The 249,557-nt window shown below is 43.5% G+C and overlaps 5 protein-coding genes across 9 annotated transcripts; 3 read left to right on the forward strand and 2 right to left on the reverse strand.

Annotated features, from left to right (window-relative positions):
- Positions 1 to 11,496: 11,496 nt before the first annotated feature.
- GATAD1 (GATA zinc finger domain containing 1) lies at positions 11,497 to 29,618 on the reverse strand. 2 transcript variants are annotated; one of them, XM_073677377.1, is made up of 7 exons: positions 29,484 to 29,618; positions 17,487 to 17,525; positions 16,864 to 17,082; positions 13,882 to 14,007; positions 13,445 to 13,504; positions 12,261 to 12,444; positions 11,497 to 12,152 (listed from the first exon to the last, which is right to left on the reverse strand). In XM_073677377.1, the coding sequence occupies exons 3-7, from the start codon at positions 17,080 to 17,082 to the stop codon at positions 11,962 to 11,964; spliced, it is 780 nt and encodes a 259-aa protein (XP_073533478.1). In that variant the 5' UTR covers positions 17,487 to 17,525; positions 29,484 to 29,618; the 3' UTR covers positions 11,497 to 11,961. The 2 variants fall into 2 exon arrangements, with proteins under 2 accessions (XP_073533478.1, XP_073533479.1); XM_073677378.1 differs by having other exon boundaries at positions 29,405 to 29,540.
- Positions 29,619 to 42,369: 12,751 nt separating this feature from the next.
- On the reverse strand, positions 42,370 to 126,801 carry ANKIB1 (ankyrin repeat and IBR domain containing 1). The gene is made up of 20 exons (XM_073677379.1): positions 126,482 to 126,801; positions 110,034 to 110,297; positions 73,935 to 74,235; positions 72,271 to 72,453; positions 71,462 to 71,579; positions 63,954 to 64,162; positions 63,673 to 63,761; positions 57,813 to 57,957; positions 57,063 to 57,229; positions 54,953 to 55,041; positions 54,492 to 54,622; positions 54,001 to 54,135; positions 53,261 to 53,347; positions 52,999 to 53,065; positions 50,458 to 50,603; positions 49,916 to 50,094; positions 47,368 to 47,419; positions 46,348 to 46,456; positions 45,131 to 45,174; positions 42,370 to 45,050 (listed from the first exon to the last, which is right to left on the reverse strand). Exons 2-20 carry the CDS (start codon positions 110,219 to 110,221, stop codon positions 44,334 to 44,336), a joined length of 3,156 nt encoding a protein of 1,051 aa, XP_073533480.1. The 5' UTR covers positions 110,222 to 110,297; positions 126,482 to 126,801; the 3' UTR covers positions 42,370 to 44,333.
- Positions 126,802 to 127,007: 206 nt separating this feature from the next.
- KRIT1 (KRIT1 ankyrin repeat containing) lies at positions 127,008 to 162,074 on the forward strand. 2 transcript variants are annotated; one of them, XM_073677382.1, is made up of 18 exons: positions 127,008 to 127,128; positions 137,933 to 138,039; positions 146,319 to 146,477; positions 148,107 to 148,266; positions 148,897 to 148,989; positions 150,157 to 150,286; positions 151,729 to 151,972; positions 152,456 to 152,571; positions 154,165 to 154,308; positions 154,618 to 154,774; positions 155,443 to 155,550; positions 155,964 to 156,120; positions 157,357 to 157,508; positions 158,636 to 158,802; positions 159,018 to 159,105; positions 159,327 to 159,533; positions 161,312 to 161,428; positions 161,834 to 162,074. In XM_073677382.1, exons 3-18 carry the CDS (start codon positions 146,379 to 146,381, stop codon positions 161,921 to 161,923), a joined length of 2,229 nt encoding a protein of 742 aa, XP_073533483.1. In that variant the 5' UTR covers positions 127,008 to 127,128; positions 137,933 to 138,039; positions 146,319 to 146,378; the 3' UTR covers positions 161,924 to 162,074. The 2 variants fall into 2 exon arrangements, with proteins under 2 accessions (XP_073533483.1, XP_073533482.1); XM_073677381.1 differs by having other exon boundaries at positions 137,933 to 138,010.
- Positions 162,075 to 178,057: 15,983 nt separating this feature from the next.
- Positions 178,058 to 222,529, forward strand: LRRD1 (leucine rich repeats and death domain containing 1). 2 transcript variants are annotated; one of them, XM_073677384.1, is made up of 6 exons: positions 178,058 to 178,181; positions 180,959 to 182,525; positions 182,820 to 183,018; positions 183,682 to 183,843; positions 185,340 to 185,460; positions 218,222 to 222,529. In XM_073677384.1, exons 2-6 carry the CDS (start codon positions 181,023 to 181,025, stop codon positions 218,406 to 218,408), a joined length of 2,172 nt encoding a protein of 723 aa, XP_073533485.1. In that variant the 5' UTR covers positions 178,058 to 178,181; positions 180,959 to 181,022; the 3' UTR covers positions 218,409 to 222,529. The 2 variants fall into 2 exon arrangements, with proteins under 2 accessions (XP_073533485.1, XP_073533484.1); XM_073677383.1 differs by lacking the exon at positions 178,058 to 178,181 and adding an exon at positions 178,328 to 178,484 and having other exon boundaries at positions 218,222 to 222,528.
- Positions 222,530 to 237,047: 14,518 nt separating this feature from the next.
- Positions 237,048 to 249,128, forward strand: CYP51A1 (cytochrome P450 family 51 subfamily A member 1). Of its 2 annotated transcripts, none has more exons than XM_073677385.1 (11): positions 237,048 to 237,205; positions 237,766 to 237,932; positions 238,737 to 238,835; positions 239,734 to 239,910; positions 242,065 to 242,191; positions 243,916 to 244,090; positions 244,429 to 244,548; positions 245,489 to 245,684; positions 245,757 to 245,852; positions 245,937 to 246,105; positions 248,730 to 249,128. In XM_073677385.1, the coding sequence occupies exons 2-11, from the start codon at positions 237,771 to 237,773 to the stop codon at positions 248,906 to 248,908; spliced, it is 1,500 nt and encodes a 499-aa protein (XP_073533486.1). In that variant the 5' UTR covers positions 237,048 to 237,205; positions 237,766 to 237,770; the 3' UTR covers positions 248,909 to 249,128. The 2 variants fall into 2 exon arrangements, with proteins under 2 accessions (XP_073533486.1, XP_073533487.1); XM_073677386.1 differs by having other exon boundaries at positions 237,076 to 237,231.
- Positions 249,129 to 249,557: the final 429 nt, after the last annotated feature.

Genomic DNA, 249,557 nt, shown 5'->3' on the forward strand with positions numbered 1-249,557 from the left:
AATGTGAACAGGTACAAGCTGCTGAAACTGCATAAGATATATAAAAAGAAAGCACAGCAGCACTCCATTATGGCCAAGATACATAAAGACAATAAAACCATTTAATTTAAACTGTGTTATTACTCAATAAGCTTTACTTACAAAAAATGGAGGTTCTTAGCGCATAAATTGGCCAATTCATGTGTGCCCATCAACCGCTGCAAGGTGACCTCCCCTCTGATGGGTACTACTCTGCCTACATGCCTCTCTTGGGCTACAAGCCTATAACTCTGGACAGAACATGTCACTTCTGGGCTAAAACACCTACAATTTAAATGGGCTGGTAGAATAGAATATACATCACCTGCTGGTTAAATGGGGGGAGTGCAAGGTCAAACAGGAGGCAGTTCCTGTATCTTGGCCATAATGGAGTGCTGCTGCGCTTTCTTTTTATATATCTTATGCAGTTTCAGCAGCTTGTACCTGTTCACATTTGGGATGTGCTGGTCAGTTTTTTTTATATATACATACATATACACACACACACATATACATACATATATATATATATATATATATATATATATATATGTGTGTGTGTGTGTGTGTGTGTGTGTGTGTGTGTGTGTGTGTGTGTGTGTGTGTGTGTGTGTGTGTGTGTGTATGTATGTATGTATGTATGTATGTATGTATGTATGTATGTATGTATGTATATATATATATATATATATATATATATATATATATATATATATATCTCACATATACACACACAGTCATATGAAAAAGTTTGGGCACCCCTATTAATCTTAAGCTTAATGTTTTATAAAAATTGGTGTTTTTGCAACAGTTATTTCAGTTTGATATATGTAATAACTGTTGGACACAGTAATGTTTCTGCCTTGAAATGAGGTTTATTGTACTAACAGAAAATCTGCAATCTGCATTAAAACAAAATTTGACAGGTGCATAAGTATGGGCACCTCACCAGAAAAGTGACATTAATATTTAGTAAATCCTCCTTTTGCCTCTAGTCGCTTCCTGTAGCTTTTAATGAGTTCCTGGATCCTGGATGAAGGTATTTTGACCATTCCTCTTTACAAAACAATTCCAGTTCAGTTAAGTTTGATGGTCGCCGAGCATGGACAGCCCTCTTCAAATGATGCCACAGATGTTCAATGATATTCAGGTCTGGGGACTGGGATGGCCATTCCAGAACATTGTAATTGTTCCTCTGCATGAATGCCTGAGTAGATTTGGAGAGGTGTTTTGGATCATTGTCTTGCTGAAAGATCCATCCCCTGCGTAACTTCAACTTTGTCACGGATTCTTGAACATTATTGTCAAGAATCTGCTGATACTGAGAGGAATCTATGCGTCCCTCAACTTTAACAAGATTCCCGGTGCCGGCATTGGCCACACAGCCCCAAAGCATGATGGAACCTCCACCAAATTTTACTGTGGGTAGCAAGTGTTTTTCTTGGAATGCTGTGTTTTTTTGCTGCCATGCACAACGCCTTTTTGCATGACCAAACAACTCAATCTTGGTTTCATCAGTCCACAGGACCTTCTTCCAAAAAGAAATTGGCTTCTCCAAATGTGCTTTTGCATACCTCAGCCGACTCTGTTTGTGGCGTGCTTGCAGAAACTGCTTCTTTCGCATCACTCTCCCACACAGCTTCTCCTTGTGCAAAGTGCGTTGTATAGTTGACCGATGCACAGTGACACCATCTGCAGCAAGTTGATGCTGCAGCTCTCTGGAGGTGGTCTGAGGATTGTCCGTGACTGATCTCACCATTCTTCTTCTCTGCCTTTCTGATGTTTTTCTTGGCCTGCCACTTCTGGCCTTAACAAGAACTGTCCCTGTGTTCTTCCATTTCCTTACTATGTTCCTCACAGTGGAAAATTACAGATTAAATCTCTGAGACAGCTTTTTGTATCCTTCCCCTGAACAACTATGTTTAATAATCTTTGTTTTCAGATCATTTCACAGTTGTTTTGAGGAGCCCATGATGCCACTCATCACTAACCAGCTTTTTTCATTAAAATCAGTGGTAGTATAATGATTTTATAACTTTATGTACACTTTGTCCTACCTGCTGTATTCAGTCATAGGGGTGTGATTTTCTCAGTCAGTGCTGGTGCCGCCCATGTATTTGAATACTGCTTCTGGCCAGGTTGTGTCTACATCGGAGGTGATTTTTTGGGCTCCTCACTTTAGCCTCCGATCTCGACGCTTCACTGCTGAGGAGACTAGATCGTAGTTGCTGGAGCGCGGGCCTCAGTACTCCCCTCCGATGTAGACAGTTCAGCACTGACCCCACTAGATGGCGCTGATTCCAGGATCCTCATACTCACTGCTGTCTTGTCGCCTCTTCTGGCTTTTTTATTGTTGTTTTTTCTTATGCAATTGCTCATGTTTTTAATGGAGCAAACATCACAAGTCAAATATGATTTTTTTTTACACTGTTATATAATTTATGCATTTTTACATTTTATAGATTTGGGCAAAATTCTTTTTTTTTCCTGATTAATGATACTTACATTTTTATTGTCGCTTTATGTAATGTAAAAAATTCCCCTTATCACTGGTTGTTCAGTTTTGCCAGAATGTGACTCTTCCCGTTTGTCCACAGTCCTGTCCGCAGCACCGACATTGTGAAGAGTGGGTGGAGCTCCGAGGGGAGAGGCGTAAAAGAGCGCCCCCGACAGTCACCATAGTGTACTACAACGCAGAAGGGACAAATTATTACAGGAATGTCTGGGGTCACTGGAGAACACCGCTGGTATCATTTACGCCACTTTTGTGCTGTACATTCTGTCGGCTGCTCTGTCACTGGCTGAGACTTGAATTCTATCAAAACTGAACAATCAGAGCAATGTGTAATTTCTTATGTTACAGAAAGAGATAAAAACAAAACAAAATCTCACTTTATTAATTAAAAAAACATATTCACAAAGTGGCCGAGCTTTCTCCCTCTCACCCTCACCCGGGGATATCTGGAACTTTATGAAAAACAAAAAAATGTGCCTAAGCACTAACAGGCAGGTAGTTGCTACTTCCCTGCCTGTTGTGCCCAGCGGCGTTCTTCCCCCGGCACACAGCAGTCACAGACCGCTCCCGTCGGGGATTATCTTGCCGCTGCTGACGGGGCAGAGTGTGATGTCCGACTCATTCTGATTGACAGCCTTCTCCGCCTGTTAGACATTGGGAATCCAGCTGTCAATCAGAATGACGTCGTCAGTCTCGCCCTGTCAACACAGTGGAGCGGAAAAGAAGCCTCCGCTCTGTCGACGTGACGTCAGCACAGGCGGCTGAACGACAGGAACGGATATCCCCTTTAATGAAGGGTGACAGGGAGAAAGCTCGGCCACTTTGTGAATTTTTCTTTTTAATTAATAAAGTGAGTTTTTTTATTATCGCTTTCTGTAATATAAAGAATTACACATAGCTCTGATTGTTCAGTTTTGATAGAAATCAAATTTTCTTGTATGTCCACAAGTCTCATCCAGTGACGGAGCAGCCGACAGAATCATCACAATATACAGCACAAAAGTGGCATCAATTATAACAGTTCTCCAGTGATATATATATATATATATATATATTATAAATTAAGTAATTACTATTCAATAAAACGAGCCACCTGTGATCTCATTTATTCCGGAGCCTCGCTACATCCCCGCACTGCGGCATTCCAGCCTCTTCTACAAGGAGCGGTCTAGATCGGAGGTGATTTCTGAGGCTCGTTTTAGCCTCCACTGTAGGCGACTCACTAGTAAGATAAGTAGAGCGGAGGTGATATTTTGAGGACCGGGCCGTAGCCTCCACTCTAGAGGGTTCAGTACCAAAGTAACTAGAATGGAGTTGCTGGAGTGAAGTCCTCAAAAAATCACCTCCAAACTAAGATTGGGTGGAGATTTGCGGGGAGGGTGGTGACAGTGACGGAGCAGCCAACAGAATCATCAGAATGTACAGCACAAAAGTGGCGTAAATGATACCAGCGGTGTTCTCCAGTGACCCCAGACATTCCTGTAATAATTTGTCACTTTTGTGTTGTACATTATGGTGACTGTCGGGGGCGCTCTTTAACGCCTCTCCATGAGGAGCTTCGCCCACTCTTCACAATGTCGGTGCTGCGGACAGGACTGTGGACAAATGGGAAGAGTCACATTCTGGCAAAACGGAACAATCAGCGATAAGGGGAATTTTTTATATTAAATAAAGTGACAATAAAAATGTAAGTTTCATTAATCAGGAAAAAAAGAATTTTGCCCAAATCCATGTTGATATAGGGAAAATATATATTTTTGTACAGTGTTAGCCAGTAGATAGAAAAATATTTAGATTTGAGTGTCCTCAGTGGTTCATACCTTTTAATGGCTAACTGAAAAGATGGTAACAAATTGCGAGCTTTCGAGACTACTCAGGCCTCTTCATCAGGCATAGTTATACCACAAAATCTGAAGAGTCTCATATTTATACACAATAGGACACACAAGAGAAAAAAAAATGCAATAGGTAACACAGGTGATGGAAGGCAGAGTTATTATGTAAGAAATAAACAGTTCTGGCTATAAATATTTTAGCAGTTAATAGATAAGGAGTGTGAAGGTTTTATTGTCCTATGACTAGGTCCAGTGTTGTGATGACCTCACAGGTCTGAGAGTCTGAGGGGCACATTCCTTAATTGATGTAGAATGACATAAATCCATGCAACACATTCATTCCTGCTCTGAAAGTGTTAAAGGTCATCATCCGTTTATATTCTGAGACTCTCAAACTTACAGAATTCATCCTCACCCACAATTACTTTGAATTTGATAACAACATATATCTACAGGAGACTGGTACAGTGATGGGAAGTAAAATGGCTCCACAGTACGCAAATCTTTTCATGGCCAAGCTTGAAAGTGACTTTTTCTCCTCATGTCCCATCAGGCCTCTGGCCTACTATCGTTTCATTGACGATATTTTAATCATCTGGACGGGGTCTGAACAACAGCTGAAGACGTTCCATGAACACTTTAATCGATTTCATCCCACCATCAACCTAACACTCAACTACTCCTGTACTGAAATTAACTTTTTGGACACCATTATCAAGCTACAGAACAATGAAATAGAGGCATCCTTGTACCGGAACCCAAACGACCGTCCTACATACCTTAAATGGGACAGTTTCCATCCAAAACACATAAAAAACTCTATTGTCTACAGCCAAGCCATCAGATACAATCGGATATGCTCCAACCAGATGGATAGAGACAAACACCTTGATGGCCTCAGAAAGACCTTTTTGAAACAGGGCTACCATCCAAGAACAATTGAGAACCAGATTACAAGAGCCACAAGAATATCAAGGATTCATCTCCTACATTACAAAACCAAACAAGAAAACAACCGGGTGCCTCTAGTAGTCATCTACAATCCAAATCTGGAGGCGCTAAGGAGAGCTGCACGGAAACTACAACCCTTACTACAAAAAGATGCCGGATTACAATCCATATTTCCACACACCCCACTTCTGTGTTTCAGGCAGCCCCCAAATCTAAGAAGCATCATTGTCAGAAGCTCCCTGTCATCTCCACCAGCTACAGGTACCTTTCCTTGCAACCAGAAAAAATGTAAAACCTGTTCATTCATAATGACCACAGACAAGCTGAAGATACCAAACTCACATCAGGACTATAAGATCCCAGGTACGTTCAGCTGTATCACATCTAATGTAGTGTATTTAATTATATGTACCAAATGTCCAGCTGGGGGTCTTTATGTAGGGGAGACAGGGCAAAAACTTAGAACAAGGATGAATCATCATCGCCACACAATAAAAGAAGAAAAAATAGATCTACCTGTAGCCAAGCATTTTTGTTCCCCTGATCACAGCATAAAAGACATGAAATTACTGGTATTAAAAGGTAATTTAAAATCTCAAAGAGAAAGAAGAATCTCAGAATATAAACTGATGGTGACCTTTAACACTTTCAGAGCAGGAATGAATGTGTCGCATGGATTTATGTCATTCTACATCAACTAAGGAATGTGCCCCTCAGACTTGTGAGGCCATCATAACACTAACATAGTAACAGTTTTTAAGGTTGAAGGAAGACGAAGTCCATCTAGTTCAACCCATAGCCTAACTTGTTGATCCAGAGGAAGGCAAAAAAAAAAAAACCATGTGGCAAACACTAAGCTGCACATTGGGGAAAAAAATTCCTTCCCGACTCCATACGACAAATCAGACTAGTTCCCTGGATCAACGCCCTATCAAGGAATCTAGTATTTATAACCTGTAATATTATACTTTTCAAGAAAGGCATCCAGGCCCTTCTTAAATTTTAACAGTGAATCACTCATTACAACATCATGCGGCAGAGACTTCCATAGTCTCACTGCTCTTACAGTAAAGAATCCGCGTCTGTGATTATGATTAAACCTTCTTTCCTCCAGACGTAGAAGATGCCCCCTTGTCCCCGTCTCAGGCCTCAGAGTAAAATGATCAGTAGAAAGGTCTTTGTACTGTCCCCTCATATACTTGTACATAGTAATAAGATCACCCCTAAGCCTTCTTTTTTCCACAGTAAATAGCCCCAAGTGTAATAACCTGTCTTGGTATTGCAGACCCCCCAGTCCTCTAATAACCTTGGTCGCTCTTCTCTGCACCCGCTCTAGTTCAGCTATGTCTTTCTTATACACCGGAGACCAGAACTGCACGCAGTATTCCAAGTGTGGTCGCACTAATGATTTGTATAGAGGTAAAATTATGTTCTCCTCATGAGCATCTATGCCTCTTTTAATGCATCCCATTATTTTATTTGCCTTTGCAGCAGCTGCCTGACACTGACCACTAAACGTGAGCTTGTCATCCACCAATACACCCAGGTCTTTTTCAGTTACAGTTTTGCCCAGTGTTTTACAATTAAGCATATAATTATACATTTTATTTCCTCTGCCCAAGTGCATTACCTTACATTTATCCCCATTAAAGCTCATTTGCCATTTATGAGCCCAAGCTTCTAGTTTACATAGATCCTCCTGAAATATAAAATTGTCCTCCTCTGTATTGATTACCCTGCAGAGTTTAGTGTCATCCGCAAATATTGAAATATTACTCTGTATGCCCCCTACAAGGTCATTAATAAATGTTAAAAAGAAGGGGGCCCAATACTGACCCCTGTGGTACCCCACTGTTAACTGAGACCCAGTCTCCATTAATAACCACCCTTTGTTTCCTATCACTGAGCCAATTCTTAACTCACATACATATATTTTCCCCTATCCCCATTGTTCTCATTTTATGTATCAACCTTTTGTGTGGAACCGTATCAAAAGCTTTTGAAAAGTCCATATACACAACATCCACTGCATTTCCTTGGTTCAGTCTGGAACTTGCCTCCTCATAAAAGCTGATCAGATTAGTTTGTCAGGAACGGTCCCTCGTAAACCCATGTTGATATTGGGTCATGAGGTTATTCTTCTTCAGATACTCTAGTATAGCATCTCTTAGGAAACCCTCCAGGATTTTACCCACAGTAGAGGTTAAGCTTACCGGCCTATAATTTCCAGGTTCAGTTTTTGTCCCCTTTTTGAATATTGGCACCACATTTGCTATACACCAGTCCTGTGGTACAGACCCTGTTATTATGGAATCTTTAAAGATTAAAAATAATGGTCTATCTATGACGTTACTTAATTCCTGCAGTACTCGCGGGTGTATCCCATCCGGGCCCGGGGATTTGTCATCTTTAGTGATTTTTAGATGCCGCCGTACTTCCTGCTGGGTTAAGCAAGTGACATTTAATGGAGAATTTTTGTTATCACTAATCATGTTTTCTGTCATGCGATTTTCTTGTGTAAATACGGTTGAAAAAAAAATCATTTAGCATATTGGCTTTTTCCTCATCCTCATCCACCATTTCACCCAGACTATTCTTAAGGGGGCCAACACTATCATTTTTTATTTTTTTACTATTTATGTAGTTAAAGAATATTTTGGGGTTATTTTTACTTTCTCTGGCAATGATTCTCTCTGCCTCAATCTTTGCTGCCTTGATTTGTTTTTTACATAATTTATTTAATTTTCTATATTTATTTAATGCCTCATCACTACCTATGTGCTTTAGTTCTCTAAATGCTTTCTGTCACTTATTGCGCCCCTTACAGCTCTATTTAGCCATAGTGGTTTCCTCCTATTTCTAGCATGTTTATTCCCATAGGGTATATATTGTGCACAGGTCCTATTCAGGATGTTAATAAATGTCTCCCATTTGCTTTGTGTAGCTTTATGTCTCAGAATATCATCCCAGTTTATTGCACTAAGATCATCTCTTAACCGTTGGAAATTTGCCTTCCTGAAGTTTAGTGTCCTTGTAACCCCTCTACTACACATCTTATTAAAGGTTACATGAAAACTTATTATTTTGTGATCACCATTACCCAAGTGACCCCCAACTCGTATATTTGATATATTTGACTGGCTCTACTCACAGGACAATAAAACCTTCACACTCCTTATCTATTAACTGCTAAAATATTTATAGTCAGAACTGTTTATCTCTTCCATAATAACTCTGCTTTTCATCACCTGTCTTACCTATTGCATGTTTTGTGTGTCTTATTGTGTATAAATATGAGACTCTTCAGATTTTGTGGTATACTATGCCTGATGAAGAGACCTGAGTAGTCTCGAAAGCTTACAATCTGTTACCATCTTTTCAGTTAGCCATTAAAAGGTATCAACCACTGAGGACTCTCAAATCTAAATATTTTGCCCAAATCCATAAAATATATAACAGTGTAAAAAAATCATTTTTGACTTGTGATGTTTGCGCCATTAAAACCATGAGCAATTGCATAAAAAAAAGGATAAGAAAAAACATTAAAAAGCCAGAAGAGGCAACTAGACAGCAGTGAGTATGAGGATCCTGGAATCAGCGCCATCTAGTGGTGTCAATGCTGAACTGTCTACATTTACCTTTAACATGCTTGTCTATAATTTTCCTCCTTCGGCCACGTCCAGGGAGGTTGGCTACAGTCCCATGGATCTTAAATTTCTGAATAATATGTGCAACTGTAGTCACAAGAACATCAAGCTGCTTGGAGATGGTCTTATAACCTTTACCTTTAACATGCTTGTCTATAATTTTCTTTCTAATCTCCTGAGACAACTCTTTCCTTTGCTTCCTCTGGTCCATGTTGAATGTGGTACACACCATGTCACCAAACATCACAGTGAGTATCTGTAGCCCTATATACAGGCCTACTGACTGATTACAAGATTGCAGACACCTGTGATGCTAATTAGTGGACACAACTTGATTTAACATGTCCCTTTTGTCACATTATTTTCAGGGGTGCCATCATTTCTGTCCAGGCCGATTTCAGGAGTTAAAAATTCTGTGGAAGCAGAAAAGCAATGTCTGACTTTCATTTGTTCATTTTCATAGATTTTTAATTTATTATTACTTTTGTCAGATTCAAGTTATTTCTGTGACCATTGTGGGTTTTTCTTTCATTAAACGAGGGGTACCAACAATTTTGACCACGTGTGTATATATCTTTTCCTCCTGAATATATGTTTTAATCTATGATTCAATAAATAGGATTTCATTTAACCTACTCCTCCTCCTCTTCTGTGACCTCCCTGGCCTCAGTTGACCAGCGTGGTGGGCATTATTTACTATTTCTAACTTTTATAAAGTTACGGTGCCTTTTACCTCCCGCTGCAGGCCCACTGTGTGAACTTACCAGCGCCCCTATATACCCTCCTTCTAATTCACCTTTGCCCCCACAGTGGCAGCTGTAGACCCAAAGGTAAATCAGATAAGGCTCTTACATAGACAATGGTGTGCAATAAATACACAAGTTAAAGGCTCTTAGGAATCAAGTAAGTAAATTAAACACAAAAGGTTATGTAAAACTTCAGGTTTTACAATAACAAATAATAAACAGAAGACTATTTGTTTTAACTGTTTTACACAATGCGAACAAGCAAAGATGTTGTTACTTATTAACATTGTATGTACTTGATGTAAAGTAAAGAAAAACAGAATGGGTCTCATCTGTCTGTCAATATATAACCAAACCAGAGCAATTGCTGGTTTAAACACATTCTGAATATTTCATATTGGACTCAAAATAGCCATTTTTATATTCACACTACACCCTCTATCTCCACATAATCTCAATTTTGATTGACAGCTCTGGCCTTGACCCAGAGAAGGGCAGAGATAGATGGAAAACAGGTAGGTGGGCAGGTGCACTGAATTGTTTGGCCACGACAAGAATGCACCGAGGGCCTGTGCTTGGTTTGAACAGTCATTCTCAGCTGACAGACGCCCTTTAACATTAATCCAGCTTGTATAACACATCTTAGCACAATATTCACATGTCTGTGGCTCACAGACTGCAATCCCCAGACCAACAGCCTCATACAGGCTTACATGGTTCTGTTTGGAATAGGAGACCAGCGGTCGGTCTGGGGATTGCGGTCCATAAAGGGATGGCTCAGTTTAACGCACCGGTCCTGCCGACACTGGAAGGAGCTTGTAACATACGAGGTATTAGCATCATCTGAGGATCCAAAAAAGCAAGAAGCAAGTTTAGAGCAGGGTGTCTTTGAGATGCAGAAACCAACTGGTCAGGGTCTGAGTGACCTACTTACCTATAAACATGGATTGTATTTAAAAATGCATGTGGACCACCCAAGATCTTAAAACAGCATGCCAGACCACCCATCACTCTGCAATGATGTTTTCGCCGCTCGGCAAACATCTAAGCAGCGGTAGGAGAAGCGGTCAATCAAAAAGAAGAAGATGGCGCTGTCTGTGGCGCAAGCGTCCACATATCACACCCGTCTGAACATGTACTTTTGCATTGCAAGCCATGGTATAGTGTAATACACACTGCAGCTGCTGAAGAACCTCTTTCATAAAAATGGAACACTACCTATCAGCGGTTCACACAAGAGAAACTTCTAAACCAATCTGCACCTATCGTATTTTTTTGTACTATAAGACGCACCCCAAATTCTGAGCTGTGAGGCAGAGCGGCGTGTGCTGATTTTCTGGTGGCCGCGGCCATCTTCCTGAAGCCGTAGGCCTCAGGGAAATGGCTACCAAGCTCGCAGTCTGCACATGCGCCGGCTCGGGAGGCCATTTTCCTGTAGATCACAGCTTCAGGAAGATGGCCATGGACATGGGAAAAGCAGCGCACGCCGCTCCGCCTCACCACCTATAGCCAGACACCGGGTCCGCAGCATCTCACCTCTTCTGCTGCCGCCGGGTTCCCGAGGGAGGGAACGGAGGGCCCTGCTTCCTACGATCCCGCTCCACCACCACAGCAACTCCCCGGTACATTTGGACCATAAGACGTACCCCCCCCCCCCCCCATTTTCCTCCCAAATTTAGAGGGGAAAAGTGCGTCTTATGGTCCAAAAAATACTGTAATTGCTTCTGCATAAATATGGCTGCGTCATTGCATGAATATTATTTACAGACCCGTCGGCTGAAGACTTCCATTAACGTGTATTTTAATAGATGTCCTGTGAAGTAACTCTAAAATTAAAAAGCAAATGTACCAGACAATTTGCTGCAGCTCATATCCAGGGTCATGAAAATATGATATGATAAAAGATTAAAGAAAAAAAAATCCAATCCGCTGCACTGATTTACAAGGAGGATTTGTGCTTCTCGGACATTTAATTGTCCCGATTCCTCGTTTCTTGTCACTACAAGACTTAATTCTAACACTTCTTTCCTTTTTTACACCGCTTTCACTTTACTATCGAGCTGTTGCAGAACGGAGGGTACAAACCGCTGCTGTAATACGGGGTCCATCCCTGCATCCGATTGGCTCCTGCTGCCATATTTTGGATGGCTTATGGCTCTTCCGGAGCAGCCATATCCTTTATTTTACACGACTGACCCGGCGCTTATCAGGATCACAGAATCTTCTTAATCTGCAACGTCCAGACATAATTATAAGTGATTGCCGACAGCATCCTTGATATTGATTGCCGGGGTGGGGCCGATGTGAGTCCATATATATCCTCTCTCAGGCCGGGTGGGTAACGTGGGGAATGGCGATGATCGGGGCTTGAAGTATTCAGACGGAGCATGACACACAAAGTCCAAACAGTCCATTTTCCGAGAAAGATCTTCATCTGGACCTAGGGAAAAAAAAAAAAAGGGACAGAACCGATTAGTCGTCGACTAGAGATTACTGCCATCAATAGGATTAAGGCTGCAATATTTTATGGCAAATATTCTCTTTTTACCTATGATGTAAGTCGCAGGATCGAAGCCATCTTTAGAGCTACAGCCTGTAGGGATCAGCCACGTCAGGGCCGCGCTCTTCTCACAATACTGATCTTGAACGAAGCCCCTGATTTGCGCATAATATGTTTTACCGTCATCATCATCCACGACCGCAACCACGTCACCGATCTGATAATACAGACCCTGGGAGAAAGGAGCGAAGGGAGGTCATGTAATAGACGAAGTCTTAATGATTCTCCAATACGGAGCTTATTATTGGAATAAACCCAAAACAAGTCTGTGTGACGGGGAGAGGCAGTCTCCTGTATAGCAAACTAGTGTGATCGCTTCTGTATTTTACCTACATGACTTCACATAAAGACAAGGTCATGTTATGAACAAAGAACAACTGCATAAAGGATTAAAAAGGGGCTGTGCACTACTGAAGACCTCCGAGGTACATCGTAACATCACAAAAAGGCTATACTTACCTCCCAAATCTCAGCGCCGTGTCCCCCCCTGTCGTCCAACCTGACGTAAACAATGCGTCTCCCGTTCAGACAAAACTGAAAGATGCAGCAGTCATGTGACAATGTGTATGGCAGGTTACCGTTGACGGACATGTCCTCAGACAGTCCTCATGTCCTCTTTCTGTTCTCCATGCTTAGTGTGGCACACAATGCAAAGACTGAGTCAACTTCTCCCTGTATTATCTAGTTTCAGATGTGATTTTCATATTGTCCACACCTGTTACTTGCCACAGGTGAGTTTGAATGAGCATCACATGCTTGAAACAAAGTTGTTTACTCACAATTATGACAAAGTGTCAACAATTTTGTCCGGCCAATTTTGTGTGAAATTATGTCCAATTTGCCCTTTTTTCTATGCTTTTTTTTTGTGTTGTTCTAATACACACAAAGGAAATAAACATGTGTAATTGCAATATTTTTGGGGGGTAAATACTAAATTTTCTGAAATAATTATATTATTATTACTATTAGGACGCCCCTCGAGGTTATTCAGAAGTGGACAACCCCTTTAAGAACTTAGAGCGGTAATCAGTCTTAAAGTCACATTGTTTGGAAGGAGCAGATTTTATTCTAAATATACGGTGTCCAGTGTCAGAAGCTTGTGTAATATACATAAAAGAAACCCCAGATATCAGCACATATCAGAGTAATGTTTCCTCTACAGATTGACGAACCTTGTGGAAGATGGAGTCAGAAGTCACTATTGTGGATACGGATTCTGGTGCTTTAATAGGCTACAAAACAAAAATTAAAAAAGTAAAAATAAAATACCAAGTTATATTTTTATTTTGTTCCATAAAAATTGAGAAAATACCAAAAAAAAGACAATTTTTACAAAATAAAATGCATGAATGACAATCAAAAAACACATACTTATCACCCATGATTAACGCTCCGTTTAATAAAGTCTTCCTAAAGTTTTTTTTTTTTATCTAAATACTTTAAAAATTCTGCAGGGATTAATTTTATAATCGATATATCAGTACATGACGCTGATCTCATACCAATCTGAAAATATTCTTCATAGACATAAATGATCGAATTCTCACAATCCTTGCACGATGGGTTCCGGTTCCATATACCGGGCAGGTTCCGTATTACACGGACTTACGTTTTTTAGCTTAAATATATGTCGCCTCCCTTTTCCCTTGGTGGAGATCTTCTTTTCTACAGCAGGAGCAGACTTGTATTTTGTGTTCCTCAGTCTGGCCGATCGTCTGTGGATCTCCTGTTTAGACTAAGGGAGAATACAGGAGGGACATAAGAAGAGAAACGGCTCACAGATCCATCCCAAATAATCCAAAAATCGTATTAATTTATCCTTTAGTGCGGGCTCTGGCGCTGAGCCCGCACCTTTCCGGACACGGCACATGACAGCTGATCTGTACTGTCATGTGCCCCTAACAGCTGCGGGTGGAATCGCGATCCACCTGCAGTTGTTAACTAGTTAAATGCCGCCATCATTAACTCGCACTTACAGGAAGCTAGTCACTGGCTCCGCCCATCAGCAACCATGTCACATGATCGCCAACGGGTTAGCATGACCCTTGCGGTTGTCATTGCCAGATTTGCCCAGCGGTCGGCGCTCATATCAACTGAGCGATTTGATAATCGCCTGTGTGTAGCAGAGGCAATCAGACAATTGCAGCTTATAGTCTCCCATGGAGATAAAAAGAGATATATATATATATATATATACAGTACAGACCAAAAGTTTGGACACACCTTCTCATTTAAAGATATTTCTGTATTTTCCTGACTATGAAAATTGTACATTCACACTGAAGGCATCAAAACTATGAATTCACACATGTGGAATTATATACTTAACAAAAAAGTGTGAAACAATTGAAAATATGTCTTATATTCTAGGTTCTTCAAAGTAGCCACCTTTTGCTTTGACGACTGCTTTGCACACTCTTGGCATTCTCTTGATGAGCTTCAAGAGGTAGTCACCGGAAATGGTCTTCCAACAATCTTGAAGGAGTTTCCAGAGATGCTTAGCACTTGTTGGCCCTTTTACCTTCACTCTGCGGTCCAGCTCACCCCAAACTATCTCAATTGGGTTCAGGTCTGGTGACTGTGGAGGCCAGGTCATCTGGCGTAGCACCCCATCACTCTCCTTCTTGGTCAAATAGCCCTTACACAGCCTGGAGGTGTGTTTGGGGTCATTGTCCTGTTGAAAAATAAATGATGGTCCAACTAAACGCAAACCGGATGGAATAGCATGCCGCTGCAAGATGCTGTGGTAGCCATGCTGGTTCAGTATGCCTTCAATTTTGAATAAATTCCCAACAGTGTCACCAGTAAAGCACCCCCACACCATCACACCTCCTCCTCCATGCTTCACAGTGGGAACCAGGCATGTAGAGTCCATCCATTCACCTTTTCTGCGTCGCACAAAGACACGGTGGTTGGAACCAAAGATCTCAAATATGGACTCACAGACCAAAGAACAGATTTCCACTGGTCTAATGTCCATTCCAGGTGTTCTTTAGCCCAGACAAGTCTCTTCTGCTTGTTGCCTGTCCTTAGCAGTGGTTTCCTAGCAGCTATTTTACCATGAAGGCCTGCTGCACAAAGTCTCCTCTTAACAGTTGTTGAAGAGATGTGTCTGCTGCTAGAACTCTGTGTGGCATTGACCTGGTCTCTAATCTGAGCTGCTGTTAACCTGCGATTTCTGAGGCTGGTGACTCGGATAAACTTATCCTCAGAAGCACAGGTGACTCTTGGTCTTCCTTTCCTGGGGAGGTCCTCATGTGAGCCAGTTTCTTTGTAGCGCTTGATGGTTTTTGCAACTGCACTTGGGGACACATTCAAAGTTTGCCCAATTTTTCGGACTGATTGACCTTCATTTCTTAAAGTAATGATGGCCACTCGTTTTTCTTTACTTAGCTGCTTTTTTCTTGCCATAATACAAATTCTAACAGTCTATTCAGTAGGACTATCAGCTGTGTATCCACCAGACTTCTGCACAACACAACAGATGGTCCCAGCCCCATTTATAAGGCAAGAAATCCCACTTATTAAACCTGACAGGGCACACCTGTGAAGTGAAAACCATTTCCGGTGATTACCTCTTGAAGCTCATCAAGAGAATGCCAAGAGTGTGCAAAGCAGTCATCAAAGCAAAAGGTGGCTACTTTGAAGAACCTAGAATATAAGACATATTTTCAGTTGTTTCACACTTTTTTGTTAAGTATATAATTCCACATGTGTTAATTCATAGTTTTGATGCCTTCAGTGTGAATGTACAATTTTCAAAGTCATGAAAATACATGATGGCGTAACGGACAAAAAAATTAAAAATGCCAGAATTACGTTTTTTGATTGCCGCTACATTGCAATAAAATGGAATAATGGGCAATCAAAACATTGTATCTACACCAAAATGGTATCAGTAAAAAAGTCAGAACAACGCAAAAAAAAATAAGCCCTCACCCGGCCCCAGATCCTGAAAAATGGAGACGCTAAGGGTCTCGGAAAATGGCGCCATTTTTTTTTTTTTACAAACTTAGATTTTTTTTTTCACCACTTAAATAAAAAAAGAACCTATACATGTTTGGGGTCTACGAACTCGTAATGACCAGGAGAATAATAATGGCCGGTCAGTTTTAGCATTCAGTGAACGTGGTAAAAAACAAACAAACTGCGGAATTGCATTTTTTTTTTTGCAGTTTCACCGCACTTTGAATTTTCTTCTCATTTCCCAGAACATGATATGGTAAAACCAGTGATGTCTTATAAAAAAAAGTACAACTCGTCCCATAAAAAATAAGCCGTCACATGGCCATATTGACCGAAAAATAAAAATGTTATGGCTCTGGGAAGAAGGGGAGCAAGAAACTAATATATATATTCCCCTCTGCTGGGCTTTCCGTATCGGAGTGATAAAAAGGGGGTGAACACGTTTAGCAAAAAAAAAAAATAAAAATGGCTGCTTTCAACCAAAACCAGCACCACTCTTGTACACAGGTCGTACGTGGTATTTCAGCTGCAGACCTATGGCAGACATTGCGCTAGTTTTGGTAGACCGCAGCAGTGTTTTTCTCATTTGCAGCTGCTCCTTCACGCAGAAGTCGCCATCTCTTACCTGCTTACTGCTGCCTCCATTGCTTTGCTGAGCAGTAGAAGTACTGGCGAAACTTGTCCCGATGCTGCTCGCCGTGGCACTTCCGGTGTAATTGCCGCCCCCGGTGCCGCCTTTGCCGGTGCAGCTGTTGCACAGGATCTCTCCCTGGCTTCCCTTCTTCCACATGGAGGAGGACGTGGTCTTGCACATGCTGCATGTCGGCTTCACTCCAAGAGGCATCTGCAATAAAATGGCCAAACACAAACAGTAACATATATACATAGTATACAGTGTATACCGCTGCACAATCTGAGCTGCGCTCTTTAATTACCGCACCCACATGTCCTCATTAATGTATTGTGCTGGCAGTGATACACACATAAGAGGGTTCCCACTATACACTAGACTGCTCCTCACTGACACACAGACTTGTTGTAGGTGCTTCATCAGATCAAGACAAGGGGAAAATGTGCAGGAAGCGCGGAGCGGACACTGCGCAGCCAGCGGTGATCAGCATCACTGCCTACAGGGAACATGATGTATAGGCCCAGTGCTGTGTGCAACAAGACAGACCCTTGGAGGGTCCCGAATGGTGAAATTATACAGAATATCCCACAAGTAAAAACATGATGTTCCTCACTCACCTTCAGCAAAATCTCAAAGTCACTTCAGCTACGAATTACCTGGAAGACAAAAGAAGCAAATGTTAAAGCAGTTATCTGACGTCCAATACAACAGCACAACGCCCCAATAGGATATAAGAATATCATAGCTGCAGAGGGAACAGTGATCCAGAGTTACCTCCTGCATTATACTCCAGAGCTGCACTCACTATTCTGCTGGTGCAGTCACTGTGCACATACATTACTGATCCTGTACTGATCCTGAGTTAATCCTGTAATATACCCCAGAGCTGCACTCACTATTCTGCTGGTGGAGTCACTGTGTACATATATTACATTACTGATCCTGAGTTACATCCTGTATTATCCTCCAGAGCTGCACTCACTATTCTGCTGGTGGAGTCACTGTGTACATACATTACATTACTGATCCTGTACTGATCCCGAGTTACATCCTGTATTATCCTCCAGAGCTGCACTCACTATTCTGCTGGTGCAGTCACTGTGTACATACATTACATTACTGATCCCGAGTTACATCCTGTATTATACTCCAGAGCTGCACTCACTATTCTGCTGGTGCAGTCACTGTGTACATACATTACATTACTGATCCTGAACTGATCCTGAGTTACATCCTGTATTATACTCCACAGCTGCACTCACTATTCTGCTGGTGCAGTCACTGTGTACATACATTACTGATCCTGAGTTACATCCTGTATTATACTCCAGAGCTGCACTCACTATTTTGCTGGTGCAGTCACTGTGTACATACATTACATTACTGATCCTGAGTTACATCCTGTATTATACCCCAGAGCTACATTCACTATTCTGCTGGTGCAGTCACTGTGTACATACATTACTGATCCTGTACCTGATCCTGAGTTACATCCTGTATTATACTCCAGAGCAGCACTCACTATTCTGCTGGTGCAGTCACTGTGTACATACATTACTGATCCTGTACTGATCCTGAGTTACATCCTGTATTATACTCCAGAGCAGCACTCACTATTCTGCTGGTGCAGTCACTGTGTACATACATTACATTACTGATCCTGAGTTACATCCTGTATTATACTCCAGAGCTGCACTCACTATTCCGCTGGTGCAGTCACTGTGTACATTCATTACATTACTGATCCTGAGTTACATCCTGTACTATACTCCAGAGCTGCACTCACTATTCCGCTGGTGCAGTCACTGTGTACATACATTACATTACTGATCCGGAGTTACATCCTGCATTATACTCCAGAGCTGCACTCACTATTCTGCTGGTGCAGTCACTGTGTACATACATTGCATTACTGATCCTGAGTTACATCCTGTATTACACTCCAGAGCTGCACTCACTATTCTGCTGGTGCAGTCACTGTGTACATACATTACATTACTGATCCTGAGTTACATCCTGTATTATACTCCAGAGCTGCACTCACTCTTCTGCTGGTGCAGTCACTCTGTACATACATTACTGATCCTGAGTTACATCCTGTATTATACCCAAGAGCTGCACTCACTATTCTGCTGGTGCAGTCACTGTGTACATACATTGCATTACTGATCCTGAGTTACATCCTGTATTACACTCCAGAGCTGCACTCACTATTCTGCTGGTGCAGTCAATGTGTACATACATTACTGATCCTGAGTTACATCCTGTATTATACCCCAGAGCTGCACTCACTATTCTGCTGGTGCAGTCACTGTGTACATACATTGCATTACTGATCCTGAGTTACATCCTGTATTACACTCCAGAGCTGCACTCACTATTCTGCTGGTGCAGTCACTGTGTACATACATTACTGATCCTGAGTTACATCCTGTATTATACCCCAGAGCTGCACTCACTATTCTGCTGGTGCAGTCACTGTGTACATACATTGCATTACTGATCCTGAGTTACATCCTGTATTACACTCCAGAGCTGCACTCACTATTCTGCTGGTGCAGTCACTGTGTACATACATTACTGATCCTGAGTTACATCCTGTATTATACCCCAGAGCTGCACTCACTATTCTGCTGGTGCAGTCACTGTGTACATACATTGCATTACTGATCCTGAGTTACATCCTGTATTACACTCCAGAGCTGCACTCACTATTCTGCTGGTGCAGTCACTGTGTACATACATTACTGATCCTGAGTTACATCCTGTATTATACCCCAGAGCTGCACTCACTATTCTGCTGGTGCAGTCACTGTGTACATACATTGCATTACTGATCCTGAGTTACATCCTGTATTACACTCCAGAGCTGCACTCACTATTCTGCTGGTGCAGTCACTGTGTACATACATTACTGATCCTGAGTTACATCCTGTATTATACCCCAGAGCTGCACTCACTATTCTGCTGGTGCAGTCACTGTGTACATACATTGCATTACTGATCCTGAGTTACATCCTGTATTACACTCCAGAGCTGCACTCACTATTCTGCTGGTGCAGTCACTGTGTACATACATTACTGATCCTGAGTTACATCCTGTATTATACCCCAGAGCTGCACTCACTATTCTGCTGGTGCAGTCACTGTGTACATACATTGCATTACTGGTCCTGAGTTACATCCTGTATTACACTCCAGAGCTGCACTCACTCTTCTGCTGGTGCAGTCACTCTGTACATACATTACTGATCCTGAGTTACATCCTGTATTATACCCCAGAGCTGCACTCACTATTCTGCTGGTGCAGTCACTGTGTACATACATTGCATTACTGATCCTGAGTTACATCCTGTATTACACTCCAGAGCTGCACTCACTATTCTGCTGGTGCAGTCACTGTGTACATACATTACATTACTGATCCTGAGTTACATCCTGTATTATACTCCAGAGCTGCACTCACTCTTCTGCTGGTGCAGTCACTCTGTACATACATTACTGATCCTGAGTTACATCCTGTATTATACCCCAGAGCTGCACTCACTATTCTGCTGGTGCAGTCACTGTGTACATTACATTACTGATCCTGAGTTACATCCTGTATTATACTCCAGAGCAGCACTCACTATTCTGCTGGTGCAGTCACTGTGTACATACATTACATTACTGATCCTGAGTTACATCCTGTATTACACTCCAGAGCTGCACTCACTATTCTGCTGGTGCAGTCACTGTGTACATTACATTACTGATCCTGAGTTACATCCTGTATTATACTGCAGAGCAGCACTCACTATTCTGCTGGTGCAGTCACTGTGTACATACATTACATTACTGATCCTGAGTTACATCCTGTATTACACTCCAGAGCAGCACTCACTATTCTGCTGGTGCAGTCACTGTGTACATTACATTACTGATCCTGAGTTACATCCTGTATTATACTCCAGAGCAGCACTCACTATTCTGCTGGTGCAGTCACTGTGTACATACATTACATTACTGATCCTGAGTTACATCCTGTATTATACTCCAGAGCTGCACTCACTATTCTGCTGGTGCAGTCACTGTGTACATACATTACATTACTGATCCAGTACGGATCCTGAGTTACATCCTGTATTATACTCCAGAGCAGCACTCACTATTCTGCTGGTGCAGTCACTGTGTACATACATTACATTACTGATCCCGAGTTACATCCTGTATTACACTCCAGAGCAGCACTCACTATTCTGCTGGTGCAGTCACTGTGTACATACATTACATTACTGATCCTGAGTTACATCCTGTATTACACTCCAGAGCTGCACTCACTATTCTGCTGGTGCAGTCACTGTGTACATACATTACTGATCCGGAGTTACATCCTGCATTATACTCCAGAGATTCACTCACTATTCTGCTGGTGCAGTCACTGTGTACATACATTGCATTACTGATCCTGAGTTACATCCTGTATTACACTCCAGAGCTGCATTCACTATTCTGCTGGTGCAGTCACTGTGTACATACATTACATTACTGATCCTGAGTTACATCCTGTATTATACTCCAGAGCTGCACTCACTATTCTGCTGGTGCAGTCACTGTGTACATACATTACATTACTGATCCTGAACTGATCCTGAGTTACATCCTGTATTATACTCCACAGCTGCACTCACTATTCTGCTGGTGCAGTCACTGTGTACATACTTTACATTACTTATCATGTACTGATGTTGAGTTAAATCCTGTATTATACTCCAGAGCTGCACTCACTATTCTGCTGGTACAGTCACGGTGTACATACATTACTGATCCTGAGTTACATCCTGTATTATACCCCAGAGCTGCACTCACTATTCTGCTGGTGCAGTCACTGTGTACATACATTGCATTACTGATCCTGAGTTACATCCTGTATTACACTCCAGAGCTGCACTCACTATTCTGCTGGTGCAGTCACTGTGTACATACATTACTGATCCTGAGTTACATCCTGTATTATACCCCAGAGCTGCACTCACTATTCTGCTGGTGCAGTCACTGTGTACATACATTGCATTACTGATCCTGAGTTACATCCTGTATTACACTCCAGAGCTGCACTCACTATTCTGCTGGTGCAGTCACTGTGTACATTCATTACTGATCCGGAGTTACATCCTGCATTATACTCCAGAGATTCACTCACTATTCTGCTGGTGCAGTCACTGTGTACATACATTGCATTACTGATCCTGAGTTACATCCTGTATTACACTCCAGAGCTGCATTCACTATTCCGCTGGTGCAGTCACTGTGTACATTCATTACATTACTGATCCTGAGTTACATCCTGTATTATACTCCAGAGCTGCACTCACTATTCTGCTGGTGCAGTCACTGTGTACATACATTACTGATCCTGAACTGATCCTGAGTTACATCCTGTATTATACTCCACAGCTGCACTCACTATTCTGCTGGTGCAGTCACTGTGTACATACTTTACATTACTTATCATGTACTGATGTTGAGTTAAATCCTGTATTATACTCCAGAGCTGCACTCACTATTCTGCTGGTACAGTCACGGTGTACATACATTACTGATCCTGAGTTACATCCTGTATTATACCCCAGAGCTGCACTCACTATTCTGCTGGTGCAGTCACTGTGTACATACATTGCATTACTGATCCTGAGTTACATCCTGTATTACACTCCAGAGCTGCACTCACTATTCTGCTGGTGCAGTTACTGTGTACATACATTACTGATCCTGAGTTACATCCTGTATTATACCCCAGAGCTGCACTCACTATTCTGCTGGTGCAGTCACTGTGTACATACATTGCATTACTGATCCTGAGTTACATCCTGTATTACACTCCAGAGCTGCACTCACTATTCTGCTGGTGCAGTCACTGTGTACATACATTACTGATCCTGAGTTACATCCTGTATTATACCCCAGAGCTGCACTCACTATTCTGCTGGTGCAGTCACTGTGTACATACATTGCATTACTGATCCTGAGTTACATCCTGTATTACACTCCAGAGCTGCACTCACTATTCTGCTGGTGCAGTCACTGTGTACATACATTACTGATCCTGAGTTACATCCTGTATTATACCCCAGAGCTGCACTCACTATTCTGCTGGTGCAGTCAATGTGTATATACATTGCATTACTGATCCTGAGTTACATCCTGTATTACACTCCAGAGCTGCACTCACTATTCTGCTGGTGCAGTCACTGTGTACATACATTACATTACTGATCCTGAGTTACATCCTGTATTATACTCCAGAGCTGCACTCACTCTTCTGCTGGTGCAGTCACTCTGTACATACATTACTGATCCTGAGTTACATCCTGTATTATACCCCAGAGCTGCACTCACTATTCTGCTGGTGCAGTCACTGTGTACATACATTACTGATCCTGAGTTACATCCTGTATTACACCCCAGAGCTGCACTCACTATTCTGCTGGTGCAGTCACTGTGTACATTACATTACTGATCCTGAGTTACATCCTGTATTATACTCCAGAGCAGCACTCACTATTCTGCTGGTGCAGTCACTGTGTACATTACATTACTGATCCTGAGTTACATCCTGTATTATACTGCAGAGCAGCACTCACTATTCTGCTGGTGCAGTCACTGTGTACATACATTACATTACTGATCCTGAGTTACATCCTGTATTACACTCCAGAGCAGCACTCACTATTCTGCTGGTGCAGTCACTGTGTACATTACATTACTGATCCTGAGTTACATCCTGTATTATACTCCAGAGCAGCACTCACTATTCTGCTGGTGCAGTCACTGTGTACATACATTACATTACTGATCCTGAGTTACATCCTGTATTATACTCCAGAGCTGCACTCACTATTCTGCTGGTGCAGTCACTGTGTACATACATTACATTACTGATCCAGTACGGATCCTGAGTTACATCCTGTATTATACTCCAGAGCAGCACTCACTATTCTGCTGGTGCAGTCACTGTGTACATACATTACATTACTGATCCCGAGTTACATCCTGTATTACACTCCAGAGCAGCACTCACTATTCTGCTGGTGCAGTCACTGTGTACATACATTACATTACTGATCCTGAGTTACATCCTGTATTACACTCCAGAGCTGCACTCACTATTCTGCTGGTGCAGTCACTGTGTACATACATTACATTACTGATCCTGAGTTCCATCCTGTATTAGACTCCGGAGCTGCATTCACTATTCTGCTGGTGCAGTCACTGTGTACATACATTACATTATTGATCCTGAGTTACATCCTGTATTATACTCCAGAGCTGCACTCACTATTCTGCTGGTGCAGTCACTGTGTACATACATTACATTACTGATCCTGTGTTACATCCTGTATTATACTCCAGAGCTGCACTCACTATTCCGCTGGTGCAGTCACAGTGTACATTCATTACATTACTGATCCTGAGTTACATCCTGTATTATACTCCAGAGCTGCACTCACTATTCTGCTGGTGCAGTCACTGTGTACATACATTACATTACTGATCCTGAACTGATCCTGAGTTACATCCTGTATTATACTCCACAGCTGCACTCACTATTCTGCTGGTGCAGTCACTGTGTACATACTTTACATTACTTATCATGTACTGATGTTGAGTTAAATCCTGTATTATACTCCAGAGCTGCACTCACTATTCTGCTGGTACAGTCACTGTGTACATACATTACTGATCCTGAGTTACATCCTGTATTATACCCCAGAGCTGCACTCACTATTCTGCTGGTGCAGTCACTGTGTACATACATTGCATTACTGATCCTGAGTTACATCCTGTATTACACTCCAGAGCTGCACTCACTATTCTGCTGGTGCAGTCACTGTGTACATACATTACTGATCCTGAGTTACATCCTGTATTATACCCCAGAGCTGCACTCACTATTCTGCTGGTGCAGTCACTGTGTATATACATTGCATTACTGATCCTGAGTTACATCCTGTATTACACTCCAGAGCTGCACTCACTATTCTGCTGGTGCAGTCACTGTGTACATACATTACATTACTGATCCTGAGTTACATCCTGTATTATACTCCAGAGCTGCACTCACTCTTCTGCTGGTGCAGTCACTCTGTACATACATTACTGATCCCGAGTTACATCCTGTATTATACCCCAGAGCTGCACTCACTATTCTGCTGGTGCAGTCACTGTGTACATACATTACTGATCCTGAGTTACATCCTGTATTACACCCCAGAGCTGCACTCACTATTCTGCTGGTGCAGTCACTGTGTACATTACATTACTGATCCTGAGTTACATCCTGTATTATACTCCAGAGCAGCACTCACTATTCTGCTGGTGCAGTCACTGTGTACATTACATTACTGATCCTGAGTTACATCCTGTATTATACTGCAGAGCAGCACTCACTATTCTGCTGGTGCAGTCACTGTGTACATACATTACATTACTGATCCTGAGTTACATCCTGTATTACACTCCAGAGCAGCACTCACTATTCTGCTGGTGCAGTCACTGTGTACATTACATTACTGATCCTGAGTTACATCCTGTATTATACTCCAGAGCAGCACTCACTATTCTGCTGGTGCAGTCACTGTGTAAATACATTACATTACTGATCCTGAGTTACATCCTGTATTATACTCCAGAGCTGCACTCACTATTCTGCTGGTGCAGTCACTGTGTACATACATTACATTACTGATCCAGTACGGATCCTGAGTTACATCCTGTATTATACTCCAGAGCAGCACTCACTATTCTGCTGGTGCAGTCACTGTGTACATACATTACATTACTGATCCCGAGTTACATCCTGTATTACACTCCAGAGCAGCACTCACTATTCTGCTGGTGCAGTCACTGTGTACATACATTACATTACTGATCCTGAGTTACATCCTGTATTACACTCCAGAGCTGCACTCACTATTCTGCTGGTGCAGTCACTGTGTACATACATTACATTACTGATCCGGAGTTACATCCTGCATTATACTCCAGAGATTCACTCACTATTCTGCTGGTGCAGTCACTGTGTACATACATTGCATTACTGATCCTGAGTTCCATCCTGTATTAGACTCCGGAGCTGCATTCACTATTCTGCTGGTGCAGTCACTGTGTACATACATTACATTATTGATCCTGAGTTACATCCTGTATTATACTCCAGAGCTGCACTCACTATTCTGCTGGTGCAGTCACTGTGTACATACATTACATTACTGATCCTGTGTTACATCCTGTATTATACTCCAGAGCTGCACTCACTATTCTGCTGGTGCAGTCACTGTGTACATTCATTACATTACTGATCCTGAGTTACATCCTGTATTATACTCCAGAGCTGCACTCACTATTCTGCTGGTGCAGTCACTGTGTACATACATTACATTACTGATCCTGAACTGATCCTGAGTTACATCCTGTATTATACTCCACAGCTGCACTCACTATTCTGCTGGTGCAGTCACTGTGTACATACTTTACATTACTTATCATGTACTGATGTTGAGTTAAATCCTGTATTATACTCCAGAGCTGCACTCACTATTCTGCTGGTACAGTCACGGTGTACATACATTACTGATCCTGAGTTACATCCTGTATTATACCCCAGAGCTGCACTCACTATTCTGCTGGTGCAGTCACTGTGTACATACATTACATTACTGATCCTGAGTTACATCCTGTATTATACTCCAGAGCTGCAGTCACTATTCTGCTGGTGCAGTCACTGTGTACATTACATTACTGATCCTGAGTTACATCCTGTATTATACTCCAGAGCAGCACTCACTATTCTGCTGGTGCAGTCACTGTGTACATACATTACATTACTGATCCTGAGTTACATCCTGTATTACACTCACTATTCTGCTGGTGCAGTCACTGTGTACATACATTACATTACTGATCCTGAGTTACATCCTGTATTATACTCCAGAGCTGCACTCGCTATTCTGCTGGTGGAGTCACTGTGTACATACATTACATTACTGATCCTGTACTGATCCTGAGTTACATCCTGTATTATACTCCAGAGCTGCACTCACTATTCTGCTGGTGGAGTCAGTGTGTACATACATTACATTACTGATCCTGAGTTACATCCTGTATTATACTCCAGAGCTGCACTCACTATTCTGCTGGTGCAGTCACTGTGTACATACATTACATTACTGATCCTGAGTTACATCCTGTATTACACTCCAGAGCTGCACTCACTATTCCGCTGGTGCAGTCACTGTGTACATTCATTACATTACTGATCCTGAGTTACATCCTGTATTATACTCCAGAGCTGCACTCACTATTCTGCTGGTGCAGTCACTGTGTACATACATTACATTACTGATCCTGAGTTACATCCTGTATTATACTCCAGAGCTGCATTCACTATTCTGCTGGTGGAGTCACTGTGTACATACATTACATTACTGATCCTGAGTTACATCCTGTATTATACTCCAGAGCTGCACTCACTATTCCGCTGGTGCAGTCACTGTGTACATTCATTACATTACTGATCCTGAGTTACATCCTGTATTATACTCCAGAGCTGTACTCACTATTCTGCTGGTGCAGTCACTGTGTACATACATTACATTACTGATCCTGAACTGATCCTGAGTTACATCCTGTATTATACTCCACAGCTGCACTCACTATTCTGCTGGTGCAGTCACTGTGTACATACTTTACATTACTTATCATGTACTGATGTTGAGTTAAATCCTGTATTATACTCCAGAGCTGCACTCACTATTCTGCTGGTACAGTCACGGTGTACATACATTACTGATCCTGAGTTACATCCTGTATTATACCCCAGAGCTGCACTCACTATTCTGCTGGTGCAGTCACTGTGTACATACATTACATTACTGATCCTGAATTACATCCTGTATTATACTCCAGAGCTGCAGTCACTATTCTGCTGGTGCAGTCACTGTGTACATTACATTACTGATCCTGAGTTACATCCTGTATTATACTCCAGAGCAGCACTCACTATTCTGCTGGTGCAGTCACTGTGTACATACATTACATTACTGATCCTGAGTTACATCCTGTATTACACTCACTATTCTGCTGGTGCAGTCACTGTGTACATACATTACATTACTGATCCTGAGTTACATCCTGTATTATACTCCAGAGCTGCACTCGCTATTCTGCTGGTGGAGTCACTGTGTACATACATTACATTACTGATCCTGTACTGATCCTGAGTTACATCCTGTATTATACTCCAGAGCTGCACTCACTATTCTGCTGGTGGAGTCAGTGTGTACATACATTACATTACTGATCCTGAGTTACATCCTGTATTATACTCCAGAGCTGCACTCACTATTCTGCTGGTGCAGTCACTGTGTACATACATTACATTACTGATCCTGAGTTACATCCTGTATTACACTCCAGAGCTGCACTCACTATTCCGCTGGTGCAGTCACTGTGTACATTCATTACATTACTGATCCTGAGTTACATCCTGTATTACACTCCAGAGCTGCACTCACTATTCCGCTGGTGCAGTCACTGTGTACATTCATTACATTACTGATCCTGAGTTACATCCTGTATTATACTCCAGAGCTGCACTCACTATTCTGCTGGTGCAGTCACTGTGTACATACATTACATTACTGATCCTGAGTTACATCCTGTATTATACTCCAGAGCTGCATTCACTATTCTGCTGGTGGAGTCACTGTGTACATACATTACATTACTGATCCTGAGTTACATCCTGTATTATACTCCAGAGCTGCACTCACTATTCTGCTGGTGCAGTCACTGTGTACATATATTACATTACTGATCCTGAGTTACATCCTGTATTATACTCCAGAGCTGCACTCACTATTCTGCTGGTGCAGTCACTGTGTACATACATTACAGTACTTATCCTGTATTATACTTCAGAGCTGATTTTTCGTGAATTCTCTCCCCCCTAAATCTCTGTGCACACCGGCCCCCATACAGCCTGATGCTAGCCCCCACTCCCCCATACAGACCGACACCAGCAGCGACCGAATCAAGATATCATAAAGAGCAACAAAAACGCAAAATTCAAATAACTCCCCCGACATCTCCATCAATAATAAAAGAACTAAAGTTACAAGTCTCAGAAAACACCGACACAAACCGCATTTTTCTCCCAAAACATTTCCATATAAAGAAAAAAACAAAAAAAAATAATCTATAAGGGCAGGTGATCCGGAGTAGGAGTGGATTGTACACAGATGATCACCTGCGCTGCGTCCAAACCGCAACCTTTCCGGACCGTGTGCATGTACCCTAATTAGTAGCAAATACAAAACAATGGCGGCTCCGCCGCTCTCACCGCATCTGCGGTTTTCCCCCGTTCTCCAGCACATTGTTTGGTGCAAAACACAAGAACTGATGTGGGAAGAGAGAGGGAGAAATAAAGACGCTCAGTGTGTTCGGTGACTGACAGGAAACGGGTCCGGTCCCAGCTCCGCCGTCCGCTCATTACCGGATGGTATTGGGATTCCACAGCCAGACTGGTGCACAGCTAGAACTACATGTCCCAGCATGCCGGAGGGAGCACTCACCTCGGGAGTTCACTACGGAGAGAAGCGGAAACCGGACGGAAAGCAACAGCAGCAGCGGAGCACTGAGGAGCGCGACCGGGACGGAGAAGGAGCTGGGATCAATGACGTCACCGGAAGGGGCGGAGCCTCTCACAGAGCACAGCCACAGACCGTACCAGGAAGCAGCTGTAGTGCACACGTGTGCGGGCACAGTGGAGAGAGGACGTGTGGGATGTGCTTGTGTGTACATGGTATGAGGTTTTTCGTTTGTTTTTTTATTTTACATGGGGCTGTATGCTGGAGAGGAGTGATTTACATGGGATTGTATATGCTGGAGGGTGGAGGGAGGGAAGTTTTGTTTTGCACATGGATACGGCAGCCTGTGGGTGGAGTGCGCAGGAAAGGAGGTGATAATGCTTACATGGGGCTGCATGTTGGATGATGTCACTTCCTTGGGGCTGCATGCTTTGCTTGCACAGGTTAGGGGGAGCAATATTACATTGGGCTTCCTGTTAGGTGGTGCCCAGGGAAGGATTGTTATTTGTATAGGGCTGAATGTCAGGGGTTACAGGTGTTAGGGAGTGATGTTATTTGCATAGGGCTGCTTGTTGGGTGGAGGGGGGTGATCACAGGGAATGGAGTTATGTTACTTGCAGGGATATGTTGGGGAATCTGGGAGGGAAGGATGTTATGTGTAAAGCTCTGCGGAATATGTTGGCGCTATATAAATAAAGATTATTATTGATGATGGAGAGAGTCTTCAAAATGGATGTTTGAAAGGTGGAGATTTTTTATTTTTACACCCGGTACTATATAATATATTGGAGCAGAGATGGCAATTACTGTTTCTAAGGGGCTATATGAGAGACTGTGACTTGTGGAGGCCGAATGTACTTCTGCTCATTATTATTTCCTATTACTTAAAGGAGTTGTCCACTACTTTATACAGTGGCCCCAATGTATTGATCCTGTCCCAATAAGGCTATGTGCCCACGATGCAGAAATGCTCAGGATTTTTTCCTGAGCGTTTCTGCATCTCCCTGGCAGAAAAAAACGTATGCGGATTGTACATGCGGATTGTATATGCTTATTGTACATGCGTTTTCCTGCCAGGGACATGCGGAAGTGAAGCGTTCTTCACATGCGTTTCCGCATGCGGGTTGACAAGCGCTTTCCAAGCCATTTTAGCATCACTTGGAAAGTGCTTGACAACTTGGTCACACTATATAAATCCATGCAACCGGCATGGATTTATATAGTGTGACCCGAGAGAATGGTTAAAAATAAACCTATACTTACGTTCTGATGGCCCCTGCAGTCTTGTTGCGCTCATTCCTGGCTGCCAAAAGATCGCGGTACGCTGTACTAAAAGACCTGCCGTCACATAACTGTGACGTCACTGCAGGTCCTTTAGTCCTGCGCGATCTGTCTGCAAGCACAGGGAAGGAGTCCGGGGGCCGTCGGAAGGTGAATATAATCTTTATTTTTTATTTTATTCTTTTTTTTACAGCTTTTAATGGTACCTGGGTGTGGAGGAGTGTCTACTGTCCTCCACACCCAGGTACCATCCTCACATTAGAACGCGCCAATTACGCAAGTACAGATGCAGTCTTGCGGAATTGGCGCGTTCTAATGCAAGTCAATGGTGGCGAAAACGCAGCGCTTCCGCAAAATTAATGGACATGCTTCGGATTTTTGAGCGCAGCATAAACACTGCGGAAAAATCCGCAGCATGGGCATTGAAAGTGCGGCTTGTCATTGGGGACCATGGGGGGCGGATTACCAAGCGTTTCCCAAGCGTTTACGCTGCAGAAATTCCACAGCGTAAATGCTTGAAAAACGCATCGTGAGCACACAGCCTAAGTGTTGTTTCAAACATAGCAATAACGCCGCTCACTTGGAAGAAGGACAACTAGACATATTTGAAAAAACAGTTATTGGCACAGAATAAATTAAATTTGGGCCATTGTAGAAAGTAGTGGACAACTCCTTTATTAATATTGAGCAGAATTCTGTCTGGTGACTGCTACTCCCAATACTTGTTATGATGGGGCTTATTGGAGTTTGTCCAGAGCCGCTAATAAAAAAAAAAAAAAGATATAATTGAGTGAATTTTTGTAAGGTTTATAAATTATTTTGGTTCCTATTATGCAGCCCTTGTACCTTGATCAAAAGCTCCCCGCCCGCAGCACGATGGACGGCCCCCGGCTCCCCGCCCGCGGCACGATGGACGGCCCCCGGCTCCCCGCCCGCGGCACGATGGACGGCCCCCGGCTCCCCGCCCGCGGCACGATGGACGGCCCCCGGCTCCCCGCCCGCGGCACGATGGACGGCCCCCAGCTCCCCGCCCGCGGCACGATGGACGGCCCCCGGCTCCCCGCCCGCGGCACGATGGACGGCCCCCGGCTCCCCGCCCGCGGCACGATGGACGGCCCCCGGCTCCCCGCCCGCGGCACGATGGACGGCCCCCAGCTCCCCGCCCGCGGCACGATGGACGGCCCGCGGCACGATGGATGGCTCCCCGCCTGTGGCACGGTGGGCGGCCCCCGACACGATAGACTGCTCCCCACCCGCGGCACGGTGGACGGCCCCCGGCACAATGGACTGCTCCCTGCCCGTGGCACGGTGGGCGGTCCCCGGCTCCCCGCCTACGGCACGGTGGGCGGTCCCCGGCTCCCCGCCTACGGCACGGTGGGCGGTCCCCGGCTCCCCGCCTACGGCACGGTGGGCGGTCCCCGGCTCCCCGCCTACGGCACGGTGGGCGGTCCCCGGCTCCCCGCCTACGGCACGGTGGGCGGTCCCCGGCTCCCCGCCTACGGCACGGTGGGCGGTCCCCGGCTCCCCGCCTACGGCACGGTGGGCGGTCCCCGGCTCCCCGCCTACGGCACGGTGGGCGGTCCCCGGCTCCCCGCCTACGGCACGGTGGGCGGTCCCCGGTGCCCCGCCTTCGGCACGGTGGGCGGTCCCCGGCTCCCCGCCTACGGCGCGGTGGGCGGTCCCCGGCGCCCCGCCTACGGCGCGGTGGGCGGTCCCCGGCTGCCCGCCTACGGCACGGTGGGCGGTCCCCGGCTCCCCGCCTACGGCGCGGTGGGCGGTCCCCGGCTGCCCGCCTACGGCGCGGTGGGCGGTCCCCGGCTGCCCGCCTACGGCGCGGTGGGCGGTCCCCGGTGCTCCACCTACGGCACGGTGGGCGTTCCCCGGCTGCCCGCCTACGGCACGGTGGGCGGTCCCCGGCGCCCCGCCTACGGCACGGTGGGCGGTCCCCGGCGCCCCGCCTACGGCACGGTGGGCGGCCCCCGGCGCCCCGCCTACGACACGGTGGGCGGCCCCCGGCTCCCCGCCTACGGCACGGTGGGCGGCCCCCGGCTTCCCGCCCGCGGCACCCTGGACGGCTCCCTGCCCGCGGCAGGATGCACGGCCCGCTGCTCCCCGCCCGCGGCAGGATGCACGGCCCGCTGCTCCCCGCCCGCGGCAGGATGCACGGCCCGCTGCTCCCCGCCCGCGGCAGGATGCACGGCCCGCTGCTCCCCGCCCGCGGCAGGATGCACGGCCCGCTGCTCCCCGCCCGCGGCAGGATGCACGGCCCGCTGCTCCCCGCCCGCGGCAGGATGCACGGCCCCCTGCTCCCCGCCCGCGGCAGGATGCACGGCCCCCTGCTCCCCGCCCGCGGCAGGATGCACGGCCCCCTGCTCCCCGCCCGCGGCAGGATGCACGGCCCCCTGCTCCCCGCCCGCGGCAGGATGCACGGCCCCCTGCTCCCCGCCCGCGGCAGGATGCACGGCCCCCTGCTCCCCGCCCGCGGCAGGATGCACGGCCCCCTGGTCCCCATCCGCGGCAGGATGCACGGCCCCCTGGTCCCCGCTCGGGGAAGGATGGACGACCCCCTGCTCCCCTTTCGCGTCACGACGGAGGCTCCCCTGCTCCCCGTTCGCGGCAGGATGGACGGCCTCCTGCTCCCCGCTCGGGGCAGGATGGACGGCCCCCTGCTCCCCGCTCGGGGCAGGATGGACGGTCCCCTGCTCCCCGCTCGGGGCAGGATGGACGGCCCCCTGCTCCCCGCTCGGGGCAGGATGGACGGCCCCCTGCTCCCCGCTCGGGGCAGGATGGACGGCCCCCTGCTCCCCGCTCGGGGCAGGATGGACGGCCCCCTGCTCCCCGCTCGGGGCAGGATGGACGGCCCCCTGCTCCCCGCTCGGGGCAGGATGGACGGCCCCCTGCTCCCCGCTCGGGGCAGGATGGACGGGCCCCTGCTCCCCGCTCGGGGCAGGATGGACGGCCCCCTGCTCCCCGCTCGGGGCAGGATGGACGGCCCCCTTCTCCTTGCCCGCGGCAGGATGGACGGCCCCCTTCTCCTTGCCCGCGGCAGGATGGACGGCCCCCTTCTCCTTGCCCGCGGCAGGATGGACGGCCCCCTTCTCCTTGCCCGCGGCAGGATGGACGGCCCCCTTCTCCCCGCCCGCGGCAGGATGGACGGCCCCCTTCTCCCCGCCCGCGGCAGGATGGACGGCGCCCTTCTCCCCGCCCGCGGCAGGATGGACGGCCCACTTCTCCCCGCCCGCGGCAGGATGGACGGCCCACTTCTCCCCGCCCGCGGCAGGATGGCTTGCCTCCTCCCTGCCCGCGGCACAATGGCCGGCCTCCAGCTCCCCGCCCACGGCACAATGCCCAGCCCGCGGCACGATGGCCGGCCCCCAGTTCCCCGCCCGCGGCACGATGGCCGGCCCCCAGCTCCCCGCCCGCGGCACGATGGCCGGCCCCCAGCTCCCCGCCCGCGGCACGATGGCCGGCCCCCAGCTCCCCGCCCGCCGCACGATGGCCGGCCCCCAGCTCCCCGCCCGCCGCACGATGGCCGGCCCCCAGCTCCCCGCCCGCGGCACGATGGCTGTTTATTCATTTAATAGCCTGTTTACACAGACAGACCGTGCTTCAGATACATACTGAACGATTTGTAACTGATTGTTTAGTGCGCGTAGGCTGCCACAGTTCCTGTTTACACAGCATGCTGCTGAGAACGCTGATCGTTTGTTCAAACCAAAAGATGATTAGTCAATGAAAAAGCGTTTTGCTCATTAATCACCTGACGATCTTGAAACAAGGGAAACGCTCGGTCACAATAATTGGGCAGTGTAAATGGACCTTTAGGCACACTAAACGCTGAAGGTCCGCATGTCCACCTCTACTGACCCAAACGCTCCAGTATGATTGAAACCAGACAAATAAGCCATAGAGCTTTTGAGATTCAGTTCTATGGAGCAATAGAACAAAACTGGAACTTTTCAGAGCTAAGGATCAGCAATATGTTCGAGGAAGAATGAAAAATGCATTGAAAAGAATACCCTGATTATAATAAAGCATGACTTGGTTATGCCTACAGTGAGACATGGTGGTGACTTGGTGATGCCTACAGTAAAGCATGGTGGTGGCTTGGCGATGTTTACAGTGGAGTGTGGTGGAGACTGCCACCCTTCAACGTGTGAAGAACAAGATGGGCTCTATCAGGCATCGGTGAATGCTAGAAGTAAACGTCATGCCTTCTGTGAGGAAGCTGAATCTTGGGCCATATTGGACCTTCCAACAGGACAATAATCTTAAGTATACTTCAAACTCCAACAAAGGCTTGGTTTCAGGATAAGTCCTGGAATATTCTGGAGTGGCCGTCACAGTTGCTGGTCTTGAACCTCATAGAAAATCGTTGGTGGGATTGGAAAAACGTAGTTAGTTGCAACATCTAAATAGAATATTAGTGAAGTTAAAACCATTGCCATTGAGGAATGGGCTAAGCTTCCTCAGGAGCACTGCCGTAACCTGCTGTCTGGCTATGCGTCACAGTTACAGCAGGTCATAACAGCCAAGGGGGCTCTACTACGTACTAAAGACGCTTGTCATGAAGGGGTTCAATAACTCTACGACTTCCAATATAACTGGCATTTTGTTAGATTAGTTGTGTTGAGCTGTAGTATTTGTTCTTGATTTGTTTACTGCAAATAGCAGAAAGTTGAATAATTTTACAATGGGGGCAGAATAATTTGCATTGTAACTGCATTTTTTTAGATTGTAAAAAAACATGGCAAGTGTATTTTACTGCAAATAAAACAGACTGAATATTCTAATTATCACATAACGATTGCCATCATTATTAAGTGGAATTCTGGAAGCAATCAAACCTTTACCAGACCTGCACATCGGACCATAATGAGACAAACGAAGAAGCGTTAAAGTAATAAATGTTTAATCAGCTTTTGTTGTTGCATTGTATGAACAGCATTCATTTGGCCGAACATCTACATTGTTATATTCTAATGTATAGAAAATGGGAATGTATCAAGTATACGTCATGAAAGTGCAAATAACAAGTCAAGGTTACAGGAATCATCGGTGTCTTTACATTATAAAATAACCGGTTTATAAAGAAAAAAAAAGGTCACCAGCTTCATAACTACCGGATCTGAGAATTGTATCTTCTGCTGAATGTGGTAAGATGGATGGTTCCCTTGTGGTAGGTGGAGTGGCGCCATATTGGTTGTGTCCCAGAAACAGATAAAAGTTCTGATCAATCAATCAAATCTTTGTTAACAATAGGGATGAGAGGACTCGTAGAAGTTCGGGTTCAACTGAACTTTAGTCCAAAGTTGTGGTACCAAACTCTACCCGAACACCATAGAAATCAATGGGGACCCGAATTTTGGGTCTGGAAAAAATCTCTAAAAAGGTGCCACAGCTCTGTCACTTTATTTAACCCCCATTCTGTAACTCAGGATCTCATGTAAAACTACAAACAGGAGTACGGAAACCCGGGACCGATAAGCGGCTTTATGCACTATTGCTAAGTCATCACTATGACTTGGAGGGTGTTTTTAAATCGTAGAACTTCTTGACTTTTTTTTTTTACACTGTTTTTCCAAGTCATTTTCAAGCAGCGGTAATGCTGAGATTTTACTGCAGATCTCGGACGACTCTGGGTTGATCCTTTGGACCAGGATCCATTGTCTGAAGAGTTAGAAAACATTGAACCAGCATGACCCTATAAGTTTTGCCACTACAACAATTTATCAAATCTTGTTCGGTCAAATGCTGAACATTTTAAAAACTACCCATACCCATAAGTACAGAACCCAAGTAAAAAGGGGGCAAATATTTATATTACATGAACCCCCTTCAAACTTTTGATATAGTTATGACTTCACTCCCCCAGGGCCGGCACTATTGCTTAAATCAGTTACCACCGTGGATCCTGTACCAGTCCAATTTCCATTACAAAATTACAAAATGATAATGCAAAAAATGTTACAAATAATCAAACACAAAAATTTATATTCAATTTTTCTTCTTTCTAGAATAATTTTCACATCAATGATCAGTAAATGTAATACTTTGGCCTTACTCCGACATCAGTAATTTTTCCGGTAGCTAAAAAACGTAGTCCTAGTTTCATCAGTTTTTCACATATAAAAAAAAAAAAAATTACAAAGCTTTTTCTACCCATTACAATGTTAATCATGGACTGTGCACTGACGCCATCCGTGATTTTCACGGACCCATAGACTTGTAAGGGTCAATTTTGAGATGGATCAAAAACGGAAATGTCTCCATAGATTATACTGGGTATGCGATCTATCCGTGAAAACCACTTATAGAACTCGTATGTGAAAAACGGATGTCTGAATGAGACCTTAAAGAGAGAAATAGAGCCTATAAAAAAAAAATGTTACGTAAATCCTATGGAAGGGAAGGCAAAGAATGCTGATTTCAAGTTGTATTGTCAGATTTATAATAGCAGCAAGTATAAAGGGGCTCTCCACCAAAGAAAAAAAAATCTGATTAATAAAGCAGACTGGGAAGGAAAATGGTAATCGCCTGACTGCTGCCAGCCTATATTCCCCACCCTTTAAAGTTGAACAAGTGTGAAATAGGAAGATCAGTGTTGGGAATTCTTACAGCATTCCCACTGTACATTTATCTCCTTTATGCCCTAGTAAATCAGATTTTTATTCAAAGCAAATCAAGATGGAAAAACCCCTCGAGAAATAAAATTTTCTAATGTACTGTAATTATTGATCAGCCTTTGCAAAGTTATGATTCTTTGTAATAATACTTACTCCAGCACTTTATTTGGCTTCCTTCTCACTCTACCATGCTGAAACTTCTGTTCCTGATCTTTTACAAGCTGCTTTGAACTGCTGCTCTACCAAGAATCTGTACTCAAAACTCTCTTACTGCACGAGGTAGAGGAGCTCACACGAGGATAGCGTTTGTAAAAGTGTTTGGGTATGTGCACACTACATATTTTTCAGGGGGATTCCGTCTGGAACCCACCTGAAAAAGTGATGGGAAAAAAAAGAACATTAATGCACAACAATGTAAAAACAATATTGCTGTGCACTAGTCTGTCTTTTGTTTTAATCGGTTCGGAAACCCGTAAGTACATGTAGGACATGCAAACTTCGGGTGGCTTCTGCTAGAAAGACACTCACTGGAAAATTTCAACATCTTAAAGGCACTGTGTACACATACCCACCGAGTATGGATTTTTGCTAGAGCCACAGTTCAAAGCAGCTTCTAAAAGATCATAAACCAGACAGTTAAAACAGCACTTTTAGAGTAGGGTTTGACAGAACGAAGCAAAAATGAGGCAAATATTATATATTTTTATTATAACTTTGCAAAGACTGTTCAATAAATAAAAAAAAAAAAGTTTACGCTTTAAACCTTGAAAGAGTAGTTCCTGGTTAGCCGAAGCACAATAGTTGGTCTTCCCAATTTCCTAAAAATACGATTACGAAGACAGCGTCAGATTAAAACAGTGACAAGGGACTAGAACCCGTCGTCAGAAAATCAGACCATTTCACATCAATGTACTACAAGAAACGCGATCACATCTCCACCCTCCGGACACGGCGTGTGGTTAATCCCTAGTGGTATCACATAAGTAGCCCCCTAACGTGACGCATATTGTAGGATTTATGCAAAGTATGTTTATTTCCACTACAACAGGAATGAACACATCAAGTACTGTATATACAGTGTAATAACCACAAACAGCAGTCAGGTCTACAGTACAGTCCAAAAGTTTGGACACACCTTCTCATTTAAAGATTTTTGTGTATTTTCATGACTTTGAAAATTGTACATTCACACTGAAGGCATCAAAACTATGAATTAACACATGTGGAATTATATACTTAACAAAAAAAGTGTGAAACAACTGAAAATATGTCTTATATTCTAGGTTCTTCAAAGTAGCCACCTTTTGCTTTGATGACTGCTTTGCACACTCTTGGCATTCTCTTGCTGAGCTTCAAGAGGTAGTCACCGGAAATGGTCTTCCAACAATCTTGAAGGAGTTCCCAGAGATGCTTAGCACTTGTTGGCCCTTTTGCCTTCACTCTGCAGTCAAGCTCACCCCAAACCATCTCGATTGGGTTCAGGTCTGGTGACTGTGGAGGCCAGGTCATCTGGCGTAGCACCCCATCACTCTCCTTCTTGGTCAAATAGCCCTTACATAGCCTGGAGGTGTGTTTGAGGTCAGTGTCCTGTTGAAAAATAAATGATGGTCCAACTAAATACAAACCGGATGGAATAGCATGCCGCTGCAAGATGCTGTGGTAGCCATGCTGGTTCAGTATGCCTTCAATTTTGAATAAATCCCCAACAGTGTCACCAGCAAAGCACCCCCTCACCATCACACCTCCTCCTCCATGCTTCACGGTGGGAACCAGGCATGTAGAGTCCATCCGTTCACCTTTTCTGCGTCGCACAAAGACACGGTGGTTGGAATCAAAGATCTCAAATTTGGACTCGTCAGACCAAAGCACAGATTTCCACTGGTCTAATGTCCATTCCTTGTGTTCTTTAGCCCAAACAAGTCTCTTCTGCTTGTTGCCTGTCCTTAGTAGTGGTTTCCTAGCAGCTATTTTACAATGAAGGCCTGCTGCACAAAGTCTCCTCTTAACAGTTGTTGTAGAGATGTGTCTGCTGCTAGTACTCTGTGTGGCATTGACCTGGTCTCTAATCTGAGCTGCTGTTAACCTGCGATTTCTGAGGCTGGTGACTCGGATAAACTTATCCTCAGAAGCAGAGGTGACTCTTGGTCTTCCTTTCCTGGGGCGGTCCTCATGTGAGCCAGTTTCTTTGTAGCGCTTGATGGTTTTTGCAACTGCACCTGGGGACACTTTCAAAGTTTTCCCAATTCTTCGGACTGACTGACCTTCATTTCATAAAGTAATGATGACCACTCGTTTTTCTTTACTTAGAATTTGTATTATGGCAAGAAAAAAGCAGCTAACAGTCTATTCAGGAAGACTATCAGCTGTGTATCCACCAGACTTCGTGCACAACACAACTGATGGTCCCAACCCAATTTATGAGGCAAGAAATCCCACTTATTAAACCTGACAGGGCACACCTGTGAAGTGAAAACCATTTCCGGTGACTACCTCTTGAAGCTCATCAAGAGAATGCCAAGAGTGTGCAAAGCAGTCATCAAAGCAAAAGGTGGCTACTTTGAAGAACCTAGAATATAAGACATATTTTCAGTTGTTTCACACTTTTTTGTTAAGTATATAATTCCACATGTGTTAATTCATAGTTTTGATGCCTTCAGTGTGAATGTACAATTTTCATAGTCATGAAAATACAGAAAAATCTTTAAATGAGGGGTGTCCAAACTTTTGGTCTGTACTGTAGGTATAGCACTGGATTAGTCACTTACCAATACTAGAGGAGGCTATTTTGTAGCCCCAATTTATATATTTTGAGTCAGAACCTATAGGGTTAGAAAAAAAAGAACCACATTCAACCTCTATGAGGCTCTTTTTTGAAACAATTTTTTTTTTTTTAATCCCAAGCCTATACAACCCCTTTAAAATATTGTTTGCGATCACAAAAATGGCTGCCGCCTAATTTTAGGTGACAGATTCACTGTAAAAGGAAAAAAGGCCATGAATGGTTTAGTGGAGGTTGTATTAATAGATTTTCTCCTTACTTGACGCCTAATACTCCCATATAATTTTGGCAGCTACAACCCGAGAAGGAAAAGGCACAGGAACGTCTTGTGCGGTGTGTCCCAATGTCTCCATGACTAATTTTAAAAAGGGAGACCGGCTCCATGAAAATGCATCAGTATCGATTATACTATGTGGTAAAGAACGAGCAGCCGTCCAGTCACGTACAAAAATATACACATTTCACAGGGTTTTAATTATTTTTTTTTAAATAATTGAGGTGACAAAAGTCTCGATCTTCAGGGTAGAGGGAAAGGGGGGAATATTTTTGTCAGGGCAATAATTTGCTTTAATATTAATCCACTTTGCGGTTTCTATGTTCGATCTCCGCATAGTTTTTACTGACGCCATGTCACATAAGTAAAGGTGCGGCCTAAAGCTCCTGGTTGCTATCGTAACCACTACATCTCCTTTAGTAAAGACCGCTGCATAGAGACAGATGTGGCAGGCGGCCATTTTGTAGCCTCAGCCATATTTCATCCACTCATTTACAAATACGTGCCGCGCCTCAGAATTATCAACAATATATAAAAGGTTTTCCAAGATCAAGTAAATCCTCCTAACGCTCCAACACACTGATAAATATAATATACGGTATTAAAGCGAATAACATGACGTTCGATGACGACTATGGAGGCCCATCGTTGTCAATCATTGTAACCGGTCTTTCGTGACGACGCAATATCCTGTGGAAAAAACCATCCCTTATAGATGACAAGTCACAAGAAAGGCCATGGAGGAAGAGCTATTGGGGGGGGATAATTATAAAAATGGAGGCGTTGCCCATGGCAACTAACCGTATATTTACCTCAAACTGAAAGTAATGTAATTGGTTGCTGTGGGCAACAATCCAACATTTCCCTTACCAGTGGGGAACGCTGCCCATCAGCTAGTTATAAAACCAGAGCAGTCGGACATAGCAATCGATTACACCATCATGGAGTCTATTGCCACATGCTATATACAAACTAACAAATGATGTACGAAAATGGGGTAAAGTTTATGGACGAGATTGAGTATTCGTCTCAAATATGAGGAAAAAATACAAAGCAGCTGCCTACAATCAAAGTGAATTAGCTGCCTGAAAACTATATGTTAATAGATGCCAAGATGGCCGACTTTGGTTGCTTTGATAAATCTGCCTATCACAGCACAGCTTTCATTTTTCCAGATCAGTTTAGGAAATAGAAGCTAAGCTCTGATTGGTTGTCATGGGCGACAAAGTCAGTTTTGATAAATGAGACTTCCTATAAATTAATTTAGTGACATTGGCCTAATCTTTATGTGACGTTATAGCTAGATCCGAATCCAAAAGAGAGGTCAGCTGATTAATGCTGGGGATACATAGCGAGTTTAGTCACACCGCCAAAGATGGCTGCTACGTCACAGGTGGATGGGGCGGCATTACAATCCTCAAGATGATACAACCGTGACAAGAAAGTCACAAACAATACGACTTTGTGTGACTTGCCTGTCATGACAGGTAGCCCTTGTAAAGTGACGACGCATAGCGGCGATCTATGCCACGCGCCCAACCAACGTCGCCGTGTAGCATTTGCTAAGGCCGAATTCAGACATCCTTGACCCTAATGTACGGACTAACGCGGGTCTGGACTCCGCAAACTCATGTACTCCTAGTTCAGGTCATGAGGCCTGCTGCCACGCCATGCCACGAGTACATACCGCGATACACAGACATCTGAACGAGGCCTAAGAGAGAAATTAGTGGACGAACTTGTCAAATCATCCCCTCAAATTTTTACCCCAAATTAGTACATCAAAACTTTACACTGTTCATAGACACTCTCTTCCGGTGTTGCCTTATTTTTCACTTACTAAACCACTTTTATCACTCTAAACCAATTCTCTCCAAAAATGTCAAAAATCTTTAATTTTTTTTTCTGTGGAATTTTTGCTATATATTTTTTGTAAAAAAGTAAAATGAAATAACGGAAACGATAACCTCAATTGCCATAAAGTTATTACACAAATGTAAGAAGGAACTTGCGGTGGACTTGTCCGCCGGCCTTTTACACCACTTTTCAGTCCACCGGCTTCATGGAAGAACAATTTTTTAATAAAAAATATGACTTTAAAGTAGTTTGGTAGAGATCATTATAGGTGAATGGTACAGATATAACGTGCAGATTACTAGATCAAATGGTATTTGCCGTAGATGCAACAGTCTACAAAAAAAAATAAAAAAATCATACCAATATATGTGAAATACCGCACTACTTGATCCCGGACTAAATACAGTTCACATCTGTCCCCATTAAGGAACATTTTTTTGTAATGTATAAGTGGGAGCTTAAAAAAATGAGTGAAAATAAACAAAAAAAAAATGAAAGTTAATAAGCTAAAATAATAATAATAAGTATATATTTATGATAAAATTATTTTTTTAAGCCAACATTTCTGATTATCTGGCACAGAACTGCAACAAACCAAACAGTGAATTAATTATTAGGATCTAACCCATCACACAAAAATTTTATGTGCTAACCTAGTACTGTCCGATGAGCATTTAATATCTGACTGGTTAGTAATCCTCTACCCCTCAAAAACAAATGTATTACATAAATACATTATTATTTGCTGGAAAATCCCTTTTAGTTATTCTTAAAAGATGAGTGACCAGGTTTAAAAAAAAAAAAATCTAACTTATCAAGTTCTGATGTTCGTCCAGTCCCGCTGGTCTGCTCAGTCGATCTTTGGCCATAATGGTGAACTTTCCGCTGTGCCAAGACGGCAGAAAAAACACTGGGTAAGCACTGAAGTGGGTGATCTGTGAAGGATCGGTGAAGGTATTACTACTTTAAACCAGTCTGAGCCCTTTTAACAATATTTTTTTTGTCAACTGATGGTTACAAAATCCATTGTCCCCAGAAACCTTTTAGGCTCCTTCGCTGCACGATTCAGCTTGTAAGAAGAAAACAAAAATTTTTTGAAGGGGTTGCAGCAACAAGTTAGTGCTACGGCTCCTTAATTCTGAGGATCCTAGTGATTATTACAGGTGAAAAAAAATATACACCAAAATAAAGCCCGTGACTAACAAGCAGTCTTCCTCGCTAGGTTTTTACAAATCTCTCCCCCATTTTAAAGGAAATTATATAACTACAAGTAGACTTGCATTAAAGTGAGACATTTTTTTAGATTTTTGTTTTTCATGTTAAAAAGAAAAAAAAAAAAAAGTTTTGTGGAATTATATAGCGATGTAACTAGGAAAATAAAGATAAAAAAAAAACAAAACAAAAACATATAAAATAAAATAATCAATCACCCAGGGTTATACAACTGGTTTTGATCACACATGGTTTGACGGATCCACTTAATATAATGAACGGTTCACACTTGACGCCATCATTTCACATGATCAAATATTTCACCGTCTCTTGGACGCACAAGACAGGAGTGACACCACTGACGACTTTGCACAAATGCAACCTTGCACTACATCAAGTCTTCTCATAGAAAATAACGCGAGGAGCGGTTGATAAGTATTTCAGCATCGTCGGGGGAGGGCTGGAGATATCACCACTACATTTTATTTATTTTTTTTGTCTAAAAAAAACAAAATAAAATTACTTAAAAAAAAAAAAATGTAATTGTTACCAAACTAAGGCTACATCATGACTGCATTTTATTAGAAGATAAGATTTCACCCTATGTATTTCTTGGAAAAAGAAAAAAAAAAAAAAAGGCAATCAAACTCCACAAATTGCAGAAAAGACAGAAGTTCAAGTCAGTTTAAAAGATTAACTGGAAATCCAAAAAACAGTAATTTGTTTCCTTGCAGTGGTCAGTAACGGCGTCTTCATTTGTTTATGACATCCAAGGGTTAACTTCTAGACAGTTTTGTTGGTTGTGTTCATACCAAATGGACTTGTTCGACCCATTCAGTGGAAGGTTCAGGAGTTCTACTCGAGATGTCCTCTGAACTGGTCATACTGCTCGTGACGTCGTTCGCGTTGTGTTCGTCGCTCTGTGACAGCGTTTCTGGCGGAGGCGCCGAATCCTCCGAAGTCATTTCGTCAGTTCGCGATTCAGGGTCTTCATGAATTAGTGCATCCTGAAAAAGTGCATGCTCCTCGGCGACGTCGGGCGCGGGATGTTCGCTGGAGCTCCCTGGTAGTAGATCAACGTCAGTTTCCGAGTTCATAGAAGGAATAAGGGCGATGCTTTGAGGGTTCATGTCATGAAACCAAGCCATGATGTTTCCTAGTAGGTTTTCACTCACGTTGGGATCATGACTAGTGGAGTCGAGGTCACTACTGGACATTGGGGCATCGGTGAATGAGTGTGAATGTATCCGGTCTGATGTATATGGGTCGCTACTGGCTCCAAGTCTGACGAGACTCTCGCTAAGTTCTAGCAGTTCCGAACTACTGAGTGCCGACCTCGGGTTCTCAATGCTTAACGGGGAAGGGTCCAGCCTGGTGGGCAAAGAAGATCCTATGGCTCCTAACGGCGACTCATTGTTGAGGAACTGTCTTGTTTCTTCATCCACGTTAAGACCGGATTCTTGCAAAGACAACTGAATGGCCAGAAGGATGTTGGGATCGTCATCATCTAGTGAGCTGAGTGCCTGGAAGCAAAATGACCCATTAAGTTTGTAGTTAGAAGGATGTGGTCAATGTGGTCGCACCAGAGAGCAACTAAACTCACCGTGGATGTGCCGTGTCTTCTGCTGCCACGAACCTCCAGGGCTTCTGATAATAAGACAAAGAAACATGATGAAACAAAAATGAAAGCATCGATGACTGATGAGAATATATACCCAAAATAATTCAACCCTTCTGGAAGGGATCACTAGGCTGCAACGGGTTGTACAGGGATTGAAGAACATGGCTGCTTTCTTCCAAACCTGTCTCCAGATTATATATGAGACTGAACTGCGATACTGCAACTGACCTGTGGAAAGATGTGGTGCTGTTTTTTGGAAGAGAGCAGCCATGTTTTTCTGATGCTTTGCAACCCATTTGAGCACTGTGACTCCATCATAGACTAGAAGTCTGACATTTTTCAGAAAACATCTCTTCCAGGACAGACCAAGAAAAAGGCTTCTCTCGTGATTTCACATACATTAGGATTGGATTATTATGAGTGGCGGGTCCCGTGCAGTCGAACAAAGCGGGTGCACCAGCGCTCAGGGCAAATATTTTGTACCCCCTAACTTGTGGGCTGTTAGTGCTCCTCCAGTCCCTTCCACCAGTCCATTATTGAATCCTTTACCCACTCCGAAAACTCGTAGTTTAATAAAATACTTAATTATGGTTTCCCTTTAGACCCTCTAATTTTTTTTAATTTTGTTGAAATCCACTAGTTAGGGGTAGAAAAAAAATGTATAAATGTAATTATAATGTTGTTGTTTTTTTTAATTTGGGGCATCTGGCCCAGCTAAGAGGAGACAGAGCGAGCTGTGATCACAGGGCAGTGTCACTGCCCAAGCAGAGAGCAGCAGCTAAGGCGAGTTTGTCACTGGCTGCTGCGCTCCGCATTCAGACTTTGTAATCTCGCTGGCTGAGCAATCACTGCTCCAGGAGGAAACAGCTTGGTGTAGTGGAGTCCTAGCTCATATGATCGAGGATAGGGGCGAGGAGGAAAGCAAAATGTTGTGCCCCGATAAAAATGCCCTTATGCTAGGCCACTGGTGTTATGAACCACAGTTTATAAAAAGACTCTTATTTTGGAAGATTACTGCAAAACAGTAACATCTGATGATCTCACCCTTACAACATATTGTTCATCATTTGCACTCTATTCTGCATACAGATATAGACATACACCAGGGAGGATGCAGACCGACTCTGCGCTTAAATGCTTTCTGATTCTTGATGGTCTAAACATGAAAAAAACCGACCCTACAGTACACCCAAAATTACCTAACGGGTTCTCCGTGTGATCGTCTGGATCAGGAGTGTTGCTCCTCATACTGTGCAAGTCGCGGCGACGCTGCCGGTGTCTTCTCCGATACTGGAATTCTGCATATTCCTGCAAGTAGGCACAGAGAAACTTCCATAAGTAGGAAAAACTTTACCATTACAGACACGATCAGCCTCATTTGTATCGTATCACTACACACTTTTCTTATAGACTACTTAAAGGGACATGTCCACAATCTGTAGAGTTCCACCTCCTAGAGTACAGGGACTGAAACCAGCACCGTGTCAGGAGCTGCAAGGCAGAATCACTAAAGTGAATGGGGCTCTATTTAGGAGACAATTTCCTCTAAGGGAAAATAAAGTCGCACATGGTGCACAGTGACATAAATGAAGTGCAAGTACAAATTGGGTCCTCCAGAAGAAGAAAGGGAGAAGTGGTGACCGCTGCAGCCAAATCGCAGCGCCAAGGTAGACAACATAAGTCCGATGAGCCAAGTGATTGGTTTCAGTGGTACTAATACAGTAGACGGGACATTACAAAGACCAATGGCAGAGCTGGGGCATAAAGGAATTTTTAATGCAAAGGAATTCCCGGTCTTTTACAAAAAATAATGGGTAAAACCCCACCTTAAAGGGCTCCTCCTGCTACAGAAAGAGATTAACCGGTGGACAGTGGTGTGAAAGGCTTCTTTTAATCCCCCTTTTAATGTAGTATAGGGATTATTTTCCACCAAAAAACAATTTTTTAATTAAAGGCATTTGGTAATTTATTGATAATGACATTTTTATTTCCGGAGCACTTGGGGTATACGAAAAGGAGTTTGACAAACCAGAAAACCTTTCTAACCCCATACACATTGTTCATTAAAAAAAAAAAAGAAAAATTAATATGGAGTAATTAGCAGACGTGATGATCACAACCACTAAGCAATTCTTTGCCTGTCTCCATGTCTACCTGACTAATAGCCATTACTGGCATGAGAGGATTATACCAACCTAATTACAAAAAGAATCTCTTACCTCTGGGGAAGCAAATCCTAAATACTCCCAGTCCCACGTTCCTCCAGCAAAACTGAAAAAAACGAAAGAAAAATCACCAGGATAAGAAGATACGGTCAATTTTGTTGGGTTTTATTGCAGCAGATAAAGGGTTAAAACAATGCAAATATTCAGCACTGAATATGGCATCTTATTTACGGCATTTGTATTGGCGCTGTGTAATGCTCAACTTCTCCTGCGGAGGCACTAAAGGGAAATTGAGCACTTAGTGTCAGGTTTCACCACAAATTAGAAATGATCGCTGGGGAAGGGGGGGGGGGGGGTTCTCATCATGGAACACTTTATGATTAATATATTGTCAAAGGACCCTTCAAACAAGTAAGGATTTCCTAAAAGGAGATCCCCTTTGATCCCCCTTTGCACTCCATAATGTACTAGAACTTCACATGGAGTGAGCTCAGGAACTAAGCTCGTGCCACGCAGGGCAGGTGCCGGCTGTGCTATACACTCAGCACCAGTCTCTAATAGCTGGGATGCATGCAAAAAACAAACAAACCAAAAACCTCAGAGTTCAGCGGCTCTGCCCAAATTGACGGCACAAGCCATGTAACTCAGTGTGACGACAGAGCTGCAGACAATAACAGACACTGGGAGCAGCTGGGTGGACTCAGCACTGGACCCATGAAGGGTGAGTAAGGAACTTTTTTTTTTTAAACAAATTGCAGCCGAAGAACAAGAGCCCCCACCCAAATAATAGATAAAATATATATATATATATATATATATATATATATATATATATATATATATATATATATATATATATATATATATATATATTATCTATCTCTCTCATATATATCTATCTATCCCTCTATCTATCTCTCTCATATATATATTATTGTATATACATATACACTGCTAAAAAAAAAAAGGGAACACTCAAATAACACATCCTAGATCTGAATGAATGAAATATTCTCATTGAATTCTTTGTTCTGTACAAAGTTGAATGTGCTGACAACAAAATCACACAAAATTTTCCCTCCCAGACCTGGACTAAAGCATCCGCCAACTCCTGGACAGTCTGTGGTGCAACATGACGTTGGTGGATGGAGCGAGACATGATGTCCCAGATGTGCTCAATCGGATTCAGGTCTGGGGAACGGGCGGGCCAGTCCATAGCTTCAATGCCTTCATCTTGCAGGAACTGCTGACACACTCCAGCCACATGAGGTCTGGCATTGTCCTGCATTAGGAGGAACCCAGGGCCGACCGCACCAGCCTATGGTCTCACAAGGGGTCTGAGGATCTCATCTCGGTACCTAATGGCAGTCAGGCTACCTCTGGCGAGCACATGGAGGGCTGTGCGGCCCTCCAAAGAAATGCCACCCCACACCATTACTGACCCACTGCCAAACCGGTCATGCTGAAGGATGTTGCAGGCAGCAGATCGCTCTCCACGGCGTCTCCAGACTCTGTCACGTCTGTCACATGTGCTCAGTGTGAACCTGCTTTCATCTGTGAAGAGCACAGGGCGCCAGTGGCAACTTTCCTAATCCTGGTGTTCTGTGGCAAATGCCAAGCGTCCTGCACGATGTTGGGCTCCTCATGGAGTCGGTTTCTAACCGTTTGTGCAGACACATGCACATTTGTGGCCTGCAGGAGGTCATTTTGCAGGGCTCTGGCAGTGCTCCTCCTGTTCCTCCTTGCACAAAGACGGAGGTAGCGATTCTGCTGCTGGGTTGTTGCCCTCCTAAGGCCCCCTCCACCTCTCCTGTTGTACTGGCCTGTCTCCTGGTAGCGCCTCCAGCCTCTGGACACTACGCTGACAGACACAGCAAACCTTCTTGCCACAGCTTGCATTGATGTGCCATCCTGGATGAGCTGCACTACCTGAGCAACTTCTGTGGGTTGTAGAGTCCGTCTCATGCTACCACGAGTGTGAAAGCACAACCAACATTCAAAAGTGACCAAAACATCAGCCAGAAAGCATTGGTACTGAGATGTGGTCTGTGGTCCCCACCTGCAGAACCACCCCTTTATTGAGGGTGTCTTGATAATTGCCAATAATTTCCATCTATTGTCTATTCCATTTGCACAACAGCATGTGAAATTGATTGTCAATCAGTGTTGCTTCCTAAGTGGACAGTTTGATTTCACAGAAGTTTGATTTACTTGGAGTTATATTCTGTTGTTTAAGTGTTCCCTTTATTTTCTTGAGCAGTGTATATCTCTATCTCTATCTATATCTATATCTATATCTATAATATTTTTTTTCTTATTTATAATAATATACGATATACATGTATAATAAATAGTTATAATATATATTTATAATAACAATAATATATTAAATATATATATATATATATATATAATATATATATTATAACTATATTTATTATACATATATATCTATTGTATATTATTATAAATAAGAAAAAAAAAATTTAATATTTAATATTATCCACTACTATCAGCAAGTGCCAAATTTCTCCTCCTTATCACCATGTACCCATATATCCCACACCAAAGTGTGGGAGGGGTCAGTAAATACGGCATCTACCTTCGCCTTGTGGTTTCAGGAGAGTCAGCGGGGGCCACGCCGCGGGCCACGGAGGCCAAGAACTCCTGGCGTTTCTGCTGTACGAGACACGCCGCCCGGATGATCTTGTGGCGGGGGGTGCGCAGGTAAGGCCTGTTGACCTTCTGGGCCAGATCTTCAGTCACCATTTCGAGGTCTGTCTGTAGAGGGGCATAAAGAATGGTGCTTGTACTCATTCATGCACACGGTGGCTCTCCCTGTCCTCATCACAATAGTCTGTCTATTCACTGACAGCAAGCAGAGAACTTGAGAGCAGTGAGAAACTGATGCACAGAAAATATTAGAAAATGGTCTATGGGACTCTTGGAGAAAGCAAGTGCTGCACTTTCCCGCACTCCCACAGACAATGAATAGGGGCAGGTGGAGAGCCGCATTCCCAGTGGTCGGAGCTCCCAGTGATCACCACGAGCGGCAGCCGAATGTACAAATAAAGCACAAAAATCATGGTCATGTAAAATACAGATATTGAATTTTTTTTCTAACTTTTAGTCCAAATTATTCACCTGCATTAGCTCAAAAATTTCCTTTTTTGTGCTTTTGGGCTCCAGGAAGAAGCCGTAGGGATAAGAACACTTGAGGATTCGCCGGGTCTTCAGTAGCTCTTGTACGGCATCTTCAATAAAGGTGGTGTCCGGGCAGCCCCCCTCTCCTATAGGGAAAAGCAGAGCAACGCGTCAGATCACCGGATTATAGGACGGACATGTTAACATGTTGATCAGCGCACACGTGCTCTGCTCTCAGAACGGCAAAGCTGCGGCACTCCAGCTCATGTATAACTACAACCCCCGCGATCAGCCGCATCATCTTAAAAAAAAAAGTGGCCGGCAGAGACGAGGGCGCCGGCCTGCCGCCACCCCGGGGCCGGCAGAGACGAGGGCGCCGGCCTGCCGCCACCCCGGGGCCGGCAGAGACGAGGGCGCCGGCCTGCCGCCACCCCGGGGCCGGCAGAGACGAGGGCGCCGGCCTGCCGCCACCCCGGGGCCGGCAGAGACGAGGGCGCCGGCCTGCCGCCACCCCGTGGCCGGCAGAGACGAGGGCGCCGGCCTGCCGCCACCCCGTGGCCGGCAGAGACGAGGGCGCCGGCCTGCCGCCACCCCGGGCCGGCAGAGACGAGGGCGCCGGCCTGCCGCCACCCCGGGGCCGGCAGAGACGAGGGCGCCGGCCTGCCGCCACCCCGGGCCGGCAGAGACGAGGGCGCCGGCCTGCCGCCACCCCGGGCCGGCAGAGATGAGGGCGCCGGCCTGCCGCCTCCAGGGCCGGCAGAGAGGAGGGCGCCGGCCTGCCGCCTCCAGGGCCGGCAGAGAGGAGGGCGCCGGCCTGCCGCCACCCCGGGCCGGCAGAGACGAGGGCGCCGGCCTGCCGCCACCCCGGGCCGGCAGAGACGAGGGCGCCGGCCTGCCGCCACCCCGGGCCGGCAGAGAGGAGGGCGCCAGCCTGCCGCCTCCAGGGCCGGCAGAGAGGAGGGCGCCGGCCTGCCGTCTCCAGGGCCGACAGAGAGGAGGGCGCCGGCCTGCCGCCACCCAGGGCCGACAGAGAGGAGGGCGCCGGCCTGCCGCCACCCAGGGCCGACAGAGAGGAGGGCGCCGGCCTGCCGCCACCCAGGGCCGACAGAGAGGAGGGCGCCGGCCTGCCACCACCCAGGGCCGACAGAGAGGAGGGCGCCAGCCTGCCGCCTCCAGGGCCGGCAGAGAGGAGGGCGCCGGCCTGCCGTCTCCAGGGCCGACAGAGAGGAGGGCGCCGGCCTGCCGCCACCCAGGGCCGACAGAGAGGAGGGCGCCGGCCTGCCGCCACCCAGGGCCGACAGAGAGGAGGGCGCCGGCCTGCCGCCACCCAGGGCCGACAGAGAGGAGGGCGCCGGCCTGCCGCCACCCAGGGCCGACAGAGAGGAGGGCGCCGGCCTGCCACCACCCAGGGCCGACAGAGAGGAGGGCGCCGGCCTGCCGCCACCCAGGGCCGGCAGAGAGGGGAGCGCCGGCCTGCCGCCTCCAGGGCAGGCAGAGAGGAGGGCGCCGGCCTGCCGCCCTCAGGGCTGAAGGGTTGGTGAGGAGAGGGGTGCCAGCCTTCCGCCTCTCTTGCTGCGGGTGGTGGTGGTGAGGAGGGCTCTAGCTTGCCACCTGCATGGCTTGGGGGGTTAGAAGTCACCAGCTTGCCGCTCCAGGACTGAGGGGCATCCGGCAGCGTGAGGACTAATGCGTTACAAGCACTGGCCCCAGAATATGGAGAAGGATGAAGCTGCAGACTTTTTTTTTCTTTAAATTACCCCCCATATAATAATATAACGCGAGCTGTGGGGGTAACATTGGCTCCTATCATATAAAACACAACAGTAAAATAAAACTAATTTGAGGGAACATAAAAATAAGATGGATGGTTCTGGTGTTACATCTCTGCAGATCTCCACTTGCCCGGAGCTGGGAAGCGGCTGCCATGTAACCCCAGTCTCCCAACTTAAGAAATCTTTTAGGATAATATGGAATTTGCTTCTAAACATAATTGTGGCAGAAAAAAAATACTAATAAAACGGTCCTGAATTTCCCCATACTTCATAACTCGCTGTCCCTTCTACTCAATAGGGGAATTTTATTCCTAGGTGTGAGAATCCAGACATGTTTCTTCGCGGTAGATATCTGGGGCCATCATATTGGCTCCATTCCCATACAATAGATCCCGTAGTCAGCTACTTATGGCCTCGGTGCATCTTTTCCACAATGACCCCAAAAACCTATATGGAAATTTTCATGGCATGTCTATGGGGGTCGCAGAGATCCCCATTCACATGTATTGGATGCAGATTTTCCTCGAATTTGACATAGATTTCGGCTTGGAATTTGCATCAAAATCTGTGTCAAATCCAGGCAGTCACTTATGGAGACACAAGTCTGCATAAGAGCTGTATACACAAAACAGCACAAGATTTATATATTTTTTTATATTCATGATCTGGGATATTTCAGTTGCACTAAACCAATAAAAAAGAAAAAAGCAATTTCACTCCTATGGTGAAACTTGGGTCGTCGTTCCTGAAAAAAAATGGTGGCTTTTACCTTCACTAAGAGCTCTGCTCAGCTGCTCCATCTTTTCTTTGGCTGTTTTTAGAAGACGTTGTTCTAGCTGGAAGAAAAGAAAGGGGAGATTTACATGGGACGATAATGGGGTCACAGCGCTACGGTGGGGGGGCTGGCGAGAAGAAGACTTCACGGAAGGAGAGGGCAGTGTGGGGCGCTGGACAAGTGCGGCACAATGTTCAGCGGCACGCGACACCAGCGTCTCAGGACGATCTGAACCATAAAAGATGGAATTCGTTACCTGATAACTGTGTTCATGGTTCTTAAACCTCGTGTAATAGTGCATGAATCTGTCCAATTCTTGGAATCTTTTGTGTTTCTTCTCCGCCTAAAAAAAAAAAAAAAAAAAAGATAAAGTTTGCCATATTGCCCTAATTAACCGGGTGAGTTGGATTCTGATCATGTAAGATGCTTCTCTGACTGCCGGGCGTTACGTGCCGCCACATCACCACCCCATGGTGATGGGACGCATTATGCTGCACCAGACTCTCGACGTTGCCTGCGCTGGAGCTGGAGGGGTTTATAGGTGGTAGGTGTTGGGTTCCCTCTTTAATCTAGGCGGCCTTCTTCAATGCCAAAACCACAAATCCCCCCCATTGTTATAATAAACAGAAGAACTGGAGGATTAGTTATAAATCCGTCAGACTATTCCTTTGCTATAGAGGATTTCTTAGTCAACTGGCTTTGCACAAATACAACGAGCATGCAGTGCTGCAGTGTAAAGCATGGTGCAAAGGCAGCAAAACAGTAAGATGAGCCACTGATGAGAAAAGAAGTGGATTTCAGACTACCGTAGGTACCAACAGACAATGCAGTTAAGCTGGAGTTGCTGGTCATTGCCGTGTCGCAAAATACAGGGGTCCGGGTGTAGTGCCCGGGACTATCTGGGATTAGGAACCCCTGGTAGCCATATAAGATCTATAGGAACATGTCAACATCCCTCCCAGATACATGGTCTTTCTCAGAGTCCCTAGCCCTCACCTCCACCGTCATCTCTTTAGACTGCTCTTCCACCTGATTTATGACCTCGTAACGTGTGCAGCGGTAATATCCCCCTGTGGAGGAGCTGTGTTTCTTCCACTCCTCCAGGCAAATCCAGCAGAAATCATACTTGCACTTTCGGGGGGAAAAAAAAAAAAAAAGACAAGAAGTAAATTTTCAGAGACAAGTTTTTTTTGTTGACTCTTCGTTCAACAATATAAGGAACCTGCTAAATTTGTAGTACCCACGGGGGCTCTCCGCGCCGCCGGACCCGCACCCACGGGGACTCGCCGCGCCGCCGTGAATTGCACGGTTATCACTTCTCACTACTGTAGGAAGTTGCCTGGATTTCATACATTATGCCCCTTCTGTGGGCAGGTCGGGTAATTAAGTAATGGCGGGTACAGCAGAATCTCAGGCTTCCAGCAGCCTCTCCCGGCGGCGATCAGCTGATCCATGTGGCGGTTGTCTTGAGATGCCACGTTTCTTACCTTGGCACACTGCATATGGTTGCAGCCCTCATTCTTCTGGATGGGAGACTTGCAATTGGCGCAAGGTTTAGAGTTCGTTAATAACCAGAGACAATTAGCAGCATCCTCGAAAGCTTCGCTCACGCCGACCACTAGACAACAATGGAGAAGAGAACACAATATATAATACAGAACTACTGGTGGGGTCCGGACGGCCGCCTGGATGTCTGATATATTGGGGCTTTGGGTCCAGGAGGGTTTCTGACCCCCAGACTGATTGGCTGCCACTTTGCCTGGTCTGTATCTGAAGGGTAAGAAGTGTGAACAAGACCCAGGCATCCGTGGTGCTCAATGCACTTAGCAGCCGCCTGCAGGAACGGATCTCGTTCTAGTTGGACCTAAATCCTCGCCGGCTCATTTCAGAGTTGTGCTGGATGGCGGCATCACTTATCAGCACCATAGCGCCATCATCTCATACTTACGCTCTTCAGGCTTCATCTCAGACACCTTGTGCAGCCAGTTTTTCCATGTCTGGCAATCACACGGCTCGTGGGCTTCTCCTAAACATTCCCTGCAACACAGAAAACCAGAATCAATATTTCCAGACCGACCAGTTTCTGCATACAATCACCTTCGTTAATACCTATACAGTAGGATTTTAATTCAAGGTCAATTGACCTCCATATTCCCTTTATTGTTTATCAGGCACAGCGCCACACTTTTTGGAGTGGTTTTACCTGGTACTGCAGCTCAGTTCTTGGCACTCATTTTCTGTATTTTTTCCCTTTTTTTGGGCTTTTTATTAGCCGGTATTGCTTGACGTTATGCCACAATGATGCTTTCGCGTTACGCTGGCTAATCGAAAGAAGATCTGTGGATATTGACAGGTAGTAGGTCGTCCGCAGGGCTCCCATCCAGCATCCACAGAGTATCGACATGGCCGCTGGACCAGAGTCTGGCAAATCGATTCTATTAAAAACCTTTTCAACCCATTCTGTGGATAAGTTTATATTTTAGGAAAACCCCTTTAAGAGAATAGGACTGAGCGGGGATACCAGGCGCCGCCATAATTAAAGGTACAGCGCCATGGTCCTTTCAAATCAACTGCAACCATAGGAAAAAAAAGCATAAGCGACAACTCTAGTAAAAGCAGTTTGGTGTCCTGTTGGTTGTCACCCAGCTTTTCCAAGCACAGATCATAAATAAAAATCACAATGCAATTTTTAGTAAGATGGGAGAGCACAGAGGATGATAAATATGGGGTGGTTATCGCCCTAACCATTGTCTTTAATACAAACTCTTCGGAAGAGCAAGCTGCTGCGGTGAACCAGAGGGCTCAGGATGAACAGCGCAGAGAGTCTGGGAATAGCCGCTTTCACGTTCCTGTTACCTTCCTGCTCCATCTCAGCCTCGATTGTCCCGATGATGAATTATTCATCGTGTTCTTGATACAGGATCCGCCAGGTCCTCAGGTGGCACCGGGATGAATCGGCGCACTCACCACTTCACGACCTGACCCTCCCTGATCCCTGGGAATTCGGTGCCCCTGTATTAGCCCTGGAGGGGTCTTACAAGGTCACGTTCTCTATGCGTTCCGTGCAGTTTCATACGTTTGGATACATCGTGAGGGTATAGATGCGGCCCCCCCCCGCGGCGTCTTGTGCAGTGTCTCAGATTTCGCCTACTTTATAAATAATGTAGGAGCCAACAAAGGGCTGCAAGAAAGAAACAAGCCTCCTGCCGGTAACCAGAAACTGACCGTAAAAGCTCAGGATTACCGCACACAATGCCGGATACTCCGCTGCGTTCTTCCTGCGGAGGACGGAAAATGACTCTCAGCTTCATGAGAGTCTGCCCGCGAGGCTTTGTATAAGAGGGGATTAACGAAGACTGGTATTTCATATAACCTGTCCTCTGAGTCTACCCCACCTAAAAAAAAAAAAAAAAAAAAACATGCCTTACTCACCCTCCCTGGGTCCGGTGCTGAATTTCCACAGCGCAGTGTCTGTTATTGTCTGGAGCGCCGGCGGCGTGTTCACAGCGCTGCAGCCAATCACTGCAGTCGAGTTGACGGCCAGAGCCGCAGAGTTTAAAGAGAGGCGGAAGACCGAGGAGCTGTCAATCAGGCTAGGTTTTCAGAGATTATACAGTCATTCTGATAAGTAAACCAGCCTCATCAGATCTAAGAGATCTACTTAATAATGTATACAGATGCGCTTAAAGCACATTGCGCCATCCACAGCGTGTGTATGCTAGAGCCGACTAAAGCCGGGATTGGAGAGGACTCTGATCCTGGCTGTTTAATTCCTCAGATACACGGCCGATAGGGACCACGTGGCTACAGGGCTCCCTACATATCATTGGTGACACCACTCAAGCGAATGGACCGCTAGCAGCCACCCAGCTGAGCAGTGAAACGCAGCAGCGATCCAGTCATTCTCAGGAATGGTGGGGAGAGACCCAGAGGTCGGACACAACCTTAGAAATCTGTATCATATCGGTACATTTATATCCATGGTAAGATGTGCTCCCTAAATAAGGAGTACCAGTAATGCAGGAAGCGACCATGTATGCACCAGACACTGCACCCACCAGCAGAACAGATGCCCCTTTCCACAGTCCACAGCTGGAGCCCGCAACAACGGAAAGTTCAGGGTGTCCGAACCAGAGGTATTGCTTCCCTGCTTCTTCAGCCGCACTGCCCGCTCGCAAGCTGGCGTCGGGCACCACCGGATCGCAGTGTTGTTTTCTACAAATGCCTGAAAACACATGAAAAATAATTAAAATAGAAATGAACAGCCAGAAAAAGTAACATTAAATTTCAAGGGCAGCATGTGATACCACATGAACTTCAATGGTGTCATGCGTTACTACATTCTAGATAATGGGCGCTTCATGATACCCCACCCATTTCATTGGGCTCCCCATTATACCCGTTCTACTTCAACGGGTGCCTCACGATACCCCTCAGACTTCAACGGGTGCCTCACGATACTCCTCCAAGGAGCGACTCATGATACCCCCACTCCGACGTCAACAGGCGCCCCACAATAGTCCTCCAACTTCAACGGGCGCCCCACAATACCCCTCTGTGGCTTCAACGGGCGCCCCACATTACCCATCCAACTTCAACGGGCGCCCCATGATACTACATTTTAATTGATACCCTTTGATAAGCCACTGATTTCTAAGGTCATCTAGCAATAAGTGAGTGAATATGAATGTGAAACTCTTGTAGTTTCTCAGCTCCTACGTCATGTTGATATGATAAAGATAAGGCTATTTCTTAAAGGGACTTTCCATCGGAGGCGTGGGTGTTACTTTTATAGAGCGGTACCCCACCTTTATGTCAAACTGCAGGTAGCGCTTGTCCATCTCCTTAGACACCACACTTTCTATGACTTCCACAGGGACCAGCTGGAAACAGTCATAGGCTGGACAGAAGATGTTGTGGGCTTCCCCCTCCTGGATTTTAAGGTTCAGAAACCTAAAAAAAAAATCAAAAACACATCAGGAGCCACGTAAAGTTTCCACCAGGATCTATACAGTCTAGTCCATACATCGCTACGCTGGTCCCGCCTACCAGAGGATCAGCGCCGATCACAGTGATCAGCTGAACACTTCTAAATGTTTTTCTGTCCCTATAGTTGTGCGAGGGCTTGTTTTTTTGGTGGGGAGTGTTTAACGGTACCATTTAATGGATTTTTTTTTGTGGCAATTTCTTTACACTGTTTATGGCTCGGATGAAATAATTTTCTATTTTGATAGATCGGACTTTTGCAGACAAGATGGTACTGAAGAGTTTTTTTTTTGAATGAGGAAAAGAAGGGATAATTCAAATTTTTTTTTTGTTTTTAAAACTTTTTTTTTTTTTTTTTATCGTTTTTTCACTTTATTTTTTAGTCTCTCAATCTGTCCCAATCTATGTGGAAAAGCTAATAAGTGAAGTACAGAAAATAGGAAGTATCCATATACTGTATTCCAGTGTAAAAACTGCAGTATTTCAAGATTTGGATAGATATATATAAAAAAGGGGCAGTACAATTGTTTGTTCAATATATAATGCAATACCAAAAGTAATGACGGGTCATTCAGCAGGCCCCCAGCTACAACAGCAACCCATCTGAGAGGAAGCTCTGATTACTGCTGTCAGAGGCAGGAGCCGGCTGTACAACACAGCTGTCAGACACCTGCCCTGTGTGCTGGCGACTCTTTAAAACTGCATTTAATGCCAGCAGCCACCATTAGGCTTGTGCCACTTAAATGCCCCTGTGAGCGATTGACAGCGGCGTTTAAAGGGATTAAAGAGCAGCGATCAGAGCAAGTTGAGAACGGGTGCTGGCTGTATAACACAGCTGGCTCCCATCATGGGTGTAGAGGACTCAGCTCCAGGGTCTGCACCATACATGTTCGGCGTATGTCGAGAAGGTGTTAAGGATGGCCCATCATAAAAGGTTTAACTGGTTTCCCTGTCCTCACTCTTTCCTTTTACATTGTTTTTTTATGTACAGTACAGACCAAAAGTTTGGACACACCTTCTCATTTAAAGATTTTTCTGTATTTTCTTGACTATGAAAATTGTACATTCACACTGAAGGCATCAAAACTATGAATTAACACATGTGGAATTATATACTTAACAAAAAAGTGTGAAACAACTGAAAATATGTCTTATATTCTAGGTTCTTCAAAGTAGCCACCGTTTGCTTTGATGACTGCTTTGCACACTCTTGGCATTCTCTTGATGAGCTTCAAGAGGTAGTTAATTCATTGTTTTGATGCCTTCAGTGTGAATATACAATTTTCATAGTCCTGAAAATACAGAAAAATCTTTAAATGAGAAGGTGTGTCCAAACTTTTGGTCTGTACTGTACATAGACCGGTTTTTCAATCAGGGTGTGAATTCTAGTCCAATCTACTGTTCGACGGACATATCACAAGATGTCCCTTTATTCAGACCCCTAACGATCAACTGCGGTGGAACCTGGTGGCAAGTGTTTTGTGATGAACCCGTAGCCACCATCTTGGTAATGATAAATCATATCCAGGGATGGCCACACTTCAGCAGCCCCCACCCTTGGGACCTTCTGTTAAAACGTCAACTAGATAGTTTCCCCCCATCCAGGCTCCTGTAAGATAAGAAGCCCCAGGGCCTACTTAACACTTGAATGCTAGGAGCTTCAAAGACTTCGAGAGGAAACACAGCTAGCAGGGGGGGTGCTTCGTCCATCTGTAACTGACCATTTGTCCCATAGGACTAATTTCTTTGTCTGTCACAAGCATGGAGGCATAAGATATAGAAACATGAATAGTACCACGCATGTTGCGTGGGATGGGCCAATAAAAAATATCACGGCGTCCCGGAGCCATTGCGCACACAAGCCTCCGCGGTAGACGTTTGTACGTGCTCTGGAAGCCAAGATATAGCGCTGAGCCATTCCTGAGGACCGTATGGTATCATAATTGATATCAAAAGGTCGGTTACGGCGGCCCGAATCCATGGGAACCCCTGGGGGTATCATGAGACCATCCCAGAAGAAGTTATTGGGTTCCTTAGAATTTGGGCTTCTGATCGAAGTTAGACCTGAGGGTGGAGACTGAGCCAGCTGACCTCACCAGCAGTGGGCGGGACGGGGCAGGTAAGATAGCAGGACAGACAAGAGATCCCTCAGTCTTGACCCAAGAGTGGGGTGCTGAACATCTGAGCACCAGCTGAGGCCACCAAGGGGAGGAGCAGTTTGACCATGCGGTGGTAGGCCTCAGCCTGTAACAAAGAACCGTGCCTGCGACCGCAGAATCCTCTCCCTGCGTCACAAGAAAATCAAGAAACCGGTAACTGATATGCTGTGGTGATTGTGTGTGTTGTATTCCATTGTTGTATGGTTTAGCCTGACCTTATACCTGTGTATATTTAGTTGTATATCGTGTATCTAGTGTATTATTATAATCAATTACCTCAAGTAATTGTGGGCCTGCCTTTTATTCTGCATAACGAACGCACGTCCGTGTGAGCTCGGCTCAAGCCAAAAACGCTACCCAGGGTTGGTTCCTGACCCGATATAGGCCCATTCACGGACTGGGCGTATATCTAAAATAGGGACTGGTGGCAGCATACCAACTGGGGATTGGGGAAGGCTGGTAGTGACGGTCGGAGGTTCAGATATATATATTCCTGGCGCGGCCAAGGAAGATATACATACCGCCCTCACTACAGAGGGCCCCGATACCCAGTAGGTTACAGGACAGTCTCCCTGGCGACCGCTTATCCTAGGTGCAGTTCCTTGACTGACCTGAGGCTAAGAGGGCGCTAGCGAGTTGTGCTGTGTAGTGACGTTACGGTTTAGTGACGTTGAAGGGATAACACTCTACCGTGTTCCCTGCGCTGGTTGCAGCTACCTGGCACTACTTTCTCTAGGTGCAGTACCTTGAATGACCTGAGAGGTAAGGGGGCGCCAGAGAGCTGCACCCACCGGCCGGCTTTCATCACATGTTTATTATCCCTGCAGCACCCCCGCAGGCGAAACGAAGAAATACATTACAAGCTTTCATTCAAATCAATAGGCTGTCGATGCAATGCACAGACATGGCGAGTCCTCTAGAAAGTGACATGATCTTGAGCTAATAAATAAGGATCCAGAATGAAAGGTCCCTTCCTGTTAAACCAGTCTATACCATCCAACCACTGATAGCTCAACTTTCCTCTCTACTTACTCTCAAGATCACATCTCACCACCTGTGAACTTGACCCAAACCCGTCCCACCTCATCCTAAACCTCACCAGTCTTCATTCCATCCCTAACCCATCTCTTCAACCTGTCACTAACTGGTGTCTTCCCCTCATGCTTTAAACTTGCCTCAATCACATTCATCCTCAAAAAACCCTCCCTTGACCCATCCTCTCTGACTAGCTATCGCCCCATATCACTTCTCCCCTATGCCTCAAAACTACTGGAACAACACGTCCATTCTGAACTGTCCTCCCAGCTCTCCTCCTGCTCTCTCTTTGACCGCCTACAATCTGGCTTCCGACCGCACCATTCTACTGAAACTGCACTGACTAAAGTCACCAACGACCTACTAACCGCCAAATCCAAGCGACACTACTCTGTCCTCCTCCTCCTGGACCTGTCGTCTGCCTTTGACACAGTGGACCATTCCCTCTTACTCCAGACTCTCATCTCTCGGCATCACAGACTTGGCCCTATCCTGGGTCTCCTCATACCTAACAAACAGGACATTCAGTGTCTCCCACTCTCACACCACCTCATCTCGCACCCTATTTGTCGGTGTCCCCAAAGGTTCAGTCCTAGGACCTCTGCTCTTCTCAATCTACACTTTCAGCCTGAGACAGCTCAGTCTCACGGCTTTCAGTATCACCTCTATGCTGATGACACACAGATCTACCTCTCTGGACCTGATATGAACTCCTTACTAACCAGAATCCCACAATGTATGTCCACTATCTCATCCTTCTTCTCTGCTAGATTTCTAAAACCTAACATGGACAAAACTGAATTAATCATCTTTCCACCTCATTCAACCCCCCCAACTGACCTATCCATCATAGTCAATGGCTGCCCACTGTCCCCAGTCGCTGCCTCAGGTTAACCCTGGACTCAAATCTCCCCTTCAAACCACATTTCCAATCCCTTTCCACTTCAACTCAAAAATATCTCCCAGATCTGCACATTCCTCAACCATGAATCTGCAAAAATCCTAGTGCACGCCCTCATCATCTCCCTCCTTGACTACTGCAACCTCCTGCTCTGTGGCCTCCCTTCCAACACTCTCGCACCCCTCCAATGTACCCTAAACTCTGCTGCCAGTCGAATCCACCTGTCCCCCCACTAATTCCCGGCCTCTCCTCTCTGTCAATCCCTTCACTGGCTCCCCATTGCCCAGAGACTCCAGTTCAAAACCCTAACCGTGGCCTACAAAGCCATTCACAACCTGTCTCCTCCATACATGTGTGACCTAGTCTCCTGGTACTTACCTACACGCAACCTCCGATCCTCAGAAGATCTCCTTCTCTACTCCCCTCTTCCCACAATCGCATACAAGATTTCTCCCGTGCATCCCCCCTACTCTGGAACTCTCTATACCCCAACACATCAGACTCTCGCCTACCGTGGAATCCTTCAAAAAGGAGCCTGAAGACCCACCTGTTCCGACAAGCCTACAACCTGCATTAACCATCGCTCGACGACCAGCCCTTCCTTGTAGGTTGGACCCTACCCGCGAGGGCTCACTCTCTCCTCCTGTACCAGTCAGTGACTTATATTGTTTAAGAATATTGCACTTGTTTGTTTGTTTGTTTTTTATTATGAATACCCCTTTTCACATGTAAAGTGTCAGAGAATAAATGGCGCTATATTAATAAATAATAATAATAACAACAACAGCTTGCAAAGGTGAAGGAAAGTTCTTCACTTCTAATGTAGAAACCTGATACCCCAGTGACTTGGCAGCCAGGTTACCTTCATTCCTTTTGCCAGTAAATAATTCATTATTTTCCTCCAGGAAGATGGATTTTGTCCTCACATTTTAATTCCTGTACAAGAGTATCATGTCGGTGTATTGAGCCCTAAAATTACAGTTTACTTCTGCATGGCATGGACAAATTTCCCCAAGGAAATTCTATATTTTAGCATTTTATTTCTTTCATTCACCTTGAAATAAAACACGCAAATATGAAATAAAAATGTAATTTTCAATAAAATTGAAATAAATGGTTCCTAAGCTTCAGGCTGCCAATAATGGCAGTCAGTATTGTGTGACCAAATTCATAGAAACTGCACATAATTATTCTACTTCCACTTGCCAGAGAAATACAAGATTCTGCAAAAAGTATTAAAAAGGTAAAAAAAAAATTCTAGCACCATATTTATTTGTACTGGCAGCAAATGCTAAATGTGTAAAGGCATTAGAATTAGATTTAGAATGTAAAAATGGCTAAATTTAATATAAATCTTAATAGTTAAATCTTAAAGGCACAGTACAGGCAAAACTTCAAAGGCAGTGTTGCTCCACCCACGACTATTCAACGTTCCTGATTGGTTCTAAAGATTCCATCCCGCCCCCTAGTTCCTCCCAGGCTTAACTAGTGTTGCTCATGACGGCCCTTGAGGAAGCAAAATACTGCGCTCCACCTGATTTCAAGTAATAAAATAAGAAAAAAGAAAAAATCCATATTAGAACTTACGATTCCCAGCATGTCCTGCAAAATTCATGTCCGCATGGGATCTCCACTGGATCTTCAAACACGGAGATGCTGCACATGCAGATGCCACACTGTGAGCAAGAACATTTAGGGAAAAGAAAGAAAAATACTGTTCAGGAAATAGGTCATTTCAAATGGATAGGTGATAAACTTTTATAGCATATCCTTTCAATATTTTATATAATAAAATAAAATAATATCTGATAACCAAGAGGATGGAAGTGACGATTCTCCAACCCCTGACTCCATTACTGGATACTGACCAGAGCCATGTCGATGTCCCCGGGAGACAGACTGATCTCATCTGGGGAGGTGACCGATGATCGAGTTGTACGCGGCGTGCGCGGAGAAGGGAGCGTATCCCAGGCATTATATCCGCTGGGCGGAGGGGTCGGCATCTGGACGCCTGATCGTTGGCAGCAATTCTCCGGGCTGCACATCCAGTCTTCCAGGAGCTTTTCCCTGTCCCAATCTATGACAGAAAGGAATAAAGTAATAGGAAAACATTTGTAGCGTATTACTTTTAATAATATGACACTTACATATACCATTGAGCAGTACATAGGGAATATACTGTGCGAGAGGAAAATTACAAAATAAATGTACAAAAAGGTTAAATATATGGACAATTCCGTAAAGGACTGTAATACTGTCTCTTTTTTATATATGTATTTATCCAAATGTTGAAATACTGCAGTTTTTACACTGCACACTGGAACACAGTATATATTGTTATTTCCTATATTTTATACATCATTTATCAGCTTTGCCAGATAGACTAGGACAGAATGAGCAAAGTCATCTTAATATCATTAGAGGGTAAGAATACAAGGAGGAAAAGTACATCTCCAATACACTTAACTAGGGTATAGCAAGTAGCACATATGACTACAGACCACACAATAAACCCAATTACAGATATAGATCCCAGGTCCAGGCCGCCCCACCTGTAAGCGGGATGACAGGGCCAGGCCGCGCCCTCCCCCCTACGCAGGACGACAGGGCCAGGCCGACCCCACCCCCGCACCCCCCCTACACGGGACGACAGGGCCAGGCTGCCCCCCCCCCCTACGTGAGACGACAGGGCCAGGCTGCCCCCCCCCTACGCGAGACGACAGGGCCAGGCTGCCCCCCCCTACGCGAGAAGACAGAGCCAGGTCGCCCCCCCATCTCCTCTAAGCTAGACGACAGAGCCAGGTCGCCCCCTCCCACCTCCTCTACGCGAGACGACAGGGCCAGGTCGCCCTCCCTCCTCCTCCACGCCAGACGACAGAGCCAGGTCCCCCCCCCCCCTCCTCCTCAACGCCAGAAGACAGGGCCAGGTCGCCCCTTCCCCCTACGCGAGACGACAGGGCCAGGTAATACCCCCTACACGGACCCCAGGCCATCACCAACCCATATCAGGATCCTAGGCCAGACCCTCCCTGTATACAGGCACCAAACCACATCCACCCAGTTTATCCCCCTTATACCAGACCCTAACCGTATGTAACCATTAAACACCACTTGCATACAGAGTTCAGACTAGAACCTACCAGTATACAAAGAACAGACCAGCCCCACCCTCATTTACAGACCCCGTCAATATCAGACCCCAAACAAGACATTCATCTTGACTCCTGTGCTTCTCTCCATGATCTTAGTTTGCCCATTTTACCTACTGGTATCAATATCTTGAGACATAGGCAATATTTCCCAGACTTTCATAAAAATCAAAAATTTACTCAAAAATAAAATGTTCTCATTTGCCAAGACATGACAATAAAATTAAGTGTAAACCAGACTTGACTCCACTTGGCACGAGACCGGCCACGTTCTGCCATCTGCTTGCAATTTAGCAATCTCTGAAGACAGATGGGCGAGCGGCTGCCAGCAGCCATCAGGAATACTTATTAATAACATTTATCAACATTGACGACTGATCGGTACAGAAATTCTCAATGACGGCCTAAATAGAGCTGTTAATAACGGCAATCAATAGAATATCTTCTTTATGGGAACGCTGCGATCAGAGGTAATCACAGGCGCGTGCTGTGAGTACATCGGCTGTAATCATCTCAGTTCAACAGAATAAGACCCCTACCATGATACCGGGGCGCACAGGGACTCTGTTGGTAAGATTATAATTTTATTTTTCATGAATCAGTATTATTCCTGAAAACATACAAATTTAATGTGGCTTGTGGTAGACGTAACTATACTGTACCCTTACTGTTCCATTTTCCGGCCTACAGGTCCCTTTTTGTTGATGTTCAAAAGCACTTTGCTGACAAAGAAAAATATTTTTCTGTAATAAAATAAGTAGCAGAGAGGAAGAAGGGGACAGGAGGGGGATGCGACTGAAGCTTCTTACAAAATCAATAGAGGGGGCAAAGGACGGGGACGATGGGGGCAAAGGACGGGGAGGAGAAAGGGAGCTGTAGTTTCACACAGAAAAAATGTTTCTAGTGTAAATAAAACTGTATGCAGTTTCTCCCAATTTGGGGGAAGAGAATAGCATGGAGTAAAAATCTGATCAGCTCAGAGTAAAGAGCTCAGCTCTGATACCACAGATGACCCCAATACTGTCCGTGTGCAATAGAGCAGTCACCTCAATCAGCTGAGCAATGTAGGTCTGATCCTCTAGGTACTTGCAATCAACCAGATCCCTGCAGGCTGTGTAAGTGTCAGTCTACACTGTCATTTGCCATGCTATTCTTTAATACCTGCTCCTCGGCATCTTCCTCCCATGTGCCAGACAGACAGGAGGGTACGGCACACTACTCCACAGTATATACAGTAGCAGAGCACTGATGAAGCTTAGTACATCATTGTTGCACCCTCCTCCTGGAATTACTCCGGCAGAGACTATGATAAACCATCATATTGGCTGCATTATACAGTAAATGACACCGGTTGCACTTACCAGGTGGAAACTTCTTCGTTCTATAAACAAATCTTAGAGAAAGGCGCGAATCAGCCGCTGGTTACAGTGTTGTTACTTATGTAATTGCTTCTATTCTGGGCGGCAATTCATTATATTTGGAGCAGAACTATATTCACAGACAGGTAATAAATTATCACAATCTTTTCAGAAAAGACGGATTCCTGCGAGGCTCGAATAGAAAACATCCCCAGAACAACCCCCTGGTGCTCATCGCTAGACGAGAATACGCCGGCCAGCAATGTATGGCTGTGGAATTATATTTAAGCCAGCGAATAGCGAGACCCTTCAGGGGGGAAATATCATTTAAGGCATTATATTTTGCAAATGAAATCCTGTAGTGGAGAAATCGGTTGTGCAGACCGGAGCAACACACCGCCACCTTCCTAAACTGGGAGATAATGATGGCCTCCCCCATCTAGGGACTTCTGGGGTCCGCGCGGAAATGCCGCAGCCTCTCCAATCGTTCCAATGTACATCGTCCATCCAAGGGCAAAGGCACAAAGCTGCAGTACACGATCCACCACATGGTAGGTGTACGAGCTATGGTGGGGGTCCCCCATAAGGGTCCACCAGGCAGGCATCGGTCACCGTAGCCTAAATTGAGATCCCTTTAACCCCCTCAGGACAGGGCTATTTTTCTTTTGCGCTTATTTTTATTTATTATTATTATTTATTTATTTTTACTCTTTCTTGCGAGAGCCATAACTTTTAATTTTTCCATCCTCATACCTAAACGCGGCTTGAATAGTAGTTTTGAATGACCCCATTCACTTTACCATATAATTTACTGAAAGACGGGGGAAAAAAAAAAATCCCAGTGGGGTGAAATAATGAAAAAAAAAATTAAATTCCACCATTTTTTTTTTTTTATATTATTAGTTTTTGGGGGGAGGGGATTTGTTTTTTTACAGTGTTCATTGCGTGGTATAAATGACCTGGAAACATGATTCTTCAGATCAGTACAATTATAGAGATACCAAACTTGTAAAGTTTTTTTTTTTTTTTTTTTTTACATTAGTGATTTAAAAAAAAAAATATATAAATATATATATATATATATATATATATATATATATATATATATATATATATATATATATATATATAAAAAAATCTAAAACTTTGTACAATAAAATAAAAATAACAATAAAGAAATCATGGTTTGTGTTGCCATTTTCTGAGACTTATTTTCCATAACTTTTATTTTTCCATTGCCGGATCTGTATGAGGACGTGTTTCTTTGTGTGCTGAGCTTTAGCTTTTATCCTTACAATTCTTGGGTACGGACAATCTTCCCATTACTTTATTGAATTTCTTGGGGAGAAGTGGTGACTGAAAAATTTAGGCATTTCCATTTTTTGGGACGGCTTTGGCTAATGAAATTTATACATAAGAAAAGCAAGATGGCAGTGACGGGGGGACTTCAGTAAGAGATAGAAGGGACAACTGGGGCCGCTAAAAGAGCCAACAGCCAATCCTTCAGTTTAAATGCCGCAACCGGTGATTGACAGTGGCAGCTAAATGGTTAAAACAACAGCAATTGGCATTAGCTGTGCTACTTTCCCCAACAGAAAATTAAATTGGCACAGTGTAATGCTTCATTTCTCCACTGGTGGCGCTGTAGGGAAACAAAACACCTGCTATTAAAGTAATCACGAATCACTGAGGGTTCTTTGTGAGAGTGGAGAACCCCTTTAAGGCAGGGATTTAGGGGTGCTAAATAACATCTCTGAAAGGGGGAAATACCCCCAAGAAGCGATCCATGACTGTATCATTCCTCCTTAAGCAGCGAGGGTTCAGACACCAGTACGATCCCTCTCTAATGACTGGCACAGCCCCGTACAGACGGGCAACAGGCAGCCAAATGTGTCACAGCAAGATCACTAGGGCAACGTGTGACAACTGGTCTCCGCCTGCCGCTGACACTCGCTCCGGGCTGCAAGGAATGGACATTACTGAATCTTATCGCCCCCCTCCATCTACTGAATGTTACAGACACTAAACCTGTATTCTCTTACATCTGCAGAATCCAGGACCTGGTCCCAGAGGCGAGCGATGGATAGAAAACTGGATGTTTAAAAGACTCATTTTGTAAGATAAATAAATAAAAATAATCGCATGTACAAACCATCAACCCTGCACTTGTCAGTGACTAATACACCGATAAGTGAGCGCTGCCGCAGAGAGTGCAGGGAACTGTTGTTAGGGGTTAGAAGACCAATGTGTATTTACAGCTGCCCGGGCAGCCAGCAAGAGGCCCGAGGGCTCAGACGGGTAAGGGGGTGAGCGACGCGCCCGAGGGCCCAGGCGGGGAAGGGGGTGAGCGACGCGCCCGAGGACCCAGGCGGGGAAGGGGGTGAGCGACGCGCCCGAGGACCCAGGCGGGGAAGGGGGTGAGCGACGCGCCCGAGGGCCCAGGCGGGATAAGGGGGTGAGCGACGCGCCCGAGGGCCCAGGCGGGGAAGGGACTGAGCCACGCGCCCGAGGGCCCAGACAGGAAGGGACTGAGCGACGCGCCCGAGGGCCCAGACAGGGAAGAGACTGAACGACGCGCCCGAGGGCCCAGACGGGGAAGGGACTGAGCGACGCGCCCGAGGGCCCAGACGGGGAAGGGACTGAGCGACGCGCCCGAGGGCCCAGACAGGGAAGGGGGTGAGCGACGCGCCCGAGGACCCAGACAGGGAAGGGAGTAAGCGACGCGCCCGAGGACCCAGACAGGGAAGGGGGTGAGCGACGCGCCCGAGGACCCAGACAGGGAAGGGGGTGAGCGACGCGCCCGAGGACCCAGACAGGGAAGGGGGTGAGCGACGCGCCCGAGGACCCAGACAGGGAAGGGGGTGAGCGACGCGCCTGATCTAAAATATTGGAAAACTGATCAGCGGTGGTCCAACTACAGAAATTTGCAGTAAACTTAAAAACGGGGTGAAAAGAAACAAAAGTAACACGCAGCCTTCTACAACCTCTGGCAAAAACTATCCAGTCGCAGGGGTCGGAGGATGTTCATTCAGTTGTTTAATGTTGTTGAAAAAAAGCAGATCACAAACATGGCACAAAACTAAAGTAATTTCAAATGGCAACTAAGAAACACTAAAAGAAATAAAGATTAAAAATGTGGTACTCAGACCAAGCAGAGGGAAAAAATTATGGAATCACTCAATTCTGAGGAAAAAATTATGGAATCACCCTGTAAATTTTCATTTCCAAAACGAACACCTGCATCAAATTAGATCTGCTCGTTAGTCTGCATCTATAAAGGAGTGATCACACCTTGGAGAGCTGTTGCACCAAGTGGACTGACATGAATCATGGCTCCAACATGAGAGATGTCAATTGAAACAAAGGAGAGGATTATCAAACTCTTAAAAGAAGGTAAATCATCGCACAATGTTGCAAAAGATGTTGGTTGTTCACAGTCAGCTGTGTCTAAAATCTGGACCAAATACAAACAACATGGGAAGGTTGTTAAAGGCAAACATACTGGTAGACCAAGGAAGACATCAAAGCGTCAAGACCGGAAACTTAAAGCAATATGTCTCCAAAACAGGAAATGCACAACAAAACAAATGAGGAACGAATGGGAGGAAACAGGAGTCAATGTCTGTGACTGAACTGTAAGAAACCGCCTAAAGGAAATGGGATTTACATACAGAAAAGCTAAACATAAGCCATCATTAACACCTAAACAGAAAAAAACAAGGTTACAATGGGCTAAGGAAAAGCAATCGTGGACTGTGGATGACTGGATGAAAGTCATATTCAGTGATGAATCGCGAATCTGCATTGGGAAAGGTGATGATGCTAGAACTTTAATTGGTGCCGTTCCAATGAGATTTATAAAGATGACTGCATGAAGAGAACATGCAAATTTCCACAGTCATTGATGATATGGGGCTGCATGTCAGGTAAAGGCACTGGGGAGATGGCTGCCATTACATCTTCAATAAATGCCCAAGTTTACATTGATATTTTGGACAGTTTTCTTATCCCATCAATTGAAAGGATGTTTGGGGATGATGACATCATTTTTCAAGATGATAATGCATCCTGCCATAGAGCAAAAACTGTGAAAACATTCCTTGAAAGAAGACACATAAGGTCAATGTCATGGCCTGCAAATAGTCCGGATCTCAATCCAATTGAAAATCTTTGGTGGAAGTTGAAGAAAATGGTCCATGACAAGGCTCCAACCTGCAAAGCTGATCTGGCAACAGCAATCAGAGAAAGTTGGAGCCAGATTTATGAAGAGTACTGTTTGTCAGTCATTAAGTCCATGCCTCAGAGACTTCAAGCTGTTATTAAAGCCAGAGGTGGTGCAACAAAATACTAGTGATGTATTGGAGTGTTCTTTTGTGTGTTTGTTTTTCATGATTCCATAATTTTTTCCTCAGAATTGAGTGATTCCATATTTTTTTCCCTCTGCTTGGTCTGAAAAAAATTACCCTTAATGAGTACCACATTTTTAATCTTGATTTCTTTTAGTGTTTCTTAAAGCCATAAAGTTGCCATTTGAAATGACTAGTTTTGTGCCATGTCTGTGATCTGCTTTTTTTCAACAACATTAAACAACTGAATGAACATCCTCCGAGCCCGGTGACTCCATAATTTTTGCCAGGGGTTGTAGATCAGTGTCCATATTCAGTTACATTTGGGACGCTGTTTCCACAAGATCCACACGGGATTGTGCTCTGTACAAGGATTCAACTTGTGGCACCGGGAGAATTAACTGCTTTGCTCCCCTATAATCCTTCCCTTCAGGAACTCAAGATGCACTAATAACCGAAGCACGAGCTCTCAAGAAGTCTCCTATATGTAACCGACATTGGCTCAGTATAATCTATAAATTACCGTGTGCCCGCAGCAAAGCCTCAGCGGTGAACAGCGGGGCCTGCAGCATGTCTGCTGTCTCCACGATCAACATGTCCTTAAGCCGCCGTAAATCCTGGGGCCGCAGCCCTTCATAAGGCTGAAAAGGGACAGGAAAATAAAATAAAAGCAAAGAACTTTGTATAGTGAAAGCATGAACAAATTGTTAAATGAGCCACATCCTGTATTATACTCCAGAGCTGCACTCACTATTCTGCTGATGCAGTTACTGTGTACATACATTACATTACTGATCCTGAGTTACATCCTGTATTATACTCCTGAGCTGCACTCACTATTCTGTTGGTGCAGTCACTGTGTACATACATTACATTACTGATCCTGAGTTACATCCTGTATTATACTCCAGAGCTGCACTCACTATTCTGCTGGTGCAGTCACTGTGTACATACATTACACTACTGATCCTGTACTGATCCTGAGTTACATCCTGTATTATACCCCAGAGCTGCACTCACTATTCTGCTGGTGCAGTCACTGTGTACATACATTACATTACTTATCCTGAGTTACATCCTGTATTATACCTCCAGAGCTGCACTCACTATTCTGCTGGTGCAGTCACCGTGTACATACATTACTGATCCTGAGTTACATCCTGTATTATACCCCAGAGCTGCACTCACTATTCTGCTGGTGCAGTCACTGTGTACATACATTACATTACTTATCCTGAGTTACATCCTTCATTATACTCCAGAGCTGCACTCGAAATTCAAAAAAAGTGGAGCAAATTAACAGTAGATGAGAATAATGGAAGCGCTGATTACCTCTCTCTTGTCTAATGCAGCGTACTCCGCTTCTATATCATCTGCCTCGGGGTCTCGGGAAAAGACCATCTGAGACTCCAGCTTGAGAGCCAGATCTTTGTGGCGCTGCTTCTCAGCACAGTCACACGGGGTGTCCTTATTGTCATTTTCAGAAAAAAGGTTCCCTCCGTTCTTCACTAGCAGCTGTGGAAAGACGGGCAGAGAAACACTTCAGGGAAAATCTACCATACTGAAATCTGGCACAATTTCACAAATAAAACCGCCTATGTATTATTTTGCCGTTGGGACATTTTCTGCGGTTCGTAAAACAAAGAACAACTGCGTCCATGGGAGTTTTCTTCACAAGAAAGGGTCCAATCTAATTTGCAGTCAAAGTTTTATGCAAATTTTTGGTAAACAAGTGATTTTATCAATTCTTTTGTTCTAATTTTCAGGCATCAACCTCACTGTTGTAAGAAGAATGGTGCAAAAGGTATAAAAACAGCTCTAGAGGTCGTGTAACATTTTGATAACTTTAGAGTAAAAAACAGCAATACGGCCACAAGTAAAATGGTCTTAAAAGAAAAAAATTCTCCCCCTTTATGTACCAATTACAGAAGAAAAATCCTAAAAACATTCAACTGGCTTAAAGAGGAAGCATCTTCTCGAAATGGCAAATACAGTTTCAGATCATCTTGGAGAGCTTCACATCACGTTCAATGTACGGAAGATGAACGCTACAATCTCAAAGTGTAAACTTGTGGGTCGGTTCATTAGGAATAAAAAAAAAGAAAAAAACAAAGAAAAAAATATCAATAAAGAAGCCAAAAAACCCTCTCTGGAGAAGAGAAGGTTTTCAAATGTTTTCTTTTTCTCATGTGCAGTTCCCACTAACATCCTTCATCTTGGAGGTCTACACCTTCAAGACCCACATCACTTCGTGCTGAATCTATACGGAGAGCTCAGTTTCCTCCATACACAAAGATTTTTTGGAGAGTAGGACCCAACTCATGTTCTCCTCCAGCCCTTGAAAGCCTGGTTGGATGCTCCTCTCAAGATGATAATAGTAGGTATGGGCTAGATGTAGGAGCTTCCCACGAGAGAAACATTTCCCTCCTTGGATCTCTGGTGGCTTTCCTTGGATGTTAGAGTAGTATGTAAAAGAAGAAGACTAAGGACTGATTATTTGACTCTTTTAGGAGACCAGGAGTAGAATGATTTGGAAACTCATCTGTTAAAATCAAGGGTTTACTAAACACACTAGTGAGTTGGCCAGATCCAACAACCATGTGAGGAGAAATGTAGGCAACATAGATATTGAATAAGAGTAGACATTTACACAACGTTATGTGGTGGTTCATGCCAAGGATGGGACCTATCATGAATCAATGGCATCCAAAGGTATAGGTTTTTCCTAATTGTTGGCCATACGCTGGGGACATTTAGTTTTGCTTCCTTTCATAGCACCATGTTTACCTGCTCTCGAACGAACACTGGCTTAGAAAAATTGGGCCAAAAGCCAATGTTAAGCTGTTCAGATGCCACCTCGTAAACTGAAGAGTAGGAGGACTTCTACCATCATATTAATGACCATCTCAGATTTTTTTCACCTCATTAGACAATCGCCCCTGTCTCCAAACGTAGGGCTAGACTTATTCCTCCCCAAGGAGTTAAATGAAGTTTACCTCTACGCAATGTTTCATCCCTGAGGCGGCGGCATAGTGCAAGGGTGTATTCTTCTTGTTGTCAGTGGCATCAAGAGAGGCCCGCTCGTATTCCCCATGGTCAAGCTTTGCCCCTTTCCACTCTAGGATCATCCGCAAACATTCAGATCTCTTGCGATCGTCATCTCCAAGTCTAGGTAGGCGATGATCCAAAGCACCTTCTGAGATCATGAGGTGGGATCCCATACAGAGCAAGTGCATAGAACTTTCATTGTGGATGTTGCGCTTGTTTGGATTTCCATCCTTCCCAAAGAGAAATGACCTGCAAGAATAAAGAGCGGAGAACATATATAACAGTAGAAACAGACCGTGTACAAAAGGATGAATGCATATGAGTGGATTATATATAAAACATTTTGGCCCTATGAACCTTCTAAATTAAAGTTAAAATATTCTCACACCACTACATAAGTGTTTTATCTCCCCTCAGTGCGGAATTCACAGTTACACTGCTCAGTATTTCTGTATAGTGTCCCACATGCAGCTTCAGATCATGTGTTAAATAAACACAGGAAAGAAGCAGGCCCTTATGTGAGTGCAGTGTATGGGAGACATCATAGCAGCTAGTCTTCACCCACTAGCTGAGAGACAACTGAAAACTAGAGATAGAGTTAGCAAAAGAAAAAAACTGGTGTAAAATAAAGGATACAAGTCAAATAATGACTGGGTACAGGATCTGACTGGTGCACCGGGAGACCGCACGATTCTCTGGTGGGCCCTTGAGCAGAACATACAGGGGGCCCGCTAGTTTTCACAGCAATAGTTAACGTGGCCGGCGGCTGACGTCAGAGCGCCAGTTGCAAGTGGCGCATGATAGTGACGTCGCCGGTGTAAGACCTCACTGTCAAACGCTGCCTGCGACAGATGCACTGAAGTCATCCGCAGGCGGCCATTTAAACACGACCACGCCAGACCTGAAAGGAGAGGAGACCGCGCGGCGCCGGGTGCGCAGGCAGGTAAGAATCTTTTTTTTGTTTGTTTTTTTCCCTCCTTCAGTGGATGTGGCATTATGTGGGCCCAGGAGAAAAGGCATGATGTGGGCTCAAGATGGGAGACATTATTAATTAAACGGGCCTGGTTGAGGAACTTTATTACTGTATAGAGGCCAAAATGATGAACATACATTAGTGTATGGTGGCAAATGGGGGACAATCACTGTAGGGGACATTATTACTGCTGTAATATAATTTGCTTTACAGAATACTGTTTTCCATGAGGGGGGACAAAAGGGAGGTCCGGTTACTGTACAGGGAGGCACTACGTTGCTTTTTTTCTTCATCTGGCTTGGCGTATAAGTCAGGGAATGTGCTCTAGAAGCGATCAGCTATTGATAAGGTGACATTAGATATTATGGACACTTCATTCATACCAATGGGCTGTCTCTGCAATGCAAGACCGGAAAGGACATCCAGAACGAGAGAGGGTCTTCAAAACCACCAAAAGATGAGGATCCTGAACAGAGAACCGACCTCTATTAACTCAATTCCCTAGAACTTTTTTGAAAAATTCTTTTAGCTAGCAATGATTCCTCCAGTAGAGGTCCAGAGTGAACATCTAATAAAAAACTTTTTTAAGGGGTGGGGGGAGTCATCCTTGTGACAAAATCTTAAAGAAGTCCACCCAAAGTAAAGAACCCATTTGGTCAATTTTTTAATGAATTCTGAGCTCCTTCTCCTCCATAAACTCTAACATTTTGTTTCCAGCCCATCTCCAGTGTCCATCTGCTAATACACAATATATGCAAGACCCTCCTGGACCCTCTAACTTGCAAACAACTGGCCACATGAAGAGTGTAGTTCCTAGGAATATAACATTTATACCCTTTAAAACTTATCTGTATTAGACAACTTTTCAGAATAAGCTTTCTTGTGCCTACATGAGGAATAAGACTATGTCTGGAGATCATATAATTTTTCACCACTGCAGGGACTCATTGTCCGTTGCCTCTGGGCTGGTGAGTAGAGATTAGCTGGTATGATGTCTCCCACACACAGAAAACACAGACATGAGGGACTCCTGCTCTCCTGTCTGTATAGCACACACAGACATGAGGGATTCCTGCTCTCCTGTCTGTATAGCACACACAGACATGAGGGATTCCTGCTCTCCTGTCTGTATAGCACACACAGACATGAGGGACTCCTGCTCTCCTGTCTCTATAGCACACACAGACATGAGGGATTCCTGCTCTCCTGTCTGTATAGCACACACAGACATGAGGGACTCCTGCTCTCCTGTCTGTATAGCACACACAGACATGAGGGATTCCTGCTCTCCTGTCTGTATAGCACACACAGACATGAGGGATTCCTGCTCTACTGTCTGTATAGCACACACAGACATGAGGGATTCCTGCTCTCCTGTCTGTATAGCACACACAGACATGAGGGATTCCTGCTCTCCTGTCTGTATAGCACACACAGACATGAGGGATTCCTGCTCTCCTGTCTGTATAGCACACACAGACATGAGGGATTCCTGCTCTCCTGTCTCTATAGCACACACAGACATGAGGGATTCCTGCTCTCCTGTCTGTATAGCACACACAGACATGAGGGATTCCTGCTCTCCTGTCTGTATAGCACACACAGACATGAGGGACTCCTGCTCTCCTGTCTCTATAGCACACACAGACATGAGGGACTCCTGCTCTCCTGTCTGTATAGCACACACAGACATGAGGGATTCCTGCTCTCCTGTCTGTATAGCACACACAGACATGAGGGATTCCTGCTCTCCTGTCTGTATAGCACACACAGACATGAGGGATTCCTGCTCTCCTGTCTGTATAGCACACACAGACATGAGGGATTCCTGCTCTCCTGTCTGTATAGCACACACAGACATGAGGGATTCCTGCTCTCCTGTCTGTATAGCACACACAGACATGAGGGACTCCTGATCTCCTGTCTCTATAGCACACACAGACATGAGGGACTCCTGCTCTCCTGTCTCTATAGCACACACAGACATGAGGGATTCCTGCTCTCCTGTCTGTATAGCACACACAGACATGAGGGATTCCTGCTCTCCTGTCTGTATAGCACACACAGACATGAGGGATTCCTGCTCTCCTGTCTGTATAGCACACACAGACATGAGGGATTCCTGCTCTCCTGTCTGTATAGCACACACAGACATGAGGGACTCCTGCTCTCCTGTCTCTATAGCACACACAGACATGAGGGACTCCTGCTCTCCTGTCTCTATAGCACACACAGACATGAGGGATTCCTGCTCTCCTGTCTGTATAGCACACACAGACATGAGGGATTCCTGCTCTCCTGTCTGTATAGCACACACAGACATGAGGGACTCCTGCTCTCCGGTCTGTATAGCACACACAGACATGAGGGACTCCTGCTCTCCTGTCTCTATAGCACACACAGACATGAGGGATTCCTGCTCTCCTGTCTCTATAGTACACACAGACATGAGGGACTCCTGCTCTCCTGTCTCTATAGCACACACAGACATGAGGGATTCCTGCTCTCCTGTCTGTATAGCACACACAGACATGAGGGACTCCTGCTCTCCTGTCTCTATAGCACACACAGACATGAGGGATTCCTGCTCTCCTGTCTGTATAGCACACACAGACATGAGGGACTCCTGCTCTCCTGTCTCTATAGCACACACAGACATGAGGGATTCCTGCTCTCCTGTCTCTATAGTACACACAGACATGAGGGACTCCTGCTCTCCTGTCTCTATAGCACACACAGACATGAGGGATTCCTGCTCTCCTGTCTGTATAGCACACACAGACATGAGGGACTCCTGCTCTCCTGTCTCTATAGCACACACAGACATGAGGGATTCCTGCTCTCCTGTCTCTATAGCACACACAGACATGAGGGACTCCTGCTCTCCTGTCTGTACAGCACACACAGACATGAGGGATTCCTGCTCTCCTGTCTCTATAGCACACACAGACATGAGGGACTCCTGCTCTCCTGTCTCTATAGCACACACAGACATGAGGGATTCCTGCTCTCCTGTCTCTATAGCACACACAGACATGAGGGATTCCTGCTCTCCTGCCTGTATAGCACACACAGACATGAGGGATTCCTGCTCTCCTGTCTCTATAGCACACACAGACATGAGGGACTCCTGCTCTCCTGTCTCTATAGCACACACAGACATGAGGGACTCCTGCTCTCCTGTCTGTACAGCACACACAGACATGAGGGACTCCTGCTCTCCCGTCTCTATAGCACTCACAGACATGAGGGATTCCTGCTCTCCCGTCTCTATAGCACACACAGACATGAGGGATTCCTGCTCTCCTGTCTCTATAGCACACACAGACATGAGGGATTCCTGCTCTCCTGTCTCTATAGCACACACAGACATGAGGGATTCCTGCTCTCCTGTCTGTATAGCACACACAGACATGAGGGATTCCTGCTCTCCTGTCTGTATAGCACACACAGACATGAGGGACTCCTGCTCCCTGTCTGTATAGCACACACAGACATGAGGGATTCCTGCTCTCCGGTCTCTATAGCACACACAGACATGAGGGATTCCTGCTCTCCTGTCTCTATAGCACACACAGACATGAGGGACTCCTGCTCTCCTGTCTCTATAGCACACACAGACATGAGGGATTCCTGCTCTCCGGTCTCTATAGCACACACAGACATGAGGGATTCCTGCTCTCCGGTCTATATAGCACACACAGACATGAGGGACTCCTGCTCTCCTGTCTGTATAGCACACACAGACATGAGGGACTCCTGCTCTCCTGTCTCTATAGCACTCACAGACATGAGGGATTCCTGCTCTCCTGTCTCAATAGCACACACAGACATGAGGATTCCTGCTCTCCTGTCTGTATAGCACACACAGACATGAGGGACTCCTGCTCTCCAGTCTCTATAGCACACACAGACATGAGGGATTCCTGCTCTCCTGTCTGTATAGCACACACAGACATGAGGGATTCCTGTTTTGCTCTGTATAGCACACACAGACATGAGGGACTCCTGCTCTCCTGTCTGTATAGCACACACAGACATGAGGGATTCCTGCTCTCCTGTCTGTATAGCACACACAGACATGAGGGATTCCTGCTCTCCTGTCTGTATAGCACACACAGACGTGAGGGATTCCTGCTCTCCTGTCTGTATAGCACACACAGACATGAGGGACTCCTGCTCTCCTGTCTGTATAGCACACACAGACATGAGGGACTCCTGCTCTCCTGTCTGTATAGCACACACAGACATGAGGGACTCCTGCTCTCCTGTCTGTATAGCACACACAGACATGAGGGACTCCTGCTCTCCTGTCTGTATAGCACACACAGACATGAGGGACTCCTGCTCTCCTGTCTGTATAGCACACACAGACATGAGGGACTCCTGCTCTCCTGTCTGTATAGCACACACAGACATGAGGGACTCCTGCTCTCCTGTCTGTATAGCACACACAGACATGAGGGACTCCTGCTCTCCTGTCTGTATAGCACACACGGACATGAGGGACTCCTGCTCTCCTTTCTATATAGCACACACAGACATGAGGGATTCCTGCTCCCCTGTCTGTATAGCACACACAGACATGAGGGATTCCTGCTCTCCTGTCTGTATAGCACACACAGACATGAGGGATTCCTGCTCCCCTGTCTGTACAGCACACACAGACATGAGGGACTCCTGCTCTCCTGTCTCTATAGCACACACAGACATGAGGGACTCCTGCTCTCCTGTCTCTATAGCACACACAGACATGAGGGATTCCTGCTCTCCTGTCTGTATAGCACACACAGACATGAGGGATTCCTGCTCTCCTGTCTCTATAGCACACACAGACATGAGGGACTCCTGCTCTCCTGTCTGTATAGCACACACAGACATGAGGGACTCCTGCTCTCCTGTCTGTATAGCACACACAGACATGAGGGATTCCTGCTCTTCTGTCTGTACAGCACACACAGACATGAGGGACTCCTGCTCTCCTGTCTCTATAGCACACACAGACATGAGGGATTCCTGCTCTCCTGTCTGTATAGCACACACAGACATGAGGGACTCCTGCTCTCCTGTCTCTATAGCACACACAGACATGAGGGATTCCTGCTCTCCTGTCTGTATAGCACACCCAGACATGAGGGATTCCTGCTCTCCTGTCTGTATAGCACACACAGACATGAGGGATTCCTGCTCTCCTGTCTGTATAGCACACACAGACATGAGGGATTCCTGCTCTCCTGTCTCTATAGCACACACACAGACATGAGGTACTACTGCTCTCCTGTCTCTATAGCACACACAGACATGAGGGATTCCTGCTCTCCTGTCTATATAGCACACACAGACATGAGGGATTCCTGCTCTCCTGTCTCTATAGCACACACAGACATGAGGGATTCCTGCTCTCCTGTCTGTACAGCACACACAGACATGAGGGATTCCTGCTCTCCTGTTTTTATAGCACACACAGACATGAGGGATTCCTGCTCTCCTGTCTCTATAGCACACACAGACATGAGGGATTCCTGCTCTCCTGTCTGTACAGCACACACAGACATGAGGGACTCCTGCTCTCCTGTCTCTATAGCACACACAGACATGAGGGATTCCTGCTCTCCTGTCTGTATAGCACACACAGACATGAGGGATTCCTGCTCTCCTGTCTGTATAGCACACACAGACATGAGGGATTCCTGCTCTCCTGTCTCTATAGCACACACAGACATGAGGGATTCCTGCTCTCCTGTCTGTATAGCACACACAGACATGAGAGACTCCTGCTCTCCTGTCTGTATAGCACACACAGACATGAAGGACTCCTGCTCTCCTGTCTGTATAGCACACACAGACATGAGGGACTCCTGCTCTCCTGTCTCTATAGCACACACAGACATGAGGGACTCCTGCTCTCCTGTCTCTATAGCACACACAGACATAATGGATTCCTGTTTTGCTCTGTATAGCACACACAGACATGAGGGACTCCTGCTCCCCTGTCTGTATAGCACACACAGACATGAGGGACTCCTGCTCCCCTGTCTGTATAGCACACACAGACATGAGGGACTCCTGCTCTCCTGTCTCTATAGCACACACAGACATGAGGGTTTCCTGCTCTCCTGTCTGTATAGCACACACAGACATAATGGATTCCTGTTTTGCTCTGTATAGCACACACAGACATGAGGGACTCCTGCTCCCCTGTCTGTATAGCACACACAGACATGAGGGACTCCTGCTCCCCTGTCTGTATAGCACACACAGACATGAGGGACTCCTGCTCCCCTGTCTGTATAGCACACACAGACATGAGGGACTCCTGCTCTCCTGTCTGTATAGCACACACAGACATGAGGGACTCCTGCTCTCCTGTCTGTATAGCACACACAGACATGAGGGACTCCTGCTCTCCTGTCTGTATAGCACACACAGACATGAGGGACTCCTGCTCTCCTGTCTGTATAGCACACACAGACATGAGGGACTCCTGCTCTCCTGTCTGTATAGCACACACGGACATGAGGGACTCCTGCTCTCCTTTCTATATAGCACACACAGACATGAGGGATTCCTGCTCCCCTGTCTGTATAGCACACACAGACATGAGGGATTCCTGCTCTCCTGTCTGTATAGCACACACAGACATGAGGGATTCCTGCTCCCCTGTCTGTACAGCACACACAGACATGAGGGACTCCTGCTCTCCTGTCTCTATAGCACACACAGACATGAGGGACTCCTGCTCTCCTGTCTCTATAGCACACACAGACATGAGGGATTCCTGCTCTCCTGTCTGTATAGCACACACAGACATGAGGGATTCCTGCTCTCCTGTCTCTATAGCACACACAGACATGAGGGACTCCTGCTCTCCTGTCTGTATAGCACACACAGACATGAGGGACTCCTGCTCTCCTGTCTGTATAGCACACACAGACATGAGGGATTCCTGCTCTCCTGTCTGTATAGCACACACAGACATGAGGGACTCCTGCTCTCCTGTCTGTATAGCACACCCAGACATGAGGGATTCCTGCTCTCCTGTCTGTATAGCACACACAGACATGAGGGATTCCTGCTTTACTGTCTGTATAGCACACCCAGACATGAGGGACTCCTGCTCTCCTGTCTGTATAGCACACACAGACATGAGGGATTCCTGCTCTCCTGTCTGTATAGCACACCCAGACATGAGGGACTCCTGCTCTCCTGTCTCTATAGCACACACAGACATGAGGGTTTCCTGCTCTCCTGTCTGTATAGCACACACAGACATAATGGATTCCTGTTTTGCTCTGTATAGCACACACAGACATGAGGGACTCCTGCTCCCCTGTCTGTATAGCACACACAGACATGAGGGACTCCTGCTCCCCTGTCTGTATAGCACACACAGACATGAGGGACTCCTGCTCCCCTGTCTGTATAGCACACACAGACATGAGGGACTCCTGCTCTCCTGTCTGTATAGCACACACAGACATGAGGGACTCCTGCTCTCCTGTCTGTATAGCACACACAGACATGAGGGACTCCTGCTCTCCTGTCTGTATAGCACACCCAGACATGAGGGATTCCTGCTCTCCTGTCTGTATAGCACACACAGACATGAGGGATTCCTGCTCTCCTGTCTGTATAGCACACACAGACATGAGGGATTCCTGCTTTACTGTCTGTATAGCACACCCAGACATGAGGGACTCCTGCTCTCCTGTCTGTATAGCACACACAGACATGAGGGATTCCTGCTCTCCTGTCTGTATAGCACACCCAGACATGAGGGACTCCTGCTCTCCTGTCTGTATAGCACACACAGACATGAGGGATTCCTGCTCTCCTGTCTGTATAGCACACCCAGACATGAGGGATTCCTGCTCTCCTGTCTGTATAGCACACACAGACATGAGGGATTCCTGCTCTACTGTCTGTATAGCACACACAGACATGAGGGACTCCTGCTCTCCTGTCTGTATAGCACACACAGACATGAGGGACTCCTGCTCTCCTGTCTGTATAGCACACCCAGACATGAGGGATTCCTGGTCTCCTGTCTGTATAGCACACACAGACATGAGGGATTCCTGCTCTCCTGTCTGTATAGCACACACAGACATGAGGGATTCCTGCTTTACTGTCTGTATAGCACACACAGACATGAGGGACTCCTGCTCTCCTGTCTGTATAGCACACACAGACATGAGGGACTCCTGCTCTCCTGTCTGTATAGCACACACAGACATGAGGGATTCCTGCTTTACTGTCTGTATAGCACACACAGACATGAGGGACTCCTGCTCTCCTGTCTGTATAGCACACACAGACATGAGGGACTCCTGCTCTCCTGTCTGTATAGCACACACAGACATGAGGGACTCCTGCTCTCCTGTCTGTACAGCACACACAGACATGAGGGACTCCTGCTCTCCTGTCTGTACAGCACACACAGACATGAGGGACTCCTGCTCTCCTGTCTCTATAGCACACACAGACATGAGGGACTCCTGCTCTCCTGTCTCTATAGCACACACAGACATGAGGGATTCCTGCTCTCCTGTCTGTATAGCACACCCAGACATGAGGGACTCCTGCTCTCCTGTCTGTATAGCACACACAGACATGAGGGATTCCTGCTCTCCTGTCTGTATAGCACACCCAGACATGAGGGATTCCTGCTCTCCTGTCTGTATAGCACACACAGACATGAGGGATTCCTGCTCTCCTGTCTCTATAGCACACACAGACATGAGGGATTCCTGCTCTCCTGTCTGTATAGCACACACAGACATGAGGGACTCCTGCTCTCCTGTCTGTATAGCACACACAGACATGAGGGATTCCTGCTCTCCTGTCTCTATAGCACACACAGACATGAGGGATTCCTGCTCTCCTGTCTGTATAGCACACACAGACATGAGGGATTCCTGCTCTCCTGTCTGTATAGCACACACAGACATGAGGGATTCCTGCTCTCCTGTCTATAGCACACACAGACATGAGGGACTCCTGCTCTCCTGTCTGTACAGCACACACAGACATGAGGGATTCCTGCTCTCCTGTCTGTACAGCACACACAGACATGAGGGACTCCTGCTCTCCTGTCTGTATAGCACACACAGACATGAGGGATTCCTGCTCTCCTGTCTATAGCACACACAGACATGAGGGATTCCTGCTCTCCTGTCTCTATAGCACACACAGACATGAGGGACTCCTGCTCTCCTGTCTGTATGGAACACATGTTGAGAAGCAGCAGCATGGAGGAAATTATACTTTATTACTGAGCAGTGTAACTGTAAATCCAGCAATACTTTGCAATAAAACGAACATTTACTAGAACATACTATTCACCTCCATAAACTTCAATTGGCTGCAATCCATCTTGCTTTGACCATGAGGAATTGGAAGCGTTTTTTTTCAGAGTCAATTATGTGTTAGGAAAGCAGGGAGGGTGGGAGAGTGAGAAGAAGAGGCTCAGAAGTAGAGAAATAAGCATATTTCTTTGAGAAGATATATTACAACGTTTATTTTAATCGCTTGTACTATCGATTTATGCAAAAGTTTGTTGAAGGGATGGCAAATGTCATAGTGGTAACAGAAAATAAGGGGAATCTTGCACGCAGCTTTGGATGTGAATAGAGCAGAAAAACACATTATTACCGAAAAAATAAAACAATCGATTCACAAATAAGCCCGAACAGCTGATAACATTTCTTTTATACCCTTCGTTATAATCCTGTAGACACACACACCAGCCGCCATTCACATCATTAGTTTTGCGTCAGCCATTGTAAAGACGACTCTTACGCGGTTTGGTAGAAGAGTCAATCTATTAGCATTTCAATGGCCAAAACAAGAGGAATTACAAAGTTTTGCTTCTATGTTTAATCTCGGATCCGTCAGTCTTTTAATGTCGTCTTTTGTGCTGTTGCCTAGAGACTAAGGAAGTGCAACCAAATCTGGAAAAAAAAAAAAGTGACAGCGGCGATTTGGACTAAATATCTAAGATTAGGAATGGAGAGGAAAACCGCATGCAGAGAAGAGAGTCGCTGCGAAAACCGGGTGGCAATCAAATAGCTTGCAATATAGCAAGACCCCACCAAACAGTTCCCCATATCTCCTGGAGCCCAACATGTATTAAAAATGTATAACTTAGACGTTATGACTTTTTCTAATACATATTATATATTACTACCCTAAATGGATCACAATTAGGTGAGGATTCAAAGACACTGGATTCTAATTCTCAATGCCAGTCTGCTGCATCAAAAGCCAACGCAATATTGTATTGTACGTCGCTTCTACAGAAAGAAGATCACTAAATATATGTTAGAAAGCTGAAAAGAGTCCATAGAACAGAAATCAAATTAATAAAGAGGTATGGAAGATAAAGAATGGTTATGAAATCTAAAATTCATTGACCCAAGCAAACAGAGTAAGAGAATATGAGATGTTTATAGAGAAATGGGGCGAGGGAAGTGTATACAACTGTACCCAGTCAAGGCAATACTCTTTGAGCTCAAGGCAGTAGCTAATACATTATTGCAAATTATCAGGTTTTTAGCTCACAGAGCATTGTCTACACTTGATACAACTGTATCCATGTCACAGATGAGGCCAGGAACAGCTATAAACAGGATCGCTGCCTCTGAATGAAACAATAGAGTTGTATTCACTTACAGCAATATAAAAAAATTCTTGAAAATTGAAAGAAATTAAAACAAATTATACAAGAAAAGTTATAAAACTTTACTGCCTTCAAATCAGAAGTTTTTGTGTTTTTTTTACAAATCCTCGAGTCTCTTTCAAATGTCCACTTGAGACAGGTTTCGCTATGTATTAAAAGATTTTTCCCACCAGGCAGCTGAAATCACAGACGAAAAAACACTTATTTGTTAACATTGCTGATCTTAATTGCTGATCTTAATTAATCTTTTGCTCTGTCTCTTCAATTCCCAAAGCAGTGTCGTGCCAAACGCTTCCAGCCGCTCAGTAATGTTGATGCTCACATACAGAGGATCACTTTTATTCTAACATTTAAATAATATATTTATCTAAATTTTAAAACAATGCATCTTAAATGAAAAATGGAGAAAACATGCAAATTAAGCTAGATTAAAAAATTCTAATTGCAGCATAACTCATTCCTCTCTGATTCATAAGGTCATTTATACTGTATGTGTGCTTTCTGTACTTTCACAACTTTTTTTTTTTTTGGTGCGGACCTATAAAAGCAGCCCCTACGTACAAGAATACAACTGCTATAATACTGCTGCTATATACAGGAATATAACTACTATAATACTGCCCCCTACGTACAAGAATATAACTGCTATAATACTGCTGCTATATACAGGAATATAACTACTATAATACTGCCCCTATGTACAAGAATATAACTACTATAATACTGCTGCTATATACAGGAATATAACTACTATAATACTGCCCATATGTACAAGAATATAACTACTATAATACTGCCCCTATGTATAAGAATATAACTACTATAATACTGCTGCTATATACAGGAATACAACTACTATAATACTGCTCCTATATACAAGAATATAACTACTATAATACTACTCCTATGTACAAGAATATAACTACTATAATACTGCTGCTATATACAGGAATATAACTACTATAATACTGCCCCTATGTACAAGAATATAACTACTATAATACTGCCCCTATGTACAAGAATATAACTACTATAATACTGCTGCTATATACAGGAATATAACTACTATAATACTGCCCCTATGTACAAGAATATAACTACTATAATACTGCCCCTATGTACAAGAATATAACTACTATAATACTGCCCCTATGTATAAGAATATAACTACTATAATACTGCTCCTATGTACAAGAATATAACTACTATAATACTGCCCCCTATGTACAAGAATATAACTACTATAATACTGCTCCTATGTACAAGAATATAACTACTATAATACTGCCCCTATGTACAAGAATATAACTACTATAATACTGCTCCTATGTATAGGAATATAACTACTATAATACTGCTCCTATGTACAAGAATATAACTACTAACCAGGGGAGGAGTCCTGAGGAGATAATTTGCATATTCCCACTGCATTTTGGGGTAAGTGAAGAAAGAGTCTCCGCGAGCTCAAAGAACACTGGATTTTGGCTGTTGGAGCTGAAAAGAGGACATCGGTAAACCGAGCGCGCATTTTGAAGCTTTTTTTTTAAGCTTTTTTCACTGTTTTCAGAACATTAACAATAAGAACATGGAAGAGTCCAGGAGCCATTTGGTGAGCTGCATATCCTGCTACATGTTCACAGACTTGCCAGTGGAAAAGCCAAACTTCACATGCCAGAAATGCAGCTTGTGTCCCTGTTGGAGGAAAAGTTGCGAAATCTAGAAGAGAGGTTAACTACCTTGAAAATCATTAAGGAAGGTGAAGAGTTCTTAGACAGAGCAGAATTATCTCTTCATGATTCAGAAAGAGAAGAAATTCGAACTGCACCTGACGAAACAGAGGAATGGAAGCATGTGACCCACCGAAGCAGGAGGATCGAGAGGCAGTCAGCACCCATACTGCTCAGGAACCAGTACCAGGCTCTCACGCAGGAGAACCATGAAGAAATACAGCAAAATAAGACTTTGCCAGCAATGAATAACCTTGTAAGCCCTCAGAATCCTCCTGGATGGAGAAAGAAGAATGTTGTGAAGAAAAAACGGAGAGTGGTGGTCATGGGGGATTCCCTGTTAAGAGGAACAGAGGCCGCTATCTGCAGACCAGACATAACCTCAAGAGAAATGTGCTGTCTTCCAGGAGCAAAAATTAAAGATGTGTCTGACAGGATATCAAGACTCTTCAGACCTACAGATCACTACCCATTCCTGCTAATACATGTGGGGACAAATGACACCGCAAGAAAGGACTTGGAAACCATCTGCAGTGACTTTGAAGACTTAGGCAAGTAAGTGAAAGAATTGGGAGCGCAGGTGGTCTTCTCATCCATCCTCCCAGTGGATGGCCATGGAACAATGAGGTGGAATAAGATTCTACAGGTGAACAACTGGCTACGTCGATGGTGCCGTCAACAAGGATTTGGATTTCTGGATCACGGAATGAATTATCTATACGATGGACTACTTGCTAGAGATGGGGTGCACCTTACGAAGACTGGAAAACATGTATTTGGAAGTCGCCTTGCTACACTCATCAGAAGAGCTTTAAACTAGAACAATGTGGGAAGGGAAGCAAAAGGCCAGAAAAAGCCATACAGCTGACAAATACTATTGAGATCTCTGCTACTGGAAGTGGAAAGGAAGAACAATGACAAAACAATTTAAATAATAAAAATATGGGAGGAAGAGAAACCAATCACAAACTAAAATGTTTTTATACAAATGCACAAAGCATGGGCAACAAACAAGGAGAATTGGAACTACTAATGCAGGAAAAGGAATATGATGTCATTGGAATCACTGAAACTTGGTGGGACGATACACATGATTGGAATAAAAGGCTAAAAGGATACAACTTATTTGCAAGAAACAGACTTGATAAACGAGGAGGAGGTGTTGCATTGTATGTTAGAAAAGCGTATATCTGCACAGAGATTGAAGCTTCAGAGACTGGGAGTTCTGTGGAAACTGTTTGGGTAAGAATACAAGGAGAGAACAACGGAAAGGACACCATTGTAGGCATTTACTACAGGCCACCTGGGCAAGCTGAAGATATGGATGAACTCTTTATGTATCAAATGACCAAGTTCTCCAAAAAATATGACGTAGTGGTCATGGGAGATTTCAACTATCCAGACATTTGTTGGGAATCTCTCTCAAGTAAAACTAACAGGTCAAGCAAATTCTTATCCTCTCTTGCTCTCTTGCTGACAACTTTATCTTCCAAAAGGTAGGGGAGAAAACAAGGGGATCTGCTACTTTGGATCTAATCCTTATAAACAGGGAGGAAATGGTTGAGGAGGTAAAGGTGGCTGGGACCCTAGGAGGCAGCGATCATGCTATTATAGAATTTTGGATAACTAGAGGAGGAATACATGTGAAGACTCAAACTTCAAGGTTAGATTTTAGAAAGGCAGATTTTAAGAGACTCAGAAAGAGAATAGGAGGGATCCAATGGCTGGATGTCCTTAAGGACAAAAATGTCCAGGAAGGATGGGAAATTTTTAAAAATGAAATTCTCAAAGCACAATCGTTAACAATCCCGAAAAGTAGGAAGAATGGGAAGCATTTAAGGAAACCAGGATGGATGAACACAGAACTTAAACACATGCTAAAAAGAAAGAAAGAAATGTTTATTAAATGGAAAGAGGGAGGCATATCTAAAGAAGATTATAATGCAGTCTGCAGATCCTGTAGGGCACGTATCAGGTTAGCTAAAGCTGACAATGAATTAAGGCTTGCAAGAGATGTCAAAAGCAATAAAAAAGGATTTTGGGGGTATGTCAAAAGTAAAAGAAAAGTCAAAGATGCCATAGGATTTTTACAGGATGAAAATGGAGAAATGGTAAGAGAGGATGTTGAGAAGGCCGAACTTTTTAATTCCTATTTTGCATCTGTTTTCTCTCAGAAAGAAAATGTAACATCAACTGATCTTCACTGTCCTTTTAAAGGAATAGAGGAATCCAAGTTATCTGTAAACAGAAAGATTGTGAGGGAATATTTAGCTAACATAAATGAGTTCAAGTCTCCAGGTCCAGATGAATTACACCCCAGAGTACTGAAGGAGATTGTAGAAGAAATTTTAGAACCACTCTCCATAATCTTTGAAAATTCTTGGAGAACAGGAGAAGTCCCAGAAGACTGGAGAAGAGCAAATGTTGTTCCTATCTTCAAAAAGGGGAAGAAGGTGGACCCAGGGAACTATAGGCCGGTGAGTCTGACTTCTATACCAGGAAAGATCTTTGAACAAATTATTAAACAACATGTATGTAAGTACATGGATAAGAATGAAGTGATTAACCAGAGTCAGCATGGGTTTGTAACTAACAAGTCATGTCAGACTAACTTAATTTCCTTCTATGACAGAATCACTGACTGGGTGGATCAGGGAAATGCTGTAGATATAGTATATCTTGACTTCAGCAAAGCATTTGACAAAGTATCTCACACCATCCTTATTGAAAAAATGACCAAGTATGCAATGGACCAGGCAACTGTTAGGTGGATTCATAACTGGCTTAGTGATCGGACTCAAAGGGTGTTTGTAAATGGCTTCACATCCAGCTGGATGAATGTCTCAAGTGGGGTACCACGGGGCTCCGTCCTGGGACCTGTATTGTTCAACATCTTTATCAATGATTTAGATGAAGGAATTGAGGGTAAACTGATTAAATTTGCTGATGACACAAAGATAGGAGGGATAGCTAATACTAGGGAAGAGAGAGAGGGGATTCAAAAAGACCTAAATAAACTGGAGCAGTGGGCAGCAACCAACAGAATGGTTTTTAACAGGGAAAAATGCAAAGTACTACATCTGGGCAATAAAAATGAAAAAAGCATATACAGAATGGGAGGAATAGAGCTAAGCAACAGTACATGTGAAAAAGACTTAGGTATACTAATAGATCATAGACTGAACATGAGTCAACAGTGTGATGCAGCAGCAAAAAAGGCAAATACAATTCTGGGATGTATTAACAGAAGCATACAGTCTAGATCACGTGAAGTCATTATCGGTCTTTACTCCTCTTTGGTCAGACCTCATCTGGAATACTGTGTACAGTTTTGGGCACCACATTTTAAAAAAGACATAGACAAACTGGAGCAAGTTCAGAGAAGAGCGACCAGAATGGTGACTGGTCTGCAAACCATGTCCTATGAGGAACGGTTGCAGGATTTGGGAATGTTTAGCTTGCAAAAAAGAAGACTGAGAGGAGACTTAATAGCTGTCTACAAATATGTCAAGGGCTGTCACATTGTAGAAGGATCATCTTTATTCTCATTTGCACAAGGAAAGACTAGAAGCAATGGGATGAAACTAAATGGGAGGAGACACAGATTAGATATTAGAAAAAACTTTTTGACAGTTAGGGTGATTAATGAGTGGAACAGGCTGCCACGAGAGGTGGTGAGTTCCCCTTCAATGGACGTCTTCAAACAGAGGCTGGACAGACATCTGTCTGAGATGATCTAGTGAATCCTGCTTTGAGCAGGGGGTTGGACCAGATGACCCAGGAGGTCCCTTCCAACTCTACCATTCTATGATTCTATGATTCTACTATAATACTGCTGCTATATACAGAAATATAACTACTATAATACTGTGCCTATGTATAAGAATATAACTACTATAATACTACTCACTATATACAAGAATATAACTACTATAATACTGCCCCCTAGGTACAAGAATATAACTACTATAATACTGCCCCCTATGTACAAGAATATAACTACTATAATACTGCCTGTATGTATAAGAATATAACTACTATAATACTGCTGCTATATACAGGAATATAACTACTATAATACTGCCCCTATGTACAAGAATATAACTACTATAATACTGCCCCTATATACAAGAACATAACTACTATAATACTGCCCCTATGTACAAGAATATAACTACTATAATACTGCTCCTATGTACAAGAATATAACTACAATAATACTACCCCTATGTACAAGAATATAACTACTATAATACTGCTCCTATGTACAAAAATATAACTACTATAATAGTACCCCCTATGTACAAGAATATAACTACTATAATACTGCCCCATGTACAAGAATATAACTACTATAATACTGCTCCTATGTACAAGAATATAACTACTATAATACTGCTCCTATGTACAAGAATATAACTACTATAATATTGCCCCCTATGTACAAGAATATAACTACTATAATACTGTTCGTATGTAGAAGAATATAACTACTATAATACTGCTCCTATGTACAAGAATATAACTACTATAATACTGCTCCTATGTACAAGAATATAACTACTATAATATTGCCCCCTATGTACAAGAATATAACTACTATAATACTGTTCGTATGTAGAAGAATATAACTACTATAATACTGCTCCTATGTACAAGAATATAACTACTACAGTGCCTACAAGTAGTATTCAACCCCCTGTAGATTTAGCTGGTTGACACATGCGGAATTAACTTGGCATTGTGACATTTGTACTGTAGATCAGCCTGGAAGTGGGAAATGTACTGCAGCAAATTTTGTTTTTGTTTTGTTTTTTTTAAAAACGTTAAAAGTTAATTCAGAGTGTCATTTATTATTCAACCCCTCAAACCACAAGAATTCTGTTTGGTCCCCCTAAAGTATTAAGAAGTAGTTCAGGCACCAAGAATAATGAGCTTCACATGTGTGGATTAAAGATCTCTTTTGCCAGCCTTTTCTGACTATTTAAGACCCTCCCCAAACTTGTGAACAGCACTCAGACATGGTCAACATGGGAAAGACAAAGGAGCATTCCAAGGCCATCAGAGACAAGATCGTGGAGGGTCACAAGGCTGGCAAGGGGTACAAAACCCTTTCCAAGGAGTTGGGCCTACCTGTCTCCACTGTTGGGAGCATCATCCGTAAGTGGAAGGCTTATGGAACTACTGTTAGCCTTCCACGGCCTGGACAGCCTTTGAAAGTGTCCTCCCGTGCCGAGGCCAGGCTTGTCCGAAGAGTCAAAGCTAACCCCAGGACAACAAGGAAGGAGCTCCGGGAAGATCTCATGGCAGTGGGGACATTGGTTTCAGTCAATACCATAAGTAACGTACTCCACCGCAATGGTCTCCGTTCCAGACGAGCCTGTATGGTACCTTTACTTTCAAAGCGTCATGTCAAGGCTCGTCTACAGTTTGCTCATGATCACTTGGAGGACTCTGAGACAGACTGGTTCAAGGTTCTATGGTCTGATGAGACCAAGATCGAGATCTTTGGTGCCAACCACACACGTGACGTTTGGAGACTGGATGGCACTGCATACGACCCCAAGAATACCATCCCTACAGTCAAGCATGGTGGTGGCAGCATCATGCTGTGGGGCTGTTTCTCAGCCAAGGGGCCTGGCCATCTGGTCCGCATCCATGGGAAGATGGATAGCACGGCCTACCTGGAGATTTTGGCCAAGAACCTCCGCTCCTCCATCAAGGATCTTAAGATGGGTCGTAATTTCATCTTCCAACAAGACAACGACCCAAAGCACACAGCCAAGAAAACCAAGGCCTGGTTCAAGAGGGAAAAAGTCAAGGTGCTGGAGTGGCCTAGTCAGTCTCCTGACCTTAACCCAATTGAAAACTTGTAGAAGGAGCTCAAGAATAAAGTCCACATGAGACACCCAAAGAACCTAGATAACTTGGAGAAGATCTGCATGGAGGAGTGGGCCAAGATAACTCCACAGACCTGTGCCGGCCTGATCAGGTCTTATAAAAGACGATTATTAGCTGTAATTGCAAACAAGGGTTATTCCACAAAATATTAAACATAGGGGTTGTATAATAATTGACCCACACTTTTATGTTTAAAATTTAATAAAATTCAACTGAGCAACATAACTTTTTGGTTTGTAAGATTTATGCTTCTGTTCATAAAACCTACTCTCGTTTGCAGTTTGAAGGCTCTAACTTATTTGCATCTTATCAAACCAGCTAAATCTGCAGGGGGTTGAATACTACTTGTAGGCACTGTATAATACTGCTCGTATGTACAAGAATATAACTACTATAATACTGCCCCTATGTACAAGAATATAACTACTATAATACTGCCCTTATGTACAAGAATATAACTACTATAATACTGCTCCTATGTACAAGAATATAACTACTATAATACTGCCCCTATGTACAAGAATATAACTACTATAATACTACCGCTATGTAAAAGAATATTACTACTATAACACTGCTCCTATGTACCAGAATATAACTACTATAATACTGCTCCCAATGTACAAGAATATAAGTACTATAATACTGCTCCTATGTACAAGAATATAACTACTGCAATACTGCCCCTATGTACAAGAATATAACTACTATAATACTGCTCCTATGTACAAGAATATAACTACTATAATACAGCCCCTATGTACAAGAATATAACTACTATAATACTACCGCTATGTACAAGAATATTACTACTATAATACTGCTCCTATGTACCAGAATATAACTACTATAATACTGCTACTATATACAAGAATATAACTACTATAATACTGCCCCTATGTCCAAGAATATAACTACTATAATACTGCCCCTATGTCCAAGAATATAACTACTATAATACTGCCCCTATGTACAATATAACTACTATAATACTGCCCCCTATGTGCAAGAATATAACTACTATAATACTGCTCCTATGTATAAGAATATAACTACTATAATACTGCCCCCTATGTGCAAGAATATAACTACTATAATACTGCTCCTATGTACAAGAATATAACTACAATACTACCCCTATGTACAAGAATATAACTACTATAATACTGCTCCTATGTACAAGAATATAACTACTATAATAGTACCCCCTATGTACAAGAATATAACTACTATAATACTACCGCTATGTAAAAGAATATTACTACTATAATACTGCTCCTATCTACCAGAATATAACTACTATAATACTGCCCCTATGTACAAGAATATAACTACTATAATACTGCTCTCAATGTACAAGAATATAAGTACTATAATACTGCTCCTATGTACAAGAATATAACTACTGCAATACTGCCCCTATGTACAAGAATATAACTACTATAATAATGCTCGTATGTACAAGAATATAACTACTATAATACTGCTCCTATGTACAAGAATATAACTACTATAATACTGCCCCTATGTACAAGAATATAACTACTATAATACTGCCCCTATGTACAAGAATATAACTACTATAATACTGCTCCTATGTACAAGAATATAACTACTATAATACAGCCCCTATGTACAAGAATATAACTACTATAATACTACCGCTATGTACAAGAATATTACTACTATAATACTGCTCCTATGTACCAGAATATAACTACTATAATACTGCTCCCTATGTACAAGAATATAACTACTATAATACTGCTCCTATGTACAAGAATATAACTACTATAATACTGCCCCTATGTACAAGAATATAACTACTATAATACTGCTCCTATGTACAAGAATATAACTACTATAATACAGCCCCTATGTACAAGAATATAACTACTATAATACTACCGCTATGTACAAGAATATTACTACTATAATACTGCTCCTATGTACCAGAATATAACTACTATAATACTGCTCCCTATGTACAAGAATATAACTACTATAATACTGCTCCTATGTACAAGAATATAACTACTATAATACTGCTCCTACAGTGCTGGCCAAAAGTATTGGCACCCCTGCAATTCTGTCAGATAATACTCAGTTTCTTCCTGAAAATGATTGCAATCACAAATTCTTTGGAATTATCTTCATTTAATTTGCTTGCAAGGAAAAAACACAAAAGAGAATGAAGCAAAAATCAAATCATTGATCATTTCACAGAAAACTCCAAAAAAGGGCCAGACAAAAGTATTGGCACCCTCAGCCTAATACTTGGTTGCACAACCTTTAGCCAAAATAACTGCGAACAACCGCTTCCGGTAACCATCAATGAGTTTCTTACAATGCTCTGCTGGAATTGTAGACCATTCTTCTTTGGCAAACTGCTCCAGGTCCCTGATATTTGAAGGGTGCCTTCTTCAAACTGCCATTTTGAGATCTCTCCACAGGTGTTCTATGGGATTTAGGTCTGGACTCATTGCTGGCCACCTTAGAAGTCTCCTGTGCTTTCTCAAACTATTTTATAGTGCTTTTGGAAGTGTGTTTTCGGTCATTGTCCTTCTGGAAGACCCATGACCTCTGAGGGAGACCCAGCTTTCTCACACTGGGCCCTACATTATGCTGCAAAATTTGTTGGTTGTCTTCAGACTTCATAATGCCATGCACACGGTCAAGCAGTCCAGTGCCAGAGGCAGCAAAGCAACCCCAAAACATCAGGGAACCTCCGCCATGTTTGACTGTAGGGACCGTGTTCTTTTCTTTGAATGCCTTTTTTTTTTCCTGTACACTCTATGTTGATGCTTTTTCCCAAAAAGCTCTACTTTTGTCTCATCTGACCAGAGAATATTCTTCCAAAACGTTTTAGGCTTTCTCAGGTAAGTTTTGGCAAACTCCAGCCTGGCTTTTTTATGTCTCGGGGTAAGAAGTGGGGTCTTCCTGGGTATCCTACCATACAGTCCCTTTTCATTCAGACACCGACGGATAGTACGGGTTGACACTGTTGTACCCTCGGACTGCAGGGCAGCTTGAACTTGTTTGGATGTTAGTCGAGGTTCTTTATCCACCATCCGCACAATCTTGCGTTGAAATCTCTCGTCAATTTTTCTTTTCCGTCCACATCTAGGGAGGTTAGCCACAGTGCCATGGGCTTTACACTTCTTGATGACACTGCGCACGGAAGACACAGGAACATTCAGGTCTTTGGAGATGGACTTGTAGCCTTGAGATTGCTCATGCTTCCTCACAATTTGGTTTCTCAAGTCCTCAGACAGTTCTTTGGTCTTCTTTCTTTTCTCCATGCTCAATGTGGTACACACAAGGACACAGGACAGAGGTTGAGTCAACTTTAATCCATGTTAACTGGCTGCAAGTGTGATTTAGTTATTGCCAACACCTGTTAGATGCCACAGGTAAGTTACAGGTGCTGTTAATTACACGAATTAGAGAAGCATCAAATGATTTTTCAAAGGGTGCCAATACTTTTGTCCACCCCCTTTTTTAGGTTTGGTGTGGAATTATATCCAATTTGGCTATAGGACAATTATTTTTGTGTTTTTTTCATTGAAGACAAATTAAATGAAGATAATAATACCAAAGAATTTGTGATTGCAATCATTTTCAGGAAGAAACTGAGTATTATCTGACTGAATTGCAGGGGTGCCAATACTTTTGGCCAGCACTGTATATACAAGAATATAACTACTATAATACTGCCCCTATGTACAAGAATATAACTACTATAATACTGCTCTCTATGTACAAGAATATAACTACTATAATACTGCTCTCTATGTACAAGAATATAACTACTATAATACTGCCCCTATGTACAAGAATATAACTACTATAATACTGCTCCTATGTACAAGAATATAACTACTATAATACTGCTCCTATATACAAGAATATAACTACTATAATACTGCCCCTATGTACAAGAATATAACTACTATAATACTGCTCCTATGTACAAGAATATAACTACTATAATACTGCCCCTATGTACAAGAATATAACTACTATAATACTGCCCCTATGTACAAGAATATAACTACTATAATACTGCCCCCTATGTGCAAGAATATAACTACTATAATACTGCCCCCTATGTGCAAGAATATAACTACTATAATACTGCTCCTATGTATAAGAATAGAACTACTATAATACTGCCCCCTATGTGCAAGAATATAACTACTATAATACTGCTCCTATGTACAAGAATATAACTACTATAATAGTACCCCCTATGTACAAGAATATAACTACTATAATACTGCTCCTATGTATAAGAATATAACTACTATAATACTGCCCCTATGTACAAGAATATAACTACTATAATAGTACCCCCTATGTACAAGAATATAACTAGTATAATACTGCTCCTATGTACAAGAATATAACTACTATAATACTGCTCCTATGTACAAGAATATAACTACTATAATACTGCTCCTATATACAAGAATATAACTACTATAATACTGCCCCTATGTACAAGAATATAACTACTATAATACTGCCCCCTATGTACAAGAATATAACTACTATAATACTGCCCCCTATGTACAAGAATATAACTACTATAATACTGCTCCTATGTACAAGAATATAACTACTATAATACTGCTCCTATGTACAAGACTATAACTGCTATAATACTGCACCTATATACAAGAATATAACTACTATAATACTGCCCTTATGTACAAGAATATAACTACTATAATACTGCTCCTATGTATAAGAATATAACTACTATAATACTGCCCCCTATGTACAAGAATATAACTACTATAATACTGCACCTATGTACAAGAATATAACTACTATAATACTGCTCCTATGTACAAGAATATAACTACTATAATACTGCCCCCTATGTACAAGAATATAACTACTATAATACTGCTCTCTATGTACAAGAATATAACTACTATAATACAGCCCCTATGTACAAGAATATAACTACTATAATACTGCCCCCTATGTACAAGAATATAACTACTATAATACTGCTCCTATGTACAAGAATATAACTACTATAATACTGCTCCTATGTACCAGAATATAACTACTATAATACTGCCTGAAGTATAACAGTGAAGTTGTTCTATATTTAGCTGTAATTTTCCATTCTGCACTGAAGCATGATTCCAGTAATATAATATAATAATATGACGGTGAAGTACAAAGGACATGTCATCACGAGGACTTAAAACACAAGTCGAGTGAATCCACTTGGTAAACATGGTGCAGGTATGAGCAGGTCCTCTGCGCCAGCAATGTACAATGTGGATGCTTTACAAGCAGCCGGTGACAGATCTATTAAAAATTTGTCATCGGCTCTGACAAGCTGCCAAATTTTAACAGAACGTGGTCTCTATACCAACCATTAGTGCACACAATAACTGATGTGGTTTGTGCTCTTCTTGGAGCTCAACCCTATTCACTTCAGCAAACCTGCAATACCACACACAACCTGTTGACCGGTGTGGCGCTAATTTTTGGAAGAATGCGGTTTTATTTTCGTAAATCTATGCAACCCCTTAGAGGAGAACAAAAAAAAAAAAAAAGTTATCCGAGCAACAATATATACCACCTATGCATGGTATAGATGATAACATGTATGATTGGTGGGGGGCCGACGGCTGGACACCTATGAATCCAGATAGCAGGGGTCCTATTGACCAGTGTGAATGAAGGGGTAGTGCGACCATTAGACTATTCACGTTCATTGGACTGAAGGAGATTGTGGGTCACTCTGTGACCCCGCTTCCATGATGGGTTGTGGTCCGATCGCAGAGACAGGGGAGATCCTGCTGGTGGGTTAACCCCTTTAAAACCGGCTCGTGTGCTAATTAATAGTCTTCTAATTACAGAGAGAGGAGCATTGGGTTCCGTGAGATTAATGAATAATGGAATCAGAGTGAACACAAATGACACCGTACGGAGGAATGCGGGCGTCAGCGATCACGTGATCGGAGGCTTACAAGGCAGTCATTTACAAGGGCTTCCTAAGGCCAGGTGTTAATTTTTTGCATATCGGTATAAATGGTTAAAAGAGATTCCTCCCAGGAACCTGTATACACATCGTATAATATGTAATACCGCCCAATCATACACTGCAGATCCTATGTAGGCAGTTTTCTCAGGTTATCATTACTACAGCTCCTGTTCGTGAGACCACCATACATCCACATGTAGATACGTGTACTTTGTGGTCACTGGGGGTTTTTACACATCAGATTGCCTCTACAGGCTTCACACACTTGTTTTAAACAACGGTCAACACCTGGAAAATTTCCTTAGGTGAAAAGTCCAGAATAAAAAAAAAAAAAAAAAACATAAAACATATGTGATGATTAGGAAAACTAAAAATATATCTTGTCTAATTTAGTGAAGAAAAAAAAAAAGCTTTGACCCTTTGACCAAGGTTGGGCTCTCCTGCGTCCCACTACCTTGACAGCTGTGTGATACTTCCTGCTTATGACCTGGAAAATACAATTTTATGTGGTGAGACTGCTTGTGCAGCATGGAAACACAGGGGAGATCTGTGCTGCTGTCTTTGTAACATGCAACAGCAGTGGGATTAGAAAAATAAAAGGTAAAGAAGAGGTAAACCCAGTCACAATCTTCTTTTTGACTATATCCTTGTCACGGGTGTGTCAGGTTTGACAGACAGTCATACGGGGTTTGGCTGTAGAAGGTTGCTGCGTTTGGTCTTGCAAACATCTTCCTGATCCTTTCATGATCCCTCTCTCTCTAGGTGATCCTCACCTTCTGCTGCCAATTACCACACCCTTGCTGTACCCTTAAATACACTCAGTTTCTTCAGAGAGTTCCTGGTGATAGAGTGTTCTTCTTCTATTCAGGCCTAAAATTCTAGTAGTCGGCTAGAATTTCCTTGGAGTTCCTTTGTGGATTGTTGTCGTGTTCTCTCTGGTGCCATCTTAAAGCTAAGTGTATTCCCTTATTTGTTTCCCTTGTGTGTACTTTAATTTTCTGTGGGGCTGACTAGTGCTCACCCCTCCCCCTCCCTACCTAGGGCCTAGCTTTAGGGTCAGGTTTCCTGCTCGCCAATAGGTGCAGAACCTATACAGGGTCCATAGGGGAGTCAACGTTTGTCATTTGAGCTGTTTAGGGGTCTCCCTTCCCCCTTTCCTGTCGTTATACACTGGGTTCTCCCCATACCCAGAATGACAATCCTCCTCTAACAAATTAATCCTTTACAAGCAGCTAAGTCCTCCTGTAGCCTAGCAGATTAACCCTTTACAGGCAGCCACATCCTCCCCTATCAGATTAATCCTGTGTCCAGTTCTGGGCACCACATTTTAAATAAGACATCGAAAACCTGGAGCAAGTTCAGAGAAGAACTACCAGGATGGTGAGCAGACTGCAAACTATGTCCTACGAAAAACGATTAAAGGATCTGGAAATTTTTAGCTTGCAAAAAAGAAGGTTAAGAGGCGGCTTAATAGGTAACTACAAATTTCTGAAGGGAAGTCACAGTGTAGAGGGATCGTCCTTATTCTCATTTGCACATGGAAACACGAGAAGCAATGACATGAAACTGAAAGGGAGAAAATACAGATTAGATATTAGGAAAAACTTTTTGACAGTGAGGGTGATCAATGAGAGGAACAGGCGGCCACGAGAAGTTGTGACGAGTTCTCCTTCAATGGAAGTCTTCAAACAGAGGCTGGACAGACATCTGTCTGAGATGGTTCAGTGAATCCTGCATTGAGCAGGAGGTTGGACCAGATGACCCTGGAGGTCCCTTCCATCTCTAGCATTCTATGAATCTACAGTCCTTTACAAGCAGCTATATCCTCCTCTACCAGATTAACCCTTTACAAGCAGCTGTATCTTCTTCCTTTACCTGGTTTGTCTAATACAAAGGGATATTTTATTACATGCCTGATAAATAACAAAACTGTATTAGGTAAATTTCAGGCTCCTGACATGAGATGAGGAACAATTCTGTCCAATTTTCATTTTCTGCTTATCGTGATGCATTAATTTAACAGGTTTGCGATTCTCATTTGAAGAGCTGAGAAATAAAATAAAGTAAATCACTTCTCGCATCATATTCTAATGATGACAAAATCCTTTCAGACCTGAGCACAAGGCACCGGATTGTCTTTCACATGATGCATAAAATCATCGGCTATACCAGCACAGATGAAATGGAGGAAATCATTTGATTTTGTAATGATATACATTATATTGGTAGAAAAGTCATAGTTTCGTCTACTGCCACTGTGCATGTTTTTCTCATAGACAAGTTTTCTTTATAGCGGTTTGAAAGTTACCTTCTACCCATTGGCTAGGGGAAAACTTCCCGATTGCTGGGAGTCCGACCACTGGGGTCCCCACCGATCAACTGAATGGAGCGGAGGTCAATTATGTGCATTCATTATAATGGGAGTGCAGACACAGAACATCTCCAAAGGAGATGAAACCACATGCCAGCATAGTCTGCGGTGCTTTCCGCAGATGGATGCGTTGTGCAGATTTACACAGCTCAGCATTTTGGCGGCACAGACCCGAGCGGGCCCCGCTGACGGCGAGGCGGCACAGACCCGAGCGGGCCCCGCTGTCGGCGGAAAGGCAACAATGCCTGAGCACGCCTAGTTGACAGTGTTAATATTTATACTTTCCTTTATTATTTAGATAATTCATATATCTTTGATAATTTTGTATTTTAGTATCTAATATATATAATCGTCTTATCCCGTCTGTCTGTCCTTCTGTCCAGGAAATCCCGCGTCGCTGATTGGTCCAGCCGCGGCCAATCAGCGACGCGGGATTTCAGAAAAAGATGGCGGCCGTTAGCGGCTCATCTGCCGCACGGAGGTCAGCGGCGCTAGCCGCTCATCTCCCGGCTGCTCACAGCACAATTACCCCGAACGGCGGCGCCGCTGACCTCCATGAGGCTACCGTCGGGAGATCAGCGGCTTGGGCCGCTGATCTCCCAACGGCAAGTGTGGAGGGAGGACCGGGGAGCGGCGCCGCCGGTCGGGATACTTCGGCTGCGAGCAGCTGCCCATCTCCCGGCTGCTCGCAGCGGAAGTACCCGCACAGGCAGCGCCGCAGCCCGGTCCTCACTAATACGGTTCGCTGATTGGTCTCGGCCGGCAGCCGCGACCAATCATCAATATTGGCGCCAAATTTAAACACCGCTCTGCTGATTGGTCGCGGCCGCCGGCTGGCAACGACCAATCAGCGATTTTGGCGCCAAATTTAAACACCGCTCTGTTAATTGCGCCTGGTCGGCTGTATACATATTCTAGAATACCCGATGCGTTAAAATCGGGCCACCATCTAGTTAGCTTTATAAGTGTTATTCATAAAAGCTATAACACAGGGTGTCATCTCCGATATAGAGGGGTCTTTGTGTTAAGTTTTCTTTGTTACAGAAGGCATAGAAAGCTGGGTAGAATAGTTTCAAGGACTTCTGTAGCAGTTTCCATAATTTACGACTTTGTTATTCCCAATTTACAGAGTTTCTCCTTTAGGTAATGTATTAAGCCATGCCCCTTTTCCTTATCGCTGTGGTTGTAATAAAGACTTTTGACTGGGCATCTGAGAGCAGACAAGCCTGGTACACAGACAGAAACTAGTTGTGTAGCCTTGTCTCTGATCGATCCACTCCCTGATTTGATCAAAACTGGCAAACATGCGAAGCCTTTTGAGTTTCTCCTAAAACTTTAAATACAGGCTTCCACATCAACAGGCAGGTGGCACTGCCAGTATATACCTCGCTGACGGGGAGGCGGCGCCGTCTGTGCCGCCATCATTTATGTGATATTTTATTTTGGTAGCTTTGTCAGAGATTCTGAATGACAGAAAGCCAAAGGAAAAAAAGTAAAAATAAAAAATAAATTTGGGTCTGGAAAAAGTAGGGTGCACCTTCTTTTGGGAATAGAGGGGGGAGAGGTGCAGCTCCCATATCACGTACAGGTTTGAGATATGAATCCATCAGAGCGAGCCTCACGTACCTGCACTGCACATTCAAGGACTTCTAACCATTTCGCTAGAAGAGAAACAGAAGCCTTATAATTAAATGAGCAGAGGATATAATTAGAGGAGCAGGAAGCCGATGCTCCCGATGTAATAAGGAACTAACGAGCCCCCAGGAATGAAATCACTGGAGGTTATTACGTATCAGCAGGGCGGCCGGGGAAGGATGGCCAAAAGTTCACCACAACACGAGATCAGCGAAGCCATTTATCAATCTCAGATGATTTGCTGTTGACAGTTTGGAACATACGATAACACAACTCTAGTTATACATTGGCAGCCTGTAATTGCCGGTGTGCGGGCCTTTAACATTTAAAGGGGTTGGTCTGGGATCAGAAATACAATACCAGTTCCTATAAATATCCTTTTGCTAATTTGCTTTCTAAATGCAAAGTTACACAACCTTCTAAATAGTCTTAATTAAACATTTGCGAGTGATCTGTAGAGATAACAAATCCAGCAGAACGTCTGCTTCCGATGGCCCAGTCTGCTCAACCCCCTCCCTTCTTTCAGTGTTAGGGATAGCAGCAGAGGGTAGTACATAATCTCCGCAGTGTGAAGAGATGAGAAAGCATATACAGTCTAAGGGAGGGCAGACAACACATGCTATAGATAGGGAAGAAAGCACATGAAGAAGAAATAAGTGCAGGATAGAAGATGAGTTCATTATTATTATTATTATTATTATTATTATTAATTTATATAGCGCCATTGATTCCATGGCGCTGTACACGAGGAGGGGTTACATAAATACAGATATCACTTACAGTAAACAAACTAACAATGATAGAACGATACGGAGGGAAGAGGACCCTGCCCTTGCGGGCTTACATTCTACAGGAATGGGGCGGAGACAGTAGGTTGGGGGATTGCAGTAGCTCCGGTGTTGTTGGTTGAGGTGGCAGCAAGCAAGGTCATGGCAGGCTGTAAGCTTGTTTGAAGAGATGGGTTTTCAGGTTCCGTCTGAAGGATTCAGGTGTGGTGGATAATCGGACGTGTTGAGGCACAGAATTCCAGAGGATGGGGGATATTCGGGAGAAATCTTGGCGGTGATTGCGTGAGGAAAGAATAAGTGTGGAGAAGAGAAGGAGGTCTTGGGAGGAACGGAGGTTACGTGAGGGAATATATCGGGAGATTAGTTCAGAGATGTACGGAGGAGAAAGGTTGTGGATGACTTTGTAGGTCAGTGTTAGTAGTTTGCACCGGATACGCTGGGGGAATGGGAGCCAATGTAGGGATTTGCAAAGGGGGGTAGCAGAGGAGTAACGAAGCGAGAGATGAACGAGTCGTGCAGCAGAGTTGAGGACGGACTGGAGGGGTGCGAGAGTGTTAGCAGGGAGGCCACAGAGGAGGATGTTGCAGTAGTCGAGGCGGGAGATGATGAGGGCATGCACAAGCAGTTTAGCAGATTGAGGGTTGAGGAAAGGACGGATTCTGGAAATATTTTTGAGCTGGAGGCGGCGAGAGCTTGGATGTGGGGTTTGAAGGACAGGGCAGAGTCAAGGGTTACTCCGAGGCAGCGGATTGTCGGTACAGCGGAAAGAGTAATGTCATTTATTGTGATAGAAAGATCAGGCGGGAAAGATATGCGAGATGGGGGAAAGATAATGAGTTCAGTTTTGTCCACATTGAACTTGAGGTAGCGGGAGGAGAAGAAGGAGGATATGGCTGTGCTGGGATTCTGGACAGCAGAGAGGTGACGTATGGGCCAGAGAGGTAGATCTGGGTGTCATCAGCGTACAGATGGTACTGGAAGCCATGGGATTTTATGAGCTGTCCCAGGCCAAGGGTATAGATTGAGAAGAGTAGGGGGGTCCTAGGACAGAGCCTTGAGGGACTCCAACAGAGAGGGGGCGGGGTGAGGAGGTAGTGGGGGAGTGGGAGACGCTAAATGTACGGTTATAAAGGTATGAGGAGATCCAGGATAGGACAAGGTCTTTGACACCAAAGGAAGAGAGGATCTGTAGTAGGAGACAGTGGTCAACTGTGTCGAAAGCAGAGGACAGGTCAAGAAGAAGGAGTACAGAGAATTGTCTGTTAGCTTTGGCTGTAAGTCATTGGTGATTTTGGTAAGGGCAGTTTCGGTGGAATGGTGGGGGCGGAAGCCGGATTGTCGGTTGTCGAAGAGAGAGTTAGATGAAAAGTGGGAGGAAAGTTCAGCGTGAACGTGTTGCTCAAGGAGTTTGGAGGCAAATGGGAGCAGCGATAGCTGGACAAGGCGATTGGGTCGAGGGATGGCTTTTTGAGGATGGGCGTGATTGTGGCATGTTTGAAGGCAGCGGGGAAAGTACCAGAAGATAGTGATAGGTTGAAGAGATGGGTTAGGGATGGGATGAGTGTGGGGGTGAGGTTGGGGAGGAGGTGGGATGGGATGGGGTCAAGTGCAAATGTAGTGAGGTGTGATTTGGAGAGGAGACCAGTAAGGTCTCTTTCCGTGATGTTGGAAAGGGAGGTTAAGGGGGTAGGGAAATGCTGTGGAAAACAATGGGGTTGTTGTGTCGGACAGTAAAGATTTGCCGTGTTTGGTCAATCTTGTTTTTGAAGTGTGTGGCAAACTCCTCAGCAGAGATGACGGAGGTCGGAGGGGGCAGTGGAGGGCGGAGGAGAGAGTTAAAAGTGTTGAATAGCTGCTTGGGGTTGGAGGATATGAGGGTTGTGAAGTAGGCCTGTTTAGCAGAGTTGAGTGCTGATTTGAATGCGAGTGTTGCTTTTTTGAATGCAGTGAAGTCATCTTGAGTATGTGTTTTCTTCCAACGCCACTCCGCAACCCTGGACGCTTGTCGAAGCTGTTTAGTGAGGTTGTTGTGCCAGGGTTGCCTGTTGACTCGTCGCGCTCTGCCATGCACAAGAGGGGCGACCGAGTCAATAGCTGATGCGAGAATGGAATTGTAGAAAGCGGTGGCGCTGTCTGTGTCATGGAGTGAGGATATGGATGTCAGTGGTAGAACAGAGTCAGAGAGTGTGTGAGTGTCTAGATATGCAAGGTTTCTGCGGGGGTGTGCTAGCTGCCGGATATGGGTGACAGGTGGGGAGGACAGGGATGAAAATGTGAGTAGATGGTGGTCAGATAGGGGTAGGGGGGAGGTTGTGAGGTTAGATAGGGAGCAGAGTCGGGTGAAGATCAGGTCTAGTGTGTGTCCGTCTGTGTGGGTGGCTGAGGAGGACTACTGAGTAAGTCCAAAGGATGAAGTAAGCTACAGAGTTTGGATGGTGCTGACTGGCGAGTGTCAGTGGGGATGTTGAAATCGCCCATGATGATTGTGGGGATGTCAGCCGAGAGAAAGTAAAGAAGCCAGGTGGAGAATTGGTCAATAAAGGCAGTGATCGGGCCCCAAGGTCGGAATATGACAGCCACTTGGAGGTTGGAGGGAGAGTAAATGCGGACAGAGTGGACTTCAAAAGAAGGGAGAATAAGGGAGGGAAGAGGAGGAGGAGGGCTAAAGGAGCAGTTGTTAGAGAGGAGAAGACCCACTCCTCCACCATGTCTGTTTCCAGGGCGAGGAGTGTGAGTGAAGTGGAGGCCGCCATAACATAGCGCAGCAGGGGAGGCAGTGTCAGAGGGTGTTAGCCATGTCTCTGTGATGCCCAGGAAGGAGAGATGACGAGAGGTAAAGAGGTTGTGGACAAAATGGAGCTAGTTGCAGACAGAGCGGGCATTCAACAGTGCTCCAGAGAGAGGGAGCAGCGGGGTGGGAGTCAGGGGAACAGGTTTTGCGTAAGAGGGGTTGTGGTAGTTTGCAGTTGGTTTGATGCGATAGGTGGGGGAATTGGTGGAGGGTGCAAGCTGTGGGGGTCCAGGATTGGGAGATATGTCTCCAGCAGTGAGGAGAAGCAGAGAGAGGGAGAGTAGGTGGGAGAAGGAGAGTGTCCGGCTTGTTTTATGTTTTGGGAGGATCGATCTGAGGTTGAGGAGCAGGTGTGTAGATGAGGTTAGGTGGGGAGGTAGGAGGGAAGGAGAGATGATGATTTGGTTAGAGGGTGCTGGGGTATGGGGATAGCGAAGGAGAGTGAGGATTAGTGGGGCAAAAACAGTAAGGGCATATTTAAGCATGATGAAAGTGTAAGGGAGAATGAGAAAGAGAATCTAAGTACAAATAGTAGATAGTTATCCGTACCTTCTGGTCACTTCTGGCCCATTTCTGGCATATTTCATTTTCAGCCCCTTTAAAAGCCAGACCCGTCTGTGCCAGACTAGGCTTACTCGAGTTCATAAGAGCTAATGAAGACAGCAGCGCTCTGGATAAAAACACACCTCACATCCAGCCTATATTACTGTGAGAGACACTCCAAAAAGAGAAAAATCTGAAACTTGGATCAGGCTGCAGATAAAAAGTCCTCCTCTTGCAGATTAACCCTTTACATGCAATTATGAGGCATTTCTTCCCTTAGGCCGCTACATAGCCAGACAATTTTCACCATCTACTTGCATGTCTACGCTTATAAACATACTGATTGACAGAGCACAGTACCTGTGCATGACCCTATTTCACCCTCTTTCCCCATAAATGTGAAACTACAACACGCCAATATAGAACTCTAAAGACCAAAAAGGAATAAAATAAAGTTATTGCTTTTAGAATATGGCGACAAAAAGCAAATTTACGGTATATGTGTATCAGCCATTGATCATCTGGATATAACTACACGCCTTGCATCCAACAGATGGGAGTAGGTGGCTGCAGCTCCTGGTACCAGACCCTCAGTATGTACTGAAGAATCACAGAAGGCATCTTTTTTATTTATTTTTTATTTTTTTCTATTTTTAGAAATTGTCAAAGAATATAAAAAGATTATGTTAGATTTTTATAGCTTCAGCCATCAGATCTACTTATAGAGGAGGTTTACGAAGAAAGTGACGGAAACAAACCGGATCTTCCTACCTTTGTTTGTGCATCAATAAACAGGTGACCGGCCCTTCTGTAGACCTCTATGGAAGATCATAAAGCCCGCGAAAACAATGAGGTGGTGTAAACGTCACGAATACGCTGCAGCTTCAGCGTCTCCCACGTCACGAATACGCTGCAGCTTCAGCGTCTCCCACGTCACGAATAAGCTGCAGCTTCAGCGTCTCCCACGTCACGAATAAGCTGCAGCTTCAGCGTCTCCTACGTCACGAATACGCTGCAGCTTCAGCGTCTCCCACGTCACGAATACGCTGCAGCTTCAGCGTCTCTCACGTCACGAATAAGCTTCAGCTTCAGCGTCTCCTACGTCACGAATAAGCTGCAGCTTCAGCGTCTCCTACGTCACGAATAAGCTGCAGCTTCAGCGTCTCCCACGTGACGAATACGCTGCAGCTTCAGCGTCTCCCACGTGACGAATACGCTGCAGCTTCAGCGTCTCCTGCGTCACGAATACGCTGCAGCTTCAGCGTCTCCTACGTCACGAATACGCTGCAGCTTCAGCGTCTCCTACGTCACGAATACGCTGCAGCTTCAGCGTCTCCTACGTCACGAATACGCTGCAGCTTCAGCGTCTACTACATGATGAATATGCTGCAGCTTCAGCGTCTCCTATGTGATGTATATCCTGCTGCAGCTTCAGCGTCTCCTATGTGATGTATATCCTGCTGCAGCGTCTCCTATGTGATGTATATCCTGCTGGAGCTTCAGCGTCTCCTATGTGATGTATATCCTGCTGCAGCTTCAGCGTCTCCTATGTGATGTATATCCTGCTGCAGCTTCAGCGTCTCCTATGTGATGTATATCCTGCTGCAGCTTCAGCGTCTCCTATGTGATGTATATGATTCAGCCCCAGCGTCTCCTACATGATGTATATACACGAGCCCCAGTGTATCCTATGTGATGTATATACATCAGTCTCAGTGTCTCCTATGTGATGTATATACACCAGCCCCACTGTATTTTAAGTGATGTATATAGAGCAGTCTCGGTGTCTCCTATATGATGTATACAGCAGATCTTCCACTGCTTGAGCTCTATAAGAGTTACATGAGCAGTGATTTTCCCCTGTGAGGAGACGTGCAGTGCAATATACATCGGTGTTCATAACAGCCGCTGCGAGTAGCCACATCATACATCTCACCAAAGTGGTGAGTTCAATGTTTGGCCAAACATAGCAGGATACATTTCAAAATGATAATTTTATACGGCCACCAATTATATTAAAAATATTCAGATGGCCTCTCGCAGAAAAAAGGATCCTTACTCCTGGCACTAAGGCTATGTGCACACGTTGAGTAAAATTTCTGCATCTCTTGGCAGGAAAAAAACAGCTGCAAAAACAAGCGTGTTTTTTTGGTGCATTTTTGCCCTATTTGAGTGAAGTCAATGGTGAAAAACACACAGACAATTGACACGCTGCAGATTATTTTTTGCACCAAATCTGCGAGTCAAAAATAATGACACTTTAGGGTTCTCATTCATTTCGCTGGCATCAGGATTGCTTCAGGTTCCGCTAGCAAATCTGCCTGGCAAAAATGTACCAAATCTGCAATGTGTGCACAGAGCCTAAAAGAAAAAAAATCTTGTCCGGCTGAAGCCACCACTAGAGGGAGCACACAATAGGTAGTAAGTTTTCAAGTTCCCTCTAGTGGTGGGGGCCAGATTGACTTAACGTTTGTATAGGTATATAGTGAACTTTTGTAGACACATAGATATGCATGGGAGCTGCATACACAAAAATAGCATGAGATTTTACATTATTTTATTTTTTTTTTAACTTTAGAAGCATTAACAAGGTGTAAAGGGGCAGTAGCCCTGCAAACACTGACCTCATGAGGCGGCTCATCCCATAACGTGCGGCATAATGAAGCGGCGTATTGTGCTGGTAGGGTTCCCCATAGGAGGTATTGGGATCCAGGGAATCTTTCAGCTGTGGGTTACTCTCATAGATTTGATAGGCCAAGTTCTCGTCTCCGTTGATCAACGCTTTGCGGAACTTGGTAGTGGCGTTTCCCATTGTGGGGTGGAGACTGGCGCTTCTCTACCCAACTTTTCAGCTTCTTGCCCCCTCGATCCAGCGCATAGTGCCTGCCCTGGAAAACAGCAAAAAGTTACTAAACTACAACATCAATAAGAAAAATGAAAAAAAAAACAACACAAATCCGTCCCGGAGTTCACACAAGCAGCTTTATGAAACGTTAACCAACTTCTCAAGTGTAAAATCTCTGCCCGGCCTCACGGGGCCGAGGGGCCGTTACGTCAGACAACAATTTAGACGTGAGGTTCACGGAGGGTGGATCAAAGCCATGAAATCATCAGATCTGCTGACTCTTATTTCTGGAGACTTTACATATAAACTGCATTTAGGCTGCAAAAAAAATTATTTTGAAAAAAAAAAAAAAAATTACTTTGACTCCCACCCCAGCCGTCCCCTGTAATGTAAACGTCACGGATGTAGACAGTTCAGGTCATCAGCTTCGAGGACTGTCTGAGATTTTTTTTTTTTCCTATGTCTGGAAATCTTTATTTTTATCAATTCCCACATACTCCGGCTCGTGAGCCTCGCAGAGGAGCGCGTCAAGGTCCGGCTCCCTTCATTCAGCCTTGATCACGGATGATTTATAACGGATAAATGGGCCGAGAGATCACCGGGACCGCAGAAAAACAGCAAATAAAACAGCAGCATCCATAATAAAAGGGCTAAACGACTATGGAGAAAGGAGCAAAATGCTTAGGGTTATTGGAGCAATGATTAAACTAAAATAGCAGCCTATGTGGGCCCAAAAAAAATCATCACGCACACGTCCGAAGGAAAGGGGGCAGTTAGATTTTCTTTTGTTTTTTAGAGGTAATGATATCAGAGCATCTTAAAAGGGGATCTGCAATAATCTACACACCCTAGAGAGGCAAGAGTATTGGCACGTGCGTTAATCATTTAATTTGGGTTTCTAATTCAGCCCTGTTGCACCCCCAGATGTATTGTATCCGGCCCCGTTGTCCCAACCCCGATGTATTGCATCCGGCCCCGGTCTATTACATCCGGCCCCGTTGTCCCCCCCCAAGGTGTATTGCATCCGGCCCCGTTGTCCCCCCCCCCGGTCTATTACATCCGGCCCCGTTGTCCCCCCCCTTGGTGTATTACATCCAGCCCCGTTGTCCCCCTTGGTGCATTACATCCAGCCCCGTTGTCCCCCTTGGTGCATTACATCCAGCCCCGTTGTCCCCCTTGGCGCATTACATCCGGCCCCGTTGTCCCCCTTGGCGCATTACATCCGGCCCCGTTGTCCCCCTTGGTGTATTACATCCGGCCCCGTTGTCCCCCTTGGTGCATTACATCCGGCCCCGTTGTCCCCCTTGGCGCATTACATCCGGCCCCGTTGTATTACATTTGGCCCCATTGTCACGCTTGGTGTATTGCATCCGGCCCTGTAGTCCCCACCAGCCGGTGTATTACACCCAGCCCTGTTGTCACCCCTTTCTCCTTCCCCAATGTATTACATCCGGCCACAGAGTGGAAACACTAACGTTACAGAGCGGGGGGCCAAGTGCTGAGGAGTACAGGGCACAAAAGTCACCACCGCTCTGCTCACCCCATAACTGCAGAGTCCAGACCTCCTCTGGTATAACATCAGCACAAGCACTGTGCCCCCACCAGGAGCTTAATGGCCAAACAGCAGCTGTACATCACCAAGCACAATATCGGGCGACGGATGGAGTGGTGTAAAGCCGCCACCACTGGACTCTGGAGGTGACGGATCGCACTTCTCTATCTGCATCTGATGGAGGAGTCTGGGTTTGGTGATTCTACGAGAAAGTCTTTAATAAATGGTAAGCCATCACAAGACAGCAGATTTCTTTATGTGATTTAATGGGGCCCCTCAGTTATAGTCACGGAGAGCATTTTAGCACCCTGGATGCAGCTATTAGAAGCACAGCTGCTGGATATTACCTCTGATAGCCATTATTCCCCTAGTATAGGAGTCGTGAGTCAGCGTTACTGCATTTATCCTCTCCCCATCCAGCTAATGAAGTCCAGGTAATGACAGCCACCGCCCGAGCAGCTCCAGCTCGGCTGCAGACCTCATGGCGTTGTGCCCCGGCGGCTCCTCTCCGCACCGCAGTGAATCTGCTCCTCTGCCGATTCCAAATCAATAACACATTAGACCTCCGGTATCATAAAAGTCTCGTCAGCCGGAGCAGCTGGGAAAAGGCCACATTATATTTTGTGACAAAATCCATTTGTACCTTTGGTTTTGGTTCTTATCTGCCTCAAAGTTCCCAGCGGAGGGAAAAAGTGACCAATTTCTGTGCAGCTTCTCCGGGGGAGAAAATACCCTACAAAAGGAAAGTAGCGGTTTACTGTGTCCGGTACCAGGGAAAAGCTGCCATGTCTGGTGCGGATGAAAGTCATCTGGAGGGGCCAATTTGTGGTAATGCCCAAAAGGGAGCTCAGGCGGTTCCGGATGTGGCGCAGTCTCCAGACCCACCATCAAGGATGTCATAAAATTGCCTTTACCCGCACACGTAAGGCAGAATCCCTATTTCTTCTCCCGACATCAAATCGGTCAAGGATTAGTCAGGAGACCCCAGTACACATTAGAGGGTCAGCCGATCCCGTGAAAGATTAGCGGCTTTGGACGACTTTTATCCGATAAGTATTGGGGCCTAAGAGGATGAAGTGGTTAGATCTGCGGCTCACCGATGAGAGAGGCCCAGGCGTTCACCGCAGGAAATAAGAAAAGATCTCCAGATCCAAAAGGTCTCTCGACTTTTCTGGACCTCTCATCGGTAACGTTTGCACGAAAGTCAAAGAACGAAACCGGTTCACAAAAGTGTAGCAGCGCCAAAAGTGGTATCATATTCGGCTTTATTTTGGAGGATTGTTATCAAAATTAATGATCTTCAAAATAGAAAAAAAAAAAATAATAAAAAATATATATATATATATTTTTTGTTCGACTATTTATACAGCTCGGGAAGGATCCGGCACTTCTTCAGCAGGACATTTGCATATATTGGTTCATTAAGCGCACAGCGTGGCACATCTTCCAGGAGCAGTTTAGTCTTTCTTTTAATTGCTGTAATTCTCACCCTGAAAGCAGCGGGATTGGCATGATGTGCCATGTACAAGAAATATGGAATACGAAAGCCGCAAGAGGAAGGAGAAACAGGGCCCTTTATATAGTCTGCCAGCTCATCGCCCTGGCTGCAAATCAGGCAGATGTCCATTGGCGCCAGATCATGGCGCACACTGTCTGAAAGCCACAAAACGGAAGACACGGCTGTTCTTCTGGACAATAATCGGATCCCCATTAGACACACCAATATCTAGGAACCTTCCTCTTTAAAGATGACCCATCACTTGCAATAAATATGTGATTTTTTGTATGCGCTGTAAATGCCACTGTTCTCCTGAATCCGGCGATGTTTTTCTTTTGTTCCTGCGCCTCTCCGTTCCGGAGATATGGCCCCTTCTTTCCTGTATATAAATATGATCTTATCAGCCAAGTGGGTGTGATCATCAATTCTTCTGTGGGCATGTTCTTTAGAACCACTCCTACTTGGCTGAAAAGAATAGAAATGTATACAGGAAAGAAGGGGCCATATCTCAGGAACGGAGAGACGCAGGAACAAAAGAAAAACGTTGCCGGATTCAGGAGAACAGCAGCATTTATACCGGGTAATAAAATTATACATTTTTACAAGTGACGGGTCTTCTTTAAGGATCACAACTCTCCTTGGTCAGTCTCTTCGGCTCTGTTTACACTGTATTTGGGGCATAAATACATGACAAGAGGAAAAAGAGCACTTTGTTAAAGTAGAGACCCCTGATTCATCAAGACTAGCAGTATGTACGTCAGTCTTGATGAAGGGTTGTGCTGGAGTAAAGATGCGCCAAATTTATTAAAAACAAGAAATGTACTCCAGCAATTTTGTTTAATGGGGTGGGTCATAATAAGCTACTGATACTACTATATAGGATCCTGCCATTATTTATGCACCCCCTCCCCTCTTTTTCAGCCAGTTCTGACTGTTGATCTCATATTAGAAACGCGACGGCCAAGTGCAGTCACAAGAGCGAGGAGGCATCTGTGAATCGCCTCCATAGAAGTGCATTGCTGAGCATTTCATTTAGAGCGGTGATTTGTGTCGCCGCAGTTTACAGGTTCTGGGAATCGTGCCCTAATACCCGAGCATCCTATTAAACCGGCTCGAGTCCTTGACAAGGTGCCTTTAATCTGAGTGAATGTTAACCACCTAAGTGCAGGATGAGCAGCTCCCACTGAGAACCCGGCCCGATCCACTGCAGGCGCCGGAGCTGCGGCTGCTCCCCGCTCTGATCCTCACTATACCGAGATTTCCTACAAGGAAGTTATACTGGAATAAGACTCCTCGAAGGCCCGAAGTCTGAGGCTGCACTACAGAGACCAGGATGATATGAGGTCCATGCTGCAAAAAAAAAAGACCTAAAGCCAGATTTATAATTTGCAGCTTTCTCCAAGTCACTTTTTTTTTTTTATCTTGGGGTAAAAGTTTTTTGTGCCAAATTCATCAAAATGGTTCATGAGTTTTGTAGTGTCAAAAAAATGGCCTCCCACTCATGTCTAACTATTTTTATGATTTTTTAGAGCATAAAAAAAGTTGCATATATTTTAAATTGTTGCAAAAATTGCTAAAAAAAAAAATCCTGGTGTACATAAAATTACTCCAGAATGGGAATGAGAACATTTGCATCAAATTTTGTGACTTTTTCAAAAAGTTGGAAATGTTGAATCAGACGCAGACATCCGAAAACATTAACCGCGCTTACTAAAAAAACAAAACACAACCCGTAAAACTTGAAGAAGGAGGTCTGTATTTCACGACGCAGAGATTTGATCTTCCAATATTCTTCTCAGCCTACAAGCCTGCGTGATTACATTCCTCCCCCCTCGGATCCTCTTTCCTTTTCACCGCTCTCTGTGCTTCCTGGTTCTTTGATCGACACAACAGATCTTCATGCTCAGCTAATCACCAGATGAGTCGGCACACCACTGCTGCCAGTGATTGGTCCAGTGGGCATTTAGTGTGCATCTAGAATGGGAAAAGGAAGCATAAACAAGCAAGAACTGGGTGAATGAATAGGAGCTATGGTGGGGAGAGGGGAGGGTAAGATGAGGGTGAGGATCATTTTTAACCAGTCAGACTTTCAAAGTATCATTTTACTCGGCTTGAAAGCCCCTTTAAGACGACGCGTTTGCAGTCAAGGAGGTTGAGTCGCTTTGGAGACAAATGAAAGGTGGCCACAGCCTAAACTGGATAGAAGTCAGAGCAGACAGGGTTTGGGACACTGCACCCTGTCCTCAAGATCAAACCTTTATTAAGAAAGGAGGGGGATGAGAAATTTACCCCAAGAAAAGATGTAATAATACAGACAAGTAGGCTGAGGAGAAGGGAGGGAGATTCAGAAAAGGGGGCTGGCCTAATTAATTAAATTATTAGTCAGCGGCCCCCTTGCCACTGCCATCCACTTTGTGGACCCAGTTTGTTAAAATAAAAAAAGCCATATCTCAGGAACAGAGAGGCACAAGAACAAAAGAAGAACATCGCTGGATTCAGGAGAACAGCGGCTTTTACACCATGTTAAAAAAAAAAAAAAAATTTAAGTGACGGGTCCTCTTTAAGAGAGTGACAGTCTGCCCAGTTGTTTGGACTGCCATCTATGCAGCGGTGCCCTACTGACCATTTAATTATAGCTCCTTTAAAAAGAACATTTGCTTGCAAGGAACATTCAGCAAAGATCCAATTGAGGTAATGGGACGAGGGAACACAATATAATTCATCCAGCCCGGTCTGACGCTGGCGCGCTGCCATGAAGCTAATGTATCTGGCAATGATGGAGAAGCCTTTAACTTTTCTCAGACTTGTGGAGTTCTGTGTTCGCAGCCAGAGAATTACACTGAATCCATCATCCTTTCTTTTCCACTTGGAAAGGGTTTTATAGATTAGAGAAATCAAAATAGATTAGACCTGAGCCATTGCTTCGTTACAGCGATTCCTCCGATTCAGACAACGGAGAGGTACAACGTTCGATAATCGAGCATCAGAATGGAACCTGTCATCCGAGAGTTAAAAATGGCTACTTTCTAATATAGTTTGCGCTTCTATTCCTCGCCAATAAAACATCTGTTTGCTGACGGTGAATGAGAACATTCTTGTTTACACCCGGGGGCTAAAAACCTGTCCAGACTTAAAGGGATATGCTCACATTAGATAGTACATTAGTAGGAAGAAGAGGACAGATGGAAAGGAGCACGAGTGCCGGATCTGACTACACAGGGATTGTTTGTAGTCTGTTACCAAGGAGACTAAAAGATACAGTACAGACCAAAAGTTTGGACACGCCTTCTCATTTAAAGATTTTTCTGTATTTTCATGACTATGAAAATTGTACATTCACACTGAAGGCATCAAAACTATGAATTAACACATGGAATTATATACTTAACAAAAAAGTGTGAAACAACTGAAAATATGTCTTATATTCTAGGTTCTTCAAAGTAGCCACCTTTTGCTTTGATGACTGCTTTGCACATTCTTGATGAGCTTCAAGAGGTAGTCACCGGAAATGGTCTTCCAACAATCTTGAAGGCGTTCCCAGAGATGTTTAGCACTTGTTGGCCCTTTTGCCTTCACTCTGCGGTCCAGCTCACCCCAAACCATCTCAATTGGGTTCAGGTCTGGTGACTGTGGAGGCCAGGTCATCTGGCGTAGCCCCCATCACTCTCCTTCTTGGTCAAATAGCCCTTACACAGCCTGGAGGTGTGTTTGGGGTCATTGTCCTGTTGAAAAATAAATGATGGTCCAACTAAACGCAAACCGGATGCAATAGCATAACGCTGCAAGATTCTGTGGTAGCCATGCTGGTTTAGTATGCCTTCAATTTTGAATAAATCCCCAACAGTGTCACCAACAAAGCACCCCCGCACCATCACACCTCCTCCTCCATGCTTCACGGTGGGAACCAGGCATGTAGAGTCCATCCGTTCACCTTTTCTGTGTTGCACAAAGACACAGTGGTTGGAACCAAAGATCTCAAATTTGGACTCATCAGACCAAAGCACAGATTTCCACTGGTCTAATGTCCATTCCTTGTGTTCTTAAGCCCAAACAAGTCTCTTCTGCTTGTTGCCTGTCCTTAGCAGTGGTTTCCTAGCAGCTATTTTACCATGAAGGCCTGCTGCACAAAGTCTCCTCTTAACAGTTGTTGTAGAGATGTGTCTGCTGCTAGAACTCTGTGTGGCATTGACCTGGTCTCTAATCTGAGCTGCTGTTAACCTGCAATTTCTGAGGCTGATGACTCGGATAAACTTATCCTCAGAAGCAGAGGTGACTCTTGGTCTTCCTTTCCTGGGGCGGTCCTCATGTGAGCAAGTTTCTTTGTAGCGCTTGATGGTTTTTGCAACTGCACTTGGGGACACATTCAAAGTTTTCCCAATTTTTCACACTGACTGACCTTAATTTCTTAAAGTAATGATGGCCACTCGTTTTTCTTTACTTAGAATTCGTATTATGGCAAGAAAAAAGCAGCTAACAGTCTATTCAGTAGGACTATCAGCTGTGTATCCACCTGACTTCTGCACAACACAACTGATGGTCCCAACCCCATTTATAAAGCATGAAATCCCACTTATTAAACCTGACAGGGCACACCTGTGAAGTGAAAACCATTTCGGGTGACTACCTCTTGAAGCTCATCAAGAGAATGCCAAGAGTGTGCAAAGCAGTCATCAAAGCAAAAGGTGGCTACTTTGAAGAACCTAGAATATAAGACATATTTTCAGTTGTTTCACACTTTTTTGTTAAGTATATAATTCCACATGTGTTAATTCATAGTTTTGATGCCTTCGGTGTGAATGTACAATTTTCATAGTCATGAAAATACAGAAAAATCTTTAAATGAGAAGGTGTGTCCAAACCTTTGGTCTGTACTGTATACAAAACTGCATAACATGCATCAGTCTGAGCGGTGGCACCAGCAGCTTTGTCCCTGCACATGCACGGCCTTCTCTCCATTGATGGGACCTGCCATAGAAGTCAATGTAGAGAGCCACAAATTTACAGCCAATTCTCCACTGACAGCAGCAGCCACAGCACCAGATAGGGTCATGGTTGGTACAGGACCCCCTATCTGGGGACTACTCTAGGTCTCTGATGGATATGCCATAAAAGTCTATGGTGAGAACATCCCTTTAAATTCTTACAATTCTATCCAGTATGGATAATCCTCGGACTTCAAAAGGAGAGATTTGTACAGACATCTTAGGGTTAAATCTACAGCATTGTCCCCTGGCAGCAGAGATCTAGAGAAGCCAGACAGAAGGGAAGCAAAGGAATGCAGAGCAGGAGACAGGACAGCAGGACGGGGCAGAGCTGTGTACACAAAACGGGTCCCAACATTACACAGCAAGAGCCTGGGAGTCTAAGCAACGACACATCCTAAATACCACCAGAGACAGAAACGTGACAAATATAACTACTTATATCCTGGGAATAACACTGTGCTAAGGGGAAATCCAGCAAAAATGTTTTTCTACTATAGATGTAGGCGAGATAAAGGCACCGGTGCAGCCTAGGATTCCCATCCGGAGTAAATCCCTGAGTACGTCATTTTTTTGCATAGTTATGAAAACTGTGGCGCTGGTTTGGCGCCGCTTATCTCATTGACATTGTGGTGACAGTCACATTTTATGATACGTAAAGCAGGCACCAAATTATTATTAGAGCATTTTTATAATGAAATTGAAAAAAAAAATAGCAAACATTACATTCTGTTAGATTCGGTCATCTATCAATGGCACCTGAACACTGACTAACTCAACCTCGAATAATATACCTGCACAATGACAAGACCAGGCCAGGCCAGGCGAGACAAGGCACTGACACAAAAGGGAGGGGATTGGATGATTCGGACGGTCTTCTACATATGGGTTAAGCAATAATCGGTAAGTATCAGATATGAGTCATTTTGTGCAATAACGGCCACTTTGACAAAAATACCGATCATAACAATCAGATTTTCCAACCTGGAAAAACCATTGTGGTGTATTATAGTCAGATCTGGTTTACTACCCAAGTTTCCCTTAAAAGGAGTTTCCCTTTAAGAAATTTTCCCTTTCTTCGAGAAAACAAAAAACTGAAGTCACCCGAGCTGCACGGTTGTGATCGATGACTTGAGAAGATTACGGGAACAAAGCGGGCATTAATAATACAAGCGGCTGCAGTGCACGTATCAGAGACCGGTCACCTTACTCTGCCGGAGAGAACCGGACCCTAGATATAAATTGCCGGCTATGGCAAACTGTGTTGTGACCAATGGAGAAAGAGCCCGGGGACCATCAATCACCGGCAGTGCGCAGTGACAAGGTCCTGATGAGTCACCCATGGCCTTCATGCACCCGGCGATGGCTTCAGACGCTTCTCCGCAGCACTTGGCACCGGGCGCGCTCTGCACCTTTTATCGGATTATAATACAACATCTTTTTTTTTTCCTCATTTCTATTGACGGGAAATGATTTGTTTTTAACCCTTCTACTACCAGCCACACTTAAAACCGCTCTAGCCCACATCTGGACAGCCTTGCCGGGGAAGGTATACGCCGTAAATACATTTTCACATTCACCTATAATGAACAAGACTGATTGTACTAATTCCCGCGCCAAATCTGATTGAACCCGAGGAGGCATTCTTCTTTATGGACCCTCCTGCCCGGCTGTGGGGCTCTGCCCGTTAATGTATACACCATATAAGAAACTCCTATAATCCAGAAAGTCTAGAAAAATCTGATAAACTGGAAAGCTTTGAAAAATTGCCTTGAGAACGAGACAGGAGCAGAGGGGCGCGGAGCAGAGGGGCGCGGAGCAGAGGGGCGCGGAGCAGAGGGGCGCGGAGCAGAGGGGCGCGGAGCAGAGGGGCGCGGAGCAGAGGGGCGCGGAGCAGAGGGGCGCGGAGCAGAGGGGCGCGGAGCAGAGGGGCGCCGAGCAGAGGGGCGCCGAGCAGAGGGGCGCCGAGCAGAGGGGCGCCGAGCAGAGGGGCGCCGAGCAGAGGGGCGCCGAGCAGAGGGGCGCCGAGCAGAGGGGCGCCGAGCAGAGGGGCGCCGAGCAGAGGGGCGCCGAGCAGAGGGGCGCCGAGCAGAGGGGCACAGAGCAGAGGGGCACAGAGCAGAGGGGCACAGAGCAGAGGGGCACAGAGCAGAGGGGCACAGAGCAGAGGGGCACAGAGCAGAGGGGCACAGAGCAGAGGGGCACAGAGCAGAGGGGCACAGAGCAGAGGGGCAAAAGCAGCCAGCGGGGCAATCAGGGAAAGATAAAGACAAGATACAGAATAGTTTTCCTCTATATTCACATACAAAACCACAATTGAAGTCTGTCATGTGGCACCTGGAATCAGCACACTGTATATCTACACCAGGGGTCGGCCATGTGTGGATTGCGATTGTCAGGTTGATCGGACAGATTCTGTATAAATCCACTTTCAGCTTTACCGCTGTGTAGTGGTGGACATATACAGCAGGGGGCCCGTGTGCAAGAACAGCATGTCAACAATTACCAGGACAGAGCTCTGAACCCAGCAGACGACTCCGGCAACATCCACTCTCTGGGCAAAGGTGGCGCGCGGCAGAAGCATTTAATTTCTTGTTGGCGCGTAGCTGCTTAGCGGCCCTCTGAATGGCGTCATATATATACAGGGTGGTCCAAAAGTAGGTGGACAGAAAGTGTAATAATGTTATGAAGGGGGAGATTTATCAAACACTAAATTGCAGCCGCCTGTCTGGATCGTCCTCCAATAAACCATGAATTAGACGTGGACGATCAGCTTTCCACCCAATAGATTTCAGGATTCGCATGATAGAAGCTCGTGAAATTCCCAATTCCAAAGAGGCTCTTCTGATGGACTTTTTTGGACTCTGAACAAATGTTTCAGCAACAAGTTGTTTATTATCTTCTGTACAGACGGTTTTGGGTCGACCAGTCTTTGGAGCATTAAGGATTGAGCCAGTGGCAGTGAATTTGTCAAGAATGCGGTAAATGGTTTGTCTCTTTGGGGCTTGAGTACAAAATGTTTACACCCAATTGGCTCTAAAGGTTTCAGCATTTTGAGATTTCCAATACTCTGTTAAAATCCATTTTCTTTGATCTGTATTTAAATTATTTGCCATTATGTGTTATCTGAATTATCTGAAAAGAAAACAGATTTGGCGGAGATCTATCTGTAAAAACTAGATCTGTGAAACTGGCTCAGTTGCCCTTAGCAACCAATCAGATTCCACCTTTCATTTTCCAAAGAGTCTGTGAGGAATGAAAAGTGGAATTTGATTGGTTGCTAAGGGCAACTGAGCCAGTTTCACTTTACACCATGTTTGATAAGGTTATGAAGGGGGAGATTTATTACACTTTCTGTCCACCTACTTTTGGACCACCCTGTATATGCAAGATACGACCAGGGCTGTGGAGTCGGTGCCCATTTTGGTGGAGTCGGTATAAAACGGATCGACTAAGATTCCTAAAATATATAATAAATTGGGAACAGTAATTCAATGCAGTGTGTGGGGAATATTTTTTTCATGAGAATTTGGGAAAGTTATGAAATGTCCTATAAATGTCCGTCCTATTCCTGATCTAAGGGTCTAGACTTTTAGCGGAGATTAATCTGTGCTACAGTAAATTTATCACTTAACCATGAGCCGTGTATGAGGGAGTCGGAGTCGTAGAGTCGGTGTCATGGGAATTGAGGAGTCGGAGGTTTGGCTTACCGACTCCACGGGATTCATTTGTAGTCTGTTACCATGGAGACACAAGAGTCTACGTTAGAGTCACACGTTTGCCAGCATCGGTGTGAGCAGATAGAGCAACGCGGGGAGCGTCTGCACTGGGCAGAGCCGGCAGCACCAACATCCGGGCCGCCCATCCTGCAGCGCCCCTTTTCAGAGCCCTGTACACACTACAACTGTGAACAGCTGGAAAAGCAAATATTTACATTCTGGGCAGTGACCTGAGTGTATAAGAAGTGACTGACACTCCAGAGAGCTACAAATGGGCTCAGAATAGTTGTCACTTCCCTTCCTCCATCCCTTTTACCAGCTCACCCCTTTATATCACAAGTCCTCATTATTTCTGGATGGACGAGAACTATGCCGGGTATCACAGCAAACACAGCGGGGGGCACTCAGCTTCACCAGGCTCCAGAACGGCAAATCTTATCAGCTGTGGCGTAATATGAGAGGATGGAAAGATCATGACTACTAGGGTGGCACAGAGCATCCTATGGAAGATTGGCACAGTGCAAGCACCCTCTCCCGGGTAAGGTTGGCACAGTGCAAGCGCCCTCTCCCGGGTAAGGTTGGCACAGTGCAAGCGCCCTCGCCCGTGGCAGGTTGGCACAGTGCACGCGCCCTCGCCCGTGGCAGGTTGGCACAGTGCACGCGCCCTCTCCCGTGGCAGGTTGGCACAGTGCACGCGCCCTCTCCCGTGGCAGGTTGGCACAGTGCACGCGCCCTCTCCCGTGGCAGGTTGGCACAGTGCACGCGCCCTCTCCCGTGGCAGGTTGGCACAGTGCACACACCCATTCCCATGGCAGGTTGGCACAGTGCACACACCCATTCCCATGGCAGGTTGGCACAGTGCACACACCCATTCCCATGGCAGGTTGGCACAGTGCACACATCCTCTCCCATGGCAGGTTGGCACAGTGCACACACCCTCTCCCATGGCAGGTTGGCACAGTGCACACACCCATTCCCATGGCAGGTTGGCACAGTGAACACACCCTTTCCCATGGCAGGTTGGCACAGTGAACATACCCTTTCCCATGGCAGGTTGGCACAGTGAACACACCCTTTCCCATGGCAGGTTGGCACAGTGAACACACCCTTTCCAATGGCAGGTTGGCACAGTGAACACACCCTTTCCCATGGCAGGTTGGCACAGTGAACACACCCTTTCCAATGGCAGGTTGGCACAGTGCACACACCATCTCCCGTGGCAGGTTGGCACAGTGAACACACCCTTTCCCATGGCAGGTTGGCATAGTGCACACACCCTTTCCCATGGCAGGTTGGCACAGTGCACACATCCTCTCCCATGGCAGGTTGGCACAGTGCACACACCCTCTCCCATGGCAGGTTGGTACAGTGCACACACCCTCTCCCATGGCAGGTTGGTACAGTGCACACACCCTCTCCCACGGCAGGTTGGCACAGTGAACACACCCTTTCCCATGGCAGGTTGGCACAGTGAACACAACCTTTCCCATGGCAGGTTGGCACAGTGAACACAACCTTTCCCATGGCAGGTTGGCACAGTGCACACACCCTTTCCCATGGCAGGTTGGCACAGTGCACACACCCTTTCCATGAGAGGTAAAGGCATGCTGGTAAAGTGTGCAGATCTGATCTTTAGATAGGTTGGCATAAATTTCCCTCAAGCTGGCACAAAATTCAGACTCTTCCTATGGTAGGTTGGCATACCGTGCTGCCCCTTACTCACCTGCCCAAACAATATAGTAAGTACCCCCTCCTCCTGGCATTCTGTACTTTTATAAATAACAGGATAACTTGTAGCACATGTGAATTATATAACCCTATGGGGGATGGCACAGTCCGCAGACCCTTGTAACATCAGGTTGGCACACTGTGCAGACCCTTCCGATTGGGGTTGGTTTCTCGGTTCTCTTTCCATAGAAAAGGGAGCAAAGTTTTTAGTTATACCCTGAGGGATGTTTGGGAAGCAGACTTGGCACAGATGGCTGGCATTGAGTGGTCCAGCAGAGCCGAGTGCCCTGGCATCATTTCATGCCTATCCATGAGATCGACAGCTTATGATGCAGGAAGAAATCCAGCAACGAGCTGCCCACATACAGCGCTGGGCCTCAGGTGCCTGCACCCTGCAGCGTCACAGTGCCACAGACGATTACTCTGGTGCCATCCAGGCGATGGGTGTGAACAAGTAACAGCACTGTGCTGGCACAGAGCGCGCCCTCCCCGAGACACAGACAGATATAAAAAGAGACCAGCAGCTGGCACAGAACATACAGACAGCAGCCTGGCACACATGGCACATCAGTGCAGAATCACCCGGCGTCTCCGCCACACACTGCAAACACCCAAGTACAAAGTGACAGATGAAACCGGTAGAAGTACGGCCATCACAGAGAGACTGGCATAATATGAAGACCCACCGGCCTACAATGGCTGCACCCTCCAGCACCAGGCGGGGAACAGCGGGCTGAAATCCTCACAAAATTACAGCGATCAAACTTGTCATCAACAGGTTAAAAGTTCACAGGCCCTCATCATGGCAGTGTAAAGGGGTAGAGCCCCCCCCCCCACACACACACACACACACACAACAGAGCGATTAATGGGCAAAGACCCCTCCTACAACACAGCAACTGGTGGGCAGAGACCCCCCCACACACAGCGACTGGTGGGCAGAGACCCCCTCACAACACAGCGACTGATGGGCAAAGACCTCCCCCCCAATACAGCGACTGATGGGCAGAGACGCCCCCCCCAACACACAACACAGTGACTGATGGGCAGAGACCCCCCCTAATACAGAGACTGATGGGCAGAGACCCCCCCCAACACAGTGACTGATTGGCAGAGACCCCCCCCAACACACAACACAGCGACTGATTGGCAGAGACCCCCCCAACACACAACACAGCGACTGATTGGCAGAGACCCCCCCCAACACACAACACAGCGACTGATGGGCAGAGACCCCCCCCCCAACAGACAACACATAGCGACTGATGGGCAGAGACCCCCCCCAACACACAACACAGAGACTGATGGGCAGAGACCCCCCCAACACACAGACTGATGGGCAGAGACCCCCCCCAACACACAACACAGAGACTGATGGGCAGAGACCCCCCCCAACACACAACACAGCGACTGATGGGTAGAGACCCCCCCCACAGCGACTGATGGCCAGAGACCCCCCCCCACAGCAACTGGTGGGCAGAGACCCCCCCACACACAGCGACTGGTGGGCAGAGACCCCCTCACAACACAGCAACTGATGGGCAGAGACCCCCCCAACACATGCGACTGATGGGCAGAGACCCCCCACCCCCAACACAGCGACTGATGGGCAAAGACCTCCCCCCCAATACAGCAACTGATGGGCAGAGACGCCCCCCCCCAACACACAACACAGTGACTGATGGGCAGAGACCACCCCTAATACAGAGACTGATGGGCAGAGACCCCCCCCAACACACAACACAGTGACTGATTGGCAGAGACCCCCCCCCAACACACAACACAGCGACTGATGGGCAGAGACCCCCCCCAACACACAACACAGCGACTGATGGGCAGAGACCCCCCCCAACACAGCGACTGATGGGCAGAGACCCCCCCCAACACAGCGACTGATGGGCAGAGACCCCCCCCAACACACAACACAGAGACTGATGGGCAGAGACCCCCCCCCAACACACAACACAGCGACTGATGGCCAGAGACCCCCCCCCCCACAGCAACTGATGGGCAGAGACCCCCCCCCACAGCAACTGATGGGCAGAGACCCCCCCCACAGCAACTGATGGGCAGAGACCCCCCCCCACAGCGACTGATGGGCAGAGACCCCCCCCCCACAGCGACTGATGGCCAGAGACCCCCCCCCACAGCAACTGATGGGCAGAGACCCCCCCCCACAACACAGCGACTGATGGCCAGAGACCCCCCCCCACAGCAACTGATGGGAAGAGACCCCCCCCCACAACACAGCGACTGATGGGCAGAGACCCCCCCCCCACAACACAGCGACTGATGGGCAGAGACCCCCCCCAACACACAACACATAGAGACTGATGGGCAGAGACCCCCCCCAACACACAACACAGCGACTGATGGCCAGAGACCCCCCCCCCCACAGCGACTGATGGCCAGAGACCCCCCCCACAGCAACTGATGGGCAGGGACCCACCCCCACAGCGACTGATGGCCAGAGACCCCCCCCCACAGCAACTGATGGCCAGAGACCCCACCCCACAACACAGCGACTGATGGCCAGAGACCCCCCCCACAGCAACTGATGGGCAGAGACCCCCCTTCCCCACAACACAGCGACTGATGGGCAGAGACCCCCCCCCCACAACACAGCGACTGATGGGCAGAGACCCCCCCCACAACAACTGATGGGCAGAGACCCCGCCGAAATGAGCAGAGACAACAAGCCCTGAGCAGTGACTCCTGTGACGATGTCACACAGAGGCCGGCACTCACTATGGTCGCAGTCCATGCAGCACGTCCGGCATCCTCTGTGTCACCGCCGTCCGGCTCTCATCCCCGGTACAGACAGGCCCCCGACACCCGGAACAACTACAGCGACCCGGAAACTCGCTCAGCCGTCGCCTCCTCCTCCTATCGCCGCCGCTGCACAGTGCTACAGCACATGGGGCCCGCACCGGAGATGCCGCCCCGGCAGCGTCCGTTCCTCAGTCACCTGTCCCCCCCACCCTCACTGACCCAGAGCCAGCCCCGGAGTACCGACATCCACCGACAGTCGCCACGCCCACACCTCTAACCCCTCCCACAACAAGTCCGACAAAACCCCGCCCATCTCGTTGAATAGCCGAACGTAAACAGAGCTCTGCCCCGCCCATCGCAACTGACTTTTTTTCGCCACGCCTCTTCCTATTCCCCGGCAAAATAACAGTGGCCACGCCTCTGAGCTGAAGGCTCCGTTTCTTATTGGTTTACCAATAGCCCCACCCCCTTCATTTTGCTACGCAGATCCGAACAGTGTTCAGGTAACCACCCCTGTAACTTGTCACCACGCCCCCTTTACCACTTAGACCACGCCCCAGGGAGGCATGCTGGCGGCTGTGGGAGAGGCTGGACGGGATACAGCAGCCGGATCCTGGGAGAAGGTGAGTGTGTGCGGCCTCCGCTCAGCGCTGACGGTAACGGACCGTACAGGAGACAGGACGCAGCGCCGCATCCTCCGCGCACTGCGGACCAGACTGCACTCACTGTTCTGCAGGGTCAGAGCCACAGTCTCCCAGCATTCCCTGCTTGTTTTGGTTATTGGCAGTCTGGGAAATGTAGTTCTTACAACAGACATTATAAGGTCAGCCCGCTGCATTATGGGAGCTCAACTAGAGAGTACTGTCTGTCTCCACAGCACAGGATAAGTATACGCATAGCAGCAGAATAGTGAGTGCAGCTCTGGAGTATAGTACAGGATTTAACTCAGGATCAGTAATGTATGTACACAGTGACTGCACCAGCAGAATAGTGAGTGCAGCTCTGGAGTATAATACAGAATGTAACTCAGGATCAGTAATGTATGTACACAGTGACTGCACCAGCAGAATAGTGAGTGCAGCTCTGGAGTATAATACAGAATGTAACTCAGGATCAGTAATGTATGTACACAGTGACTCCACCAGCAGAATAGTGAGTGCAGCTCTGGAGTACAATACAGGATGTAACTCCTGATCAGTAATGTAATGTATGTGCACAGTGACTGCACCAGCAGAATAGTGAGTGCAGCTCTGGGGTATAATACAGGATGTAACTCAGGATCAGTAATGTAATGTATGCACACAGTGACTGCACCAGCAGAATAGTGAGTCCAGCTCTGGAGTATAATACAGGATGTAACTCAGGATCAGTAATGTAATGTATGTGCACAGTGACTGCACCAGCAGAATAGTGAGTCCAGCTCTGGAGTATAATACAGGATGTAACTCAGGATCAGTACAGGATCAGTAATGTATGTGCACAGTGACTGCACCAGCAGAATAGTGAGTCCAGCTCTGGAGTATAATACAGGATGTAACTCAGGATCAGTAATGTAATGGATGTAAACAGTGACTGCAGCTCTGATCAGCTGTTGCTCACTGTGGTGATTGCGGGTGTGGTGGCTGCAGATCCTGCTGTGAGCTCCAGCTCTCCTGAGAACCAACATCTCTCCACCTGGGGATCTGCTTTCTCTCCTACCCATGAGGGGGGAGTGGGTTTTCTGGGATGAGTGATGGAGCGAAGTCCCAGGCTTCTGCTTCCCGAACCAGGCCGGCGGGGGGCGGAAGAAACCAGCAACCGGCCTGCACATCGGAGGACTTGGGGGTGAGACGCTTCACCAGGAGTCGCAGCAATGTGGCTCCTACTCCCCCTGGGTTTGTGGAGACCCAGAGAAGCCGAAAGGCTTCCAGCATAGAGGTAAAGCCTGACAGCGACGTGCATTATGGCGCTCCTTCCGGAGGAAAGCTGAGTGCTCACGGAGGTGGGGCCGACCTCACTGAGGAAGGTTGGGGGCTGCAAAGTACCCGGGAGTCTGTGTCCACCTATGCCTCCCGGGTCATGAGCCACCTCCGTGAGTATGAAGATGCGAGTAAGCTTGTCAGGAGACTTCGGGAGGAGCTGCGCTGCACAAGCGCTAAAGCTGCAGGTGCCTCCAAATCTAGGAAGACTAAACTCCAGGCGGAGGTAAAGAGGCTGACCAGTGAGATTAATGTGCTGGAACTAAGGAAAGGTGTCATCAGAGAGCAGAGTGGTCCATTCAAGGAAAAACTAATTAATGAAGACTGCTTCAGAGAAATGGCTGATAACAGAGAGCAAAGGCAGATGGGGCTGCAGCCTGAGAGCCAGGTGGATAATGAGAGTGATGATGACCAGCAAGAAGCCCCACCTGGCAGCCTGCAAAGTCACCCGCAGGCCACGTGCAGCGAGCTCCCTGCAGGACAGGCGACAATGACATCCGGTCGCAGTTCTGCCGGCTCTGGGGAGGACAGTGACAGCAGCGGCCAGGGAGGGGCGCTAATGGCGGAGATAAAGCTCCTGGAGTCCCCAGTGTGCCTCCAAAACTTACATCTTGGTGACGATCTACCAGAAGAGGCACCTGGGGGCAAGAAAAAGGCTAAGAAGATCAAGCCAAAGCTGCAGGAAGCGGTAAGATACGTATATGCCCCCTCCCTGTACCCCCTGAGTCGGCTGCAGGCTCAGCTCGCTGTATAAGCCCCGTTGCCCAGCCCAGCCCGGGTTCTGCTGTGGATCTGGTGCAAAGGCTCGGGGAGATTACACAGCATGGTAGTGAGGCGCAGAGCTCTGTCTCTGCTTGTAGTAGCGGGGACGCAGCAGGAGGTGCATCAGTCGAGAGGCTGGACAGTGAGGGCGGCCCGGCGGCGGGCATTCGGTCAGGCCACGATGCTGTAGTGCGCTCTTCTGTGGGAGGGGGGAGCAGCCCGGTGTCGGGGGCAGCTCCGGTAGACTCGGCGCCTCTGAATGCTGTTGCCGCTGATCATTTAGTTGAGAAGTGGCGGAAGTGAGAGGGGGCTGTCAGGGCTGAGCGTTCCAGTCCTCCCACCAAAGTGTTATTTTGTGTTGGCGTCGCTGGTCCGGAAGATCCTGATGATAAAGATCAGCAGCGCCTCACAGCGGCTAAAGATCAGCGGACCATTATACCGAATGCCAAACAGAAATTACCGACTGATGTGGAGGGCACACATAAGACCAGGGGTGAGGTCGCCTCCAGTTCTATGGAGGTGGCTGAGCCCCTTGTGCCTAATGATGCTGAGCTCAAAATGTCATCCACCATTGTTACTGGTCCAGCAGGAATGAATGTGGTGGTGGGTGTGAATGAGGCCAATTCATTGTCTAGTGGTGTGGTTGCTGGTTTGGTGAAGGGTGAGATGGAGGTGGGTAATTGTGATGCTGTTGGGACTGATGTAGTCACTGGTCCGGTTGCAGAAACTGCAAGATGTCAATGAATAGTAAAGTTGTTACAGGACTGGTTGACACTGCGGGGCCCCTGAAAAGATCCAGATCAGGGATCCTGGAGGTCGTCTGATCCTTCTACTCGCACCTCTTGGGGAAGAGGGATCTGGATTGGGATGAGATGTTGGCTTTTCTGGCTTAAGCCATCCTCGAACCAGGGGTAGACCCCTCTCTTGGCGTTTTGACAGAGATGATCAGGGAAGAGGAAGTTAAGTTGGCGATTGAAAGCTTAACATCTGAATTCTATAAGACCTTTTAAGGACGCCTTGGTTCCCCTCTTGACTGAGGTATTCAATGAGTGTCTTTCCTCGGGCACTCTGCCAAAGTCAATGAGGAGGTCTGCCCTGATCATCTTGTCAAAGGGTAAGTACCCATCTTGCATTGAGAATTGGCATCCCATAGCGCTTCTCAATGCAGACAGGAAGGTTTTGGCAAAGGTGCTGTTTAATTGGCTGGTGAAATTTGTACCCCGACTCCTTTCGGGAGCCCAGCATTGCTCTGTTTCGGGCCGCAGTACAAATACTGCTGTACTCTGTGTCCGAGAGGCGGTGGAGCAGGGTAGGGCTGGTCACTGGAAGGGGTACATGCTGTCACTGTACCAGGCAAAAGCATTTGATCAGGTTAATCATGAGTCCCTCTGGTCTGTCCTTCTGAGGTATATCCTGCCGGGGGAGCCCGCTGCTGTACGTGTTTGCGATTGACCCACTTCTTAGGAGCGTGGACCGTTGGCTGGGATCGGGATGGACCGGGCAGCACTGGAAGCCACTCTGAGAGTGGTGTTGTATGCCGATGACGTCACCGTTTTTGTTTCCTCTGACGGGGAGGCAAAGGATATGGATTTGGGTGTAGGTGTTAGGTTGGGTGGTGGGAAAAGGGGGGAGGTGGGTTCATCTTGTGGGGCTTTGGGACACTGGGTATTTGGGTGAAAAACTGGCACTGCCTGATCTGGCCTATGGACGTTGGACATGGACTGAGGCATGAGGCGTGAGGCGCAGGACCAGCTCTGAGGTCAGTGCCGGGGTTGGGACTGGTGGGCTTGAGTGTGGGGGGTTTTGTTTAGTCTTGTATATATTTGTATAGTTAGTATTTATTTTCTATTAATTAAAAAAAAAAAGTTTGTATATATTTGTTAGCTATTGTTTGTTTATTTTATTTATTGTTTGTGGTTATTATTTTCTTTGGTAACCGGACCAGAAGTCTGTAATATGAGTATTTATTATTGTGTGTATATGTATAATATGTGTGTGAGGGGAGAGGGAGCGGCTGGACAAAAGATTAAAGAAAACCAAAAACATATCCCCCGAGTCCACGTCTAGTAGTTCTGAGGATGGCGGAGATTCGGACACTTCCACCTCTTCCTCCTCCTCTTCCTCGTCTACAGATAGAGGAGGTCGGAGCTGTTTTCCCATTGAGGAAACGGCCTCATCAAGGCAGTCAGGTCTACCATGGGATTAACAGAGAAGACAGGAGAAGGAAGACCAAGGGATTCCTATTTAACAAGCCCTCTAGTGATAACAGAAAGCCCCCCCCCAATGAAGATTTGCCCCGGGTGGGGGGAAGGCTATCAAGTTTTCTCCCGGCCTGGGAGCTAATATCCAACAGCTCATGGATTCTGAGCCTAATACAATCGGGCCTGAGACTCCAGTTCCTCAAAATCCGGGGACTGGTAGGGAAGGCAGTCCTCCAGGAGGTCCCGGGGGGGAGGCATGGGCTTCTATTCTCCTCTATTCCTGAGAAAAAAAACAGATGGGACATACAGGACAATTGTGAATTTGAAAAAGCTGAACAAGCTGTTGAAGGTGGAAGCCTTCAACATGGAAACAATAAAATCTTCAATAAAAATGCTGTTTCCCGGTTGTTTCATGGCCATCCTGGACTTAAAAGACGCTTATTATCACGTCCCAATACACAGACTACCAGAAGTTCCTCAGGGTAGCTGTTCCTATAGGTGGAGTGGTCAAGCACTACCAATATACAGCCCTCCCATTCGGCATCACCGCAGCCACAAGGGTCTTCACCAAAGTGGTTGCAGAGGTGATGGCTCATCTAAGGGAGCAGAACACCCTGGTCGTCCCATACCTAGACGTCTTCCTGATAATAGGCAGCTCCTTCCTAGACTGCAAATCCCATCTGAAGAAGGCCATGGATTCCTTGACTCGCTTAGGGTGGCTTTTGAATCTGGAAAAGTCCAAGACAGATCCGTGCCAGATACAGGAGAACCTAGGCGTCATACTGGATTCAAAAATTCAGGAGTGTCGTCTCCCCTCAGGGAAGATTAAAAAAATCTTAAACCGGATATCACGGGCAAAATCCCACCCGTCTATGTCCCTTCGGAAGGCCATGTCCCTGCTAGGTTCCCTGACGGCGTGCTTCCCGGCCGTTCAATGGGCTCAAATACATACCAGGACCCTTCAGTGGGAAATCCTAGAGGCAGAAAAAGCACTAAAAGGGCGTTTAGAAGGGCTGTTAACGCTATCTGCAGAAACCACACTTTCCCTAGAGTGGTGGGGGAACATACACAATCTTGCCCGGGGGATTCCTTGGACAATCCCGACACCGCAAGTCCTGACCACAGATGCAAGCCCCGGGGGCTAGGGGGCCCACCTCAACAACGTGGTAGCTCAGGGGGTCTGGACAGAACGTCTAAAACTATTGTCCTCAAACATGAAGGAGCTCCTAGCAGTAGAGCGGGCACTCCGGGAGTTCATGCGCACACTACAAGGACATCACGTGAGGGTCTTCTCAGACCACCGAGTAGTAGTGGCATACCTGAACCACCAGGGGGTACACTGTCCCATTCCCTAATGCAGACGACAGAGGTCATCTTTCGCTTAGCCGAGGAGAACTTGCAATCCCTATCCGCTCTACACATATAAGGGGTAGAAAATCGTACCGCAGACTTTGAGTCGGACTCAGTTGAAGCAGGGCGAGTGGGAATTAAGTCAGGCAGTTTTTCGGCAGATTGTACAAAGGTGGGGCCGGCCCTCCATAGATCTGTTTGCCAACAATCAGAACAAAAAAAATGCTCTTTTTGCTCCCTAAATCCCAAAGGGAACCCGGTAGCCGTGGATGCCTTCATGATCCCATGGAATTACCCTCTAGCTTACGCTTTTCCTCCGACCGCTCTGATTCCAGCTGTTCTGAGGAAAATCAGAGAAGAGGAAGCGAGGGTAATCCTGATAGCCCCCTTTTGGCCAAAGAGAGCATGGTTTTCATGGCTGAGGAGGTTGTCAATCTCCGATCCATGGGTGCTTCCGGACCTTCTTTCTCAGGGTCCGGTCCTCCATCCTCAGGTGTCAAGCTTACACTTGACAGCCTGGAATTTGAGAGAGCTATTCTGAAAGACAAAGATTTCTCCCCAAACTTGATCACCACACTACTTCAAAGTAGAAAACCAGTCACCACCAAACTGTACGGGAAAACCTGGAAGAAATTCCTTTCAGTCTCAGGTTCCAGGTTGGTTGGGGAGGTTCCATTGACAGCCATCCTGGAATTTTTACAGGGGGGGTTGGAGCAGGGCCTGGCCACAAGTACCTTTAAAAGTTCAAGTTGCGGCCCTGGGAGCGCTCTATAATTTTGACCTAGCCAGGGATAGATGGGTATCTAGGTTTATTAAGGCATCAGCTAGATCCTGTCCTATCCCATCCCGAAATACTACACCCTGGGATTTAAACTTGGTCCTTTCAGCTCTAACGGAGGCACTTTTTGAACCCCTGTCAGAAGCATCCCTAAAAACTGTCTCTAAAAACAGCACTCTTGGTAGCTCTTACATCCGCACGTAGGGTTAGTGAAATTCAGGCCCTATCGGCAGGGCCCCCCTTCACACAAATCTTGGAGGATTGGGTTACTCAGAAAACCGACCTTGCCTATCTACCAAAAGTGGCGTCAAGATTTCACAGGTTCCAGGAAATCACCCTCCCTTCTTTCTGCCCTAATCCTAGGAACACGAAAGAGAAGGTCTTGCATACACTTGACGTCAGACGGTGCCTAATCCAGTATCTAGAGGCAACACAAGAGTGTAGGCAGGATAGTTCTCTCTTTGTCTGCTTTCAGGGTCCTCGTAAGGGGAAGAAAGCTTCTAAGGGCACGCTGGCCAGATGGAGAAGGGAGGCCATCACATTATCTTACTCCTCACGTGGAGAAGCTGCCCCGGAGAAACTGAAGGCCCACTCAACGAGAGCGGTGGCAGCCTCCTGGGCGGAGAAGGCCGGTGCTACGTTAGAGCAGATATGTAGAGCGGCAACCTGGTCTTCCCCCTCTACCTTCTTTAATCACTACCGGCTAGACTTAACCTCTTCTTCAGACCTCACTTTCGGGAGAAGGGTTCTGGAAGCTGTGCCCCCCCCCCCCCCCTAATGAGTCACTTCTCTGCAATTCTCTCCGTGGTGCCGTCATGGGGGAAGGAGAAAGACGTAGTTACTTACCGGTATTGGGATTTCTCAGAGCCCATGACTGCACCCGTACATTCCCTCCCTTCACGTGTGGGTGCGTACACTTATTAGTTAACTATTGTAGCCACGTGGTGTGTCTGACGAGGTCTTAAATTGTAAAATTTTGTGTTACTAACCTGGTGGTCCTCTCATGCTCTGTAAACAACTGATGCGGGAGAGAGGCACCGCCCTTTTATCTGTAGGTTTCCTATCCTTGAAGGGCGGATCCCCTCTCTCTGTGGTGCCGTCATGGGCTCTGAGAAATCCCTTTACCGGTAAGTAACTACTTCTTTTTCAACAATGGTGTTCTCCTTGGTCGTCTCCGATGAAATCCACTTTGTATCAAACCATGATGGATGGTGCGATCTGACACTGATGTTCCTTGAGCTTGAAGTTCACCTTTAATCTCTTTAGAAGTTATCCTGGGCTCTTTTGTTTCCATTCTTATTATCCGCCTCTTTGATTTGTCATCAATTTTCCTCCTGCGGCCACGTCCAGGGAGGTTGGCTACAGTCTCATGGATCTTAAATTTCTGAATAATATGTGCACCTGTAGTCACAGAAACATCAAGCTGCTTGGAGATGGTCTTATAACCTTTACCTTCAACATGCTTGTCTATAATTTTCTTTCTAATCTCCTGAGACAACTCTTTCCTTTGCTTCCTCTGGTCCATGTTGAGTGTGGTACACACCATGTCACCAAACAGCACAGTGAGTATCTGTAGCCCTATATACAGGCCTACTGACTGATTACAAGATTGTAGACACCTGTGATGCTAATTAGTGGACACAACTTGATTTAACATGTCCCTTTTGTCACATTATTTTCAGGGGTGCCATCATTTCTGTCCAGGCCGATTTCAGGAGTTTAATTCTTTTAAAAATTCTATGGAAGCAGAAAAGCAATGTCTGACTTTCATTTCTTCATTTTCATAGATTTTTAATTTATTATTACTTTTGTCAGATTCAAGTTATTTCCGTGACCATTGTGGGGTTTTCTTTCATTAAACGAGGGGTACCAACAATTTTGACCACATGTGTATGTACACAGTGAGAGGATGGAAAGGCCGTGGGTGTTGCAGGGTTGTATAGTCTGTGGCTTAGTCGGCCCCCCGAGCTCTGAGTGATGATGCTGAGAAGACGTCCCGCACGTTGTCAGATGGAGCTGTGATGAACCCTGGACCTGGGGGGTAGTATAAGATTCGTTCATCACTAGTCTTTAATTCTTCACTACATTTCCCAAAGTAAAATATGCCGTATACTGCACGGTGCCCTTTTCCTTTGTCTTTTATAGCTTATAGCCGTACTGGGGTATAGATCAGGATAGTTAATTAGGGAATACGTTTGATGTATCTCTAAACAGAGGCTAAGGGCTCATTCACACATGCTGTTTTTTCTTTGCGTTTTTTGTCCTGTAGTGGTTTTTTTTTTTTTTTTAAATTCACACTATGTCAATGCTTTCACCATTTTTACTTCAGTTTTTCCTTATTGACATCAAAATGGCTCCGCACCAAAAACCCCATCAAAACTGTGTAATTTGTGCTGCAGTTTTTTGCCCTTAACTTATGCATTAAAAAAAGCTACATGTGAACATGCCCTATCCCACGGCGACGTCGTCAATATGCTAGCCCCATTAACCCCTTCATGACATAGGACGTAATAATATATCTTATGTCAGGTGCAAGTAAATAGAGCGCCGCTGCCATCTTGGGTCTTCATAGGAGATCGTCATTTTTGAGGCACATAAAAAAAAAAAAGCGACGATGGAATTGTGTTCTCCATGGTAACTTATATTCAGTATTTGGAGATAGTGTTTGTTTCCCTAATTAATTAACATTACCTGCTAAAAGGAAATTCAATGAACAATACATTTTCTGACAACGGTCCGTCAGGGTCCGGCCCTTCGTGTATTACAGGGGTCTGCAGAGGACAATTATTCTTGCTGGGGATCGTTCTCGCCGGACCCCCATATATAAGGGGCTAACTGGTGAAACTTCCCCTTTGATTCTTTCACTCCTCTTCACCTGTGACTTTACAGCAATGTATATAGATCCGCAGCCTGGCCACAGTCATGAGGCTTTCTATGTGATGCGACTGATTCCTATTCTAGTGTTTTTATAATTAGACGGTAAAAGGTCACAATTTGAATAGATGATATCTCCTCAAGCTGTAAAAAGAATGCAGAGCGTGAATGTGTTTTTTTTTTTTTTGTTGTTTCTGCACAATTTTGACACTGCATTTAGGCTCAATTCATTACATTACTGATCCTGAGTTACATCCTGTATTATACCCCAGAGCTGCACTCACTATTCTGCTGGTGCAGTCACTGTGTACATACATTACATTACTGATCCTGAGTTACATCCTGTATTATACTCCAGAGCTGCACTCACTATTCTGCTGGTGCAGTCACTGTGTACATACATTACATTACTGATCCTGAGTTACATCCTGTATTATACCCCAGAGCTGCACTCACTATTCTGCTGGTGCAGTCACTGTGTACATACATTACATTACTGATCCTGAGTTACATCCTGTATTATACTCCAGAGCTGCACTCACTATTCTGCTGGTGCAGTCACTGTGTACATACATTACATTACTGATCCTGAGTTACACCCTGTATTATACCCCAGAGCTGCACTCACTATTCTGCTGGTGCAGTCACTGTGTACATACATTACATTACTGATCCTGAGTTACATCCTGTATTATACTCCAGAGCTGCACTCACTATTCTGCTGGTGCAGTCACTGTGTACATACATTACATTACTGATCCTGAGTTACATCCTGTATTATACCCCAGAGCTGCACTCACTATTCTGCTGGTGCAGTCACTGTGCACATACATTACATTACTTTTCAGACTCTCCTCAGTTTGTTACAAACATTTTCTTATGGATTTCCATCTTTACTACACTTCTGAAATCCTCTGTGCTGCTGGCAGACCTGTACTCCTTCCTCCTATATCTTATGCTTGTCTGCACATCGCTTCCCTGTCCGTGCATCATCAGACCCCTTTCTCTCCTAAGGCTTTATCCTTAGTGCTGTCCTCAATTAGCTCACCTACTCATCTTCTGAAATACTCTGTGCTGCTGGGTGATCTTCCTTCTTTCATCTTTTTTTCCATGACTTCTGCTTTTGCCTCATTTTTGCTTTTTTTTGGTCCCTCCGAGTTTCCTTTTTGTCAGAAAACACCTTCACCACAATCCTCTCCTGAATCACTCTGTGCTGCTTCCAACGTCCGGGACCTCGGTCTTATGACATTGCCCTTGTCGGTTGCATCTGTTTTCACAGTCACTGCCTATAAGTTGCACAGGCCTGTACGTGTCAGATCATGCTGGGAGTTGTAGTGCGATCTTGTGCAGGTGGAGACTGTGCGGATGTTGCTCCACGCCGGGCGTCTCATCAGTCGGTGCTGCCCTCTTATCTGGGGAGGGGGCGCTCCGCTCAGGGGAGTGGCGGAGTTGTTTTCCTGTAACAGGAAGTATACATGTGTTCATTGTGACCTTCTTGTTGCAGCCGCAGTTTGGCCCGGACAGTGGCCCCCCGGACGGCCAGTGGTGCAGGAGCAGCATGTGACGGCCGCATGGAGGCTGGGTAAGAGGACATCATCGGGGGATCTGTAGGTAGTGCTGCTGTTTTTATCCAATCCGTCATTTTATTAAAGGAATTTTTTGTTTGTTCTTATTTTCTTTTGTAAAAAGTTCTGCAACTTTATAGGACTTTATTTCACTTTTTCACCATTTTTCGATGGTTGTCGCAGTGTGTCAGTGCAGGCGAGGCTCAGTGGGAAGGCTGGGAGCGACGTACGCACGTATCGAAGACTTCCCCCGTATACGTCTGATGGACGGTGCTGACGCTGTGTGCTCGTGCTTCTGTGTTTAGCTTACAGAGCATTGCCTAAACTGATACATTGTAGCAAACTGACAGTATAGTTTAAAGGGATGTTCCCAAAATCACCATGTTGGCTCAGTGTGTAGAATCGCCCATCTTTATAGAGACCTAATTTTTCAAAATGAACCATTTCTCTACGATCACTTCCCAAAAACCCCTTTCCCCGGCTGTACCTGAGCTCCCAATCCAGACGTCGTCCTGTGGTTCTCACCGCTCAGCTCCTTCTGTAGCTTCTCTCCATCTCTGCCGCTGTAAGGCCGCGTTCACTCTACGTTTTATCCACTCATCATTGTCTCTGTCGGAGCTTACCGTTTGTCTGAAGCCCTGATAACTGGATTCAGATGTTTGCACTGACTGTAATGATGGAGGAGCCGCTGTGTGGGACATTTTCGACAGAATCCCCATATTTGACGCGGGCACCAAAATAGTCGACTGCGATACGTCCCAAAGTTACATCCCGCACAGCGACGGATTCATTATACGCAGTACGAATCCAGTTTTCAGGGCTTCAGACATAAGGTCCGACAAAGCCACCGACAAGTGGATAAAACGTGATGTGAACACAGCCCAATACTGCAGGAAAACTGCATTCTCCGCTTACCATCCTCTGCTCTGACCGAGCATCAGCCGCTCTTTCACTGCTCCTTTTGGCTGGGTGCCCACGTAGCGTTTTTCAAGCGTTTATGCTGCGGAATTTCCGCAGCGGAAACGCTTGTGAAACGCATGGTAATCCGCACCCCATGGTCCCCAAGGGGATTCTGCATGTTCTATGCACATGCTGCGTACAAAAATCCGCAGCATGTCATTTAATTTTGCGGAAGCGCAGCGGAACTCCCGCCATTGACTTGCATTGAAACGCATAGAAACCAAGACTGTACATTTGTACAAGCGGCTTCTATGCGTCTCTATGTGCGGATGGTACCCAGTTCTGGAGGAGAGGAGACTCTCATCCAGACCTGGGTACCATTGTACCTGTAAAAAAAGAATAAAATAACAAATAAAGTTATATTCACCTGTCCGGCGTCTTCTCTCTGAATGCCGGCATCGCTTGAGGACCTGTGGTGACGTCACAGTCATGTGACCGCAGGCCCTTCACCGCTCTGTCTCGCGATATGCCGGCAGCCGGGAACCAGAGAGGAACGAGCGCTGCAGCCACGCCGGGGCCTCGGGGGTGAGTATAGCTTTATTTGTTTTAATTTTTACGGTTCACACTGTATAAATCCATGCTGTTTGCATGGATTTATACAGTGTGACCTAGTTGTCAAGCACTTTCCAAGTGATGCTATCGCCTGGAAAGCGCTTGTCAATCTGCATGCGGAAACGCATGTGGATCCGCATGTATTCTGCAGGAAAAACGCATGCACAATCTGCATGCGTTTTTTCTGCCAGGGAGATGCATTTCTGCATCGTGGGCACATAGCCTAACACCGAAGAAATTCTGTGCATGCTCGTTTACCATCTCTTTTCATTTGTTTCCCTTTCTCTCTCTTTCTTTTTTCTGTCTTTTTCTCTTTTCGTGTTTTCTCGCTCTTCTGGTTCTCTCTTTTTTCTTTTTTTCTCTTTCTTTCTCTCGCTGTCTTTCTTTCTCTCGCTGTCTTTCTTTTTCTCTTTCTCTGTCTTTCTCTTTCTCTCTTTCTTTTTCTCTTTCTCTGTCTTTCTTTTTCTCTTTCTCTTTCTCTGTCTTTCTTTCTCTTTCTTTTTCTCTCTCGCTCTCTCTTTTTCTCTCTCGCTCTCTCTTTTTCTCGCTCTTTCTCTCTCGCTCTCTTTCTCTCTCGCTCTCTTTCTCTCTCGCTCTCTCTCTTTTTCTCTCTCGCTCTCTCTCTTTTTCTCTCTCGCTCTCTCTTTTTCTCTCTCGCTCTCTCTTTTTCTCTCTCGCTCTCTCTTTTTCTCTCTCGCTCTCTCTTTTTCTCTCTCGCTCTCTCTTTTTCTCTCTCGCTCTCTTTTTCTCTCTCGCTCTCTCTTTTTCTCTCTCGCTCTCTCTCTTTTTCTCTCTCGCTCTCTCTCTTTTTCTCTCTCGCTCTCTCTTTTTCTCTCTCGCTCTCTCTTTTTCTCTCTCGCTCTCTCTTTTTCTCTCTCGCTCTCTCTCTTTTTCTCTCTCGCTCTCTCTCTTTTTCTCTTTTTCTCTCTCTTTTTCTCTTTTTCTCTCTCTTTTTCTCTTTTTCTCTCTCTTTTTCTCTTTTTCTCTCTCTTTTTCTCTTTTTCTCTCTCACGCTCTCTCTTTTTCTCGCGCTCTCTCTTTTTCTCGCGCTCTCTCTTTTTCTCGCGCTCTCTCTTTTTCTCGCGCTCTCTCTTTTTCTCGCGCTCTCTCTTTTTCTCGCGCTCTCTTTTTCTCGCGCTCTCTCTTTTTCTCGCGCTCTCTTTTTCTCGCGCTCTCTCTTTTTCCCGCGCTCTTTTTCTCGCGCTCTTTTTTTCTCGCGCTCTTTTTTTCGCGCGCTCTTTTTTTCTCGCGCGCTCTTTTTTTCTCGCGCGCTCTCTTTTTCTCGCGCGCTCTCTTTTTCTCGCGCGCTCTCTTTTTCTCGCGCGCTCTCTTTTTCTCGCGCTCTCTCTTTTTCTCGCGCTCTCTCTTTTTCTCGCGCTCTCTCTTTTTCTCGCGCGCTCTCTCTTTTTCTCGCGCGCGCTCTCTCTTTTTCTCGCGCGCGCTCTCTCTTTTTCTCGCGCGCGCTCTCTCTTTTTCTCGCGCGCGCTCTCTCTTTTTCTCGCGCGCGCTCTCTCTTTTTCTCGCGCGCGCTCTCTTTTTTTCTCGCGCGCTCTCTCTCTTTTTCTCGCGCGCTCTCTCTCTTTTTCTCGCGCGCTCTCTCTCTTTTTCTCGCGCGCTCTCTCTCTTTTTCTCGCGCGCTCTCTCTCTTTTTCTCGCGCGCTCTCTCTCTTTTTCTCGCGCGCTCTCTCTCTTTTTCTCGCGCGCTCTCTCTCTTTTTCTCGCGCGCTCTCTCTCTTTTTCGCTCTCTTTTTCGCGCTCTCTCTCTTTTTCGCGCTCTCTCTCTTTTTCGCGCTCTCTCTCTTTTTCGCGCTCTTGCGCTCTCTCTCGCTCTTTTTCTCTCTCTCGCTCTTTTTCGCTCTCTCTCGCTCTTTTTCGCGCTCTCTCGCTCTTTTTCGCGCTCTCTCGCTCTTTTTCGCTCTCTCTCGCTCTTTCGCTCTCTCTCGCTCTCGCTCTTTTTCGCTCTCTCTCGCTCTCGCTCTTTTTCGCTCTCTCTCGCTCTCTCTCTTTTTCGCTCTCTCTCTCTTTTTCGCTCTCTCTCTCTTTTTCGCTCTCTCTCTCTTTTTCGCTCTCTCTCTCTTTTTCGCTCTCTCTCTCTTTTTCGCTCTCTCTCTCTTTTTCGCTCTCTCTCTTTTTCGCTCGCTCTCTCTTTTTCGCTCGCTCTCTCTTTTTCGCTCTCTCTCTCTCGCTCTCTCTCTCTTTTTTGCTCTCTCTTTTTTGCTCTCTCTCTTTTTCGCTCTCTCTCTTTTTTGCTCTCTCTCTCTCGCTCTCTCTCTCTCTCTCTCTTTTTCGCTCTCTCTCATTTTTTCTTTCTCTCTCTTTTTTGCTCGCTCTCTCGCTCTCTCTTTTTCGCGCTCTCTCTCTTTTTCGCGCTCTCTCTCTTTTTCGCGCTCTCTCTCTTTTTCGCGCTCTCTCTCTTTTTCGCGCTCTCTCTCTTTTTCGCGCTCTCTCTCTTTTTCGCGCTCTCTCTCTTTTTCGCGCTCTCTCTCGCGCGCTCTCTCTCGCTCTCTCTTTTTCGCTCTCTCTCGCTCTCTCTTTTTCGCTCTCTCTCTCTTTTTCGCTCTCTCTCTTTTTCTCTCTCTCTCTCTTTTTCGCTCTCTCTCTCTTTTTCGCTCTCTCTCTCTTTTTCGCTCTCTCTCTCTTTTTCGCTCTCTCTCTCTTTTTCGCTCTCTCTCTCTTTTTCGCTCTCTCTCTCTTTTTCGCTCTCTCTCTCTTTTTCGCTCGCTCTCTCTTTTTCGCTCGCTCTCTCTTTTTCGCTCGCTCTCTCTTTTTCGCTCTCTCTCTTTTTCGCTCTCTCTCGCTCTCTCTCTTTTTCGCTCTCTCTCGCTCTCTCTCTTTTTCGCTCGCTCTCTCGCTCTCTCTCTTTTTCGCTCGCTCTCTCTTTTTCACTCTCTCTTTTTCGCTCTCTCTCTTTTTCGCTCGCTCTCGCTCTCTCTCTCTTTTTTGCTCTCTCTCTCTCTTTTTTGCTCTCTCTCTCTCTTTTTTGCTCTCTCTCTCTTTTTTGCTCTCTCTCTCTTTTTTGCGCTCTCTCTCTTTTTTGCGCTCTCTCTCTCTTTTTCTCTTTTTCGCTCTCTCTTGCGCTCTCTCTCTTTTTCGCGCTCTCTCTCTCTCTTTCGCTCTCGCGCGCCCGCGCTCTCGCTCCCAAGCTATAATTGCCTATTTCCCCAACTCTGGAGGAAGTTTGTCCTTTGCCCTTTAAAGGCTCGTCCACTCCTGGGAGACTCCTTTCCTAATACCTCCGGTGTTTTTGCATACTCATCCCCTGGATCAGCTCCTCTGATGAAGCTCCTGCTTCTCCTCTCTGCAGTCGCATCACATTAGGTCTTGTGACCGCTGCGCCCTTCTCTATTGCTCCAGTGCAGACTTTTCTGGTGGAATACTCAATACTTCAGTCATTCTACGGTCGCTGATTGGCTGCAGTGGTCACATGAAATAATGCATGTTACCACAAAGACAGACAGCATGGAGATGGAAAGATTGGCACCAGTCCGGGAGGTAAGTGTGCAGAATGCACTTGTTATTTTCTGCACCAGACTAGATTTATTAAGAAGGGGTCGTCCAGAAGTGGACGGAGCCCTTCATAGAGGACCTGGCACTTGCCATAAAGATGCAAAAAAAATTGCTCTCGTGATTCATTATTATTATTATTTCCCTTGTCAGTTGGAGGTTGCGGGTCCATATAATAATCATCTCCCTTGGACACCATCATTTCTTACCAATCCGTCAGCGTCGTTCTCCCTCTGCGCTCGCTGACATTTTGTGTTTTGTTTTGTTCCTCTTCATTGATTTTTCTGCTTATTTTTACATTTTATTATCTGCCTGTTATTAATAGCGGCTTAAATGGCGGCATCGATCCCCGGCCCATCATTTATTTAGAGGCAGGAGATGCACATAGCAATGGCTATATGAAATCATCGGCAGTCTCTTTCCAGCTCGCGGCTGCTTTATTCATGAGAGGCGTGCTGTCTCATTGCGTCTATAAAAAAAAATTGGAATATTTGTGTCTGCAGCTCCTATGCAGACCTATGTGCTTCCATGCCAACAGACTACAAACAAACCCGGTGTAGTCTGGTCCTGCCATCATTTTCCTTTCCACACATCACCTGCTTCTTTCTAATAATGCCTTAAAATTTTTTCCATGGTACCCCCAGACTGGAGTTCTGCTTTAGTAAGTGGAGCGTGACAAGGGCTCACAATGGGGTCCGGGTGGGCACATGGGTCACTTGCATCTGTCATCAGGTGTTGCATCCGGGAAGAAGTTAGAAAAGTTAATGGAAGCTGCAGGCAGACCGAAGACATCCAGGAGACTGCAGACAGATAGCAGAGTTACTGGAAGCCTTATACAGACAGCAGACAGGTAGCAGAGTTACTGGAAGTGACAGGCAGACTGAAGACGTCCAGGAGACTGCGGACATGCAGCAGAGTTACTGGAAGCCTTATACAGACCGCAGGCAGGTAGCAGAGTTACTGGAAGCGACAGGCAGACTGAAGACGTCCAGGAGACTGCGGACAGGCAGCAGAGTTACTGGAAGCCTTAGACAGACCGCAGACAGGTAGCAGAGTTACTGGAAGCCACAGACAGGTAGCAGAGTTACTGTCAGCCGTAGGCAGACCGCAGAGAGGTAGCAGAGTTACTGGAAGCCGTAGGCAGACCGCAGACAGGTAGCAGAGTTACTGGAAGCCGTAGGCAGACCGCAGGCAGGTAGCAGAGTTACTGGAACCGACAGGCAGACTGAAGACGTCCAGGAGACTGCGGACATGCAGCAGAGTTACTGGAAGCCGCAGGCAGACCGCAGACAGGTAGCAGAGTTACTGGAAGCCGTAGGCAGACCGCAGACAGGTAGCAGAGTTACTGGAAGCCGCAGGCAGGTAGCTGAGTTACTGGAAGCCGCAAGCAGACCGCAGGCAGGCAGCTGAGTTACTGGAAGCCTTAGACAGACCGCAGACAGGTAGCAGAGTTACTGGAAGCCGTAGGCAGACCGCAGACAGGTAGCAGAGTTACTGGAAGCCGTAGGCAGACCGCAGACAGGTAGCAGAGTTACTGGAAGCCGCAGGCCGACCGCAGACAGGTAGCAGAGTTACTGGAAGCCGCAGGCCGACCGCAGACAGGTAGCAGAGTTACTGGAAGCCGCAGGCCGACCGCAGACAGGCAGCAAAGTTACTGGAAGCCGCAGGCAGACCGCAGACAGGTAGCAAAGTTACTGGAAGCCGCAGGCAGACCGCAGACAGGTAGCAGAGTTACTGGAAGCTGCAGGCTGACCGCAGGCAGGTAGCAGAGTTACTGGAAGCCGCAGGCCGACCGCAGACAGGTAGCAGAGTTACTGGAAGCCGCAGGCAGACCGCAGACAGGCAGCAAAGTTACTGGAAGCCGCAGGCAGACCGCAGACAGGTAGCAAAGTTACTGGAAGCCGCAGGCAGACCGCAGACAGGTAGCAGAGTTACTGGAAGCTGCAGGCTGACCGCAGGCAGGTAGCAGAGTTACTGGAAGCCGTAGGCAGACCGCAGACAGGTAGCAGAGTTACTGGAAGCTGCAGGCAGACAGATGTCCTGGAAATCGCAGACAGAACTCCAGAGTAGCTAGAAAGTCTGAATAGCATGGAAGCCGCAGAATGTAGCCAGCTAGCGGTGGTCCTGAAAGCTGCAGACTGGTAACTCAGGGACTGTAAACCACAGGCAGCCAGGAGACTTCCTGAAGACTGAGGACAGGAACTGTGCACAGAAAAACTAAGTCCTACTTGAAAGTCTTACTACCAGGACCCAGGTGTGCGTCTTGGGAGCCTTATACAGGCCTAGGAAGATAAACACATGGGAACACGTTGTGTTTTGGGAGCACGCCGGGCTACTTGCAAAGCACAACGTGGACCACAACTAAGTTTAGCGGACTGGGGTGTAGGGAGCAGAGCCCGGATCTGGGACACGTGTGTAACATGGAGTTATTACTTATGTTCTGTATTCTGCTATTGATACTGAAAGTTTCTGGATTGTTGGGCAGTGCTGAGCTGGATTATCAGATTAAAGGTCAATTCATGTGACCGTATTTTCTCGTCCATACTACATCCTCAAGTCTCTGTCTCAAATTTGTAGCATCGGAGACAAACTGTAAGCTGCTCGTTTGGGTAAGGAGACCTGCGGTTAGTTTTTAGGGCTGCAATGTGTATTGCTGGCAGAAAAATGAGTTAACTAAGAATCTACCAGTGAGCTCTTTCGGATAATGTTATGGGAGAGTTTAACTTTTTCGTGCCTTTTTCTGAGCTCCTCTCAGCTGGTTTATTTATGGTCTTTATATCTGCATCAGTACGGGAGCGTTAAAAGATCAGTGGAGTATTATTATTATTTTGCAAAGTGGACAATCCCTTTTAAGAATTTCATATTGTTATTATTGCTAATCTTATTAGTCCAGTCTGCCCTCTAGTGGCTGTGGTCCATCATGACATGTAGGTGAAGCAGGTCATATCCTGTAGATCAGGGGAGCATGATGTTTTTTAGTCCAGAGACCACATTACTAAGAGTTGCACAAATTTTAGGGATCGCCATCCTTGGCTTTGGATATGCAGCAGATACCGCAGGTAGATCACATCGTTTAGCTGTCGGCTGAATGATCCTCAGACAGTCTGATATCACCAATGATTCCACCAAAAGCTTCAAGGCAAATGGGGGCAATAATTTATAGGAGTAAAGGGCGATAAGAGGCTGCCGAGAAACGCCCATCATCTTGGAGCCACATTGCAGATCCTGGATCTCACGCTGGTACATCCGCATGTGAAGATGATTTCCCATACGTGATGATGCCTCCTTACCGCTTTGCTTTCTCTACAGGCCGGACGTGCCCTGCGATTCCATGTTTACTCATTGACCAACCAGGGCATTATTATCACTATGGGCAGCCCGACCGACACAGAGGCGCATGTAGCCGTGATCCGCCCAAAAAATGCTGGAAGCCTCAATTCACGAGAATATCGAGCAAAACAGTACGAGGTAAAAAACAAATGTGTGCTCCCGTTCATGTGACTGCACACTTAATGCCATACTACTCTGTCACCACATCAGCCACAGCCACCACTGCCGTCTTCCCGTAACAGTGTGAGCCACCCATGCCATCATTGCATGACGGTGTCAGCCACAGTTCCACTTGGCGGCGGCTGCCATCTGCTCCCTTCTCCGCCGGGCGTCGTCGAGGCCCAGGCTCCCCTCTATCCGCCGGGCGTCGTCGAGGCCCAGGCTCCCCTCTATCCGCCGGGCGTCGTCGAGGCCCAGGCTCCCCTCTATCCGCCGGGCGTCGTCGAGGCCCAGGCTCCCCTCTATCCGCCGGGCGTCGTCGAGGCCCAGGCTCCCCTCTATCCGCCGGGCGTCGTCGAGGCCCAGGCTCCCCTCTATCCGCCGGGCGTCGTCGAGGCCCAGGCTCCCCTCTCTCCGCCGGGCGTCGTCGAGGCCCAGGCTCTCCTCTCTCCGCCGGGCGTCGTCGAGGCCCAGGCTCTCCTCTCTCCGCCGGGCGTCGTCGAGGCCCAGGCTCTCCGCCGGGCGTCGTCGAGGCCCAGGCTCTCCGCCGGGCGTCGTCGAGGCCCAGGCTCTCCGCCGGGCGTCGTCGAGGCCCAGGCTCTCCGCCGGGCGTCGTCGAGGCCCAGGCTCTCCGCCGGGCGTCGTCGAGGCCCAGGCTCTCCTCTCTCCGCCGGGCGTCGTCGAGGCCCAGGCTCCCCTCTCTCCGCCGGGCGTCGTCGAGGCCCAGGCTCCCCTCTCTCCGCCGGGCGTCGTCGAGGCCCAGGCTCCCCTCTCTCCGCCGGGCGTCGTCGAGGCCCAGGCTCCCCTCTATCCGCCGGGCGTCGTCGAGGCCCAGGCTCCCCTCTATCCGCCGGGCGTCGTCGAGGCCCAGGCTCCCCTCTATCCGCCGGGCGTCGTCGAGGCCCAGGCTCCCCTCTATCCGCCGGGCGTCGTCGAGGCCCAGGCTCCCCTCTATCCGCCGGGCGTCGTCGAGGCCCAGGCTCCCCTCTATCCGCCGGGCGTCGTCGAGGCCCAGGCTCCCCTCTATCCGCCGGGCGTCGTCGAGGCCCAGGCTCCCCTCTATCCGCCGGGCGTCGTCGAGGCCCAGGCTCCCCTCTATCCGCCGGGCGTCGTCGAGGCCCAGGCTCCCCTCTATCCGCCGGGCGTCGTCGAGGCCCAGGCTCCCCTCTATCCGCCGGGCGTCGTCGAGGCCCAGGCTCCCCTCTATCCGCCGGGCGTCGTCGAGGCCCAGGCTCCCCTCTATCCGCCGGGCGTCGTCGAGGCCCAGGCTCCCCTCTATCCGCCGGGCGTCGTCGAGGCCCAGGCTCCCCTCTATCCGCCGGGCGTCGTCGAGGCCCAGGCTCCCCTCTATCCGCCGGGCGTCGTCGAGGCCCAGGCTCCCCTCTATCCGCCGGGCGTCGTCGAGGCCCAGGCTCTCCTCTATCCGCCGGGCGTCGTCGAGGCCCAGGCTCTCCTCTCTCCGCCGGGCGTCGTCGAGGCCCAGGCTCCCCTCTCTCCGCCGGGCGGAGGCAATACTACCTCCGCTCTCCTCTCAGCCTCTTCCTTGACTTCATCTCAGTCTCATCACTGATTATTGTTTTATTTTATTTTTTTGTCTTTTCTTGACAGATCTTAATGATTGAGGTGCCCATAGAAGGGCAAAAGAAGAAACGGAGAAAAGTTTTGCTGGAAACCAATCTCCCGGGAGAGAAAGACAAATCCCAGGAGATACTGGACTACGTGCTGGAAACCACAAAGCAAATCTCTCCATCCAATCTAGGGGTTAAAGGTGAGGATAAAATCCATGACGGAGGTGTGGAAGAGACCTGATAAATGCCAGAACAGCACATAGATTGCTGAGATTTTCTAATCTACACGCTTATTTCATTCTCCATAGACTTCTGCAGGCAGCAGCTGTAATTAGAGCTCTCGCTGAAGACAGAACTGTAGACTGATTTGAGCAGTTTTTTTGATCATGCTTAATCAGGAGGGAAGAAGTAAGGATAAGTGTGGAAAGGGGCATTTTTCTTAAAATATTACAAACTTCACTGTACTGATTTATGAATAGTAAAAAAAAACCCATAACTCACCCTTTTAAAGCGCCGGCGCTCCATTCCTTTTTTCGTTTTTGCAACTGATCATGTACCGTCTACCCACATCCCTGCTGCTGCTGCTCTGAGGTCTCGTACCGTGTATACAGGCACGCTGCGGACAGTAAATTGGCAGAAGGATTAATGGGGCTAGATGCAGGCAAGTAGTTAGAGACTGACATGGACAGGCAATATTTATTTTCTTTTAAAGTCTTCCCTGCTCCTAGAGAAAAACAAAAATATCCCGATCGTCTAATAAATCTTTATTTAGAATATTACACAATATCTTGCATATTTATGGGTTGTCTTTTTTTTATTATAACCTGCAGGCAAAAGAGTTGTAATCATGAACAAGTTTCCTCTTGATGGTGAAAAGGCCGGTAAAGAAGCCACTCTCTTCCTTGTCCCAACCTCTGTCAAAGGTGAACACTCTTAAAATATTCTTAAAGGGAACCTATCATCAAGTTTTTCATATGGAAATAGTGGTATAGGCTGTATAGGCAATTGTTCCATGATAAAAATGAGACCTTTTTTGTAGAGAACCAATGTGCCAGTCATGAGAAATCTAGAGTAGAAGATATATGCAAATCAGACAGGAAGTGCACTGGAGGCTGCAACGACACACCTCCAGTGCACTTCCTGTCTGATTTGCATATATCTTCTACTCTAGTTTTCTCTTGACTGGCACATCGGATCTCTACAAAAAAGGTAGCGTTTTTCTCGGGAGTCAAGCGCCTACACGGCCTACACACCACTTCTTCTACATGTGATAATATTCTGCTCCCTTCAGGAGAGTGTACGTTGGCATTAATGGCTCGCAATGCTGGAGTCCTGAGTTCGGAACTAACCAAGAAAATCCTCTGTGTGGAGTTCATTCTCCACAGTGTTACAATAGTTTTTTTCTGGGTTTTCCAAACACATCCTGATGGGTTCACTATCCTTCGTGCACCTGATATGGGAAAATTAGATGGTGAGCTCTTTGGGGCTAAGGACTGATGTGAATGGTGATAACCTCTGTACAGCTCCGTGGAATATGTTGGCCATATAGAAGCAGACAAAAGTTAATTTAAGGTATATATTATTGGTTCCCTATGGCTCAAAGTTTCAACAATTTAACAGTTATGTCAACCTTTATTTCTCCAAAGCTCTAGAAATGGATAATGATGCCACTTTTTGCAAATAGTTTTGAATTAAAAATGTCCTACCGTTTTGTGTCTGCAGCTCCTATGCAGACCAATGTGTCTCCATTGTAACAAATAAACCCTTTTGTATGACCTTGCGGTCATACTCACATCTGTCTGTGCTTTGCAAGAAGCAGGAGGCTGCAGCATCAGACTACATAGGGTTTGTTTGTTTGTTGCCATGGAGCTGGGTAGATCTGCATAAGAACTGTGTACACAAAACGGATGTATTGGAGAAAGAAACTAAAATGGTTGCAAAGGTGGAGATCATCTCAACAGGTGGCATTAAGGAATGATTTATTAACAACATATTATAAGAGAGCAAACTAAAGTCTTGTGTTTGCCAGTGTGAACATGTACAAACTGTGCACAATCGTTAACGTTTCTCTTGGGTTTTTCATTTTTCAGATAATTCCAAGACCAATTACAACCCTGGGAGCCCAGTGTTCTACTGCCTGCAGGACATCATGAGAGTGTGCAGCGAGAGCAGCAGTCACTTCTCTACAGTCACAGCCCGCATGCTCATGGCTCTGGATAAGTAAGGATAGAATTATTGTGCCGTCACTGCCCTGTGAATCCACAGAATAGTGAGTGCAGCTCTGGAGTATAATACAAGATGTAACTCAGGATCAGTAATGTAATGTATGTACACAGTGACTGCTCCAGCAGAATAGTGAGTGCAGCTCTGGAGTATAATACAGGATGTAACTCAGGATCAGTAATGTAATGTATGTACACAGTGGCTGCACCAGCAGAATAGTGAGTGCAGCTCTGGAGTATAATACAAGATGTAACTCAGGATCAGTAATGTAATGTATGTACACAGTGACTGCACCAGAAGAATAGTGAGTGCAGCTCTGGAGTATAATACAGGATGTAACTCAGGATCAGTACAGGATATGTAATGTATGTACACAGTGACTGCTCCAGCAGAATAGTGAGTGCAGCTCTGGAGTATAATACAAGATGTAACTCAGGATCAGTAATGTAATGTATGTACACAGTGACTGCACCAGAAGAATAGTGAGTGCAGCTCTGGAGTATAATACAGGATGTAACTCAGGATCAGTACAGGATCCATAATGTAATGTATGTACACAGTGACTGCACCAGCAGAATAGTGAGTGCAGCTCTGGAGTATAATACAGGATGTAACTCAGGATCAGTACAGGAACAGTAATGTAATGTATGTACACAGTTACTCCACCAGCAGAATAGTGAGTGCAGCTCAGGGGTATAATACAGGATGTAACTCAGGATCAGTAATGTAATGTATGTACACAGTGACTGCACCAGCAGAATAGTGAGTGCAGCTCTGGGGTATAATACAGGATGTAACTCAGGATCAGTACAGGATCAGTAATGTAATGTATTTACACAGTGACTGCACCAGCAGAATAGTGAGTGCAGCTCTGGGGTATAATACAGGATGTAACTCAGGACCAGCACAGGATCAGTAATGTAATGTATTTACACAGTGACTGCACCAGCAGAATAGTGAGTGCAGCTCTGGGGTATAATACAGGATGTAACTCAGGATCAGTACAGGATCAGTAATGTAATGTATGTACACAGTGACTGCACCAGCAGAATAGTGATTGCAGCTCTGGAGTATAATACAGGATGTAACTCAGGATCAGTACAGGATAAGTAATGTAATGTATGTACACAGTGACTGCACCAGCAGAATAGTGAGTGCAGCTCTGGAGTATAATACAGGATGTAACTCAGGATCAGTAATGTAATGTATGTACACAGTGACTGCACCAGCAGAATAGTGAGTGCAGCTCTGGAGTATAATACAGGATGTAACTCAGGATCAGTACAGGATCAGTAATGTATGTGCACAGTGACTGCACCAGCAGAATAGTGAGTGCAGCTCTGGAGTATAATACAGGATTTAGAACAATTGCAGTTTTAAAATTATGGTTGTAAATAATAATAAAATTCTGCCCCCCTTTCACTCTTTTCCTTATGCAGGTGGCTGGATGAACAACACACGAAGTCTCACGCCATTTCTGCGCTGTTCCGTCCGTCTCCTCTGGACCGGATAAAGACCAATGTAACAAATCCTGCATATTCCACAGAGTCCGGGATATCGGAAGACTCTCTTCACATGGGATACACCGCCCTGGAAATCAAGAGCAAAATGATGGCTCTGGAGAAAGCCGACGTGTGCATCTACAACCCTTTGTTTGGCTCAGATCTGCAGTATACTAACAGGGTGTGTGTGCCGGGGGTCCGAATTGTGCTGTTCCCCATAAGTGAGATTGAACGTAGACATAAATGTAGAGATCCCGTAAGCCTGTATTTCTTTTTTAAGGTTGACAGATCATTTGCTCACAGAAAAAAAAATTACGATTTGGTGTATGCTGCTCCTGTGCAGAACTATGTATCTCCATGGACTAAACAAGTTTTTGTTTTGTTTTTTAGTCTGTAACCATAGAGACACATAGTTCTGCATAGGAGCTGTGTACACAATACGGTTATTTTTCTATTTTATTTTTTTTATGCGCTGGACCCATGGTTGAAAATTAATGACATATAAGTGTCTTGAAGGGTATGCAGATTTTTGCAAATGAGCTTTTTGAACGTTAGTCTGCTGGGATCTGTAGTGTCCTATTAGGCATGCTGGTGACTGTAGTTCTATTACAGAGGGAGAGCTGTATGTTATATGTTTTTGTTTTTTTTTCTTTATTCCCTGTAGGTTGATAAAGTGGTGATTAACCCTTACTTCGGGCTCGGTGCGCCGGACTACTCCAAAATCCAGATCCCGAAGAGAGACAAATGGCAGAGGAGCATGAGCTGCGTCATGGAAGACAAGTACGATGCTATGACATCTCCTGTGAATCCATAGAGTTTACTGACATAATCCACCACGGACAGCGGAAGGTGGACCTTTATGTAGGATCCATCAGGCTGGAGTGGAACAGGAACTGTCTATACTGATACATTGCAACAAACACTCACCTGAGGATAGGACAGGTTTTGTAGGGGATTTCCACACCTTTCCTTCTATTTTCATTTTTGCTCTCTCGCTTTTGCTTTTTTTTTTTTTTTTTTTGCTCTGTCTTCCAGGATTCATAAGTTGTTTTTTTTTTGCATGAATTGTAGTTTTTTTTTACCATATAATGTGATGAGAAATGCCAAAAAAATGTGGAGTATTGATGAAAAAGATACAATTAAAAAATTGTTTTTTAGGTTTTGTTTTTAGTGTAAAAATAACCTGGTACCCTCATTCTCCAGGTCAGTTCGATTCCAACAATTCCAAACTTTTTTGTATAGTTTTTTATTGTTGTTATTATTATTATTATTATTTTTTATTATTATTATTATTTAGCCATGAAAACAACTCAGAAGTTTATTTAAAACATAAATAAATAAGATTAGTTTGTGTCGCCGTTTTCTGAGGCCCAGAACTTTTCAAATTTTACAGTTGATGGCGTTTTTTTCTATGGCCAGCTGTCGTTTTTATTGATCGCATTTTGGGTTACGAGCACTGTTTTGATTAATAAAATGCAATCACTGACATTTTAAGTTTTTTTTCATTTTTTTTTTTCTTACAAGTCTTTTTTTGTGCAGATTAAATTATTTTATATTTTGATGGATCAGACTTTTATTTATTTTTCTTTGTTTTAAACAAAGAAGTGTTTGTTTTTTTGTATTTTTTTGTATTATATATTTTCAATAACTTAGTCCTGTTAAATCAGGTTGTTTAAATCATTTTTTTGTGTTTAAAAATATTTTTAACAATATTGTGGCATTTGTTTGTTTTTGTTTTTTTTTTGTTTTTTTTTAAGGATTTCTCTTTTTTATTTTTTCACTTCCATATTGCCCCTGGTGCTATTTAAGATTCCTACCTCCTGTTTCAGGATATGCACACGTACATTAGCCGCAATGAACAGACTATGACCCTATCTTTTTTTATTGAAGCATCTAATGAGCATGTGCAAAAGTCATTCTGATGGGGGGGAGGGGTGAGCTGTGACATCGCCTATTGTGAATGGTGGATCCTATGTTATCTACTGTATATAGAGGTGTTATCAGTCATTGTACAGGAGGAGGTGAGCTGTGACATCACCTATTGTGAATGGTGGATCCTGTGTTATCTACTGCATATAGAGGTGTTATCAGTCATTGTGCAGGAGGAGGAGGTGGTGAGCTATTGTGATTGATGGCTCCTGTGTTATCCATCATTGTAGTCCTGCCTGTGCTGATAAGGAAACTGCTGAAAACTCTTTCTGAAAAGACAGGAAGCTGGAGTAAAAAAAAAAGTCCCAGTGGCCAGTGTGAAAATTGCAAGAGTACTATATTTTTATTTATTTTTTTTATAAAGATCGTAATATGTAAAATAAAAAAAAAAAAACTCAAAAACCTTGCACCACTGCAACAGCAATTCCTGATTTTATTCACTAGGGAGCGCCAGTGGGTGGACGACTTCCCGTTGCACCGCAGCGCCTGTGAAGGGGACAGCGCCTTGCTGAGCAAACTACTAGATGAAGGATTTTCTGTCAACCAGCTGGACAACGACCAGTGGGCCCCCATCCATTACGCCTGCTGGTGAGCAACTTACACAGATCATTTATTCCACAAACTTTCAATAACCCCCACAACCAAATGAGTGGTAGGATTATTATCACATATACAGGCTTCCAAAAACAGCGCCACACTTGACCACAGGTTGTTTCTGGTATTGCCGCTCTGATCCTTTTCCTTCAATGGTGCTGACCTGCATTACCAGGTATAACCCATACATGGGTGTGGCGCTGTTTCTGGCAGAAAGAAACCCAGTTTTTGGAATCCTTTAATCAGACATGGCTTACTCCACCTGTAGTGAGTGACTAATTGTCCGCCTTTGTTCTTGACAAGGTATGGGAAAGTGGAGGCGACCAGCATGCTACTGGAAAACGGAAAATGCAACCCAAACCTGCTGAACGGACAGCTGAGCTCACCGCTTCACTTCGCAGCCGGGGGCGGCCATGCTGATATAGTCCAGATTCTCCTCAATCACCCAGAGACGGACCGGGTAATTGGGAGGGGGAGGGGGATGGGAATGACCAAAAATTTTGGTTTGCACGTAGACCAATTAGAAAACCCCTTTAAATTTAAAAAAATTTGGGTGACCAGTCAAAAGGAACTTTTCCAGGTGGTGGTGGGGGGGGGGGTTCTGTTGAACCCGGAATGAGGGGGGCGATGAGCGCCAGAACGGTCATTCCGTGCGATCACGCCAGTTAAATGCCGCAGTCAGAGATTGACAGCAGCAGTGATTGGAGCTAGCTCCGATCGCTGCTATTAGAAGCAGGTGTCTCCTGTGCAATACAGCCAGCACCTGTTGTATATTGTGCAGGCTCCGCTTCTGAACCTGCTCCATACATCCACTGTACCCATAAGGGCTTAAAGGGCAAATAATTGCTCCATCTATATTCTTCACGCTTCCTATATCCAACTTCTTCACCGACCTGGCAGTGGCCTAAAATCCTCTGTGCTGCTGGGAGCTTGACCTACTTTTCTTCTTGACTGCACATCAGTATAAACTTATAGAAACATGGAATATAATGGTAAATTTATCAAGTGGGAGAACTAATGCGCCAATTGCTTTTTAATAAAGAAAATCTATGCGCCATTTGTGATTGACAGCCGGGATTACACATATTTTAGCGTTTGCGTGAAATGTTTTTTTTTTTTTTTTTCCAGCATATAACAGACCAACAAGGACGATCCCCCTTGGACATTTGTGAAGAAAACAAGCAGAGTAAATGGGAGGAGACGATCGAGCTGCTGAAGAATTCTCATAATAAACCTGTAGGTTTGAATGGGATAGAAAAAAAAGAGTAAATTAGCAGAATTACTGAGAGTTTAAAAACTTTTTGGTATTTTGTCAATTTGGCTACTGAACCAAGATTTAGGGGACCAATGTGTATGTCCGCAGCTCGCTGTGTACAGAGTTATACATTGGAGTGAATAAAAAATCTGTCTTCGGTGAGCTCCCCCTAGTGGTGGCTGCAGACTTCCAGACTTTCAGCGTCTAATATATACAAGTATATTAAATCTTTGGAGTATTATTCCACAGATTCTGGAGCAGACACCAAACCACAGTCAGGTTCATCATTACAAACTCTTATTACCTTTGAGGCCCTGTATTAGCCTGGTGACCCCCAGGTTTAATATAATGTAGTTCTGTATATTGAGGCCGATTTTGTTTTTTTTTACATCAGTATGAAAAGGTGCGCATCTATCGCATGGACACCTCGTACCGCTCTGTGGAGTTGAAACACGGAAATAACACGACGGTGCAGCAGATTATGGAGGGGATGCGCCTTTCCCAGGAGGCGCAGCAGTTTTTCGCTATTTGGATCTGCTCGGAGAATATCAGTAAGGACATTGTAGACTTTTCACCAGGGTTAAAGTGGTTATCCTGTTCTGGAAAACACCTGTGTCCCGGCTGCAGTTTTTGTTTAAAAAAAAAAGCAAAACCTGAGCTTTACTCGCCCTCACCAGTTCATTGTCCGCCACTGCTCTCATTGTCTCTTTTCTGCAGCGCTGATGTCACGTCAACAGCACTGCAGCCAATCTGTGGCTCTGAACAAATTGACAGCTGAAACTGCTCAGAGTCATTGAGCTCACTGCTTGGCTGCAGCGCCATTAATGTGGCTGCAGCGCCATTAATGTGGCTGCAGCGCCCTTAGTGTGACGTCAACATTGCAGACAATAAGAGACACGAAGAGCTGGAGTGGAGACTCTGCTCTGGACCCGGGAAGGGTGAGTGAAGCCCAGTCGGTTAAAAAAAATAAATAAGTGACCTATAGCCAAGGGAACAAGTTTTTTTTCAAACCCAGAAAAACACTTTAGGTATCAGAAGAGGGTCACCAAGAACACTCTGCAGATACCAAACTTGTATAGTGTGGGTTTTGTTTTTTCTTTTGTATTTTAGTGACTTAAAAATCATCGAAATTTTGTTAAAAAAAAAATTTAGTCCATGTTTTTTTTTTTTTTCATTTTTCCATCAATGAAGCTGTGTGATGATTTTCTTTTTATTGGGGAATGGAGGTTGAATCACACTTTTTGTTTTTGTTTGTTTTTTTATTTTTATACTCTTTTGTATTACTTTATTTATTTTTTTGCCAAATTATTTGAATCTCTATAGTATATAACATATACATTTTTTTAACCTAAATGCATGTATTTGGGACCAAAAGTCATTTTTGCATTTAGGTTTCGCTAAAAATTTTGCACCATTTGCCTTCTGTAGCATCTAATGTCTGTGTGTTACAGGCTGCAGAATGAGTTAACAGAAAATCTATCAGTTAGCTGTTCTGGTGGTCTGAAAGGAGGGAAAGTCTGTAACTCTTTTATCTGTCATTTTCAAAGCTGCTATCAATTGAATTATGACCATAGAGAACATCAAAATTGTTTTTTGTCGGGAAACAAAGGGCCTGCAAAAGCCAAACGATGTAAATTTTTTAAATAAAAACCAATTGCAAAAATGAGTTGTAGCCCCAAATGCATGTATTAAGAAATAAAAAATAGATTGGCCCCGATGATAGATTTTACTACTGGTGTATTATGAAGACGCGCTCTTATTTGTACTGTCTTGTGTTCTTGTTTTAGGCCTGCAGCTGAAGCCATTTCACAAGCCTTTACAGCACATCAGAGATTGGGCCGAAATAGTAAATGAACTCACCAACTTGGACCCCCAGAGAGAGACCCCGCAGCTCTTTCTCCGCAGGGATGTAAAGCTACCGCTAGACGTAGAGAAAAATGTAAGATAGCAAAGGTGCTTTCTCTATATGTGGGCGGGGTAGGCAGGACTCGCAGGCTTTCTCTGTATGTGGGCGGGGTAGGCAGGACTTGCAGGCTTTCTCTATATGCAGGCGGGGTAGGCAGGACTCGCAGGCTTTCTCTATATGCGGGCGGGGTAGGCAGGACTCGCAGGCTTTCTCTATATGTGGGCGGGGTAGGCAGGACTCGCAGGCTTTCTCTATATGTGGGCGGGGTAGGCAGGACTTCCAGGCTTTCTCTATATGTGGGCGGGGTAGGCAGGACTCGCAGGCTTTCTCTATATGTGGGCGGGGTAGGCAGGACTCTCAGGCTTTCTCTATATGTGGGCGGGGTAGGCAGGACTTCCAGGCTTTCTCTATATGTGGGCGGGGTAGGCAGGACTTGCAGGCTTTCTCTATATGTGGGCGGGGTAGGCAGGACTTCCAGGCTTTCTCTATATGTGGGCGGGGTAGGCAGGACTCGCAGGCTTTCTCTATATGTGGGTGGGGTAGGCAGGACTCGCAAGCTTTCTCTATATGTGGGTGGGGTAGGCAGGACTCGCAGGCTTTCTCTATATGTGGGTGGGGTAGGCAGGACTCGCAGGCTTTCTCTATATGTGGGTGGGGTAGGCAGGACTCGCAGGCTTTCTCTATATGTGGGTGGGGTAGGCAGGACTCGCAGGCTTTCTCTATATGCGGGCGGGATAGGCAGGACTCGCACGCTTTCTCTATATGTGGGCTGGGTAGGCAGGACTCGCAGGCCTTCTCTATATGTGGGCTGGGTAGGCAGGACTCGCAGGCCTTCTCTATATGTGGGCTGGGTAGGCAGGACTCGCAGGCTTTATATGTGGGCGGGGTAGGCAGGACTCGCAGGCTTTCTCTATATGTGGGCGGGGTAGGCAGGACTCGCAGGCTTTCTCTATATGTGGGCGGGGTAGGCAGGACTCGCAGGCTTTCTCTATATGTGGGCGGGGTAGGCAGGACTCGCAGGCTTTCTCTGTGTGGGCGGGGTAGGCAGGACTCGCAGGCTTTCTCTATATGTGGGTGGGGTAGGCAGGACTCGCAGGCTTTCTCTATATGTGGGCGGGGTAGGCAGGCAGGACTCATGTGTTTCTATATTGTCTCTACAGATCGAGGATCCTCTGTCTATTCTGATCCTTTTCGATGAAGCGCGATACAACCTCCTTAAAGGTTTCTATCCAGCGCCAGACGTGAAGCTGATCACACTAGCCAGCCTCCTCCTGCAGATCGTATATGGCAGCTATGAGAGCAAGAAGCACAAACAAGGATTCATGAAGTGAGTTGTCTCCAGTCACATGCAAAGCTGCATGCAGAGTTCTGCTGGGTTACTGCTCACTCTTAAGAACCCTACATCTTGCTGCGTTCCCATGCTGCTGTATAGAGCTTGGTGGGAGATGTAGTGGGGGGACATGATGCAGTGCATTATGGGATATCAGAGCGCAGAATTATAGATCTATCATATTTTATGTTTTATTGTTTTTTTTTTTCCAGTGAAGAAAATTTAAAATCTATTGTACCAATCACTAAGGTGAAGAGTAAAGCCCCTCACTGGACCAACCGCATCCTCCATGAGTACAAGGTGAGGCTGCATGTGGTCATTAGTCGTAGGCAATCGCCCGGTGCAGACGTTACCGATAGGTGGAGCTCCTATACATATATATAATATATATAGCCGACGGCAAGGAACTCTAGAGGAACCGGCCCCTCCATGTATATTTGAATAGCCGCATGTAATAGTACATTTCCCCTGTAGTGGTCGCTGTGGTTATCCTGTGCGTTGTCTACATTATGTCCCCGCAGAGTCTGAGCACAAGTGAAGGGGTGAGCAAGGAAATGCACCATCTGCAGCGCATGTTCCTGCAGAATTGCTGGGATATTCCCACCTACGGAGCCGCGTTCTTCACAGGACAGATATTCACAAAGGCGACTTCCAGCAGTCACAAGGTCATCCGCGTGTACGTGGGTGTGAATAATAAAGGGCTGCACCTCCTCAACCTGGAGACAAAGGTAAATTGTGATGGAAAGAGACATTGTTGGGGCCAATTCCCTAGGACCACAACAAAATCTAGAATGGTATTCCCATCCTAGACATTTATGGCATATTGACAGTGTATCAACAGTGCCCACCATAACCGTACCAGGCAAATAGTCTTTCCCAACAATGGAACCAAGCACACATTACCCCCACGGCTATGCCGGGCTTTGCCGTGCCCCGCATTTCTGCCTTGGCCTTGTCCCCCATCTCCACGCTGGCCTCGGCCGTGCCCCCCCCCCCCCCCCCATCTCTGCCTCGGCCGTGCCCCCCCCCCCCCCCCCATCTCTGCCTCGGCCGTGCCCCCCCCCCCCCCATCTCTGCCTCGGCCGTGCCCCCCCCCCCCCATCTCTGCCTCGGCCGTGCCCCCCCATCTCTGCCTCGGCCGTGCCCCCATCTCTGCCTCGGCCATGTCCCCCATCTCCTTAACACTGTCTCGCCATACCAGTGCCAGCCACACAGTGCTCCTGCGTAGCAGTGTTAGTTGTGTAAAGCCGCCCATAACAGTGCTAGCCAGTAACCGCATTCGATTCTTGACAGTCTTGGCCTTCTGGGCACAAATAGTAAAAGCCCCTTAGGATGTATATTTTGCCCCTAAACTAGAAGTCATTTTTTTGTCAGTTTTCTGCCTCTCATCATTTGCTGATGCCGTAATAAAGGAATTTCACCATGTCATCACGCCCTGCGTCATTGCCAATCTCGCGCATGCGCGCCAATCATTCCGGCAGCGTCATTGCATCTCTGAAGCCAAGTGTACCCTTCCGGGCTTCAGAGGCGCACACTGCTTATGTCTGGAAGTTTAGAAAATGGCTTCCGGTCATGCGTCATCCCGGCTTCAGAGGCGCAGGGGCGTGATAACATGGAAAGAGGACTGACTAGTCTGAGACAACTAACGCCCCATCGACGAGTCAAAGCCCTCGTTAGAATAGGAAACGGGGGCATCATTGTAAATGATTTTTTTATACCTTGTTTTCACTCAATAACTGTCGCGCAAGGTGTGGGAAAGCGTTAGTGCAACACAGAGGGAAGAGAAAAAGGGAGCCCAGACTCTAGGGAAAGGGGGGAGTGGAGACCACCTAGTCTGGTCTAGTGTCACCTTGTCTCAACTACCTTTCCTATATTGGCTCTTCAATTGCCGCACACGTGCCTCGCCCTACTCTCCCTGGCGTATGGCTAAGGCTAGGGAAGGGAGGAGATGAGCACTAGTCAATCTCCACTAAGCACTATAGACAACAAGGGTAGACAAACAGGGGGGATTGCTTAGCTTTAGACGAATCCAGACATGCACACACGGCCTCAAGCCCCAGAGAGGACTAAGTACTGCTCTTCCTAAAGCCTCACAAGTAGTAATGAATATCGCCGACACCTCCCTCTGAAACACAGCAGATATTTATACACCCAGGCCAGGGAGCTAATTAGCCAGAGGGAGGTAGCCGCTGGGTCCTAGAGACAGCCAGCCTTTAAGAAGATGTCTATAATGCCAAACGTAGAGATCTCCTGCAACCAACTGCAGGGCGACTCTCTGTCACCTCTGACACACCGTGACAATAATGTTATACAGGGCTGGTTAGGCAGGGAATTTGCTGATACATAGGTGAATGCTTCTGGGTTGGAGGGCATGGGGGACCTGACAGGGTTCCCTTTAAACCGGGTCAGACTTAATAAATTATCTGTGGAGAATTGCTGTCAGTCCAGCAGTGTACGGTGGAACACATCATGGGCACTTTATTTCCTTATTTTTTTGTGATTTCAGGCTCTTTTAATTACTCTAAAGTTTGGCTGCTTTAAGTGGCAGCTGGGAGACGGCGATACCTGCTTCCAGATCCACAGCATGGAGAACCGAATGAGCTTCATCGTTCACACAAAACAGGTGATTGCCTAATAGCACTTAATAGATATAGATGTAAGTGGGACGTTTGAACTCTGCGCATTTTGCACTTTTTTGTTTAGCAGATGTTGAATGTCTCCAGTTCGACTTGTATCACACTTTTACCTACAAATGAGTTTTCATGCATTTTTTTTTTATAATAATAATAAAATGCTATGCTTTGATGCAAAATTGCAGGAAGTCGCACCCATCGTTGTAAAGTGCTAGGTGGCAAATTTGCAAATAGTCTTGATTTTCTTTAATTATGACTATTTGCAAAGTTAATCTTTCTTTTAATCTTAATTGTATTGGTTCCTTAAAAATCAAAATGGTAAAAAATTATATTCATTGTCTGCTGTAAACCTGTGTTTTAACAATCATATTCTTGTCCCTCGACTTCTAAAATAGGCTGGCCTGGTGGTGAAACTCCTGATGAAGCTGAGCGGCCAGTTAGTGCCTGGAGATAAGAACCTGACGGAGCGCTACGGTTATGGATAGCCGGAACTAGACGCCCTCAGCCCCATGTGCACCTGCTGCAGACGCTGCTCATTTATCCGCTTCTTTTATTATGTATTTTTGTACACGCCTCTTGTTTTTTGGATAGAAATGCTGTAAAAATCTTATATTTATTAAAAAGAAATAAATAAAATGTGGTCTGCTGCTTTATTGCTTACATTAAAGGGGTTCTCCGATCAGTTTTTAAATTTGAGCGGCACGACATGGAGGTGAAACAATAACAGAAGGCATACCCCGCCAATCAGCGGCCTTGTCACTGATGATCAGGGACATCATTGCTTCTGGTCCGAGGGAGACTGGTGGAGCCGAGTCCAGAAGGGAATATACCTTTTTTCTGTCACCCATGATGGCACAACGAGAGAGGGGATCCGCCCTTCAAGGACAGGAAACCTTCAAGATAAAAAGGGCGGCGCCTCTCTCCGCCTCAGTGGTTTCCTGTCCTTGATGGGGGACCTTACTTCTAGTTGGCGGACAAAAAAGGATTTCCTAAATCTTCCTTCTCAACTTTTAAGCAGTCCTTTCGGAGGAAGAAATTTGGCCGCAGAAGGACGTCCACAGAACAATCTAGATGGGAGGATCGTTCCAGGAAAGTGAAAGGGTTTTTGTTCGGCAGTCCCTCCCAGGATAGTAGCAAACCGCCAAAATGACACTCTATCCCAGGTGGGAGGGAGGCTCTCTCTCTCTTCCTTCCAGCCTGGGAAAGGATCTCTTCCAGCAAGTGGATCCTCAATTTGGTAAAATCAGGTTTAAAACTGGAAATTCTGAGGAACCCACCAGAGAAATTTATCCCAACTGCCTTAAGATCCTCTCTACCAGAACAGCGGGCGCTGGAGGAAGAGATGTCAGGTCACCTGCAAAAGAACGTCTTGCTGGAGGTATCACCACAACAAGAAAGAAGAGGGTTCTATTCCCCCTTGTTCCTTATAAAGAAGCCGGACAATTCATTCAGAGTCATCCTCAACTTGAAAGGCCTAAACAAATTCCTGAACATTCCATCATTCAAGATGGAAACCAAAAAATCAACGATAAGCCCTCTATTCCCCGGCTGCTACATGGCAGTGTTGGACCTAAAAAATGCGTAGGACCCAAAGGATGCGTATTACCATGTGCCAATCCATCACGACTTTCAAAGATACCTCAGAGTAGCCGTAACTGTACAGGGAGACGTCAAGCACTTCCAGTACAGAGCTCTTCCCTTCAGCCTAGCAGTGGCGCCCCGCATATTCACAAAACTTATAGCGGAGGTTACGGCTCATCTCAGGGAGGAGAACAGATTGATCATTCCGTACCTGGACGACTTCCTAATAGTGGGCAAAACTTACGATCACTGCCTGGCCCAAGTGGATCAGATCTGCACCATCTTAAAAAACTTTGGATGGTGTTTAAACTTAGTAAAATCAAAACTGATCCCGCATACAACTCAGATCTTTTTAGGCCTTACTCTGGATTCGGTTCGACAGGAATGCCGCCTGCCTGAGCAGAAAAGAGAAAAAATAAAAAAATTAGTCTCGACAGCCATAACAGACCCAGTAATGACTCTCAGGGGGGCCATGTCTCTGTTGGGGTCCCTCACCTCCTGCATCACAACGGTATGCTGGGCCCAATTTCATTGAAGAGAATTGCAATGGGACGTCCTAAAGAACGAAATCATCCTCAGGGGACATCTGGAGGGCAGGTTAATACTTCCACAAAATGTAATTCAGTCTCTGTATTGGTGGTTAGAGACAAACACATTCCAGACTGACGTCCCCTGGGTTCCCCAATTTACCAGACTGATTACTACAGACACCAGCCCCAGGGGGTGGGGGGCGCACCTAGACAACCGCCCGATATAGGGGACTTGGTCAGAGGAGGAGAGTCTGGAGTCTTCCAACATGTGGGAACTACGAGCTGTAGAGAAGGCACTAATCAGCTTCTTACCCCTTCTACGAGGGCATCACATAAAAATTCTGTCCGACAACCAGGTCACGGTGGCATATGTAAACCACCAGGGGTGAACTCGCTCAAAATCACTAATGCAGATTGCGGGGAGAATATTTTCTCTAGTGGAAGGAAAAGTTATCTCTTTAAAGTCCCTTTATATCAGAGGAGAGGACAACACGAAGGCAGACTTTCTAAGTCGCAGGCCATTATTGCAGGGAGAATGGACTCTAAATCACTCAGTCTTCCGCCAGCTAGTGGCCATGTGGGGGTCTCCAGAGGTTTACCTGTTTGCGACCCGTCAGAACAGCAAGTTAAAAAAGTTCTGCTCCCTGAATCCCACGGAAAACCCTTTAGTAGTAGACGCCTTCCAGTGCCGATGGGCTTTCAGTCTGACCTATGCCTTTCCCCCAACGTGCCTAATTCCAGCAGTGTTGAGGAAGATCCGGGAGGATCAGGCTAGAGTGGTCCTCATAGCCCCCTTCTGGCCCAAGAGACCATGGTTCTTTTGGCTAAGGAGCATGTCGGTCACTAACCCCTGGATTCTTCCAGAGATTCCCGACCTTCTTGCTCAAGGTTCTATATTCCATCCTCAGGTGAAAGGATTGCACTTAGCGGCCTGGAACTTGAGAGGTTGTTGCTAGAGGGTCAGGGTTTCTCATCGAATCTAGTTACTACTCTTCTAGGTAGTAGGAAAGCAATCACTACTAAAATTTACAGTAGAGTCTGGAAGAAGTTCTTGTCATCTCAGGGCTTCTCCCTGGGGGGGGGGGGCCTTCCCATAACGGCCACTTTGGAATTTCTTCAAAAAGGGCTGGAGAAAGGCCTAGCGGTTAGCACCTTAAAGGTCCAAATCTCTGCCTTAGGGGCCTTGTATAATTATAATCTGGCCGGTAACAAATGGATTTCCAGGTTCGTGAGGGCATGCAGTAGAGCCAATCCAGCGCCTATAATAAGGGTCCCTTCTTGGGATTTAAACTTGGTGCTAAACGCGTTAATAGGTTCTCCCTTTGAGACCCTTAGCTCAGGGTCCATAAAATTACTTACCCTAAAAACAATACTTCTGGTGGCCTTAACATCAGCACGGAGGGTTAGTGAGTTACAGGCTTTGTCTGCAGATCCTCCTTTTACCTTAGTGCTAGACGATAGGGTAGTTTTGAGACCAGACCCTGCTTTCCTTCCTAAAACTGTTTCTAAATTTCATATGTCTCAGGAGAAATCCCTACCATCTTCTGTCCTGAACCAAAAAATAGCAAGGGGGAAAAATTTCATACCTTGGATGTCAGGAGATGCCTTATACATTATTTAGCATCTTCAAGCTCATGGAGGAAGAATAGGGCTCTATTTGTCTCCTTTTAGGGCTCCCGAAAGGGATCAAAGGTCTCAAAAGGCACTCTATTAAGGTGGATCCGGGAAGGCATCCCGATGGCCTATACGGGATCAAGCAGAGTTCCTCCTAACAATCTGAAGGCCCACTCTACACGGGGCATGGCTGCTTCCTGGGCAGAAAGAGCGGACATGCCCATTGAGCAAATATGTAAGGCGGCCACGTGGTCATCTCCGTCCACTTTCTATAATCACTATAGACTTGACCTTTCTGCCTCCTCTGATCTTGCATTTGGGAGAAGGGTTCTGCAGGCTGTGGTCCCTCCCTCACATACTTAGTTCTCTGTAATTCTCTCGTTATGCCGTCATGGGTGACAGAAAAACACGGTAATGTGTTTTTTTGGAACCCACGACGGCACCTTTACATTCCCTCCCTATCGCTATGGTGTTCACCTTCCGGTTGGTGGGTGTTGAGTATTCACATGGGTGAAATTCGTTTATGGTTAGTAAAATTATGTGCTCTAACCGGAGAGTCCTCTCATGCTCTATAATCCACTGAGGCGGAGAGAGGCGCTGCCCTTTTTATCTTGAAGGTTTCCTGTCCTTGAAGGGCGGATCCCCTCTCTCGTTGTGCCGTCATAGGTTCCGAAAAAACACATTACCGGTAAGTAATATACGTGTTTCTCAGGCATTCACTGGGTACACAGGAACCATGGGTGTTGTCTGCGGACTGGGTTCTCCAGATCTGTTTCTGCTTTGTATATATATTTTTTCTTTTTTTATCTTTTATTCCTCCCTCGAAGCTGTTAAATGGGCCGCTATGTTACCCCTGTTACGGTGCTGAAAGAGTCACCCTGTCTTGCCTCTAGTCTGGCAGGACCATATCGCCTGTCATAGCATGTGGTCAATCCTGGCCTCTACTCATGTCCACCCACCCCCAGACTTTGGTGCGTAGTAGAAAATTAGGGCGAGAAGTTGCCAGCCAGATGAGTATGATTTTGTGCCGCACCTCTAGCATTGCAGATCTTGCAAGTGAGCCAGGCAGTCGCACTCTAGTTGCTCATCTAGGTTGCATCCCTTGTCGACCTCTCCCACAGCTCCTTTCATCTCTTGTTTTCCTCCCTTGAAGACCACTTTTTGTTGGAGAAAGTTTGGCATTTTGACACTGATCTGGACACTAACCAATCCTCCAAATTAAGAGACATTGTCAACAGTCTAGTCCAGGTGGCCAATGACTCCTTACAGTTAAAGGAAACAGAACCCTCTCACCAGGTGAGGAGAGCCAAACGTGCCGTGAGATACTTCTGCAACCATTCTGAATCTGATGAAGTCCTAACCAAGGAGTGGAAGCACCTTGACCGACGGTTTCAGAGGCTTAAGTGCATCCTCCTCTAAGGTGGATTCTCCGGTCTCCCGATTATCCAAGTCAACTACCCTGCCTCTGGCCAACGCCGTGTCTCTCAAAATCCAATGTATCCAATTTCTGGCAAAGCCTGCCTTTGAGGTGACTGACACTTCCTCACATCCAGCCTTCTCGAGCACTTTGGTCTCTAAGACAATTTTTGCTTGGTCCAAACAAGGTCCTTTCTGGCACTCCACCCTGAGAAATATTTGACTTAACCCATCATATTGCAGACGTGAGAAAGTAACTCTGTTCAGCTCAGCTTCTTCAGGAACCACTAGATGCTCCTTTCATCCGTTGGGTAACATCGTTGCCATTAGCCAAGTTCCTTAGCTTTAATGTTTGGAGTACGAACTCCACCTCCAAGAAATGGCTTGCAGGCATCCTTTTGTTAGACTTTGGCCTTTTTGGGCTAAACTAGTTGAGATTATTTCCAAACCTACCGAAGTCAAGAGCACTTTACTCACAATCTAGACCAAAGTGAGCCAAGCAGAGCTACAGGATGCACCAGTTTCGGTCTTTTTGCCTTTGTCCTCCATTTAAGGCTAAGCGAGAGGTTTTTATGGTGAGTACCAAATGGCCTCTTTTAGTGTTTTACCACAAGCAGTCCTGTACCTGGGCTTATGTGTAGTCAGGAAGTCAGTCTCTGACTTCCTGTGAACTACTGAATGACCTCCTCTACAGCTCTGACTCCTCCCCTCCACACCTAGTTCCGCCCTGCCTGCCCCTCTCCGTCCTGCCATCACATGCAGCTAAGGACACAGGTGAAGACTTATCAAACTGTATAAAAGAAAAACTGTCTTTGCTGACCATAGCAACCAATCATAGAAAAGCTTTCATTTTGCATTCTGCTCTCTTAAAATGAAAGCTACATTGTGATTGGTTGCTTTTTCTGGTGAACCGCTTCATAAATCTGGCCTATTCTGCTTTATGTAAGAGAAGTGATATAGTAGACAGGCAGAAGCTGCCGCACATAGGATACACGGAGACGCTGTATACATTATAGAAAATACACTGAGACTGCTGCATACATCACATGGAAGACAGTGAAACTACAGTATATACATCACATACAATATGATACGCTAAGACTTTTGTATACATTACATAGGATACTCTTGAGATTGCTGTATATACATCAAATAGGATACACAGACTGCTGTATATACATCAAATAGGATACACAGACTGCTGTATATACATCACCTAGGAGATACTGAAACTGCTGTATATCCCCTTCGCAGCCCTGGGATTTTCTGTTTTTGCATCTTCGTTTTTTGCTCCCCTTGTTCCTAGAGCCATAGCGGTTTTATTTTTTGGTCAATATGGCGGTGTGAGGGCTTATTTTTTGCGGGACGAGTTGTACTTTTCAACGCCATTACTAGTTTTACCATATTGTGTACGGGAAAACGGGAAAAAAATTCCAAGTGTGGTGAAATTACAAAAAAAAGTGCAATACCACAGATGTTTTTTTAAATTTTTTTTACCACGTTCACTGAATGCTAAAACTGACCTGCCATTATTATTCTCCAGGTCATTACGAGTTCATAGACACCAAACATGTATAGGTTCTTTTTCATTTAATTGGTGAAAAAAAATCCAAAGTTTGGTAAAAAAAAAATAAAAAAATAGCGCCATTTTTTAAGACCTGTAGCGTCTCCATTTTTCGGGATCTGGGGCCGGGTGAGGGCTTATTTTTTGTGCACCGAGCTGAAGTTTTTATTGATTCCATTTTGGGGTAGATCCAATGTTTCGATCGCCTGTTATAGCATTTTATTGCAATGTTGCGGCGATCAAAAAACTTAATTCTGGCGTTTAGAATTTTTTTCTCATTAGGCCGTTTACCGATCGGATTAATTCTTTTTTTATATTGATAGATCGGGCGATTCTGAACGCGGCGATACCAAATATGTGTATGTAGGGGTTTTTTTTTTATTATTTTATTTTGAATGAGGCGAAAGGGGGGTGATTTAAACTTTTATATATATATATTTTTTTTTATATTTTTAAAAACATTTCTTTTTCACTTTTTGCTTACTTCTATAGTCTCCATAGGAGACTAGAAGCAGCACTTGTCTGATCGCCTCTACTACATACAGATGATCAGCAGATCACCTGTATGTAGCGGAAATGGTCCTGTGCTATGAGCGCCGACCACTAGGTGGCGCTCATAGAGACCAGCTCATGACAACCACTGGAGTCTGCTGCAGACCCAGGGTTGTCATGCCAACCCATCGGTGACCCACGATCACGTGACGGGGTCACCGATTGGCGGGGTAAGTGACGCGCTTCCGGCGCGAAGCTGCTAAATGCCGCTGTCAGAGATTGACAGCGGCATTTAACATGTTAACAGCCGCGGGTGGATCGCGCCGGAGCCCTCACTAAACCAGGGGATTACAGCCTGTGCGTACTAATACGGCACAGGCTGTAAAGTGGATATACATAACCTAGGAGACACTGCTGGATATACATCACATAGAATGCACCAAGACTGCTGCTGTGTATACATCACCTAGGTGACATGAGGCTGCTGTATATACAGTACATCACCTAGGATACACTGAAACTGCTGTATATACATCACCTAGGAGACACTGCGGCTGCTGGATATACATCACATAGGATGCACCAAGACTGCTGCTGTGTATACATCACATAGGAGGCACTGAGGCTGCAATGTATACATCACCTAGGTGACATGAGGCTGCTGTATATACAGTACATCACCTAGGATACACTGAAACTGCTGTATATATATCACATAGGAGACACTGAAACTGCTGCATTATATATATCACCTAGGAAACACTGAGGCTGCTGTATATACATCACCTAGAAGACACTGTGGTTGCTGTATACACATCATATAGGAGACACTGAGGCTGCATTATATATATCACCTAGGGAACACTGATGCTGTTGTATATACATCACCTAGAACAGAGGTCTCAAACACGCGGCCCGCATGCGTCCCTGAGGCTGCTTTATGCGGCCCGCAGGCACAGACCCTTTGACGATCCAGACCTGGTTCAGGAGGAGCCGCCGATAGCAGCGCTGTAGTGCAGTGCATTGCCACACATAGACCGTCTCCATGCACAGCATTATCAATGCCAGCCGCTGGCCAATCAGAGGCCAGCAGCAGACATCTGCGTCCCAGCGCAGCGGCGTATAACGTCACTGCCATACGCAGATGTCTGCTGCTGGACTCTGATAGGCCGGCGGCTGGCATTGATAATGCTGTGCTAGGAGACGGTCTCTGTGCGGCAATGTAGCGCTGCTGTCGGCGGCTCCTCCTGAACCAGGTTGGGATCGTCGAGGGGTCTGTGCCTGCGGGCCGCAGGTGCACAAAGGACGCCGAGGGAAAGGAGGACAGGTGAGAGGAATCTTTTTTCTTTTTTATGTGTGTGAAGAACAGCACAGGGGACAATTCTACCAGATGGGGACCACCAGGATGGGGTATTACTACCGGATGAGGGACATTATCCAAGATGAGGACCAGGATGGGGCACATTTCTGCAAGATGGGGACCACCAGGATGGGGCATATTACTACAAGATAGGGACCACCAGGATGGAGCACATTACTACAAGATGGGGACCACCAACATGGGGCACATTACTACAAGATAGGGACCACCAGGATGGGTCACATTACTACAAGATGGGGACCACCTACATGGGGCACATTACTGCAAGATGGGGACCACCAGGATTGGGCACATTACTACAAGGTGGGGACCAGGATGGGGCACATTAATACAAGTTGGGGACCACCAGGATGGGGCACATTACTACAAGGTGGGGACCAGGATGGGGCACATTACTACAAGATGGGGACCTCTAGGATGGGGCACATTACTACAAGGTGGGGATCAGTATGGGGCACATTAATACAAGATGGGGACCACCAGGATGGGGCATATTACTGCAAGATGGGGACCACCAGGATGGGGCACATTACTCCAAGACGAGGACCAGGATGGGGCACATTACTGTAAGATGGGGACCACCAGGATGGGGCATATTACTACAAAGTGGGGACCAGGATGGGGCACATTACTACAAGATGGGGACCACCAGGATGGGGCACATTATTACAAGATTGGGACCACCAGGATGGGGCATATTACTAGATGTTTGCCAGAATTACTATATGGTGCTAATTGTAAAACAATATTACTGTATGTGGCCAATTGGAGGAATCAAAATTGTAAAAATTTTAAAAAAAAATTAAAAATAAAGCATGAAAAAATATTTTGCCACTAACAATGCTGTTTTATACATAAACTAAAGTAAACACAAAATAGTGCACATTTATTATTGCCAGATCCGTAACGACCCAAGCTATAAAAAAATAAACACAGCAAAAATGTTCAGACGGTGTATACAAAAAAAAAATGTTATCACTAAAAATGTCACTTTGACCTGCAAAGAATGCGGCCCCCCAAATTCAAATTTTTTTCCATGTGCAGCCCATATACCCAGCCGAGTTTGAGACCCCTGAACTAGAACAAGTATAGACAAAAACCCTCCACATTAATAATAGCCTATGCTGCTCTATAGAAGCAGAACAACATTTTGCTTGAGTGAATCTTTAAAGGGAATTTGTCACCAGTTTTTGCTACTCCGAGAGCAGAGACCATGATTCCAGTGCAGTATCACTTACTGTAGTGGGTGCTTCAGCTTTTGATTAAAAAAAAATTTTTGTTCTGTTACTGATCTATCCGTTCTTTAAATACTGAGCTTTATATAACCTCACCCACACCACTGATTGGCTTCTTTGTGTACACTGTGCATACTCAGAAAGTTGCCAGTCAGTGGTCGGGGGCGGTGATATACAGAGCTCATGAATATTCAGGACTACATGGCAGCAGGTTTACTAGTCCTTTGCAATAATCTCCTGATGATAAAATAATGATTTTATCAAAACCACAGCAATCAGCGAAGTAAGTGACACATAGCTGAAATCAGGGTCTCTGTCTCTACATTATGCTACACTCAGATTAGGTGGCAAAACCTGGTGACAGATTCCCTTTAAAAAAAAGCCATGTCTTTCTAATTTTGCAGAATCCCTTTAAGAGTTCTGTTTGATAGTTATCGGTCCTCGTTAACTGGTAAGGCTGGTTCAATATACACTGCTCAAAAAAATAAAGGGAGCACTCAAATAACACATCCTAGATCTGAATGAATGAAATATTCTCATTGAATACTTTGTTCTGTACAAAGTTGAATGTGCTGACAACAAAATCAAACAAAAATCATCAATGGAAATCACATTTATTAACCAATGGAGGCCTGGATTTGGAGCCACCCCCAAAATTAAAGTGGAAAAACACACTACAGGCTGATCCAACTTTGATGTAATGTCCTTAAAACAAGTCAAAATGAGGCTCAGTATTGTGTGTGGCCTCCACGTGCCTGTATGACCTCCCTACAACGCCTGGGCGTGCTCCTGATGAGGTTGCGGATGGTCTCCTGTGGGATCTCCTCCCAGACCTGGACTAAAGCATCCGCCAACTCCTGGACAGTCTGTGGTGCAACGTGACGTTGGTGGATGGAGCGAGACATGATGTCCCAGATGTGCTCAATCGGATTCAGGTCTGGGGAACGGGTGGGACAGTCCATAGCTTCAATGCCTTCATCTTGCAGGAACTGCTGACACACTCCAGCCACATGAGGTCTGGCATTGTCCTGCATTAGGAGGAACCCAGGGCCAACCGCACCAGCATATGATCTCACAAGGGGTCTGAGGATCTCATCTCGGTACCTAATGGCAGTAAGGCTACCTCTGGCGAGCACATGGAGGGCTGTGCGGCCCTCCAAAGAAATGCCACCCCACACCATTACTGAGCCACTGCCAAACCGGTCATGCTGAAGGATGTTGCAGGCAGCAGATCGCTCTCCACGGCGTCTCCAGACTCTGTCACGTCTGTCACATGTGCTCAGTGTGAACCTGCTTTCATCTGTGAAGAGCACAGGGCGCCAGTGGCGACTTTGCCAATCCTGGTGTTCTGTGGCAAATGCCAAGCGTCCTGCACGGTGTTGGGCTGTGAGCACAACCCCCATCTGTGGATGTCGGGCCCGCATACCTCGGTCATGGAGTTGGTTTCTAACCGTTTGTGCAGACACATGCACATTTGTGGCCTGCTGGAGGTCATTTTGCAGGGCTCTGGCAGTGCTCCTCCTGTTCCCCCCTGGAAAAAAGGCGGAGGTAGCGGTCCTGCTGCTGGGTTGTTGTCCTCCTATGACCCCCTCCACGTCTCCTGGTGTACTGGCCTGTCTTCTGGTAGCGCCTCCAGCCTCTGGACACTACGCTGACAGACACAGCTACCCTTCTTGCCACAGCTCGCACTGATGTGCCATCCTTGGATGAACTGCACTACCTGAGCAACTTCTGTGGGTTGTAATGTAGACACTGCCTCATGCTACTGTACCTCTAGAGGTGAGAGCAATGGCAAAATGAAAAAGTGACAAAAACAACAGCCAAAAAGGATGAGAACAGAGAAATGGTCTGTGGTCACCACCTGCAGAACCGCTCCTTTATAGGGGGTATCTTGCTAATTGCCGATCATTTCTACCAGTTGTCTGTTCCATTTGCACAACAGCAGGAGAAATTGATTCACAATCAGTGTTGCTTCATAACTGGACAGGTAGATTTCACAGAAGTGTTATTGACTTGGAGTTATATTCTGTTGTTTAACTGTTCTCTTTATTTTTTTGAGCAGTGTATATAATTTACTGGTTAGCACTCTGCCAGCTTTATAGGACAGATGTCTGGCAAAGGGGCAAGTGCATGCCACAGTTGGCTCCCCCGATCAGTTTTTATGATCTGGCCACAACACCTATATTCACATTACAACAGCTGCCAGTTGGCAATTTATATCAAAAAGAACTTGTATTGGTTCTGGGCGCCTTTTTTCAAAAGCAAAACTGTCGAATCTTGGGGATCTGTAATGTTAAGTGCTGCGGAATATATTGGCGCTATAGAGATTTTTTATTATTATTATTATAATAGAGTATCAAGGCTTATTATTACTTTACCATATACAGTACAGACCAAAAGTTTGGACACACCTTCTCATTTAAAGATTTTTCTGTATTTTCATGACTATGAAAATTGTACATTCACACTGAAGGCATCAAAACTATGAATTAACACATGTGGAATTATATACTTAACAAAAAAGTGTGAAACAACTGAAAATATGTCTTATATTCTAGGTTCTTCAAAGTAGCCACCTCTTGCTTTGATGACTGCTTTGCACACTCTTAGCATTGATGAGATTCAAGAGGTAGTCACCAGAAATGGTCTTCCAACAATCTTGAAGGAGTTCCCAGAGATGCTTAGCACTTGTTGGCCCTTTTGCCTTCACTCTGCGGTCCAGCTCACCCCAAACCATCTCGATTGGGTTCACGTCTGGTGACTGTGGAGGCCAGGTCATCTGGTGTAGCACCCCATCACTCTCCTTCTTGATCAAATAGCCCTTACACAGCCTGGAGGTGTGTTTGGGGTCATTGTCCTGTTGAAAAATAAATGATGGTCCAACTAAAACGCAAACCGGATGGAATAGCATGCCGCTGCAAGATGCTGTGGTAGCCATGATGGTTCAGTATGCCTTCAATTTTGAATAAATCCCCAACAGTGTCACCAGCAAAGCACCCCCACACCATCACACCTCCTCCTCCATGCTTCACGGTGGGAACCAGGCATGTAGAGTCCATCCGTTCACCTTTTCTGCGTCGCACAGAAACCAAAAAACGTTGGAACCAAAAATCTCAAATTTGGACTCATCAGACCAAAGCACAGATTTCCACTGGTCTAATGTCCATTCCTTGTGTTCTTTAGCCCAAACAAGTCTCTTCTGCTTGTTGCCTGTCCTTAGCAGTGGTTTCCTAGCAGCTATTTTACCATGAAGGCCTGCTGCACAAAGTCTCCTCTTAACAGTTGTTGAAGAGATGTGTCTGCTGCTAGAACTCTGTGTGGCATTGACCTGGTCTCTAATCTGAGCTGCTGATAACCTGCGATTTCTGAGGCTGGTGACTCGGATAAACTTATCCTCAGAAGCAGAGGTGACTCTTGGTCTTCCTTTGCCGGGGGCGGTCCTCATGTGAGACAGTTTCTTTGTAGCACTTGATGGGTTTTGCAACTGCTCTTGGGGACACTTTCAAAGTTTTCCCAATTTTTCGCACTGACTGACCTTCATTTCTTAAAGTAATGATGGCCACTCGTTTTTCTTTACTTAGCTGCTTTTTTCTTGCCATAATACAAATTCTAACAATCTATTCAGTAGGACTATCAGCAGTGTATCCACCTAGAATATAAGACATATTTTCAGTTGTTTCATACTTTTTTGTTAAGTATATAACTCCACATGTGTTAATTCATAGTTTTGATGCCTTCAGTGTGAATGTACAATACAGAAAAATCTTTAAATGAGATGTGTCCAAACTTTTGGTCTGTACTGTATGTTTTAGATGTATGATCCTACACTTAAAACTTATATCATCAAGCACACTTTGATACGTGCCTCAAGATTTTCCAGATTAGCGATGCCCAGAATCACTGTTATCACATGTTTGTGGACTTCTGTCTATATGGTGTATCTGTAAGTCACCTGCAGTCACTATGTATATAAGCTATGGTCAGTGTAAAGTACACAGTGACAGTGCAAATATCCTGAACTATGCACTTTGTCGCTTCTTCCTTAAAGGAACAGTAAACCTTATCAGTGTAAGCTAATGTTTTCTGTTATCTGCCATCTCATAGGTGTGAATGATATTAGCTTGTTTGTAATGCAGCTGACTTTAGATTGCAGGGGTTTCCCCATTTGACATGACATATCCATAGGATCCACATCTGGGACCCCCACTTATCAAATGACAGTCTTTGACCCCCTACGCCACAAAGTATAGATATTACTCACTTTCTAACTTTCGAAGACTTTGACATCTATACAGTTGTGCTCAAAAGTTTACATATCCCGGCAGAATTTTTGCTTTCTTGGCCTTGTTTCAGAGAATATGAATGATAACAAAAAAACTTTTTCTCCACTCATGGTTATTTACCCCATTTCTTAATACCGTGTCTTGCCCCCTCTAACATCAATGACAGATTGAAGTCTTTTGTGGTAGTTGTGGATGAGGTTCTTTATTTTCTCAGATGGTAAAGCTGCCCATTCTTCTTGGCAAAAAGCCTCCAGTTCCTGTAAATTCCTGGGCTGTCAGCGCGCTTGAGTGGCTCAATGATATTGAGGTCAGGAGGCTGAGACGGCCACTCCAGAACCTTCACTTTGTTCTGCTGTAGCCAATGATAGGTCGACTTGGCTTTGTGTTTTGGATCGGTGTCATGTTGGAACATCCAAGTACGTCCCATGCGCAGCTTCCAGGCTGATGAGTGCAAATTTGCCTGCAGTATTTGCTGATAACGTGGTGCATTCATCTTTCCTTCAACTTTTACCAAGTTCCTGTGCCTTTGTAGCTCACACATCCCCAAAAAAACAGCAATCCACCTCCATGCTTTACTGTAGGAATGGTGTTCCTTTCATCATAGGCCTTGTTGACCTCTCTCCAAATGTAACGTTTATGGTTGTGACCAAAAAGTTCAATTTTGGTCTCATCACTCCAAATTACCTTGTTCCAGAAGTTTTGAGGCTTATCTCTGTGCTGTTTGGCGTATTGTAGGTGAGATACTTTGTGGCATTTGCACAGTAATGGCTTTCTTCTGGCGACTCGATCATGCAGCCCATTTTTCTCCTTATTGTGCATCTTGAAACAGTCACACCGCTAGTTTTCAGAGTCCTGAATTTCAGCTGATGTTATTTGTGGGTTTTTCTTTGCATCCCAAACTATTTTCCTGGCAGTTGTGGTGGAAAATTTTGTTGGTCTACCTGACCGTGGTTTGGTTTTTACAGAGCCCCTGATTTTCCATTTGTTAATCACAGTTTGAACGCTGCTGACACAGTCTCTGCTGTTTAACCACTTGCTGACAGCATTTAACTGGTGGGATTGTGAGGTGTAACCATTGGCCCACTTGTGATATGATTGCAGGGGGCTAAGGGATGCCAATGCAACCGGGGGCCTACTGAAGAACACGCCATCTTTGTATTCTTATGAAGGCTGATTTTCATATGAGATCATTATTTCTACTATATACTATATACTGCAATTGTCCAATGGGGACTAAAATAAGTAAAGTGAAACTTAAAAATATATAAAAAGAAAAATAAGAAAATATAAAAAAATATATATACAGTATCACTGCGTTCGTAAAAGTCCAATCTATGAAAATATAAAGTTAATGCATATGTTTAAACACTGTTTAGAAACTACAAATTGAAATGCGAGCATTGTCGTTTTTCGATTATCGCACCTCCTGCCAAAAAAAGCAATAAAAAGCAATCAAAACATCGCAGTCACCCCAAAATGGTAAAAATAAAAACCGCTCACGATGCAAAAAAAGCCCTCATACCACTCAGTGGAAAAAATATATGGGCCTCAGAAAATGGCAACACAAACCATTTTTTTTTCAAAGTTCTGAATTTTTGTAGAAAAAAAAAACATATATATATATATATATATATATATATATATATATATATGTATGTTTGGTATTGCTGTAATCATACTGGCCCAAAGAATCATGTTGCCAGGTAACTTTTATGACATAATGAACGCTGTAAAAGCATAAAAAAAATGTCAGAATTATGTTTTTTTTCACCATTATACCGCACTTAGAATTTTTTTTTTTTACTTTTTTTGTACATTATATGGTAAAGTGAACAGGATCATTCAAAACTACTACTCGTCTTGCAATAAAACAAAAGCCCTCTTACGGCCATATTAATGCAAAAAAAAAAAGTGATGTCTCTTATAAGTAGTAGAGAAAATAACAGACTAAAGAGCAAAAATTAAAAAATAGCCCAATCATGAAAGGGTTAAGGGAACCCTAAAACAGAGAAGTTACTTTAATTTCAAGACCATAATCATCAACTATACACTAGATATCAATGTTACTGAATCTCCATATTGTCTGGGGGTATCAGGCATGTCATGTTTTTTGGGTAGTTCGGTCGCCATTATGGCTCCCATGGCTTGTCCCAAGACAGTCTCTTTAGGTAAAAGGGAATACATCTCCACTCATAGGGCCGCATAATAAGACAGATTTATCACTAAGGGGTCAGGATAGCTGAGTTTGTTACGTAATGGCAGCCATGTTGGTTGTCACCCAGTTTTTGCTTGGACAGATATAACCATGAGAAGTGTTTACCTCGTGACAACAATTCCAGGATTTACATTTACTGGAGATGTGGCTGAGTATATATTATACTGGTAATCCTATTATCAGTATATAGAAAGCTTCTCTGTGGGCTTCTATGGGAGGGAATGACCGTGTGTATCCATGTTCTGGGCTGGTTGCTAAGGGAAGGCCGGGAATTAATGGGCCTTTTCTGGGGAGGACAGCGTGTCCCTATTCTGCTCAGGTTGCTAGGGGAAGGCCGGTAATGAATGTGCTTTACTGGCATAGCTGAACTCCAGATCCTGACTTCCAGGTCCTCTATTATCCTGCCTGTTATTTCAGGAGCGGCCATGACAGGTAGTAATAATGGCAGCTGACAAGCCAGTATTGTAAGTTGTATGGGAGTGAATGGTCTGGGAACGGCTCGTATATACTGGTGAGTAAATATCTGCCGACCACAGACAGGTCCACACAGCTCACTACGCAGGGAAGTGTTTATGTACTGCTCTCCATAGTGACCTGTCATGTGCTTGTGTCACTGCCATGTAGGAGATCGTCTCCCGAGGCAGTCTGCTGTACGGCATGATCCTCCCATGGACTGTCCGTCAGGTTCCTGGGGTAATATTGTAGCATTACTACCATCTTCTGTAGAGAATCCCGGTAAGTGCTGACCCCATTATTGCAAACCTCACCACCTGGGGGCACATACTTTCTGCTTTCTACAAGTAATTCGCCCATTCAAAAGCGATAACTTTGTATGATGTGACCAGAAAAGACGACCGTGTTACATCTGTGTTGCTATAAAATAATAATTTTTGACACGTGAAAATTTGAATGTCGATTCCCCACATGATTTTTATGCAACTCGTAGTTGTGCAAAAAAAAAAAAAATACAACTTTTTGTGTTTTTTTACTTGAACAAAGCTGATAACTTTTTGAAAAGTGTGCAGAATCCAGCCAGGAGGGGGCATAGTCAAGTCTGGCCGGGAGGGGGCATAGTCGAGTGCGGCCGGGAGGGGACATAGTCGAGTCTGGCCGGGAGGGGCCATAGTCGAGTCTGGCCGGGAGGGGGCATAGTCGAGTCTGGCCGGGAGGGGGCATAGTCGAGTGCGGCCGGGAGGGGGCATAGTCGAGTCTGGCCGGGAGGGGGCATAGTCGAGTCTAGCCGGGAGGGGACATAGTCGAGTCTGGCCGGGAGGGGGCATAGTCGAGTGCGGCCGGGAGGGGACATAGTCGAGTCTGGCCGGGAGGGGGCATAGTCGAGTGCGGCCGGGAGGGGCCATAGTCGAGTGCGGCCGGGAGGGGACATAGTCGAGTCTGGCCGGGAGGGGGCATAGTCGAGTGCAGCCGGGAGGGGGCATAGTCGAGTCTGGCCGGGAGGGGGCATAGTCGAGTCTGGCCGGGAGGGGGCATAGTCGAGTCTAGCCGGGAGGGGACATAGTCGAGTCTGGCCGGGAGGGGGCATAGTCGAGTGCGGCCGGGAGGGGGCATAGTCGAGTCTGGCCGGGAGGGGGCATAGTCGAGTCTGGCCGGGAGGGGGCATAGTCGAGTGCGGCCGGGAGGGGGCATAGTCGAGTGCGGCGGGGAGGGGAAATGGGGAAATAGTCGAGTGCAGCCGGGAGGGGGCATAGTCGAGTCCGCCCAACAAATTCAGCATAATTTACACAACGGGTTTATTTTTATTCTATTTATTCTATACATATTATTTACATATTATTATAGTTATAATATTTATTAAATATAATATAAATAAATAATATATATGGGAAAAAAATCAATTTTTTTATTTTTTCCCTACAATTTTTTTTTATCCAAGTAGAGGATACTTTGGTATCATGTTTTCTTGTGTAAAACTGACATATTGTAAGACCCTGCACCTGGCAATCACCTATTGTGAATGATGAATTCTGTCGTATCCTTGCTTGTGATAATAATGAGATGACAGATCGTTACAGAACAGGACGTGTCAGTATATTATAAGGCTCAGTGGTCACAATAAAACCTGCAAGATTTCATTTATATATATATATATATATATATATATATATATATATATATATATATATATATATATATATATATAGATAGATAGATAGTAACATGAAAAATTAAAACAAACATCATGCCAAAAAAAGTTGTTTTTTTTGTTTGTTTTTTTAAATTATCATTATTTTTTAAGTATGTAAATTAAAGAATACCTATGTAGAAATGTGTAAGGCTGAAAATCAATAAAAATACATTCTTTATTGGATAATATAATAGTTAAAAACATCAAAATAGACATACAAAAGTCAGACATACAAAATAGTAAAGGTAGGTAAGTGATAATAAAAAACTCCCTTGTGTGAATACTACAAATCATTACAAGGTTATATTGTGTGCAATCACAGTATTGAAGATGGATACTCAGAAGGTACAAGCCAAAGCAGCAAGTGTTGTGTAAGTAAAGGCCCTTAAAGGTATATATAAATAAAGAGGGATAGAGTGATGTCACATGAAAGTTCTCATAAAGCACAGTGGCATGAAATAAACTTTATATATGAAAGAAAACGCACCCGACGCTTGTTTCACATCAAGCTTCATCAGGAGCTTATGTAAATGATGTAAAAAATAACAAAGTAGGCACACTCGTCTCAGGTTAGCATCACAAGGGGTAAACAAGCCTAATACAAAATATATGTAGTACAATTAAATTAGTCTACAGCTTTAAATAAAAACATCTCAATTAGAGATGAGCAAGTACATTTGCAGGATCATGTTAGTATTCTGTGGCCGCTAGATGTGAACCCCTTGAATTGTTCTTACCTGCTGGCATCAATGGCTCCTCTTTTTTAATTAGCTGTCCTGTCTCAAAATCGCGTGTGCATCACGCTGTGACAATGAAGTTGTGCCAGGCCGGCTAAATAAAAGATGAGCTGGGGATACCGACAAGTTGGAGGTGGTTTGCAGTACTCCCGTCCAGCGGCCACGGTTACTGACTTCGCCAATGGATCAGGGTCCTGAAAATTGATTTGCTCAACTCTAATTTTAATATAAATTGGCAACAAGAAAATGTTTTTCCTGGCAAATCTTGGCCATTTTGTGGTCACCTGATAATTGTATCTAAAGATATTAATGCTTTATATCATTTTCAGTACATCGACAAGGAGGTGTTAGTCCTATCACTGCCCTCGATGTGGTGTATTCCAGTTATCCACCATGTTATCAGAGACGCTTACCGTTTTCATGCTGAATGATAAGCAGCTGACAGAGATACCAGATGATGTCTTCAAATCTCCAGACTTAATGTGTTTACGGCTCAACAACAACTCCATCAAGGAGCTTTCACGAGATCTACAATGTCTCCTCAAACTAGAGATATTGTCCATGGAAGGAAACCTGCTAAGTTGTCTACCTCCAGAAATAGGCCAGCTGACTCAACTCCAAGCCTTAAACCTAAGCCGTAACCTAATAAGGTGCCTACCAGATGACATATCGCACTTCCAACACATCAAACAGCTCTTTGTCTCCCATAATCATATTACACAATTACCTCCATGTATAGGAAGCTTAACAACATTGCAAATCCTAGGGTTGAGCGGAAACCACCTGAAGTCGTTGCCAGAGTCAATGTCCAACCTCAAGAACCTGCACATACTGAACCTAGACTGTAATCAGATGTCCACCTTACCCAAATGCATCTTCAGGCTCCCACAGCTGGTTAAGCTTTGCCTTTGCAGTAACCAGATCAAAAATCTGCCAAAAGAAATTGGGGACCTGAAGAATCTCCGAGAACTTTTGTTAAGTAAGAATCAGATTGCTTTCTTGCCAGTACAGCTGTATAACTTGACCAATCTGGAAGAACTGATCATCGATGATAACCAACTAACTGGATTATCAGACAAGATTGAGCGACTTCAACAGCTCAAAGTTCTCTCCATCGCCAATAATTTATTTCAGATTTTGAATGAGAAACTCTGTGGTTGTCAATCTATTAAAACCTTAATTCTGACTGGCAATCGATTATGTTCCCTTCCGGAAAAAATCCATAAACTAACCAACTTGGTGGAGCTTCATGTTGACCGAAACGCGTTGGAGCTTTTACCAGAGCAACTGGCACATTTGAAGCATCTATCAGTAGTGGTCGGCGGAGACAATCATCTGCTCTATCTCCCGATTGAATTGAATAACTGTTCACAGATAACTAAATTGGACTTGAGTGGTAACCTGTTGACTGAATTCCCCCATGCATTGTCCTCCATGTTTGCTCTGCTACATTTAAACCTCAGCTATAACGAAATTCAAGAAATTCCCCAAACCATCATTTACAACTCGAAGCTAAAGTTCTTAGAGATGAGTGGAAATAAATTACATGAATTTTCAGGATTTGTTTGTACACTTTACCATCTCATTTATTTAGATCTCAGCAAGAATGAGCTTCAAGGAGTCCCACTAAATGTGTCCGACATGTTGTCCTTGTGCGATCTTCTACTCCACTCTAATAGGCTGACGCATTTTCCTCCTGAATTGTGCACCTTACAAAGTCTCCAGAGACTCGACCTGTCGGGAAATCAGATTCAATCTGTTCCTGTGCAGATCCGACAATTGGAATCACTCAAAGAGCTGGACCTTTCCAACAACAATTTCAAGACTTTCCCAAAGGAAGTGTGCCAAGTTCCAGCACTAGAAACTCTACACATCAGACATGGCAGTGACCTGAAGGTAAAACTCTCATTGAAGCAATGTCTTATTGACTGCAGCCTCGATAAATTGTATGGTATTGCATCTTCTACCTCCAAGGGTAAAGATAAAACCATGATGATACCAACGCAGTTGGCATTGATTGCCCGCGCTCAAGGCAAGGCACAACAAATATTGTTCCCCTTAACCAAGTATTAATGTCCTGAGTGATCCCTAAAAACGAATATTGCCCCTAATGGAGGAACCTCCAAAAAATAGATGATGGATTAGCTGATATTTCTGGATTAATGAGACGTGGATTTCGCTTTTCTTCAGATTACAGATCTGCCAGAAGAGATATGTAGAATGAATAATCTTAAAAATCTGGATATTTCTGACAACGGCATAAAAATCATTCCGGAAAACTTTGGAGGAATGAAAAGTTTAATCAGTATTAAGGCTTCTAATAACCAGATCTCCTGTCTCCCTGCATCTGTTTCTGCCATAGAGGGTCTCCAGCACCTCAACCTGAACGGTAGGTAAATTTGTAGCCTCCTGAAGGTAGGGAAATCTGAGCATACTTCTCGAATTGGGATACATTATAAATTGAAATCTGTAGTATTTATTCATTATAATTGGTAACATACCCTAAAGTTCTTGAAAATGTTTCCATTCTTATCTTTTCTTTTGGTTCAACATATCCAGAGATGAGTGATTAAAAAAATGATTTAGTGATACTCTGTTAGAGGCAGTTTACGCTATATGTGTCTATATGTAGCCATCCAGTGGTTATAATGTGAATTGCACCCAGGGTTTCTCTCGCCTGTTGCAATATTCTATTGAAATTTTGTGAGAAATTACAAAATTAGGAAAAAAGGGAGGAAAAAAACCACGAAGTGCAAATACAAAAATTGTCCATGGAGGGAAGGGTTTGAATTATTTACCTTGAGATTATAGGGACACCCAAAATTTTTCCGTCCATACAAGACTGAAGGATATGGATAGATATAAACCCATGCGCAGGTATGGAGCTCAGATCTGTCCTTGGATCAATCAGGTCTATCGTAGTCTGGATTTACCATTTGTTCTGTTGTTTGCATCCTGTGTAATCTGGATATTTTTCATAGGGATTAACCATCTCTATTGCAATGTCTTTGTTCACTTAAGTCTATACTAGTATAATCAACAATCTATTTAGGCAACAAGCTGACCTCATTGCCCAGCGACATCAACCGTCTGAAGAATCTGAAGCAGATCAGCCTCGATGGTAATCCCATGGTGAAACCTCCTGGTCTCGTGTGTGATGGAAAAGAACTGTATCCAATAGGACGGTATATACAGGCGGCCGAGCTGGTGGAAGGTGCGGGATGTTACTGACGGGTTCTGAAATTCTCAAGTGTTTTCTGAAATCATAGTTTCAGGGTTTAGGTATTTTTTAAGGGGCTGTGCATCTATTCTGCACTATAGATGTCACCTGGCATATCCTAAATTGAGGGTTAGGCTGTGATTGACTGCCACAGAGACATCAGAGGAGGATCCTCAAGGTGATGAAAATGGTTGCTAATCTGAGAGCAGCATGATGTAGGGGCTGAGACACTGATTCCAGCGATGTGTCACTTACTTGGCTGTGTTTTGCTGTTTCAATACAATCAGTGTTTTATCAGCGGGAGATTATCACTACAGGACTAGGTGTCTCATGACATCAAGTCCTCCTGCTTTGTATAACCCCGTCCATACCACTGATTTATTTATTTATTTTACTAAAGTTATATAGCGCCATTAATTCCACAGCGCTTTACAGACATTATGGACACTGTCCCCATTGGGGCTCACAACCTACATTCCCTATCAGTACGTCTTTGGAGTGTGGGAGGAAACCAGAGAACCTGATTGGCAGCTTTCTGCCTATGCACAGGAAACTGACAATCGGTGTTATACACAGTTCAACATTTCAAGCTCTGCTAGATCTGCAGCAGAGAAAACTGTGATTTTATCAAAATTACTGCACCCAGTAAATAAAGTTATATATGGCTGGAGTCAGGGTCTCTGCCCCTACATTACTCTGCTCTCAGATGGGGTAGCATAAACCTACTGAGAGATTCTCTATAAAGACTATGGACTATTGGGAACCACTAAGTTTCAGTCTGCAATATTTATTTTTTTCCTTCATTTATTTATTCTAGACCTCCATGATACAAGTTTAAGATTTTTCTCTTGTGGGAGTGTCTCTCCCAGTAATATAGGCTGGATGTGAAGTCTGTGTTTATCCAGGGTACAGTTGTCTTCATTAGCTCATATATCAGCACAGCTTCTATCCTGCGCTTATTTCCTCTTCATTCACTGCCTTGGTTTCTCTGCCCTCCCTGAGACTGTATATTCTTTCTCCTTTCTCCATACTATGGAGATCTGTCTACAACCCTCTCCTTCCTGCTATCTCTTATCTCTTAACACTGAAAGAAGGGAGAGGAGAGCAGAGAGAGCCATCACAACCAGGAGCAGGAGCCGTGACGGATTTGTAACATTTTTGTAAAACCATTTGGCTAAAGTACTTCAGCGCACACTGCAACAGCAAAGTGGTAACAAATTATAATGAAGGAAAAGTAGAAAGTTACTTAACTTGAATCAGAGACAGGCTGTGTATCACATGTATGTTTCCCAGGACACTTTGCTCCGGTGAATAACGACAGCTGTAAATAGTGAAGATATGATAACCTGACTTGTGATGCCACCTGAATAAACCAGAAATATACGTGGTGGCCACATGTCGTGGTCATCTTTAGTTTTTCACCGTCACGCTACATGTGAATGCATCCGTATTGTTAGGGTAACTACTAAATGTTTTGTCATTTATTCTAGACCGGATCATGCAGAAGATCTTCATGTTGGTCTCTCGTTCTGTGTTCATAGAAGATTTCGCCTTTTTTTGCAAGAAACTTAAGCTTAAAGATGAAGATGTCAAAATTATATCGAAGAACCGGTAAGAAAGGAAATTACTATTAAATTATTAAAATCCTTAACGCATTAATTATAAAGTAATAAGAATATTAGGAAACATATTATAAAATTATTACGCACACAAAATACCCACTTCACTTCCCTAGACTGCCTGGAATATATTAATTTACCCAAAGTCCCCAAAGATTATACCGCTACACTCCTTTACGTGGGGCATTTAGTTAGCGAGCCAGTACTGTTTATGAGGGGCTACTACAACCCCTGGCAAAAATTATGGAATCACCGGGCTCGGAGGATGTTCATTCAGTTGTTTAATGTTGTTGAAAAAAAGCAGATCACAGACATGGCACAAAACTAAAGTCATTTCAAATGGCAACTTTAGGGCTTTAAGAAACACTAAAAGAAATCAAGATTAAATATGTGGTACTCAGTAAGGGTATTTTTTTTTTCAGACCAAGCAGAGGGAAAAAATTCTGGAATCAATCAATTGTGAGGAAAAAATTATGGAATCACCCTGTAAATTTTCATTTCCAAAACTAGCATCTACATCAAATTAGATCTGCTCGTTAGTCGGCATCTAAAAAGGAGTGATCACACCTTGGAGAGCTGTTGCACCAAGTGGACTGACATGTCAATTGAAACAAAGGAGAGGACTATCAAACTCTTAAAAGAAGGTAAATCATCACGCAATGTTGCAAAAGATGTTGGTTGTTCACAGTCAGCTGTGTCTAAAATCTGGACCAAATACAAACAACATGGGAAGGTTGTTAAAGGCAAACATACTGGTAGACCAAGGAAGACATCAAAGTGTCAAGACCGGAAACTTAAAGCAATATGTCTCCAAAACAGGAAATGCACAACAAAACAAATGAGTAACGAATGGGCGGAAACTGGAGTCAATGTCTGTGACCGAACTGTAAGAAACCGCCTAAAGGAAATGGGATTTACATACAGAAAAGCTAAACATAAGCCATCATTAACACCTAAATAGAAAAAAACAAGGTAACAATGGGCTAAGGAAAAGCAATCGTGGACTGTGAATGACTGGATGAAAGTCATATTCAGTGATGAATCGCGAATCTGCATTGGGCAAGGTGATGCTGGAACTTTTGTTTGGTGTCGTTCCAATGAGATTTATAAAGATGACTTCATGAAGAGAACATGCAAATTTCCACAGTCATTGATGATATGGGGCTGCATGTCAGGTAAAGGCACTGGGGAGATGGCTGTCATTACATCTTCAATAAATGCCCAAGTTTACATTGATATTTTGGACAGTTTTCTTATCCCATCAATTGAAAGGATGTTTGGGGATGATGACATCATTTTTCAAGATGATAATGCATCCTGCCATAGAGCAAAAACGGTGAAAACATTCCCTGAAAGAAGACACATAAGGTCAATGTCATGGTCTGCAAATAGTCCGGATCTCAATCCAATTGAAAATCTTTGGTGGAAGTTGAAGAAAATGATCCATGACAAGGCTCCAACCTGCAAAGCTGATCTGGCAACAGCAATCAGAGAAAGTTGGAGCCAGACTGATGAAGAGTACGGTTTGTCACTCATTAAGTCCATGCCTCAGAGACTGCGAGCTGTTATTAAAGCCAGAGGTGGTGCAACAAAATACTAGTGATGTATTGGAGTGTTCTTTTGTGTGTCTGTTTTTCATGATTCCATCATTTTTTCCTCAGAGTGATTCCATATTTTTTTCCCTCTGCTTGGTCTGAAAAAATTACCCTTACTGAGTCCCACATTTTTAATCTTGATTTCTTTTAGTGTTTCTTAAAGCCCTAAAGTTGCCATTTGAAATGACTTTAGTTTTTTGCCATGTCTGTGATCTGCTTTTTTTCAACAACATTAAACAACTGAATGAACATCCTCCGAGCCCGGTGACTCCATAATTTTTGCCAGGGGTTGTATGATCGCTCTTCTATGAAGGTGCTATCATAGGAGCACTATACAGTGGGGGAAATAAGTATTTGATCCCTTGCTGTTTTTGTAAGTTTGCCCACTGACAAAGACATGAACAGTCTATAATTTTAAGGGTAGGTTAATTTTAACATTGAGAGATAGAATATCCAGAAAAAATCAAGAAAATCACATTGTATAAATTAGATAATTTTTTTTTGCATTTTATAGTAAGAAATAAGTATTTGATCCCCTACAAACCATTATGAGTTCTGGCTCCTACAGACCAGTTAGACGCTCCTAATTAACTTGTTACCTGCATTAAAGACAGCTTTCTTACATAGTCACTTGTATAAAAGACTCCTGTCCACAGACTCAATTAATCAGTCAGACTCTAACCTCTACAACATGGCCAAGACCAAAGAGCTTTCTAAGGATGTCAGGGACAAGATCATAGCCCTGCACAAAGCTGGAATGGGCTACAAAACCATAAGACATTGGGTGAGAAGGAGACAACTGTTGGTGCAAGAAAATGGAAGAAATACAAAATTACTGTCAATCGACATCGATCTGGGACACCATGCAAATCTCACCTCCTGGGGTATCCTGGATCATGAGGAAGGTGAGAGATCAGCCTAAAACTACACGGGGGGAACTTGTTAATGATCTCCAGGCAGCTGTGACCACAGTCACCAAGAAAACCATTGGTAACACATTACGCCTTAAAGGTTTAAAATCCTGCAGTGCCCGCAAGGTCCCCCTGCTCAAGAAGGCACATCGGCAGGCCCGTCTGAAGTTTGCCAATGAACACCTGGATGATTCTGTGAGTTATTGGGAGAAGGTGCTGTCGTCAGATGAGACATAAATTGAGCTCTTTGGCATTAACTCAACTCGCTGTGTTTGGAGGAAGAAGAAGGATGAGTACAACCCTAAGAACATCGTCCCAACCGTGAAGCATGGTGGGGGAAACATTATACTTTGGGGGTGCTTTTCAGCAAAGGGGACATGACGCCTGCACCATACTGAAGAGAAGATAGATGTCGTCATATATCGCAATATTTTGGCCAACAACCTCCTTCCCTCAGTAAGAGCATTGAAGATGGGTCGTGGCTGGGTCTTCCAGCAAGACAATGACCCAAAACATACAGCCAAGGCAAGAAAGGAGTGGCTCAAAAAGAAGCACAGTAAGGTCATGGAGTGGCCTAGCCAGTCTCCAGACCATAATCCCATAGAAAACTTATGAAGCTCCGAGTTGCCAAGCGACAGCCTCAAAATCTGAATGATTTAGAGATGATCTGCAAAGAGGAGTGGACCAAAATTCCTCCTGACATGTGCGCAAACCTCATCATCAACTACAAAAAAGTCTGACTGCTGTGCTTGCCAACAAGAGTTTTGCCACCAAGTATTAAGTGTTGTTTGCCAGAGGGATCAAATACTTATTTCTCACTGCAAAATGCAAAAAAATGTATCTAAACAATGTGATTTTCTTGATTTGTTTTTGCATATTCTATTTCTCTTTGTCAGTGGGCAAACTTACAAAACAGCAAGGGATCAAATACTTATTTCCCCCACTGTAGGTGTAACATATGGGCTCATTATTTGGGTACTGGATAGCAGCATTATTTATTTGTACCCTATGGCAGAGGTATTTGTGTATGTTGTATAGTGATATTTGCTATGTGTACAGTATGGCAGCTTAGTTTGTATATACTGCATGTTGACATTGTTCACATGTAAAAATGGTACTAATTATGTCTATCAAGGGCATTTGCATCTTTATGAATGTGTGATCACCTTGAATAAATACCATGTTCAGACTGTTTATACTGCTTGTAGTGAGGCTGCATATACGGTCTATTTTAATTGTCACAAGACACATCAATGATAATAGAACAAGTGAGTGAAGAGGGTTAGAAACATGCAACTGCTCATTGTAAGATTGTAAAGACTGCAACAGCAAACCAATATAATTCTGTATACTATAGGTAAAGAATGAAAGATAGACACAATTATCATGTACCGTATATATGACAAAATCAGACATATAACAACAATTTTATCATTGGTATTATACTACTGTAATACTGCCCCTATGTACTAGAATATAACTACTATAATACTGTCCCTATGTACAAGACTATAACTACTATAATACTGTCCCTATGTACAAAAATATAACTACTATAAAACTGCTCTCTATGTACAAGAATATAACTACTATAATACTGTCCCTATGTACTAGAATATAACTACTATAATACTGTCCCTATGTACAAGAATATAACTACTATTATACTGCCTCTATGTACAAGAATATAACTGCTATAATACTGCCCCTATGTACTAGAATATAACTACTATAATACTGTCCCTATGTACTAGAATATAACTACTATAATACTGTCCCTATGTATAAGAATATAACTAATATAATACTGCCTCTATGTACAAGAATATAACTGCTATAATACTGCTCCTATGTACAAGAATATAACTACTATAATACTGCCCCTATGTACAAGAATATAACTACTATAATACTGCTCCTATGTACAAGAATATAACTACTATAATACTGCCCCTATGTACAAGAATATAACTACTATAATACTGCTCTCTATGTACAAGAATATAACTACTATAATACTGCCCCTATGTACAAGAATATAACTACTATAATACTGCCCCTATGTACAAGAATATAACTACTATAATACAGCCCCTATGTACAAGAATATAATTACTATAATACTGCCCTCTATGTACAAGAATATAACTACTATAATACTGCCCTCTATGTACAAGAATATAACTACTATAATACTGCCCCTATGTACAATAATATAACTATTATAGTACTGCCCTTATGTACAAGAATATAACTACTATAATACTGCTCCTATGTATAATAATATAACTACTATAGTACTGCCGTTATGTACAAGAATATAACTACTATAATACTGCCCCCTATGTACAATAATATAACTACAATAGTACTGCCCTTATGTACAAGACTATAACTACTATAATACTGCTCCTATGTACAATAATATAACTACTATAGTACTGCCCTTATGTACAAGAATATAACTACTATAATACTGCTCCTATGTACAATAATATAACTACTATAGTACTGCCCTCTATGTACAAGAATATAACTACTATAATACTGCCCTCTATGTACAAGAATATAACTACTATAATACTGCCCCCTATGTACAAGAATATAACTACTATAATACTGCCCTCTATGTACAAAAATATAACTACTATAATACTGCCCCTATGTACAATAATATAATTACTATAATACTGCCCCTATGTACAAGAAAATAACTACTATAATACTGCTCCTATGTACAAGAATATAACTACTATAATACTGCCCCTATGTACAAGAATATAACTACTATAATACTGCTCTCTATGTACAAGAATATAACTACTATAATACTGCTCCTATGTACAATAATATAACTACTATAATACTGCCCCTATGTACAAGAATATAACTACTATAACACTGCTCTCTATGTACAAGAATATAACTACTATAATACTGCTCCTATGTACAAGAATATAACTACTATAATACTGCCCCCTATGTACGAGAATATAACTACTATAATACTGCCCCTATGTACAAGAATACAACTACTATAATACTGCCCCTATGTACAAGAATATAACTACTATAATACTGCCCCTATGTACAAGAATATAACTACTATAATACTGCTCCCTATGTACAAGAATATAACTACTATAATACTGCTTTCTATGTAAAAGAATATAACGACTATAATACTGCCCCTATGTACAAGAATATTACTATAATACTGCTCCTATGTACAAGAATATATCTACTATAATACTGCTCCTATGTACAAGAATATAACTACTATAATACTACCCCCTATGTACAAGAATATAACTACTATAATACTTCTCCTATGTACAAGAATATAACTACTATAATACTGCCCCTATGTACAAGAATATAACTACTATAATACTGCTCCTATGTACAAGAATATAACTACTATAATGCTGCTCCTATGTACAAGAATATAACTACTATAATATTGTCCCTATGTACTAGAATATAACTACTATAATACTGTCCCTATGTACAAGAATACAACTACTATTATACTGCCTCTATGTACAAGAATATAACTGCTATAATACTGCCCCTATGTACTAGAATATAACTGCTATAATACTGCTCTCTATGTACAAGAATATAACTACTATAATACTGTCCCTATGTACTAGAATATAACAACTATAATACTGTCCCTATGTATAAGAATATAACTACTATAATACTGCCTCTATGTACAAGAATATAACTGCTATAATACTGCTCCTATGTACAAGAATATAACTACTATAATACTGCCCCTATGTACAAGAAAATAACTACTATAATACTGCTCCTATGTACAAGAATATAACTACTATAATACTGCCCCTATGTACAAGAATATAACTACTATAATACTGCTCCTATGTACAAGAATATAACTACTATAATACTGCCCCTATGTACAAGAATATAACTACTATAATATTGCCCCTATGTACAAGAATATAACTACTATAATACTGCCCCTATGTACAAGAATATAACTACTATAATACTGCTCCTATGTACAAGAATATAACTACTATAATACTGCTCTCTATGTACAAGAATATAACTACTATAATATTGCCCCTATGTACAAGAATATAACTACTATAATACTGCCCCTATGTACAAGAATATAACTACTATAATACAGCCCCTATGTACAAGAATATAATTACTATAATACTGCCCTCTATGTACAAGAATATAACTACTATAATACTGCCCTCTATGTACAAGAATATAACTACTATAATACTGCCCCCTATGTACAATAATATAACTACTATAGTACTGCCCTTATGTACAAGAATATAACTACTATAATACTGCTCCTATGTACAATAATATAACTACTATAGTACTGCCCTTATGTACAAGAATATAACTACTATAATACTGCCCCCTATGTACAAGAATATAACTACTATAGTACTGCCCTTATGTACAAGAATATAACTACTATAATACTGCCCCCTATGTACAATAATTTAACTACTATAGTACTGCCCTTATGTACAAGAATATAACTACTATAATACTGCTCCTATGAACAAGAATATAACTACTATAATACTGCTCCTATGTACAATAATATAACTACTATAGTACTGCCCTTATGTACAAGAATATAACTACTATAATACTGCTCCTATGTACAATAATATAACTACTATAGTACTGCCCTTATGTACAAGAATATAACTACTATAATACTGCCCTCTATGTACAAGAATATAACTACTATAATACTGCCATCTATGTACAAGAATATAACTACTATAATACTGCCCCCTATGTACAATAATATAACTACTATAATACTGCCCTCTACGTACAAAAATATAACTACTATAATACTGCCCCTATGTACAATAATATAACTACTATAATACTGCCCCTATGTACAAGAAAATAACTACTATAATACTGCTCCTATGTACAAGAATATAACTACTATAATACTGCCCCTATGTACAAGAATATAACTACTATAATACTGCTCTCTATGTACAAGAATATAACTACTATAATACTGCTCCTATGTACAAGAATATAACTACTATAATACTGCCCCTATGTACAAGAATAAAACTACTATAATACTGCTCTCTATGTACAAGAATATAACTACTATAATACTGCTCCTATGTACAAGAATATAACTACTATAATACTGCCCCCTATGTACGAGAATATAACTACTATAATACTGCCCCTATGTACAAGAATATAACTACTATAATACTGCCCCTATGTACAAGAATATAACTACTATAATACTGCCCCTATGTACAAGAATATAACTACTATAATACTGCTCCCTATGTACAAGAATAAAACTACTATAATACTGCTTTCTATGTAAAAGAATATAACGACTATAATACTGCCCCTATGTACAAGAATATTACTATAATACTGCTCCTATGTACAAGAATATATCTACTATAATACTGCTCCTATGTACAAGAATATAACTACTATAATACTACCCCCTATGTACAAGAATATAACTACTATAATACTTCTCCTATGTACAAGAATATAACTACTATAATACTGCCCCTATGTACAAGAATATAACTACTATAATACTGCTCCTATGTACAAGAATATAACTACTATAATACTGCTCCTATGTACAAGAATATAACTACGATAATACTGCTCCAATTGTACAAGAATATAAGTACTATAATACTGCTCCTATGTACAAGAATATAACTACTATAATACTGCTCCTATGTACAAGAATATAGCTACTATAATACTGCCCCCTATGTACAAGAATATAACTACTATAATACTGCCCCTATATACAAGAATATAACTACTATAATACTGCCCCTATATACAAGAATATAACTACTATAATACTGCTCCTATGTACAAGAATATAGCGACTATAATACTGCCCCTATGTACAAGAATATAGCGACTATAATACTGCCTCTATGTACAAGAATATAACTACTATAATACTGCTCTCTATGTACAAGAATATAACGACTATAATACTGCTCCTATGTACAAGAATATAACTACTATAATACTGCCCCTATGTACAAGAATATAACTACTATAATACAGCCCCTATGTACAAGAATATAATTACTATAATACTGCCCTCTATGTACAAGAATATAACTACTATAATACTGCCCTCTATGTACAAGAATATAACTACTATAATACTGCCCCCTATGTACAATAATATAACTACTATAGTACTGCCCTTATGTACAAGAATATAACTACTATAATACTGCTCCTATGTACAATAATATAACTACTATAGTACTGCCCTTATGTACAAGAATATAACTACTATAATACTGCCCCCTATGTACAAGAATATAACTACTATAGTACTGCCCTTATGTACAAGAATATAACTACTATAATACTGTTCCTATGTACAAGAATATAACTACTATAATACTGCCCCTATGTACAAGAATAAAACTACTATAATACTGCTCTCTATGTACAAGAATATAACTACTATAATACTGCTCCTATGTACAAGAATATAACTACTATAATACTGCCCCCTATGTACGAGAATATAACTACTATAATACTGCCCCTATGTACAAGAATATAACTACTATAATACTGCCCCTATGTACAAGAATATAACTACTATAATACTGCCCCTATGTACAAGAATATAACTACTATAATACTGCTCCCTATGTACAAGAATAAAACTACTATAATACTGCTTTCTATGTAAAAGAATATAACGACTATAATACTGCCCCTATGTACAAGAATATTACTATAATACTGCTCCTATGTACAAGAATATATCTACTATAATACTGCTCCTATGTACAAGAATATAACTACTATAATACTACCCCCTATGTACAAGAATATAACTACTATAATACTTCTCCTATGTACAAGAATATAACTACTATAATACTGCCCCTATGTACAAGAATATAACTACTATAATACTGCTCCTATGTACAAGAATATAACTACTATAATACTGCTCCTATGTACAAGAATATAACTACGATAATACTGCTCCAATTGTACAAGAATATAAGTACTATAATACTGCTCCTATGTACAAGAATATAACTACTATAATACTGCTCCTATGTACAAGAATATAGCTACTATAATACTGCCCCCTATGTACAAGAATATAACTACTATAATACTGCCCCTATATACAAGAATATAACTACTATAATACTGCTCCTATGTACAAGAATATAGCGACTATAATACTGCCCCTATGTACAAGAATATAGCGACTATAATACTGCCTCTATGTACAAGAATATAACTACTATAATACTGCTCTCTATGTACAAGAATATAACGACTATAATACTGCTCCTATGTACAAGAATATAACTACTATAATACTGCCCCTATGTACAAGAATATAACTACTATAATACAGCCCCTATGTACAAGAATATAATTACTATAATACTGCCCTCTATGTACAAGAATATAACTACTATAATACTGCCCTCTATGTACAAGAATATAACTACTATAATACTGCCCCCTATGTACAATAATATAACTACTATAGTACTGCCCTTATGTACAAGAATATAACTACTATAATACTGCTCCTATGTACAATAATATAACTACTATAGTACTGCCCTTATGTACAAGAATATAACTACTATAATACTGCCCCCTATGTACAAGAATATAACTACTATAGTACTGCCCTTATGTACAAGAATATAACTACTATAATACTGCCCCCTATGTACAATAATATAACTACTATAGTACTGCCCTTATGTACAAGAATATAACTACTATAATACTTCTCCTATGTACAAGAATATAACTACTATAATACTGCCCCTATGTACAAGAATATAACTACTATAATACTGCTCCTATGTACAAGAATATAACTACTATAATACTGCTCCTATGTACAAGAATATAACTACGATAATACTGCTCCAATTGTACAAGAATATAAGTACTATAATACTGCTCCTATGTACAAGAATATAACTACTATAATACTGCTCCTATGTACAAGAATATAGCTACTATAATACTGCCCCCTATGTACAAGAATATAACTACTATAATACTGCCCCTATATACAAGAATATAACTACTATAATACTGCCCCTATATACAAGAATATAACTACTATAATACTGCTCCTATGTACAAGAATATAGCGACTATAATACTGCCCCTATGTACAAGAATATAGCGACTATAATACTGCCTCTATGTACAAGAATATAACTACTATAATACTGCTCTCTATGTACAAGAATATAACGACTATAATACTGCTCCTATGTACAAGAATATAACTACTATAATACTGCCCCTATGTACAAGAATATAACTACTATAATACAGCCCCTATGTACAAGAATATAATTACTATAATACTGCCCTCTATGTACAAGAATATAACTACTATAATACTGCCCTCTATGTACAAGAATATAACTACTATAATACTGCCCCCTATGTACAATAATATAACTACTATAGTACTGCCCTTATGTACAAGAATATAACTACTATAATACTGCTCCTATGTACAATAATATAACTACTATAGTACTGCCCTTATGTACAAGAATATAACTACTATAATACTGCCCCCTATGTACAAGAATATAACTACTATAGTACTGCCCTTATGTACAAGAATATAACTACTATAATACTGCCCCCTATGTACAATAATATAACTACTATAGTACTGCCCTTATGTACAAGAATATAACTACTATAATACTGCTCCTATGAACAAGAATATAACTACTATAATACTGCTCCTATGTACAATAATATAACTACTATAGTACTGCCCTTATGTACAAGAATATAACTACTATAATACTGCTCCTATGTACAATAATATAACTACTATAGTACTGCCCTTATGTACAAGAATATAACTACTATAATACTGCCCTCTATGTACAAGAATATAACTACTATAATACTGCCCTCTATGTACAAGAATATAACTACTATAATACTGCCCCCTATGTACAATAATATAACTACTATAATACTGCCCTCTACGTACAAAAATATAACTACTATAATACTGCCCCTATGTACAATAATATAACTACTATAATACTGCCCCTATGTACAAGAAAATAACTACTATAATACTGCTCCTATGTACAAGAATATAACTACTATAATACTGCCCCTATGTACAAGAATATAACTACTATAATACTGCTCTCTATGTACAAGAATATAACTACTATAATACTGCTCCTATGTACAAGAATATAACTACTATAATACTGCCCCTATGTACAAGAATAAAACTACTATAATACTGCTCTCTATGTACAAGAATATAACTACTATAATACTGCTCCTATGTACAAGAATATAACTACTATAATACTGCCCCCTATGTACGAGAATATAACTACTATAATACTGCCCCTATGTACAAGAATATAACTACTATAATACTGCCCCTATGTACAAGAATATAACTACTATAATACTGCCCCTATGTACAAGAATATAACTACTATAATACTGCTCCCTATGTACAAGAATATAACTACTATAATACTGCTTTCTATGTAAAAGAATATAACGACTATAATACTGCCCCTATGTACAAGAATATTACTATAATACTGCTCCTATGTACAAGAATATATCTACTATAATACTGCTCCTATGTACAAGAATATAACTACTATAATACTACCCCCTATGTACAAGAATATAACTACTATAATACTTCTCCTATGTACAAGAATATAACTACTATAATACTGCCCCTATGTACAAGAATATAACTACTATAATACTGCTCCTATGTACAAGAATATAACTACTATAATACTGCTCCTATGTACAAGAATATAACTACTATAATACTGCTCCAATTGTACAAGAATATAAGTACTATAATACTGCTCCTATGTACAAGAATATAACTACTATAATACTGCTCCTATGTACAAGAATATAGCTACTATAATACTGCCCCCTATGTACAAGAATATAACTACTATAATACTGCCCCTATATACAAGAATATAACTACTATAATACTGCCCCTATATACAAGAATATAACTACTATAATACTGCTCCTATGTACAAGAATATAACTACTATAATACTGCCCCTATGTACAAGAATATAGCGACTATAATACTGCCTCTATGTACAAGAATATAACTACTATAATACTGCTCTCTATGTACAAGAATATAACGACTATAATACTGCTCCTATGTACAAGAATATAACTACTATAATACTGCCCCTATGTACAAGAATATAACTACAATAATACTGCTCCTATGTACAAGAATATAACTACTATAATACTGCTCTCTATGTACAAGAATATAACAACTATAATACTGCTCCTATGTACAAGAATATAACTACTATAATACTGCTCCCTATGTACAAGAATATAACTACTATAATACTGCTCCTATATACAAGAATATAACTACTATAATACTGCTCTCTATGTACAAGAATATAACTACTATAAAACTGCTCCTATGTACAAGAATATAACTACTATAATACTGCCCCCTATGTACGAGAATATAACTACTATAATACTGCCCCTATGTACAAGAATATAACTACTATAATACTGCCCCTATGTACAAGAATATAACTACTATAATACTGCCCCTATGTACAAGAATATAACTACTATAATACTGCTCCCTATGTACAAGAATATAACTACTATAATACTGCTTTCTATGTAAAAGAATATAACGACTATAATACTGCCCCTATGTACAAGAATATTACTATAATACTGCTCCTATGTACAAGAATATATCTACTATAATACTGCTCCTATGTACAAGAATATATCTACTATAATACTGCTCCTATGTACAAGAATATAACTACTATAATACTACCCCCTATGTACAAGAATATAGCTACTATAATACTTCTCCTATGTACAAGAATATAAATACTATAATACTGCCCCTATGTACAAGAATATAACTACTATAATACTGCTCCTATGTACAAGAATATAACTACTATAATACTGCTCCTATGTATAAGAATATAACTACTATAATACTGCTCCAATTGTACAAGAATATAACTACTATAATACTGCTCCTATGTACAAGAATATAACTACTATAATACTGCTCCTATGTACAAGAATATAGCTACTATAATACTGCCCCCTATGTACAAGAATATAACTACTATAATACTGCCCCTATATACAAGAATATAACTACTATAATACTGCCCCTATATACAAGAATATAACTACTATAATACTGCTCCTATGTACAAGAATATAACTACTATAATACTGCCCCTATGTACAAGAATATAGCGACTATAATACTGCCTCTATGTACAAGAATATAACTACTATAATACTGCTCTCTATGTACAAGAATATAACGACTATAATACTGCTCCTATGTACAAGAATATAACTACTATAATACTGCCCCTATGTACAAGAATATAACTACAATAATACTGCCCCTACGTACAAGAATATAACTACTATAATACTGCTCTCTATGTACAAGAATATAACAACTATAATACTGCTCCTATGTACAAGAATATAACTACTATAATACTGCTCCCTATGTACAAGAATATAACTACTATAATACTGCTCCTATGTACAAGAATATAACTACTATAATACTGCTCTCTATGTACAAGAATATAACTACTATATTACTGCTCCTATGTACAAGAATATAACTACTATAATACTGCCCCCTATGTACGAGAATATAAGTACTATAATACTGCCCCTATGTACAAGAATATAACTACTATAATACTGCCCCTATGTACAAGAATATAACTACTATAATACTGCCCCTATGTACAAGAATATAACTACTATAATACTGCTCCCTATGTACAAGAATATAACTACTATAATACTGCTTTCTATGTAAAAGAATATAACGACTATAATACTGCCCCTATGTACAAGAAAATTACTATAATACTGCTCCTATGTACAAGAATATATCTACTATAATACTGCTCCTATGTACAAGAATATAACTACTATAATACTGCTCCTATGTACAAGAATATATCTACTATAATACTGCTCCTATGTACAAGAATATAACTACTATAATACTACCCCCTATGTACAAGAATATAACAACTATAATACTTCTCCTATGTACAAAAATATAACTACTATAATACTGCTCCTATGTACAAGAATATAACTACTATAATACTGCTCCTATGTACAAGAATATAACTACTATAATACTGCTCCTATGTACAAGAATATAACTACTATAATACTGCTCCTATGTACAAGAATATAACTACTATAATACTGCCCCCTATGTACAAGAATATAACTACTATAATACTGCTCCTATGTACAAGAATATAGCTACTATAATACTGCCCCCTATGTACAAGAATATAACTACTATAATACTGCTCCTATGTACAAGAATATAACTACTATAATACTGCTCCTATGTACAAGAATATAACTACTATAATACTGTCCCTATGTACTAGAATATAACTACTATAATACTGTCCCTATGTACAAGAATATAACTACTATTATACTGCCTCTATGTACAAGAATATAACTGCTATAATACTGCCCCTATGTACTAGAATATAACTACTATAATACTGCTTTCTATGTAAAAGAATATAACGACTATAATACTGCCCCTATGTACAAGAATATTACTATAATACTGCTCCTATGTACAAGAATATATCTACTATAATACTGCTCCTATGTACAAGAATATAACTACTATAATACTACCCCCTATGTACAAGAATATAACTACTATAATACTTCTCCTATGTACAAGAATATAACTACTATAATACTGCTCCTATGTACAAGAATATAGCTACTATAATACTGCTCCTATGTACAAGAATATAACTAATATAATACTGCTCATATGTACAAGAATATAACTACTATAATACTGCTCCTATGTACAAGAATATAACTACTATAATACTGCTCCTATGTACAAGAATATAGCTACTATAATACTGCCCCCTATGTACAAGAATATAACTACTATAATACTGCTCCTATGTACAAGAATATAGCTACTATAATACTGCCCCCTATGTACAAGAATATAACTACTATAATACTGCCCCTATGTACAAGAATATAACTACTATAATACTGCCCCTATGTACAAGAATATAACTACTATAATACTGCTCCCTATGTACAAGAATATAACTACTATAATACTGCTTTCTATGTAAAAGAATATAACGACTATAATACTGCCCCTATGTACAAGAATATTACTATAAGACTGCTCCTATGTACAAGAATATATCTACTATAATACTGCTCCTATGTACAAGAATATAACTACTATAATACTACCCCCTATGTACAAGAATATAACAACTATAATACTTCTCCTATGTACAAAAATATAACTACTATAATACTGCTCCTATGTACAAGAATATAACTACTATAATACTGCTCCTATGTACAAGAATATAACTACTATAATACTGCTCCTATGTACAAGAATATATCTACTATAATACTGCTCCTATGTACAAGAATATAACTACTATAATACTACCCCCTATGTACAAGAATATAACAACTATAATACTTCTCCTATGTACAAAAATATAACTACTATAATACTGCTCCTATGTACAAGAATATAACTACTATAATACTGCTCCTATGTACAAGAATATAACTACTATAATACTGCCCCTATGTACAAGAATATAACTACTATAATACTGCTCCCTATGTACAAGAATATAACTACTATAATACTGCTTTCTATGTAAAAGAATATAACGACTATAATACTGCCCCTATGTACAAGAATATTACTATAATACTGCTCCTATGTACAAGAATATATCTACTATAATACTGCTCCTATGTACAAGAATATAACTACTATAATACTACCCCCTATGTACAAGAATATAACTACTATAATACTTCTCCTATGTACAAGAATATAACTACTATAATACTGCCCCTATGTACAAGAATATAACTACTATAATACTGCTCCTATGTACAAGAATATAACTACTATAATACTGCTCCTATGTACAAGAATATAACTACTATAATACTGCTCCAATTGTACAAGAATATAAGTACTATAATACTGCTCCTATGTACAAGAATATAACTACTATAATACTGCTCCTATGTACAAGAATATAGCTACTATAATACTGCCCCCTATGTACAAGAATATAACTACTATAATACTGCCCCTATATACAAGAATATAACTACTATAATACTGCCCCTATATACAAGAATATAACTACTATAATACTGCTCCTATGTACAAGAATATAACTACTATAATACTGCCCCTATGTACAAGAATATAGCGACTATAATACTGCCTCTATGTACAAGAATATAACTACTATAATACTGCTCTCTATGTACAAGAATATAACGACTATAATACTGCTCCTATGTACAAGAATATAACTATAATACTGCCCCTATGTACAAGAATATAACTACAATAATACTGCTCCTATGTACAAGAATATAACTACTATAATACTGCTCTCTATGTACAAGAATATAACAACTATAATACTGCTCCTATGTACAAGAATATAACTACTATAATACTGCTCCCTATGTACAAGAATATAACTACTATAATACTGCTCCTATATACAAGAATATAACTACTATAATACTGCTCTCTATGTACAAGAATATAACTACTATAAAACTGCTCCTATGTACAAGAATATAACTACTATAATACTGCCCCCTATGTACGAGAATATAACTACTATAATACTGCCCCTATGTACAAGAATATAACTACTATAATACTGCCCCTATGTACAAGAATATAACTACTATAATACTGCCCCTATGTACAAGAATATAACTACTATAATACTGCTCCCTATGTACAAGAATATAACTACTATAATACTGCTTTCTATGTAAAAGAATATAACGACTATAATACTGCCCCTATGTACAAGAATATTACTATAATACTGCTCCTATGTACAAGAATATATCTACTATAATACTGCTCCTATGTACAAGAATATATCTACTATAATACTGCTCCTATGTACAAGAATATAACTACTATAATACTACCCCCTATGTACAAGAATATAGCTACTATAATACTTCTCCTATGTACAAGAATATAACTACTATAATACTGCCCCTATGTACAAGAATGTAACTACTATAATACTGCTCCTATGTACAAGAATATAACTACTATAATACTGCTCCTATGTATAAGAATATAACTACTATAATACTGCTCCAATTGTACAAGAATATAACTACTATAATACTGCTCCTATGTACAAGAATATAACTACTATAATACTGCTCCTATGTACAAGAATATAGCTACTATAATACTGCCCCCTATGTACAAGAATATAACTACTATAATACTGCCCCTATATACAAGAATATAACTACTATAATACTGCCCCTATATACAAGAATATAACTACTATAATACTGCTCCTATGTACAAGAATATAACTACTATAATACTGCCCCTATGTACAAGAATATAGCGACTATAATACTGCCTCTATGTACAAGAATATAACTACTATAATACTGCTCTCTATGTACAAGAATATAACGACTATAATACTGCTCCTATGTACAAGAATATAACTACTATAATACTGCCCCTATGTACAAGAATATAACTACAATAATACTGCCCCTACGTACAAGAATATAACTACTATAATACTGCTCTCTATGTACAAGAATATAACAACTATAATACTGCTCCTATGTACAAGAATATAACTACTATAATACTGCTCCCTATGTACAAGAATATAACTACTATAATACTGCTCCTATGTACAAGAATATAACTACTATAATACTGCTCTCTATGTACAAGAATATAACTACTATAATACTGCTCCTATGTACAAGAATATAACTACTATAATACTGCCCCCTATGTACGAGAATATAAGTACTATAATACTGCCCCTATGTACAAGAATATAACTACTATAATACTGCCCCTATGTACAAGAATATAACTACTATAATACTGCCCCTATGTACAAGAATATAACTACTATAATACTGCTCCCTATGTACAAGAATATAACTACTATAATACTGCTTTCTATGTAAAAGAATATAACGACTATAATACTGCCCCTATGTACAAGAATATTACTATAATACTGCTCCTATGTACAAGAATATATCTACTATAATACTGCTCCTATGTACAAGAATATAACTACTATAATACTACCCCCTATGTACAAGAATATAACTACTATAATACTTCTCCTATGTACAAGAATATAACTACTATAATACTGCTCCTATGTACAAGAATATAGCTACTATAATACTGCTCCTATGTACAAGAATATAACTAATATAATACTGCTCCTATGTACAAGAATATAACTACTATAATACTGCTCCTATGTACAAGAATATAACTACTATAATACTGCTCCTATGTACAAGAATATAGCTACTATAATACTGCCCCCTATGTACAAGAATATAACTACTATAATACTGCTCCTATGTACAAGAATATAACTACTATAATACTGCCCCTATGTACAAGAATATAACTACTATAATACTGCCCCTATGTACAAGAATATAACTACTATAATACTGCCCCTATGTACAAGAATATAACTACTATAATACTGCTCCCTATGTACAAGAATATAACTACTATAATACTGCTTTCTATGTAAAAGAATATAACGACTATAATACTGCCCCTATGTACAAGAATATTACTATAAGACTGCTCCTATGTACAAGAATATATCTACTATAATACTGCTCCTATGTACAAGAATATAACTACTATAATACTACCCCCTATGTACAAGAATATAACAACTATAATACTTCTCCTATGTACAAAAATATAACTACTATAATACTGCTCCTATGTACAAGAATATAACTACTATAATACTGCTCCTATGTACAAGAATATAACTACTATAATACTGCTCCTATGTACAAGAATATATCTACTATAATACTGCTCCTATGTACAAGAATATAACTACTATAATACTACCCCCTATGTACAAGAATATAACAACTATAATACTTCTCCTATGTACAAAAATATAACTACTATAATACTGCTCCTATGTACAAGAATATAACTACTATAATACTGCTCCTATGTACAAGAATATAACTACTATAATACTGCTCCTATGTACAAGAATATAACTACTATAATACTGCTCCTATGTACAAGAATATAACTACTATAATACTGCCCCCTATGTACAAGAATATAACTACTATAATACTGCTCCTATGTACAAGAATATAGCTACTATAATACTGCCCCCTATGTACAAGAATATAACTACTATAATACTGCTCCTATGTACAAGAATATAACTACTATAATACTGCTCCTATGTACAAGAATATAACTACTATAATACTGTCCCTATGTACTAGAATATAACTACTATAATACTGTCCCTATGTACAAGAATATAACTACTATTATACTGCCTCTATGTACAAGAATATAACTGCTATAATACTGCCCCTATGTACTAGAATATAACTACTATAATACTGCTTTCTATGTAAAAGAATATAACGACTATAATACTGCCCCTATGTACAAGAATATTACTATAATACTGCTCCTATGTACAAGAATATATCTACTATAATACTGCTCCTATGTACAAGAATATAACTACTATAATACTACCCCCTATGTACAAGAATATAACTACTATAATACTTCTCCTATGTACAAGAATATAACTACTATAATACTGCTCCTATGTACAAGAATATAGCTACTATAATACTGCTCCTATGTACAAGAATATAACTAATATAATACTGCTCATATGTACAAGAATATAACTACTATAATACTGCTCCTATGTACAAGAATATAACTACTATAATACTGCTCCTATGTACAAGAATATAGCTACTATAATACTGCCCCCTATGTACAAGAATATAACTACTATAATACTGCTCCTATGTACAAGAATATAGCTACTATAATACTGCCCCCTATGTACAAGAATATAACTACTATAATACTGCCCCTATGTACAAGAATATAACTACTATAATACTGCCCCTATGTACAAGAATATAACTACTATAATACTGCTCCCTATGTACAAGAATATAACTACTATAATACTGCTTTCTATGTAAAAGAATATAACGACTATAATACTGCCCCTATGTACAAGAATATTACTATAAGACTGCTCCTATGTACAAGAATATATCTACTATAATACTGCTCCTATGTACAAGAATATAACTACTATAATACTACCCCCTATGTACAAGAATATAACAACTATAATACTTCTCCTATGTACAAAAATATAACTACTATAATACTGCTCCTATGTACAAGAATATAACTACTATAATACTGCTCCTATGTACAAGAATATAACTACTATAATACTGCTCCTATGTACAAGAATATATCTACTATAATACTGCTCCTATGTACAAGAATATAACTACTATAATACTACCCCCTATGTACAAGAATATAACAACTATAATACTTCTCCTATGTACAAAAATATAACTACTATAATACTGCTCCTATGTACAAGAATATAACTACTATAATACTGCTCCTATGTACAAGAATATAACTACTATAATACTGCTCCTATGTACAAGAATATAACTACTATAATACTGCTCCTATGTACAAGAATATAACTACTATAATACTGCCCCCTATGTACAAGAATATAACTACTATAATACTGCTCCTATGTACAAGAATATAGCTACTATAATACTGCCCCCTATGTACAAGAATATAACTACTATAATACTGCTCCTATGTACAAGAATATAACTACTATAATACTGCTCCTATGTACAAGAATATAACTACTATAATACTGTCCCTATGTACTAGAATATAACTACTATAATACTGTCCCTATGTACAAGAATATAACTACTATTATACTGCCTCTATGTACAAGAATATAACTGCTATAATACTGCCCCTATGTACTAGAATATAACTACTATAATACTGCTTTCTATGTAAAAGAATATAACGACTATAATACTGCCCCTATGTACAAGAATATTACTATAATACTGCTCCTATGTACAAGAATATATCTACTATAATACTGCTCCTATGTACAAGAATATAACTACTATAATACTACCCCCTATGTACAAGAATATAACTACTATAATACTTCTCCTATGTACAAGAATATAACTACTATAATACTGCTCCTATGTACAAGAATATAGCTACTATAATACTGCTCCTATGTACAAGAATATAACTAATATAATACTGCTCATATGTACAAGAATATAACTACTATAATACTGCTCCTATGTACAAGAATATAACTACTATAATACTGCTCCTATGTACAAGAATATAGCTACTATAATACTGCCCCCTATGTACAAGAATATAACTACTATAATACTGCTCCTATGTACAAGAATATAGCTACTATAATACTGCCCCCTATGTACAAGAATATAACTACTATAATACTGCCCCTATGTACAAGAATATAACTACTATAATACTGCCCCTATGTACAAGAATATAACTACTATAATACTGCTCCCTATGTACAAGAATATAACTACTATAATACTGCTTTCTATGTAAAAGAATATAACGACTATAATACTGCCCCTATGTACAAGAATATTACTATAAGACTGCTCCTATGTACAAGAATATATCTACTATAATACTGCTCCTATGTACAAGAATATAACTACTATAATACTACCCCCTATGTACAAGAATATAACAACTATAATACTTCTCCTATGTACAAAAATATAACTACTATAATACTGCTCCTATGTACAAGAATATAACTACTATAATACTGCTCCTATGTACAAGAATATAACTACTATAATACTGCTCCTATGTACAAGAATATATCTACTATAATACTGCTCCTATGTACAAGAATATAACTACTATAATACTACCCCCTATGTACAAGAATATAACAACTATAATACTTCTCCTATGTACAAAAATATAACTACTATAATACTGCTCCTATGTACAAGAATATAACTACTATAATACTGCTCCTATGTACAAGAATATAACTACTATAATACTGCTCCTATGTACAAGAATATAACTACTATAATACTGCTCCTATGTACAAGAATATAACTACTATAATACTGCCCCCTATGTACAAGAATATAACTACTATAATACTGCTCCTATGTACAAGAATATAGCTACTATAATACTGCCCCCTATGTACAAGAATATAACTACTATAATACTGCTCCTATGTACAAGAATATAACTACTATAATACTGCTCCTATGTACAAGAATATAACTACTATAATACTGTCCCTATGTACTAGAATATAACTACTATAATACTGTCCCTATGTACAAGAATATAACTACTATTATACTGCCTCTATGTACAAGAATATAACTGCTATAATACTGCCCCTATGTACTAGAATATAACTACTATAATACTGCTCTCTATGTACAAGAATATAACTACTATAATACTGTCCCTATGTACTAGAATATAACTACTATAATACTGTCCCTATGTATAAGAATATAACTACTATAATACTGCCTCTATGTACAAGAATATAACTGCTATAATACTGCTCCTATGTACAAGAATATAACTACTATAATACTGCCCCTATGTACAAGAATATAACTACTATAATACTGCTCATATGTACAAGAATATAACTACTATAATACTGCCCCTATGTACAAGAATATAACTACTATAATACAGCCCCTATGTACAAGAATATAATTACTATAATACTGCCCTCTATGTACAAGAATATAACTACTATAATACTGCCCTCTATGTACAAGAATATAACTACTATAATACTGCCCCCTATGTACAATAATATAACTACTATAGTACTGCCCTTATGTACAAGAATATAACTACTATAATACTGCTCCTATGTACAAGAATATAACTACTATAGTACTGCCCTTATGTACAAGAATATAACTACTATAATACTGCCCCCTATGTACAAGAATATAACTACTATAGTACTGCCCTTATGTACAAGAATATAACTACTATAATACTGCCCCCTATGTACAATAATATAACTACTATAGTACTGCCCTTATGTACAAGAATATAACTACTATAATACTGCTCCTATGTACAATAATATAACTACTATAGTACTGCCCTTATGTACAAGAATATAACTACTATAATACTGCTCCTATGTACAATAATATAGCTACTATAGTACTGCCCTTATGTACAAGAATATAACTACTATAATACTGCCCTCTATGTACAAGAATATAACTACTATAATACTGCCCTCTATGTACAAGAATATAGCTACTATAATACTGCCCCCATGTACAATAATATAACTACTATAATACTGCCCTCTATGTACAAAAATATAACTACTATAATACTGCCCCTATGTACAATAATATAACTACTATAATACTGCCCCTATGTACAAGAAAATAACTACTATAATACTGCTCCTATGTACAAGAATATAACTACTATAATACTGCCCCTATGTACAAGAATATAACTACTATAATACTGCTCTCTATGTACAAGAATATAACTACTATAATACTGCTCCTATGTACAAGAATATAACTACTATAATACGGCCCCTATGTACAAGAATATAACTATAATACTGCTCTCTATGTACAAGAATATAACTACTATAATACTGCTCCTATGTACAAGAATATAGCTACTATAATACTGCCCCCTATGTACGAGAATATAACTACTATAATACTGCCCCTATGTACAAGAATATAACTACTATAATACTGCCCCTATGTACAAGAATATAACTACTATAATACTGCTTTCTATGTAAAAGAATATAGCGACTATAATACTGCCCCTATGTACAAGAATATTACTATAATACTGCTCCTATGTACAAGAATATATCTACTATAATACTGCTCCTATGTACAAGAATATAACTACTATAATACTACCCCCTATGTACAAGAATATAACTACTATAATACTTCTCCTATGTACAAGTATATAACTACTATAATACTGCCCCTATGTACAAGAATATAACTACTATAATACTGCTCCTATGTACAAGAATATAACTACTATAATACTGCCCCTATGTACAAGAATATAACTACTATAATACTGCTCCTATGTACAAGAATATAACTACTATAATACTGCTCCTATGTACAAGAATATAACTACTATAATACTGCTCCTATGTACAAGAATATAGCTACTATAATACTGCCCCCTATGTACAAGAATATAACTACTATAATACTGCCCCTATATACAAGAATATAACTACTATAATACTGCCCCTATATACAAGAATATAACTACTATAATACTGCTCCTATGTACAAGAATATAACTACTATAATACTGCCCCTATGTACAAGAATATAGCGACTATAATACTGCCTCTATGTACAAGAATATAACTACTATAATACTGCTCTCTATGTACAAGAATATAACGACTATAATACTGCTCCTATGTACAAGAATATAACTACTATAATACTGCCCCTATGTACAAGAATATAACTACTATAATACTGCTCTCTATGTACAAGTATATAATAACTATAATACTGCTCCTATGTACAAGAATATAACTACTATAATACTGCTCCCTATGTACAAGAATATAACTACTATAATACTGCTCCTATGTACAAGAATATAACTACTATAATACTGCTCTCTATGTACAAGAATATAACTACTTTAATACTGCTCCTATGTACAAGAATATAACTACTATAATACTGCTCCTATGTACAAGAATATAACTACTATAATACTGCTCCTATGTACAAGAATATAACTACTATAATACTGCTCCTATGTACAAGAATATATCTACTATAATACTGCTCCTATGTACAAGAATATAACTACTATAATACTACCCCCTATGTACAAGAATATAACAACTATAATACTTCTCCTATGTACAAAAATATAACTACTATAATACTGCTCCTATGTACAAGAATATAACTACTATAATACTGCTCCTATGTACAAGAATATAACTACTATAATACTGCTCCTATGTACAAGAATATAACTACTATAATACTGCTCCTATGTACAAGAATATAACTACTATAATACTGCCCCCTATGTACAAGAATATAACTACTATAATACTGCTCCTATGTACAAGAATATAGCTACTATAATACTGCCCCCTATGTACAAGAATATAACTACTATAATACTGCTCCTATGTACAAGAATATAACTACTATAATACTGCTCCTATGTACAAGAATATAACTACTATAATACTGTCCCTATGTACTAGAATATAACTACTATAATACTGTCCCTATGTACAAGAATATAACTACTATTATACTGCCTCTATGTACAAGAATATAACTGCTATAATACTGCCCCTATGTACTAGAATATAACTACTATAATACTGCTCTCTATGTACAAGAATATAACTACTATAATACTGTCCCTATGTACTAGAATATAACTACTATAATACTGTCCCTATGTATAAGAATATAACTACTATAATACTGCCTCTATGTACAAGAATATAACTGCTATAATACTGCTCCTATGTACAAGAATATAACTACTATAATACTGCCCCTATGTACAAGAATATAACTACTATAATACTGCTCATATGTACAAGAATATAACTACTATAATACTGCCCCTATGTACAAGAATATAACTACTATAATACAGCCCCTATGTACAAGAATATAATTACTATAATACTGCCCTCTATGTACAAGAATATAACTACTATAATACTGCCCTCTATGTACAAGAATATAACTACTATAATACTGCCCCCTATGTACAATAATATAACTACTATAGTACTGCCCTTATGTACAAGAATATAACTACTATAATACTGCTCCTATGTACAAGAATATAACTACTATAGTACTGCCCTTATGTACAAGAATATAACTACTATAATACTGCCCCCTATGTACAAGAATATAACTACTATAGTACTGCCCTTATGTACAAGAATATAACTACTATAATACTGCCCCCTATGTACAATAATATAACTACTATAGTACTGCCCTTATGTACAAGAATATAACTACTATAATACTGCTCCTATGTACAATAATATAACTACTATAGTACTGCCCTTATGTACAAGAATATAACTACTATAATACTGCTCCTATGTACAATAATATAGCTACTATAGTACTGCCCTTATGTACAAGAATATAACTACTATAATACTGCCCTCTATGTACAAGAATATAACTACTATAATACTGCCCTCTATGTACAAGAATATAGCTACTATAATACTGCCCCCTATGTACAATAATATAACTACTATAATACTGCCCTCTATGTACAAAAATATAACTACTATAATACTGCCCCTATGTACAATAATATAACTACTATAATACTGCCCCTATGTACAAGAAAATAACTACTATAATACTGCTCCTATGTACAAGAATATAACTACTATAATACTGCCCCTATGTACAAGAATATAACTACTATAATACTGCTCTCTATGTACAAGAATATAACTACTATAATACTGCTCCTATGTACAAGAATATAACTACTATAATACGGCCCCTATGTACAAGAATATAACTATAATACTGCTCTCTATGTACAAGAATATAACTACTATAATACTGCTCCTATGTACAAGAATATAGCTACTATAATACTGCCCCCTATGTACGAGAATATAACTACTATAATACTGCCCCTATGTACAAGAATATAACTACTATAATACTGCCCCTATGTACAAGAATATAACTACTATAATACTGCTTTCTATGTAAAAGAATATAGCGACTATAATACTGCCCCTATGTACAAGAATATTACTATAATACTGCTCCTATGTACAAGAATATATCTACTATAATACTGCTCCTATGTACAAGAATATAACTACTATAATACTACCCCCTATGTACAAGAATATAACTACTATAATACTTCTCCTATGTACAAGTATATAACTACTATAATACTGCCCCTATGTACAAGAATATAACTACTATAATACTGCTCCTATGTACAAGAATATAACTACTATAATACTGCCCCTATGTACAAGAATATAACTACTATAATACTGCTCCTATGTACAAGAATATAACTACTATAATACTGCTCCTATGTACAAGAATATAACTACTATAATACTGCTCCTATGTACAAGAATATAGCTACTATAATACTGCCCCCTATGTACAAGAATATAACTACTATAATACTGCCCCTATATACAAGAATATAACTACTATAATACTGCCCCTATATACAAGAATATAACTACTATAATACTGCTCCTATGTACAAGAATATAACTACTATAATACTGCCCCTATGTACAAGAATATAGCGACTATAATACTGCCTCTATGTACAAGAATATAACTACTATAATACTGCTCTCTATGTACAAGAATATAACGACTATAATACTGCTCCTATGTACAAGAATATAACTACTATAATACTGCCCCTATGTACAAGAATATAACTACTATAATACTGCTCTCTATGTACAAGTATATAATAACTATAATACTGCTCCTATGTACAAGAATATAACTACTATAATACTGCTCCCTATGTACAAGAATATAACTACTATAATACTGCTCCTATGTACAAGAATATAACTACTATAATACTGCTCTCTATGTACAAGAATATAACTACTTTAATACTGCTCCTATGTACAAGAATATAACTACTATAATACTGCCCCCTATGTACGAGAATATAACTACTATAATACTGCCCCTATGTACAAGAATATAACTACTATAATACTGCCCCTATGTACAAGAATATAACTACTATAATACTGCCCCTATGTGCAAGAATATAACTACTATAATACTGCTCCCTATGTACAAGAATATAACTACTATAATACTGCTTTCTATGTAAAAGAATATAACGACTATAATACTGCCCCTATGTACAAGAATATTACTATAATACTGCTCCTATGGACAAGAATATATCTACTATAATACTGCTCCTATGTACAAGAATATAACTACTATAATACTGCTCCTATGTACAAGAATATAACTACTATAATACTGCTCCAATGTACAGGAATATAACTACTATAATACTGCTCATATGTACAAGAATATAACTACTATAATACTGCTCCTATGTACAAGAAAATAACTACTATAATACTACTCCAATGTACAAGAATATAGCTACTATAATACTGCCCCCTATGTACAAGAATATAACTACTATAATACTGCCCCTATATACAAGAATATAACTACTATAATACTGCCCCTATATACAAGAATATAACTACTATAATACTGCTCCTATGTACAAGAATATAACTACTATAATACTGCCCCTATGTACAAGAATATAGCGACTATAATACTGCCTCTATGTACAAGAATATAACTACTATAATACTGTTCTCTATGTACAAGAATATAATGACTATAATACTGCTCCTATGTACAAGAATATAACTACTATAATACTGCCCCTATGTACAAGAATATAACTACTATAATACTGCTCCTATGTACAAGAATATAACTACTATAATACTGCTCTCTATGTACAAGAATATAACAACTATAATACTGCTCCTATGTACAAGAATATAACTACTATAATACTGCTCCCTATGTACAAGAATATAACTACTATAATACTGCTCCTATGTACAAGAATATAACTACTATAATGCTGCCCCTATGTACAAGAATATAACTACTATAATACTGCTCCTATGTACAAGAATATAACTACTATAATACTGCCCCTATGTACAAGAATATAACTACTATAATACTGCTCCCTATGTACAAGAATATAACTACTATAATACTGCTCCTATGTACAAGAATATAACTACTATAATAGTGCTCTCTATGTACAAGAATATAACAGCTATAATACTGCTCCTATGTGCAAGAATATAACTACTATAATACTGCTCCTATGTACAAGAATATAACTACTATAATACTGCCCCTATGTACAAGAATATAACTACCATAATACTGCTTTCTATGTAAAAGAATATACCGACTATAATACTGCCCCTATGTACAAGAATATTGCTATAATACTGCTCCTATGTACAAGAATATAACTACTATAATACTACTCTCTATGTTCAAGAATATAACTACTATAATACTGCCCCTATGTACAAGAATATAACTACTATAATACTGCTCCTATGTACAAGAATATAACTACTATAATACTGCCCCTATGTACAAGAATATAACTACTATAAATCTGCTTCCTATGTATAAGAATATAACTACTATAATACTGCTCCTATGTACAAGAATATAACTACTATAATATTGCCCCTATGTACAAGAATATAACTACTATAATACTGCTCTCTATGTACAAGAATATAACAACTATAATACTGCTCCTATGTACAAGAATATAACTACTATAATACTGCTCCTATGTACAAGAATATAACTACTATAATACTGCCCCTATGTACAAATATAAAACAACTATAATACTGCTCCTATGTACAAGAATATAACTACTATAATACTGCTCTCTATGTACAAGAATATAACAACTATAATACTGCTCCTATGTACAAGAATATAACTACTATAATACTGCTCTCTATGTACAAGAATATAACAACTATAATACTGCTCCTATATACAAGAATATAACTACTATAATACTGCTCCTATGTACAAGAATATAACTACTATAATAGTACCCCCTATGTACAAGAATATAACTACTATAATACTGCCCCTATGTACAAGAATATAACTACTATAATACTGCCTCCTTTGTACAAGAATATAACTACTATAATACTGCCCCTATGTACAAGAATATATCTACTATAATACTGCTCTCTATGTACAAGAATATATCTACTATAATACTGCTCTCTATGTACAAGAATATAACTACTATAATACTGCTCCTATGTACAAGAATATAACTACTATAATACTGCTCCTATGTACAAGAATATAACTACTATAATACTGCTCTCTATGTACAAGAATATAACTACTATAATATTGCTCCTATGTACAAGAATATAACTACTATAATACTGCTCCTATGTACAAGAATATAACTACTATAATACTGCTCCTATGTACAAGAATATAACTACTATAATACTGCTCTCTATGTACAAGAATATAACAACTATAATACTGCTCCTATGTACAAGAATATAACTACTATAATACTGCCCCTATGTACAAGAATATAACTACTATAATAGTACCCCCTATGTACAAGAATATAACTACTATAATACTGCCCCTATGTACAAGAATATAACTACTATAATACTGCCCCTATGTACAAGAATATAACTACTATAATACTACTCCCTATGTACAAGAATATAACTACTATTATACTGCTCCATATGTACAAGAGTATAACTACTATAATACTGCTACTATGTACAAGAATATAACTACTATAATACTGCTCCTATGTACAAGAATATAACTAATATAATACTGCCCCTATGTACAAGAATATAACTACTATAATGCTGCCCCTATGTACAAGAATATAACTACTATAATACTGTTCGTATGTAGAAGAATATAACTACTATAATACTGCCCCTATGTACAAGAATATAACTACTATAATAGTACCCCCTATGTACAAGAATATAACTACTATAATACTGCCCCTATGTACAAGAATATAACTACTATAATACTGCCCCTATGTACAAGAATATAACTACTATAATACTACTCCCTATGTACAGGAATATAACTACTATTATACTGCTCCATATGTACAAGAGTATAACTACTATAATACTGCTACTATGTACAAGAATATAACTACTATAATACTGCTCCTATGTACAAGAATATGACTACTATAATACTGCCCCTATGTACAAGAATATAACTACTATAATGCTGCCCCTATGTACAAGAATATAACTACTATAATACTGTTCGTATGTAGAAGAATATAACTACTATAATAGTGCCCCTATGTACAAGAATATAACTACTATAATACTGCCCCTATGTACAAGAATATAACTACTATAATACTGCCCCTATGTACAAGAATATAACTACTATAATACTGCCCCTATGTACAAGAATATAACTACTATAATACTGCTCCTATGTACAAGAATATAACTACTATAATACTGCCCCTATGTACAAGAATATAACTACTATAATACTGCCCCTATGTACAAGAATATAACTACTATAATACTGCCCCTATGTACAAGAATATAACTACTATAATACTGCTCCTATGTACAAGAATATAACTACTATAATACTGCCCCTATGTACAAGAATATAACTACTATAATACTGCTCCTATGTACAAGAATATAACTACTATAATACTGCCCCTATGTACAAGAATATAACTACTATAATACTGCCCCTATGTACAAGAATATAACTACTATAATAGTACCCCTATGTACAAGAATATAACTACTATAATACTGCCCCTATGTACAAGAATATAACTACTATAATACTGCCCCTATGTACAAGAATATAACTACTATAATACTGCTCCTATGTACAAGAATATAACTACTATAATACTGCCCCTATGTACAAGAATATAACTACTATAATACTGCCCCTATGTACAAGAATATAACTACTATAATACTACTCCCTATGTACAGGAATATAACTACTATTATACTGCTCCATATGTACAAGAGTATAACTACTATAATACTGCTACTATGTACAAGAATATAACTACTATAATACTGCCCCTATGTACAAGAATATAACTACTATAATGCTGCCCCTATGTACAAGAATATAACTACTATAATACTGTTCGTATGTAGAAGAATATAACTACTATAATAGTGCCCCTATGTACAAGAATATAACTATTGTAGATTATAATACTACTTTCAATGACAATGCTGCCTGGGGAATTATCAGTTTTGAATTTTGTGATAAGTGGTAGCAAAAAAGACTGCACAGTGTCACATAATTATACAATGTCTTTCAGATCTTTACAGTTCCCTGATAAAATCCTGCAGGTGCTGAATTTATGGAGGTCACACAGACCGGCAGCAGATATGAGCCCTGCAGCCATTACTGAGCAGCTGATTCGAGTGCTGGTGATGGCAGATCTACATGAAGTTGCCTTTAAAGCCAGAATGCTAAAATTATCTGTAAAAGCAATAAAAATCTGATTTCTAATCTTTTTTTTAATTTTTTTAAATCAAATAAATTTTTATTAATTATATTAACACATACAGTAAATTCAAAGGCATTTATGTTTTAAGTGTTAAAAACATAGAACCCAAACAATCCAACAATCCCCTCCTCCCCCCACCCCTTTCCGACATCACCCCTTCCCCTACCCTGTATATAGGAGAAAAGAAATGTTTCAAGCAATAAAGAAGATTTCTCTTATTCCACTCTAAAAAAAAAAAAAAAAAACCCCGATGGTGTCGTATTTGAATATTAAGTTATGCAATATTCTATTAATTTGGAATCAGTGTTCTCAAATTCCTTTGTATATTATCCATGGATCCCAAATTTTTCCAAATGTTCCCAGCTTCCCTCTTTTTTCATATATTCCCTTTTCTATTTGTATAATAAATTCCATTTGTCTGAGGAATTCTTCTTCAGAGGGGGGATCGTTTCCGATCCACTTTCTTGCAATAACTTTCCTGGCACAATAGAGCAATCTAGCGATGGCTATTTTAAGATTTTTATCAATATGTATTTCCTCGACATAACCGAGTAGACATGTAACAGGGTTTCCTGGGACCTCACATCTATACGCAACTTCAATTTCAGCAAGAATCCCAGACCAGAATCTCAATAATCTAGGGCACTCCCACATCATGTGATATATGCCCGCTTCTTCTCCTCCACATCTTGGGCATTCCGAGTTATCTTTCAGCCCCATTTTATACATAATTAAAGGAGATCTATAAACTCTATGAATTACAAAAATGTGTGACAGTCTAGCAGGTTCACTCAACGAAAGTTTAGGTATATATTCCAATATATTTTCCCAAGTGTCATCCCCTATGATTCCTACTTCTTTTTCCCAATTAGTTTTGGATTTTATTGGATATCCCAACAGAAAGGTATGCATTAAGTCCTTATACGTGCCCGAGATTGCTCCCCTAGTGGAACCCTCTTGGCATATCCCCTCCATGACTAGGTCTGTTTCCACTACTATGCGTTTTCCAATTTTCTTTTGTGTCTGGATTGCGTGAGCAATCTGTCTATGATGGTACCATTCTGAACATGGCAGCAAGAATTCTTTCTGTAACTGTGAAAAGGATTTGACATTTTCCCCCTCCATTATTTGAAACATATAATTAATTCCATTATCTATCCATGCTCTTATGATGCCAATCTTTTGCATCTCAGGGAGATTATAATTATTCCAAATAGGGGTAAATTTAGTCAATCCTTTCACTCCCCTCACACTTTTTATCCTGTTCCAGATTTTATATATTAGGTCCATTGTAGGCATTATGCCTCCCAGCCTATCTATGTCTCCTCCCTCCAATCCCTCAAGTATTAGCCTTCCTCCAATGGAGTGTTCCAGAATCCTTTTGGTAGATCCACCAAATCCCCAACATGACCATCCTTTAAAATGTTGGCTCTGCGCTGCTAGATAATAATTTTCCGGGTTTGGCAGCGCCAGACCGCCCTGTTCCTTAGGTCGTTGGAGAGTTTCTAGCTTTATTCTTGCCTGCTTCTTCCCCCACACCAGGGCTCTAGTTATTACATCCAGGGATCTAAATCTCTTTTTAGATATCCAAATAGGGGCATTATGTAGGATATATAATAATTTGGGCATCAAGATCATTTTAAAGAGGTTTATTCTCCCTACCACCGTTAAATGTAATTTATTCCATATATCTATTTTAGTTTTAAATTTCTGAAGTAATGGCAATAAATTGGTGTTAAGATAATCTGTAACCGGTAAAGAAATCTGTATTCCCAAATATTTAAACTCTTTTTTGCACTGTAGTCTTTCGACATCTTTCCCTTTATTTGTGAGCTCAGCATCTTGATCCACCTTAAATAGAACGGATTTGGACCAGTTAATCTTCAACCTCGATATCGTCCCGAATCTTTCGATTGTCCGCATGGCATGGCTCAGTGATTTATCTGAGTCGCCCAGAAATAATAGTAGATCATCTGCGTAGAGAGCAACTTTTTCCTCCAATATTCCATATTTAAATCCCTGGATCTCTTTTGTTTCCCTAATAATTGCAGCCAAAGGCTCAATTGCCATGGCAAAAAGAAGCGGTGACAGCGGGCAGCCCTGTCTGGTTCCTCTACCCAGCTGAAACGAAGAGGATATAGCTCCATTTATCCTTATCTTAGCAATAGGATGTGAATAAAGTAGTAGCACCCATTTAATAAATTTGGGTCCAAAATCAAATTTTTGCATAACTGCCCATAAGTAGTTCCATTGTACACTGTCAAATGCCTTTTGGGCATCCAGTGAAGTGATTATTCTGCGGCCTGGGTTCTCAGTTTTAAGTTGTAGATTAAGATATAATCTTCTAATATTGACCGCAGTGGATCTATTGGGCATGAAGCCCAACTGATCCGGGTGTATTAATGTGGAGACTACCTTAGTTAACCTATTAGCTAGTACTTTGGCCAGTATTTTAACATCAGCCGTCAGTAGCGAGATTGGTCTGTATGATGCAGGCGTTTTAGGGTCTTTCCCCTCCTTAGGGATCACAACTATCACCGCTTCCTTCATGGATTCAGGTAAAATTCCCACTTCGCTTGACTCTTCGAATACTTTCAGCAATTTGGGCAGCAGGAGTTCAGCAAATTGTTTGTATACTTCTGATGGTAACCCATCAGTACCTGGGGCCTTCTCACCAGCCATGCCACGCAGAGCAATCTCCATTTCCTCAACCGTAATGGGAGAGTCCAGCCTGTCTCTATATTCTGAACTTAATTTAGGGAGTATAATTGGACTAACAAAGTTGTCTATTTCCTCAGAAGTCCCCATCCCCTCCGAAGAATAAAGTTTTTTATAAAAATCACAAAAAATTCCCATTATTTCCTCTAGTTCAGTAGTGGTCTTCCCCTTATCATTAATCATTTCATGGATAAAGGAACTATTCCTTTGTGCCGATGCTATAACCGATAGTAGATGCCCAACCTTCTCCGCCTCAGCGTAAAAGTTAACTTTCCGAAACGCCTGCATCTTTGTCATTTTATCGGTAAGGATCTTATTTATCTTATCCTGCGCCTTTTTAAGACTGCATTGTACCTCAGGAGTATTACTATATGTGGCTTTCTCCTCCGCCCTTTTTAATGCTTCTAAACCATATTTTTCTTCTTTTTGGGTTTGTGACTTACGCCTACAAATTTCCCTAAACAAGAGTCCTCTCAAAAAGGCCTTCATCGCTTCCCATTCTATCAGTTTATCAGTACTGCCATCATTATTGATGAAAAATTCTTTCAATTCTTCTTCTATACTCTGAACATTAAGATGTTGTAACCATACAGGATGCATTTTCCATCCCTCTCTAATCACTCCTCTTGGAGATCCATATCCAATGGTCACCATAACTGGACTATGGTCTGAGATTATTCTAGGGAGGTATTGTACCTCCTTTATCATGGAGTCAGCCATTTCATCTGCCAAAGCCTAATCTATACGTGATAACGTACCATATGATGTGGAGTGGCATGAATAGCTTCGTTTCCCTGTGTTCCTAACCCTCCATGTATCAATAATTCCGATTGCTTTTATGAAGTGGCCAAAAACTGTAGTAGTACTTTCCTGTATATTTGATTGCCTCTTACTCCTATCCCAAAACTTATCAGTTACTTTATTGAAGTCTCCAATCATCAAAAAAGGTAAAATTCTTCCTCGTTCAGGATACTCCCGCATCAGTCTAATTTTAGTGCTAGAATATGGAGGAGGTATATATAATGCTGCTATACACATTATGGTCCCAAAGAAGCTCCCTTTAACCGCCACTCCCTGCCCGTCTGGATCAATATAAACATCCAATTCTTCAAAGGGTGTAGACCTATTAATTAAAATTGAGACCCCTCTAGCGTAATTAGAGAAGGTAGAATGGTAAGCTTTCTGTACCCATCTCCTATTTATAATCTGAGTTGTTTCCTTTAGTAGATGAGTTTCTAAGAGACAAATTACCAATGCCCCTTGGTCTTCAAACTTTTAAGTATCGTCGCTCTTCTGTTTTTTTCCGATAAGCCTCTAACGTTCCAACTTATAACTTTAAAACTACCCATAGAATAGAATTAACAATTCTTCCCTTTCCTTTATTTCTCTCCTTTGCTGTCGGTTTCCACCCCCCTTCCCCTCTCCCCCCTCCCCCCCCCCCCCTTTCCCTCCCCTCCTCCCAACTTTGAGTGCTCTCTAGAAGCTGTGGGTTCTCCATTCCTGTTTAGGCAATTGTCTTAGCAACACCCACCTACTACTTCACTTATAGCTCCCCCCCACCCGCCGCCCCCAAAGGTACTTTCTATAACTTGTTTCCCTCATTAGTACCTTAAACTGAAGTAACAAATGCTCCTGATATAATTAATATTTGTCTCCCCTGCCACCGTCTTGTCTATCAACAAGGGCCCAAATTTAGCCCCTGTACATTTTGCAGTGATTCTTTCCTTCCCCCCTCCGCTCCCCCACAAAAGAGGGAAAGATTTTAATATTCATTATATCAATAAGACAACAAGAACAAAACCAACTCAAATAGGTCCTGAACAGTAAAGGATGTGTAACAAAAATAGGACTAGAAGGCAAGGAGCAAAAAATAAAAGCCCCCCCTCCATTTCGGTTATCCAGGGTATCATTATAGAGTTGCCTCTTATAATCTGCACGAGGTATCTGACCAAATATGCAGTTCCCAATATTAGAAAGTCACTGCGTACGTCCATTCATAAATAGATCTCAGCCGACCTTTCTTTAGAGATATGTTTAAAGTGTCTTAGCGTACTCTCATTTTCCCGCTTGTATGGACTTAGCATTAACATCAATCCATTCTGCTGCCTCCTCTGGCTTTCTAAAGAAGAAAACTTTATCCATAGCCACCACTCTCAGCCCGGCTGGAAACAGTATTGAGTACGTTGCACCCAGTTCTCTTAACCGTCTTTTAACTCCTCCAAATTGCATTCGCTGCTTCTGTACAGCAACGGAGTAGTCAGGATATATTCCAATTCTTTGGCCATTTATTGTGATCTCTTCACTTTCCCTTGCTTTACGGATAATAATGTCTCTGTCTCTGTAGTGCAGTAGTTTAGCTATTATGGTACGCGGTCCTTTTCCTGGGGGTTGAGGCTGCATTGTCACTCTATGGGCACGCTCGACCGCAAAGAATTTTGTAAGAGAATCTGCACCAAATCTTTCTTTCAGCCACTTTTCTATAAAATCCGTGGGATCTCTTCCCTCAGATTTTTCTGGCATTCCAACTATTCTGATATTGTTTCTTCTGGAGCGATTCTCCAGATCATCATTTTTGGCCATGATTTCTAAGATTTGCTGTTTAAATTGTTTCTCGGATTTATTAAGTCTGTTAATCTGGTCTTCATTTTCTCCCACTCTGGTTTCAACCTCTCCGGTCCTGGTGTTAACTTTTTGCATGTCAAGTTTAATAGTGGCCACTTCAGATTGCACTCCCAAGACTTGCTGTGTTAATGTGGTTAGTGCCTGTTTACAGAAGGACACTACAGCAAACACGTCTTTAATGGTGGGGTTTTCTTGTACGTCTCCCTCCTGCTGTGTCACTTCAGGTGTAGCTTCCCCGTCCACACAGCTACTCTCCAGGGACATATCTTCCTCCCCTTCCATTATTTGTCCCACCGATTCATCCTCCTCCTCTTCCTTCTCTCCTTTATCCAGCTCCTGTATTTTTTCTCCCTCCACATTGCGTGCGTACCTTTCCAGTTTTGCCGCTGCGCTCATGCGACGCTGGTAAGCAGCCATCTTGGGAGTTGTTTCCGTCTCCCCAGCCCGCATCTTTCTGCCTTCTGCGGGTCATTTCCAGACCTCTCCGCACGTCGCAGATGTCCCCCCAAAGATCAGCAGCGTTTCCTCCACCCTCCGGTCGGCTGAGACTGACGGTGGCAGCTGCGGGACCGCTGCAATATCAGGTAACGGCGGGAGAGCACGGGACACACAGCCACTCACATTGCCTACCCCCCTGATTTCTAATCTTTAATGTCTCATTGTATAGAATAAATTGCCTTGATTAATCTTTATTTCTCTCTGTCCGTCCTCTGTGTGACAGTTTTTCTATCGATCTATCTCGGTTTACACAGGTTTTTGATCAAGTTTTTTTTACGCAGGTTTTTAATCCAAAACCAGGAGTGAATTAAAAAAGGCAGAGACTTAGATATGAGATAATTATTGTTCCTCTATCTCTATTTGTCTATCTAACAAAGATCTTTGCATTTTATCTATAGACCTAATATCTATTTATTTACCCAATATATACATATCTAAATAACGTTAATCTGCAGGTAAATAGCATTACAATGTTTCCTGGCCGATCTATAAAAATATTTAAACTGTACCATGGAAAGTAAAAAAAAAATTACAGAAACTCCAGAATTACTGGTTTTTGTTACCTGCTCTCATTCTAAACATTGCAATAAAAAGCGATAAAAACATCATGTGTATGGCAAAATGTTATCAATAAAAGTGACAGCTCAGTGCACATAACACACGTCTTTACACAGCGCCATCGACGAAAAATTAAGAAAGTTACAGGCATCAGAAAAAGGCGATACAAACTAAAATATTTTACAAAGTTTCAAATTTTTTTACCCAATAAAATATATTGATGGAGAAACCTATATGGAAAGTTTTAGGAGAAACTCAAGAGGTTTCACACGTTTGCCAGTTTTGATCAAATCACAGAGTCGATCGGAGACAAGAGAAACACAACCAATTCTGTCTGTGTCCCAGACTGCACTCAGATGCCTGGCCACAAGTTTTTATTACAAACCACAAAGATAAGGAAAGTGGGAATGGCTTACATTACCTTACCTAACAAGGAAGATAAGTTGGGAAAAACAAAGTCGTAAATTATGTATTCTGCTACATTCCTTAGAGACTGGTTATATCTAGTTTTACTACACTTTCAGAAACAAAAGAAAGCTTCATACATAAACAGCTCTATATTACATACATAGATACAACGAAATAACACTTATAAATCTAATATTAAAATACTAAATTATCAATTAGATATACAGTACAGACCAAAAGTTTGGACACACCTTCTCATTTAAAGATTTTTCTGTATTTTCTTGACTATGAAAATTGTACATTCACATTGAAGGCATCAAAACTATGAATTAACACATGTGGAATTATATACTTAACAAAAAAGTGTGAAACAACTGAAAATATGTCTTATATTCTAGGTTCTTCAAAGTAGCCACCTTTTGCTTTGATGACTGCTTTGCACACTCTTAGCATTCTCTTGATGAGCTTCAAGAGGTAGTCACCGGAAATGGTTTTCACTTCACAGGTGTGCCCTGTCAGGTTTAATAAGTGGGATTTCTTGCCTTATAAATGGGGTTGGGACCATCAGTTGTGTTGTGCAGAAGTCTGGTGGATACACAGCTGATAGTCCTACTGAATAGACTGTTAGAATTTGTATTATGGCAAGAAAAAAGCAGCTAAGTAAAGAAAAACGAGTGGCCATCATTACTTTAAGAAATTAAGGTCAGTCAGTGCTAAAAATTGGGCAAACTTTGAAAGTGTCCCCAAGTGCAGTTGCAAAAACCATCAAGCGCTACAAAGAAACTGGCTCACATGAGGACCGCCCCAGGAAAGGAAGACCAAGAGTCACCTCTGCTTCTGAGGATAAGTTTATCTGAGTCACGAGCCTCAGAAATCGCAGGTTAACAGCAGCTCAGATAAGAGACCAGGTCAATGCCACACAGAGTTCTAGCAGCAGACACATCTCTACAACAACTGTTAAGAGGAGACTTTGTGCAGCAGGCCTTCATGGTAAAATAGCTGCTAGGAAACCACTGCTAAGGACAGGCAACAAGCAGAAGAGACTTGTTTGGGCTAAAGAACACAAGGAATGGACATTAGACCAGTGGAAATCTGTGCTTTGGTCTGATGAGTCCAAATTTGAGATCTTTGGTTCCAACCACCGTGTCTTTGAGCGACGCAGAAAAGGTGAACGGATGGACTCTACATGCCTGGTTCCCACTGTGAAGCATGGAGGAGGAGGTGTGATGGTGCTTTGCTGGTGACACTGTTGGGGATTTATTCAAAATTGAAGGCATACTGAACCAGCATGGCTTCCACAGCATCTTGCAGCGGCATGCTATTCCATCCGGTTTGCGTTTAGTTGGATTATCATTTATTTTTCAACAGGACAATGACCCCAAACACACCTCCAGGCTGTGTAAGGGCTATTTGACCAAGAAGGAGAGTGATTGGGTGTTACGCCAGAAGACCTGGCCTCCACAGTCACCAGACCTGAACCCAATTGAGATGGTTTGGGGTGAGCTGGACCGCAGAGTGAAGGCAAAAGGGCCAACAAGTGCTAAGCATCTCTGGGAACTCCTTCAAGATTGTTGGAAGACCATTTCCGGTGACTACCTCTTGAAGCTCATCAAGAGAATGCCAAGAGTGTGCAAAGCAGTCATCAAAGCAAAAGGTGGCTACTTTGAAGAACCTAGAGTATAAGACATATTTTCAGTTGTTTCACACTTTTTTGTTAAGTATATAATTCCACATGTGTTAATTCATAGTTTTGACGCCTTCAGTGTGAATGTACAATTTTCATCTGCCCACACACACACACATCTGCCCACACACACACACATCTGCCCACACACACACACACATCTGCCCACACACACACATCTGCCCACACACACACATCTGCCCACACACACAGATCTGCCCACACACAGATCTGCCCACACACACACCTGCCCACACACACACCTGCCCACACACACACATCTGCCCACACACACATCTGCCCACACACACACCTGCCCACGCACACATCTGCCCACGCACACACCTGCCCACACACACACATCTGCCCACACACACACACATCTGCCCACACACACACACACACATCTGCCCACACACACCTGCCCACACACACATCTGCCCACACACACATCTGCCCACACACACACACATCTGCCCACACACACACACACATCTGCCCACACACACACACACATCTGCCCACACACACACACACATCTGCCCACACACACATCTGCCCACACACACACACATCTGCCCACACACACATCTGCCCACACACACACATCTGCCCACACACACATCTGCCCACACACACACACATCTGCCCACACACACACACAATCTGCCCACACACACACAATCTGCCCACACACACACAATCTGCCCACACACACAATCTGCCCACACACACACACATCTGCCCACACACACACACATCTGCCCACACACACACACATCTGCCCACACACACACACATCTGCCCACACACACATCTGCCCACACACACATCTGCCCACACACACATCTGCCCACACACACATCTGCCCACACACACATCTGCCCACACACACACACATCTGCCCACACACACACACATCTGCCCACACACACACACATCTGCCCACACACACACATCTGCCCACACACACACATCTGCCCACACACACACACACATCTGCCCACACACACACACACATCTGCCCACACACACACATCTGCCCACACACACACACACATCTGCCCACACACACATCTGCCCACACACACATCTGCCCACACACACATCTGCCCACACACACATCTGCCCACACACACATCTGCCCACACACACACCTGCCCACACACACACCTGCCCACACACACACATCTGCCCACACACACACATCTGCCCACACACACACATCTGCCCACACACACACATCTGCCCACACACACACATCTGCCCACACACACATCTGCCCACACACACACACATCTGCCCACACACACTCATCTGCCCACACACACATCTGCCCACACACACACATCAGCCCACACACACACATCTGCCCACACACACATCTGCCCACACACACACATCTGCCCACACACACATCTGCCCACACACACACACCTGCCCACACACACATCTGCCCACACACACATCTGCCCACGCACACACATCTGCCCACACACACACACACACCTGCCCACGCACACATCTGCCCACACACACACACATCTGCCCACACACACATCTGCCCACACACACATCTGCCCACACACACACATCTGCCCACACACACACATCTGCCCACACACACACACATCTGCCCACACACACACACATCTGCCCACACACACACACATCTGCCCACACACACATCTGCCCACACACACATCTGCCCACACACACATCTGCCCACACACACATCTGCCCACACACACATCTGCCCACACACACACTCACCATCCCCCGGCTCCATTCCTCCTGCCTGCTCTCTCTCCTCTCCGGTGGTAAGTAGCAGTACAGGCCGGGCGCGCACTGCGTGACGTCACAGCTAGGAGACACAGCCGCGCACAGGGCCGTGTCTCCTAGCAGTGACGCGGCCGGGCCAGCACAGGGAAGTTAACTGCTGCAGTGCTGGCCCAGCCGATGAAGAAGTAGCGGCGGCCGCTGCTGGGGGAGCGGTCCGGGGCCCCCCCTCCCGCCACTGCTACCGGTATGTGCCGCGGCGGCCCGCACATATAATGAGGGCAATCCGGCATTAGACACCCCGCCCGGAGCCGCGGGCCCCCTGCAGGCTCGGGGCCCCGGGCGGTCGCCCGGATTGCCCTCATTATAATCCGTCTATGGTAGTGTCACTTGTGGGGCACGGCTGACGAAAGGATAGAAGGGAGTCCTGTGCCACACTCCGGAATTACCTGGGGGTTGACCGAGCCCCCTGCCTGGTGGACGCAGCACGGCTTGGGCAGTCATTGCCCGCGGAATGACTTGGGACATAAAGAACTGTGAGTAAAGAACTTGAACTGCAACCCCACGTCTCTGTGCTTCATCGCCGCACCAGCACTACTAGTGCTGGGACGCCCGCGCACCATCACCCCCACCATCAACTACACTGCCCTGGGGCTGCACTCTTCCCGTGGGGAGTCATACTACCTTAGCTGCATACACCATCAGCCCCAGCGGTCTGCCCTTGCAGCGGCGGTTCGTACTGACCGCAATCCACGGGTGGCGTAGTCGAACAATTAACCTAAAACCCACAAAATACCGCCATCGGCCTGACCACCCTGAGCCATGGGACCGGGTCACCGCCACGGATACTACAACCCCCCCAGAAGCCCGGTTCCGGGTGCCCCTCGGCCCAGGGGGCGAGTCAGCTTTGGCGTAGTCGGCAGGATCGTTACCAGCAAGCCACTAACGGGTATTGCGTGCCTGAAGGAGACTTTGCACTTACCTGAGAGAAGTTTCCCGCCATCCTGAGTCGTCTCCCGCTATCTTCAGCCATTTTCCCGCCATCGGACGCCATCTTCAGTCGATTCCCGCCATCTTCAGTCGTTTTCCTGCCATCTTCGGCTGTTTTCCCGCCATCGGACGCCATCTTCAGGGCGCTGCGCGGGAAGAAGAGGGGCGTGGACATCCAGGGCGCGCGAGACTTGAAGCCCCGCCCTACGCACCGACGCTGCGCAAGGTCCTGGAAGGGAGAGAGAGCGACGCTGACGTCAGCAGAGCGTGACGCCAGGTCCTCAACGCAGACCATCGTGAGCGGAGCCGCGGCCTACAGAAGAGGATCGCCACGGCCACGGTAGGCCACAGTTAACCGGGGGGGGAGAAGACATCAGGAACGGAGGGCAAGATGGAGGACCAGCAGCAGACTAAGCTGCCCAGCATCGGCAGTGCCCCAGCCATCGCGGGCCCTGACCAGCGCCAGGAGAAGACGCGTGACGCAGGAGCGGTCGCGGGAGCAGGTAAGAGGAGTCTCCCTGTCCCGGACGCTGCCAGCGTCAGCCTGCTCCCAGGCCCCCTGGTGGAGCCGCCGATCCCGGGCGCTGCAGACACCGACCTGCTCCAGACCCCGCAACAAGCTCTGCAGCCCTGGGCACTGCCGCCACCAGCCCGCGCCCAGGCCCAAAGTCGCACCCTCTGACCCCGGGCGTCATCAACAGCGGCCTTCTCCAGACCCCGCCGCAAGGCCTACTGCACCGCAGCGCAAGGGGCGGGTACGCCCTCCATGTCCATAGAGTGGTAGGAGAGGAGGAGCAGTACCACTCAGACCCCGAGTACCAAGAGGACCCGGACGGGTCTGAAGACTACCACCAGGAGGAGCAAGGAGCATCAGGAGGACACCGTTACCACTGAACGGTAAAGTGTAACTGTACATAGTTACCCGTCAGGGTATGAGAACTGGTAAAGGGACTGTTTCCAGAGAAAGTGTGGTCCCCGTTGGGACTGATATAGACCTGTGTAGAAGTTACCCCCTATATCCCTTATCTGGCTGGGGACTGAGAACAGCCATCCCTTTTCCCTAATCTGGATGGGGACTGAGAACAGCCATCCCTTTTCCCTAATCTGGATGGGGACTGAGAGCAGCCATTCCCCTAAGAAGAAAGAACACCTGGTCGCAAGTTACACCGCGGCCAGTACCCAAGAATATGTTTACCTAAAAATGTTTTATAATGAAAAGGTTTTATATGCTGCTAAAGTAAAAATGCGAATGTTTGGTAGGGTGTTTTATATGACAAAAGAGTTCCGGTAGTAATGACCATATCTAGTGAAAGAAAAATGTTGAAAAAGAGGAAAGTGTTTCCCATAAAGGGAATTAAATAATGTCGTCCGTTTTCTATGTGAAAAGTTTTGAGAAAAAAAAAAAAAAGAGGTATTGCATGTTTTTGAATTGTCTTTGCTCTTTTCCAGCCCGAGGACGTGCTGTGGTTTACCGGCGGGGAATGTAGCGCCCCGAGGGTTCAGCCACTACAGGGGTATTGCACTTCTGCCAGAGGTGTGATATCCCACTCCCGGGTAAGGATGGAGTGTGGACCAGGGCTCGTTTAGCTGCATGCATCACACACACCCCATTTCCGAGGGACAGCTCAACGGTGCTCCCACTAGACAGAAGTGCAGGCACGACAGAATCTGTCCCTGGCTGGAGTGGGGAGAGGGGAGGAAAACCCAGTGATGTAGGAGCAGGAGGGGACGGTCTCTGGGCATAGGTAGGAGCCCATTGGTTGCAAGTCACCTGGGCTCATACACAGAGAGGGAGGTATATAAAGTGGGCACCATCTTAGGACAGTAGTCAGTTCAGTCTGAGAGAGGAAGTGACAGAGCAGGGCCTCTGTGGAGCTCTGCTCCGGAGGCGGGCCTAGCCTGTGAGGCCAGAGCCAGCAGAAAAGACAGGAACAGAAAGGAAAGGAAGAAAGGAACAGAACACCAAGAGAGGCCCAGAGACACGAAGGCAGAAGGAACCCCAAAGGCCCAGGAGATTGATGGGTGACGGGTTGGCAGAACAGGGTACCGGATCCCAAGTTGGTGGAGGTGACTAATCCTCAGCCAAGGACCGGCGGTCGCGATCATATCTTGGTGCGACCCCTCACTACACCTACTAGAAAGGCATACCACATAGGGTCAGGGAGGTGAGCACGAAGCCCTCCCAAGAGAAGGCCCGCGGGAGCTGGACAGACGTAGTGTCACTGGTGGGGCACGGCTGACGAAAGGATAGAAGGGAGTCCTGTGCCACACTCCGGAATTACCTGGGGGTTGACCGAGCCCCCTGCCTGGTGAACGCAGCACGGCTTGGGCAGTCATTGCCCGCGGAATGACTTGGGACATAAAGAACTGTGAGTAAAGAACTTGAACTGCAACCCCACGTCTCTGTGCTTCATCGCCGCACCAGCACTACTAGTGCTGGGACACCAGCGCACCATCACCCCCACCATCAACTACACTGCCCTGGGGCTGCACTCTTCCCGTGGGGAGTCACACTTCCTTAGCTGCATACACCATCAGCCCCAGCGGTCTGCCCTTGCAGCGGCGGTTCGTACTGACCGCAATCCACGGGTGGCGTAGTCGGACAATTAACCTAAAACCCACAAAATACCGCCATCGGCCTGACCACCCTGAGCCACGGGACCGGGTCACCGCCACGGATACTACAACCCCCCCAGAAGCCCGGTTCCGGGTGCCCCTCGGCCCAGGGGGCGAGTCATACACACATACAAAAAAATAAACATTAAGGCTGTGTGCCCACGATGCGTTTTTTTAAGCGTTTCCGCAGCGGCAAAAACGCTGCAGAAACGCTTAAAAAACGCATGTTAGAAGGCCTGCCATGTTCCCCAATGATAATCCGCATGTGCTGTGCACATGCTGCGGAAATTTCCGCTGCGGATTATCATTGCGGAAAAAAACGCAGCACTACCAATTATCTTGCGGAAGTGCTGCGTTTTCGCTGCCATTGACTTGCATTAGAACGCATGGATTCCGCTTCACTAGATATGGACATGCGGAATGCACGCGTTCAATGTGCGGATGGTACCCGGGTGTGGAGGACAGGAGACTCTCCTCTGGACCCGGGTACCACAGAAAACTGTGAAAAAAAGAATAAAATAAAAAATAAAGATTATATTTACCTTCTGGCGGCCCCCGCTCTCCTTGTCTTCACTTGCCGGCAGCTAGCGATGGACTGAAGGACCTGCGCTGATGTCATAGTCATGTGACGGGTCACGCGACGCTGACGTCGGCAGGTCCTTCAGTGTACTGCTGCCGGCAAGGGAGAACGGAGGGAATCAAGACACCGGAGCCTTCGGAAGGTAAGTATAGATTTATTTTTTTATTTTTAAACATTCTTTACGGTCACACTATATAAATTCATGCCGGTTGCATGGCTGTATATAGTGTGACCAAGTTGTCAAGCACTTTCCAAGTGATGCTAAAATCGCTTGTCAACCCGCATGCGGAAATGCATGTGAAGAACGCTTCACTTCCGCATGTCCCGGGCAGGAAAAACGCATGTACAATCTGCATGTACAATCTGCATGTACAATCCGCATGTACAATCCGCATGCGTTTTTTTCTGCCAGGGAGATGCAGAAACGCTCAGGAAAAAATCCTGAGCATTTCTGCATCGTGGGCACATAGCCTTATACTCTCCTTTCTTCTCTGTGCTCCAGCACTGCTAAGTCCTGTTCTGCCGGAGGCCGGGGGAGGAGTGTGGTCCAGCGCCATTTTGCTGAAGACACACTGCAAATGTGTCTTCAGTAAAATGGCGCCGGATAGCGGTATGTGCATGCACCGATCCGACGCCTCACTCCTGCCCCGGTCTCTGGCGAAGAGAGAGGCGCCGCGGCAACGCTCCTCCCGGTCAGGTAAGTATGGCGCCGGAGATCGCGGTGTGCGTTCAGTGTCTACACATACCGCGATCTCCGGCGCCATACACCTCCTCTTACCTGTAACGGCTCCAAACGTTCTTCTGTCTGGAGCCAGACTGCGCGTCGTGCATGCGCAGTCTATAAAGGCTTCAGACAGAGGGACGCTTAGCCGATTATATTATAGATACCAAAAACAGTGATTAATCTGATCAGTCATATTGGACTGCTATTATTTTGAACACTACTGTATACAGGTGTAATCAGTAAGTATAGCAGTATATAAAGGTGTAATCAGTCAGTATAGCAGTATATACGGGTATGATCAGTCAGTATAGCGGTAGATATGGGTGTAATCGGTCAGTGTGGCGGTATATACGGGTGTAATCAGTCAGCGTAGCAGTATATACAGGTGTGATCAGTCAGTATAGCGGTATATACAGGTTTAATCAGTCAGTGTGGCGGTATATACGGGTGTAATCAGTCAGTATAGTGGTATATACAGGTGTAATCGGTCAGTATAGCGGTATATACGGGTGTAATCGGTCAGTGTGGCGGTATATACGGGTGTAATCAGTCAGTGTGGCGGTATATACGGGCATAATCAGTCAGTGTGGCGGTATATATGGGTGTAATCAGTCAGTGCAGCGGTATATACGGGTGTGATCAGTCAGCGTAGCAGTATATACGGGTGTGATCAGTCAGTATAGCGGTATATACAAGTTTAATCAGTCAGTGTGGCGGTATATACGGGTGTAATCAGTCAGTATAGTGGTATATACAGGTGTAATCGGTCAGTATAGCGGTATATACGGGTGTAATCGGTCAGTGTGGCGGTATATACGGGCATAATCAGTCAGTGTGGCGGTATATACGGGCGTAATCAGTCAGTGTGGCGGTATATACGGGCGTAATCAGTCAGTGTGGCGGTATATACGGGCGTAATCAGTCAGTGTGGCGGTATATACGGGCGTAATCAGTCAGTGTGGCGGTATATACGGGCGTAATCAGTCAGTGTGGCGGTATATAAAGGTGTAATCAGTCAGTGTGGCGGTATATAAAGGTGTAATCAGTCAGTGTGGCGGTATATACGGGTGTGATTAGTGAGTATAGCGGTAATTAGACAGTGTAGCGGTATATACGGGTGTGATCAGTCAGTATAGCGTTATATACGGGTGTGATCAGTCAGTATAGCAGTATATACAGGTGTAATCAGTTAATATAGCGGTATATACGGGTGCAATCAGTCAGTATAGCGGTATATATGGGTGTAATCAGTCAGTATAGCGGTATATATGGATGTAATTAGTCAATATAGCGGTATATACAGGTGTAATCACTCAGTATAGCGGTATATACGGGTGTAATCAGTCAGCATAGCGGTATATACGGGTGTAATCAGTCAGTATAGCGGTATATACGGGTGTAATCAGTCAGTATAGCGGTATATACGGGTGTAATCAGTCAGTATAGCGGTATATACGGGTGTAATCAGTCTGTATAGCGGTATATAGGGGTGTAATCAGTCAGTATAACGGTATATACGGGTGCAATCAGTCTGTATAGCGGTATATAGGGGTGTAATCAGTCAGTATAACGGTATATACGGGTGTAATGAGTCTGTATAGCGGTATATAGGGGTGTAATCAGTCAGTATATAGGGGTGTAATCAGTCAAAATAGCGGTATATACGGGTGTAATCAGTCAGAATAGCGGTATACACGGGTGTAATCAGTCAGAAGAACGGTATATACGGGTGTAATCAGTCTATATAGCGATATATACGGGTGTAATCAGTCTATATAGCGGTATATACGGGTGTAATCAGTCAGTATAGCGGTATATACGGGTGTAATCAGTCAGTATAGTGGTATATACGGGTGTAATCAGTCAGTATAGCGGTATATACGGGTGTAATCAGTCTATATAGCGGTATATACGGGTGTAATCAGTCAGTATAGTGGTATATACGGGTGTAATCAGTCAGTATAGCGGTATATACGGGTGTAATCAGTCAGTATAGCGGTATATACGGGTGTAATCAGTCAGTATAGTGGTATATACGGGTGTAATCAGTCAGTATAGCGGTATATACGGGTGTAATCAGTCAGTATAGCGGTATATACGGGTGTAATCAGTCAGTATAGCGGTATATACGGGTGTAATCAGTCAGAATAGCGGTATATACGGGTGTAATCAGTCAGTATAGTGGTATATACGGGTGTAATCAGTCAGTATAGCGGTATATACGGGTGTAATCAGTCAGTATAGCGGTATATACGGGTGTAATCAGTCAGAATATTGGTATATACGGGTGTAATCAGTCAGTATAGTGGTATATACGGGTGTAATCAGTCAGTATAGTGGTATATACGGGTGTAATCAGTCAGTATAGCGGTATATACGGGTGTAATCAGTCAGTATAGCGGTATATACGGGTGTAATCAGTCAGAATAGCGGTATATACGGGTGTAATCAGTCAGTATAGTGGTATATACGGGTGTAATCAGTCAGTATAGCGGTATATACGGGTGTAATCAGTCAGTATAGCGGTATATACGGGTGTAATCAGTCAGAATATTGGTATATACGGGTGTAATCAGTCAGTATAGTGGTATATACGGGTGTAATCAGTCAGTATAGTGGTATATACGGGTGTAATCAGTCAGTATAGCGGTATATACGGGTGTAATCAGTCAGTATAGCGGTATATACGGGTGTAATCAGTCAGTATAGTGGTATATACGGGTGTAATCAGTCAGTATAGCGGTATATACGGGTGTAATCAGTCAGTATAGCGGTATATACGGGTGTAATCAGTCAGTATAGCGGTATATACGGGTGTAATCAGTCAGAATATTGGTATATACGGGTGTAATCAGTCAGTATAGTGGTATATACGGGTGTAATCAGTCAGTATAGTGGTATATACGGGTGTAATCAGTCAGTATAGCGGTATATACGGGTGTAATCAGTCAGTATAGCGGTATATACGGGTGTAATCAGTCAGTATAGTGGTATATACGGGTGTAATCAGTCAGTATAGCGGTATATACGGGTGTAATCAGTCAGTATAGCGGTATATACGGGTGTAATCAGTCAGAATAGCGGTATATACGGGTGTAATCAGTAAGTGTAGCGGGATATACGGGGGTACACAGGACTGTCTCCACCGCACGTCCTCACCTCGCCGCCTCTCAGGCTGACACTGACGTCGCCGCACCACATTGCCCATTGAAACCTTGAATTAGTTGCGTCACATAGTCAGACATCAGTTCAGGCGCAGCCATCCAATCAGAATGCAGCATTCAGAAACAGCACAGAGCTGCCGGCAACAGACCCCGCCCACAAGCCACCTTGATCCCGCCCCTTTAATGCTGTATTATTTCCCCCCTATAACCGGTGTGTGCAGTTGCCCATTCCCGCGTCTCCTCCGTATTGTCTGCACTGACCGGGCACACTACGGGATGTTCCATCTGTGTATTATAGGGGGGTCACATCCTAGAAGGGGCGGAGACTAGGTGACTACTGATGTCATTAAACCACGCCCACTCCCGCCCCTGTCATTCTGCCTGCAAAACCTGAGCGAGGGTTAAGCGTCACCTCCAGTGTGCGGAGCCGCAGCCGGTGACATCAGTGCAGGTACGAGCTCTGCTATCACACTGCAGGTAATGGCGGCCGATACTAATTGTGCATGTTTCTGCCTCTCCCTGTACCAGGACCGTGCATGCAAAATAATCCTGCTTAAAGGGGTTTTCCACCTTTAAGGAAAGCAAATTCTAATTGTCACCCGGGTCCAGTGCCCCCTCTCCACTGCTGCTCCTGTCTTGGTGTATTGCAGCGGTGACATCCACGATTACAGAGCACATCACCGCTGCAGCCAATCCCTGAGTTCTGCTGATGTAGACGGACGAGCTGCCGAGCTCAGTGATTGGCTGCAGTGGTGATTTCTGCTGGGAATTGATGCTGGACCCCTGGACAAGTCTGTTGTCAGTTTCACTTCTTTTTGGTCCATGTGTCCGTTTTCTTGTATGCAAAAAAAAAAAAGATAGAATACGTGAAACTGTGACGTCTGCACGAGGCCCTGGAGAAATGTGGGTGACGGCCCCACTGATAATAGTACGGGGGTATTTGGGGCGAGTTATTGGGGTGTTTCAGGGCACCACATTGTTCTCATGCTCTTTTTTTTTTTTTTCCTCCAGTCGCCATGTTGATGAGTCTCTGTCAGGCAGGGGGCGCCCTGATCGAGGAAGCGGTCGGGGGCAGCTTGGCCTCCAGGGTTCTTCTCCCTTGCACCTTCCTCCTCACCATCGCTTATCTCTCCAAGCTGGCGTTCAAGCACCTGCAGAGCGTCGCCCCTGAGGATGTGGTGAGTCCGTCACACCGGCGATATTGGGGTTGTGTGACTCTGTAATGTGGCGCCCATACACCCCCGCTGGACCTCTGTGTACCCCACTTTCTATGTGTGCACTGATTTCTGAGAACAAAGCAGTTTCTTTAAATGAACGTACCATTTAAACATAAGTAAAAGCTGCAGTGTAAAGTATGGGGGATGGACAGAGCAACAGCTTGGAGCTAGAGATGACAGTAGCGTAAATGAACGTACCCTTTAAACCTAAGTAAAAGCTGCAGTGTAAAGTATGGGGGATGGACAGAGCAACAGCTTGGAGCTAGAGATGACAGTAGCATAAATGAACGTACCCTTTAAACATAAGTGAAAGCTGCAGTGTAAAGTATGGGGGATGGACAGAGCAGCAGGTTAGAGCTAGAGATAATAGTAGTGTATTTGACATTTTGGGGGTCCAAATTGTAGCTGTAGCGTAAATTATCCCCTAGAAGAAAAGAGAGGCATTTTTTTTTTTCACCTGGGAAATAGCACCCCCCTTTTTATTACATGCTGTGGTTGGTATTGCAGCTCAGCACCATTTATTTGAATAAAGAAAAGCTGCAATACCAGACACAACCTATAGAAAAAGGTGGCGCTATTTCTAAATGAAAAAAAGTAACTCTTTTAATTCTATGTAATGACTATTATGGGGACGTGAAATGAAGCCTGGAAGGAGAGGAGCGATTATAAGGACGGAAGCTGAGCTATGAGGAGCTGTTTGCTAATGTGTCGGGGGCCATATTGTAAGGTCGCCGCAGTTACATTTGTGCTTTCCTGTCTCTGCAGAAATACCCGCCGTACATTTCATCCCATATTCCCTTCCTGGGACACGCCATATCTTTCGGGAAGAGTCCAATTGATTTTCTAGAAAAAGCTTATGAAAAGGTGAGTGTGGGGGTAGCGGGACGGGGGGGCCGCGCATGTGCCGTACGCAATCCTGTCAAAAAGTTGCTAAAGGCCCCAGTCATCGCCATCTTTGTACTCATGTGGAGCCTGACCACTCTCTGAGCTTCTTGTCATAAAGAACAAGTGATCAGATGATTGCAGATTCTAGTCCCCAAAGGGGACTAAATAAAAATGTTTATTTATTTTTTCTTTTACATTTAAAAAAAAAAAAGATTTCAAACTTCAACCCCTTTTCCCGGTTAAAAAAAAGAAAAGAAAAAAAAAATTACAGTTAAAAAAAAAAACCAAAACATATTTGGTATCACCGCATCCATAAAAGTCAGATCTATAATAATATAAAAAATATTTACCCTGTAAATATCGTAAAAAAACAAAAAACAAAAAAACCCCTCTAGAACTGCCGTTTGCATACGTAACTCCCCCCCCAAAAAAGGACATAAAAATTGATCAAAATAAAAATGTCCTCTTACCTTGTATGGAATAATAACAAAGTTACAAGTCTCAGGAAATGGTGGAAAAAAAAAAACAAATTTTTACAAAGAGCTGAACTTTTTTTTTAGTCGCTAAAATTATAAAAAGAAAACCGTACATGTTTGGTGTCGCCGCGATCGCCCTGACCTGGAGAATTATTTTGTCAGGTCATTTTTTCACCATTTCACTGCACATTGAATTTTTTCCCCGTTTTTCAGTTCACTATATGGTAAAGTGAATGGTTTCATTCAAAGCTGATACAAATGGAGATGGAAAAATAAAAAAAGTTATTAATCTTGGAAAGAAAAAACGAAAGCGGAAAAACCAAAATTGGCTGCAGCAGAAATGGACAAATCCCGGCTTCCATGATTATCCTCAGACGCCACTTTTCTTCTTCTTCTTTCAGTACGGTCCTGTCTTCAGTTTTACGATGGTTGGCAAAACCTTCACCTATTTGGTTGGCAGTGACGCCGCCGCGTTGCTCTTTAACAGCAAGAATGAAGACCTGAATGCAGAAGACGTGTACTCCCGGCTCACCACCCCCGTGTTCGGCAAAGGAGTCGCCTACGATGTCCCCAACCCGGTAATGATCCCGGTCCAATGTGTTAACCAGTTTCCCAACCTGGAATATCTTTTCTTGAAAATTCTGTATTGTTGTCCCTCTGTTATTCCTCCTGGAAATGGATGAATGACTTGACAGCTGGGTGTTAGCAGTTCCGACAACCATATATCACAGTCCGTACACTGACCACAATGCCCGGACTGATCATTGGCCACATGACGAGAACATACAACCTCATATGTGCCTGTGAGTTTGGGGGTCAGGAGACCTCCGGTCAGTCCGGGCATTGTGCTCAGTGTACGTATTGTGATATACGGCAGTCTGAATTTTACGTAGGGTCATATCCTATTGCAATGAGCAGTCAATTGATTTTTAATTTTCCAGGAGGAATAACGGAGGAACAGTACAATGCAGAATTTTAAGAAAAGATGCTCCAGATTTGTTATTTCATGGGGAACGCAAGCATTTATTGAAAAGATGTGAGGAGAGCAGACAGGTCCTCTTTAAAATCACTCTCATTTTTTTATATACACATGTGGTCAAAATTATTGGTTTTAGTGAAAGAAAACCCCACAATGGTCACAGAAATAACTTGAATCTGACAAAAGTAATAATAAATTAAAAATCTATGAAAATGAACAGATGAAAGTCAGACATTGCTTTCCTGCTTCCACAGAATTAAAAAAAAACAATTAACCTCATGAAATCGGCCTGGACAGAAATGATGGTTCTTCTTAACTTAATATTTTGTTGAACGACCTTTTGAGGCAATCACTGCAATCAAACGATTCCTGTAACTGTCAATGAGACTTCTGCACCTCTCGACAGGTATTTCGGCCCACTCCTCATGAGCAAACTGCTCCAGTTGTCTCGTGTGTGAAGGTTGCCTTCTCCAGACGGCATGTTTCAGCTCTTTCCAAAAACGCTCAATAGGATTTAGGTCAGGGCTCATAGAAGCCACTTCAGAATAGTCCAATGTTTTCCTCTTAGCCATTCTTGGGTGTTTTTAGCTTTGTGTTTTGGGTCATTATCCTGTTGTAAGACCCATGACCTGCGACTGAGACCAAGCTTTCTGACACTGGACAGCACATTTCTCTCTAGAATCCCTTGTATCATTGTACCCTGCACAGATTCAAGACACCCTGTGCCAGATTCAGCAAAGCAGCCACAGAACATAACAGAGCCTCCACCATGTTTCACAGCAGGGACAGTGTTCTTTTCTTGATATCCTTCATTTTTCCATCTGTGAACATAGAGCTGATGTACCTTGCCAATAATTTCCATTTTTGTCTCATCTGTCCATAGGACATTCTCCCAGAAGCTCTGTGGCTTGTCAACATGTAGTTTGGCTTGTTTATGATTTTTGTTTCAACAATGGTGTTCTCGTTGGTCGTCTCCCATGAAGTCCACTTTGGATCAAACAACGACGGATGGTGCAATCTGACACTGATGTTCCTTGAGCTTGAAGTTCACCTTTAATCTCTTTAGAAGTTATCCTGGGCTCTTTTGTTCCCATTCGTATTATCAGTCTCTTTGATTTGTCATCAGTTTTCCTCCTGCGGCCACGTCCAGGGAGGTTGGCTACAGTCCTATGGATCTTAAATCTCTGAATAATATGTGCAACTGTATCTCAGGAACATCAAGCTGCTTGGAGATGGTCTTATAACCTTTACCTTTGCCATGCTTGTCTATAATGTTCTTTCTAATCTCCTGAGACAACTCTTTCCTTTGCTTCCTCTGGTCCATGTTGAGTGTGGTACACACCATGTCACCAAACAGCATAGTGAGTATCTGTAGCCCTATATACAGGCCTACTGACTGATTACAAGATTGTAGACACCTGTGATGCTAATTAGTGGACAGAACTTGATTTAACCTGTCCCTTTTGTCACATTATTTTCAGGGGTGCCATCATTTCTGTCCAGGCCAATTTCAGGAGTTAAAAATTCTGTGGAAGCAGAAAAGCAATGTCTGACTTTCATTTGTTCATTTTCATCGATTTTTAATTCATTATTACTTTTGTCAGATTCAAGTTATTTCTGTGACCATTGTGGGATTTTCTTTCATTAAACGAGGGGTGCCAACAATTTTGACCACGTGTGTATATTAGTGTGTATATACATATTATACACTTATATTTATACTGTAATTAATTCTGACACATATCTTTCATAGATTTTTCTGGAGCAGAAGAAGATTTTTAAGACCGGCCTGAACATCGCACATTTCAAAACCCACGTGCAGATGATTGAGGAGGAGACCGTGGATTACTTCAAGCGCTGGGGGGACAGCGGGGTGGGAAGTAAGGAGGATTCACATATATCAGCCACATCTATCTAGACTGGGGTCACACACTGCACTATTGAGTTTTTTAACTAGACAGATCTCAATTACATTTGTTTCTATGAACCTGAACTAAGCAATTAGTAATTAAGACTGTGATTACACACAAACTGAATCTGCCCACTGAGTGGGTAATATGTTTGGCAATACTAATATTTAAGTAAATAACCAGTTTTCCCTGAACGGTATAATAATTAAGGTATTGCATGCTCCACTCTGTGCCTGAGTAATATTCAGTATTATACTCCAGAGCTGCACTCACTATTCTGCTGATGCAGTCACTGTGTACATACATTACATTACTGATCCTGTATTATACTCCAGAGCTGCACTCACTATTCTGCTGGTGCAGTCACTGTATACATACATTACATTACTGATCCTGTACTGATCCTGAGTTACATCGTGTATTATACTCCAGAGCTGGACTCACTATTCTGCTGGTGCAGTCACTGTGTATATACATTACATTACTGATCCTGAGTTACATCCTGTATTATACTCCAGAGCTGCACTCACTATTCTGCTGGTGCAGTCACTGTATACATACATTACATTACTGATCCTGTACTGATCCTGAGTTACATCGTGTATTATACTCCAGAGCTGGACTCACTATTCTGCTGGTGCAGTCACTGTGTATATACATTACATTACTGATCCTGAGTTACATCCTGTATTATACTCCAGAGCTGCACTCACTATTCTGCTGGTGCAGTCACTGTGTACATATATTACATTACTGATCCTGAGTTACATCTTGTATTACACTCCAGAGCTGCACTCACTATTCTGCTGGTGCAGTCACTGTGTACATACATTACATTACTGATCCTGAGTTACATCCTGTATTATACTCCACAGCTGCACTCACTATTCTGCTGGTGCAGTCACTGTGTACATACATTACATTACTGATCCTGAGTTACATCCTGTATTATACTCCAGAGCTGCACTCACTATTCTGCTGGTGCAGTCACTGTATACATACATTACATTACTGATCCTGAGTTACATCGTGTATTATACTCCAGAGCTGGACTCACTATTCTGCTGGTGCAGTCACTGTGTATATACATTACATTACTGATCCTGAGTTACATCCTGTATTATACTCCAGAGCTGCACTCACTATTCTGCTGGTGCAGTTACTGTGTACATACATTACATTACTGATCCTTCACTGATCCTGAGTTACATGCTGTATTATACTCCAGAGCTGCACTCACTATTCTGCCGGTGCAGTCACTGTGTACATACATTACTGATCCCGAGTTACATCCAGTATTATACTCCAGAGCTGCACTCACTATTCTGCCGGTGCAGTCACTGTGTACATACATTACATTACTGATCTTGAGTTACATCCTGTATTATACCCCAGAGCTGCACTCTTATAACAGCTTAGTTGCTCTCCTGTAATGCAGGACTCAGCTACTTTTTCCTACATCACATGTTGCTCTTATGACAATCAGCAGAATATGAGTTCGGTACAGGCATTGAGCTAGGAAAGAGAGTTCAGCTCTGAAGCCTACAGAATTATGAGTGCAGCTCTGGAGAGAAGCACTTTAAGATGTAGATTGTTTCTATATGTGATCTGTTGTTGAGCTTGGACATTCCCATTCTGGATTATTGTCCTGCATGGGTTGTGACGCATTCTATATATATTGTGATGTATTTTAGACCTGTTTGAGGCGCTGTCGGAGCTGATCATCCTGACGGCCAGCCGCTGCCTGCACGGGAAGGAGATCCGCAGCATGTTAGATGAGCGAGTGGCGCAGCTCTACGCTGACCTGGATGGCGGCTTCACACACGCGGCCTGGCTTCTCCCAGGGTGGCTGCCATTACCCAGTTTCAGGTATCTGTATAGACACCAACTCTAATTCTTCAGCTTCTCCTCCTTGTGTGGGTCTTTGATCTGCGATCACTGGGGGTCCGGGGGGGTCGCTCATTTCACGCTCCAACCCCCAACAATCCTAATGTTACGGCATGTGCTAGTAATAGTATCACAACATCAGATGGGCAGATCTACACTTTAGTTTCTAGCTCTAGTGGGGGACGCGCCTCACGGGGGCTCTGGTGGGGGACGCGCCTCAAAGCGGCTCTGGTGGGGGACATACCTTTTATACAGCTCCCTATAGAGTGAATATGTTCTACCCTCTGATATTTACACTGAAATCAGTGTCTTATTTCCAGGCGCAGAGACCGAGCTCACAAAGAGATCAAGAACATTTTCTACCAGGTGATCCAGAAACGACGACAGTCAGAGGATAGGGAAGACGACATGTTACAGACCCTGATCGATGCCACCTACAAGTATGTCCTGACTATATGTGACTTCTATACAGATCTATTCATTGGGCTAATCAGAAATCTTGCAGTTTTCATGCTGTCCACACTACCTATTCTGTTACGAAGAGTTTTCAGAAGTCGCGTTATCATCACAGACAAAATTACAATGACTGATAACACCTCTGTATACAGTAGATAACACAGGATCCACCATTCACAATAGGTGATGTCACAGCTCACCTCCTCCCCCTCCTGTACAATGACTGATAACACCTCAATATACAGTAGATAACATAGGATCCACCATTCACAATAGGTGATGTCACAGCTCACCTCCTCCCCCTCCTGTACAATGACTGATAACACCTCTATATACAATAGATCAGGGTTCCCCAACTCCAGTCCTCAAGGCCCACCAACAGGTCATGTTTTCAGGATTTCCTTAGTATTGCACAGGTGATGTAACTATTGCCTGTGCTGATGATGGAATTATCACCTGTGCAATACTAAGGAAATCCTGAAAACATGACCTGTTGGTGGGCCTTGAGGACTGGAGTTGGGGAACCCTGCAATAGATAACACAGGATCCACCATTCACAATAGGTGATGTCACAGCTCACCTCCTCCCCCTCCTGTACAATACAGTAGAGAACACAGGATCCACCATTCACAATAGGTGATGTCACAGCTCACCTCCTCCTCCTGTAAAATGACTGATAATACCTCTATATACAGTAGATCACACAGGATCCACCATTCACAATAGGTAATATCACAGCTCACCTCCTCCCCCTCCTGTACAATAACTGATAATACCTCTATATACAGTAGAATACCCCTTTCAGGTACATACGGAGAATGACAAATCCTTCGAATTTGCTCCGCCACCTCAGACCCTGCAGTATGTGTAGGACTGTGTGGATGTGGCCGTATTCGGACTGACAGTCTCTATTCCCCCCTGTAGGGACGGGACCCCCCTGAATGATGACGAGATCTCGGGCATGCTGATCGGGCTGCTCCTGGCCGGACAGCACACGTCCTCCACCACCAGCGCCTGGATGGGCTTCTTCCTGGCCACACACAAGGATATTCAGGAGCAATGTTTTGCAGAGCAGAAGGCCGTGTGCGGGGAGGACTTCCCACCCCTGAACTACGACCAGGTGAGGGTCTCGCTGCGGGCAACGACAACATAGAAAATCTTATCATTGCATTAACCAATGGTTCCTTCACAGCTTAAAGACCTGCAAGTCCTGGACCGCTGCATCAAGGAGACGCTGAGGCTGAGACCCCCAATCATGACCATGATGAGGATGGCCAGGACACCGCAGGTCAGCGCTCCGGGTGGTGCGAGCTGCAGGCGGTAGTGTGCTGTACGGTGGGGATGGTAAGAGTAGTGATTTGGTTCTTTTCAGTCTGTTGCAGGATACAGCATCCCCCCCGGACACCAGGTGTGTGTGTCCCCTACAGTCAACCACCGACTGAAGGACACCTGGGTGCAGAACACAGACTTCAATCCTGAGCGGTACCTCCATGAAAATCCCGCAGCGGGGGAAAAGTTTGCCTATGTCCCTTTCGGAGCAGGTAAAAAATAAACTGAATCCTCTTTTAAGCCTTTCAGGTGCGGGTATATGGACTGGTCTCAGAAGCGGAGTCCCGTCCATACGAGGTGGCTGCTGGCTGTGTTATACAGCCAACACCTGCCTCTAACAGAAGCAACCTAAGCTAGCTCAGAGCATGGCTGTTTAACCACTTAGATGCTGCTGTCATTTGCAGACAGCGGCTTTTAAATGGTTAAACAATCTTGAAGGAAATCTATTGAATTGACACTTGCATCCCCCTCCGCCTTTGCAACTCCCACCCACGGCACAGTCAATTCCATGGATCAGTAGAGTAGTTGGAGGTTGCTTCCATCTTCGGCAGTCTTTGTACGAGACTTGTAATTTGACCATATGCTAAATCCCCCTAAGAAAAGTTAAAAAAATAATAATTAAAAAAAAAAATGCATGAAATAGTTAAAGTAAAGAAAAAAAAAACTAACATGTTTAAATCATCTCCTTTTCCCCTATTCTAAAATGTAAAAAAAAATTATGCAAGTTTTACCATCGCTGCATCCGGAAAAAATAATTATTAAAATGTAAAGTAAATCACGTAACGAAAAAAAATCCAAACTCTGATTTTGTTACCTAATCCCCCCCCCCCCCCAAATACAATAAAAAGCGCTAAAAAAATTAATCCGTACCGCAAAATGGTATCAATAATAAATAAATAAACAAGCCCTCATAGGTGTCCTCCAGCAGGATAATAAAGTCATAGGTGTGTCTGGAAAAAAAAAATATGTTAGTTTGTGTCCTCGTTTTTGAAGTTCTTAAAGGGGTTGTCCGGGACTTAGGATAGGTCATCAATGTCCCGGACAACCTCTTTAATTTTTTAAAACCAGTAAAATATAAAAATAAATAAGTTTGGTATCAGTATAAACGTACTGACCTGGAAAAGTACCGTATTTTTCGGACTATAAGACGCACCTAGGTTTTAGAGGAGGAAAATAGAAAAAAATATGTAAGCAAAAAATGTGGTCATGATGGCCTGTTAAAGGGGAGGGGGTCTGCTGCTGATACTGTTATAGGGATAATGTCCCCCAAGCCTGTTAATATCCCCCCTCCTTCTTGTTATATGTGGCCCTCACCCCAATCCACCATCCTGGTATGTATGGTACCTTCATTCCTCTTCCTGGTATGTATGGCACTCATCATCCCTGTATGTATGGCCCCCTTCATCCCTGTATGTATGGCCCCCTTCATCCCTGTATGTATAGCCCCCCTTCTTTCTTCATCCCTGTATGTATGGCCCCCTTCATTCTGGTATGCTTGGCACCCCCTGATCTCAATCACGCTGCACAGAAAAAAAGAAACAATCATACTCACCTCCTCTCTCCTCCAGCGCGGTGTCCCGCTCTGTGCCGGAATAGTCACTGCTCCCCCCAGTGACCATTCATTCTCCCTAATAGCGCGCACACTGTAGCTGCAACGCGGCTCCTGCTGCGCTCGGCTGTCAGCGTGCCCGCTAGTAAAGTCCATGAATATTCACCACTCCCATGAAGCCACGCTGCGGCTACAGCGTGCACGCTATTAGGGAGAATGAATGGTCACTGCTCACCACGCACACAGTCCTGGCGTGGGGAGCAGTGACTATTCCGGCAGAGCGGAACACAACACTGGAGGCGAGTATGATTATTTTTTTTCTGTGCAGCGTGACGGGGATCAGGGGGGGCCATACATACAGGGATGAAGGGTGCCATACATACCAGGAGCCGCGCTGCAGGCACAGTGTGCTGGTTATTAAGGAAAATTAATATTCACTGCGTGGGGAGCCGTGAATATTCATTTTCTTTAGTAGCGGGCACAGTGTAGGCTGCAGCAGGCGGCTGCTGCCTTCTGTGCCCCGCTACTCCGCAACTGTCGCTACCCCCACATCCCCCACCACCCGCAGCCACAGTATTTATGTATATCGAACTATAAGATGCACTTGCGACTTTCCTCCAAAATTTTGGAGGAAAAAAAAATGCGTCTTATAGTCCGAAAAATACACTATGTTACCGGGTCATTTCTACTGCATTCTGAAAGCTGGAGAAATGAAACCTCCAAAAAGTGGTAGAATTGTTTTTTTTACCATTTAATTTCACTTGGAATATTTTTAGTTTTTTCTTTTATGTGATAAAGTGAATGTTGTCATTCAAAAGTATAAATAGTCGCTAAAAAAAAAAAAGCGGTCATACGGCTATGGGAACGGAAAAATAAAAAAAAATATGACTTTAGGAAGAAGGGGAGGAATAAAAGCGCAAGAAACTGAAATTGGCTGCGGCAGGAAGGGGGTTTAGGAAAAACACCCAAAAGTTAATTTTGCTGTAAGCTGCGAATTTACATCCCATACTTGTTGAGATTTTAGTTTGCAGATTTGGGATTTGCTATAATGGTGTCCAGCATAGGAAATGGTGTCCAGCATAGAAAATGGTGTCCAATCTGGGAAATTATATCTGCAATGATACATTGTAGAAAGTTCTCAGTTGTGATACGGTGATGTCGAAAAATAGTTATTTGGAGATGTAAATGAAAAACTGTCTGTGCCCTTAAGGGGTTAAGCAATCAGTTCTGCATTGACACTCCATATATTGGAATAGGGTCGATATCACTTGTTTTTCTCCGCTCCAGGCCGCCATCGTTGCATCGGTGAAAATTTTGCTTACGTGCAAATTAAAACCATATGGTCCACCATGCTACGCCTGTATGAATTCGACCTCGTGGACGGATATTTCCCTACAATCAATTACACAACTATGATCCATACTCCTGACAACCCCATCATCAGATATAAGAGGAGAAAAGTGTGAAGAAGGCGCTGCTGATTATTATTTTTTTACACAATTGTACATTACAGGGGCGGGGGTCCAGGTGTAATTCTGACTGTACATGTTCTGTAGTTTATAAAATGAATGTGAAATATTAATGTATAAATTAGGGGGCATTCGGGGTTTTATTTTGTTCCTTTTCCTTTTTTGTATGTGCAGATCGCTTGTAAATAAGCCGCATTAAATAATGTGTTAATTCCTACTATGAGGCAGATTTCTTCTTGGGACAGAACTTATTATGTATCTCCAGATAATAAGATACAGCGGGTGAAAGTAAGTATTGAACACTTCACCAATTTTCTAAGTAAATATATTTCTAAAGGTGCTATTGACATGAAATTCTCACCAGATGTCGGTAACAACCCATCCAATCCACAAAGGTAAAGAAATCACCCATAGATGTCCATAAATTATGTGTAATAATGAGAAATGACACAGGGAAAAAGTATTGAACACGCTTACTGAAATTTAGTTAATACTCCTTACAAAAGCCTTTGTTGGTGATGAAGCTTCAAGGCTCCTCCTATATGGAAAAACTAGTCGCAGGCATTGCTCAGGTGTGATTTTGGCCCATTCTTCCACACAATCACTTTTCACATCCTGAAGTTCCCGTGGGCTCCTTCTATGAACT

This window comes from Phyllobates terribilis, unplaced genomic scaffold (genome assembly GCF_046119375.1).
Source record: "Phyllobates terribilis strain yellow unplaced genomic scaffold, ASM4611937v1 Scaffold_4__5_contigs__length_816908805, whole genome shotgun sequence".
Taxonomy (NCBI): Eukaryota; Metazoa; Chordata; class Amphibia; order Anura; family Dendrobatidae; genus Phyllobates; species Phyllobates terribilis.

Bases quoted from the DNA above. Each gene is read 5' to 3' on its own strand.
- ANKIB1 (XM_073677379.1), bottom strand. From the start codon at position 110,221: ATGGGAAACGCCACTACCAAGTTCCGCAAAGCGTTGATCAACGGAGAC. The intron at 50,095-50,457 runs GTGAATAATTTG...GCCCCTCTACAG, and splicing joins AAATTTTTGAGCTAATGCAG to ACAGACCTCGAAATGGTGAC. The intron at 45,051-45,130 runs GTGAGTTTAGTT...TTTTGCTTCCAG, and splicing joins GAAGACACGGCACATCCACG to GCACTCAGCTCACTAGATGA.
- LRRD1 (XM_073677384.1), top strand. From the start codon at position 181,023: ATGTTATCAGAGACGCTTACCGTTTTCATGCTGAATGATAAGCAGCTG. The intron at 182,526-182,819 runs GTAAAACTCTCA...GCTTTTCTTCAG, and splicing joins GACATGGCAGTGACCTGAAG to ATTACAGATCTGCCAGAAGA. The intron at 183,019-183,681 runs GTAGGTAAATTT...CAATCTATTTAG, and splicing joins CCAGCACCTCAACCTGAACG to GCAACAAGCTGACCTCATTG.
- CYP51A1 (XM_073677385.1), top strand. From the start codon at position 237,771: ATGTTGATGAGTCTCTGTCAGGCAGGGGGCGCCCTGATCGAGGAAGCG. The intron at 245,685-245,756 runs GTGAGGGTCTCG...GTTCCTTCACAG, and splicing joins CACCCCTGAACTACGACCAG to CTTAAAGACCTGCAAGTCCT. The intron at 245,853-245,936 runs GTCAGCGCTCCG...GGTTCTTTTCAG, and splicing joins GGATGGCCAGGACACCGCAG to TCTGTTGCAGGATACAGCAT.
- KRIT1 (XM_073677382.1), top strand. From the start codon at position 146,379: ATGGGCAGCCCGACCGACACAGAGGCGCATGTAGCCGTGATCCGCCCA. The intron at 148,267-148,896 runs GTGAGGATAAAA...TATAACCTGCAG, and splicing joins ATCCAATCTAGGGGTTAAAG to GCAAAAGAGTTGTAATCATG. The intron at 148,990-150,156 runs GTGAACACTCTT...TTCATTTTTCAG, and splicing joins TGTCCCAACCTCTGTCAAAG to ATAATTCCAAGACCAATTAC.
- GATAD1 (XM_073677377.1), bottom strand. From the start codon at position 17,082: ATGCCTCTTGGAGTGAAGCCGACATGCAGCATGTGCAAGACCACGTCC. The intron at 13,505-13,881 runs GTAAGTCCGTGT...TTTGTTTTGTAG, and splicing joins ATATATTTAAGCTAAAAAAC to CCTATTAAAGCACCAGAATC. The intron at 12,445-13,444 runs GTTCGTCAATCT...CCTTTCTCCCAG, and splicing joins CTGACTCCATCTTCCACAAG to GGTCTGTATTATCAGATCGG.